This window comes from Entelurus aequoreus, linkage group LG13 (assembly GCF_033978785.1).
Source record: "Entelurus aequoreus isolate RoL-2023_Sb linkage group LG13, RoL_Eaeq_v1.1, whole genome shotgun sequence".
Classification (NCBI taxonomy): Eukaryota; Metazoa; Chordata; class Actinopteri; order Syngnathiformes; family Syngnathidae; genus Entelurus; species Entelurus aequoreus.
In genome coordinates, this window is record NC_084743.1 from 42,951,822 (window position 1) to 43,240,179 (window position 288,358).

The 288,358-nt window shown below is 39.5% G+C and overlaps 3 protein-coding genes across 3 annotated transcripts in view; 2 read left to right on the forward strand and 1 right to left on the reverse strand.

Moving 5' to 3' along the window:
- The window catches only part of LOC133663861 (carotenoid-cleaving dioxygenase, mitochondrial-like), a 10,656-nt gene extending 2,432 nt beyond the window's left edge, over positions 1-8,224 (forward strand). The window contains exons 5-12 of the mRNA XM_062068576.1: positions 1-4; positions 89-217; positions 3,170-3,330; positions 3,435-3,602; positions 3,695-3,832; positions 5,579-5,761; positions 5,845-5,955; positions 7,679-8,224. The exon at positions 1-4 is cut by the window's left edge and continues 99 nt beyond it. Of these exons, the coding sequence (XP_061924560.1) occupies positions 1-4; positions 89-217; positions 3,170-3,330; positions 3,435-3,602; positions 3,695-3,832; positions 5,579-5,761; positions 5,845-5,955; positions 7,679-7,795 (1,011 nt within the window). The 3' untranslated portion in view covers positions 7,796-8,224. The remainder of the gene's footprint in view (positions 5-88; positions 218-3,169; positions 3,331-3,434; positions 3,603-3,694; positions 3,833-5,578; positions 5,762-5,844; positions 5,956-7,678) is intronic.
- Positions 8,225-53,351: 45,127 nt separating this feature from the next.
- LOC133663425 (sortilin-related receptor-like) lies at positions 53,352-223,307 on the forward strand. Its single transcript, XM_062067886.1, has 48 exons — positions 53,352-53,672; positions 84,475-84,591; positions 113,285-113,419; positions 117,700-117,861; positions 124,490-124,557; positions 133,782-133,962; positions 138,920-139,021; positions 139,161-139,330; positions 142,869-143,061; positions 143,800-143,917; positions 155,731-155,804; positions 156,461-156,549; positions 158,810-158,988; positions 159,271-159,457; positions 161,983-162,111; positions 165,279-165,364; positions 167,264-167,436; positions 168,893-169,024; positions 169,191-169,282; positions 170,626-170,872; positions 170,946-171,084; positions 171,742-171,915; positions 172,029-172,142; positions 174,386-174,508; positions 176,689-176,808; positions 176,930-177,055; positions 180,315-180,425; positions 180,522-180,653; positions 182,340-182,471; positions 182,611-182,745; positions 183,924-184,076; positions 186,233-186,400; positions 192,653-192,781; positions 194,155-194,281; positions 197,356-197,525; positions 197,783-197,895; positions 198,911-199,015; positions 199,692-199,758; positions 199,947-200,029; positions 200,105-200,195; positions 200,299-200,492; positions 201,580-201,699; positions 201,853-202,017; positions 203,676-203,850; positions 211,208-211,314; positions 212,926-213,118; positions 213,265-213,477; positions 220,051-223,307. The coding sequence occupies exons 1-48, from the start codon at positions 53,352-53,354 to the stop codon at positions 220,119-220,121; spliced, it is 6,705 nt and encodes a 2,234-aa protein (XP_061923870.1). The 3' UTR covers positions 220,122-223,307.
- On the reverse strand, positions 68,274-69,481 carry LOC133663674 (uncharacterized). The gene is made up of 2 exons (XM_062068359.1): positions 69,105-69,481; positions 68,274-68,982 (listed from the first exon to the last, which is right to left on the reverse strand). Exons 1-2 carry the CDS (start codon positions 69,341-69,343, stop codon positions 68,274-68,276), a joined length of 948 nt encoding a protein of 315 aa, XP_061924343.1. The 5' UTR covers positions 69,344-69,481.
- Positions 223,308-288,358: the final 65,051 nt, after the last annotated feature.

Here is a 288,358-nt window from a genome sequence, read left to right on the forward strand (position 1 = left end):
AAAGGTGATGAGTAATTCATTGCTAAACTGTCTCCTTGTGGATAGCAGCTGACTAAAGTTTTCAAATAATTTGTGTCTGAATTTTCAGGATCATACTACAACATCATTGAAGTGCCTCCCACCAAAAACAATAGCAAAGAAACCCTGGAGGGTGTGAAGGTACTTTGCTCCATCCCCTCAGTGGACAAGACCAAACCTTCCTACTACCACAGTTTTGGTGAGCAACAGTTTAAATGACATTTCAAATCATTCTAAAGTCATAAAGTATTGCAACATATTTTACAAGTTGTTCGGTGAAAAGTAAAGAACAGAATTTTGCGCAAATCCCATGCATCAAGGGATAACTTGATACGATACTATACTGTATATATGTAAACTTGGTATACTGACACTGTCTATTAATTGGCATGCCTATTTTTTTTAACGGTTTCTTTTAATTAACCTGACACAGCTTTTAACTACGAGGTTGCAACTATATGCTAACAATAAGGTGGCCAACTATGTGGGCCACAAGCCAAAATAACATCAATAATGAGTCTGAAACTGAATATTTGATAACCTGTCGAAATTCATCATAGAGGCCAGGATGTCGATCCTGAAGATGCTTTGCCAAATTTGACATACTACTTCTTGACTGCATTGTAGCAGTTTGCACACAGGCTTATCGACATTCTTTTGTTTTCTTAATTTGTTTGCCTCGAAGGCAAAGTACCTAAAACAGTACTTACGCCTCTTTTATTTTTGAATAAAACAGGTTGCTTTTGCCCTCCTGCAGTAGCACTGGACATATCCTCTATTATGTGTGCCTCCTTACTATACATTACAGTGGCGGGCCGTGCGTTTCCCACCTAGGCCTTCAGTGATGTCCGACTTCAATGAATACCTCTCAAAATACCATAATTTATGTCATCACATGACCATTGCTGGAGAAATACTATACAGGAACACATCTATGGCGTACTGCGTGTTGAAACACCTCAACAGTGTACAAAACGGGTTATTTTCTGGCGCATTTAAAAATGAATTAAAACGCATCGGCAATTAAGACAAAAATCTTATGTGGTACTGTCAAAATTAAAATTGCAAAAAACATTAAAAGTGAAAACATTTAATATTTGAACTCACAATTTGTAGCACCTATTCGACGCCGTATAAGCCAGTGGTACCACTCGTCGTTGGCTTATTGGAGTGGAAATGGCGAGCATTTGCCCATTTCATCACCAGAACAGCAGAGCTAGCTTCCAGGGTTGGCCGACATCCTCTCACAAGATGTAGTTTCTCTTTAAATATCCTTCTTGAAAATGGCCTTGCAAATATAAATCTGCCACCTAATGAATGTTTTGTTCTCCTTCTCTGCTATCACTTTGGAATGACAAGTGAGTATCCAATCACGGTCTCGTTAACATCAGGCTATTTAGATAAGCCACTGTCAACAACTTGTGATCTGATTGGCTTTCGCAACTGTCTATCACCTGTATGTCCCCGTTCGCTTACAGTGCACGGACGCCCGCATTGAAGGCCTCGGGCAGATTTCCTACAGCGCGGCAACATAAGCTAGCTGAATTCTAAAACTAAAAACAACAGCACTGGAACGAGCATAATATGACATGAAGAGAATATGAATACTTTTAGATATTTAGGGAAAGTAAATTAAATTATGGTCATGATTTCTGGTTATGTTAGACCAGCAGAGAAGGCCTTGCTGGCCCTGACGGCCCACCACTGATACATGACTAGCAGTGAAGGGGAGATGTCTGCTGCTGTTGTTGGAGAGAGTGGGGGCGGCCTCGGCCAGGGTTTATAGTCTTGATAATTTTGCAAATGAGCATTATATCCAGATACAATACAATACAATATTGAGTATCAATATTTTTGACAATACATCATGGGTATTGATTACATCACAGTTTTTTCTGATACCTGTGCGAAATCAATACTTTTGAAACATGCCCTTGTTTTTAAAAAAAAAGTGAAAACATACACATTTTATCCAAAAACAATCCCTTTCTATTTTGTAAATTTTAGCTGAATAGTGATTGACATACTTATGTATTTACATTAATCTTAAATTATTTTTTATAATGTAAAAATTTGTGTAACAGAATCCACAACATATCGTCATTATCATTACATCAAACACAGAGATGTTTTTTTAAATTGCAAGATTTTACAGAACTTTCGGTGCATACATTCTGAACAATTTGAACAAAAGATGGTAGTTCATAAACAATTGTGGCAATGTTATACTACTGTTCCAACAGTTTTTGTAATAAGTTTGTATATAACATCAAACGTAAGACTGTCGTGATAGTTGACTCAGAGGTACATATACTTAAATTTTACCTCATTTTGCAATCACTACATCAATACTAACTATGAATTAATAGTAACTAGGCCTGGGCGAAAAATAAGTTTTATCGATGACGCAAGTTTTTAGTTGCAGCCAAATGTAAATATTTTTCTCTTATTGCTCCAGCTTGTCTTTGCCCACAGGAGATTCCATAGCTTTCGCACTCCTCGTCATTTTCTTAGCAGAGATTCACACACTTTCAACAACAAGGCTACAGCACACTCAAAAGAGAGCAAGCAGTTTGTTCCAAAAAAATTAATAGTGCCATCAGTGGTTTGGATTTACGGCAACAGATATGGAACACGTGACTGTATGCTGCAAAGTTTGTTTACAAAGGCAGTAGCACAACAAATTTATTATAGCATCTGAAAAATAAGTATCCAGCTGAGAAAGGGAAATTGTACTTGCAACGAGGCAAACAAGACCGCAACAACAAACCAACTAACTTGAATGTAGAGTTTCAAAACAGAAAATGCTTAAGTGGTATATTACACTTTAACAGGAGTCTAGTTGAAAACACATTATAGCAGGGAGTAACCAGATATGAACGATAAATGAAAAATAATACTATAATACCAACAGCCGAGTAGTGAACACCAGTCGATATTTCAGGCAGTTAAGCAGATGAAGTCAGTCATTAGACAAGTAATGCTCAACAGCAATTAGCTATAGGTGAAGATGGATAAAGGTGTTGCAGTGATGTTTAGTTTTTAAAATAAACGCTTACTTACTGAATTCAGTTGTTCTTAAATTTCAACAATAGGCTTAACAGCCTGATGGGAAGTAAAGCTTATATTATCTCCTTTGACTCCATTTTAGCAATGTCTCAGAACTATGTGGTGTTCATTGAGCAGCCCATCAAGATGGACCTGTTGAAGATTGTAACAGCGAAACTGAGAGGAAAGAGCATTAGTGATGGCATTTATTGGGATCCAAAACTCAACACAACCTTTCATCTGATTCATAAAAAAACTGGGAAGGTGAGGTTTTTTTCCACATTAGATTCAGCCTAATTAAACTGAATACAGTATTTTCAATTTGAGTTATACTTTACCTAATGTTTTAATTCATTTGTTAAATCCAGGTGAATTCCCTTAAGTACATTGCCAAGCCACTGTCAACCTTCCACCAGATTAATGCCTTTGAAGAAGATGGTTATTTAATCATAGACATGTGTGCGTCAGACGATGGCACGGCAATAGGAAACTACAACATCCAGAACCTTCGTAAGTCTGGAGAAGATCTTGACGAGGTAAGGAAATATGACAAAAGGGTGATGATAATTAATTGATTTAAACATAAGTATTTTTCTGGATGTCAAAGTAATTACATTATTATCCTCAGGTGTATAACACAATGTGTAGAGTCTTCCCACGCCGCTTTGTTCTTCCTCTCAATGTTGATGACAAGACACCCTACAACCAGAACTTGAACAACCTGCCTAAGAGCTCAGCCACCTCATTAAGGATTGGCAAGAACAAGGTAAACTAAATGATAAATAAATGATAAATGGGTTATACTTGTATAGCGCTTTTCTACCTTCAAGGTACTCGAAGCGCTTTGACAGTATTTCCACATTCACCCATTCACACACACATTCACACACTGATGGAGGGAGCTGCCATGCAAGACGCTAACTAGCACCCATCAGGAGCAAGGGTGAAGTGTCTTGCCCAAGGACACAACGGACGTGACTAGGATGGTAGAAGGTGGGGATTGAACCCCAGTAACCAGCAACCCTCCGATTGCTGACACGGCCACTCTACCAACTTCGCCACGCCGTCCCTGCTTTCATATTACATACTTTTATAGCAATTTGTCATGTAAATCTATTTTTTGTCAGGCTCATCTTTCTTGTGAATGAAGTGGCTTGTAAAAAGGTTTGTTAACTGAGGACAGGCACCATAATCTTAAACTTATATTATGGTCTTGTTCTGGCATTCCACCACTATATAGTAGAAAAAACAATAGGGGGGGAATTGAATGTGCTACTTGGCTGAACTGTTTTTTCTGTATGTGTAAGTAAGTAAATGTAAGTAATAACAAAAAAGCAATTTCAAACTTTCAAAAAAATCCTAATAATCCTAAATCATATTGAAAAATATAAAAATGTAGTCGGGATATTGTTGCTGTACAACAAAAAGTTTTCTTTGGTACCGTTAATCATAACCTCATTATTTTAGCTGGTGACAAATAAGGTATATTTCTCCTAACTCTGTTGATGTCCGCAGGTAAAAATGTAATCACAAAATCTGCAAATGAATATGAATCCTGAATCAACCAAATCAAAATGTAGACACTTTACAAATGTGGACAATTTAAAAAGAAGGAGTGACTATTGTTCCTTTGTAATATTGGCTGTGTTCAACTGTTTTTCTTTTGTTGGTTTAATGCAAATGACTGCAAGTTTATAAACTTAACAAATAAACTGAATTAATAGTGAATGTTGAATCATTAGAATTTTGAATAATGTAACTTTTAGGTGAAATATGCATGATGCGACAAACAGACTTGTCTCAGCCCCAGTTGTCAACCAACGCTACTCTTGAGGTCCACAATTTGCCATATCTAGTATTTAAAAAATTCTGTATGCTGTCTTACATTGTAAACACTAAATCACATTACAATGTTTTGTGGTTACAACGATCTCCAATGAATTATTAATACAGATGGTCGGAGGTTACTCGAGGTTAGGTTTGTGCGGAAGCGTCCCTCATCCACGCAAAAAGGGTTTGCAGAGGTGCAGGGGAAGGAGCAAGTCGGTGAAGCACAAACTCATGCCTAAACACAGGAGCATGATCCAGGTTTTAGAGACTTAGAGATCAGTGAAGCATACAAGTGTAATAAGGGTCAAAATACATGCCAAGTACGAACAATGTTGGCAGGTCTGTTAAAACTGAACAAAATGAATTAGTTAAGTGGACAGAATATTACACACTGATGTTCCTTTTCGTTCACTTGGGGACGGCCATTCGAGTCACATCCTTTGTGTCCTTGGACGAGACACTTCATCCTTGCTCCTGATGGGTCATGGTTAGCGCCTGCATGTCAGCTCCCGCCATCAGTGTGTGAATGTATGGGTGAATGTGGAAATAGTGTCAAAGCGCTTTGAGTATCTTGGAGGTAGAAAAGCGCTATACAAGTATAATCCATTTAGCATTTTACTTTATCCCTTCATTATGTCTACCAAGTGGAGTAGCATTAGTTTCAATTAAATACTTTTTGCAGATCTTCTGTACCCATGAAGATCTTCATGGGGAAGATCTTCATCAGTATGGTGGTCTTGAGTTTCCTGCCATCAACTATGACAAGTACAACACCCATCCGTACCGCTACTTCTATGGCTGTGGCTTCAGACACCTTGTTGGGGACACACTGATCAAGATGGACATCCAAAACAAAACCATGAAGGTTGGGAAAAGTTTTGCTTTTTTGCGTTACAAATACATGGCAAAAAAATTATCATGTAATCTTTTCTCTGCTTTTTCTCAAAGGTTTGGGAACAAGATGATTTATATCCTTCAGAACCAGTCTTCGTCCCCTCACCTAATGCTACAGAGGAGGACGACGGTGTTATTTTGTCTGTGGTCATCACTCCAAAAATGGTTGGTCTACTATCGTTACATAAGAAAATCAACTACAAACTGTGGATACATGATTATAACCACTACCTTACACAAAGTTAATTAAAGGGGACTTTTGATGATTCTAATTTATATTTAACACACTTGGTCTAGATCAGTGATTCTCTCAAACTGTGGTTTGCGTACCACTAGTGGTACGTGGTGGGCTCCATCAAGTGGTAGGCCCCCCAAAACATTCCTCATTAAAATACAGTGTTTAGTGTTCCTATATTCAAACACAGTGTTACTGTTCAAACTGTGTGTAATGTTACAGTGGCCAAATATATATCATATAATTGTTAAATAAAACCTCTTGTCTTGTTTTTAATGAATACTTAGGTCTACTACGCTACTGTATTTTAATGTTGCTCATCATGGTGGTACATGGAAAGCCAAGTCTTTTCTGAGGTGGTACTTGGTGAAAAATGTTTAAGAATCACTGATCTAGATAATATGCGTTGGATAAGCTAGGGTATAAATTTGGCATAGATTTTGCTGCACAGAAACATTATTAACCCACTTAATTCACATAGGATCAAAATAAACTTCATGATCAGTATACTGATTGTAAAAGCTGAATTTATCTCAGTACATGTCACAATTAGATGAAAATAATACTTATATAAAAATATCTTACCTTCTCTTGTGGCCCCCCAAACCAAGTAGTAATTGCAATGGCGCCATATTTTTCGTTAAGAGTTTAGCGGCTAATTCAATTCCAATCAAGTGTAATTGCACATCCACTGCAGAAGGTGGCAGTGGTGCTGTCATTGTCACAGAGTATATAGAAAGTATGGCCAACTCAGTTTCAAAACTGGTAGCAAACATGGCGCCCTGTAGTCACGTGAGGGGCTTTTGACCATTCATTTAAGATATCCCCTGGCCATACTCTCTCTGATTGTCAGAGTGTGCACAGGGAGTATTAGCTCTATGTTGTAGGGTTTTTTTTGCAACGAGCATGCACACACACAGCACAGAAAGGGATATTTGAAGCGCAGTGAACAAACCCCCAGGAGACATCATGGTATTTTTTTTAAATGGGATGAAAAGAAAGGCGGAGAGAGATGGAGATAATGAGACAAACAAAAGTCACCAGAAAGCTAAGACAAATAAATATGACGAAGCATATAGCGCTTGGCTTCACCGTGAGTACAGTGGGAGACGAGGAAAAACCGGTGTGTTGTTTTCTTTATTGTTAATAAGGATACAATGCTATGCAGAGGTGTACTTATAACAATTGTATAGATAAATTATGCTAATTATAGTCACGGTGGAGAGTGGGTGCAAGCACAAATTATGTTCTTCTTCCTAAGGGGGCGTATCAGAATATAATTGTGAAGCCCTGCAGTAGCGCATGAGACGAGGCTGCAGCTTACAGTCTCAGCACAATAAAGGGGAAGGAAGCCTGGCTACTAAGATGCACACATAAATATGTTTGTCAAGCTCTGACGCCACAAATGGTCCACTGTTTAAAAAAAAAAGACTCAAACAACACAAAATCCAAAACTGCATGCAAGCTCATGCACCAATGCTTGAACCTTACGATTTGATGCTTTGGCATTGTTTATCACAAGTGAGTGTTCGACATTGTGACAACATTCAAAAGTCAGAAAATAGGACAATTGTCATAGGTTTCCTTTAAATGTACATCCTCCTAACACAACTTTTGAAAGCACTAATTATTTTCATTATTTGTTCTTTTCAGGACAAGCGTACGTTCCTCTTGGTTTTGGATGCCAAGACATTCGAAGAGTTGGCCAGGGCTGAAGTGCCTGTAAATATCCCATACGGTTTCCATGGAACATTCAATGCCTCAGCCTAGCAATTTAAAAAATAATTATATTAATAGTAAATGGGCTATACTTACTTATTGCTATGCACTAAAGACTACTAAATTTAAATGAGGTAGAAATGTGATGCTTGTATGCTGTCTGTTCCCTCATGAATTGGTACACTGTTATGTAATTGCTTAACACATTTGATTGAATTTTTTATGGTATATTCATGTGTTTTCTTTGCCTTAAAGAGTGTGTCTCCACTTTGTGATGATATCGTGTGACCAACATTTATATTATTCAATATCCAAAGATGAAAACATAAATAGTGGACATGGTTTGTAATAACCAAACATGAATGTATGGATATTGTGATGGTTTTATTTGTGCAAATGTAACATTTTAGTTATTTTTTATATTTCAAGCATGTATGTACACTAGGCTGCTCTGTGAAGAAATACCCAACAATAAATAAATGCAACAAAAAACAACGACTAGTGAAGATATATTAGTTTAAATAGAGTCACAGAAATGTCCCATTTTATACAGTGTAATGAAATGAAACTACAGGAGTCCATTAAGATCCTACTCACAACTGAACATAATACAACACAAACTTCCATTTAGCTGAGAATATTTATCAGTAAAATGAAACACACCTCAAAAATATATATATGCATAAATTCATGCAGTGAAAATTAATCAGACAGTTTATTAGAAATCTGCACCAGTGTTTGCTTTAGCTGATTCTTCTTATCTTTTAGGAAGGATTCAATGTTTTGAGCTTCTGTCAAAAGGGTCTCCAGATCCAGCCTATGGGATGTATCCACTGCTGCTTTCTCACTGGAATGATCGGTAAAAAGTGACTATCAAGCAGTAGTATTATAGCAGTAAAAAACACATGTGTCATGGTTTATTCGACCAGTTTAACTGCAAGCTGGCGCGCTATCTCTTGGAAAACATGGTTCAAATACATCTATTCAGCAGCATTTTTAGCCTTAACACTTTGTATAATTGATGAGAACAATGCTGTTACTACAAGGGAAACGCATGTGGCCTCTTTCTAAATAGTGCATACACTGGCCTGGAATTAATCTAACATGCACATCAGGTTTGTACTTGTATTTTGAGCAGTGACAAGTCATTTCTATGTGTTTATAGAATCAATATCGTAATCATTTAGGGCCCGGCCCTATTCTCCCATGTGCTCAAGTGAAAAACATTCTCCCACTCGACTTAAACTGTCCATGCACGCTTTCATCCAAGGTGAATACTTTAAATGGAGCAAGCCTTAAATGTGGGTGTTCCCAGTAAAATCTGGCATTCTTCGTATTCTCCTGTTGACTTAAGTACTGCACGTTGTTCATATGCGCCTCTGAGGCTGGAATAAGTCCAGCGACCCAGGAAGGTGAAACATCATATTGCACTTAAAGGGGCACTATTATGCAAAACCACCTTTTTAACTGATGGTACTTGTTTATGTGTATTTGAGATCTGCATAAGTCCCCAAAATTTTAAACCAAACCATGGAGGCATTGCAGAGATACCAATTTTGCCTTCCTTCCTACTTCCTCCAAATGGTTTTGTTTAGGTATGATGTTTTGATTAAGTGTGACGTCAGCAGATTATCCATATATGGTAGACATTTACCCAAACATCCTTGTGTGACTCAGCCAACTTAAAGGGGAAGTTCATTTTTGGGGGAATTTTGCCTATCGCTCACAGTCATTATGAGAACCAAGAACACACGTTTTTTTTTAGGTTCCTAAACATGATAAAAACGCTTGCAAAATGCGGCTAATAGGAGTCACTTTAAAACCCTCCATCAACATTTTATATACAAACTACAAGTATATGCAAGTATATATAATGTAGTAACAGACATGTTCATAACAATATGTAATATTTACCATATTTACTGTATTTTTGTCATTTTATGCATCACCGGAACTTCTTTCCTCAGCTCATTTATTTTTGTTTCAATAGCAGCGCACTTCCGACTTCCGGCAAGTGTGTTGTAATCATGGCAGACTTGGTGAAAGACAACAAAGACGACTATTTTTAGACAAATGAGGATTTACAACCTTTTCTTTTTGAATCTGAATATACAGAGGAGAAGCGACCACAGAACGGGTGAGGTCGGTATGACTTGCAGGTATAAATGCAGAACTTGGAGCCGACCTATGAGGACATATATGGCGCGCTTACACAAAGTCAACTTAAAAAAACTTCCCCGGCCAGCAGGAACAAAAATAGACAACTATCCATCGAGTGAGTCACTTTAATATTGATCATGATACACGCAGCACAACATGCTTGTTATTACAACTACATACAGTGTTGAGTTTGAGGTGTACAAACAAAGCATGAAATGTGGGCTAATACTTTACAGATACTGTAATGTGATTGTTCATGTGTTTCAGTCAGTACAGATTGGTGTCCTACCGCATTGTTTTGTTCATTACAAACTCAAAAGCGCTTCAGCTGCTGACACAAAAGCTAGCTTGTCTCTTGCTGTAGCTACCTTACCACTAATGTCTTAGCATTCTGTCCCAAGACGATGTCTTACTACGCTAGAAAAAGAGTTCCTCAGTGTTCGCTCCTACAATAACAAAGTTGCTGCAGCTTGGTTATTAAACAGGTTACGGAACGTTAATGAAATACTGTTAGCGGTTTTTTGGATGCATTTTTAAAGTGATTTAGCGGCAGAATGGGTTGCTCCACTTAGCTGCATTGTCAGCCACCAAGAACAAGCTGATTTTTACAAATTAGAATGCAAAAAAAACCCTTTTGTCTTCTTAGGATTGTGAACGATTGGCAAAATAAAATAAAAAAGTGCAGTTCCCCTTTAAATGTATGTAAATCTGGCTGTGCTACAACATCATGTCAACGATGAAAGCCGATGAAGGAATATACTCTGTTGTTTGTTTGCTTTAACCAGCACAAGTCACTACACTAACTTTCAGCGTCATCTGAAAGAGTCTTACTTTTAACTTTCATGATTCGTGGCAATGTGCCTTCATCCGTGAAAAAGTATATTTGAGTGTGTGCAAAGATTAGCCCTGCTTCAAACAGACCTTCACAAAAGATTTTCTGAAAAAACTACTTTTAATGGCAGGGTCGGTGACTACTATTTATGGCATAGGAGGAGACAATAAAACGGTAAGTAATAACAGTAGGTTAGAAATGTGTGAATGGTACATTAGCAATGTTAGCTCGATTTCTTGTGTAGCTAGCTTAGCCCTCTACTGCAAGACAATAAATAGTTCACCGTCCTCTGGCAAAATAAAGAATAACTTTCATAAACACTACATTTACTTGGATCAGTGTCAACTGTGTTTGGCAATAGACAAATAAGTTATATAATCCCTTATTATGTCCGCGATGTCGCTCGAAGCGTACCTTGTAGCCTTGAGCCTCTATTTTTTTACAACTCAATGCAGCGGAGCAGCGGAGGTATTTACATGATGTAGAATAGAAAAGCATTTTATTGTCAATATACATGTACATGTCCAGGATATAGAATTAGAAAGTTAGACTCGATAGAAATTTAACCTTAGTCAGCGTATAGTCCAGACTAGGGCTGGGCGATTATATGATCGTGATCGTTGATCGTGAATAATTTTAGTTCAATCACGGTGATTAGCTGGTAGCAAATTTCCTCGATCAAACATGGCGGATATGTCTGTTTGATGTTACTACAGTAGTAAACAGTAGGGAAGCAGCGATGCTTGGTATAATCCTGCATGGAACATCCATCCATCCATTTTCTACCGCTTGTGCCTCTCGGGGTCACGGGTGGTGCTGAAACCTATCCTAGCTGCACTCAGGCGGAAGGCGGAGTATACTGCGGTATCTTGTGACAAACATTTTCACCATGTTTGATCGAGGTAAATTATGCTAACAGCTGTCATTTTGTCCATATGTATAATTGTGCTTACTAGAGGTGCAACAATACAGGTAACCCACGCTACGGTCCGTACCTGGTTTTAGGGCCACTGTTTTGCTTCTTTTTCGGTGTGTTTTGTGGGGGTAAAGACAACAACTTTTTTGCCTCTCAAAGTTATTTCGTTTTTTTCTTCACAAAGTTTCTGCAGTAAACAAAGTATAATTAGTGTAATGAATACTATTATTATTTGTATTTATTAGGAAATATTTACTAACACTTTCAAATGGTAATATATTTGTATTATTTGATTACTTGTATATAGGGCTGCAACTAATGATTAATTTGATAATCGATTAATCTGTCGATTATTATTTCGATTAATCGATTAATAATCGGATAAAAGAGACAAACTACATTTCTATCCTTTGCAGTATTTTATTGAAAAAAAAACAGCATACTGGCACCATACTTATTTTGATTATTGTTTCTCAGCTGTTTGTACATGTTGCAGTTTATAAATAAAGGTTTATAAAAAAAAGAAAAAAATATATACTGTATATATATATAAAAAAAAATTCCTCTGCGCATGCGCATAGCATAGATCCAACGAATCGATGACTAAATTAATCACCAACTATTTTTATAATCGATTTTAATCGATTTAATCGATTAGTTGTTGCAGCCCTACTTGTATACATCAGTGATTCTCACCAGTGTTTTGGCAAACAACAAGCGGTGACACAGATTGTGGAGTTTTTAAAACCCAAGTTCTGTATCTCATATTGAATGAAAATACATTAAAGTGCAGTTAGAATTTGAGGTACTGTAAGATTATATATACCAACACAGCAGTAGTAAACAGTAGGGATGCGGTACTCGGTATAATCCTGCACGGGACAATCCGCTTAAATAACACAACAACTAAAAAATCGGTATATTAATCGAGATCGGATGATATGAAAAAATTAATCATGATCATTTTTTTTCCCATATCGCCCAGCACTATTCCAGACCTGTAAGTCAGCCACCAGCATCTTCGCCTTCTTCCTTAGTGCTGAAAACAAACCACGATGGGCCACTGGTCTCGCTATATCATCCGGGATGTTGTGTTGTGTTGAAAGTCACTCAAAACAGATAGCTTGTGGTGGTCACCGATGCCCATAGGGCACAATAAAAGCAAGAAAGCTAAAAAACCTCAAACCATTTCTACTGGGCGGGGGCGAAGGTTCACCCAGCGTTAGGGGGCAAAGAGGGTGTGGTAAGGGGAGGTGCATTTGCATCTAATGACTCCGCCTCTCAAAACTATGAAAAATCAAAACGCACATTGTTGTATCATTGCGACCACAGCAAAAGGTTACGTGCATAAATCAGCCGTATTTGAACATCCTGGACGTTTTATACATAGCATTCCATCCGAACCGAGATCCTTGAACTATATGACTATTTAACAGAACATACATTTATAATGTAGCGTCTATATCAATTGATTTGATTGATTTTGTTGACAGTTAACGCTTAGGCTCTCCTGCGCAAGCACACACACACACAAAACAGCTGTCAAAAGAATACAAGTAAGGAATGTGCATAACTTCAAGTGCTTAAAAAAACACTTAGGCGCAAACAGGAGAATAGGGTACATAGTGAACACGATCTCAAGTACTGGGGAAAATAACAACTGTTTAACTTTTGCATCGATCTCTAGTGTGTGAATGTGAGTGTGAATGTTGTTTGTCTCTGTGTGGGCCCTGATGAGGTGGCGACTTGTCCAGGGTGTACCTCGCCTTCCGCCCGAGTGCAGCTGGGATAGGCTCCAGCACCCCCCGCGACTGCGACCCCAAAAGGAACAAGCGGTACAAAATGAATGGAAGATGGATGGATTAGAACCAAATTGTAATTAAGACCATAGCCTTAAAAAGTGAATTTGAGCTAAACCAGTCTTTCATGGAATTTTCTGTCAGACATTCGCATCTTTTGCCTTTGTACAAGGTCTTTATCTTTGTCCAAAGTAAAGGGGAAACTAATGTAAATGTGAAAATGTACAAATATTTGCTACCAGATAAGAGTAAACAAAGAGTCTTAGTCAGTGACTTTTAGCAGGAGCGGAATAATAAATGTATGTAGTAGTGGCAAATACCCATGTTGATTCGATATGATAACAGTACGAATCATATACAGGTAAAACTCAAAAAATGTGAATATGTGACGATCTGTCACATTTACATCTGGTTATGCTTCTTTAGTTTGTTTATTTCCTGAGTAGCGCTCTTATTTTTAGTTCCGTTTCCTGCATGTCTCCCTGAGCGCTCTTTCCCCTCACCTGCCGCTGATTGGCAGCCTGGCCACACATGGTAGTGATTTCCAATTAGACTTCTTTATAAACCGGACTGCCCTGCACACAGGGCTCGATGATTGTTTCCTGTTTCCTGCATTCAATTGCATGTTCCCTGCATGGCACTTTCCAGTTGCACTAGTTTCTTTTGACATTGAAGTCATATTTACCTGCGCTGCGCCTGCCATCTCTGAATCTTGGGGTTCAAGATTAACAGAACCTGACAGAATCATCGAGCCTAGTACGAACCCCGCTGAAATTTGTTGGGCTGTCTGGAGGTGACAAATGGCTGCTCAGGAGAAAGCCGCCGATGAGAAGTGTACCCGCATGGTCTCCATGATGGACAACCTCTGTGGCTTGATGGCTGCACGGACTGGTTCTTCAGCTCCCTCCCACCCGTCCCTGTCGTCTGTTCCACTGGGGCAGCCAGAGTCGGCAGGACCCGAGACCCCCCAGTTCCCTCCCCACTCCCTCAGCCTTTCTTGGGATGTCTGGAATCCGTCTCTTGAGGGGAGGGCTAAGGTCAGACGTGCGACAAAGGAAGCACAGCTCTCACCTCTTTCAGTGAGGTCACTTCAGACGCCAGCAGCAACCCCAGTGGGCCTGCAGACGCCATCTCTGGACACGCCGACAGCCCAGCCGTCTGCTGCTCCAGCTCTGGACACGCCATCCTCGTCTCCAGTGGGCTGTCCCACGGCGCCGCTTCCTGCTTCGTCTCCAGCGGACTGTCCCAAGGCGCTGCCATCTTCTCCAGCGGGCCATCCCACGGCGTACCATCGGTCTACTCGTCACCACCATCTGACTTTTCCCCGCTGGCGCCCCACCGCCTTGTCCTCCCTCCGCCCTCCCGTGACTTTGGACTTTTTGTTTTTTCTAAAACGTCTGAAATCCGTTTTTTTTGGGGGGGGGGGCATTCTGTCACGGCTGGTTACAACAGGCTGTGCCTTGTTTTGAGTTTGTTAGTGTTTTTCCATGTTTAATGTTAAGTTCCTGTCCTGCATACTTATTTTGTAGTTCCACTTTCTTTTTGAGTGTCCTCCAGCAGCTTTATTTTGTCTCCCAGCGCACCTGTTTTGAATTTAGGTGCCACTATTTAAGTTCAGCTGGTACTGCGGTCTTGGTCGGGAGATTATATTCTGTATGTATGCTGTTGAACGCAGTTCCTTGTCTGAGGCTTCCAAGTAAGTTTTGTTCTGCATAGTCCTAGGTTTTTGTGCATTCCCTAATGCATTAGTGTTTGGCGTGCACCTCGCTGCACATGTGCTTTAGTTTTTTTGTCTTTGTTTGTGTTAAATATCTCATACCTGAACCCTGTTTCCTGCTACCTTCTGCAGCTTGAATCACAATCATCGCTAACATGCGACCCAAGCGTCACAGAATAGTGTGCAAAAGGCCATTCATGTCAGCAATTCAACGTCAAACAGGAACTATATAAACTCATTACATGCAACATGAGCAATGTCAATATTTGATATTTACATATTTTGGTCATTTTAAACAAACACAACGCATTAATTTAAAAAACTCTCTATGTTTGATTTTTTTTTTCTTCATTACTGATTATTGCTCACTGCAGACAGTGCAGACTTTATGAGAGCCAACAAACATAATAACACATCACTAACTGGCTGTGCAATGTCTGCTGTCATTAGGATACCGACAGCTAGGATGTTCATATATTTCCATTTAAATGAAAAATGACCATAATCCTCACAAAGAAGTGGGGGAGTGTGGGGGGGGGCAAGCGTCTTTTCGTGTCTTTCTCGTAATTTCCTAAATGGCTGTCATAGTGTACCAACTTGTTGGAATACCGCCAAAGACTTTTTCTGTCCATGTGACAGGCATGATTTTATCCATCCATCCATTTTCTACCGCTTGTCCCTTTCGAGGTCACGGGTGGAGCCTATCTCAGCTGCATTCGGGCTCATTGTTTATGATCTACAATAAACTTCCCAGGGAGCAAGGAAGCGAGGAAGCAGCAGACCACTCGATATAGTAAACGTAGGACCACACGGCACTGCTATAAATAATGTATCTGCGTTAGTGCTTATAATAACAATATCACTAATACTTGGTTAATATTTAAGTAATGTAATGTAAAAGGAGCATTGTTGGCTGTTTTTGAATGGTTAATTATTGAATTTTATGGGCGAAATAGAGGACCTCCCCAAAAGCTGCTTTGTAAGCAAACTTTTGATCACATTTATTTAATATTTAGAATGCATTAAAAAAATCCATCCGTCGTCATGTCTTTCATAATGACTGTGAACAATAGGCAAAATTCCAAAAAAAGGTCAGTTCCCCTTTGAGTTAAGCTCCCGTCTCATTCACCTCATCACATGCACTCCCATCTCATGTACTCCCATCTCCCGTGTCATGCCTTGGCGTGTCCAACGAAAAGCTCAGAGGATCAAAAAAACGAAATTGCGAATCATTTTTATGATGGAGTCAGTTCAGTTTGTAAGCATGTTTGTTGCAATCAATTGAGACACATTTCAATTGTTAAATCAACAATTTCATCCATTCATATGTAACGGTGTGGAATCTAGCTACAGTACAAGTAAATGTAAATCAGGGCACTAGTGTATGAATGTGAGTGTGAATGCTTGTCTGCCTATCTGTGTTGGCCCTGCAATTAGGTGGCAACTTGACCAGGGTATATCCTGCCTTACGCCCGAGTCCAGCCCACCCCCACCCAATTTCACCCAAAACATGTTAAAGCAAACCTTGCTTTTAATGGCACAGCATCTGTGATGCAGGAGCATTTAAAGCGGATGCAGAATGCGGTCTGTGACTCTCCAGACAGAAAAACTACTGTAAGTTGGATAAAAATAATGGTTCGAACTATCATTTTAGCCAAAGTCCACCAGCTAAACCTTGTCTATATACCTGTGTGCAGCTATCTTAATACATCATCATATCACAAAATGCACTTCTATCTATGAGGAAGGTAGATCATTTTGGTGTTGTCTATTTTGACTGTCCTATGTTTACATACAAACTGATTCTTTGTTGTTATTTGCACTTTGCCTATGCTTGTTTTAAAACTGACAACGTTTTAAATAAAGTTATTATTTTTGTAACAGCGTAATAAGCAGTACAGTTAAAGTACAAATCAATTTTTTTGAATGAAGTAGTCATCTTAAAATATACTGAAAATATCTCAAGTTGAATGTAAAATCTGATTGCTAAATTAGAGCCATTGAATAGGTGTACGCTTCATAATCGGATAAGTCGACAGTCAAAATAGTCGTTAGTTTCAGCCCTAGTAGCCGCCCTACTCATGACGCAGTAAACTGAATGATGCGGACGTGTTTTCTTACTGGATACTTTCTACTATAGCCTATCCCAGCTGCACTCAGGTGGAAGGCAGAGTACACCCTGGACAGCGCAGGGCCAACATCGATAGCTTCCACCATCCAAGTCACATATTGTGTCCTTGCTACAGATGGGTCGTGGTTAGGGCCTTGCATGGCAGCTCCCGCCATCAGTGTGTGAATGTGAATGAATAGGTGAATGTGGAAATAGTGTCAAACCACTTTGAGTACCTGGAAGGTAGAATAGTGCTATACAAGTATAACCCATTTACATTTTATGATTTTGTTTAGGAGTGGATAGCAAACCTCTATACGGAAAAAATATCTGGCTTTTCAGACAAGACCCCTCACTTCCCACTGAATGTTTTGAAATCCTATAATCAAATGTATGCCCACAAAACAACGACATTTCATAGAGATTAAATTTGAAGCAACTATTTACCAAGAGACAGTCAAAAACTGTAGTTTCAATGTGACCTACCTTAACATATCCGCAAACTTTGTAACAAGCACGCTGATCTCTCGACTTGCACCTATAACAAGAAAGCCACTGCTGACTAATCAATAAACATAAGTTTTATATCAATAAATATAATTTTACATTTCATTTAGAAACACTTTTTTAAAAAACCTGTCAAAGACAAGCAATAAAAGTAAAATTAATAGAATACAAAAAGCAATGAATACAAAAAATATCAGTCATTTACTTTAAAACAAAAAATAACTAGGCATTTAATACAAAAAGAGCATTAAAGATTAAAAGATAAGATGACATAGGTATTATATTTAATACAAGCTGACAAAAGTTTTGTTTTGAGTCCGTGTCATGTATATGACTATAAATAAAGAATCAACCCAAATCCACCAAGCTAATGGTTGAATTAAATATTATCTGACAAGTTGTATTAAAAACCGAAAATTCCCCAAAAAATACTGATCTCAAATTTTCCTCTGAAGTTTAAGTTTAAATATTGAATAAATGCTATTTATTTTAACTTATAAAATATGTTTTAGGAGTTACAAATGCAGTATATGACTGAAGTGAATGCATAATGGGTTCTCAATGTAAATCGCATTATTGGGTGTCTAAATAATAATAATAACAATAATACCTGGGATTTATATAGCGCTTTTCTAAGTACCCAAAGTCGCTTTACATGTTTTTCTGAACCCATCAATCATTCACACCTGGTGGTGGTAAGCTACTTTCGTAGCCACAGCTGCCCTGGGGTAGACTGACGGAAGCGTGGCTGCAATTTGCACCTACGGCCCCTCCGACCACCACCTATCATTCATTTCACCGGTGTGAGCGGCACCGGGGGCAAAGGGTGAAGTGTCCTGCCCAAAGACACAACAGCAGCGGTTTTTAGATGGTAAGAGACAGGGAGCAAACCTGCAACCCTCAGGTTTCTGGCACGGTTGCTCTACCCACTACGCCACGCCGACCCTAAAGACAGTAGATCAGGGGTTAACACACTTCTTGTTTTTTTTATTGGCCCTCAACATGTTCTGAAAAATAAATTACTTTGATATTAATGAGGTGTATTAAATATGACATTAACAATTGCTTGTGCTGTCACCTACAGCAGGGGTCACCAACGCGGTGCCCGCGGGCACCAGGTAGCCCGTAAGGACCAGATGAGTAGCCCGCCGGCCTGTTCTAAAAATAGCTCAAATAGCAGCACTTACCAGTGAGCTGCCTCTATTTTTTTAATTGTATTTATTTACTAGCAAGCTGGTCTCGCTTTGCCCGACATTTTTAATTCTAAGAGAGACAAAACTCAAATAGAATTTGAAAATCCAAGAAAATATTTTAAAGACTTGGTCTTCACTTGTTTAAATAAATTCTTTTTTTTTTTTACTTTGCTTCTTATAACTTTCAGAAAGACAATTTTAGAGAAAAAAATACAACCTTAAAAATTATTTTAGGATTTTTAAACACATATACCTTTTTACCTTTTGAATTCCTTCCTCTTCTTTCCTGATAATTTAAATCAATGTTCAAGTAAATTTATTTTTTTTATTGTAAAGAATAATAAATACATTTTAATTTAATTCTTCATTTTAGCTTCTGTTTTTTCGATGAAGAATATTTGTGAAATGTTTCTTCAAACTTATTTTGATTAAAATTCAAAACAATTATTCTGGCAAATCTAGAAAATCTGTAGAATCAAATTTAAATCTTATTTCAAGGTCTTTTGAATTTCTTTTAAAATTTTTGTTCTGGAAAATCTAGAAGAAATAATGATTTGTCTTTGTTAGAAATATAGCTTGGTCCAATTTGTTATATATTCTAACAAAGTGCAGATTGGATTTTAACCTATTTAAAATATGTCATCAAAATTCTAAAATTAATCTTAATCAGGAAAAATTACTAATGATGTTCCATAAATTCTTTTTTTAAGTTTTTCTCTTCTTTTTTTCGGTTGAATTTAGAATTTTAAAGAGTCGAAATTGAAGATAAACTATGTTTCAAAATTTAATTGTAATTTTTTTCGTGTTTTCTCCTCTTTTAAACCGTTCAATTAAGTGTAAATATCATTAATTATTAATAATAACATAGAGTTAAAGGTAAATTGAGCAAATTGGCTATTTCTGGCAATTTATTTAAGTGTGTATCAAACTGGTAGCCCTTCCAATTAATCAGTACCCAAGAAGTAGCTCTTGGTTTCAAAAAGGTTGGTGACCCCTGACCTACAGTATAGCACAAAAGTTCAGATAAAAATGGGTTTTACAAATGTACAACATTTTTCAATGTGGTCATTGTATTCTTTAGTTTTTCCGTATGCGGCCCTCGTTGGAAAAAGTTTTGACTATGAAATTCGAAATCAAATCCAATATTATAAATAATATTATTTTGGAGAGAATAAATAATTGGGGGGGTTGGGGGGGAGGGGGGGGGGGGGGGTGCGATAAAAAAAATATATATATATATTTTTTTTTTTCATAAAGAAATACAATTATGTGTGCTTACGGACTGTATCCCTGCAGACCGTATTGATCTATATTGATATATAATGTATATATTGTGTTTTTTATGATGATTTGATAACAAAAACAAAAACAAAACTTTTTTTCTTTTTTTTTCTTGTGCGGCCCGGTACCAATCGTACCGGTCCGCGGCCCAGTGGTTGGGGACCACTGCTTTAAGGCACATTATTTGGCAAGCAGAAGTTAATGACTGAAGAGCTCCAAAAACTTCATATGGAACAGCAGCAGGTGGCAGCAGAGGACACTGCTTCAGATGAGGCGGAAAAGAGCATAGAATGTGCCCTCTTCTGTGATTAAGGACATTTTGGCAAAGTGGAGAGTGGTTTAAAGTTTTGTGGAGAAACATCACCCCAACAAAGCTGTTGTGTATCAGCAACATGTTCAATACAAATGCCCTGTCACATTTTAGGTAAGTTTTAGAGAGACACCAGAAACAGACCTCTCTGGATAATATTTTTTGTGCCACAGGGATCCAATAAAAGTCGACAAAGTGAAGTAAGAGGTTAGACGCCCTTTAAACTATAACATTCCCTTTTTTAGGGAAAAAGCAATGCCCAGTATTACATATTACAGATAAGGTTATGCGTTTTTGACGATATACTGTATGATATATTGGCAGATGATAGAGCTTGTAATATTATCCTCTTATTATAAAAATGCATGTTGACACATGACACATTGTAGCTGTGTCCCACAAATTTGACAGCGACTAGCAAACAGAGGCATCCGCGACATTGTGTCGCTTCCTTGCTAGAAAGCTAGCAGATAATGTCCCTACACCATGCAGCTTCAAAATCACTAATCCTCGCCTCCATGTCAGCATATATATCAAATATGTTTCTTACACGTATCATTATCCCCAGAGGACTAGAGGACAAGAAATAGCTAAACATGCTACACTACACACCGTAGGAGGATACACAAAGCCTAGCAACCGCTACGGTAGTGCTCTTGAATGTAAAAAGGGCTGGGCGGATCGGTTCACATATTAACAATAACGATACCAATTATACTATACACTGTCAGTATATAGTCGATACTACAGTGATTAGTTTCGAAGTTTTTTATTATCACAAAATAATTTTTTTATCGTTTTTGGTATTGTTTACAAACTCAGGAAATAAGAGGCAATGGTAGTTTTTGCTTTTGTTTACCATATTTACCAGACTATAAGCCACTACTATTTTCCATGCTTTTAACCCTGCGGCTAATAAAAGAGTGCAGCTACTTTATGGATTTTTCTTCACTAAAGGCCATAATGTTTTGTTTTCAACAAATATTTTTCATAAAACACCAACAGAAACACTGAAAATGTCTATTATTGTTTGTGCTATGGTGCCATCTTTTGGACAAGTTAGATCACTGCAGGTGCTGCGGGTTCAAAATGTACTTCCTGTTTCGTTCCTTGAAGAAGAAGTATTTGTGCATAGTGTTTCTGTTCGAAAGGATTTTTCATTCATCACTCCAAGCAATGTTTGTATGTTTAACAATATTAACATGTGTGATGTTTGTAGGAGTGTGTTCATGCATATTTGTACGTAATGTAATCAAGCTAGCGTCGTTACTATTAGCGAATGTGCTAACACGTTTACAATTGTCTTGTTTTAGTTGTTATTAATTTACAATGGCATTCTTTTTGGGTTGTTTCAGTTTCGTAAATTCACAAAAACGTCACCATGGAGTTATGGAGTCTGTTTAGTTGATTAGAGAGCCAGCTTCCGTAGCTTGTGGGTTCATGACAATGACTTGTTTTGTTTGATCAGATGTTTTACTGTCGTGTGAAAGGCACCGTTTAGAAACAATTGAGGTATGTAAATAAACATTTACAAAATATTTTGTGCCTCTTTCTATAAGCGGCTTATATATTAATATATGTAAACATTTAATAATTTTTTTTAAATGTGGTGGGTGCAGCTTGAATCAAACTCACACGCATTACAAACACAGCAGCTAAAATCATCGGCCAAATAACACCCAACATCTCAGATGTAAACCACAGGTCCATCATTCGACTGGCAAACACAATAGTCCAGGATATCACTCACCCACTACACCAATATATCTTCCCACTACCATTAGGGCGCAGGTACAGAACCATCTAATTACGGAGGGCACGCCTTGGGAAAAGCCTTATCCCGCCCTAAATACCAGGCCCGGCCGACCTGTCTGACAAGCCTGTAAATGTGTCGGTGCTGTCACTGTCATGTATGATGTCTTTTTGATATTTTTGTCCGTGATATGTAATGTTTATTGTTTAAATGTACGGTCAGTGAAAATGAATTTCCCCACGGGGACCAATAAATCTAAATTTAAATACCAGTGCGCTTTATGGCCCAAAAAATATGGTAGTTATTTTGCATAATTGACTTTATTATAAATTGTGTATGTAATAAAAGGAAATAAGTAAATAATACTATGATATTATTAATTCATATTCCTACACCGCCATCCTATGTTTTTGTCGGATGAAAGATAAAAAATTAAATCATTTAATGATCGATATGCAAAGGTGCATTATTGCCCAAAACGAATGTATCCGAAACACGGATCAATAAGTTCCAAGTACATTTTGATAGAAGTCTCGATGGAGCAATTTTACGGCAGAAAGTAACCGCAATGAACAGTAAATTAGCAAGTCAATAATAGCTTTAAGAAATAATACAACTCAAAATTACGCAATATGTTGCCACATACATCAGCAGCTAAATTAGGAGCCTTTGTAACCTGTTTTGAAAAGGTTATATCTTCTAGTATATACCAAATAATATATTGGGATACACATTAGTATCGCAGGAGGCCGCAATACATATTGCGATATAGAATTTAGGCCTTACTAATTACAGGTATTTGGCATTGCTTTTCTGCATGTTGAACTGTAACTGCTCAGTAATAAGTGTTGTGCATTAACATATTTGGGTGTGGAACAGATTATTTTGGATTGATATAGTTTCCTGTAGGAAAACATGCTTTGGTTAACGTATGCTGTGCTTAACGTCGGCACTTCCAAATCTATTGTCGACGTTAACCAAAGTACCACTGCATAACATTGTGTTATGACGGTTCGCAGTATGATTGCAGTGTTGTGTTGTTATTATGCCTTTCTATTCAAAGAAAAACTTTGTGATATCTGGTCAAAACCACATTATATGAATCAGATGCTCTTTGCAACTCTGCACATACCTGCAGTGGAAGTCTGTGATGAATCCAATGAAGATGATGTTGTTTGAGAATGTTTCTTCTTTTTTGGTGGGGATTTGGCTTGGTTTCCCCAAGTTCCCATCTGATTGAAATAGGACAAAGACTTTTGACGAAGCTTCAATCGATCCATCAATCATCCACCTGCAGCTCCTCCTCCTACCTCTAGGGATGTCGTCTGCTTGGGTCCTGGATTGTTTTTTATCGCCTTTGGTGGCACATGTGCCATTGTTGAACAGTGTTGCTGTAAATTAAAGAGAATAAGCATGAAGGTTTGGCGCGCTCAATGCAAAAGCTTAGCACAATCTGACAGGTGCACACATTTCACATTCCACATTTCATCATCAAGATTGGCATGTGACGAGTTTAGATTATTTTATGTACATTTATAAATAAAAAGCAGGAGTATGCAATGTTCCACTGGGGGCAGCGTCCACAAAAAAAACACTGTTTGCTTGTGGAAGAATATATGAGCGCAAAAATGTTGTCAGGAAGGACAACATCACTTTTGTATTGATAAATTAACTTTTTACTTTCATTATGTCTCTCAATTGTGAGGCAAGCTCTTTTAATGGGAGTGCCTCAAAGAAAAGGAAAGTAAAAAGGGAAGTGATTTTGAGACATTGTAAATTGCACAGAAAGTGGAGACATCAACAATGGCTGCGTACCCGGTCTAGGCCGCTCAAAGGCCTTAAACGCCATCCAGAATAAAGATGATATCTTTGATCAGCTGAAAGGATCTGCTCCTATGGCATGTAAAGAGATAACTAAGTAGTGTAGTGGTCTGTTTATTGAGACTTTCTCCTCACAATAAACCTGTTTCTCCCTCCCTTGCAACGCCCCTGCCAGCGTGCAAGACAAACACAGGGATAAAAGTAGAGAGTTGTTCACTTTTTTTAATTACTGTTTCAATCAGTTATGATATTCATATTACTGTATTTTGTGTTTTGTGTACAGTGTGGTGTTAATATAGGCTCCGAATTACACTAAAACTGGACTTTCATCACTGTTGTGAGAACAGACCTTGTACATTGTAGACCATGAGCCTCCTGTATGAGCAATTATCAATAGCCATCATCCCTATACTGCTATGCTATACATCTATTTAGGGCAGTGCTTCTCAATAATTTTTTGTCATGTACCCCCTTGGCCACGTCATTTTTTTCACACCCTACCTGCATTGAAATATGACTGAAAACCTGATATTATCAATGTACTTGTCCGTAGAAACCACTCTTTGAGACTTGTGTATTGTTTTCTCACACACACCCTGACACCTTATCGTACATATGGTTATAGTTATGGTTTGAGTTTATTTTAAACATGTATACAGACAAAATATGATATATCATAGAATCCGCACATTGTAATTTCTCTTTACAACATGTTCAAAAAGGAGTAGGAAGAAGCAAAGTAAGGCTGAAATGACGCGTCGACGTAGTCGACGTCATCGGTTACGTAAATACGTCGACGCCGTTTTTGTGCGTCGACGCGTCGCATAATGACGTCACACTACCGTCATGGCGAAGCGCAAAGCAGACGATGCGAGTGGTGCGAGCGAGGGGGGAAAAGCATGCCAAAAGTGGTCAAAAGTGTGGGAGTATTTCAATAAACGGCCTAATAATGTTGTTGTATGCACACTGTGTCGAGCGGAAATGGCCTATCATGACAGCACAACGGCTATGAACGAACATTTGAAAAGAAAACCAACTAGTCAATCGTCCGCGCGAGCATACGTTGTCATCATTACACAAAAACATGAATGTGTCATTTGTATCTGCTAGGGGTGTAACGGTACGTGTTTTGTATTGAACCGTTTCGGTACGGGGCTTTCGGTTCGGCTCGGGGGTGTACCGAACGAGTTTCTAAGCTAAAGCTAACTTTAGCTGCTAAAGTCTTAACAAGCTGCTTTGCTCCGTCTGCCTCTGTCTCAGCACGCAGCATTGTCCCACCCACACAACCATCTGATTGGTACACACGCAGCATTGTCCCACCCACACAACCATCTGATTGGTACACACGAAGCATTATCAGCCAATCAGCAGTGCGTATTCAGAGCGCATGTAGTCAGCACGTCAGCGTGGAGCAGATAGGTGTTTAGCAGGTGAGCATCAGGCAGCGGACTCTCCCCAAATGATAATAAACACCTCCCAGTCAACTACTAGTAACATCACTATGAGCCCGTTGACCTTCTAGAAACTTAAACTGCAGCTCAGCTCACTCGCAATCCTGGCTTGAGGTGAAGGCTAATTAGCTCTCAGTTCCAGCCACATCGACCCCTTCAGAGCGCCTATTTTCAGCTGCTGGGAATATTGTAAACAAGAAAAGAAGCAAAGCATGTAGACATGCTAACCTTTCTTCATTACAACTGTTAGACACTCACTGGAATGAGTAGAATTGGTTATTGTGTACGGTGTTGGACTGGATGTTTATTTTGCACATTTTAAAAGCAATACTTAATGTTTACAGTGCTCCAGAATATTTAGATTGGCACTTTTTTGTATTGGATGTTTATCTTTATTTTTGCACATTTTAGCAAATAAGCAATACTTTCACTTTTGTTGAAATGTTTACACTGTTGTTACAGAATATTTCGTTTTGCACTTTTTTGTATTGGATGTTTATCTTTATTTATGCACATTTTAAAGCAAAATAAGCAATACTTTTACTTTTGAAATGCTTATACTATTGCAGAATATTAAGATTTGCACTGGATGTTGACTTTTATATTTGCACATTAAAAAGCAAATAAGCTACTTTTAATTTTGTTAAATGTTAAAAGTTTTAAATGTTTACATTGTTACAGAATATTTAGTCATGTTGTTGTCAATGTTGACTGAGTGGCCATACTTCTTTTTTTTGTAAATAAAAGCCATGCCTTTTGAAAAAACGGGCCTACATTTATTTTTTCATCTTCATTTTGAATAAAAAAATAATCGGCAAAAGGAAAAATAATCTATAGATTAATCGAAAAAATAATCTATAGATTAACCGATGAATCGAAAAAATAATCTATAGATTAATCGATAGAAAAATAATCGTTAGCTGCAGCCTTAAAGCAAAGCTTATTTAATTATAACCCTTTTCTATTTCATAGCAATTACTAACACATTTGTTCACTTCTTATTCTAATCTTGTAACACAATTTACATCAGTGAGGTCTAAATACAACAGTTAAGTCAGTTATGATTCACATAATGAGATAATTAATACCTCATTATTAACAAAGTTCACAAAGTTAATCAAAATTATTCTTCCTTGCACTTTGTAAACCCTTGTAGTTGTAGTTAACGGTTAGTGAATGAAGTGTACTTTTGTAGTTATTTCCCCATATTTCTGCACAATAACTCAGATATGGTAACACTAGTGAGCAAGAGAGAATATGGAGTACACTATATTTTGTATATTTTTATATGAGATTTCCAGTTCATTTTATCATATATTATTACACCCAAAAATGTGATTTATTTCACCCTTTCAATGTCTACCTTGTCTATTTGTATTTGATTTTGACTTTATCTTATGCTGTTATCAAATAGCATTATTTTAGTTTTGCTGGGACTCAAAGATAGTCTGTTTTTGTCAAACCATCTCTTTAATTTGTTCATTTCTTCCCGCTATATATTTGTATTAGTTTCTGTGGGTTCTTTACTGAACAAAACACAGTCGTGTCATCCGCAAACAATACTAACTTTATTCGTCCTTTGTAAGTTTACAAATGTCGTTTATATAGAGATTGAATAGTTTTGGTCCCAGTATTGATCCCTGGGGTACACCGCAAGATATGTTTTGTTCTGTTGACGTTTTTTCAACTAGCTTCACTTACGTATATTTGGTCATATTTCCTGGTTGAATCTATTGATTATTTCGAGTAGTGCTGCCATGAAGCTGGAGGCTTGTGTATTGTTCAAAAATGAAAAAAGACGCAACAACTGGACGTCCCTTGCCTCTCAGGCCCCCGCCCCCGACACCTCACCAGGCTGGTGACCTAAGGCAATGAACGCCAGCTAAAAATGGGCAAAACCAATTTAACACTTTAAGACTAGCAGATGCCATTCATAAGTTCATAAAATCATTAGATTTCCATGACAAACTTTGTTTAGCTTGAAGCTAACGTTAGCTGCCCCAAACTGTGCAAGTATAATTTCTCTACCTCTAACTTACTCGACATGAAGCCAAAACGGTGCATAAATTACCGTGATCATGAATATTTTCTTACTTTTGCTGTGTTCTGATCATAACTTTGTTTCACATGAATGAAGCAATGGTTTTATGGTATTTCATTGTTAGGGATTACACTGAAGGCGGCGTACACCCTGGACAAGTTGCCACCTCAACGCAGGGGAAACACAGATAGACAACATTCACATTCACACTCACACACTAGGGCCAATTTATTGTTGCAAATCAACCTATCCCCAGGTGCATGTCTTTGGAGGTTGGAGGAAGCCGGAGTACCCGGAGGGAACCCACGCAGTCACGGGGAGAACATGCAAACTCCACACAGAGAGACCCCGGGGATCGAACCCAGAACCTTCATATTGTGAGGCACACATACTAATCCCTGTTTCACCGTGCTGCCCTAAACTAGAAACAACTTTCCCTAAGATGGCTGCATTAAAGATGTCAATATGCACTGTAACTTACTGTGATGACATCTTCCTGTGACTTCAGTCAGGGGAATTTCTGATTTGACCAGTCAGTTTTAAATTTGAAGGCTGGTTCTCGTTTTCGTTGGCAGCAAGCTTTTGATAGGCATGAATACCATGAATTGATTACGTGGACCCTAACTTAAACAAGTTGAAAAACTTATTCGGGTGTTACCATTTAGTGGTCAATTGTACGGAATATGTACTGAACTGTGCAATCTACTAATAAAAGTTTCAATCAATCAATCAATCAATGTCACTCATTCAGATCAATCACATTTACCCAAAGTAACTCGAGAAATATAATATTTTGTTTAAATGTGTTATTTAGTGTCAAGCATTACTCACACATGTTATTAAGTAAACTTTGTTAAATAACAAGTTACAATCAAAAAAATTCAAGGTTGTCTCAAAATCTCACCCACCTATTGCGTCTACTAAAAGCTCAGGTTTATTTTATAGGCAACAGGCTTTGCACAATTATATGTTTGTATTATTTATTTATGTTGTATAGCCATAGCATACAGTATTAAGGGGGTTTTAAGGTTAAATTCAGATTTTTTTTTCATTTGACAACAATTAAATCAAGTTTTTACTTGCCTGGACACAAAATCTCCTTTTTATTTTGATACCAAGAACATCAAATTGTATATTTACATGCCATGCAGAACCTTTTGTTTTGAATGTTTTAGAGAAACAGGGTTCCAGAGGTAAAACGATGCTAAATCTAATCCAATGTTAAACTGTCCAAGGAAGACATCCCCATCTGAACTTCTTGTTAGGATCACATTTAGGACATGAGTGCTTTACATAGTTAAATAGAAAGTTAATGTATGATATGTAATTGTTATTTGGACATGCTACATCCATGTGTCAATGACAGGTCAGCAAACACAACAACAAGCTAAATCATACACTTGGTGACATTTTACCTGTCACTGGATTCAAGCTAGCACTTTTTTTCTTCGCAGTTGTCTTACTCACAAGTAGTCCGAGGTTGTTTTGGCACGATATCTTTTAGTGTTCCCGAAGAGACGACGATGACGTAGTGACGTTCGTTTGTTCCATTAATCATTTTTTGGGCATTATCGCCAAAATGTTGAGATGTTTTTAACGGCAGTTGCGTGTGGCGCGAGCGCATCCGTGTACTGTTGCATGCTGCATTCAATGCACCTCGGAAAATTTACTGCGTCGGAAAATGGATGGATGGATGGTACAGACAACAGGCATACATACTGTAAATGATCAACCACTGTACGGCGGCACACTAGTGTGCCGTGAGATACAGTCTGGTTATTGTAAATAATGTAAATAAATCAATGTGATCATCTTGTGTGTTGACTGTATTATGATGATAATATATATCTGATAGTATTTAGCTGTATCATGAATCAATTTAAGCGGACCCCGACTTAAACAAGTTGAACAACTTATTCGGGTGTTACCATTTAGTGGTCAATTGTACGGAATATGTACTTCACTGTGCAACCTACTAATACAAGTCTCAATCAATGGTGTGCCATGGGAGATTATGCAGTTTCACCTATTTGGGTTAAAAATATTTTTTGCAAACCAGTAATTATAATCTGAAAATAATGTGCCGTTGTTGAGTGTCAGTGCTGTCTAGAGCTCGGCAGAGTAACCCATGTTATACCATACCATATCAGTAGGTGGAAGCCGGTAGCTAATTGCTTTGTAGATGTCGGGAACACGTCGTGTGAGACGACATTGGTTTGTCGTGATCACAATATGCAGGCGACAGCGGGAGGCAATGTGCAGGTAAAAAGGTATCTAATGCTTTAACCAAAAATAAACAAAAAGTGAGTGCCCCTAAGAAAAGGCATTAAAGCTTAGGGATGGCTATGTAGAACGAAACTAAAACTGTTGCGACAACGACTTTTTACTGTCTACTGAGTTTCATTTTTTTAATGATTTCTGTTGCTGGTGTGCCTCCGAATTTTTTCAATGAAAAAAAATGCGCCTTGGCTCAAAAAAGGTTGAAAAACACTGCTGTACATCATATTCTCAGAGCCTTGACAATCGTACTGACATATTGGTCAATAAAGTGTGTGTGTATATATATATATATATATATATATATATATATATATATATATATATATATATATATATATATATATATCAATCAATGTTTATTTATATAGCCCTAAATCACAAGTGTCTCAAAGGGCTGTACAAGCCACAACGACATCCTTGGTACAGAGCCCACATACGGGCAAGGAAAAACTCACCCCAGTGGGACGTCGGTGAATGACTATGAGAAACCTTGGAAAGGACCGCATATGTGGGTAACCCCCCCCCCCCCCCCTCTAGGGGAGACCGAAAGCAATGGATGTCGAGTGGGTCTGACATAACATTGTGAAAGTCCAGTCCACAGTGGATCCAACACATCAGCGGGAGTCCAGTCCACAGCGGGGCCAACAGGAAACCATCCCGAGCGGAGACGGGTCAGCAGCGCAGAGATGTCACCAACCGATGCACAGGCTAGTGGTCCACCCGGGGTCCCGACTCTGGACATATATATATATATATATATATATATATATATATATATATATATATATATATATATATATATATATATATATATATATATATATATTAGGGCTGCAACAACTAATCGATTAAATCGATTACAATCAATTATAAAAATAGTTGGCGATTAATTTAGTCATCAATTCGTTGGATATATGCTATAATTTATTTTTTTATTATTATTATTTTTTTTTTTTTAATAAACCTTTATTTATAAACTGCAACATGTAAAAACAGCTGAGAAACAATAATCAAAATAAGTATGGTGCCAGTATGCTGTTTAAAAAAAAAAAAAAAATACTGGAAAGGATTGAAATGTAGTTTGTCTCTTTTATTCGATTATTAATCGATTAATCTAAGTAATAATCGACAGATTAATCGATTATCAAATTAATCGTTAGTTGCAGCCCTAATATATATATATATATATATATATATATATATATATATATATATATATATATATATATATATATATATATATATATATATATATATTGTGTGGCGAAGTTGGGAGAGTGGCCGTGCCAGCAATCTGAGGGTTACTGGTTCAATCCCCACCTTCTACCATCCTAGTCATGTCCGTTGTGTCCTTGAGCAAGACACTTCACCCTTGCTCCTGATGGGCCTGGTTAGCGCCGTGCATGGCAGCTCCCGCCATCAGTGTGTGAATGTGTGAATGTGTGTGTGTGAATGGGTGAATGTGGAAATAGTGTCAAAGCGCTTTGAGTTCCTTAAAAAAAAAAAAAGGTAGAAAAGCGCTATACAAGTACAACCCATTTACCATTTTTTCCCCAAAGCTGCCTTAAGTCTATTGGTTGCCTATTGAACCACTGTCCATACACATGCAGAAAAAAATATATTTTTTCTCCTGCTTTTTTTGTACAATGGACATGAATAGTACACAAGTATGGTATTCATATTAGTATACATATAAGTTTGTGTTTGCCTTTATGAACACATTCAACAGATGATGGCTGCCTAACAAGTTGCACTGATATATTGTATACAATCAATCAATCAATCAAAGTTTATTTATACAGCCCTAAATCACGAGTGTCTCATAAAGGGCTGCACAAGCCACAACGACATCCTCGGCTCAGATCCCACATCAGGGCAAGGAAAATTTCAACCCAATGGGCTACAATGAGAAACCTTGGAGGGGACCGCAGATGTGGGGACCCCCTCCCCCCCCCCCTTTGGGCGACCGGTGCAAAGGACGTCGAGTGGATCTAGTTAATAGTATGAGAGTCCAGTCCATAGTGGATCTAGTTAATAGTATGAGAGTCCAGTCCATAGTGGATCTAGTTAATAGTGTGAGAGTCCAGTCCATAGTGGGGCCAGGAGATCATCTTGAGTGGAGACAAGTCAGCAGTGCAGAGACGTCCCCAACTGATGCACAGATTGGTGAGCCACCCCGGGTCCCGATTTTGAACAGCTCTTGTGTCATCTGTGATCACCTAATCTGTCCCCCCTCTTTCCACGAAGGAGAGGGGGGCAGAGCAGAAAAGAAACGGCAGATCAATTAGTCTAAATACTACTGGAGGCATTCATAAAATTCCGGCATGGGAGTAATTTGATACATAGATAGATCGCATTGGTGAAATTTAGTTGTAAAAACCCAAGCATTTTTTTTAAATTTTAATCATATATTCACATCCACATCCAGCACATACCCCTGGAATTATCCTTATTATACACTTCTTCACCGGAGGTGCTTTGCTTGGCCTATTCTGCAGTCACCAGGAGGCAAGTGGATCAATCTAAATATCGATATTAAGGATAGTGTTAGTATCCGATAGATACCGTTGTAATAAGATCTATATTTTGGAGGACTCGGTTGGTACAGCAGCCGTGCCAGCAACTTGAGGGATCCTGGTTCAATCCCCAGCTTCCGCCATCCTAGTCACATCCGTTGTGTCCCTGGACAAGACACTTCACCCTTGCTCCTGATGGGTTGCGGTTAGGGCCTTGCATGGCAGCTCCCGCCATCAGTGTGTGAATGCATGTGTGTGAATGTGTGGATGTGGAAATAGTGTCAAAGCGCTCTGAGTACCTTGAAGGTAGAAAAGGGTTATACAATTATAACCCAAATTTGAGTAAAAATCACAAAAGTATGTAATAATCTTGAAAAATGTCAAGTAAATATGATATCGGCAACACTGGCCCTGTATTTACTTGTTACCTAAATGATACCACAATTTGGCGTATCGTCCACAATAGCAGCCACCTTCCTTGCCGTTTGTCTTTGTTAGTCTTGCTGCATGCCTTCAGGTTTTTCTACTCTTCAGTAATTAAATAGTTGTTTAGCTGCAATTCAAGATGCCAAAAAGAAAGCTACAGACTATAATTTGACCTTTTGAAGAATATTCAATTTATTTGCTTTCTATCAAATTCTTGATTTCCGTTTTCACACTTTTGATGGGATTAGTCTATTAACCAAACAGCATTGGCAGAATACAGAATTGTTTGTGTTTCTAGCTGTTACAAATCATGCAAAAAGTTGCTTGCATAGTTTTGTGGTTGGGACACAATTAGGTCCTGAAAAATAAACAAAGAATGACTTGTTAGTGGTCTCCACAGGTGGCAGTAATATGGTGTCTTCATAAACACAGGTGTAGTTAATAAGGGAGCGTAGAGGCACTCAGTTTATCTATTTTTGTTTTTCAGCTTTATCACATCACACAATGAGTGAAATGGGTCATATTATGATTTTTTTTTCTACATTTGAAACACTGCACAATTTTGACCAAAAACACCATTGCATGTTATGTAATGGTGTTTTTGGTCAAAATTTTGCAGAGATTTATTTTTACAGACCATGTTCAAGCCACTTTCTTTACACCATGCGTTGTTTTGTGAGCGGTCTAAAAACCACCTCCAGCATAGCCCCCTTGACTGGGTCTCCAACCCATCAGCCATGTTGTAGATTTTAGCACTTCCATATCGAGTCAGTAAACTCGATATGGAAGTGCTAGAACTATACGCTACTTTGTATTACAAAAGTTAGAACTATACGCTACTTTGTATTAGAAATGACAACAGCGGACCATTTTAGCATGTATGTGCATGTACAGGTACAGGTCCAACGAAATTTAGATTGCTTCCCTGAGGTGCTTTGCATTTTTTTTTAAAAAGAAGAAACCACACAATATACAAAAACAACACAATATACACAATATGCAATATACAATGTGGCCTAAGACCACTCTAGGAGGCAATGTAAAAGAAAACGAGACAGTAAAAAGTATAAAGTGACTAGAGAGGAGTAATGCTGTGCAGGCTTTTTATTGTGGATTAATTGTGTGAATAAATATGATAAATATTGTCCAGTTGGCATGTAATCGCTGATTGCACAGTCCCGGATCGTGATTGACCGGTGGCTTCCTCATGTTGCACGTGAGGGAGTTTTTGTTTTTTGTTTTTTTTACAATTTAGCTGCGTTTAGTGCAGTTATGGCCCGGGGGTAGAAACTGTTCCTGAGTCTATTTGTGCGGGTTGGCATGGTTCTGAAACGTCTGCCGGAAGGCAGCCGATCGAAGTGGCTGTTGCCGGGGTGGGATGGGTCCTTGAGTATGTTGGCTGCCTTCTTCAGGCAGCGGGAGTTATACAGTTCTTCCAGGGAGGGGAGGGGGCACCCGATGATTTTTTGGGCCGAGTTGACGACCCTCTGGAGAGCTTTCCTCTCTGCTGCTGTGCAGCTGCAGAACCATACGCAGATGCAGTATGTGAGGATGCTCTCCACAGAACAGCGGTAGAAGGACACCAGCAGATCCTGTCTCAGGTGGAGATTCCTGAGTACTCTCAAGAAGTAGAGCCTCTGCTGTGCCCTCTTGACGATGGCCGTGGTGTTGGTCCTCCAGGACAGGTCCTCATCCAGGTGAACTCCGAGGAAGCGTAGGGATGAGACTCTTTCCACACAGCCCCCGTCGATGTACAGGGGCTGTATGGTAGTTTTTCTCCTCCTGCTGTCCAAGATCACTTCCTGGGTCTTGAGCTGGTTCAGCTTCAGGTTGTTCACCCTGCTCAACACTGCCAGCTGCTCCACCTCGTCCCGGTATGCCGTCTCGTCGACCCCAGAGATGCAGCCCACCACCGTTGTGTCATCGGCAAACTTTATGATGTGATTGCCGGGGTGGGTGGCTGTGAAGTCGTGGGTGTAGAGTGAGTAGAGCAGGGGGCTCAGCACGCAGCCCTGAGGTCAGCCGGTGCTGAGGCTGAGGGCTGTGGAGGTGTGGGTACCCATCCTCACCCTCTGATGGCGGTCAGTCAGGAAGTCTTTAAGCCAGAGACAGGTGGGGTTGGATATTCCGAGGTCTGCTAGCTTGGTCACCAGTCTGTCAGGTAAGATGGTATTAAATCACAAGATGGCGGCGCATGGGAATGCTGCGGCTCACTAATGCTCTTGGGAGTGTAGGGCGATTTGGCAAAAAACACCCGTCATTTCTGTCAATTTCATGGCTGGCTCAAAGCGTGAACACTCTGTGATCAATCAATCAATCAATCAATCAATGTTTATTTATATAGCCCTAAATCACTAGTGTCTCAAAGGGCTGTACAAGCCACAACGACATCCTCGGTGTCGAGTGGGTCTGATATAATATTGTGAAAGTCCAACACATCAGCGAAAGTCCAGTCCATGGTGGGGCCAGCGGGAACCATCCCGAGTGGAGACGGGTCAGCAGCGTAGAGATGTCCCCATCTGATGGACAGGCTAGCGGTCCACCCCGGAGCAGAGTAGAAAAGAAAAGAAAAGAAACGGCAGATCAACTGGTCTAAAAAGGGAGTCTATTTAAAGGCTAGAGTATACAAATGAGTTTTAAGATGAGACTTAAATGCTTCTACTGAGGTAGCATCTCTAACTTTTACCGGGAGGGCATTCCATAGTATTGGAGCCCGAATAGAAAACGCTCTATAGCCCGCAGACTTTTTTTTGGGCTCTGGGAATCACTAATAAGCCGGAGTTCTTTGAACGCAGATTTCTTGCCGGGACATATGGTACAATACAATCGTCAAGATAGGCAGGAGCTTGACCGTGTAGTATTTTATACGTAAGTAGTAAAACCTTAAAGTCGCATCTTAGGTGCACAGGAAGCCAGTGCAAGTGAGCCAGTATAGGCGTAATATGATCAAACTTTCTTGTTTTTGTCAAAAGTCTAGCAGCCGCATTTTGTACCATCTGTAATCTTTTAATGCTAGACATAGGGAGGCCCGAAAATAATACGTTACAGTAATCGAGACGAGATGTAACGAACGCATGGATAATGATCTCAGCATCGCTTGTGGACAAAATGGAACGAATTTTAGCGATATTACGGAGATGAAAGAAGGCCGTTTTAGTAACACTCTTAATGTGTGACTCAAACGAGAGAGTTGGGTCGAAGATAATACCCAGATTCTTTACCGAGTCGCCTTGTTTAATTGTTTGGTTGTCAAATGTTAAGGTGGTATTATTAAATAGATGTTGGTGTTGAGCAGGACCGATAATCAGCATTTCCGTTTTCTTAGCGTTGAGTTGCAAAAAGTTAGCGGACATCCATTGTTTAATTTCATTAAGACACGCCTCCAGCTGACTACAATCCGGCGTGTTGGTCAGCTTTAGGGGCATGTAGAGTTGGGTGTCATCAGCATAACAGTGAAAGCTAACACCGTATTTGCGTATAATGTCACCTAGCGGCAGCATGTAAATACTAAAGAGTGCAGGGCCAAGAACTGAACCCTGGGGAACTCCGCACGTTACCTTAACATAGTCCGAGGTCACATTGTTATGGGAGACACACTGCATCCTGTCAGTAAGATAAGAGTTAAACCAAGACAAGGCTAAGTCTGACATCCCAATACGCGTTTTGATACGCTCTAATAAAATATTATGATCAACAGTATCGAAAGCGGCGCTAAGATCAAGAAGCAGCAACATAGATGAAGCATCAGAATCCATCGTCAGCAATAGATCATTAGTCATTTTTGCGAGGGCTGTCTCCGTAGAGTGATTTGCCCTGAAACCGGATTGAAAAGGTTCACAGAGATTGTTAGTCACTAAGTGTTCATTTAGCTGCTGTGCGACAATTTTTTCGAGAATTTTCGAGATAAACGGTAGGTGGGACACCGGCCGGTAGTTCACCATGAGGTCAGGATCGAGGTTAGGTCTTTTGAGTAGAGGATGAATAACCGCTTTTTTGAATGCTAGAGGAACAGTACCAGAGGAAAGTGATAGGTTTATAATATTTAACACTGATGGACCTAATAAAACAAAAAGCTCCTTGATAAGTTTCCCAGGAATTGGGTCAAGTAAACATGTTGTTTGTTTTGTCCCATTTACACATTTTAACAATTCCTCCAATGTTATTTCATCAAAGAGAGAGAAACTATTTTGGAGGGCAATGTCCGTCGTATATACAGTCATATTTGTGTTAATAGAACCCAGTTGTGGCTGGGATGCATTGTCTTTAATCTCTTTTCTGATGAGTTCAATTTTCTTATTAAAGAAATTCATAAAGTCATCTGCTGAGTGGGTGGAGCTACTGGGAGGAGTCCCTTGTTGGGTTAGCGATGCTACTGTACTAAACAAAAATTTAGGATCATTTTTGTTGAGGTGGATGAGATTTGAGTAATATTTAGCTTTAGCTGAGGTAAGCATGCGTTTATAAGTTATTAAACTATCACTCCATGCTTGATGGAAAACCTCAAGTTTAGTCGCACGCCATTTGCGTTCCAGCTTTCTACATGATAATTTCTGGGCTTTAGTTTCTTCTGTAAACCATGGGGTACGCCTTTTAGGGGCCCTTTTTAGCTTTAGCGGTGCTACAATATCAATGGTGTCGCGCAGGGCGTCGTTAAAGCTGTTAGTGAGGTTATCAATAGAGCCCACATAATTTGGGAAAGGTGCCATTACTGAAGGCAGTAGGTCAGTAAGAGTCGTCGTTGTGGCAGTATTAATGTTGCGGCTGCTATAGTAGTTATTATTATTATTATTAGTTTGTTGACAATGAGTCCGAACTTCGAATTTTATAAGGTAATGATCGGACATTACTTTAGTGTACGGGAGTATCGTAACTTTAGAGGTGGTGACACCCCTGACAAGCACTAGATCTATCGTATTACCGTTGCGATGCGTGGGTTCATTTATTATTTGTGTAAGACCACAGCTATCAATTATAGTCTGGAGCGCCACGCATGGAGGGTCCGATGGGGTATTCATATGGATGTTAAAGTCTCCCATTATGATTATATTGTCGGCGTGCGTCACTAGATCAGCAACGAACTCTGAAAATTCATTGATAAAGTCCGAATAGGGCCCAGGGGGGCGGTAGATGACAGCCAGGTGGAGAGGCAGCGGTGTGACAAACCTCATAGTGAGCACCTCAAACGAGTTATATTTATTATTTAGGTCCGAGGTAAGGCTAAAGTTTTTGTTGTATATTAGTGCAACACCCCCACCCCTTTTAATGGGGCGGGCAATATGCGTTCCCGCATAGCCAGGAGGAGACGCCTCACCCAGCGCAAAAAATTCGTCTGGTTTGAGCCAGGTCTCGGCTAAACCAACGACATCAAGATTGTTGTCTCTGATGACTTCATTAACTAATAACGTTTTGGAAGACAATGACCTTATGTTTAAAAAGCCCATATTATAGGTAGTGGGCTGTTTTGAGGAGTTTTTGTTGAAAGTATCCGTAGTAGCAATATTAATAATGTTACGTTTATTATGCATAGTGCACTTTAAATAATTTCGACCATATCTAGGAATTGATATGACAGGAATTTTTAGATTGTTTGCCACCTCAGTAAAATGCATGTCCACCTCTGACGCAGAAAAAACATTATGTGAGTTGTATATTATTCTAGAAGAATTGCTATGTGTGCAGGGATTATCCAGCCTGGCGCTGGCTAGTTCTAGCTTAACAGACTCCTTATTAGCGCTTCTTTGTGGATTAGCATTTAGCTTTTTCGTTAGCCCCGCTAACAACAAAGCATTTAGCTTTGTTGTTAGCCCCGCCCGACACCCCCGCTTCTGCTTCCGAGCGCACCGCTTACGTCTCTTTCGCTGACCGTCTCCGCTGGTAGTCGACGCCGCTGCTTCAAAGGCCACTGCTGGATGTAGCTCGCGAAGAATTCCCAAGCTAGCGAGCAGGTCCATCGTACACGCATCTATCAGCCCAAAATGGCCCGATCTCTCCACATCCAGAATTGTAAGTCGGTCGTAAGTGATCACGGAGTGAACACGCTGTGAGCCAGCCATGAAATTGACTGAATTGAGGGGTATTTTTGCCCTCACTTCCACGACCGACAGACAATTCTGGATGTGGATGGATCGGGTCGTTATAGACTGAAAGACGCATGTACGGTGGACCTCCTCGCTAGCATGGGAATACTTCGTGGGCTACATCGAGCGGCCTTTGTAGCAGCGGAGTCAAGTGCTAGCGGTGACCGCCAATGGAGACGACATAAGCGGTGCGAGCGGAAGCAGAAGCGGGGATGCCGAGCGGGGCTAACAACAAAGAGAAAAGCTAACCAAAGAAGCGTGGAGTCTCCGGGTAAGAAGCCATTTAAACTAGAACTAGCCGGCGTCAGGCTGGATAATCCCTTCACACATAGCAATTCTCTTAGAATAAAACACAACTCACATAATGTTTTTTCTTTTGTGACCGTGTCAGAGGCAGACATACATTGTACTGAGGTAGCTAACTATGATGCGTTCAGTTTATCGCAACATCAAGCAAACAATCTGAATATCCCCGTCGTATCAATTCCTAGATATGGTCGAAACTATTTAAAGTGCAATACGCATAATAAACGCAACATTATTAATATTGCTACTTCGGAAAATTTCAATAAACAATCCTCAAAACAGCCCACTACCTATAATATGGGCTTTTTAAACATAAGATCATTATCTTCCAAAACGTTATTAGTTAATGAAGTCATTAGAGACAACAAACTTGACGTCGTTGGTCTCGCCGAGACCTGGCTCAAACCAGACGATTTTTTTTGCGCTAAATGAGGCATCGCCTCCTAACTATACCAATACACATGTTGCCCGACCTCTTAAAAGGGGAGGGGGTGTCGCACTAATATACAATGAAAACTATAATCTTACACCTAACCTAAATAATAAATATAACTCGTTTGAGGTGCTCACTTTGAGGTTTGTCACACCGCTGCCTCTCCACCTGGCTGTTATCTACCGCCCCCCTGGGCCCTATTCGGACTTCATCAGTGAATTCTCAGAGTTTGTTGCTGATCTAGTGACGCACGCCGACAATATAATCATAATGGGGGACTTTAATATCCATATGAATACCACATCGGACCCTCCATGCGTGGCGCTCCAGACTATAATTGATAGCTGTGGTCTTACACAAATAATAAATGAACCCACGCATCGCAACGGTAATACGATAGATCTAGTGCTTGTCAGGGGTGTCACCACCTCTAAAGTTACGATACTCCCGTACACTAAAGTAATGTCCGATCATTACCTTATGAAATTCGAAGTTCTGACTCATTGTCAACAAACTAATAATAATAATAATAACTACTATAGCAGCCGCAACATTAATGCTGCCACAACGACGACTCTTACTGACCTACTGCCTTCGGTAATGGCACCATTCCCAAATTATGTGGGCTCTATTGATAACCTCACTAACAACTTTAATGACGCCCTGCGCGGCACCATTGATAGTGTAGCACCGCTAAAGCTAAAAAGGGCCCCTAAAAGGCGTACCCCATGGTTTACAAAAGAAACTAAAGCCCAGAAATTATCATGTAGAAAGCTGGAACGCAAATGGTGTGCGACTAAACTTGAGGTTTTCCATCAAGCATGGTGTGATAGTTTAATAACTTATAAACGTATGCTTACCTCAGCTAAAGCTAAATATTACTCAAATCTCTAGACTTTTGACGAAAACAAGAAAGTTTGATCATATTACGCCTATACTGGCTCACTTGCACTGGCTTCCTGTGTACCTAAGATGCGACTTTAAGGTTTTACTACTTACGTATAAAATACTACACGGTCAAGCTCCTGCCTATCTTGACGATTGTATTGTACCATATGTCCCGGCAAGAAATCTGCGTTCAAAGAACTCCGGCTTATTAGTGATTCCCAGAGCCCAAAAAAAGTCTGCGGGCTATAGAGTGTTTTCTATTCGGGCTCCAATACTATGGAATGCCCTCCCGGTAAAAGTTAGAGATGCTACCTCAGTAGAAGCATTTAAGTCTCATCTTAAAACTCATTTGTATACTCTAGCCTTTAAATGGACTCCCTTTTTAGACCAGTTGATCTGCCGTTTCTTTTCTTTTCTTTTCTACTCTGCTCCCAACCCGGGGTGTACCGCTAGCCTGTCCATCAGATGGGGACATCTCTACGCTGCTGACCCGTCTCCACTCGGGATGGTTCCTGCTGGCCCCACTATGGACTGGACTTTCGCTGATGTGTTGGACTTTCACAATATTATGTCAGACCCACTCGACATCCATTGCTTTCGGTCTCCCCTAGAGGGGGGAGTTACCCACATATGCGGTCCTCTCCAAGGTTTCTCATAGTCATTCACATTGACGTCCCACTGGGGTGAGTTTTCCTTGCCCGTATGTGGGCTCTGTACCGAGGATGTCGTTGTGGCTTGTACAGCCCTTTGAGACACTAGTGATTTAGGGCTATATAAATAAACATTGATTGATTGATTGATTGAAACGCAGAGCTGAAGTCTACAAAGAGCAGGCGTACATAGCTCCCCCCCCCCTCCATGTGGGACATGGCGGAGTGGAGAGCCGTAGCGATGGCGTCCTCCGTAGACCTGTTGGCTCGGTAGGCAAACTGATGGGGGTCCAATGCGGGCGGTAGGGATGAGAGGTTGTGGGTCCGGACCAGTTTCTCGAAACACTTCATTGTGATGGAAGTGAGTGCCACTGGCCGGTAGTCGTTCAGACAGCTGACAGTGTTTTTCTTTTTGGGGACCGGGATGATGGTGGAGGTTTTCAGGCAGGATGGGACGGTGGCCTGGGACAGGGACCGGTTGAAGATGTCGGTGAGGACACTAGCCAGCTGATCAGCGCAGTCTCTCAGCACCCGTCCGGAGACGCCGTCCGGTCCCGCAGCCTTCCTCGGGTTCACGGCTTTCAGTGTGCGTCTGACCTTGTGTTCCGTCACTGAAAGGGTGAGGCTGCTGTGGTCTGCCGAGTGAGGTGTGACTGCTGATTGAGGTGTGGCTGTTGGGTGAGGTGTTGCTACTGAGTGAAGTGTGACTGCTTCCGATGGTGTTACCTCAAAGCGGGCGTACAAGGAGTTCAGCTCCTCTGCCAGCCGGGGGTCTCCCCTGCCGGCCGGGAGGTTGCTGGGCCTGTAGTTGGTCATGTGCTGGACCCCCTGCCATACCCTCCTGGAGTCGTTGCTTTGGAAGCAGTCCTCAATCTTCGTTTTGTAGTCCTCCTTAGCCTCCCTGATACCACGCTTCAGGCTGGCTCTGGCAGTGCTGTAGAGCTCCCCGTCGCCAGATCTGAACGCGGTGTCCCTCTCCCTCAGCAGCCTCTGCACCTCTCTCGTCATCCATGGCTTTGTGTTGGAATAGACTCGGACGCGCTTATCCACAGTAACAGAGTCTGTGCAGTGTTTTATGTAGCCCAGTACTCCTGATGTGTATTTCTCCAGGTCCTCGTCTACAAAGACCTCCCACGCAGTGGTGTCAAAGCAGTCTTGCAGCTTTTCAGTGGCACCTTCAGGCCAGGTTTTGATGGACTTTGTTGTGGTGGGAGCACTTATCCGGGTGTGGGTGTATGCTGGGATGAGTAGCAGGGATGTGTGGTCTGACTGGCCCATGTGTGCTAAAGGTTTAGCTCTGTAGCCCAGTTTAATATTTGAGTAAACCTTGTCCAGTGTGTTTTTGCCTCTTGTGGCACATTTTACATGCTGGTGTAGTTTGGGGAGCACTACCTTCAGCACAGCATTGTATTCCCTCGGCAGGTAAAAGGGTCGACATTTAATAGTCAGATATTCTAGATTAGGGGAACAGTGGCTACTCACAATGATTGTGTGTGTTCCCCATGTGTCCTTTGTGAATATTAATAGTCCTCCTCCACGCGATTTCCCTGTAGCCTCTTTTGTCCTGTCCAGGCGGTGTAGAGTGTAGCCTGTTAGCTCGATAGCTAGGTCCGGGATGGATGAATGGAGCCAGGTTTCTGTGACTATTAGCACGCAGCTATTCCTCACGGTGGTGTTCGTTGCTACCTGTAGCCTCAGTTCGTCCATCTTGTTTGCAAGTGATCTTGCATTTGTGAGAAATATACTCGGCAGTGGTGGTCTGTTCGGTCGTTGTCTTAGCCTCTCCAGCAGACCAGCTCTGCAGCCTCGTTTCTGTTTACGTTCTCTATGCCGCCTGCGGCGCTTTGTTCCGGGTATAGTGTACCATGGAGATCCGGGTTGTCTCGCAATTTCTTCCGGGATGTTGTTTACACGGATAAACTCGGCCGTGACGGCGTTTTCTCCGGGAGATCCGACTTCTATGAGATCCTGCCTGGTGTAGACGTTGTTTGCCCGACAGGATGTAAAAAGTAAAATAACAAAGACGTACATAAATAACATAAAAAAGCACTGAACGGGAGAGCGTTGAGCCTCTGCGACTAGTCGCGACGCCCTTTTGATGCAGACCATATGCAACTGAATAATAATGGTGGAGTTGTGCGAAGGTCTTCGGGTAAACCTCTACCATATTTGGAGATATCCGCTGACATAACTAAGATAAAATACAGCACTAAAGTCTAAAAATTCCAAACAGCTCATTTGGAGGAAGTATGAAGGAAGGCAAGATTGTTTTATTGCCTCCAAGGTTTGGTTTCAAATTTTAAATTCCGATCTTAAATACACAAAAACGGGTACAGACAGGTAAGAAAGGTTGGTTTTGCCTAATAGGACCCCTTTAAATGGGAACCTCACCCAAACATGGACATGTGACTCTGACTGTTCATGAAACGGGACCCTATGTCATCTTGGACCATCCGCATCCGCTTGCACACTCCGCCCAAAGGTCAAGGGTCACCGGACATGCCGGCATGACCTCTGGGACCAGGCTCGCCTTGAACTCCAGGTCCACCTTTGGCCCCTGGACTACCAGGTAATCCAGTTGCGTCTTCTGAGTCCACACAGGAGCTGTCTTCCTTCCTCTTAGCATGACCCTATGATGATTCTCATTTACATTTAAAGGGGTCCTATTGTCAATTAAATGTAAATACAAAAGTAAATATTTGACCACTTATTTTATTTTGAAATTTTAGGGGAAACTGAGCTTCCCTTGCAGTCTTAGAGCACAAGCCACTGGTGTTGGATACGCTTTGGTATAAATTGAAACGAAAAGGAATAACAGCAGACTGACAGCAAATTCTTGGATGGACACATAAGTACGTATGTCCACCCATCTGTGATGTCACAAATTTCCCACTGTTAAAAAAAGACTGCAAGACACAGCGTGAGCTTGCATGCACCCAAATACATGAACCTTATGATTAGATGCTTTGGCATTATTTAACACAAGTATCCAACATTGTAACAACATTATAAAGGTCACAAAAGACGAAAAACCGCATAGGTCCCCTTAAAAAGAATGCATCACAAACAATCCTCCCACACCCATGCCAAAAGACCGGATAGTCACGTTGTCCATCCAAAGTAAAAGGAAACAAAGAGCGTACCTTTTAGGCTGATGATGAATGTTCGGATGGTTGGCAACCACAAACACAAATGACCTCTGTGTATGTGCTTATTTACATGACAGCCGTTATGTAGTTAGATTGTTGGAAGGCATTTTTTCTTAACCTTTTTTTCCCCAAGATGCCACAGCTGTAGTGGCTGCTGGTTGCGAAAGCTCTGTGCTACTTTTGTTTCCTCCTTTTGTGTTTTTGATGTTTCCCTCTGGTTTTCAAGTGTTTTTTGCTTTATGGTTCAGGCCCCTTTGGGACTGCGCAACAAGGGGTGGCACTTTCATGACTTCTGTTGTGCTTTTTGCACACTTTTAGATTTGTTTCTGGGGAGCCTTTTGGCCATGGTCATGTTTGCACTGGAGACCAGCTGCCGGCCCTCCACCACACAGGAGTCCACGTGGAGTGATCGTAAGAGATGCGGATGAAGAGACAGAGGTGCGGAGCTAGTGTTGAACGTTGGGATGGACTAGCTTCATGGACCCCTGGCTGAATAAGCATGTATGGGACAGAGTCGGCTCGCTTGGTTGCATTGTTTGGGTCTGTTCCTGTCTCTGGCCGTTCTGCCCTCCCACCCCAGCAGACGATGGCGTGTAGCACCACAGAGGCGAACACAGTATATATGTGTGTTGAAATAGTGTTTTTGTTTTGTTTTGTGGTTGGGGAAAGCATGGCACTATCTTATGTGCGTAACATGTATTGTTTATTTCTTTTTTTTTTTTTTCATTGTGTTTTACTTTTGTAGTTGTATGTACAAATAACGCAGCTGAAGTGGCAGCTGTTTGCGTCAGCTCTGTGCTTTTCAATGTATTTTATGTCCTTTGTGTTTTGTTGTTTTCATGTGTTGTTTTTACCTTATTTTTGTGGACTTTTTTGTATTTACACTGCAACCACATACTTTTCCTAATATGGGATAAATAAAGTCGGTCCTACCCTATCCTATCCTAGCTTATCCTAACAGAAAGCATGTCAGTTAAAAGCGCAATCAAACCAATTTTAGAAATGAAGAAGACAGTTGACTTTAAACCACGAGCCCTTGTATGGGTAAATGTCAAAAACAATTAGACAGTCAGAGACCAGCATACTGTATGTCATATTAATTGCATGAACAAAGCTAATGCGACAAACTTAACACAGTTAAAAGCTAACACTAAGCCATTACAACGGTAGCTTTGTCTGAACTTATCCAGTAGCATGTACATTTTCACATTTATAGTTTCCTCTTTAGTTTGAAACCAAGATCATAAATGTATAAAATGGTCATTTCTCTGTCGACTGCGATGGAACATGAATTGTACAAATTGTTTGAGCATTGTGGTGTTGCTTTTGATTTAATTGGATGAGCGAGGTGCCAATTGTCATGATCCGTGGTCCAGATCATGTTTTGTTTAGTTATGTTCTGTTAGTTTTGGACTTCTTTAGTTCCCGTTTGCGCTTCCTTGTTTTTGTCACCATGGCGACTCATTAGTTTCACCTGCCTCATTTGTTTGGATCACACCTGTCGCTAATCATGAGATCACTATTTAAGTTTGCCTTTGTTAATCACTCGTCCTGGCTTCATTGTTTGTGTCACGCCTGTACCAAGTAAGTTTTCTTGTTCCATGCCATAGCTTCTGTTAAGTATTAGTTTCACATGTTTTAGGCACGCCTGCCCTTCTTTTTGTTGTTTTGCCTGTAATGTTGGTAGTTTGGATGATTTATGTTTAATAAATCAAATCCTACCTTCACGCTGTCGTCCGGAGCCGTCCATTTTTGCATCTTGGGAGAACAAGCGCGCAGCAAGCTGCACCCTCGATCGTGACACCAATGATGTCGCCGGTGTTGACATTTTTTTTTTTAATTTTCCTGTTCTTGTGTATGTAAATATTGTTGCAATAAGTATTGTTCTTCGGAGCTTTAGGGCTTGTTGTTGTACTGAACACAGTGTTTTGTGAGGCGAAAGATAGAACATCATGGTTAAGAGTGTCGAAACTCCCCTAGTCCTTGAATGCAACAGTGGGGCCTATACAGCCTGTCCAAAGAGATTTTGAGTCTTACCCGCAAACCTGAACGGTACAAGCGGTAGAAAATGGATTGATGGATATCTATGTTCAAAGTGTTTACAAAGTACAAAGAACAACAATTATGATGCACATTTTGAATTTATTGAAAATAATTTAATCTCACCTCACTGTGGAAATTACAACTTACTTTACTATTTATTTATTTTTTATAATTGTATTATTTATGGAGTACATTGTGTGCAAATTGAGAAAAGGGAGTAAATGAATGTGTTATTAATTTCTAAAAAAAAATAAAAAAGGAGTAGGATTAAATAAACTATATGTTTCTTCCTACTCCATTTGAACATGTTGAAAAATAGAAACTGGAAATTATGATACATCATGTAACTTTATGCATGTTCAAAATACATTTTAACCATAAACCATGTTTTGATACCCAAAATACTATTATTGCCATACTGCAAATGTAGGTATCGACATAATACCAGGTATAGGGACAGCGCCTTTAATTTGTTTATCACGATCATAATCAGAATAAAATACAAGCACAAATCCATCCATCCATCCATTTGTACCAATTGTCCCTCTCGGGGTCGCGGGCGGTGTTGGAGCCTATCTCAGCGGCATTCGGGCTGAAGGCGAAGTACACCCTGGAGAGGTCGCCACCTCATTGCAGGGCCAACACAAATAGACAAACAACATTCACACTCACATTCACACACTAGGGCCAATTTAGTGTTGCCAATCAACCTATCCCCAGGTGCATGTCTTTGGAGGTGGGAGGAAGCCGGAGTACCCGGAGGGAACCCACGCAGTCACGGGGAGAACATGCAAACTCCACACAGAAAGACCCTGAGCCCAGGGATTGAACCCAGGACCTTCCTATTGTGAGGCACACGCACTAACCCCTGTGCCACCGTAGTTAAAAAATATACACACACACACACACATACTGATTATCATTTGGAATAGGGACCAAGTTTTTCATCATCACTTGTGGAGACAAGGGAAAAAATATACTGTATTAGTTTTAACTAAGGATGGATACCATACAGAATTATAGTACTATTAATGCCAGGATAACACATGTTTCACTTTTCAAGAAAACTCATTTAAACTTTTATTTTTACTTTTTATTTTGAACAACATTGAACATAAATAACATTTAAAAAAAACTGTTCTACTTCACCAGTCTTGCTGATTATCTCGTAATCTACTATTTTAGCTGCAATATCCTTTTGTAGGTCGTAATGCGGTTGTACACATAAAACTTCAATGCTTGCCATTCCTGGTTTTGGAGAGCTTCCGGTTCGTCCCCCAAACATTTTAAACAGTCACTCTTTCCTGGTACAATACCAGAAGGGATGAATCGCTTCATGTGCTTCTCGACAGCCTTCAACCTCTTTCTGTGTCCAGGGTCGCCTTTTCTGGGCAGCTTTACTTGCAAGTAACCATACAAAATATTTCCAGTTCAATTTATCATCAGTCATTATATCTAGAAATCTGGTTTCATTTACTCTTTCAATTTCTTAAGCTTATAATTGAGTTCAAACCAAACACAATGATGGAAAAAAATTATAGACAAAGGAAACAACAAAGATGACAACATATCATTGGAAGAATGTCTCACTGCACGATGTCGTGATAATGCATCCATGTCTTTTAAAGGTGGTGTCAGTCTCTTGGGTGGTGGGATGTGTTCATCATTAGGGGTTGGTAAGGCCACCTCTGTTGTGGTTTAAATGTAATAAACATTCAGTGTCATGTTTACCATAGGGCACCTTTAATAAACCAGAAAAATTAGTATTAACTTACCATTGTCAGGACATGGATAGTGTCCTTCCTCTCTGGTGATATCTTCCTCTTCAGTTTGCACAACACATTCTGTGGTACACATAACATGTGTACCACAGCTTATAATTAAGTTCAAACCAAACAAACAACAAAGATGACAACTTATCATTTGGACCAATTCTGATTTCATCCAAGTTCTTTCCATGGAACTCAGATAATCGACCTTGCTCGAGTGCCATCAAAACATTGCTGATTTTTGCCAGCTGCAATGTCTTTTCCGGAAGTCTATAGAACTCACGATGGATTCTAATATCATGGCCAAGAAAGTTAGCCAGCTGGTCCATCTCTGTGTCTGTCATGTTTAGCACAGTTGAAAGGGTGGCAGCATGTTTTCGTAGTTTTGTGGATGTAAGGGAAACAGGACACTTTGCATGACATGCTTTTGCATAGTCTCGTATGCAGTCAGAACCACGGAAATGTGTCATCGCTGTGGGTCTTGCAAACAGGTAAGTGTTGTCTTTGAGAACCCCACAAGTTTCCCTGTACTTAATGAGAAGTTCTAATGCACACACCATTTTTGAAGTCAAGAGAATAGGAACAGGTCTGCCTCGTTTTCCTCTGATGACAATCCTTGAAAAATGTCTGCAGAGTTTTTTTTCCACTTCAGAGAGAGCCCAATCAACATCTTCAGGAGGATCAGTTAAGTTAAAGTTAAAGTTAAAGTACCAATGATTGTCACACACACACTAGGTGTGGTGAAATTTGTCCTCTGCATTTGACCCATCCCCTTGATCACCCCCTGGGAGGTGAGGGGAGCATGGGCAGCAGCGTAGCCGCGCCCGGGAATCATTTTTGGTGATTTAACCCCCAATTCCAACCCTTGATGCTGAGTGCCAAGCAGGGAGGTAATGGGTCCCTTTTTTATAGTCTTTGGTATGACCCGGCCGGGGTTTGAACTCACAACCTACCGATCTCAGGGCGGACACTCTAACCACTAGGCAGTTATGTCTCTTGACAAAAAAGCCAACAGGGGCATGGCTGCTACCTCTCCTTCTCTTCGTCTGTTAAAAAGGATGATCTGTGTCAAACATACTTTTGTCAGGTCTGACCAGGCCTTTGTGGAAGAATTTTCAGATAGCGCACTGCTGCACTCATCATGCATTTGACTGAGAAACTGATGCATTTTTTTAACATCCTCAGTGAAGGGCATAAGTTGTGGTACATTCCACTTTTCTTCGGCTATATATCTCTGGCTGTTGCAGAGATCAACTCGTTCCACTTCTCACGATGGACATCTTGGAACTGAGTGGCATTCCTGACCAAATCTTCATTGTTGTTTATCAAACCTTGTGCTTTCAAAAAATTGCTGACTTTTAACCAGGAAATTCCCAAGTTTAGTGGCCAGTGATGGAATGCAGAATTTGTTAGTGTCACTATCATAGCCACAAGTACATTTGACAGCTTTGACCATCTTCAAGTAGTTCTTAGGATTCCCAAAATCCTCCATTTTTTTCAAGGTAGTTACTCTCCTGGCATTATGAATCAGTCTTCCTAATTTACGAATCTTCTCTGACACATTGTTGATTTTTTGCTGACATACCACTTTTGTTCAACAGGTGCTGCCCAACATCTGTGATGACATGGTCATTTTTTATTATTTCTGTGATTGGATCAGGAATTATGACACTCATTACTCCCCACAGTTGTTTGGATACACTTGAAGGCACAGGTCCAGTATATATGTAGATGGACTGGACACGGTTCTTTCCTGGTTTTCGGGTGACTGATGAAGGTTTGAGGCGGCAACTTCGCATGTGTCTCCACAGTACCTTTCTGGTAAACAGTCCTTGGCAATGTGCACAGTGCATGAAATCATTTCCTTTAGCTTCTTTAGGTGGTCGTTTGAATGGCACTAGTTCACCCTTCCCTGACTCCATAAAAGCAGCATTGTGAGCGTGGTTCCCTTTATTACGAATATTCTCTAGCTGTTTCCTTCTCTCCATGGAACTCGTTGGAAAGCTAAGAGCTGTGGCCACTTCCAGTTTGTTTTAGTGTGCACTTTTTAGATGTCGTGCCAGCTTGGCATAAGGCTTACTGCAATACAAGCAATAATGTATTTTGTTGTAAACTCCTTTTCCATGTTTTGTAATGGGAGCGCAAACAACATTGTCAATCGTTTCCGGACATGAGCAGTATTCCTCTGTTCCAATGACATCAGGTGTTATGCTGTTTATGTCCAAGTCCATGTGGTATACTGTACAATAGTCTTTCATCTAAAATGTGTGAAACAAAATCCATGAGGTTTTTAAAATGTCCTTAATCCCCAATGTCCATCATAACTATACATATAACTTCTTAAAAGTCCTTATAGACAACGAATTAGCATTAAATTAGAGCTACTTTGACTATAAACCAGTCCAAATGCCAAAAAAATAAAAACACAAAGTGATTCACAAGCTTTTTTTTGAGCAAGGCTCATGTTCTTAATTAAATGCACCCGTTGGAAAAGGTCTGCTTCGCTGCTAATTTTTTGGCTTGACTTGGTCATAAACACATTAATAAATGATAGCCAATAACCTCCATTTATAATAAATATGTTCCGCCCGATTGTAGCTGAGATAGGCTCCGGCAACCCCCGCGACCCCGAAGGGAATAAGCGGTAGAAATGGATGGATGGATGGATGTTCTTACCTTTTAGTTTAAACAACTTGTTTCCGTGTCTCGACGTCCGAAATGTAGAACTCCTTCCTGTACTGTGCTCACGCTGCCTCTGTGTGGCGCGCCAGGTGTTAATTGTTAAAGTAATCAATGAAGGACCAGCCAGTGCAGTACCAGCTGCAGCCCGATTAAGGGGCTGCTGTGCAAATGTATCACACTCAAACTAACCAGTAAACATGTTTTATGAAAAAAAAAAAAAAAAGCTTAAAAATCACTTAGGCATCTTCAGAATGGATCTGACTATTATTTAAAAAGGTTTCCCTTTAGGGGACCTGTTTTTTTTGTCCCCATAACGTCAAAGGTCCCCTAAAGTGACTTTGTAAACAGAACAACGTCCCCAATAAGTAAGCATTGCCAGAAGACACACACACACACACACACACACACTAGAACGAGTGTGTGTGCGTGCATTTGAAACCTTCTTGAGACCTCTGAAAAATGCCTAAAGGACCAGCCTTTCTAGATATAAAAATGTGTATTTATAACATTAATAATATATACATACTATGCAAATATAAAAAAGCTTGTTGTGAAAAATAAGTCGGAATTTCACAAGAAAAAGGTCATCATTTCACAAGAAAAACTTAGAAATTTGGTAGTATTATAATAAAAGTTGCAATTTTACTCAATGTAAGTCAACATTTTACAAGAAAAACTTAACATTTGTGTAATATTATGATAAAAGTTGGAATTTTACTAAGTATCAGTCGCAATTTTAAAAGAAAAGCTTAAAATGTTGACAATTTTATAAAAAGAGTCCTAATTTTACTCAACAAAAGTCACAATTTTATAAGAAAACTTTCAAATAATTGGCAATATTATAATAATAATAATCGGAATTTTACTTGCCAAAATTATGACAAAAGTCATAATTTTACTAAAAAATATAGCTATTTTACAACAACAAAAAAATTGGCAATAATGTGATAAAAGTCAGAATTTTATATGACAAATGCCACCGTTTTGCATTAAAAAGTAATAATTTTACATAAAAAAGTAATCATTTTACGAGAAAATATTGCAATATTACAGAAACAGAAAGAATATGAAAAATGTTTTCCCAATTTTATAAGAAAAAAGTTGACACATTGTGAGAAAAAGAGTTCTTGTAGTTAATTTATTTTCGTTGGAATTTTTTGTTTATAATTGTTTTTTAATCTTCATTATTTATTTAAAGTTATTACAGTATGTCTCTATATATATATGTGTTTATTTTATCTTTTTTATTAATTTTGGCCAGAGGGGGCACATTTCAATTTCTTACACACACTTGTCATTTCATATGTTGACCAGAAGAGGAGCACTTTTAAAACTGACACGCAGTCAATTTGAAAAATCCCTCCTTTTTGGGAACACCCTAATTTTGATAGATTTTACCACCAGGGGTTAAAATGAGACATTCTCTATCAGATGCAGTGGTTTTTCCGTATTGGGACCATGATTTCGGTCCTAACATGTTCACCGGTCCTCATATACTTACTTACTTAGGCCTTTAAATTCCCTAAGAAACATACGAAGGTCTTCATATGGAAGGTATTCCTTGTTGATGTCTCAAGAAGGGTAGCAATACAAGACCGCACACACGCACACACACACACACACACACATTCTTGTATTTATTAACTTCCTGAGACCTCCGAAAATTGCCTAAAGGACCAGCCTTTCTAGATATATAAAGATTTTGTATTTACAACATTAATAATATATACATACTATGCAAATATAAAAAAGCTTGTTGTGAAAAATGAGTCGGAAATTCACAAGAAAAAGGTCAGAATTTCACAAGAAAAACTTAGAATGTTGGCACTATTATAATAAAAGTCGTAATTTTACTCAACGCAAGTCAAAATTTTACAAGAAAAACTGAACATTTGTGCAATATTATGATAAAAGTTGGAATTTTACTCAATAACAGTCGCAATTTTAAAAGAAAAGCTTAACATTTTGGCAATTTTATAAAAAGAGTCGTAATTTTACTCGACAAAATTCACAATTTTATACTAAAACTTTCAAATGTTGGCAATGTTATAATAATAATCGGAATTTTACTTGCCAAAATTATGACAACAGTCAAAATATTACTCAAAAAATGTATGTATCAACACACATATTTACGAACAAATTAACAGTATACAAATACAACAACATTGGACAATATAATCAGATCAACAACATAATTACATAAATACATGTAGTATTTTTTAACAAAAAGTAAAACTACTCATTCAAATCCTTTGCCTTCTTGTCCTTGAAGCCCTCCTGTGACCGATACTTTATTTCCTGAGTTCAAAACAGTAAATTAACATACAATGTTACAATATGAACCACACAACAAAAACATACATATGTGAAAATAACCTGAGCTAAAAAATATCGCTCTTATCTCGTTAGTATCGGTCCGACACTGACACTAGCCTTGGTATCGATACCGTTGGTACTGGTATCGTTCCGCCCCACAGACCAAACATACACAAACATGGCGTTGCCACAAGCAGGCAGGATGATGTATCCTCCGCAGTGTTCGCTGTACCTCATTTTATTCTGGCTTGGAGGAATACATTCGTCGACGCTTCACCTTCACCATAGGGAGCGCGACGTACCGCCGCAACAAAAAGGATATTTTACCATAGACGCAAATATGGATTTAGCAGACGCGGATCGAGGGGGCAACGCGGCTCCTGCGCTCCGACTGGCCGCTATTGGTGCTGCTGAAGGCGGGTCGGACTACGGCGCCCCTCCGCCACATCGAAGCCGCCGGAGCAGCAGTAAATCCACCATGCCGAAGGTGTACGGACAGGTACGACGATGCATCCCAATGTCGTTTTTATGTAGAAATTCTGAATACCTAGCATGACCTTTGAGGGTACTTAGTTGGTGAGGTTGTCTGTGAAGAAATCACGCAAAACCCACAGTTGTTTTTGTTTAAAGTCATGCACCATTTCCTGCGCCAAACGCAGAAGAGGTACTACTTGTGAAGCGTAGTACTCCGTTTAAAAACCATCAACGACACGTTACCGAAGACGTTCCGTGCGGTTGTAGGTTCACCTGGTGGCGTTTTATGACGTCAGCGTCCCCAATTAATGTACACTCTGATAAACACGGGCTGGGCGCTGCTGCAAAAACAACAATAACCTGGAGACGTTGAAATCAGTCAAGAGTATTAAGATGTGCAAAATGTTGAAGCTGTGGTTCTCAAATGGGGGGAATCGTGACATCCATCCATCCATTTTCTAACGCAGACTTCAAAAATCTTGGAGCATTATTATAAAGCATTATTGCTTTATGTTTCAATAAGAACATAAAACACTGACTTACAATGTCCGCTTGAACTGGGATGCTGACTGATGGGATGGTCGTATCTTTCAGTACTTGTGCTCTTCTTGAGCTGCTAAATTCAGAATAATCATCTTGTGTGGGTTTTTTGAGAGCATGTAGAATCAAGTTGGTAGCATGTGGATGTTCAAAGTTGACCAACTTTCTGGCTTGGTGCCACAACTTTCTACTAGGGCTGGGCCGATAAAACAATATCAATTTTGATATCAATAAAAAATGTGTATATATATATATATATATATATATATATATATATATATATATATATATATATATATATATATATATATTCATGGTTTCTGTGGTTTATCCGTTATACAGTGCTCAATACCGGGGTAGAGCGGAATATACGTTAGGTCAGGAAAAAACACAGTGGGTATATCATCCCTACAAGCCTGTTTCGCAGGTTTTCCTGCTTGTCAGGGGATTTTCTAAAACCATATAAAATCCCCTGACAAGCAGGGAAATCTGCGAAACAGGCTTGTAGGGATGATATAGCCTCTGTGTTTTTTCCTGACCTAACGTGTTTTTAACTTTTTTTTTCTTTTCAACTTTCCCTATTCGGATGTACAGAAACAACAGGCTGGAAGTACAGTGTAGAGCTGTATGGATAAAATAAACAACAAAATATGTGCTACTTTAAAATAATAATTTGGTCCAATAATATATAAATATTATTTACTGCATTATTACATAATTATTGTTGATACTTAAAGGCCTACTGAAATGATTTTTATTTATTTAAACGGGAATAGCAGATCCATTCTATGTGTCATACTTGATCATTTCGCGATATTGCCATATTTTTGCTGAAAGGATTTAGTAGAGAAAATCGACGATAAAGTTCGCAACTTTTGCTCGCTGATAAAAAAAAGCTTTGCCTGTACCAGAAGTAGCGTGACGTCACAGGAGCTAGTATTCCTCACAATTCCACATTGTTTACAATGGAGCGAGAGAGATTCGGACCGAGAAAGTGACGATTACCCCATTAATTTGAGCGAGGATGAAAGATTCGTAGATGAGGAACGGTACAGTGAAGGACTTGAGAGGCAGTGATGGACGTATCTTTTTTCGCTCTGACCGTAACTTAACTACAAGCTGGCTCATTGGATTCCACACTCTCCTTTTTCTATTGTGGATCACGGATTTGTATTTTAAACCACCTCGGATACTATATCCTCTTGAAAATGATTGTCGAGCACGCGAAATGGACATTCACAGTGACTTTTATCTCCAAGACAATACATCGGTGACACACTTAGCTACTGAGATAACGTGATAGCATCGTTCTCAAATGAAGATAGAAACAGAATAAATAAACCCCTGACTGGAAGGATAGACAGAAGACCAACAATGCTATTAAACCATGTACATGTAACTACACGGTTAAAAATTCTCAGCCTGGTAAGGCTTAACTATGCTGTTGCTAACGACGCTAAGGCTAATTTAGCAACTTAGCAACCGGACCTCACAGAACTATGTACTCTCTGCTTTTTCTATTGTGGATCACGGATTTGTATTTTAAACCACCTCGGATACTATATCCTCTTGAAAATGAGAGTCGAGAACGCGAAATGGACATTCACAGTAACTTTTATCTCCACGACAATACATCGGTGACACACTTAGCTACTGAGCTAGCGTGATAGCATCGTTCTCAAATGAAGATAGAAACAAAATAAATAAACCCCTGACTGGAAGGATAGACAGAAGACCAACAATGCTATTAAACCATGTACATGTAACTACACGGTTAAAAATTCTCAGCCTGGTAAGGCTTAAAAATGCTGTTGCTAACGACGCTAAGGCTAATTTAGCAACTTAGCAACCGGACCTCACAGAACTATGATAAAACATTAGCGCTCCACCTACGCCAGCCAGCCCTCATCTTCCCATCAACAGCCATGCTCACCTGCGTTCCAGCGATCAACGGCGCGACGAAGGACTTCATCCGTGGGTTTGGCGGCAAGCATCGGCTAGGCGTAGTAAGTAGTCCTTGTTGTGTTGCTGTAAGTATTGTACTTAGCCGCTAATACACCGATCGATCCCACCTACAGCGTTCTTCTTTGCAGCCTCCATTGTTCATTAAACAAATTGCAAAAGATTCACCAACACAGATGTCAAGAGGCTTTTCTATCGGGTCCGATGGGGTCCAACCACTTCCGTTGCTTTTGTGACGTCACGCGCATAAATCATATCCAAAGGAGTTTTTCAACCGGAAGTGTGGCGGGAATTTTAAAATTGCACTTTATAAGTTAACTCGGCCGTATTGGCATGTGTTGCAATGTTAAGATTTCTTCATTGATATATAAACTATCAGACTGCGTGGTTGGTAGTAGTGGGTTTCAGTAGGCCTTTAAAATAGGAATAACAGACCAAATTAAATGATAATTTAAAAAAAATTAAATATTATTTAACTTCCTGGTAATAAACCTGCAAGAAATAGTTATTCTCAGGTTTCTTTTTGTTTACATTTTCACACTTGGCACTATTTTGTTACACTTCATTAAACATTTCTTACATATTCCCTATTTTTTGCACATTCATTTAAATAAGTTATTGTTAGGGATGATGTTTGATAAGAAATTATCGAGTTCGAGCCTATTATCGAATCCTCTTATCGAACCGATTCCTTATCGATTCTCTTATCGAGTCCAGATAGGTTGTTGTATATGGAAAAAAACACACAATATTTGGTTTAACAAAACCTCACTTTTATTATATAAGAAAAAAAATGTAATCTGATAAATAAACAAATATTAACTGTTACCCCCCTAAAAAAATAAAATAAAATAAATAAATATTGACTGTTCTTACCCAAAGTATATTAAGTGGGATTTTTCAGAAAAACAAATATATACAGTAACACAAAAACAACCTGTCTCTGTGATCACTATAGGTGTATAAATAATAATATAGTGTTAAATAAAATCAGTCCCTTGGGCACAAAACTGAAAATAATACAATTCTGCTGCTATTTGACATAACTGTTTGTTATGATGCTTTGACATTTTTGCACTTTATTTCTTTATTGAAAGAAAATTCTATGAAGAGAAAAGTTGTTTGCAAATGGTTACAATGCTAAAAAATGAAAAGTTAAAGCTAAAAAAGAAATACACTTTATTGAGTTAACATTATTTCTTTATAGGGGGAAAGATGTTATGAGCTAGGGAATATAACAACTACACTACCCATTATGCAACGGGAGTGACGAGCATGCGCGGTAGCCCCGAAAAGTGTTGTTGCATGTCGCCACCCGGCAGCTAAGAATGAGGTTATGAGCATGCTGTGAAAGTAAACGTTTACACAGCTACCACAACAACGATGATAATGGACTCTGACAGAAAACAAGCACCTAAATTCAGTATCGGCACTACTATGTTCCAAGGGACGACTAAACAAGAGGACCTAGATTCAGGATTGCATCCACCTACACTTATAGAGATTATTGAAACAACATCAAAGTTTGTTGAACAAGAAAATATGGAACTAAAAAATTTCTGCAACAAAGATCACAAAAACCAGGATTTGGAAAATGATATAGATCCAGATACAAATTTTTTCTCCCACATCAGTAATAGTTGTTTTTATTATACAGATGATCAATATAATAGCAACATTGAATGTGATAACAAATTGTCAATTATTCATTTTAATAGTAGAAGCTTGTATGCAAATTACAACAACATTAAGAACTTTTTGGAACACATCAACGAACCCTTCAAAGTGATTGCTGTCACAGAAACATGGATTGATGATAAAAAAGGAATAGATTTTGATCTGGAGGGATATGAACTAAACTACATCAACAGAACCAACACAAATGGAGGAGGAGTAGCTGTGTACGTGATGAAGAACCTGAACTACAAAGTGGTAAAAAACATGTCATTTGCCATAGATAATATCTTAGAATGTATAACCATTGAAATATGTCAGGAAAAAAGCAAAAACATATTCATCAGTTGTATATATAGATCACCTAAGTCAAGTATAGAAACATTTGAAGAATGGATCAAGGCAACTTACATGGACAATGGTCAAAGAATAATGTTCTTATGTGGTGACTTTAATATTGACTTATTGAACCCCAACAAGCAAAAGTCTATTGATGACTTCATTGATACAATGTACAGCATCAGTCTATATCCTAAAATCACAAAGCCAAGCAGAATCACAGGACAATGTGCCACGCTTATTGATAATATTTTTACCAATGATTTTGATAATAACACTACAAGTGGTCTACTTATAAGCGACGATGTGTATAATGAAAAAGAGGTTGATGAAGCATATGAACATTTCTTAAACAAGTTCATAATACTTTATGACAAATATTGTCCATGGATACAACTCAGTAACAAGCAGAGAAAGAATAATCAACCACGGATGACAAAAGGATTAAAAAATGCTTGTAAGAAGAAGAATACACTGTATAGAAAATTTATAGCACAAAGAACTATAGAGGCAGAAATTAAGTACAAAAAGTATAAAAACAAGTTAACAGACATACTACGATCATGTAGAAAAGAATATTACAGTGAATTATTGGACAGGAACAAAAATAATATGAGAGCAACATGGGGCATCCTCAATAGCATTATTAAAAATGGAACTAAGAGGGACTACCCTCAATACTTCTTAGATGAAAATTAAAAAAACGACAACATAAAGGAAGTAGTTGAAAGCTTCAATAATTATTTTGTAAATATTGGACCAAAATTGGAAGAAAGGATTCCAGACCCAGTTCCAATTGAGGACTATAATGATACCATAGAGCGAAATCCCAACTCCATGTTTCTCAGTAATGTGACACAGGAGGAAATAGTTACAATCGTGAAAAAATGTAAATCTAAGACTTCAAGTGATTGTAACGGAATTGATATGGAAACGATAAAAAAGGTTATTGAAGAGGTATCAGGACCATTAATGTATATTAGTAACCTATCATTTCAAACAGGTACATTTCCAAACAAAATGAAAATAGCTAAAGTTGCACCAATTTATAAGACTGGAGACAAACATCAATTTACAAATTATAGACCTGTTTCTCTACTTCCACAATTTTCTAAAATCATTGAAAAACTGTTCAATAACAGATTAGAAAGTTTCATAAATAAAAATAGAATACTCGAAGAGAACCAATATGGATACAGAGCTAATGTTTCAACTTCAATGGCTTTAATTGAAATTACAGAAGAAATTACCAATGCAATAGATAGTAAAAAATGTGCGGCAGTGGTTTTTATGGATCTAACTAAAGCATTTGACACAATTAATCACAATATTTTAATCAAAAAACTAGAACAATATGGCATCAGAGGGTTAGTCTTAAACTGGATAAGAAGTTATCTAACGAACAGGAAACAATACGTGAAGCTAGGCGAACACACGTCTACAACGCTAAATATATCCTGTGGTGTACCTCAGGGATCAATACTAGGACCTAAATTATTCAATCTCTATATAAATGACATTTGTAAAGTTACAAAAGATTTAAAGTTAGTATTATTTGCGGATGATACAACAGCGTTTTGTTCAGGAGAGAACACACAGGAGATAATACAAATAATAACAGAAGAAATTAACAAATTAAAAAGATGGTTTGACAAAAACAGACTATCGTTGAATCTTAGTAAAACTAAAATAATGCTATTTGGTAACAGTAGAAGAGAAAGTCAAACACAAATACAAATAGACGGAATAGAAATTGAAAGAGTAAACGAAACCAAATTTCTAGGTATAATGATTGATGATAAATTGAACTGGAAATCTCACGTAAAAAATATACAACATAAAGTTGCAAGAAACACGTCAATAATGAATAAAGCAAAACATGTTCTAGACCAAAAATCCCTTCATATTCTCTACTGCTCACTAGTGTTACCATATCTGAGCTACTGTGTAGAAATATGGGGAAATAATTACAAAAGTACACTTCATTCATTAACGGTGTTGCAAAAAAGATCAGTTAGAATAATACATAATGTTGGATATAGAGAACATACAAACCCTTTATTTATTGAATCAAAAATACTGAAATTCCACGACATAGTGAATTTGCAAACAGCTAAAATTATGCACAAAGCAAACTATAACCTGCTACCCAATAATATACAACAATTCTTCTCAAAAAAAGAGGAGAAATATAATCTTAGAGAAAAACGTAATTTAAAACATTTGTTTGCACGTACAACACTTAAGACCTTCAGTATATCAGTATGTGGAATTAAATTATGGAGTGGATTAAGCAAAGCAATCAAACAATGTACTAATATGATGCACTTCAAGAAACTCTTCAAACTTAAAGTGTTTACAAAGTACAGAGAAGAAGAACCATGACAAACATTCTCAATTTATTTCATCCATCCATTCATTCATTCTTAAAGTAATCTTACTTATCTCATCATATGAAATATGACTTACTTCACCAATTATTATTATTAAATTCTTACTATTATTTATTTATTTATTTTTATTGTGATTACTTATGGAGTTTATTGTGAAAAAATTGTGAACAGGAAGTGAACAAAAAGTTTTGCAACTGTTATGTAAAGAAAAGGGGTAGGATTAAATAAGCTCTGCTTCTTCCTACTCCTTTTCTAACATGTTGAAAAGAAACTGGAAATTGTGATGTATCATGTTGTATGCTTGCATGTTCGAAATAAACTCAAACTCAAACGTCAAGAACTCAGTCAACACGCCTTGTCTGCATTATTTAGAATTAGGCAGACAACACATATACAGTGTGATTTTGTTTTGTTTTGTTTACAAGGAAAGAAAAACAAAAGTTAAAAAAGGGAGATCTTGTCATCTATGTTGTATCAATATGTATGTGCTGCGGTTGCTTTAAGAACGTTGCGACAGCTGCCGTAAAGGAGGTGCGTTGCTAGCCTGGTTGCTATGTTTCCGGTTGGTCGTAAAAGTGTTGGTCATGTGTTTGTACCCTGCTCAAATCTCTCAGTAAAGTTATTCATTGGATTATACCTTTTGTTTTGAACTTTATTACACCTTGGAGCGCTTTTTCCGTTCCATTTTTTTCCTGCTTTCGCTATCTGCTCCTAATGACTGAGCTACGTGACGTCATTTCTTGTGATGTCACACGGAGCATTTCTGGTCGGGACGGGATTCGTTCCGAGGGATTCGAATAAAGAACCAACTCTTTTTCTTTACTATAGTGGTCTCGATAACGGGTACCGGTTCTCAAAAAGGGATTCGAGTCCGAGGACTCGGTTCTTTTCTTATCGAACAACCGGGAAAACCGGTTTCGAGTATCATCCCTAGTTATTGTTAAGTGTTTAATTGTTGGTGTTTTTTGCAGAGAGGATTGTAATCAGAGGAAGGTTACATTTGAAATAAAAATGTTGTCATTTAATATATTTTCCTCCTTGTCCATATTTTCCATAGGTCATAAAAAAAATCAATAATTATTGATTTAGACTAATATGAAACACGAGTATCGTGATAGTTTTCAACCATTTCATCCAACCTTACCTTCTACTATACAAGTGAGATGCATGATTTATAACCAAGAATTGCATTTTTATAACTCAAACGCAATACAGCAGAAACAGAAGCATCTCGGGCTCCACCTGCTTTATTTTATGGCGGGTCACCACCAACGTTATTAGCAGCTCAGGCTAGCCAGTAGCTAATAGCTGGCTACTTGCAAGTGGCTGCAAGGCGATGTGTCAGAAAAGTAGTTCCTTGGTGTTAGCTCTCAAAATAACATGTCGCTGTAGCTTGGTTAATATGAAGGTTAATGGGACATTGTTGGCAGAATTTTCAATGTTTTTCAGAGCGTTTTTTTAGGCTGAAGAGATGAATCCTATATACCTGCATTATTAGCAGAATCTTGCTTGCAGTTTTTCACTATTTAGCATTAGACTTAGACACACTTTAATGATTCACAAGGAAAATTGTTCCACACAGTAGCTCAGTTACAAAGGATGGAAAGGATAAGGATGGAAAGGATAATGCACACAAAGGCACAAAAAGAGGGCGAAAACAAAAGGTATAAAGTAGACTAAAATGTACCATAATAGCAACATAAAATATAACATATATGTAATATTTACATATTATATATACAGTATATAATATATACTGACATATTAGGTTAAAGTTCCAATGATTGTCACACACACACTAAGTGTGGCGAAATTATCCTCTGCATTTGACCCATTACCCTTGATCACCCCCTGGGAGGTGAAGGGAGCAGTGAGCAGCAGCGGTGGCCACGCCCGGGAATCATTTTTGGTGATTTAACCCCCAATTCCAACCCTTAATGCTGAGTGCCAAGCAGGGAGGTAATGGGTCCCATTTTTATAGTCTTTGGTATGACTCGGCCTGGGTAAATCCCAATTACCATGTACAATATTACAGTATATGTAACAGCTGCAGCAGAAAAAAAGGGCAGCATAAAATAAAGAGTAGATCCAACAGAAAATATACATTATAAACAAAGAGAGGTAGCCCACATAGAAGCAGTCAGGTAATAGACAAATATCATCTATTGCTGTATGGAGAGTGATTATACAGCTTGATGGAGTGCGGAATTAAGGAGTTCTTGAATCGCCAGCACAGAAAAGAGAAATATGTGTGTACTTGTATCATAAGGATTGTGGATGATGGGCAAAATTCCCAAAAATAGCAGTTCCCCTTTAAATTCATGTAATCATGTGAATCATGAAATAAATAAGATAGCTACTTTGTGGATTTCAAAGTGACAACAGCAACATACAGCAAGTACTGTCTGGTTGTTACACAGCATAAAAACATAAATACAGTGACTTCCTTTTTGCGAGCAATGGCTATTTATGGTTGGTTGTTTATGTTGTCAAAAACTTGTATCGACATGAGTCAGACATTTACAGGGGTGTGGACCTAAATGGGTTACACTGTACTTATTGGCAAATATCCAGGCAATGGGGATTAAGGTATGTATCGAAAAATAAACTAAATTAGTACCAGTTCAACATGATTTTATGTTTAGGAAATTAACATGAACAGATCTGGGAACCTGTTGACTGTAGATCACATCGACTATGTTTGCACTGCAGGCCAAAGTGGCCCAACTCAGATTTTTTCGAAATCAGATTTTTTCCAGCTGACTCTTTACCAGACTACAGTGTAAACGTGCACAGGCCCCCATTTGGCCCTAATGTGACCTCGACGTCACTTGCATGCTCAGTTTGATAAAGTGAAAACAAAGGAAGTTGACCGGATTCCGTAAATGAACAAGGAAGTCACTACTACTACTACAAAATTAAATACAATTTGCCCAAACTTAAAAAATAGTGTTTCTTCTGCGAAAATAAATTAAAGGAAAATAATGTATGAATGGATAGTGTAATAGATAGTGTAATATTTGGTAGGGTTCTAATGTTTTTATGCCTGTTGAGTAGAGGCAACACGGACATCAGCATTGATCTACGTTAGCTTTATTTATCAACTCACTTACACAAACAACTTCCGCAATGTACTTAATATGAAAGCAATTACGCCAGAGCGTCAATTCCGGTTCATCAGGTCGCTATTTCATCAGAATCAAAATATATATTCTATATAGCCTATTACTTGCGCACTGTTGACTAGTAATGCACCGACAATTCGGCCGTCAAATTTTGCTCACCGAAACCGGATGTTGTGATGAATTATCCATTTCCGCTTGCTGGCTGTATCTTTCCTCATACACACGAATGACGTAGCTCACCCAAAGTTGACGAATAAAGTCACATACGGGTCACATTCAGGTTGCGTTGCCGTTTAGACTTAAGTCACATTTTGAAAGGTCAGATCCCGATCGTATTCGGGACTACCTCGTGATGTGACCTGAACCTGATGCGAAAAGTTCAGATTTGAACAACTTTGGAGCATTTAGACTGGTAAAAAATATCAGATCTGTATCACTCTAGGGCTGTATTGGATTTGGTGTGCAGTGTAAACAGGGCCATTGAAAATATGCAGTGCACTGTTTAGTTGGTAGAGGTTTAAGGGTGTTTATTCTACCTGTATTTTATTTTATCTATGTGGATGAATACTTTGGGTGTAATGGTACATGTCGTTGTAATCTGATTTTTGTTACAGAACCTTCAGTTCAGTACAGAGTAGTGCTGTACGATATAATGATATATATCGTAGTACGATATATCGTACAATCCAATTCTCTATTATTTATATCGTAATTTTAACTTCTGGGCTGCGAGTAATGTAATTGAAGCAAAATTGCTACATTGGTGTTGCCTTCTTTCGTCACTTGAAAGAACTTTGCGGCAAGAGCCGACAGGAGGGTGGATGTCAGCAACAGAGCAGTCTGCTACTAACAGAGATGAAAGGACACAATGGAAGCCAACTAAAAAAAACAAAAAACAAATTTGTTCCAAAAAGAAGAAAGAGGAGCTCCTTTTTTTGGATTTGGTTTAGGTTATAAAAGTCAGACCCCGAATGAAGATCGATAATTTGCAAAACATGCTACCAACAAGTTGTTGCTAGCAACTTGAACACGTCTATTCTTTTCGATCACTTGAAGACATGACATGAAGAACTGTACAGACAGAGTGTTAAAAGTCAAAGTACGAACGTTACCTCAAAACCACAAAGTAATGAAAAGAAAAACACATCGGACATCTATGACCAGTTGTCCTGCAGACATCGAGAAATTACAGATTTTCAGTTCCTAGAGACATGGCCCGAGTATACACTGTTGAAAAAAACATTTTTTAATGTTTTTTTATTTTCTTATTTCAAAATTAAAAGGAAATAAAATGCTTAGTTCCATTGGCAGCAAAAACAGGCCCAGAACATAATACTACCACCACCATGCTTGATGGTAGGTGTGGTGTTCCTGGGATTAAAGGCCTCACCTTTTCTCCTCCAAACATATTGCTGGGTGTTGTGGCTGAACAGCTAAATTTTTGTTTCATCTGACCACAGAACTTTCCTCCAGAAGGTCTTATCTTTGTCCATGTGATGTCAGATGAAACAAAAATTTAGCTGTTTGGCCACAATACCCAGCAATATGTTTGGAGGAGAAAAAGTGAGGCCTTTAATCACAGGAACACCATTCCTACCGTCAAGCATGGTGGTGGTAGTATTATGCTCTGGGTCTGGTTTGCTGCCAATGGAACTGGTGCTTTAAATGGGACAGTGAAAAAGGAGGATTACCTCCAAATTCTTAAGGACAACCTAAAATCATCAGCCTGGAGGTTGGGTCTTGGGCGCAGTTGGGTGTTCCAACAGGACAATGACCCCAAACACACGTCAAAAGTGGTAAAGGAATGGCTAAATCAGGCTAGAATTAAGGTTTTAGAATGGCCTTCCCAAAGTCCTGACTTAAACATGTGGACAATGCTAAAGAAACAAGTCCACCATGTCAGAAAACCAACAAATTTAGCTGAACTGCACCAATTTTGTCAAGAGGAGTGGTCAAAAATTCAACCAGAAGCTTGCCAGAAGCTTGTGGATGGCTACCAAAAGTGCCTTATTACAGTGAAACTTGCCAAGACACATGTAACCGAATATTAACATTGCTGTATGTATACTTTTGACCCAGCAGATTTGGTCACATTTTCAGTAGACCCATAATAAATTCATAAAAGAACCAAACTTCATGAATGTTTTTTGTGACCAACAAGTATGTGCTCCAATCTGTCTATCACAAAAAAATAAGAGTTGTAGAAATTATTGGAAACTCAAGACAGCCATGACATTATGGCTGTTGGCATTATGTTGGCTGCATTATGTTATCCAACATAATGATGTTGGATCTGTGTTGTTGTTGTTGTTGGGGACAAGTGTTGTAAATTAGCTTTGGCTACAAACACTGTGATGCATGCATCGGATAACTGTTTCAGATGTCTATGTTTTTGTATCTGTCCCTATTTCAAATAAACCTCTATAATAATAAAGTTCTTTACAAGTGTATGTAAACTTTTGACCACGACTGTATATTTTTTGTCTATATCGGACGTCACTAGTACAGGGGCGTACCGATTTACCGCACAGTGCACATTAAAAGTGAGAGACAGTAAGTATAGGGCCTTGCAATATTGCCTAAAATCTATACCGCAATATATATTGTAGCCTCTTGTGATAACAATTAGGGCTGGGCGATATGGCCTTTTTTTAATATCGCAATATTTTAAGGCCATATCGCGATACACGATATACCGTATATCTCGATATTTTGCCTTAGCCTTGAATAAACACTTGATGCTTATAATCACAGCAGTATGATGATTCTATGTGTCTACATTAAAACATTCTTCTTCATACTGCATTAATATATGCTCATTTTAAACATTCATGCAGAGAAGGAAATCACAACTAAAAAAATCACTATTTTTTTCATACGGTGTTGATCTGGAAATGTTTGCCTCCGCATTTTGATGGTGTGGACGTGTGGCACCGAATGATGTTGACATGCGGAGTGAGCACTCTTCATTCTCTAGCAGGGGACTTTTCAAATGATGCTACATATTAGCAGTGTAGCCAAGTGTCCTGGGTTCGCCTATACAGTGTACTTATCTAATAAAATAATAAACGGGAGACATTAGAGCAGGTTCGGTAGCCACCACTTCTTTAATGTCAACATCACACATCTTCTTCCATAACCACACACACCCTACGTCACAGCCCTACGGCAACTCTGGAGGGACAAAACTCCTCCTCCTCCTTACCGAACACACTCCGGTAACTTGGGACACCCTGAATTGTTTGTTACAGCAGTAATGCTACTTTATGTAGCAACGCTTTTGCCCCACACTTGACAAATTACAGTTGTCTGTTCGACATATTCCCACTTGAAGCCAAACCACCGCCAGACGATGGACCCCCTGCTGTTTTTCTTGGGAATTAATTATTCCTCCATTTGTTACCAGATTCGCACCTTCTTACTCTCATATCACCGCTCGCACCACTCCGCTAGCATCACAGGTGCTAACGTTACCCATGCTGCTGCCTCTTTGCTGCGCGAGGGCGTATACGTATGTGACGTATGACGTGACAGTATGTGACATGTCTGTGAGAAGGAGACACAGGAAAGAGCGAGGAGAGCCTGTAGTGTAATGCCAGCAGCTAAAAGCAACTGCGTGAGAACGTATACTCGAATATCACGATATAGTCATTTTCTATATCGCACAGAGACAAACCCGCAATACATCGCGTATATCGATATATCGCCCAGCCCTTATAACAATATATTTAGCATATAAATGATAATAGAACCATTTTAAAATGGGTTACAAAGACTACCAATTGTGCTGCTCACGTATGCAGTAAGATATTGCATTAATTCCGGTTGTATTATTTTGTCAAAACTATTATTAATCTACTTGCTAATTCACTGTTAATAACTGGTTACTCTTTGCTTTAACATGATTCTAACTACACTTCTGTTAAAATGTAATAAGCAATTATTCTTCTGTTGTTTAGATACTTTTTAAAAATGTTTAAGTTATAGTACAAATTGTTCTATCAATCCAATACCAAATAGTTGCATGGGTAATATGGTTCATACCATTGCTGAAACTGATACTTTACATTTTTAAGATTATTGATCTTTTCAATTTTTGATTACAATTTAACCAGTCAGAAACATAGGATGGTTGTGTAACAATATCAATAAAATATTAAAATAATATCGTACTTTTGGCTCAGATTTAACTTAGGGCTGTGAAACGATTAAAATACTTAATCACGATTAATCGCTTTTCTTCATAGTTAACTCGTATGGCTGGTGTTAATGTTTATGTTAGTGTGTTATGGTGGTCATTTTTCCCGTGTTTTTTTAACCGTGTCGGCGGAGAATGAAGTGTTGTGTGTCTAGGAGTGAAGCATGAAAGCAGATGTGTGTACGGAGGAAATACTTGTTGGAATTGGACCCGTTGTTAGCATTAAATTGGCCATAAAAGCTAAAAAGAGCGTCAGACTTTGTTTTCTTCTGGAAGCTACAATACATTATATTACTTTATTTTGTTAGGTGTGGCGGCTAATATGAAGCCCGTAGATTAAGGAGAAACCCTTCTTCTTAAGGTTGTCCATCGTATCCGATGACGACAATCCATCTCTATGTTTTGTGAGTCCTCATGTGGCTGAATAGTCCAATCCGTGATCCACATGATCTGCCGCAAACAGAGCAGGTGAAGGCACTGACTGGGGGTGCAGGTGTGGCAATGGCTTCATGCCTTCTTTGACGCTTCCTGGCTCGTTGACCACTTCGGTCCTCCTCAAGCTTATGAACTCCTAGTTGGAGGAGCTGCCGCCAGGTGGAACGTTGGACTGCAGTGTCCTCCAGCTGGGTCGGGTTCAGGCCGCATTTCTTCATGACCGTCTTCATTTGATCTTTATAACGCTTTTTTGGGCCTCCTGCCAAGCGGTGACCAAGATGAAGCTGACCATAAAGCACCTTGCGTGGTAAGCGTTCTTCTGGCATCCTGATAACGTGGCCTAGCCAGCGAAGTTGGTGCTGGGTGACTGTAGCCTCCACACTGGTGCAGTTGGTCTTGCAGAGTATTTCAGTGTGGGGGACTCTGTCCTTCCAGGATATCCCCAGGATGCATTGTAAGCACCTGATGTGGAAGGCCTCCAGCATCCTGAGGTGGCGGCTGTACAGGGTCCACGCTTCACAGCTGTAGAGGAGGGTCGTCATGACCACAGCTAAATAGACCGCTACCTTGGTATGTAGCTTAAGGTCTTTGTTCTGGAAGACCCTTCCCCTGAGTCTGCCAAAAGATGCTGACGCCTGCTTGATCCGGTTTTGAACCTCCCTGTCGATACTGCAATCGTCAGAGAGAAAGCTGCCAAGGTATTTGAAAGAGTCCACTACTGCTAGTGGTTTATTGTCGATGGTGAAGGTTGGTGGATGAGGTGGAGGAGTGGATGCCCACTGGCATATTACCTCGGTTTTTGCCACGTTGACAGAGAGGCCCAGTCTGCCATAAGCACTTGCAGCGGCTGAGAGGGTAGCTTGCAGCGCTTCCGGTGTGTGGGCCACAACTGCGCAGTCATCTGCGTATTGGAGTTCGATGACTTGCACTGGTGTGACTTTTGTGACTGCTTGGAGCCTCCGGATGTTAAACAGGTTCCCGTCAAGTCGGAAGTCGACGGTAACGCCACTGCCCTTCTTGATCCTCTCATGAAGCAGCAGTGTCACACACAGGAGGAAGATATTAAACAAGACTGGAGCAAGAACACATCCCTGGCGTACACCGGTGCACACCTTAAAGGGTTCTGATTCCTGGCCGCCAATAGTCACACGTGACATCATCCCTTCATGGAATTTCCTTAGGATGTTGACAAACTTCTGTGGGCAGCCGAACTTCAGGAGGATATTCCAGAGAAGCTCCCTGTTGACAGTGTCAAAAGCCTTCGACAGATCAATGAAAGCAACAAAGAGGTCCTGGTGCTGCTCCCTACATTTCTCCTGAAGCTGCCGTGTTGTGAACACCATGTCCACAGTGCTCCTGTTCTTCCTGAAACCACATTGTGACTCCGGCAACAGGTCTTCCGTGATGTTGTTCACCAGCCTGTGTAGCATGACTTTAGCCAAGACTTTACCAGCAACAGCCAGAAGTGAAATGCCACGACTGTTGCCACAGAGGGACTTGTCCCCCTTGCCTTTGTAGATGGTGATAATATTGGCATCTCTCCACTGCTGAGGGACAGTTTCATGCTTCCACACTTTGCTGATGACAAGGAAAAGGGCACGGATGGAAAGGTAGCCTCCTTGCTTGAAGATCTCTGCAGGGATGCTGTCAGGACCAGGGGTCTTGTTGTCTTTCAGAGACCTTATTGCACTCTTAACCTCTCCAAAGGTTGGTGGAAGGTCAAGGTCATGGATGGTTGGGTAGTCAGGTAGGTCCTCCAGAACTCAGGGGTCTGTTGGGGCGGGCTGATTTAGCAGAGTTTCAAAATGTTCTGCCCATCTTTTGGTGATGAGCTTCTGGTCTTTTATGAGGGTTGTACCATCGTCAGACTTTAGCGGGGAGACAGCGCAGTTTCTTGGGCCGTAGATGGTTTTCATTGCATTGTAAAAGTTGTGCATATCATTTTTGTTGGCATGAGATTGTATTTCAGCTGCCTTTGATATCCACCACTCATTCTTCAGGGCACGCAATTTTGACTGCACCTCCCTTCTGGATGTTTGCCATTGCTGTTGGAGCATAGCTGAAGTGGGGTTGTTGAGTACAGCATTGTGTGCTGTGTGCATGTGTTTGAGCATGGTGGTTATTGTGGCTGTGTTGTCATCAAACCAGTCCTGATGCTTTCTGCGCTTATAGCCAATGGATTGGGATGCTGCCTCATAGAGCCTGGAGCTGATAGAGGTCCATTTGTCGTCAATGGAGTCATCACTCTCCAGAATATGCTCGATGTCTTCCAGGTTTTTGGCCAGGGAGAGACGGAGATTGTCCCGAGCCATAGGATCTGCTAACCGGGTACAGTCAAGCCTCTTCTTCCCTGACTTTTGAAGACGGATAGCAGGGCGTACTTGCACCCGGAGCCTGGTTATGATGAGCCGGTGGTCGGTCCAACACTCAGCTCCTCTCATTGCACGAGTTAGTGTTACGTCTTTTATGTCTGAGCGTCTCACAGTGGTGTAATCAATCAGGTGCCAATGTTTGGAGCGTGGGTGCATCCAGGATGTTTTGTGCTTATTTTTTAGTTGGAAGATGGTGTTTGTGATGGTCAAGTCATGCTCAGCACAGAGGCTTGGCAGCCGTAGGCCGTTTGCATTGGCTTGTCCAATGCCATGCCTGCCAATAACACCACTCCACACCTTGTTGTCCTTCCCCACTCTGGCATGGAAATCGCCCAACAAAAAGATCTTGTCCTCCTTAGGTGTGCGACGGAGGGCCTCATCTAATGCCCGGTAGAAGCGGTCTTTAACCTCTTCCTTTGATGGTAGCGTCGGTGCATAGGCACTAAGAAGGGTGGCATATCTTTTCTTAGCCAGAGGGATCCTGAGTGACATGAGCCTTTCACTTATGCCAACCGGTGCTTCTGGGAGTTTTGGTAGGAGGCTGTTTTTTATTGCAAGTCCCACACCGTGCTGATGCTCGCCTCCTGGAGGGTATCCTTTCCAGAAGAAAGTGTAACCTTGCCCTTCTTCCTTCAGGGATCCTTCATCCAGGAGTCTGGTTTCACTAAGTGCAGCAATATCAACATTGTAGCGGTTAAGTTCCGCTGCAATGAGTGCAGTTCTGCGCTGGGGTCTATCAGTGGTAACGCTAGTGTCCAGGAGTGTCCTTATGTTCCATGATGCCAGTTTAAGAGGGATTATTTTCTTTGCTTTATTTCGACCGCGTAGTGGAATTCCCGACAGGTGCGGTAGTCTGTCCAGGATAGTTTTGAGTGGGCAATGTCTGGGCCACCTTTTCTAGGCCTTTCCCCAGTTGGGGTGAGCAGTGCAATCCTAAATAGGGCTGCTCAGGCGTACAGGGGTCTGCCGAGAGCAGCTGCCACTCAATTTCAGCTACTAGCGACCATAGATAGCCCTGTACCGCTGGTGTGCAGGGTTCTGACTAGGAGCTTCCGGTGCATTCATACCTGCTCCCGTTATCAGACACCCCATCGCCACCAGACTTTGTTTCATTTCCGGTAGCTGGTCTCACCGAGGCAGAGATGAATACCTGCGCAGAGGAGCTTGTTTAAAGTGCCACTGGGGGTGCGCATGTCCCAGCAGCACTTCTTCACTGTGAGAGGGTGGGATCCGGTGGCAAGGGGAACCCAGGACGACCGGCACTCTTCCACAGTTGCAGGAGGCCGCCGGAGCTCCAGTTTTTTGGAGGACCGCCTATCGTGTGCCGCCAACCACGTTGCTTTTCTTTCGGGGTGTGCTCCCCTAGCCTTTGTCTTCCTAGACTTACCCACAAGGCAGCGGGTCTTCGCCACATCCCTGGCTAGGGGGCAGTCAGGTACTAGGTCTTTGCCAAGGGCCACCTGGGGTAACAGTGGTTAAGGGGTTAACCTCCTAGTGCCCCAAGACCCCCCAAAGAAGAGCCTCCACTGCCGGATGCACTTTAACGTCATGCCCAGGACTACTACTAAAATGAGAAAAAAAAACAGCACAATATTTCACATGATTAAGAATTCCAGTCCAAAAACATGGAAGGCTGTTTTTTTTTGTTTGTTTGGTGGTGGCGAGGTTTAAAAAACAAACAAAGGTTGCAAAGCTGAAACTTAAAGGTTTTTTTAACCGTGTCGGCGGAGAATGAAGTGTTGTGTGTCTAGGAGTGAAGCACGAAAGCAGATGTGTGTACGGAGGAAATACTTGTTGGAATTGGGCCCGTTGTTAGCATTAAATTGGCCATAAAAGCTAAAAAGAGCGTCAGACTTTGTTTTCTTCTGGAAGCTACAATACATTATATTACTTTATTTTGTTAGGTGTGGCGGCTAATATGAAGCCCGTAGATTAAGGAGAAACCCTAAACGTAGTTAAACCGGGTGTATAGCATAGCAATTTTATTTTGAAGCTGGAAAAGTGTGTGATTGTTTTGAGAGAGTGTCTTGACATGTTTTGATGTCGGATCAACTGTTTGCAATAAAGGTCTCCTTTCGCCAACTGTCTTTCATTTGTGTTGAGCTTGTATGTCATCTTACTTACTAAAGCAGTCACAGTAACAGTCTGAATGTTATGTTATCACTGCACCTCAATCGTAATCTAAACACAGAAGTGAAGCACCACCCACCTCTAGAACGACGCACGCAACAGGCGTTTGCTGCATAGATGTCACATCTTCTCTCAGCGAAAAATTGTCCTTTCTTTTCAGGAGAACAACTTATCATGGCTTTGAACCTTATATTTCCATACGGTAGCCTTTCCTTTGTCCATTTCTGCTGGCCTGTGGCTCATCAGTAGCAAACGAACTGCAGCCAGGTTCCCCCGCTACGGCATGCCCCGAGTGTCAAAAAGGAAGTGTTTGCGTTAATCGGCCGTTAAAAAAAATGTGTGCCGTTATTGTTAACGTGTTATTATCGCTTTAACTTTGACAGCCCTAATTTAAATCCTTTGGTTTATGCTCTTAAAGCCCCCCCGTGTCCAGTCTTATAATAACGTTGAATGCATATGATATTAATGAAAAATAATGAAATAAACAGGAAATTCACCTACCACGGGAAATTCTGGGACGTTACTACTGTAAAAGTCCAGGGGATACTGTATTTTAAACAAGTCCTATATATATGTGCACGTATCTGGCAAAAGTAACATTTCAGCTAAAATTTCATTACACTTTATTATCTCTTGAAAAATATAAATAACAACTTTGCTATACTTTAGAGTAGTCACTGTATACCGCTTGTATAGATAGCAATAGTAATTTCTGTAAAACATGGGTCACTAATGACGAATCCAGCTCAAATTTTACTTGTCTACTGGTGCAAAGGGTGGGGTGTTAATCATAACAGGGATCTGGTCAGGCAATAAAAAAAATGATGGTAATAAGTGAGAGGTTTACGGGCCACACAGAGGAGGGTAATGTTTTTGTAATCTGTCACTAATCCAGCTAAGACTGTTTTCTGTAGCTCACCAAAGCCTTCTTGTGTGGTTTTTAGTGCAAACATTACTGTAAAAACGGGACAAATTGGCTCTGGGTAGTGTGGTTAGGATCATGTTTCAGTACGGGGAAAGATGTATTGATGTTTTTTACTTAATTCGCAGTTGGTCAGGTTCACCTGAGTTTATCTCACTGCACGCTTGTAATAGTAAGACTAGATTTGCTAAAATGCTGGTGGACCTCAGAGATCTGAGTATTTTTTATGAGTGTAGTTCACTTTGTTTATTCTAAATTGCCTTGCATATGAATTCACCCCCCTTGGATATTTAAGGCATGTATTGTTTTTATAAATTAGATCACTTCCTGTGTGAACCGACTGAAAAAAGAGTTTTGCACCATTTTACAAGTTTTGTACTATTTTGGCAGTTCTCCTGAACACAGATTCCCACTAAAAGTACAGATTGTTTGCTAACACCATTTTCTTTATTACCGTCTGGCGGGAGGAGCTAACTCCTAAAAAACAAGTTATGAAAGCCGACAATTGCCAGAAGACAGTTTGCATGCATTAAAAAAGGACATAGAAAAGATCCAGCAACCAGGTAATCTCAAAGAAGTTATAATAGTATACCATTCATCCATCCATCTTTCTTCTTCCGCTTATCCGTGGTTGAGGCGTTGAGACAGCAGCCTAAGGAGAGAAGCCCAGACTTCTCTCTTCCCTTTCCGCGGCTATGATTCCAAGGCTTTCCCAGGTCATCTGGGAGACATAGTCTCTCCAACGTGTCCTGGGTCTTCCCTGTGACCTCCTACCGGTTGGACGTGCCCTGAATACTTCTCCAGGGAGGCGTCCGTTGGGCATGCTAACCCAATGCCCCAGCCACCTCATCTGGCTCCTCTCAATGTGGAGCTCAGAGAAAATAATGATGTTCAACAAAATGGTAGACAAGCTCACTGATATGGGAAGCAAGTTGAATGACCGTTTGAATGAAATAACACAACATGAAATACTTAAGGAATCAGAAAACATATTAACATATTAAGGAATCAGAAAAATGATGGTGCATCAATTTGATGTTGGAAGAAAAAGGGGGTGTCTTAAAGAAGAAAAATGATGTAAAGGATCACAGTAAATGTCAGATTTTTAACGTTACGTGTTGGAACAATGTGATTATGACTGGGCTCCAGATTACAAGCAGGTGTTATCCCAGGGCAGCTGATAACAGAAGAAGAAATCAAGATGTATGCAGAACAAAATGTTGTTGCTTCAACAGAGCAAAAGGTTGCCAACTATCTGCAATCAAAAAGTGCGGCTGTGGATGTCAACAACATTGATACGTGAATTCTAAGGCAGAAATGACAACACCACACTTGTCATCATCATAGTTCAAGTTGACCAACAAAAAAACAAGGAAGCATTGCTGAGTTAGAGAGTCAACCTGAAATGTCTATAACACATCAATGAACATCTGATAAAACACAACACTGACATCTACAAGAAAGCATGCAACTTGAGGAAGTAGGGAAACATTTGCGGAACTTTAAGCTAAGGCTGAAACGACGCGTCGACGTAGTCGACGTCATCGGTTACGTAAATACGTCGACGCCGTTTTTGTGCGTCGACGCGTCGCATAATGACGTCACATTACCGTCATGGCGAAGCGCAAAGCAGACGATCAAAGAAGACGATGCGAGCGGTGCGAGCGAGGGGGGAAAAGCATGCCAAAAGTGTGGGAGTATTTCAATAAACGGCCTAATAATGTTGTTGTATGCACACTGTGTCGAGCGTAAATGGCCTATCATAGCAGCACAACGGCTATGAACGAACATTTGAAAAGAAAACCATCAACTAGTCAATCGTCCGCGCGAGCATACGTTGTCATCATTACACAAAAACATGAATGTGTCATTTGTATCTGCTAGGGGTGTAACGGTACGTGTTTTGTATTGAACCGTTTCGGTACGGGGCTTTCGGTTCGGTACGGGGGTGTACAGAACGAGTTTCTAAGCTAAAACTAAAGTCTTAACAAGCTGCTTTGCTCCGTCTGCCTCTGTCTCAGCACGCAGCATTGTCCCACCCACACAACCATCTGATTGGTACACACGCAGCATTGTCCCACCCACACAACCATCTGATTGGTACACACGAAGCATTATCAGCCAATCAGCAGTGCGTATTCAGAGCGCATGTAGTCAGCGCTTCAGGGTGGAGCAGATAGGTGTTTAGCAGGTGAGCATCAGGCAGCGGACTCTCCCCAAATGGTAATAAACACCTCCCAGTCAACTACTAGTAACATCACTATGAGCCCGTTGACCTTCTAGAAACTTAAACTGCAGCTCAGCTCACTCGCAATCCTGGCTTGAGGTGAAGGCTAATAATTACCTCTCAGTTCCAGCCACATCGGCCCCTTCTGAGCGCCTATTTTCAGCTGCTGGGAATATTGTAAACAAGAAAAGAACCAAAGCATGTACACATGCTAACCTTTCTTCATTACAACTGTTAGACACTCACTGGAATGAGTACAATTGGTTATTGTGTACTGTGTTGGACTGGATGTTTATTTTGCACATTTTAAAAGCAATACTTAATGTTTACAGTGCTCCAGAATATTTATATTGGCACTTTTTTGTATTGGATGTTTATCTTTATTTTTGCACATTTTAGCAAATAAGCAATACTTTCACTTTTGTTGAAATGTTTACACTGTTACAGAATATTTCGTTTTGCACTTTTTTGTATTGGATGTTTATCTTTATTTTTGCACATTTTAAAGCAAAATAAGCAATACTTTTACTTTTGAAATGCTTATACTATTGCAGAATATTAAGATTTGCACTGGATGTTGACTTTTATATTTGCACATTAAAAAGCAAATAAGCTACTTTTAATTTTGTTAAATGTTAAAAGTTTTAAATGTTTACATTGTTACAGAATATTTAGTCATGTTGTTGTCAATGTTGACTGAGTGGCCATACTTCTTTTTTTTTGTAAATAAAAGCCATGCCTTTTGAAAAAACGGGCCTACATTTATTTTTTCATCTTCATTTTGAATAAAAAAATAATCGGTAAAAGGAAAAATAATCTATAGATTAATCGAAAAAATAATCTATAGATTAACCGATTAATCGAAAAAATAATCTATAGATTAATCGATAGAAAAATAATCGTTAGCTGCAGCCTTACTTTAAGCACAAATTGTAGAATCTTCATCAGCTTAAATGGAGGAATGGAGGAAACCAAAGTACTTGTTGTCAAAGGCATCAAGGAACTGCACAAATACTGGCGAGGACATTTCAAATACAAGGAAGCAAAAGACGCAACTCACTAATTTGCTTGAAGTCATCAACAATTGATTATAATAGCTCAACATATTATATTCATTGATCATTACCAGTAACTTTACAGTAAAGATTCCACAGTCAGTGATGGTTTGGGGTGCCATGACATCTGCTAGTTTTGGTCCACAGTGTCCACGGTCACTGCAGCCGTCTACTAGAAAGTTTTTGAGCACTTCATGCTTCCCGCAGCTGTCCAACTTTATGGAGATGCAGATTTCATTTTCCAACAGGACTTGGCACCTGCACGCAGTGCCAAAACCACTAGTGACTGGTTTAAGGACCATGGTATCCCTGTGCTTAATTGGCCAGCAAACTCGCCTGACCTCAACCACATAGATTTTGTATGGTGTATTGTCAAAGGGAATATGCAGTACGCCGGACCCAACAATGTAAAAAAGCCGAAGGCCACTATCAGAGCAACCTGGGATCTCATAACACCTAATGAGTGCCACGGACTGATGAACTCCATGCCATGCCGTATTGCTGCATTCATTTGGGCAAAAGTAGCCCCTAACCAAGTCTTGAGTGCTGTACATGTTCAAACTTTTCACGTTTATACTTTTCATTTGGCCAACATTTCCAAAATCCTATTTTATTAAGTAAATAAGTAAGTAAGTAAGTAAGTAAGTAAGTAATAAGTAATATTCAAATTTTCTGACATACTGAATTTGGGTTTTTCAATAGTTTTCAGTTAAAATCATCAAAATTAAAAGAAATAAACACTTAAAATATATCAGTCTGTGTCATACTTGCCAACCTTGAGACCTCCAAATTCGGGAGATTTGTGGGGTCGGGGTGAAGTGGGCGGGGTCGGGGGGCTGGGTTAAGGGGGAGGAGTATATTCATAGCTAGAATTCACTTAAATTCAAGTATTTCTTATATATATATATATATATATAAATAATATTAATACCTGACTTTCAGTGAATTCTAGCTATATATAAATATGTATTTTATTATATTTATATATACATATAAATAAAATAAATACTTGAATTTCAGTGTTCATTTATTTACACATATACACACATAACACTCCTCTCTACTGATTGTTATATTTGAAAGTGCAATACTTTGCAGCCAGTAGCACAGCCTTTGAAGGAGCATAGGTATGTGCAGCGTAATATTCTGGGTTGGAGTCAATAACCAGGCGAGGTGATGAAGTTACGTCTCTTTACTTCATACTTCAGAAACGACTCCCACACTTGCCGTCAGGGTGCGCAATACAACGTAAACTGTTGGCCAACCAAAAAGTAACTTTTTGGTTGGCCAACGGTTAACGTTGTATTGCGCACCCTGACGGCAAGTGTGGGAGCCGGTTCTGAAGTATGAAGTAAAGAGCAGACGTGACGAGAGGCTGTCCTCACTCAGGTCCGTACAAACCTGGAGGGGGCGTGCCTTAAGTCCGGCTGGAAATCGGGAGAATTTCGGGAGAATGGTTGTCCCGGGAGATTTTTGGGAAAGGCACTGAAATTCGTGAGTCTCCCGGAAAATTCGGGAGGGTTGGCAAGTATGGTCTGTGTGTAATTAATGTATATATGATGCAAGTTTCAAATTACTGAAATAAATAAACTTTTTGATCATATTCTAATTTATAGAGCAGCACCTGTATATTTAACAGTGTACATTTTCAAAATATAAATTCTGATACTTTTGAAGAGGGCGGGGCGTGGTTTCATTTGCAATCTGGGAACATACCCCTGTAAAAACAAACATCTTGAACATACGCAGATAGAAGGTAATAAATGGGACTATGGGGCAAAATTAACGCAAAATTTACACCAAAGCATAGCCAATCAATATTATCTTGACCACAACAAAGTGTTTTCAAAGTAGATTAAAATCATAATATTTCTTCTTCAAAAAAATATTGTAAGTGTCAGCATCTAAAATATATGGGTTGAATAAACTATTTGTCAAAATGAATGAATGAATAAATATATAAAATCACAGTTGCTGCAGGGGTAGATCTTGGCATTGCTGAAACCGGGGATCTTGGTTTGAAAAGGTTGGAGAACACGGTCCCAGGCCATGTTGAAATGTTTAGTATAGAGTTTAGTATAGTCTTCGTGTTGGGAGTTTTCGTGGTTATGACGCACTTCCATAAATTATACTGCACAAAAAGAAAAAGTACGGCCGGTGGAGGAATATGTAAGCAGAAGTACAAGTCAAAAATACACCTGTGTGCAGGTTTCTTGAATTAAAAACAAGGCTTGGATGATGATTATTTTAAAGGCCTACTGAAATGAATTTTTTTTATTTAAACAGGGATAGCAGATCCATTCTATGTGTCATACTTGATCATTTCGCGATATTGCCATATTTTTGCTGAAAGGATTTAGTAGAGAACATTGACGATAAAGTTCACAACTTTTGGTCGCTGATAAAAAAAGCCTTGCCTGTACCGGAAGTAGCGTGACGTCGCAGGTTAAAAGGCTCCTCACATTTCCCCATTGTTTACACCAGCAGCGAGAGCGATTCGGACCGAGAAAGCGACAATTACCCCATTAATTTGATCCAGGATGAAAGATTTGTGGATGAGGAACGTGAGAGTGAAGGACTAGAGTGCAGTGCAGGACGTATCTTTTTTCGCTCTGACTGTCACTTAGGTACAAGGGCTCATTGGATTCCACACTTTCTCCTTTTTCTATTGTGGATCACTGATTTGTATTTTAAACCACCTCGGATACTATATCCTCTTGAAAATGAGAGTCGAGAACGCGAAATGGACATTCACAGTGGCTTTTATCTCCACGACAATACATCGGCGAAGCACTTTAGCTACGGAGCTAACGTGATAACATCGGGCTTAACTGCAGATAGAAACAAAAGAAATAAACCCCTGACTGGAAGGATAGACAGAAAATCAACAATACTATTAAACCATGGACCTGTAACTACACGGTTAATGCTTTCCAGCCTGGCGAAGCTTAACAATGCTGTTGCTAACGACGCCATTGAAGCTAACTTAGCTACGAGACCTCACAGAGCTATGCTAAAAACATTAGCTATCCGCCTACGCCAGCCAGCCCTCATCTGCTCATCAACACCCGTGCTCACCTGCGTTCCAGCGATCGACGGAGCGACGAAGGACTTCACCCGATCATCGATGCGGCCGGTGGCTAGCGTCGGATAGCGCGTCTGCTATCCAAGTCAAAGTCCTCCTGGTTGTGTTGCTGCAGCCAGCCGATAATACACCGATCCCACGTACAGATTTCTTCTTTGCAGTCTTCATTGTTCATTAAACAAATTGCAAAAGATTCACCAACACAGATGTCCAGAATACTGTGGAATTTTGCGATGAAAACAGAGCTTTTTGTATTGGATACAATGGTGTCCGAATACTTCCGTTTCAACGATTGACGTCACGCGCATACGTCATCATACATAGACGTTTTCAACCGGAAGTTTCACAGGAAATTTAAAATTACACTTTATAAATGAACCCGGCCGTATTGGCATGTGTAGCAATGTTAAGATTTCATCATTGATATATAAACTATCAGACTGCGTGGTCGGTAGTAGTGGGTTTCAGTAGGCCTTTAATACCTTCTTTTGAGTGTACCCCGCCCCAATGCAGATGGGATAGGCTCCACCACCCCTCGCGACCCTGAAAGGGACAAGCGATAGAAAATGGATTGATGGATGGAGTTTATTTAAATTTAAATTTATATTTTTTAATTTTGCAGACTAAACAAAATCAGTGGTACAATTGATACTTTTTGACCGCTTGCTTTCAAATGGACAAAAGTTTATAGGTATTAAAGGTAAAAGTTTAAAGGTATTTTTATTTTTGTGGCAGCCTAATGAGCAGCACAGTTCATAAAGATTTTTTTCTGAATGAAGTAGTCATCTTTATTTGCTATTTTGTTAGTTAGAACATGCCTAGAAATATCATACGCTGAATTTAAAAGCCGAGTGGTTAGCATGTAGTCCTCACAGTCGGGAGATCAGGAAGATCTGGGTTTGGATCTCCGTTTGGACATCTCTGTGTGGAGTTTGCATGTTCTCCTCATGTGTGTGGGGTGGTTTTCTCAGGGTACTCCAGCTTTTTCTCACAATACAAAAATATGTATATCAGGTTAATTGAAGACTCTAAATTGTCTTAGGTAAGAATGTGAGTGTGAATGGTTGTTTGTCTGTATGTGCCCTGCGATTGACTGGTGACCAGTCAAGGGTGTACCCCTGCCTCTTGCACGAAGTCAGCTGAGATAAGCTCCAGTTGACCCTATTGAGGAGAAGCGGTCGAGAAAATGGATGAATGCATTTGAAAACTGATGGCTAAAAAGAGTCACTCATTTGGTCTACGGTTCATAAACCTATTTCGTGGACTAATCAGTAAGATAGTCAATATTTAGTCGACTATAAAAATAAAATTGTAATTTGTAGTATGGGGCTAGTATGAAAGCTTTATCGTCATTATATTCAAGACTTACAAGAAAGTAACCGCTGCAGCTTTGTTTGATGAGAGTATAACATATTGTATACAAACAGAAGAATCCAAATAAAAATATGCACAAAACAAGAAAAACAATGTCAACAAACTGCCGGAGGTTCAAAAGTCATTCATTATTGCCCTTTCTTCTTATATGGTTCTTCTACTAAGTAAATGTGCAAGTAATGACTCGTTTCGGTTTTGGTTTTAATCATGTCGACAACCGAGGGACATTGGTATTAAGGTGTTCCACAGTACTACAACTAGTGTTTCCCCTACCGACAGTAGCATAGGCGTGTTGCCTGCCAGTCCTAAAAAGCTGATGTCATTGCTAGAGGCTGCTGTGCTGCCATTGGGCCCATGGGCATGCTGGCACTCTTTCTTTTCTCTTGTTAAATAATGGAGAGCTTTGAGAAAAAGTGAAGGGAGGGCTGTAAGGGACCGTAGGCTAAAATACCCAAGTGTATTGTTCCCCTCATTGGTAGTACCAGACTCGGAGCCCAACTCCTCCAATTCAGCAATACTATGCTGGTGTGCCAAAAGGGTGGGAAATGTAGCCAATAGAATGGTAAAAAAAGATAGTGTTAAATAACTACTGTAAAACATTTAAGACTTTAATATGACTTGATAAATCTGCTGAGTTATTTCAAGCTGTGTTCCGATAAATTAGTCTCTCGAAAGGAAGAGAGCTTATGTTTACACAGGGAGGGAAATCATCCGTTTGTGAGGATAAGCTACCGATTTACTGAAAGAGACTGGGTTAACAGGATTGTACACAGTCTATTTAACTGTACTGGTCTGGGTGTGTTAACGGTTAATCCTTTGTAACTACACATGTAGACGTGAATAAAACTGTAAATACCTTTTTTGTGAAAGAAAGATAAACCCACAATGGTCACTGTAATAATTCTAAGCTGTGAAAGTAATGCAATGCATATTAAAAAGCTAAAAAGCTTCTGGGAGAGAAATGTGGAGCGTTTTGGCAAGTCACATTAGCTCTATGTTTACAGACAAAAATGAAGCAGAGAGAAAACTTGGAGGATAGGGCTGCAATTAACAACTTATTTGATTGTTGACTAATCATCGATTATCTTGGCAAATAGTCGACTATTTGGATTATAAAGCGTACACTTATTCCACGGCTCTAATATTTTTAGACGTGATTATGAATTTAACGATGTGACAATTTTATATCATGGTTGTGATTATTATCACGGTATTGTTGAATGTGCTCAAAAAGTACTTATAAAAACACTGAAATCTTTTGACAAATATATTGGTTTTTTTAATAACTAAAATAAATAGACACACTGTTAAAAAACCCCCACTATTTTGTATGTTTTGTGTTTCCTACGCTTTAATGATAGTGGTTCAGTCTTTAGTCTTTAATGGCTAAGCTTTTATTGTTTAAAATGTTGATTTGTACTGTAGCCCTTTAAGATTTATTTAAATAAAAAATGTGTTGCAAATAAAATCTATTATTATTGATACTACTCTGTTCAGCGGTCCTTGAATGCATAAAAAAATACACCTCCGTCTTGTATTCCTCTTAGTATAGAAGAATCAATCTGTTCTAAGAGGGTACAGCTTGTAGGTTCAATGTGCACAATTGAATATCTTATTTCCTCAGATAGCAATGTGTTTATATACGTTTAGATTGGGTATGTTGTCTCTTAATAGGGAAAGACGTTAATGTCTGTTGTTTACATGCTAACGAGCTGGCGCCCCTCAATCCGTGAGCTTATGAAAGTGCAGTCAACATTCACAATTTGTCGATAATTTTAAAAGGGTCACTCTGACCGCTGGGCAGTTTTACTGCGATTATCATTTATTGTTACATTTCTAACATGTGCTAACTAACAAAAAAGACAATAAAAATTACTACTTCTACTTCTGTGCTGCTCATTAGGCTGCTACAAAAATAAAAATAAAAACTTTTATCCATTTTAAAGGAAGGATAGACAATGCGCCAAAAAATTCGGTAAAGAAAGAGTCTTTTTTTTACGTAAACAAGGGACAGTCAAATAGCAGCAAAACAATACACACCACCAAGGCTATCTAGTAGGGGTTCTAACGATTCGTTGTAACAATTCAAATCATAATTTAATGTTGCTGATAAAATTCAGGGACGGTTTTAGTTTATTTTGAATAATACGATTCAAAACGATTCAGGTGACGCTTCCTATATTCCCGTTATTTCTTATAAGTGAATTAGGTATAAATAAATTATGGAACAAGTCAACAACAATTAATAGCCAATGCATTCGCTTCTTATTTTAATAACAACAAACGCCACAATATTAAGCCACAACAAAACAATATAAAGACTTAACGGAAGTGACAGCGGACAAGTTTTGGTGACGGACTGACTTCTTGAGGTGCAAAGTTAAAAATGGTGTAATGAAGAAATTTTGAAAAGTAAGTGAAGTGTGACCACTTTTTCGGTTATAAATAACGTTTTTTTTTTACTTTTTCCAATAATACTAATATATACTATGTTCATTATACGGTTTTCAACCTTCCGGCAATAATTTGTATGTCAATATGTCGTCGAACAAAATTTGTTATCAGCCCAGTCCTAATTGTAGGTTTGCATCACAGATCAAAAATCAGCACACAATCAGTTGATGTTCACCACATTTGTTGTGTTGCCGTCACTTTCCAACAATTCGTCATACTCTTGCTCATTCCGTCTGAAGCTAAAATATTCCCTCATGTGGGTGTTTAGATTTGCAATCATTGTTTTTCCTCCTAAGTTTTGTTACTTTTCGTTGCTTCGAACTAGCGAGTAGCAACTAACAAAGCTCTGTTCGTGCATGCTGCGTGTCAGCCAGCGGCCTCGTCGCCGCCCACCGAAACAAAGATGTGGACAGCTGACATGAGGGTTCACTGCGTTCATTTATTTCTGCTATTGACAAAAATACTTTTAACATAGAATTATTTTTATTGCAAGACACATTACTAATGCTCTCATTCTGTTTTCCCCACTATTTGTTTGACAGGCCAGCCTGAATGACTCTCATAACCAGATGGTTGTCCACTGGGCTGGAGAAAAGAGCAATGTCATTGTGGCATTGGCCCGAGACAGCGCAGGAGCCCCAGGACCCAGAACCAGCTCGGTAAGATATGAATAATTATGGGTAAATCTTGGGAATCTAACACTCGGGATGTTTACCAATACCAATTCAGATAACTTTCCTGCTTCTCAAGACCGATAACTGATTACTTATTTATATCTTTTATTTTCTAAATTAAGATTTAACTATAGTTTGTGCACACCTGGAAGTAAGAAAGACTCCCTTTTGACTAATTTGCCATTTACCTGTATTTGGTTATCCATTTCCATGATGAAATCTCAGATTTCTTTTAGCACTCGAGTCGTCTCTGGCAAACTGTTTGCACTTTTTAAATGCAGCAGCAATAGAAACAAGCCTTTCTTTGCGGCTGGTTTTGGGGCAGCTTCTATAGCAGCAGGTGTCTTTGTAGGCTTTCAAAACACTGGCGTAGTGAGACTGGCATTGCAGGTTTGATGTGTTGAAGCTCTGTTTTTTTCCTCCTTATGGAATGTTAGCAGAACATTTGGTGCAATTAGCATGAAAAAACACTTCCTATGAAACAGTGAAGTAGTCCCACACGATTGACGGCACGTTTGTTTACAATGAGGTCAGGAGAAGTTTACGACAGGCTGTTTACAGCCCAAGCGGGAGAAAAGGAGTGCTTGAATTAACTCACCGTAGCCCACCTACGACACAGTACGGATAATCTCGCCTTATTCGAGTGTTTTCAAGCAATTTTTTAATGTTATCAAATTTATCGGTATGCTATTAAAATTCCTCACGTCAGCCAGATAATTATCAATCTGATATTTATCATGCACCCTTTATTGAATCAAAAATACTGAAATTCCACGACATAGCGAATTTGCAAACAGCTAAAATTATACACAAAGCAAACTATAACCAGCTACTCAAGAATATACAACAATTCTTCTCAAAAAAAGAGGAGAAATATAATCTTAGAGAAAAATTTAATTTTAAACCTTTGTATGCACGTAAAACACTTAAGACATTCAGTATATCAATATGTGGAATTAAATTATGGAATGGATTAAGCAAAGAAATCAAACAATGTACTAATATGATCCACTCCAAGAAACTCTTCAAACTTAAAGTGTTTACAAAGTACAAAGAAGAAGAACCATGATAAACATTCTGAATTTATTTCATGCATCTATTCATTTTCATGATAATTTGACTCATCTCACCATATGAAATGTAACTTACTTCACCGACTATTATTTATTTATTTTTATTGTGATTACTTATGGAGTATATTGTACATAAATTGACAACAGGAAGTGAACAAAAGTTTTAGCAACTGTTATGTAAAAGAAAAGGGGTAGGATTAAATAAGCTCTGCTTCTTCCTACTCCTTTTCGAACATGTTGAATAGAGTAACTGGAAATTGTGATTTATCATGTTGTATGCTTGCATGTTCGAAATAAACTCAACTCAATTCAACTCAACTCAACCCTTCGAATTTTTCACATTTGAAGCGAAGTGGTACCAAATCCTGGTACCTGGTAATCAACTGTACCAATTTTTGGTACTTTTGTATTTGTTTTTGTTAATAAATGGTAATTTTTTAATAATAAAATCCATTCATCCATCCATTTTCTACCGCTTGTCCCTTTCGGGGTAATTTTTCAAAATTTTACATTTACCATTGACCTCATAATGGTAATGTTTTTTTTTCACTTCTGAGTAGGGATGCACAAAATTATTTTTCAAAATTACGCTAATGCTGATGCCGATAACTTCCTGCATTTCAAGACTGATACGAACAAACTATTTATATTGGAACCTCGATTTATGAACCCCTCTTTTTGCTAACTTTTTGATTTATGAACTATTAGATTGAGCCAAATATGCCTGTGTATGCGAACCATGTCTCTGTTTATGAACGCCTCATTAATTTTGAGTCCCGCTGGCAGCCTTTTTGTGCTTACTCGTATTGAAGAGATTTACACAGCGGGCTTTATACCACAACAAGTTTTTAATTGTAATGATACCGGACTTTTCTGGAAAACTATGCCAAAGCGGACTTATATCACAGCGGATAAGACTAGGGCTGGACATCCATACATCCATTTTCTACCGCTTGTCTCTCTTGGGGTGGCGGGAAGTGCTGGAGCCTATCCCAGCTGCACTCGAGCGGAAGTTGCCACCTCATTGCAGGGTTACTGGACAATTAATGACATTTTAAATAAAATTTTGACTATGGCTTCTCATGATTATGAAAACAGAATAATCGACAAAAATGATTAAAGGGCCTAGCAACGTGCATGCAAAATTCCGGAGCTTGTGTTTGTGAAACAGATGATTAGCGAATGAGTGGGGAAAAAAAAGCAAGTCTACTAGAAGTTTGGAACGTCACCAAGGTTACAGCGCTAGTATGCCTAATCAATAATCACTAAACTCAATAAAAAAAAGTAAGGTATATTTGATATCCGCATTGACGTAATCGCGGACAAAGTCAAATAATTGGCCAATAAAATGGAATCCGCTGTTAAACGCAGAATATCAGTGAAATTTATATAAATGTAAGTGAAATGTCATTGTGAGAAGAAGAAACATTTGTTTGGGAAAATAATGTGTCCAATACCATTCATTCATCCCCGACACACAGCGACTAAACTACAAAGCTAAAGCTAGCAAGAACAATCAATAGACCCACAACACATCTCATCTGCTTGTGTTTTTGTGAACAACATCATCGATGCAATATCAATTTACAAACAGTGGTCGCAATTTGAGAGGACCTCCCTCTGTTTTTTTTTTAACAGTCTCAGGTAAGTCTCATCTTTACTCGTCAAGCTGAGAACAACATCACAGCACGCTTCCACCCTTCACAATAAGAGCGCGGTCTGCCACATCCGGTCTGACTGCGCTAATAAAATAAAAGTTTCAAAGAAGTACCTTGCACAAGCATAATGTACTTAAAGGCCTACTGAAATGAAATTATTTAAACGGGGATAGCAGATCTATTCTATGTGTCATACTTGATCATTTCGCGATATTGCCATATTTTTGCTGAAAGGATTTAGTATAGAACAACAACGATAAAGATCACAACTTTTGGTATCTGATAAAAAAAGGCTTGCCCCTACCGGAAGTAGCGTGACGTAGTCAATTGAACATATACGCAAAGTTCCCTATTGTTTACAATGATGGCCGCATGAAGTGAGAGAGATTCGGACCGAGAAAGCGACAATTTCCCCATTAATTTGAGCGAGGATGAAAGATTTGTGGATGAGTAAAGTGCAAGTGAAGGACTAGTGGGGAGTTGAAGCTATTCAGATAGGGAAGATGCTGTGAGAGCCGGGGGTGACCTGATATTCAGCTGGGAATGACTACAACAGTAAATAACACAAGACATATATATACTCTATTAGCCACAACACAACCAGGCTTATATTTAATATGCCACAAATTAATCCTGCATAAAAACACCTACGTGTTTGTTGTGCTAGCTCCTAGCTCCTCTGCTAGCTCCTAGCTCCATAGAACACGCCAATACAATTCAAACACCTGATCAACACACACAATCACTCAGCCCAAAAGACCGTTCACCTAACCCAAGGTTCATAAAGCTTACATATTTTTAAAAAGTTACGTACGTGACGCGCACATACGGTCAATCTATCAAATGTTTAGAAGCCAAAGCTGCATACTCACAGTACCTGGTATTCAGCTGGGAATGACTAAAACAGTAAATAAACACAAGACATATATTTACTCTATTAGCCACAACACAACCAGGCTTATATTTAATATGGCACAAATTAATCCTGCATAAAAACACCTACGTCTTTGTTATGCTAACTCCTAGCTCCTATGCTAGCTCCTAGCTCCATAGAACACGCCAATACAATTCAAAAACCTGATCAACACACACAATCACTCAGCCCAAAAGACCGTTCACCTAACCCAAGGTTCATAAAGCTTATATATTTTTAAAAAGTTACGTACATACGCAAAAAAAAGTTGCGCACATACGGTCAAGCGATCAAATGTTTAGAAGCCAAAGCTGCATACTCACGGCAGCACGTCTGCGTCTTTGTCATCCAAATCAAAGTAATCCTGGTAAGAGTCTGTGTTGTCCCAGTTCTCTACAGGCGTCTGTGTATCGAAGTCAAAAGTCCTCCTGGTTAGAGTCTCTGTTATCCGAGTTCTTCCATCTTGACTGCATCTTTCGGGAATGTAAACAAAGAAGCGCCGGCTGTGTACTGTTGCTGCTGACTTTGTTCGCAAAATACGTCCATTTCGCACCGACAACTTTCTTCTTTGCTTGCTCAGCTTCTTTCTCCATAATGCAATGAACATAATTGCAACAGATTCACCAACACAGATGTCCAGAATACTGTGGAATTATGAAATGAAAACAGAGCTTTTTTGTATTGTATTCAATGGGGAAGGCATACCTCTGTTCCCCGGGCTACGTCACGCGCATACGTCATCCTCAGAGGCGTTTCGAACCGGAAGTTTAGCGGCAAATTTAAAATGTCACTTTATAAGTTAACCCGGCCGTATTGGCATGTGTTGCAATGTTAAGATTTCATCATTGATATATAAACTATCAGACTGCGTGGTCGGTAGTAGTGGGTTTCAGTAGGCCTTTAAAGCACTTATTGATACATTTATACAATTATAATGGTTTGACCTAAATTACTGTAAAAATTGTCCAAAGATGTATTGTACCAATAAATTAGAGGATTTTTTTTCTTTTAATTAACAAACATTTTATAAAATGTTATTTTACACCTTAAAGGCCTACTGAAATGAATTGTTTTTATTTAAACGGGAAGAGCAGATCCATTCTATGTGTCATACTTGATCATTTCGCGATATTGCCATATTTTTGCTGAAAGGATTTAGTAGAGAAAATCAACGATAAAGTTCGCAACTTTTGCTCGCTGATAAAAAAAGCCTTGCCTGTACCGGAAGTAGTGTGACGTCACAAGCGGTAGTGCTGCTCACAATTCCCGTTGTTTACAATGGAGTGAGAGAGATTCGGACCGAGAACGTGATGATTACACCATTAATTTGAGCGAGGATGAAAGATTCATAGATGAGGAACGTTACAGTGAATGACTTGAAAGGCAGTGATGGATGTATCTTTTTTCGCTCTGACCGTAACTTAGGTACAAGCTGGCTCATTGGATTCCACACTCTCTCCTTTTTCTATTGTGGATCACAGATTTGTATTTTAAACCATTTTAGATACTATATCCTCTTGAAAATGAGAGTCGAGAACGCGAAATGGACATTCACAGTGACTGAACATGTAAATACACGATTAATAATTCAGCTTTGCGAAGCTAAAAAAATAGAAGCTAACCTAGCTACGTAGCCAACTTGATAGCAGCAGTCTCAAATGCAGATAGAAACTAAATTTTAAAAAAACCTGACTGGATGGATAGACAGAAGACCAATAATACTATTAAACCATGAACATGTAAATACACGATTAATAATATTCCGCTTGGCGAAGCTAAAAAAACGGAAGCTAACCTAGCTGCGTAGCCAACGCGATAGCATCAGTCTCAAATGCAGATAGAAACTAAATAAAAAAAACCCTGACTGGATGGATAGACAGAAGATCAATAATACTATTAAACCATGAACATGTAAATACACGATTAATAATATTCCGCTTGGCGAAGCTAAAAAAAACAGAAGCTAACCTAGCTGCGTAGCCAACGCGATAGCATCAGTCTCAAATACAGATAGAAACTAAATTTAAAAAAACCCTGACTGGATGGATAGACAGAAGATCAATAATACTATTAAACCATGAACATGTAAATACAAGATTAATAATATTCCGCTTGGCGAAGCTAAAAAAACAGAAGCTAACCTAGCTGCGTAGCTAACGCGATAGCGCCAGTCTCAAATGCAGATAGAAACTAAATTAAAAAAAAACCTGACTGGATGGATAGACAGAAGAGCAATAATACTATTAAACCATGAACATGTAAATAGACGATTAATAATATTCCGCTTGGCGAAGCTAAAAAAACAGAAGCTAACCTAGCTGCGTAGCCAACGCGATAGCATCAGTCTCAAATGCAGATAGAAACTAAATAAAAAAAACCCTGACTGGATGGATAGACAGAAGATCAATAATACTATTAAACCATGAACATGTAAATACACGATTAATAATATTCCGCTTGGCGAAGCTAAAAAAACAGAAGCTAACCTAGCTGCGTAGCCAACGCGATAGCATCAGTCTCAAATGCAGATAGAAACTAAATAAAAAAAACCCTGACTGGATGGATAGACAGAAGATCAATAATACTATTAAACCATGAACATGTAAATACACGATTAATAATATTCCGCTTGGCGAAGCTAAAAAAACAGAAGCTAACCTAGCTGCGTAGCTAACTTAGATGTGGCGGCGGGCGTTGTACGCTTTTGACGACACCCCGGCCGCCATCAGAGTCGGCAAGAAACATATATTTCCCCAAATTTACGTACGTCACATGCACATATCGACACGCACGTACGGGCAATCGATCAAATGTTTGGAAGCCAAAGCTGTACTCACCGTAGTGCGTCTGTTATCCTGCTCAAAACACAACACAACCTCCTGGTGTTGGTGTTGCTGTAGTCCGCTGCTCCACCGGCTCCAACTTTCTATTTTGCAGTCTCCATTGTCCATTAAACAAATTGCTCAATCGCTTTATTAACAAGCGGTAACTGGTTGTAGTTCAAAAAGTAACGCACACACATACACGAGCTGCTGTTAGCCAAAAGTCACGATCACACACACTCAAGTTCTCCGCCAACTCACTCGCGCATGCGCGTTCCCCAAACCCTTAAAGACAGTACACTAATGCAAATATCACGGATATTACAGTATTGTACTTAGCCGCTAAGACACCGATCGATCCCACCTACAACGTTCTTCTTTGCAGTCTCCATTGTTCATTAAACAAATTGCAAAAGATTCAGAATACTGTGGAATTTTGTCAAAGAAAACAAGAGGCTTTTCTATCGGGTCCGATGGGGTACAACCACTTCCGTTGCTTTTGTGACGTCACGCGCATAAATCATATCCAAAGGAGTTTTTCAACCGGAAGTGTGGCGGGAATTTTAAAATTGCACTTTATAAGTTAACCCGGCTGTATTGGCATGTGTTGCAATGTTAAGATTTCATCATTGATATACAAACTATCAGACTGCGTGGTTGGTAGTAGTGGCTTTCAGTAGGCCTTTAAGCCAGTGGTCACCAACCTTTTCGAGCCCAAGATCCTTTGTCTTAACCTAAAACCAAAGCGAGATCTACCCCTGCGCCAACTATGTTTTAAATATACATATATATTAGCGGTGTGGGAAAAAATCGATTCGAATTCGAATCGCAATTCTCACGTTGTGCGATTCAAAATCGATTCTCATTTTAAAAAAATTAATTTAATTTTTTTTTTTTTTTTGTCAATTAAAAAAAAAAAGTTTTTATTTTTTTAAATTAATCAATCCAACAAAACAATACACAGCAATACCATAACAATGCAATCCAATACCAAAACCAAACCCGACCCAGCAACACTCAGAACTGCAATAAACAGAGCAATTGAGAGGAGACACAAACACGACACAGAACAAACCAAAAGTAGTGAAACAAAAATGAATATTATCAACAACAGTATCAATATTAGTTACAATTTCAACATAGCAGTGATTAAAAATCCCTCATTGACATTATCATTAGACATTTATAAAAATAAAAAAAAAGAACAATAGTGTCACAGTGGCTTACACTTGCATCGCATCTCATAAGCTTGACAACACACTGTGTCCAATATTTTCACAAAGATAAAATAAGTCATATTTTTGGTTCATTTAATAGTTAAAACAAATTTACATTATTGCAATCAGTTGATAAAACATTGTCTTTAACAATTATAAAAGCTTTTTACAAAAATCTACTACTCTGCTTGCATGTCAGCAGACTGGGGTAGATCCTGCTGAAATCCTATGTATTGAATGAATAGAGAATCGTTTTGAATCGGGACATTTTTTTTTTAAAATCAAGAATCGTGTTGAATTGAAATTTTTTTTTTATTTTGAATCGAATCGTGACCCCAAGAATCAATATTGAATCGAATCGTGGGACACCCAAAGATTCACAGCCCTAATATATATATATATATATATATATATATATATATATATATATATATATATATATATATATATATATATATATATATATATATTAGGGCTGCAACAACTAATCGATTAAAATCGATTATAAAAATAGTTGCCGATTAATTTAGTCATCGATTCGTTAGATCTATGCTATGCATGCGCAGAGGCAATTTTTTAAATTTTTTAAATTTTTAAATTTTTTTTTTTTTAACCTTTATTTATAAACTGCAACATGTAAAAACAGCTGAGAAACAATAATCAAACTAAGTATGGTGCCAGTATGCTGTTTTTTTTCAATAAAATACTGGATAGAAATGTAGTTTGTTTCTTTTATCCGATTATTAATTGATTAATCGAAGTAATAATCAACAGATTAATCGATTATCAAATTAATCGTTAGTTGCAGCCCTAATATATATATATATATATATATATATATATATATATATATATATATATATATTAGGGCTGGGAATCTTTGGGTGTCCCACGATTCGATTCAGAATCGATTCTTGGGGTCACGATTCGATTCAAAATCGATTTTTTTTCAATTCAACACGATTCTCGATTCAAAAACGATTTTTTTAAATTTATTTTTTATTTATTTAAAAAAAAAATGAAAACAATACACAAAAACACCATAATAATGCAATACAATTTCAAAACCAAACCCAATTTTGGAGTTCTGAACTTGTGATTTCTGGCAGTGTTAAGAGGTAATATTTCACATTTGTCCCAATTGACTTTATACCCTGATAAACAGCCATATTCAGTGATGACATTATTGATATAGTGTAGAGAGGAGTTAACATGTGACAGGTAGAGAATTATGTCGTCACAATACATCGACAGCTTATTATACTGAGAGCCAATTTTTATAACATGAATATTATTTTCACTTCTTATTTTTGCAGCTAAGGGTTCAATAACCAAATTAAATAATAATACAGATGCAGGACATCCCTGTTTTACTCCTCTTTTTAACGAAAAAGGTTCTGAAATATGATTATTGGTTTTGACTGATGCCATGGGCCTTGTATAAAGCATCTTAATCCATTGTATAAAATTATCTCCAAATCCAAATTTACGTAATGTGCAAAACATAAATGACCAGTTTATGCGGTCGAATGCCTTCTCCGCATCAACAGTACATACTGCTGTGGGATAAGGGAGACTTCTAGCATAGTAAATAACATTAAACAATTTCCTTGTATTGTCTGAAGATTGTCGACCTTCCATGAAGCCAGCTTGGTCAGTATGAATTAATTTTCCTATTACATTTGATAATCGTGTGGCTAAGATTTTTTGCCAAGATTCAAAAGGATTCTCTATTCATTCAATACATAGATTTCAGCAGGATCTACCCCAGTCTGCTGACATGCAAGCAGAGTAGTAGATTTTTGTAAAAAGCTTTTATAATTGTAAAGGACAATGTTTTATCAACTGATTGCAATAATGTACATTTGTTTGAACTATTAAATGAACCAAAAATATGACTTATTTTATATTTGTGAAAATATTGGACACAGTGTGTTTATCAACTGATTGCAATAATGTAAATTTGTTTTAACTATTGAATGAACCAAAAATATGACTTATTTTATCTTTGTGAAAATATTGGACACAGTGTGTTGTCAAGCTTATGAGATGCGATGCAAGTGTAAGCCACTGTGACACTATTGTTCTTTTTTTTTATTTTTATAAATGTCTAATGATAATGTCAGTGAGGGATTTTTAATCACTGCTATGTTGAAATTGTAACTAATATTGATACTGTTGTTGATAATATTCATTTTTGTTTCACTACTTTTGGTTTGTTCTGTGTCGTGTTTGTGTCTCCTCTCAATTGCTCTGTTTATTGCAGTTCTGAGTGTTGCTGGGTCGGGTTTGGTTTTGGAATTGGATTGCATTGTTATGGTATTGCTGTGTATTGTTTTGTTGGATTGATTAATTAAAAAAAAATAATAAAAAAAAATCGATTTTTTAAAAATGAGAATCGATTCTGAATCGCACAACGTGAGAATCGCGATTCGAATTCGAATCGATTTTTTCCCACACCCCTAGTGTGTATATATATATATATATATATATATATATATATATATATATATATATATATATAATATCGGGATTTCACCTTAATGTAATTGAATGTGACGCGCCATCACTGCTTTTTCATTACCGCCACACCTTCAAAGTAAGTTTTTTTTTTACTTTAAAGCAAAATAAAGTAATATAATGTATTGTAATCCCCAGAAGAAGTCACAGAAATCTGACATTTTTAGCTTTTATTTCCAATCTTATGATAACAAATGGCACAATTCCAACAGGTTTTACCACTCTGTGCTTCCCCGGACACACAACAACACTTCCTCATTCTCTGCCAATCACCTTTCAGGCACACACTGTGTGTTTTTGACAATGGGAAAAATTGACATCAAATCCAAGCCACACGAAAAATAAAACATTAACACCAGCTGGTCGTTACAGCGTGAATTGATATACCGTATTTTTCAGACTATAAGTCGCAGTTTTTTTCATAGTTTGGCCGGGGGGGTGCGACTTATACTCAAGAACGACTTATGTGTGAAACTATTAACACATAACCGTAAAATTATTTAGTTCATTCACGTAAGAGACTAGACATATAAGATTTAATCGGATTTAGCGATTAGGAGTGACAGATTGTTTGGTAAACTTATAGCATGTTCTATATGTTATAGCTATTTGAATGACTCTTACCATAATATGTTATGTTAACATACCAGGCACGTTCTCAGTTGGTTATTTATGCGTCATATAACGTACACTTATTCAGCCTGTTGTTCACTATTCTTTAATTATTTTAAATTGCCTTTCAAATGTCTATTCTTGGTGTTGGGTTTTATCTAATAAATTTCCCCCAAAAATGCGACTTATACAGTGCGACTTATATGTTTTTTTCCTTCTTTATTATGCATTTTCGGCCGGTGCGACTTATACTCCGGAGCGACTTATAGTCCGAAAAATACGGTATATAGCCTAGCACACTATTTACAAGCGATGTACTGAAAACTCGACCACCGAAAAAAGACTTTGATTACCGAAAACAACACAGCCGAAAACTGATGTAAACAAAACACACGCCATTGTCTGGAGAGTTGTCAGCATGTCTGCAATGTTGACGTCATTTTGATATATACCAGATATACCTGTGGACAGCCATCTACAAAATTGTGCAAATATTAAGACAGTGCAAAGCAAGTGTGTCGTCATGCTCGCTGCTACTCGCATTTCGTCAGGGACTTTGAGTTTCTAAACACGACTAGATTTTATAATAACACCAGAAAAAGATGCTAGATCTGTTGCTAGTTGTTTTAATAAAAACGTATTAAAGATCTCAAGATACTTGAAAAAATCGCAACAAAATACATTGTACGATCAGCAGCGACAATTAAAAAAACGGCAAAACAATAAAACATATTAATTAATAATAACTGATTTGATTTTAAATGTATTTATACATTTTTTAACCTTTTTAAAGAGACAAATATCATCACAGCTAATTTTAGAAAATAATTTTTAGTTTTTTAACGACAAATCTTTAGGTGTACAGCTCTGGTAATGGGTACATTTGCACCCACCTGCACAAATGTACTTGAAAATGTAACAATCAAAATAAATATGACTTTTTTTTTGTTTACTAGGGCATGCATATATAATATGCATTAGTTTGACCATTTCAAATCAACGATAATAAAAAGGAGATGCTTGGAAATAGCATAAAAATGCCCTAAAAACTTGGAAAATCGCAATTCATAGCGTTACTTTTTACCCCCATTCCCGTTTATGCAAGAAAAATACAGCTTAAATGAATTGGTCAGTTTATTAACAATTCATATTCTGTTGATGAAATATGAATACATACAGAAGTATTTCTGTAGCATCCACCGAAATCGCAAAGTTCATCAAAACCGGTGGTGAAAAACGCATACGTTCGTAATTATTTTGTGTAACCAATTTCTATTTTCAAACTACCCCATAACAACAGTTTTACATAAAACATCCGCGCGCGAAATAGTTGTAATCGTTTGATAATTTATGTAAGAAATAAACAACCTATTTTACAATTACATATTTTCTGAATTATGCCTTTATAAGAGGGAATTGTTTCACCCGGAGATAATTGTGTAACGCATCACAAACGTATAACTGATCATTACATGGCAAGAAAACGCCAAAATAAATAAAGGATTATGCAAAGTGGACTACTTTTAATTCATGTAAACACGTGGTGCGATAAACGATATTCATCCGCCGTGCTTAAGGTATAAATAGAACATGTTGACGATTTGGTGTTACCAGTAAGTTTATGCCGAGCGTTCATTACGGACGGAAATAAGGAAAATAATGGGATTTTATTAATCAACGGATAGTTTTGCCGGTAAGTGAATACTTTTATATCAATTTTCTATCGATGCGTTAACCTCTTGTTTTAGTCACTAAAGAAAATGTGTACTTTGATTGAATCAAAGTTGAGTACCCACGCTAACAATTTTCAATTTCTTTATTTTTTCAGCTTGTTTCTTGTCGCTGCTTTTAGTTGCATATTTTACATTACTCGCATTCAAATTGGTTTTAATAGTACTTTTTAAATATTCCATGCTCTTGCAAAAGCTTATGTGTATTTGTCGTAATAATTCAAATTATTGAATTTGCATACGTCCGTGATAGTCACGCCTATATATCGAGCGTCTATGCCGTGTGTTTGTGTAATTATTTCGAGCGTATGTCAATTATTAATTATGTTAATTTCATACACAATAAACCCAGATTACTATCACAGATAGATTTATATTCATAAAACAAAACATTTTATGTTTTGATTTTCCAAAGTATGTTACTAGAAATCGTGTATTTAATGATGAAGATATCCTTACGATCTTGCCTATTCCAAGAATTAATAGCAGAGGACATAATTTTTTTTAAAATACATGTACACTGAAATGGTTCAATTTATAAGGCCTAAATTAAAATGTTGTTTGTTTGCAATTGCCGACTGACCCACTACTTTTCTGCCTACCAAAAAGTTTTTATTGGCCTGTCCAGGAGTGAATTTTTTTTAAAAATCAAATATTTCTAAATGATTTAGGGTTATATAAATAAACATTGATTGATTGATTGATTGATATTTATTTCTCCTATTTATTGAGTTCCCAGTATAAACCCAGATTAGAGGCAATTCCTTACCATCTGATCTATGTCTACACTTGTCACCAATTTATCTTAGATGTCAATTTTTATGCAAGTAAAGATATTTAACAGGTATTATTCAGTAAAGCTACAAAAAAAAAAAATTACCTTCCTACCGACCCAACCCTAAATGTTATGGGTCGGAAATCGCAAACACAACATTTTTCAAGGGTGGCCTAAAGAATAAAGTCTCCTGTCTTTGCCCCATATCATTCATATCATATTGTGCATTGTTTTGTTTCAATACATGTTACTTTTGAGGCTGTATTTGAATATATATATATATATATATATATATATATATATATATATATATATATATATATATATATATATATATATATATATATATATATATATATATATATATATATATATATATATACACATATATATATATATATATATATATATATGTATATATGTATATGTATATGTATATATATATATATATATATATATATATATATATATACATATATATATATATATATATATATATATATATATATATATATATATATATATATATATATATATATATATATATATATATATATATATATATATATATATATATTCAAATACAGCCTCAATGATGGTTACACCAAATCCTTTACCATCACTATGTATAGTGATGGTAAAAGATTTGGTGTAACCATCATGAGCGTTCTGTTCAGGTATATTTCTTTTATATTTTGATAAATCATCATATTTATGTATTACTAAATTTAAATAGGTATTGATCAATCTTTAAAAGCCTACTGAAATGAAATGTACTTATCTAAACGGGGATAGCAGATCCATTCTATGTGTCATACTTGATCATTTCGCGATATTGACATATTTTTGCTGAAAGGATTTAGTAGAGAACATTGACGATAAAGTTCACAACTTTTGGTCGCTGATAAAAAAAGCCTTGCCTGTACCGGAAGTAGCGTGACGTCGCAGATTGAAGGGCTCCTCACATTTCCCCATTGTTTACACCAGCAGCGAGAGCGATTCGGACCGAGAAAGCGACGATTACCCCATTAATTTGAGCGAGGATGAAAGATTTGTGGATGAGTAACGTGAGAGTGAAGGACTAGAGTGCAGTGCAGGACGTATCTTTTTTCGCTCTGACCGTAACTTAGGTACAAGGGCTCATTGGATTCCACACTTTCTCCTTTTTCTATTGTGGATCACGGATTTGTATTTTAAACCACCTCGGCTACTATATCCTCTTGAAAATGAGAGTCGAGAACGCGAAATGGACATTCACAGTGACTTTTATCTCCATGACAATACATCGGCGAAGCACTTTAGCTACGGAGCTAACGTGATAGCATCGTGCGTAAATGCAGATAGGAACAAAAGAAATAAGCCCCTGACTGGAAGGATAGACAGAAGATCAACAATGCTACCAAACTCTGGACCTGTAACCACACGGTTAATGCTGTACCGCCTGGCGAAGCCTAGCAATGCTGTTGCTAACGACGCCATTGAAGCTAACTTAGCTAGGGGACCTCGACAGAGCTATGCTAAAAACATTAGCTATCCACCTATGCCAGCCCTCATCTGCTCATCAACACCCGTGCTCACCTGCGTTCCAGCGATCGAGGGCGTGACGAAGGACTTCACCCGATCATCGATGCGGTTGGCGGCTAGCGTCGGATAGCGCGTCTGCTATCCAACTCAAAGTCCTCCTGGTTGTGTTGCTGCAGCCAGCCGCTAATACACCGATCCCACCTACAGCTTTCTTCTTTGCAATCTCCATTGTTCATTAAACAAATTGCAAAAGATTCACCAACACAGATGTCCAGAACACTGTGGAATTTTGCGATGAAAACAGAGCTGTTTGTATTGGGATACAATGTGTCCCAATACTTCCGCTTCAACCATTGACGTCACGCGCAAACGTCATCATACCTAGACATTTTCAACCGGAAGTTTCCCGGGAAATTTAAAATTGCACTTTATAAGTTAACCCGGTCGTATTGGCATGTGTTGCAATGTTAAGATTTCTTCATTGATATATAAACTATCAGACTGCGTGGTCGGTAGTAGTGGGTTTCAGTAGGCGTTTAAGCTGTGTGTATTTGATTTCAGTTTGCTTTTGACATCTTATTTAGAATTGTAGTTGAAACTTTTACAACCTTGTGTTGCGCTCATGATAGCGTAACCAAACTAGATTTCATTTAATGATCTTATTTTGAATATTTATTCCCTTTTTTTACATTTAGTATATTTAAATATTCATTTATAAACATTGAATACATTTCAAATATCAATAAAATGCAATTGCCTTCATCTTATAGGGTAATGTTTAGTTACACTAAGTCATGAGCGTAACACTAAGCTTCATCACTTTCACTTGTAATATCTCTAAATCTGGTGGTGTTTTATGATTTTTTTCTTTTTGGAACATGTATTATACATATAATACAATAAAGTCCCATTTAAAATTATGTTTCTAGCAATACTTTAATTTTGCCTTTGAAAGTAAAACTCCAATGTCCATTAGTGGAGCTGTACACTTAGGGTTTTATTATTGACTTTTTCTCATTGTGGTTCTTGCTGTTTTTCCCAATTTTGTTTGGTATTTTTTTTGTGTTTGTAATTTGCCTAGGGCCATTGACAAAGGAGTCACGGACCACAGATGGCCCCTGTGGCGCCCTTTGAGCACCCCTGCTGTAGAAGCTAACTGTATAGTCTGTACTATATTTGTTCATCCTATGGTCATATATCAGGTCAGCGCCGGAAATAGTAAAATCCGCAGTTCATCTGGCGGGTTTTTTCTGTGTGAAAAAAATAGTGAATAAACGGGGAAGTCCTTCTTTTGATGCCGCCTTGTTTTATCATAAATTACTGCCTTTACACAAGTCAATGTTTACTTTTGTATGTAAATCAGCACAAAACTCGTACTTTGGAGCAATATTCACGGACTAGACATTTTGGCTGGTTAGCTTCCTGATGCAGTCGAGCGATGATGATGACATTGGGCTCCGTGACAGACGGACGGGCCTCGGCCCGACAGCGGTGCGTTCTGACGGGCCGCTTGCCTCTACGGAACCTTACAGTTTGTGGAAGACATAGCAGAACTTCCAGCAGAGCATTGCATTGCTTGAAAGATTGATTGCTGCCCAGAAAGTGTGGGCGTCTTTCTCATGATGTGTCCCCAAAATGCCATTCGTATTATGCAGGAAGAGTTGTTTGATGTTGGATGCTAGAAAATCTCCGATCAGCCTTGATGCATTACTGCAACTCGGTGATTTTTGTGCAAGTCATGCCATGCACGTTTGCGAAACGAGCTGGTCAAGTGCGCCGCTGTGCTTGCTCGGTGTCGAGAGCGGCTCGATGTGAGGCTGAAGAGAGAGAGGTCAAGCGTGCGGGCGTGTTCAGGGGTTAAAATGCGTGCCTGTTTGCGGGTCTTTTGGTCACTTCCTGGGTGGAGGTGTCACTGATGTCATATAAATACATCATTTTGTTTCTAATATTTTTGCAATCGACCGGCTAAAGATCGACTGGTTAGTTGTGATCGGTGAGTTGGCGACTTCTGCCTTAAGCACACACTCTATGGTGGTAAAATAAGTGTAATAGATAAAAAACTGAATTAAAAACAATTCAAAAGGAAAATATTAATGTTATTGTTTTATATTGCCATTGTTATTTAAATGTTTTGTTATTGCTATTATTATTATTATAGTTGTTGTGGTTTATTCATACTAATTTATATCCAGGTTTTTTAAAAACTATATTTAAAGTGGCGTTTTGGTAATCGTGTAATTAATCGTGATTACAATATCAATTTTGCCATAATCATCCAGCCCTAGATAAGACACTACCTCTCGTTCCGCGGAGTTAAGGATTTTTTTGTGATTTCTGATCATCAAAGGGGCATATATGTGTACACATCTGACAGAGCAGCGCATACAGGACAGTTTAGCTTGTTGTTGTTGTTTTGGCTAGTTAATAAAGAGATAGTTGATCCTTCACCCTCTGGATATGTTTGTTTGATATACAGTACTGTATAACACTTTATATTGTATTCAAAGTGTACAAACCTTCACTAAAATATGGAATTTTGTCAAGGCTGCAATCCATATTTACATGATTTCTTATGGAGAAATTTGCTTCAAGTAGCTCCAAGTGGTCTACTTGCCAACAAAAGCCAGTATCTTCAACGATAGTGAAGCATTGGTCGTTCAGCGCCATTATGTTAATGATAAAATCACATATAGCCTTAACCCTCAGGTCGTCTGTAGCAAACTTTTAGTACGTTTTAAATACAGCAGCTGCACAAGTTTGAGAATAAGCCTAAATGCGATTTTTCTTTCCAAAATCCTGATTGAAATTCGATTTGCAATTTTTATATTTTATACATAAAACTGCGAAAATAACGAGTGAAGGAAAACATGTTACTTTTAAACTGTCAATCAACATATTCTTGTCCCAAGGTGCCACACATTACAAAAATATTTAATAATTTACTTAAACAAATATTTGGCTTTATGCAGACAGATTCAGAGCTTTTGTCAACAACATGCTTTTAAACTGAAGAAGTAATTGATTAAAAAAAAATTGTGTTTATAATGTAATGTAATAATAATTCATAATAATAATGATAATGCAAGTAATCATTTAAAAATATATAAAGTTTTATTTATCATTACTGTATAATTGTTGATCATTGAACTGTAATTGGAAGGTAAATAACTAATTTCTGTAATTCACAAATTTAAAAAAGACTGTGGATGACTGAGAAGAGGGCTCACTGCTTTCAGTTTGAAAGCGACAGATAAAACAAACGCAAGTCTCAACAATTATGATTGGCGAACATGTCTGTCACTCAAATGCCAGCAGAGAGAAAAAAAAACCTTAGCCTTTTATATTTAGCGCACTAATTAAAACCTCAATGTCAATTCGATGTCGATTAATCGTGCAGCCTTAGCAAATATAATGCAAAAATTCTTCCCCTGAGTCCCACATGATTGATGCCTTGTTTGTTTACAATGTGAGCTCTGGGGAGGTTTACAATCTCCTACGAGGTAGAAGTGCTGCATCTGTACCCCCCAAACCACCTATAGCACAGTATGGGTAATCTCGCCTTGTTGGAGTGTTTTTCTTTTTAGCGTTTATCAGAGATATTAATGTTATTGGATTTATCGGTGTGATATCACATTTTCTAATTAGCAGTCCAATAATTATACCCCTACTTCTGAGTGTCATTTGCAAGTTTCCATGTATTTCAGTTTGCACTAAGCCGGATAAGGTTATCCAGGGTAAATCACACCTAACCTTATCCATGTCCACACACAACAATGCCACCGTTTAAGACCCCCGCCACCCTCCGTCCGCCGGCGCAACGCGACCTAATACGCATGCGCGGCGAATGCGCACGTCATAGCCATCTCCAGTGTTGCTCTGTGTGTAAGTTCTTAAATTTAACTTATCTGAACAATATCCAGTGTTGTGGTATTTCAATTAACTGGAATCCAGTGAACACCTGAGACATCATAAATTAATAAAATCTTTATTAGACATGTAAACAATGTGATAAAGAACATTTAACATTAATCAATCTAGGGATCTAGATATCTGGTCAGGACACTCCTCACTCTTTTGCCTTCACCTTCATCATCCATTCGTTTTTGGTGACTTTATATACTCTGGACCGAGACGTTGAGTCGGCGACATAAATGGCGGACAATAACTGATACAGTCTGCTTTGTCAGTCCGAATGCATTCGCCGTTTTCCTCGACGGCCAGGTAATACAAAGCACACGCTATCTTTTTTATCACATCCACGGGAGCTCGCATTCTCGTTGACTCTCTTTTGACAGATGGACAAAGTTTTTCGCTATGTTGCATCGCAGCTGACCCGGACGGACATTGGAAAGTTCTCTTGCCGTTTGAGAAGTGTTGTATCCCAAATAGCTGCAATCGCTTTCTCTTCAGGTATTCATGTGTGATTTCCAAAAAGTCTGTACATGTTGAAGGTGAAACACGGCATGTCTGGATGACTCGCCTTCATATTCCCAGTGGTTAGCTCCAAGCTACAAAACCGCTTTATTATGAACCTGGCTGTGGTGTGTTCTTTCTGACGTCACTTCCTGTGTGGGGGAGGTCTTTCTGGCGTCACTTCCTCTCCGAACTCACTTTGTAAACGATCAATGAGTCCATACAAAGCTAAGTGTCGGAGATTCAAGAATTACACGGCTGACTTACCCGTGTAAAAATTTGTCCGAGGAGCGGGACCTTAAACGCTGGTTTAGTGAGCCTGAAACGGGGCTTAGGCTAAATAATTATTTGGTTAAGGGGTTAAACGACTTAGTGTAGAAATGGCCTTAGGTGTGGCGGTTGCTGTCGTCAGGTAGTAGTCTTTGCCATTGGGTGGAATGTACCAATCTTGTCTTTTGTTGAGCCCTTCAAAGTATTTATGCTGTGGGTATTGTACTCATAACTTTTTTATTGTAACGTGCATCTTTCTTGTATTTTTAATTTGCCAAAATTAGAAGTGTTGAAATCACGATGTAAAACCGCTAATGTTCGTTACTGACGGAATTCGCTTGTTACCTAATATTACCAAATGTGTTAGCCATCCCTAACTAACACAGTCAACATGTTTTATACTCTGTTCTCTGGTAGGAATCTTGCACTTCAATTCCCTTCCCTCTTTTGTTAGTTGACCATGAGTATAATTGCAGCATGTGGTTTCGAGCATAATCGGCATGTGTTCAAACTCGAATGTCAGGTTTATGCTGATGTTGTGATTATTATGACACACTTTAAGCCCTTCATTTGCAGCGCTCACAAGTGCACACTCAAAAGGTGGTACTCTCAAGTAGTGCTTTTTTGTGTTGTGTTGTCCATTTCCCAGTTGTCTCGCTGTTGACTTCACTAGCTTTGAAAAATTAATTGACACCTTCAAAGTTGCTTTTAGGGTGCTTTCAATAACTGCTTTCTCATAACAAAATCATTACTTTCTTAGATTAAATATAAAATCCACAGTGTAAATCAGAGAGGTCCCTGATCATTGTTCAGTATCAGCTAAGGTATATTTAAGATGGTAGTCTCTGAAGCTAGCAACCCAGGGGCTTTGCCGGCTTCATTTTCAAATTGAGTTTCTAAAGCCTAGATTATGTGTTGTTGTGTTGAAGCCCCCTCAAACATACCTGCATAGCTTGACTCTGTCATGCGGACCGTAAAGGCGGTCATTGGTTGATTTTTTTTCTCTTTACGTATTTTTTTGCTTGTATACCACTTGTTCAGAGGGCATACTGCCCATCTTTGCACATGCTTTCTACTTCGATATCGGATCAACATTTGCAATTTAAAATACTTGACTCATTGATGGGAATGTTACTAACAATCCCATCTCTTTTTAAATTACCATTGTTCATACGGTGGAAGGAATCTAATGAGCAAAATAGTCGACAGACAAACAGATACAAATACAGTTGTGGTTTTCTCATTTAGTTAACATCACATGACAAAGAGTTATACAACATAACTAGAGGTGTCCAAAGTGCAGCCCAGGGACGATTTGTAGCCCACAGTTTTTTTCCCCCGCTAATGGCACATTGTAGAAATAAAATCAAACAAAAAAAGCAAAACGGCACAATGTAATGTGAAATACTTAAATGCTGATCCTTTTAACTTATAACACATATGGCTGCAGCTATCATTAGTTAGTTTAGTAATCGTGTAGTCTATGATTAGTTTGTTCGATTGATCGAGTAATCGGATAAAACACACTTTATAGCCTTAATGCTTATTTTAGGAAAAATTGTTTAAATAAACCAAATGTTTTCTGCTTGCCATAGCCTTCATTTTTCTAATAAATCCACATCATCAACTTAGAAAATGCACTTTTAACATGTCTGCATTAATAAAGAAAAAAAGAAGCACCTTTGCGCTATTCGCCGCCATACTGACCACGGCACCCACACACCGAGGTCTATAAGAGCAGAAACTATATCCGGGTATTTAAAGCTTCAGGCACTAAATGAGGTCCGGATTTGATTATTTGTATTAGTTAGTCTCATTAAACGAATAATCAAAACAACAGAATATAAATCAAAGTTATTTTGTTATCGAATTAATCAATTCATTTGAATAATAACAATGTTTTAAATGTAATTTTTTTTAGTCTTAAACAAAAATCTAATAAATAACAATATCAAAATGCCTCCTGCCCTGTACTTTTAATTTGTCAATGCTCTTTGGCCACAGCAATTTGCACATAGGTGGAGGGAAAAGCTTTAAGGGAAACTACACTTTTTATTTTTGCCTATCATTCACAATCCCTGGGCGGTGTGGCTCGATTGGTAGAGCGGCCGTGCCCACAACACGGGGGTTCCAGTTTCTATTCCCGCTTCGGCTATCCTTGTCACTGCCAGAGTGTGTTAAAGCAAGACACTTTACCCACATTTCTACAGTGCCACTCACACTGGTTTAAATGTAACCTAAAGATGTAGATAATGGGATTCACGATGTAGTGAAGTGAATTATATTTATATAGCGCTTTTCTCTTGTCACTCAAAGCGCTTTTACATAGTGAAACCCAATATCTAAGTTACATTTAAACCTGTGTGGGTGGCACTGGGAGCAGGTGGGTAAAGTGTCTTGCCCAAGGACACAACGGCAGTGACTAGGATGTCGGAAGCGGGGATCGAACCTGGAACTCTCAAGTTGCTGGCACGGCCACTCTACCAACCGAGCTATATCGCCCCAATGTAAAGGTCCCCGTATCAGCTGATATTTGACACAGGTATGTCCTCATTAGAGATGTCCGATAATATCGGCAGGCCGATATTATCGGCCGATAAATGCTTTAAAATGTAATATCGGAAATTATCGGTATCAGGTTTTTTATTATCGGTATCGTTTTTTTTATTTTTTTTTTATTAAATCAACATAAAAAACAAAAGATACACTTACAATTAGTACACCAACCCAAAAAACCTCCCTCCCCCATCTACACTCATTCACACTCATTCACACAAAAGGGTTGTTTCTTTCTGTTATTAATATTCTGGTTCCTACATTATATATCAATATATATCAATACAGTCTGCAAGGGGTACAGTCGATAAGCACACATGATTGTGCGTGCTGCTGGTCCACTAATAGTACTAACCTTTAACAGTTAATTTTACTCATTTTCATTAATTACTAGTTTCTATGTAACTGTTTTTATATTGGTTTACTTTCTTTTTTCTTCAAGAGAATATTTTTAATTTATTTATCTTATTTTATTTTATTAATTTGAAAAAAAAAGGACCTTATCTTCACCATACCTGGTTGTCCAAATTAGGAATAATAATGTGTTAATTCCACGACTGTATATATCGGTATCGGTTGATATCGGCATCGGTTGGTATCAGTATCTGTAATTAAGAGTTGGACAATATCGGAATATCGGATATCGGCAAAAAGCCATTATTGGACATCCCTAGTCCTCATCCATTTGTGTCAACAAGATAAAATTAACTGAAAACCTCTGGAAGTGGACTTTATGTTCGTCACCGCCCATTAGGACCTTTCAAAGTGTAAAATACGATCCGCCTTGAAAACACAGTATTTTATTTTGAAAGTAAACCGGATAGTGCTGCTCAGTGGCCTTGTGGTTAGAGTGTCTGCCCTGAGATCGGTAGGTCGTGAGTTCAAACCCTAGCCGAGTCATACCAAAGACTATGAAAATGGGACCCATTACTTCCCTGCTTGTCACTCAGCATCAAGGGTTGGAATTGGGGGTTAAATAACCAAAATTATTCCCGAGCACGGCTACCGCTGCTGCTCACTGCTCCCCTCACCTCCCAGGGTGTGGAACAATGGGATGGGTCAAATGCAGAGGGTAATTTCACCACACCTAGTGTGTGTGTGACTATCAGTGGTACTTTAACTTTTAACTTTACTTTATTTTGTGTTTTTCCAACACTGGCATATTTTACCAAAAATAAACGGATTTGTTGTGGCGTCCGGAAAAAATAGAAGGTCTTTGTATAATTAGTACTGGAATGCGGAACGGAAACAATATGTCAGTGTCGTTCCGTGGGCGGTTGAAATTGACACATTGACTTGAATAAAAACGGAAAAGGTCCGCTGGCGCACATGTGCCATTCTGCGACCATTCCACATTCGGTGGAAATCCGGGGTAAGCATCACGCAGTAGTATTGCTAAGTGCTGAACAAGATATAAAAACTACAAATATAATAAAACAAACACTTACTACTTGTGTAGTAAGTGTTTGTACTACTACTGTACAATGTAGGGTTGTCCCTATACCACAATTTTGGTACCGGTACCGAAGAACAATTTTAGAAGGTTTAAATAAAAATTAAAAGGCATTAAACACATTGGGCTTTTCTTCCATCCATCCATCCATTTTCTACCGCTTATTCCCTTCGGGGTCGCGGGGGGCGCTGGAGCCTGTTCCCTCCGGGTACTCCGGCTTCCTCCCACCTCCAAAGACATGCACCTGGGGATAGGTTGATTGGCAACACTAAAATGGCCCTAGTGTGTGAATGTGAGTGTGAATGTTGTCTGTCTATCTGTGTTGGCCCTGCGATGAGGTACCCGGGATTGAACTCACGACTACTTTTCTTATTGCATTTAAAGAACAATTTACAAGTGTATACTGTATATTACATATAGCCTTTCCAGAATCTAGGATTAGGTTAGAATAAAATGGAAAGCTTTATTGACATTGTATTAAATGCTTCATCCTTTATGGTTGCCATTCTTGGTCTGGCTTTAAGAGAAATACAATCATTAGTAAATACTAAAAACAATACTATGGCTAAATGTACAGAGATAGGACATGTAGCAAGTAAAACACACATTGTCAAAGTTAAACCACTAATTGTAGGAATTTGTTACAAAATGCAGTAATTTCACTTGCATTAGTTTATGCTATGTGGCAGTTTTGACTCTGCTAGTATTTGGCTTCAAGCCAACTAGCTGTGCACGTCCTTGTAACTGTATGTGCACTACAGGGGAGCGAGTTAACTTTATTACCTGTCGATCTGACTGCTTGTTATTTAATTGTTTAGTTAAGTTTGAAACAAAGATAGTAATACTTAAATCATGCCACCTTTGGCGAGGCATGTGTTAAAGCAGCGCTGCAGTGCGGCGCTTACCTGTTTAAAGCATCATCTTTATGGATAGTTTTGAAGCCCAAATACCTCCATATTGCGCTTCACGCAACCTCTTTATTAACCAGTAGAATTGCCGTTTTTTCCCATTCTTCCTCTCCAAGCCGATTGTTCTTGTATGCGCTCTCAGCTCTGTGTGCGCGTGCTGACACACTCAACATCATGCGCCTCGGCTCTGTACGTCACCGCCGCACGGCAGCATGTGGATGGAAAAAAAAGTACAGGTATTTTTCAAAGACGGTATAGTATAATATTTAATTCATTAGTACCGCAGTACTTTATTAGTACCGGTATACCGTACAACCCTAGTACAATGTCTGCTCTCACTGGGATGCCGACTGATAGGAAGTTCAGATCTTTTCCTTTAGATAAATAATTAAAGGGCAACTGCACTTTTTTTGGAACTTTGCCTATCATTCACAATCATTATGAGGGATAAGAACACACATGTCTTTTTTTTTAAGGAATTTGAAGATGATTAAAAGACGCTTGCAAGATGTGACAAATGGGAGACACAATTGTAGCGTTTAAAGGCCTACTGAAACGGGGATAGCAGGTCCATTCTATGTGTCATACTTGATCATTTCGCGATATTGCCATATTTTTTCTGAAAGGATTTAGTAGAGAACATCGACGATAAAGTTCGCAACTTTTGGTCGCTGATAAAAAAGCTTTGCCTGTACCAGAAGTAGTGTGACGTCACAGGTTGTGGAGCTCCTCACATCCCCACATTGTTTACAATCATGGCCAGCAGCAGCGAGAGCTATTCGGACCGAGAAAGCGACGATTACCCCATTAATTTGAGCGAGGATGAAAGATTTGTGGATGAGGAAAGTGAGAGTGAAGGATTAGAGGGCAGTGGAAGCGATTCAGATAGGGAAGATGCTGTGAGAGGCGGGTGGGACCTGATATTCAGCTGGGGATGACTAAAACAGTAAATAAACACAAGACATATATATACTCTATTAGCCACAACACAACCAGGCTTATATTTAATATGCCACAAATTAATCCGCATAACAAACACCTCCCCCCTCCCGTCCATATAACCCACCAATACAAATCAAACACCCGCACAACAAACACAATCCCACAGCCCAAAGTACCGTTCACTTCCGCAAAGTTCATACAGCACATATATTTCCCCAAAGTTACGTACGTGACATGCACATAGCGGCACGCACGTACGGGCAAGCGATCAAATGTTTGGAAGCCAAAGCTGTACTCACGGTAGCGCGTCTGCTATCCAACTCAAAGTCCTCCTGGTTGTGTTGTTGTAGCCAGCCGCTAATACACCGATCCCACCTACAGCTTTCTTCTTTGCTGTCTTCATTGTTCATTAAACAAATTGCAAATGATTCACCAACACAGATGTCAAGAATACTGTGGAATTTTGCGATGAAAACAGACGACTTAATAGCTGGCCACAATGGTGTCCCAATATGTCCGCACAATCCGTGACGTCACACGCAAACGTCATCATACCGAGACGTTTTCAGCAGAATATTTCGTGGGAAATTTAAAATTGCACTTTACTAATCTAACCCGGCCGTATTGGCATGTGTTGCAATGTTAAGATTTCATCATTGATATATAAACTATCAGACTGCGTGGTCGATAGAAGTGGGTTTCAGTAGGCCTTTAAAGCTCTCTAAAAAAACTCAAAGTCCCTCCATCAACGTTTGATATACACTGTGCAAATAAATATATCATGTAGTAACAGACACCTTCATAACAATATGTAATATGTTTTATAGACACTCTGCAAATATATATATAACGTAGTAACAGACACATTTATAACAATATGTTCAATAGTACTAGATTTATTATTTATGTTCTTATAGCAATGCACAAATGTGTGTTCCTACTTCCAGAAACAAACGGGAGTGTGTTCTAATCATAGCAGACTTGGTAACAGACATCATAGACGACTATTTTTGGAAAAATTAGGATTCACAACCTTACCTTTTTTAACCTTAATATACAGAGGATAAACTACTGCCTTTAGAAGTGAGCATGAAGGTAGGGTACGTGGGAGCAAACGGGAACCGAGAGAGTGAGGTCGGCGTGTCTTGATGCTGTAAATGGGGAACTTGGAACCAAGTTATGCTGACATAAATGAAGTGATTACCCAAACTAAACCGGAAAAAATGTCCACGGCCAGCTTGACCAAACGCAGAACTCTCCATCGAGTGAGTGACTATAATATTGATCATGATACATGCAGCACACCATGCTATTGTTAGTACAACTACATACACTGTCGAGCTCACTCTGTACGAACAAAACATGAAATGTGGGCTAATACTTTCCAGACACTGTAATGTGATTGTTCATGTTTTTCAGTCAGTACAGATTGGTGTCCTATCACATTGTTTTGTGCATTACAAACTCTAAAGCCATTCTGCTGTTCACTCAGTAGCTAACTTACCTCTTTCCCTAGCTAACTTACGGCTAACACCATAGCATGCCGTCGCAAGACGATGTGTTACTATGGTAGAAAAATAGTTATTCAGTGTTCGCTCTTACAATAACAATATCGCTGCAGCTTGGTTATTATACAGGTTACGGAACATAAATGAAGTATTGTTGGCAGTTTATGGATGCATTTGAATTAGAGCTGCAACTAACAAATAATTTGATAATCGATTAACCTGTCGATTATTACTATGATTAATCGATTAATAATCGGATAAAAGAGACAAACTACATTTCTATCCTTTCCAGTATTTTATTGAAAAAAACAGCATACTGGCACAATACTTATTTTGATTGTTTCTCAGCTGTTTGTAAATGTTGCAGTTTATAAATAATGGTTTATTTAAAAAAAAAAAAAAAAAAGTAACCTCTGCGCATGCGCACAGCATAGATCCAACGAATCGATGACTAAATTAATCGGCAACAATTTTTATAATCGATTTTAATCGATTTAATCGATTAGTTGTTGCAACCCTAATTTGAATGTGATTTAGAGGCAGAATGAATTGCTCCCATTAGCTACATTGCTCGGTACCTAGAAAGAGCCAAATATTACACATTAGAAAGCAAAAAAACAAACTTTCTGTTCTTGTCTTACATAAGGATTGTGAACGAGAGGCACAATTCCAAAAAAAAGTGCAGTTCCCCTTTAATAATAATTCTTTAAATAACAATTTAAAAAAAGTTGTTGCAAACGAGCGTCTTTTCGTGTCTTTCTCGCCATCTCCGGGTCTAAATTGGATGTCAAAGTTGACCACGTCTTGGTTTATGGCTACAGCCTTCTACTACCCAGGTGAGAGGCATGATTTACAATCCAGAATTAACTTTTATCAACTCAGAGGCGAAGCAGCAGCTGGACACCGGTAATATAGCTGCCTAAGTTAGTTAGCTCTCTGTGATCAATGCGCCGCTAAAAATAGAATAGTCTGCTTTAGCGCTTATAATAACAATATCGCTACTACTTGATTAATATTTAGGTCACAAGATGTAAAGGGAGTATGGTTAACGGTTTTTGGAAAGTTATTTAGAGTGCTTTGTGGACGAAGTAGAGGAGCTCCAATTGACTCCATTGATAGCTGACTTGGGGCAGCACGTTGGCACAGGGTTTAGTGCGTTTGCATCGCAATACGAAGGTCTTGGGTTCGATCACTACTGTGCCCGGGGTCTTTCTGTGTGGAGTTTGCATGTTTGCATGACTGTATGGGTTCCCTCCGGATAGACTGATTGGCAATGCTAAATTGGCCCTAGTGTGTGAATGTGAGTGTCTGTCTATCTGTGTTGGCCCTGCGATGAGGTGGCAACTTGTCCAGGTTGTAACCCGCCTTCCGCCGGAGTGCAGTTGGGATAGGCTCCAGCACCCCCAGTGACCCCGAAAGGGACAAACGATAGAAAATGAATGGATGGATAGCTGACTTGCTGACGTTTATTTACGATTTACAATGCATAAAAAAATAAAAATATATGTGTGTTTGTCTTACATAGGGATTGGCAAAGTTCCATAAAAAGGCAGTTCCCCTTTAAGAAAACATTTTAGATGTTTCTATAAAACCGAAATGCTTGTCCAGCTGTGAATCTTGATTGTTGAAAGTATTTTCTGTGTACATTATATATTAGTAGTCATAGTGTTGGGAGGACAAAGGGGCAGCGCATATTGGCATTGGGGAGTCAATGGCCCTTGAATTGTCATTCATTTGTGCCAATCATTGTGCTAATCATATGCTTTTGTCCATTTTGCATCCAGGTTTACATGTCCTACAACTATGGGTTCACCTTCACACTTGTCTCAGGGAAATTCCAGCTGTCTGAGGCCAAGGCAAAGGATGGTAGCGCTCAGAGCATCTCTCAATTTTACCACAGCCCCGCAGACAACAAGAGGGTAAGAGCGTATAATCTTGTTGGCAGAATGTTCACAAACCTCACTCTACAGAAGAGGACAATTTGTCATTGACACAGCTATGCACACAGTAGTGAAAACAGATTTTTTTTTGTAGGTTTTAAGCTCTTAGCTGTAAAGTGGCTATTTGTACTTTAAAGGCCTACTGAAATGAATTTTTTTTATTTAAACTGGGATAGCAGATCTATTCTATGTGTCATAATTGATCATTTCGCGATATTGCCATATTTTTGCTGAAAGGATTTAGTATAAAACAACGACGATAAAGATCGCAACTTTTGGTATCTGATAAAAAAAAGGCTTGCCCCTACCGGAAGTAGCGTGACGTAGTCAATTGAACATATCCACAAAGTTCCCTATTGTTTACAATGATGGCCGCCAGAAGTGAGAGAGATTCGGACAGAGAAAGCGACGATTTCCCCATTAATTTGAGCGAGGACGAAAGATTTGTGGTTGAGGAAAATGCAAGTGAAGGACTAGTGGGGAGTGGAAGCGATTCAGATAGGGAAGATGCTGTGAGAGCCGGGGGTGACCTGATATTCAGCTGGGAATGACTACAACAGTGAATAAACACAAGACATATATATACTCTATTAGCCACAACACAACCAGGCTTATATTTAATATGCCACAAATAAATCCTGCATAAAAACACCTAGGTGTTTGTTATGCTAGCTCCTAGCTATTAGCTCAGGCTAGTTATAGCTCGAGCGGGTAATATGGACAGGATCCCGTATATATAACCCGCCAATACAATTCAAACACCTGCACAACACACACACTCACTCAGCCCAAAGGACCGTTCACCTAACCCAAGGTTCATAAAGCTTATATATTTAACCAAAGTTACGTACGTGACACCCACGTACGGGCAAGCGATCAAATGTTTGGAAGTGCGCGGGTGGGACCTGATATTCAGCTGGGAATGACTACAACAGTAAATAAACACAAGACATATATATATATATACTCTATTAGCCACAACACAACCAGGCTTATATTTAATATGCCACAAATTAATCCCGCATAACAAACACCTAGGTGTTTGTTATGCTAGCTCCTAGCTCCTAGCTCGAGCTAGTTATAGCAAGCGATCAAATGTTTGGAAGCACAGCTACGTACTCATGGTATCGCGTCTGTGTATCCAAATCAAAGTCCTCCTGGTTAGAGTCTCTGTTGTCCGAGTTCTTCGATCTTGACTGCATCTTTCGGGAATGTAAACAAACACCGGCTGTGTTGTGTTGCTGACCTCCCTCGCAAAATATCCGCTTCGCACCGACAACTTTCTTCTTTGCTTGCTCAGCTTCTTTCTCCATAATGCAATGAATGTCCAGAATACTGTGGAATAATGAGATGAAAACAGAGCTATTTCGTATTGGCTTCAATGGGGAAGCCATACCTCTGTTAAACTGGCTACGTCACGCGCATACGTCATCATACCGAAACGTTTTCAAGCGGAAGTGTGGCGGGAAATTTAAAATTGCACTTTATAAGTTAACCCGGCCGTATTGACATGTGTTGCAATGTTAAGATTTCATCATTGATATATAAACTATCAGACTGCGTGGTCGGTAGTAGTGGGTTTCAGTAGGCCTTTAATTGTGGACACTGGACAGACACTGATTGGTTAGAGAAGAGTACAAACAAAGGTTTGAGGTGGAGTTCAAGAATTTAAAGTAGTCCTTCTTAATGATTCCATCGACTTTGTAATGTGTATCAGTACCACAAATCAGCCCCAGAGCATGATGCAACCACCACCATGCTCACAGTTATTAGTTGTGAAAGCCTCATCTTCAGTACGTTTACATGCACACACACAATGAATTATTGCTTGAATTTACTTGAAACCAGCTTTTTAAAACGCATGTAAATGCCTTCATAAACTGTGTTCCACTTTTTAAAGTCGATCCGCAATCCAAGTCACTGCCGTTGTGTCCTTGGGCAAGACACCCAGTGACATTCATAATAGTGTATGAAAGTGAATGAATGTTGGGTGGTGGTCGGAGAGGCCATAGGTGCAAATTGGCAGCCACGTTTCCGTCAGTCAACCCCAGTGCAGCTGTGACTACAAATTTAGCAATCAAGTCAAGTCAAACTTAATTTATACAGCACATTAAAACAACCTAAGTTGACCAAACTGCTGCGCAGAGCACATAAGACAATAAAAAAGCAATACTGAATGAAGTGAATATTACAATAAACACTACTAAAATAATAAACATTTTTTGTTAAAACAGTTGAGTTAAAACAAGAAAAAAAATAAGGTGCTATTTGCCGAATGCTTGAATCAATGTTTAAGTTAAAGTTAAAGTACCAATGATTGTCACACACACACTAGGTGTGGTGAAATTTGTCCTCTGCATTTGACCCATCCCCTTGTTCACCCCCTGGGAGGTGAGGGGAGCAGTGGGCAGCAGGAATCATTTTTGGTGTTTTAACCCCGAATTCCAACCCTTGATGCTGAGTGCCAAGCAGGGAGGTAATGGGTCCCATTTTTATAGTCTTTGATATGACTCGGCCAGGGTTTGAACTCACGTCCTACCGATCTCAGGGCGGACACTCTAACCATTAGGCCACTGAGTAGGTCGTGGAGCGAATAAAAGATGGCTTCTCAGTTCTCACTGTAAAGCACGTTGAGTGTCCACAAAAGTGCAACACAAATCTAATCCACTGTTATTATTACTATTACTATTATCATTATCAAAGATTGGATTAACACACATAGACTTAGCGATTTACATGACAATTTGGAAAGTAGGGATGTCACAATAGGAAAACTTCATATCATGGTTATCGAGACCAAAATTATAATGGTTATCATTATTATCGCGGTACTGTTGAATGGGCTCAAAAAGTTATTATACACACACTAAAATCTTTTGAATTAAATTGCATATTTTGTGTTTCTTATGCTTCAGTGATAGTGTTTTAGTCTTTAGTATTTTATCGGTTTTATTTGCTAAGCTTTTTTTATTGTTTTAAATATTAATTTGTATTGTAGATCTTTTAAAATGTATCTAAATTAAAAGTGCATAACAAATAAAATCTATTAATATTTAATGTTTATGGCGGGCAATGTGGTATTCTACTCTGTTCAGCGGTCCTTGAACGCATTGTAAAAACACCTCCGTCTATAGTTATATAGAGTATAGTTATAGTATGTATTTTGAAAGCATAAAGTGTAGTAAATGAAAGTTTCTCTGAGGTAATGTCCCCTAAAGCAGTGGTCCCCAACCTTTTTGTAGCTGCGGACCGGTCAACGCTTGAAAATTTGTCCCATGGACCGGGGGGGGGGGGGGGGTTGTTTTTTTTGGGTTTTTTTTTTTCATAAAGAAATACAATCATGTGTGCTTACGGACTGTATCCCTGCAGACTGTATTGATCTATATTGATATATAATGTATATATTGTGTTATGTTGATTTAATTAAAAAAAATAAAAATAATAATAATAATAATAATAATTATTATTTTTTTTTTAAATTTCTTGTGCGGCCCGGTACCAATCGGTGGTTGGGGACCACTGCTGTATAGTACACGCAAAAACCTAATTTAAATAAGGCGGTCTGCTCCACTTTACAATTGCACACGCAGTGTTAGTAAATCACACGCAACACACCCACTAATTGTACACGCTATTTTATGGTTTGCAAACGCTGTTTACTGTGTGGTGTTAGGATCTCTAAATCAGGTCCTTAGTCTGCACAAGGAGCGTGTGAATTTTAAAGAATTGTGACATTTGCCACTTTTTCATGATGTATAAATTCGATAAACGTGACCTGAAGGTTTGTAGTGGATACATACCTGTATTATATCTACATCCGAAAGAGGCCTGGGTCTGATTTTTAAAAATTGACAATATACTGTACATGTTGACATAAAAAAAACCAGACACAGGTCACTTATGAGCAGAAAACATTGGATTTGACATACACTGTGAACTTAGTTCTCTACTCCGTATTGTCAATAATGTCTCGATAGCTCATTCTTTGTCCCGTCTGAACATAAACCTTTTGTCTGACATGCATCCGGCCTTTCTAATCTACTATTAGCCAAACATGTATGATATGCAAGAATGGGAGAATCATGCAAAATCCACGAAACAGACATGCTCCAACCCACGTTCAAATCGAGGTCTCAAGACTGTGAGACTTTATTCTGCTAGGCCACAGTGCTGCCCCTTTTCTAACATTTTCTTAGTTTTTTTTTCATAGACATTGCATTCTAATTTTGGCTAAAATGTCTGTTTTTCTTCTTTTGCAGTACCTCTTCACAGACTCCATCAATAATTACCTGTGGAGCACCTTTGATTTCTGCAAAAGTGTGCAAGGGTTCTCCCTCCCATTCAAACCAACAGACATGTTGCTTCACAGCACAATACCCAACCTGGTCCTTGGCTATGACAGTTCTCACCCAAACAAACAGGTAAATGCTGTCAAAATATAACATACTCAGCCTTAAGAACCTTCTGTTGTGTATTGATTACTTACATGTGTCAATGCTTATATTTTCAGTTTAGGTCAAGGTTTACCGTACATGCACAAAGTATAGCTGACTATTGCAATTTATAAGTGAATATACCACAAACCTGGTGAAGAGGTAAAGCGTTCTCGCACTTTGCTGTGATGGTTATTCTTGGAAGGATGCCTTTTGAATTGGCATGGATATTTTTCCCTTGTGCATGGGTGCTTCTGGGCAACAGTGCCGGCTATCTGCAATGTTAAAAGTACACTGAAACAGCTAACAAAGCATTGCGACTGGAGTAAGAATATTACCAGAGGAAAAGACAATGAAGGAAGCACTAAATAAAAGATAAAAACAAAGACTGCAATGAACAGGTCTGATGAATTTTGATTATACAGCATACAGACCCGACTAATTGCTGTATTTAAACATTAGCGGTAGTGGTGGAAAACAAACATGGAGTTCATACACACTGAGCCATCTGGACATACTTTGTTGATGATGAGGAGATGTATTAGTAGCGTGTGTGACCCGGGAAACATACTTTATCAGTATCATAATTCCAACCCTGCTTCGAAAAGCTCTGCACTACAAAACGTGCTCATTGTAGGCATTAATCCTGACATCCTCATTTAGATGAAAAAAAAATCAGCACAAATTGTTTAATACATTTTTGTTTTGTAGGTTAAAACAACATCTCCCATGAGTAAACAGAGTGGATTACCTGGGAAGTTTAAATCAGAAGTATAGACAGTGACACATATTGGTTTAGGATGAACACAAAAACGATACAGGAGAAAACATAATGTTAGAGTCTCTTGTCTGTCCGATTAATGAGCAGACAAGCAATTATTTGTTTTTGACGTAAATCCTCATGTGGGAGCGCAAACATGCAAAAAAATAAATAGAACAACGTCTACAACCAGGAATGCAAGTAATAGGTCACTTAGTGAACCGTGACCCGGAAAATTAATGATGATGTGAAATCAAGAAGCCAATGAGGCCAAACTTTAATTTGTGAAGTATTTACATTCAAAAGTTAAGTTGTCAGTTCACCTCCTGAGAATCAGCATTCTCCAAACTAACACAAAAATGTCCATTGCAGAGGACAATGCTTCTCATTAAGTTAAAAATTCGACATTGTACGACACATTGTCAGTTTAAAAACACTCAACTAAAGTTACTTGAAACACTTTATGTTCTTGCACTATTCCTTGCACTTAAAAATATGTTTTTTGGTGTAATAAATATAAGTAGAACATTTGAGCATTATGTTTGTACAGTGTGTTTATCCTTAACATTCCTGCCACTTCATTTTACACAGTATGGCATTTTCCCCAAGCGTTTATTTTTTTTGACAGTACCACAATATATTGTACAATGGCCTTAATACCATGACGATATCGTACTGTGAGATTTTGATATCGTTGCATCCCTGGTATCAAATGGGTCACGTCGGTCCACATTTTTAGTTTGAATAAGGATTACATTTTTGTTTTACTTAAGGCAAATTGATTCAGTTAAAGTATTTTCTGTTGCAGATGAAAAAGCAAATGTTAATAAAGTTATTCTTTGTTTTGTTTTTTGTTTTCTTAAATGTTACTAAGAATACAATGTTATGCAGAAGTGTACTTACAACAATTTTATAGACAAATTATACCGGGAGCAGGGGGGCGTTACATTCTCCCGCAAGGGAATTAACACCAAATTAACCTAACATTCATTTTTTATGAACGTGTGAGAAAGCCGGAGTACCCATAAAAAACCCAAGAACGCACAGGGAGAACATGAAAACTCCACAAACAGATGTCTCAACGGAGAGTCAAAGACGCACACGGCGTAAAGTTAGACGTTCCTGTCAATAGTAATGTCAAGATTAGGGTAGTTTTTACAGGCTTGCTCAAGAAATGCATTAATTAACTTCAAATACCTTTCTGTTAAACTATTTTTCCCTCCTTACATTTGCCGAGTGCCAACTTAGTTTTTTCAGGTGCGCGACCAGCTCTTGTGCTTATTCTGACAGGCGATTCAGATGCAGGTTTTTCCAAATATTTTTAGGACACTAGAGATGTTTTTCAAACTAATCATGGTCAATGGTGCTTAGATAACAGACTATACATATCCAATCATACAATGTATGATGTAAAAATATTTTTATATACACGTAAAAAACCCTCATTTTTTAAAAATGTTGCTGTGGCAGCGTGCCATGATGTAGGTGAAATCCTGGATAGGAAAACAATCTGTACTGACTGATAAATAAAAACAATCATATGAACTACTACGCTTATTTTCCCAACCAAATTATCTGCTAAATATTAGCCCATGTTTCATGTTTTGTTTGTAGACGGCTAGTTTGACTGTAGTATCAAGCACTTTGTGCTCTATGTATGTAGACTGTATGAGAGCCAACACACATAATAAAACATAATTTACTGTGCAATGTCTTCTGTCATTGGGATGCCGACTGCTTGGATGTTCATATATTCCGATTTAGATGAAGAATGATTCATAATACTCTCAAAGAAGCGAAGCATCTTTTCGTACTGTTCTCACCGGGTTTAAATTGGCTGTGAAAGTGTTACAACTGTGACGACCGGGTCGCATAGTGATGCGAAGATCTTCGTTCTCCCAGGAATGCAGATCGGGCTTCGGACAAAGCTTGCAGGCAAGAAATTATTTATTTAAGAAATAAGTAATACTGAACAAACAAAACCGTGCTCATAGCACTTAAGGAAGAAACAAAAGGAGCTAGCCTGGGAGCTAGAAGGTAAATACTAAACAGAGCCTTTAGCGTGGGAGCTAGAAGGGTTCAGAGCAGGAACAAAAGTCGTCATCTGTTGTAAGGAAACAAATTACGAAGCAAGACAGACTGTAAGGGAAGGCAGGCTTATATAATAATATTCAAGTCATGAAATGTAAATCGAGTATTTTTGCCGGTTCTTGGATGTTTTTTTATTGGGTTTTATGGTCGGAATATTGGTGCTCCCATTACTTCTGCTGTATTTACGTTTATTTATGAGTTAGAATTTATTTTTCTTTTAAATCATTTGTCGTCATGTCTTTCATAATGAATGTGGACAATAGGCAGAACAATATTTAATGTTTATTCTGCCAAGAAAGTAGATTTTGTGTCTATTTATTTTAGTTCATACTTTTAATAAAACTTGGTTAAAATATTTCAGTGTGTGTATTTCTACTTTTTGAGCGCATTCAACAATACCTTGATATTAATAATAACCATGATCATTTTGGTCACCATGACCATGATATCAGACGTTCACATCATTACATCCAGAATATATACTTACAGCATGCATATAAAGGTTAGAATATGTTGATCTTTTTTAATCTGTTAATGTTTGTGTTTCTTGATGACAAAGGCAAAAGGGGGGTAGTAGCGCTTCACTTCCGGTCCGTTGTAGGTATCTACGTGTATGGATTTATCACTCTGTAAAAACAGAGCACAGCTTTTAGGTTTATTTACACAAGTAAATGGCTTTGTGGCTCGGACAGCAATACATTTATACAAGTGTGTAGTAGGGGAAAGACGTTAATGTGTCTTGTGTTCATGCTGGCAATTAAGCTATCTAGCGATTAGCATGCTGGCTGATTCTCCGGGAAATGAGCAGTATCAACATGAGTTGATCAAAGTGTGGTAATCAATCACGGGTTTTATGATGATTAAAAATACTAACCGCAATCTATCATTTATATTGGTCATCGTTTAATTCCTATTAGTGACTGTGAAGCTGATAAAGATATAGTACATGTTTTCTATGTGACTGAAGACTACTCTGTTGGGAAGTCTAGCGTTTTAGATTAAAGTAGACACAGGTATTAGTTTATTCCTGGTTTCAGAGGCTGTTTACCTCTCCAAAAGACACGTTGAAACTAAGGCCCTACACAACAGAGCCTGTCCTTTTTATAGAAGTTGTTGATGTAGCAGTTGAACGCAACAACCAGAGAAATACGAAGTTGGTAGAGTGGCTGTGCAATCGGAGTGTTGCTGGTTACTGGGGTTCAATCCCCACCTTCTACCTTCCTAGTCACGTCCGTTGTGTCCTTGGGCAAGACACTTCACCCTTTGCCTCTGATGGCTGCTGGTTAGCGCCTTGCATGGCAGCTCCCGCCATCAGTGTGTGAATGTGTGTGTGAATGGGTAAATGTGGAAATACTGTCAAAGCGCTTTGAGTACCTTGAAGGTAGAAAAGCGCTATACAAGTATAACCCATTTATCATTTATTTATTTATAAATAATCTTCCCTAGAAGTGCCACAGTTTTGTTAGGCTGCAACTGGCTGAGAAAGCTGTTGTTATTGGCTCACCAATATCAGAACACAGAAATGCGGATGGTCTCTCAAGGCTTCTATTGCCCATAACGCTGACCAAACATATGGAAGCCTTTTACTTAACTGAAGTGATTGCTAAGAAACATGCACAGGCCCAGTTATGTCTGAGGTGTTGGGCATTGTTATAAACGGAGAGAGAGAAATGACACCAAGGTTGAAGTCCTATCTTTTGAGAAGAAATTAACCCTCAGTCCAGTATAAATGCCTTTTCTGGGATTTATCATGTTATTATTCCACCACCACTGAGAGAACCAATTGAGAGGGACCCAGCTTGATAGTAGCCATTAAAGAAAGTGCAACGCCATGGGACTAGCCAGAAAAAAAACATGCAAAAGAGTTCATATAGATTTTACTGGACCACTACTTATAGACTGCACAATGATTCGCAAATTTACAAATTTTGGCTGTGTTTGAACAGAACAGGCGAACATTCTGGGTCCATGGCACGACTGTGTTTTATAGAACATTGCTTTATATCAAACTTTACCTGTATTTGTATTTGTAATTTGCTCAGTGGCCTTGTGGTTAGAGTGTCCGCCCTGAGATTGGTAGCTCGTGAGTTCAAACCCCGGCCGAGTCATACCAAAGACTATAAAAATGTGACCCATTACCTCCCTGCTTGGCACTCAGCATCAAAGGTTGGAATTGGGGGTTAATTCACCAAAATGATTCCCGGGCGCGGCCACCGCTGCTGCTCACTGCTCCCCTCACCTCCCAGGGGGTGAGGGTGATGGGTCAAATGCAGAGGATAATCTCACCACACCTAGTATGTGTGTGACAATCATTGGTACTTTAACTTGGAACTTTTAACGCTATATACTTTTGTTTTGTAATTGAATATACATGTTTCACATGAGTTCAAGTGTTTGTGTCCAATTGTGTCTTTTTTTATAGCCATGAAAAAAAATTAAGGAATAGAGCTAAACTCATTATGTAGTGAGAATTTTTTTTTTTTAATACTAACAATTAACAAAAACACAAATATTTGTCTTTTTAATATATAGATAACATGTATTGAGCCCTTTTATCAGACTACATCATTACAAATTACTTTATGATGTAATGTGTCTTTTCCCTCAGCCCCCACAACTTTGAGAACTATATTACCGGTAAGCAAGTAAATTGTGGGACTTTTTTTTACCAAACATAATGTATGATTGTGATTAATCATTGTGATTTAAATATTGATGAAAATAATCATGCAGCCCTAACGTACTCACTGAATGACCTAAGCTTTTTATCATGGAGCACACCTCCTTAGAGAAAACAATTGAAGCACTTTGAACGATGTTCAGTCTACATTAGTGTTGTAGGTAAATGAGTAAAAAGCACGAAATTGAGCTAGCTTGTCAGATTGCTTTTGGCAGTACCTGTTCATTATCTCTCATTGAAAGTTATCGCCATAATATCAGTCACTCATTGGGAAATGTACACGCAGACACACCCAAACTGCCTGTCAAACTCGCGAGCCCTGTTATGCAACTAATTGTGATTATCTACTGTATCTCTATATAGGTAACTTCCCTGTATGAAAGGCACTGCAATTGTATTAAAATGGTCTCGATTTAGGATGTAACAGTATGACAAATTAATACCACGGTATCATTTAACCGGGAGAGTTTTGAGACCAATTTCTTGGACCAAGACACACAAATAAATTGTAGACCTCCATGCTTTTCCAAGTTTCTATCTGTTTTACCATGTAGAATATGGTGCCTCAGCACAATAGTTTGATATGTTTGAGAAAGTGAACAATGTATGATCATTGGTATCACTTGACAAATCTTTTTTTGATAACGTATAGGGCTCTATTCCATTGCATGCTAATCAACCGTGTCATATATTTATCAGATAGACAATGCTGTAAGATAACTAAAATGATAGTATAATTACACATAATGGCAACAGAATATATTTTGACACTTCTCTTTGGTTCTGTATTTCCTTTTTAAATTACTAATTATTTTCCATATGCGCATTATTTAAATGACTTGAACATGTCTTTATAAGATGGTGTGTTGGATAAGTATGGAATAAAAATGCTTTTATGATGAATGGCATGATGGCTTTTATTTGTTTCTATTCTATTGAATCCAATCACAATATCTGCTAAACAGTTATCCAACGTGCAAAAGACAAAGTGAAGCAATGAACATGACCTACATTTTTAAGTGCACCATCCCCCTCTTCTTCTTTACCCCTCCCCCTCCCACTCCTTTACACCCTTGTATTTGTAGCTGTGGAAGTCGGACGACTTTGGTGAGACATGGGTGCTGATCCAGGAGCATGTGAAGACTTACTTTTGGTAAGATAACATTTTAACTCATGACAACAATAAACTACGGAGAGTCAAAATTCATTAGAAATACCCCAGACAGTCATTGCTTGCAATTATTAAAATGAATCTCTTTGTTACACCACCAAAGTAATAAACCAGCCAAGACACATTTTCAGAAGACAAACACCACACACAAACACAAATTAAGCCAATATCCATATCCTCGCCCCCGCAGCCAATTAAACTTAATTTTGTTTAAGGTTTTAGCAAAGGGGTGCCACTTTATCTGTTTTAAGACACTAAAATCCAGAGCCTTTGTGCTAACTACATATTTGCTATTGAATGATGTTTTAACACCCAAAACAAATGGATATTTTGGCCCCCACTCAAATCTTAATTATATATAATCTGATGAAAAATCTGCTGTACAAAAGAGGTGTACACAATTCTTTATAGATAGATTTATAGATAGATAGATAGTACTTTATTGATTCCTTCAGGAGAGTTCCCTCAGGAAAATTAAAATTCCAGCAGCAGTGTACAGAATTGAGATTGAATTTAAAGAGTAAATAATAAATAATGAGGATATATGTTATTGTTTTGCATCCCCTATCATCCTAGTACCCCCCTCCCCCCAGAGAGGAGTTGTACAGTCTGATGGCGTGTGGGACAAAGGAGTTTTTGAGTCTATTAGTCCTGCACTTGGGATGAAGCAGTCTAGCACTGAACAGGCTCCTCTGGCTACTGATAACGGTATGTAGAGAGTGACTGGCATCATTCATGATGCACAGTAGTTTTTCCACAGTCCTCTTCTCTGCCACCGTCACCAGTGAGTCCAGTTTTATTCCGATCATAGAGCCGGCCCGCCTGATCAGTTTCTCCAGTCTGGAGCTGTCCTTCTTAGATGTACTGCCCCCCCCAGCACACTACGACATAGTACAGAAAACTGGCAACCATAGACTGGTAGTACATCCACAAGAGTTTTTTGCAAATGTTGAAGGGACGCAGCCTCCTCAGGAAGTACAGCCTGCTCTGTCCTTTCCTGTACAAGTGGTCCGTGTTAACAGTCCAGTCCAGCTTGTTGTCCACCCACACCCCGAAGTACTTGAATGACTCCACAGTCTGTACCTCGACTCCCTCAATCCCAATAGGTTGTGACCTTGGACTCGACCTCCCAAAGTCAATGACCAGCTCCTTGGTCTTGGACGGATTGAGCTGCAAGAGGTTCCTGTGTCACCAGACAGCAAAGTCCCTCACCAGGCTCCGGAACTCCTCCTCTCTGCCATCCCTGATGCACCCGACGATGGCAGTGTCATCCGCGTACTTCTTATCTTATCATATCTAATTATCATATTAGTTTAAGACAATGACCCAAATGATGCGGATGGAGAGATTGCCGGAACTGACACCATGATGGGACGTGAACAAGTACAACAGTTTAAATGTGTATCACTACTTCAACAAAAAAGAATAAAGCACAGGCATCTCTGCTACTCAGTTGTAATCAGAAGTAACTACAGTGGAGCCCAATTAAGTAGACAACCTGTCTAAGACGACCAAATCATCAAATCCAGGTGCTTCATGTATTAAAAAATTCTTATGCACAAAAACCTGGCCTCCACAGCAAAGATGAGATGTATCATTCATGATTACAGATAAACTTTTTTATATTTACATTTTTTATCCTGTAAAGCGTGTTTGAGTGCTCTGAAAAGCGCTATACTAAATAAAATGTATTATTATTATTATTATTATGATTGAACTGAGAACAACAGCACACTTCATGTTCACACAATAATAGCACAGTGCGGCACATCCAATCTGACTGCGCTAACGATTCAAAAAAGTACCTTACACAAGCATAACGTATACTGAACAAAAATATGAAAGCAACACTTTTGTTTTTGCTCCCATTTTTCCAGAGTAGAACTCATAAGATCTAAAACTTTTACTACATACACAAAATACCTATTCCTCTCAAATATTGTTCACAGATCTGTCTAAATCTAGTTAGTGAGCACTTTTTCTTTGCCGAGATAATCCATCCCACCTCACAGGTGTGGCATATCAAGATGCTGATTAAACAGCATGATTATTGCACAGGTGTGCCTTAGGCTGCCCACAATAAAAGGTCACTCTGAAATGTGCAGTTTTGCTTTATTGGGGTTCTGGGGGGTCAGAAAAGCAGTCAGTATCTGGTGTCACCACCATTATGCCCCACATAGTGCAACACATCTCCTTTGCAGAGAGTTGATCAGGTTGTTGATTGTGGCCTGTGGAATGTTGGTCCAATCCTCTTCAATGGATGTGCGAAGTTGCTGGATATTGGCAGGAACTGGAACACGCTGTCGTATACGCCAATCCACAGCATCCCAAACATGCTCAATGGGTGACATGTCCAATGAGTTTGATGGCCATGCAAGAACTTGGATGTTAACAGCTTCCAGAAATTGTGTACAGATCCTTTCAGCATGGGGCCGTGCATTGTCATGCTACAACATGAGGTGATGGTCTCGGGTGAATGGCACATTAATGGGCCTCAAGAGCTCGTCACGGTATCTCTGTGCATTCAAAATGCCATCAATAAAAGGCCTGCCCATACCATAACCCCACCCCCACCATGGGCTACTCCATTCACAACGTTGACATCAGCAAACAGCTCTCCCACACGACGCCACACACGCTGTTCGCCATCTGCCCTGAACAGTGAAAACCGAGATTCATCCGTGAAGAGAACACCTCTTCAAAGTGCCAGACGCCATCGAATGTGAGTATTTGCCTATTCAAGTCGGTTACGACGAGGAACTGCAGTCACGTCAAGACCCCGATGAGGACGACGAGCATGCTGATGAGCTTCCCTGAGACGGTTCCTCACAGTTTGTGCAGAAATTCTTTGGTTATGCAAACCAATTGTTACTGCAGCGGTGGCCGGTTTCAGACGATCATGGAGGTGCACTTGCTGGATGTGGAGGTCCTGGGCTGGTGTGGTTACACGTGGTCTGCGGTTGGGAGGCCGGTTGGATGTACTGCCTAATTCTCTGAAACGCCTTTGGAGACTGCTTATGGTACAGAAATTAACATTAAATTTCAGGCAACAGGTCTGGTGGATATTCCTGAAGTCAGCATGCCAACTCTTCCGTTTCCTCAAAACTTGCAACATTTGTGTCATTGTGCTGTGTGGTAAAAAAAAACACATTTCAGAGTGGCCTTTTATTGTGGGCAGCCTAAGGCACACATGTGCAATAATCTTGGTGTTTAATCAGCATCTTGATATGCCACACAACACAGATTCAGACAGACTTGTGAACAATATTTGAGAGGAATTGGTCACTTGTGTATATAGTAAAATTTTTAGATCTTTGAGTTTAACTCATGAAAAATGGAAGCAAAAACAAAAGTGTTGTGTTTTATATTTTTGTTCAGTGTACTTAAAGCATATACTGATAATTTACACAATTGTTATGCTTTGACCCACAATACTGGTCAAAGATGCATTACACTAATACATGTGAGGATCTTTGCATTTAATTAACAAATATTTCATCCATCCATCCATCCATTTTCTACCACTTGTCCCGTTCGAGGTCGCGGGGGGTGCTGGAGCCTATCTCAGCTGCATTCGGGCGGAAGGCAGGGTACACCCTGGACAAGTCGCCACCTCATCGCAGTTAATTAAATTAAGTTTGGCACAAAAATCACTTACTCTATGGTGGTAAAATAGGTGTAAAAGGTAAAAAACAGAATTAAAAATTATTAAAACATATTGTTATTGTTATGTATTGTTATTGCTGTTATTATTTTCCTTGTTGTAGTTTATTCGTTACTAATTCATATCCATCTTTTTAAAACCATATTTAAAGTTGTGTTTTGGTGGTACAATAAATACTCATGTTTTCAGATTAATGAATAATTGTGTAATTAATCCTGATTACAATATCAATCAAAATAGTCATGATTATAATTTTTTCCAAAATCGTCCAGCCCTACCATAAACATTACTACTGTATAACATTTCTGTGATTTACAAAAATGCACCCATTAATAGTTTACTCAAATGAAGGAAACAATGTATCTACCATAGGAACAATCCTTTATTTTAACCCATTCACCTAATGTTTCCGACCAAAGTCACAAGTAAATGTACAAGCAATAGCTCATTTTAGTCATGTTGACAAGCATTAGTTGATGGCAGTGTTCTTGGTTCTTTTGGGTAGGACATTCGGAAAAATCGTTTAAAGCGTTTCTCCTTCAAGAGTTGAATCAATTAAATGGAAGCAATGTGGAGAGCATGCAAATAGTTATGCAGGCACTTTTATCCGGACAGTGTCCGTGTGTCAAACAAGGAGCTTTTGACTAAAAGCTACAGCGCCAGAGCATTTCAGAGACACTGCTCTCTATGTTAAAGCTCTGAAGCCTCAGAGGAAAAACAAGCTGATTTGGAAGGCTGTCGAAGACACACAAAGTCAACCGCTTCAATCAATCCACCACACTGTGCCAGTGCCCCAGAACAGGCTTGCTTTATACAAACAGTATGACTGCATAGTTTTTGTTTTTTTTTACAAAATCTATGCTACATTCACATTCCGATATTTTTGTGTGGACCTTTAGCTTACAAGTACAGAGTTTCTGTACCTCGGGGTACCTGTTTTATTCATTGTGTGACGCAGCTCGTCCCTTAAAAACTTGCATTTTTAAAACATTTGCCCCCAATTTAAGCAAATTTAAATCTATTTACTACGTTTACCCCCCCACCCCCCCCCCAATACACCACAATTTTACTAAGTAAATACATATTACATATGCTAAAACAACTATTGTAGTTTTCTAAAGTACATGCGCCTCAACTTATAACTTATAAGCATAATTGGTTGTATGAAGGGGCTTGTAACTTAAAACACTCTTATCTCAAATCAGGGTCGCCCATTGAAAGTTAATTTAATCGATGCTTGATCCCCGCCCCGCGCGTCCCCAAAGAAGCACACTTTTAACATGACTTTTAGAAACGAAAAACTAACTTTTCGATGAGAAACATTGTATCAAGAACAACACAAAAAGTAACAAAAAAAACTCCACTAGTTTTATAAAGTAATGCAATAATAATGTACAGCATTTGGAGAGCGTACTTCTACAGCAGGGGTCACCAACGCGGTGCCCGCGGGCACATGGTCGCCCGTAAGGACCAGATGAGTCGCCCGCGGGCCTGTTCTAAAAAAAAAAAATTTAAAAAAAAAATAATTAAAAAAAAAAAAAAAAAAAAAAAAAAAAAAAATTAAATCTACATAGAAAAAACACAAGATACACTTTCAATCAGTGCATCAACCCAAACAACCTCCCCCATGCACACTCATCCACACCCACTCACACACAAGGGGTTATTTCTTTCTGCTACCAATATTCTGGTTCCCACAACATAGACAACACATCTGCAAGGGACACAGTCCCTGAAGCACACATGATTGTATAGGCTTCTGGTCCACTAACATTTTCATTAATTACTATTTTTTATGTAATTATTTTTATATTGTTTTACTTTCTTTTTTATCCAAGAAAATGTTTTTTATTTATTTATCTTATTTTATTTTATTTTTTAAAAAAGGGCCTTATCTTCAACAGACCAGGTTGTCAATGAAATTAGATTTGTTTAAAGGGTTTTTTAAACCAGGCCCAGTCCAGATAATGTCCAAGTCGGACTCAGCAACACACACCTTCATTCATGTACACAGAAAAAAATTAGGGAACACAACAGATTGCATATAATTTATAAACAAAATTACATTTTCAAAATAAGCATTTATGTACAGTCCAGATTATGTCCAGGTCACTCAAATTAGGGAACACAACAACAGATATCATATAATCTATAAACATAATTATACTTTCAAAATAAGCCTTTGAGGACTTCTAATCTTTTTTTTAATGTTTTTTGGCATCATTATCGTTTTCAACCATGTAACTTTCTAAAGTTAGAAAATACTGAATAAATGTTTTAAAGAAAGTAATACTAAGTGAATATCTGTTTTTGGCCTTAAAAATAAACATTTTACCGAGTACTATAATTAAATTGACTAAATCATGATTGTCAATTAACTCTCCTAAAATAACAGAAACCACATTAAGCTTCATAAACAAACCAATCCTTAAACACATTTTTTCAACTTCCACCCAAAACAAAGACACAATATGACAATACCAAAACAAATGCAGGGTGGATTCAGGCTCCTGACAACAAAATCGGCAATCATCTGACTCTGTCATATTCCATAATTTTAACATTTTCTCTGTGGGTAAGAAGTTATAAATAATTTTAATTTGAAAATAACGATTTTGCACATCGATAGTGGTTTTATAGATTAGTTTGAATATGGCATCCCATGGCAACGGGCAGTCAAAAAAGTCCTCCCATTTTCCATTTGTGTTGTATGAGGCAGCCTTCAAATATTTCTTTATTAAATAAAAATTATATATTTTTCTATTTATTTTAGTTCCTTTTTGCCAACTAGAATTTCTTATTAGAGGTTTACAAACTAATAATTTAGTAGTTCCATAATTAATTATTTGCTTCCATCTTTTCCCAATTACTCCAGTTAGTTGATAAAATGAAAAGCTTGAGCAAGCATCACCATACATAGCTCTAAATTCATCATAATTCATAATTTTACCATTCTCATTGATAATATCATTGACAAAAATGATTCCTCTTTCAAACATATTTTTCCAAAAGAAAGGCTTTCCATCTATTACAATATTAGAGTTCATCCATATTAACTGCTGCAAAATATCGTCTCTTTTTTCTGGCACATAAAATTGAAAACACCACTATGAGTGGATTGTTTCCTTTATGAACCCCGCCATGTTTCCCAGCAGACTCTCTGGGAGGGGATCACTTGTAAAAAAGGATACAATTTATTTTGATACAGTACATGTTTTTTGTCCAACAGGACATTTGTGTACCACTCAATGTTTAAATACATCTTTGGAACAATTGATGCTTTTAAAGACAGACACATAGCTTCCAGGTTGAGAAGTTTCAGGCCCCCATATTCATACTCTTTGTACAAAACCTTTCTTTTAATCTTTTCTGGTTTGCCGTTCCAGACAAAATCGAAGACCCTCCGCTCATAAATCTTAAAAAAGTTTTGTGATGGAGCTGGTAATGACAAAAACAAATAAATAAATTGAGGAATAATTAACGAGTTGGCAATAGACATTTTACCATACAAGGTTAGGGATTTCCCTTTCCATAATTGCATAATTTTGTCCAGCTTTCTTAGTCGATTATCATAATTTACTGAGCCTAGATCTTCCAGATTTTCTGGGACAACAACACCAAGTATGTTAACTGGTCCATCTGTCCACAAAACAGGCACTTTGCATTCCATTCGAAAGGACGTTCCCTTTAGATTTCCGATCCTTAACATTTTACATTTATCATAATTAAGCTTAAGGCCAGATTGCTGTGAAAATATGTCCAAAAGATTAAGAAGGTTCCGCAAACAATGAGGAGAAATCTTATCTTTGTGAATCAGCCTTTTCTGACATGAACTTCATCAAGAACAAACACAGAACACGCCTCACTGATGCACATCTGCAAGACTCACTCAGAGTTGCAGTGTCAAGTTACACACCAGAGTACAACACACTAGTTAACAGCATGCAATGCCAGGCTTCCCACTAACTGACAAACAGATAACAGATTTGGTGTCCAGTTCAAAGTGTGACATGATTTAAAAATTTGAGAGTTTACTTTTTTATTTTACATGAGTTATTATTTGTACAAACATGGTGCAAAGTAATTCATGATTTGTTAAAAAATGTTAGTGGCTAGCTAGTTAAAATGGGATATTGTGATTTCACAAGACTGTCTTAGAAGTGATCATTTGAAAATGTTCAATTTGAAAAATGTGCACTTAGAGAAAATATAAAAATAAAGTGTTGCATATTGATATTTATCTGTTTCTATATATATTTATTGTGAGAAATCATTAAGATGATCAGTGTTTCCACAAAGATAAATATCATTAATTATTAATAATAACAGAGTTAAAGGTAAATTGAGCAAATTGGCTACTTCTGGCAATTTATTTAAGTGTGTATCTAACTGGTAGCCCTTCGCATTAATCAGTACCCAAGAAGTAGCCCTTGGTTTCAAAAAGGTTGGTGACCCCTGTTCTACAGTATAACCTACAAGCTGCTTCTCTGTCAAACACCCCATCAGCAACTTCCCCATATTTTCATTGATAAATGTCCGCCGTTTAGATAGTATTTCAACATCCTTGGCTGGCGTTATAGAATCATTCTGCTCCGGTATAGTGCATACCAGCAGTGTTGTGCCCAAACGGCTTTGCTTTGTTTTTTGAGGAATTCTTACTTCTTAGCACTGTTCTTCACACTCATTTTCTTCGTTCCTATGTTTGGCCAAAACTATTTTATGATGAGCTTTAGTTTTAAGAAAATACTTGCGATTGACACACTTGATGTTTTGGTTTTGGTCGGATCTCACGTTGTTCACTGTGGCATTCGCTACGGAAACTGGCAGTGCAAGGCTTGTGACCCGAATTACAAAGCACTTAGCCAAACGACAACTCATATCCCAAAAAACTCATAAGCTTGAGCACTCGTATCTTGAACTAACAATGTTTGCTCAGGAAGTTATCTATTATTAATATTTAGATGATGTTTTGTGATGTGTTGTGCCATAAAGTTGTCTTCCGCAAGTGTGTGATTGCATCCGTTTATGTAAACAAAGTTGTGTGAGCACACAATCCTTGTTGGTGTGTTCTTACAGTGCTTACACTTTGTAAAAGGGGGGGAACTCTAATTAACAAAGTCATAGCAAAGTACGGTTGTGGCCTTCCTAGGGTTTCACCCTCCTCGCTTCTTCCCTCCTTACTTCCCTACTTAAATGTTGGCATTTTATTTTGAATTTTTTTATCGTAATGTTAGTACCGGTATGTTAAAACATGTTTAGTGTCAACATTTTTGTGTGTCTGCAACAGATGAACCGGATTTACATTATTTTCTATGAGAATGTTTGAAAATGTTTTAATTCGATTCAGTTTTCAACAGACCTTTTGAAATAAATAACAAAAGTCGAAGTGTGACTGTGTTTGATGACAACAAATGTTAATATACTTTATAATCGACCTTCTTGAATTAGATTAAGCATTATAAAAGGTTGTAGAAAGTTGTGTGATTTCAGTGTATATTATTGTTTTATCACTCAAAATGTATAATCTTTCAATTTTCTCCAGGGGTGTGGAGCCTTACGACACCCCCACTACTGTGCTGGTCCAGAGGCATGAGCCCCAGGATGTCTTCACTATACTCAGCAGTACGGACTTCTTCCAGACTGAACAGAACCGGAAAGTGATTCTGGAGCAGGTTGACAGCTTCCAGCTCAGGGACAAATACATTTTTGCCACCATCACAAAGGTGAGAGGGTTGAAAAATGTTTGAACTTTACACTAACGAAGTCACTTAAATTTTAACAAGATATAAACTTTTGAACGTCTTGGATTAAAGAAATATATAGTTTTTTTTAACCAATCCAGCATGCTAATTATTACATAAATGTTATAGTACATCATAGAATGATGGTCAGTTTAAAGTCACACACACAAAGTCTTACACAATACATTCCATGACACCTGAATGTGAGGTATTTGCGAGCAGCAACCTCACAATCTCATCAAAATAAACCAGCACAGGACCCGTTGCCCTGGAAACCTGAGTCAAACGTAAGATCAAAGAACAAACCCCTTTTCTTGAATACATTATATCTGCTCTTAGGAAAAGCAGAAGACCAACGTTTTTAGAGGAGCCAGGAGGTAACAGGAAATCTCCCTTTCCTGGGTGGCCAGTCAGGATTTTTATTTATTTGATTTAATCAATCACTCCTTAAAATTAATCTAAGGCGATGAATCTGAAATTGACGGCTGCTTGGTGAGTTTTTAATAGAGACTACAAACACGCTGAGGAGCACAGCAGTTTTTTCCTTCAATTGATAACTTTGGTTCTTGCAAAAAATGTTGTCACTTTGGGCACAAGTTGAACATGGTTATCGTTAATGGCGTACCTTCGTATACGATACAAATGAGTATTGGCTAATACCATACTTGCCAACCTTGAGACCTCCAATATCGGGAGGTGTGTGTGTGGGGGGCGTGGTTGGGGCGGGGGCGTGGTTAGGGGCGTGGTTAAGAGGAGAGTATATTACAGCTAGAATTCACCAACTCAAGTATTTCATATATATATATATATATATATATATATATATATATATATATATATATATATTACAGTCTCCTGCAAAACAGTGCAAATTGTGAGACTGTGAGTCCACTTGGGTCACGGGATTATCAGTTGGAAGGCGTCACAGTTCTGACCACTTTCCGCAGGTAAAGTACATACCACTTCTCGCCAGCAACAGGCGCTGTTGCAACACTTCATTCATAATTTAATCAAGCATAATGAACGTCTGTTTCTACACCGTTACATATATATATATATATACATATATATATATATATATATACATATATATATATATATATATATATATATATATATATATATATATATATATATATATATATATATATATATATATATATATATATATATATATATATATATATATATATATATATATATGTATACATATATATATATATATATATATATATATATATATATATATATATATATATATATATATATATATATATATATATATTTATTTGATTATATATATAAGAAATACTTGAATTTTAGTGTTCATTTATTTACACACACACACACACACACACACACACACACACACACACACACACACACACACACACACACACACACACACACACACACACACACACACACACACACACACACACACACACACACACACAAACACAACACTCATCTACTCATTGTTGTACTTGAAAGTACAATGCTTTGTTAAGGGCCTCCAGCTCCGGCTGAATACCGGGAGTTTGTCGGGAGAAAATCTCTGTCGGGAAGTTGTCGGGAGAGGCGCTGAATATCGGCATTCTCCGGCTAAAAACGGGAGGGTTGGCAAGTATGGCTAATACCGATATTGACCCGATATATCATCATCACAAATCATACATACTTTTATTATTTTGTAAATGTTAGAGAATGCTTGATCAAGTGACATTAGACAAACAAAGAACACTGGAATAAAAAAACACAGACTTATTTATTATTAACCGTCTGAAATGGACTCATGCTGTCTTTAAGTTGACTGATGGGAACACATCTGTTAGTTAATAGTTTTTAATATGCTTCTGCTTGGGAGACGTTGTATCTGTAACTGATAGGCAATCATAATTATTTGATACTTTTTTCATTGAAACATTTCCTGGTTTAGATTGCAATGTTGTTCAATGTATTATGTATGTCTAGCTTGTAGGGATGTAACAATTAATGGGGATAATGATAACTGCGGTAAAACTCCGGAAGGTCAATTTTAAAATGATCGAAAAACCAGAACCGGAAACTGTACTTAGACAAACTCACTGACTGACTGGCGCCAGATCGCTAGCTTAAATGCTAACATGAAAACAAGAAACATAAACATCTTTGCCTATTAAGAAATTACATACCCGAATCTAAACTTATACAAACACATTTCTGTCTGAGCAACTAAGCTATTTAATTGTCCACATTGAACATACAAGCTGTGCTCTCTCAGCAGTAAGCACAGAGTGATCGTTGTATATACTAGAGGAAAAGAGACAGAGGTGTTTTTACAGTGCGTTCAAGGACCGCTGAACAGAGTAGGACGCCACACAAGGCCTACCAGAAATAATAGATAATAATAAGATTTTATTTGTAATGCACTATTCATTAAATTAATCTTAAAGTGCTACAGAACAAAACAATATTTAAAAGAAGAAAAGCTTAGCCATTAAACAAATAAAATACTTAAGACAAACACTATCAGTGAAGCATAAGAAACATAAAATATGCAAAATAGTGGGTTTCCTAACAGTTTGTCTATTTATTTTAGTTATTAAAATAGTTTGCCAAAAGTGTTCAGTGTGTGTAAGTAATTTTTGAGCCCATTCAACAATACCGTGATAATGATGACAACTTTGATCATTTTTGTCACAATAATCATATTATGAAATTATCATATCGTTAAATCCTTGCTAGCTTGCTTGTGTTAGTGAAGTGTGAAGTGAATTATATTTATGTAGTGTTTTTCTCTAGTGACTCAAAGCGCTTTACATAGTGAAACCCACTATTTAAGTTACATTTAAACCAGTGTGGGTGGCACTGGGAGCGGGTGGGTAAAGTACCTTGCCCAAGGACACAACGGCAGTGACTAGGATGGCGGAAGCGGGGCTCGAACCTGGAGCCCTCAAGTTTCTGGCACGGCCGCTCTACCAACCGAGCCACGCCGCCCCGCGCAATGTTCTGTAGCTGTTAGCTCCCAGAAGCCTATAGCCTACCATATTTAACTTTTTGTATATGACTTCACTAAATTACAAGAAAAGAGCAAACGTGTGCTTATAGAGCACATTTAGCTGTCAAGCTTTAACAGATGAACACGTTGCAGGACTGTTTGTAAAAGAGTGCTTGTATCGTATATTTTAGATCCACTTTTGGGGTGTTCTCAAAACGTTGCTTATTGCACAATAAACTGATTAAGCTGCTTTAGCACAAACCCATTTTTTTGTTTGTCTTCGGTGCATTGTCAGTCTTCTGTGTTTCTGTATTGGAAGACCATGTGAGGCAGCAGACAGATAGTGGAACAGATGGTGAATATAATTTGGCTTGCATCTCCTCTCTTATTTTTCATGGACATATTTACTGTCAGTCGAGTGTGGGCTCACAGCATGCTGTTGATATAGTGTTTTAACAGTTGAATCGAAAGAAAGGGTGACTGTGAATAATTTGTCTACTGTGATGGTAAATATTACATAGTGAATCACGCTATGGTATTGCATGCATAATTTGGTTAAAGAGTTTTTTTGTGTGTTTTTTTCCCTTTCAAACAGGCCAACAAAAACAAAGCTCCATTGATGATGGTCAATCATTATTAATCTAAAATATTGCATTGTATACTTAAAATGGTCATGGTTATGGTTATGGTTATGGTACCATTTTAATCATAACCATTTTAAGTATAAAAAGTTGTCATGTGGAACCATTTTACGTTGACGCCCCTCAGGATGGCTGAGGGACGTCGACATAAGTGGTTGCCAACATAACCAAAATCGAAGTCAAAGTTAGCCACAGTGTGCACATTTACTTGTGACTTTGTATAATAATAAAGGATTTTAATCTTATGGCAGTTTGTGTTCATATTTTGATTCTTGTGTAGATACATTACATCGGGAAAGTATTCGCAGCGCTTCACTCTTTCCACATTTTGTAATGTTACAGCCTTATTCCAAAATAGAATACATTTATTTTTGTCCTCAAAATTCTACATGCGATACCCCATAATGAAAATGTGAATTTTTTGTTGTTGCAATTTTGCAAATTTATTAAAAATAAAAACATTTTAAAAAATCACATGTAAATAAGTATTCACAGCCTTTGCTCAATACATTTTTTATGCACCTTTGGCAGCAATTACAGCCTCAAGTCTTTTTGAACACGGTGCCACAAGCTTGGCACACCTATCTTTGGGCAGTTTTGCCCATTCCTCTCTGCAGCACTTTTCAAGCTCGGTTGCATGATAAGAATTTGGAGGTAATCCTCCTTTTTCATTGTCCCATTTACTCTCTGTAAAGCACCAGTTCCATTGGCAGCAAAACAGGCCTAGGGCATAATACTACCACCACCATGCTTGACGGTAGGAATTGGTGTTCCTGGGATTAAAGGCCTCACCTTTTCTCCTCCAAACATATTGCGAGGTATTGTGGCCAAACCGCTCAATTTTTGTTTCATCTGACCCAAGAACTTTCCTCCAGAATGTTTGTATCTTTGTCCGTGTGATGTCAGATAAAACAAAACTTTAGCTGTTTGGCCACAATACCCAGCTATATGTTTGGGCGCAGAAACGTCACCGACTGATGCATAAGGAGTGGTCACCCCGGGTCCTGACTTCATGTGAAAGTCCAGTCTATGTACACACATGGAATTGTATTTTTTTTTTCACTTGTGGGCTCTGTACCGAGGATGTCGTTGTGGCTTGTACAGCCCTTTGAGACACTTGTGATTTAGGGCTATATAAATAAACATTGATTGATTGATTGACTTGTGGTGGCTCGCCACAAGTGAAGGAATATATGGAAACACTGTAATTACTAAGGAATAGGCTTTCACGCTTGGATCTACTTTAGTAGCTGGGTTAGCAGATGGTACTAAGATGTTGATAAGAACCGTCTTTTCTTTTACACCTTTGCTTTTTCAGAAGCTGCTTGGTAGCCGTGAACCTTTATCTGTTCAGCTCTGGGTCTCTTACGACCGCCAACCAATGAAAGCTGCCCAATTTATGACCCGCCATCCAATCATGGTGAGCTGTTTTCTCTTGGCGAAAGTGAACGACACATTCATCCACTTCTAGAAATAATTAATTTATGATGTTCAAAGTTTTTACCTTAGTGACATCTTCGAATTATTATTTTTTTTTCTTGTCCTCCTTCTGCTAACAGGAGTACTACATTGCTGATGCTTCTGAGGATCAAGTGTTTGTGTGTGTGAACCATTCCAACAATGTCACACACCTGTACATCTCAGACACACAGGGTCTCTCCTTTTCACTGTCATTGGAGAATGTTCTGTATTACAGTCCTGAAGGCTCTGGAAGTAACACACTCATCAGGTATTTACGCACGCACGCACGCACCCACGCACACACACAATCTTTTACTCAGCCCAGGTTAAGTCTATGTCCTATTTTTAGGAAATTAACTCCTCTACGCATGAACACATACTTTTATAATCTTTCATATATCATGCACCTGCTCATGAGGTGTTCGAATACTGTAAAAACTGTAGCTGCAGTGATCCTTTAAAAATATTTGTGATATTTTTCCCTAATATGTGTAAACTAATAAAGTCAAATGCATTAATGTCGCTGCACCTTGGACTAACTAACCAAAATCCAAAAAACTGGCCATAAGGAGCGAGACAAAAGGAGTATTGGTATAATACACGATTTGTGATACTACGACAGTTTGTCGACATGGTTTTCTTTAATTTGTGCACATTTTGAGTCTTGTGTTTTCATATATTGTGTACAGTTTTACCTTGGCTTATGAGTTTAATTGTAGCTTGTTCCCCAAATATCTCAAATCACTGTTCCCAATTGAAATTAATTGAAATGCCATTATTCTGTTCTGAGCCGCCAACAAACACTACTATTTTAACATGTAACATAAGTTTAATAAAAATATAACTTCTAATAATGACTATTGTATAAAAAAACAATACAATAAAATGTTCTATGAACAACTACAGTAGTTTTATACAATTTCATTTATATAGCAGGAAAGATTAAAAGCAACAGTTGTGTGACAGTTAATGGGGCTTGATTCAGTAAAAAACTGGTTTGCAGCAGGTTCCTGCTCTGCAGCACAAAAAGAAACACAAATAACGCTACAAGGAGACGCTTGCGTCACAACCACACAGCCTCCAGGCCAGGTCTTTCAGTGCTCACAGGAAGATCTGGACAGCACACATTTCTGTGTAACTTTTTAAATTGTGAATAAGTACTCATTGTCCTAATATGGAAAGGAATAGTGTACCATAATTGATAGTATGACTTTTTGCCATACATCTTTAAAAAAAAAATTGGACAAGGAGAAGTTCTTTGGAGCATGATCCTGTGAATCGGGCATGTCCTGTGTTCTTGTATAATAATAATAATTCATATAGATTCCGTTTTTTTCTTGAAGACAGCAATATATGTTGGTGTATTTTGCATTACTTTACTCTGATGACTTGCATTGATTGGATTCAGACAAGACAGGATGTTTAGTAGTTGCTGATAAGCTCCACAACTTCGAACTGACATTGTGTAGGAAAACAAGTCCACCTTCCATTCCAATGAAAGTGGTAGGTTTTTCGTTTCTTATTTACGTTTTTCGTTTCTTATTTGTCCAGCTCCTATAATCTTTTTTTTTTGTATTCCCCCTTAGAAGAAATACATTGAAGGATAACTTTGCTTGTGTAACCTTGTACTTTGAGGCCCTTATTTTGTTAGCGCAGGCAGGACGGCACATCACTTTTATTTTGAAGACAGGAACTGTGAGGTTGGTCTTTAGACTCTTGACAACAGGTGAGTGGGAGAAAGAGTCTGTGTTGGAATAAAAAGCGTTTCTCAAGTTCCTGCCTCCCATTTTTTCGCCATACTGGGCATGCACAAATGGTCAAAGTGAAGATTGATGATCAGTAATGATGTCCTTTTTTTTTTAATCCTGGTGATTGAACCACTCCGTTATCGACCGGTAGCTCGCGACCAACGTAATGGGCACCCCTGATGATGAATATATACCTTAGAGAGCAGACTTCAACGGTATCTCCTGTGAGCTGCTTCTCCGTCAAACACACTATCAGCAGCTTCACTATATTTTCATGGATAAATGTCTGCCATTAACAAATAATTTTAACAGCCTTGTCCTTGTGATATTATACCGTGTATGGACTCATCCTGCGTCAGTATGGTGCAAGTTATAGCAGTGCAATGCTTGTACATCTTTGCAAAGACCCAAACCACAGTCAAATCAACTATAGAAAGTCTACAATCACAAAATATAATCTTAAAAAGAGCGATGTAGCAAAAAAAAAGAAAAGAGACATAAGCAATTTTGGAGATTGAATCTTAAAGAAATTGAGAATCTCAGAGAGACAAACACAACACTGCGCCGATATACAAAAGTTCTGTAAGAAGATCACACCGCTCTGAAGATTACCATCGATGAGATTGATCAGAATACACAAATGAATTATTTGATTGTCATTAGGCTTTGGATTACACCTACTGTATACCAGGGCAGTTGACAACAGAGGAGAACCAAATGAAATGGATATTGCCTCTACAGATCAACAAGTGGCTAATGTTGGACAATCAAAGAAAGTTGATGTTGATATAAACACCACCAACATGTATTCCACCGTGATGTATGTAGTTTTAGTTTCACACCACACAAAGAAGCAGACCACACATGCAGGTCTCCAGGTAAAGATGACAATGTGAAAGGCAGTGTTGGGACTAACGCGTTACAAAGTAACGCGTTACTGTAACGCCGTTAGTTTCGGCGGTAACTAGTAATCTAACGCGTTATTTTTTATATTCAGTAACTCAGTTACCGTTACTACATGATGCGTTACTGCGTTATTTTACGTTATTTTTTATGTAGTATCGGCTAGAAACTGAAGATCTGAGTGTGTTTTGTGGCAGCGCTGCGGTGGGACAAAAAAAAGGCGTACGTGCTTTGTGTGGGTGGGGACGGGGGGGACTCTCATACCGTAGTTGAGGAGCGCAGGGGAGATGTTCCTTCGGGGCTAACAACCTTCAAGTGGTCTTTACAGCTGAGGGTGAATGACGAGGCCGGCGGTTTGTTGCAACTTTGTGACTTTATTGGACGCAGCCATCCAGCAAGCTAGAGAACCTGCACGCACTCACTGTCCCGCTCGCTCACTTCTCTCGCCCACTCACTCACTGACGTCACTCACCCACATGCTGTCATATCTTAAAGGGCCACACACACACACACACACACGCACACACATAAACGCTACTATCATAACAACTAACAAAACATCAAGGCGAAGCCAAGAGTCGATTTTTTTAACAAGGAGAAATTCTCAATACTTTTATTTTGTCGAGCACAAAGAAAATAACATTTTAGTTAAATGTAAGTTGTGTCTTGGATCAAATATCCTATCTACTTAGAGTTAAAGTTAAAGTGCCATTATGTTGCAGCTATTTAAAATAGTTTTGTCAATTTGTTCTGGCCAGAAATAAATTGGCCTTTGAAACATATCTTTGTCTTTGTGTGTTGTATGTAGACCACATTGCTTAGCAGAGTTCAGTGATGCAAATGCATGTCAAGTTGATCAACACATTGTATTATTCTCCAGTGCAATAACAGTACTGAAATGAAGGCTAAAGGGCATTAATGGGAGCTTTTAAAAAAGAAAAGAAAAAAAGAAGTAACTAAATAATTACTTTTCAAAGTAACGCATTACTTTTTGGTGTAAGTAACTGAGTTAGTAACTGAGTTACTTTTGAAATGAAGTAACTAGTAACTATAACTCATTACTGGTTTTCAGTAACTAACCCAACACTGGTGAAAGGGTCCTAACAGTTCAACATTTTATTGATCAAGTGCAATGCATTGATGTTTTTGTTTCAGATACTTTGCTAATGAGCCCTTTGCTGACCTGCATCGCGTGGAGGGACTCAGAGGAGTCTTCATCGCCACACTTATTAACGGGTCCGTCAGTGAAAACAACATGCGGTCGGTCATCACTTTCGACAAAGGAGGGACGTGGGAATTGCTTCAACCCCCCACGGCCGACAGTCTGGGAGGAACTGTAGACTGCCAGGTAAAACACTTTTTGCTGTTAATATTTTTTTTTTCATGCACTTCATCTTACACTGGTACTCAGATGTTAACTTGGGAGACACCTAAATGGCTTCAAATACTTCAAAGATTCTTTATTATCTATTTTGAACCATTCAATTGATCGCAACTGGACTGTTCAGTTTGTCTTCTATGCTCATGGACTCTGATCGGACATCCTTATTTCTAACACAAACAACAGGATATGTGTAAAATGATTTGTTCTTTTGAGGTTTAAAAAAAAAGTTACATTTTTGTAAAAGTGTACTCCTGTGGAAAGAAACTTCATTACATTTATATTCAATTTAAACAAGTGATATTTATGTACTGCCTGAAAATATCCCCATGAGAAATTAATAGTATTTTTTTGACCCTGTCTTTCAAGAATCAGAATTGAGAATCATTTGGGAAACGGAATCGTAACAACACTAAAATCGCCCATATTAAGGCTCAAACCTTAATATGAACATCAATTGTTTTGACGAGTTGTCTGTAAAGGAAGACTACAAATAATTTTTTTAATAGATTGTTACACATGACAAATATAATGCAACAATAATTCAATAACAAACCTCTTTCTATATGTTGACCATGGTGCTTAACTTTCACTTAATTGTATTAACCTTGTAAGCAGTTAACAAAAGACCAATGTTGGATGGGGTACAATGAGCTTTTCATGAAGAGCTATCATCTCACTCTCCTCTCTTGCTTTACTCTTCAGCTCAGCAAAGGTTGCTCTCTCCATCTGGCCCAGCGCTGGAGCCAACTATTAAACATACAGCTGAGAAGGATACCCATTTTATCTAAAGAGTCTTCACCCGGGCTCATCATGGCCACAGGTACATTTGTTGTTGATTTCTTGAATCAGTTATACCATCCATCCATCCATCCATTTTTTACCGCTTATTCCCTTCGGGGTCGCGAGGGTCGCTGGAGCTTATCTTAGCTACAATCGGGCGGAAGGCGGGGTACACCCTGGACAAGTCGCCACCTCATCGCAGTCAGTAATACCAACCACTTATTATTTTTATTAAAATGTATTATTATCTATGTAAACCAGGGGTGCCAGAAGTGCAGCCCAGGGGCCATTTTAGTTTTTTACTGGCATGTGGCTTATTTTAACAATAACATTGGTTATTAATGAGATTTGCTATTTAATATTACATTGTCAGCTATAATACAAAGCTTATATAGCCTATGATACAGGATATTAACCTATTTGGATTGGTTTTAGCATATATAATGCACAACATGATTAAACTGGCCCCCACATTATGTCTTACAAAATAATGTTTCATACTTTAATTGATGTGATGTGGGTCTTAAATTTATTTCAATATGGTGTAATTAATACAGTGATTACATTTTGTGGAAGCAAAATTAAGTCAATAGTGCTAAATGTCACAATAACGAATATCGACTCATGGCGTGACCCTAGGATGTAGAGACAGAAGGCGGCGCTCAGGTAAAATAGCACAATTCTTTACTTACAGAGTAAAAACAGTAGAAAGAAAATGCACCAGAACAAAAGAGCGCCAGGCAAGGAAAAAAAACAGAACACAGAAAAATACCTAAAAAAGGACATGTGGGAACATGACAAAAAGTAAGCAAAAAAAAAAAATCACATGACTATGTTTATTCTTTTTGGTCTCAAAGCCCTCCTTTATCCAATAACTTATTCCCTGTGTGTGTAAATAATATGACATTATGTACCGTAATTTCCGGACTATAAGGTGCACCTGACTATAAGCCGCACCAGCTAAATTTAGGGGAAAATACAGATTGCTCCATATATAAGCCGCACCCGACTATAAGCCGCAGGGTTTTGATGTGTAATTACCGTAGTATATAGGGGTTCCTGCTACCACGGAGGGGATTGTCGGGACAGAGATGACTGTTTGGGAACGCAAAGCGTCCCATTTATTAACAATAAATCTTTCAATCATTCAATCAAACTTTCACATCTTTGACATGGCGAACAGCATTCGTGCAGAGTACAAATAATACAACGGTGCAAAGTAATACAAAGTGCTCGCCTGTACGTTATCAAAATAACCATATGAAAAGTCAGTCTTTAATCATTGTGTCATCGTCTTCCTCCTGCGTACTAAAACCACCGAAATCCTCTTCGTCGGTGTCGGAGAAGAACAGGCCGTAAATAAGCCGCACCCTTGTATAAGCCGCAGGGACCAGAACGAGGGGAAAAAGTAGCGGCTTATAGTCCGGAAATTACGGTAAATATATTAATATCAACAATGCAACAATATGAACATAACAAAACAAAACTGTGAGTACAAACATACAACTTAAAAATATCAATCTCATCACACTAGCATCGATCCAATACTGATACTACAATGGTTTACTGAAGTTTTGCGTGTATTTGAAACACGTGCAAACTTGATAGCACATGCAAAGCTGATCTACTAAATTTGTGCAAAGTGGACACTGTCTGTTACAGACACAGTTGTGTCTGTAAAGTGAAGAGAATAAGGTGTGCTATTGATTTTGCATCTTTGTCTTCATGAATATGCATAATATATGCTGATCATCAAAATGCCCACAATACTGGGAGGAGAAGATGCAAATATATTATACAGCATGCGCAATGTGATTTATCAAAACTTATCACCATTTTAGGAGCACTATTCTGTGTTTTATTTAGCACGTTTGAAAAGGACTTGCAAACTGACACAGTTTACGCACACGGCTGTGAAAGAGGCGTCCTTGGGCTGCAAAGACACACAATGGACAGAGAATCCGCCGTCCTATATGTACGTGTCAACATATTTGAATGGTCAGAAATAAAAATATTATACATATTGTCTTTTCAGCAACATCCGTTTATAATTTCATAGCTGCTGGATGACTTAGGAGCTGATTAAAACAAATTCAATTGATGCGTTTTGGTGTCATTTAATATTTTTTTAATGACGTTCGTTTTTTCACATATAATTTATATTACTGACACAATAGTGCAGCTGCCCTCCCATGCACCTTATACTGTTAAAAAAAAATAAAAAAGAGCTCATTGTAGATGCACCGCATGACTGTTTCTAAAATGTCAATTAAAAGTTGTAGATGTCTGCTGCTTGTTTGAAAACATATCAAAACTCCGCAGGTAGGAGCATTATAACATAAATGTGCAGTAAATGAGTGTCTCCGTGTTGATGCCCCTTATAGTACACGCTAGGGTTGTTCGACATACCGGTACTAATAAAGTACCGCAATACTAATTGATTGAAATCGGTACTATACTGCCTTTGAAAAGTACCGGTACAGTTCTTTCATCTACGGCGGTGACTACATAGCCGAGGCGCATGATGTTGAGTGTGTCAAAACGCACACACAAAGTGAATACAAGCAATAACATCAAGATGGGGAAGAATGGCCAAAAACAGCTATTCTACTGGTTAATAAAGAGGGTGCATGAAGCGCAATATGGAGGTATTTGGGCTTCAAAACTAACGGTAAAGGTGACGCTTTAAACAAGGAAGCGCCACGCTTTAAGTGTTGCTTTAAAACACGCCTCGCCAAAAATGGCGATTAGTATTACCACCTGTGCTTCAAACTAAGGTAAACATTTAAATAATGAACATTCAGATCTGCACAAGTAGCTATAAAGAGTGACTGGTAATAATGTAGTTGTTACACCTGTCCTGCTGTTCTGCTCCAGTGCAGACTGAAGTAGAGGAGCACAGGGCAGACGTTCCCTTCAGGGTCGATGTTTTTGTCGGGGGTAACCCTTCACTTTACAATGGGTCTGCTAAACTCCACTTTCCGGTCAGAATTCTAGGCCGCCGATTTGTGACAATCTGGTTGCTTTATTATTAGTTTTGCAGGACACAACCGGACCCATTCATTCTTCTACTGCGCAGTGCTCGCTCTCCCTCTCTCTCTGTTTACTCGCCCACTCACTCACTGACGTCACTCAGACAACACGTTGCCATTCTCTTAAACATACATACTGTACACTACTCTCATAAGTTAACTAGCTCCTCTGTTGTGCACATGTAGATACATAACAGGTAGATACATAACATGTAGATATTTAGATGTGCACACAGCTGCTTGGTTTGATGCCAAATATTAGCGGAGTTAAGACCGCCCAAGACAGTGTCAACTAGTGCAAGTAAAATGACTGAATTTTGTAACAAATTGCTACAATTTGTGTTTTATCTTTAACAAATGTGTGTTTTACCTGCTACATGTCTTATTTGGGTACATTTATCCATAGTTTTGTTTTTAGTACTTACTAATACTTTTATTTTTCTTAAAACACAGACCAGGACTGGCAACCATAAATCATAAGTAATTTAATATTATATTAATAACGTTTTTTTAAATTATATTTTAATCTAATTCTTGATTATGGAAAATTGTAAATTGTTCTTTGAGTGCAACAAGAAAAACACAATGTGTTTAATGCCCTTTAATTTATATTTTACCCTTCTAAAATCGTTCTTTGCGTGCAATAGAAACATATGTTTATTGTATTGTAAGTTTTTCTGTTAGAATAAAGCCAAAACTGAAAATTTGGCATACTTCCCTTTATTTGGAAAAGTATCAAAAAGTATCGATATACATTTTGGTACCGGTACCAAATTATTGGTATCAGGACAACCCTAGTACATGCACAATCCTCATTTAAATAAGGCTGTCTGCACCACTTTTCAGTTGCATATACAGTCTTAGTAAATCATATGCAATGTGCCCATTAACAGTACACGCTATTTTATAGATTGTACACACTGTTTCGGGTGTGGTGGTTGGATCTTAGTAAATCAGGCCCTTGGTATTATTACCGTCAACATTTTTGGTAATTCGCCTACCCTTACTTCTTAGTTGAAAACAGCTTTTTTTTATCAGGGTTGTTAAAAAGGTGGTCTGTGCAAACCATCTTTTATTTTTTCAACAACTTCCTCTTTCTGTGATATAAAAGATAAAGTACAGGGAACCTGATACACCACCCAACAAGTCAAACTGCCTCCCATAATAAATATTCACTTCCGGTATTGCCTGAAACATGACATTTGGTTGTACACTTTTAGGTGTAATCTTTTAATTTTTTTTGTGAAAGCAATACACATTATTTTGTGGAACTGTCTGTTCATCAACCGCCTGCAATGAATTATATTTGCCTCTTTACATCTGGTAGAATATATTGATTTGTTGAAGCTCTCTGGTATCCCCTTCATCCAGACCGTCCCGCTAATTAAATTCCTACTAGATAATGTGCATGATGGGAAACCGCAAGAGAGCACAGAAGAGAGCGTGGAAGTTGCCGCCACCATTCGCTTCGTTATCTCTCTCAAACAGATGGGCTAATTACTGCTGTAAGCCCATCAGGCACTCCAGAGGTCAAACACATGAATGGTTCCAGGCCGTTTGCATAGTGTACACACTCTGCAATGACAGGTTTACATACCAAACATCCTGAATAAACATAGACACACAAACCAAGCTCTTGTGCAGTATCACAACCGCCGTCATTTTATTGGTGTAAGAGGATAAAATCATTAATGTTAGTATAGAACCTCCTGGGAAGTTTAAATCGGAAGTGTTGATACATTTTGAATTGGCAGACCGGGGTGGTGGTTCCTCTCTTTAAGAAGGAGAATCGGAGGGTGTGTTCCAACTATCGTGGGATCACACTTCTCAGCCTTCCCGGTAAGGTATATTCAGGTGTACGGGAGAGGAGGCTAGTCGAACTTCGGTTTCAGTAGAAGCACTATGGTTTTTGTCCTGGTTGTCTGGTTGTTTAACTGTGGACAAGCTCTATATACTCAGCAGGGTCCTTGAGGGTGCATGGCACCAGGTCTTGGAGAAGGCATTCGATTGTGTCCCTCGGGAAGTGCTGTGGAGAGTGCTCAGATATTATGGGGTATCGGACTGTCTGATTGTGGCAGTCCGCTCCCTGTATGATCGGTTTCAAAGCTTGGTTCGCATTGCCGGCAGTAAGTCAAACCTGTTTCCAGTGAGGGTTGGACTCTGCTAGGGCTGCCGTTTGTCATCAATTTAGTTCATAACTTTTGTGGACAGAATTTCTAGGCGCATTCAGGGCGTTGAGGGGATCCGGTTTGGTGACTGTAGGATTAGGTCTCTGCTTTTTGCAAAGGATGTGGTCCTGATGGCTAGCTTTCACTAGATTGGTTCGCAGCTGAATCTGAAGCGACTGAGATGAGAATCAGCACCTCCAAGTCTGAGTCCATGGTTCTCGCCCAGAAAGTGTGGAGTGACATCTCCGGGTTGGTAAGAAGATCTTGCCCCAATTGGAGGAGTTCAAGTACCTCAGAGTCTTATTCATGAGTAAGGGAAGAGTGGATTGTAACATTGACAGGCGGATTGGTGCAGTGTCTGCAGTTATGCGAACCCTGTATCAATTTGTTGTGGAGAAGAAGGAGCTGAGTCGGTAGGCAAAGCTCTCAATTTACCGGTCGATCTACGTTCCCATCCTCACCCATGGTCATGAGCTTTGGGTTATGACCGGAAGGACAAGATCACAGGTACAAGCGGCCGAAATGAGTTTTTGCTGTCGTGTTGCAGGGCTCTCTCTTAGAGATAAGGTGAGAAGCTCTGTCATCCGGGAGGAGGTCAGAGTAAAGTAGCTGTTCCTCCACATCGAGAGGAGCCGGGTGAGGTGGTTTGCCCCGGACGCCTCCCTGGGGAGGTGTTTAGGGCACGTCCGACTGGTTGGAGGTCACGAGGACGACCCAGGACACGTTGGGGATACTATGTCTCCCAGCTGGCCTGGGAACGCCTCAGGAGGAGGAGGAGCTCCCCATCTACTTTGTCCAGGAGTACCTGGATAAAGTGGCTGGCGAAAAGGGAAGTCTAGGCCCCCGTAATCAGACCTCAGATAAGTGTAAGAGGACGGATAGATGGAAAAACGAGTAGAAAAATAGATAAGATAAATGAGTAGACAATCACTTATTCCATTTTGGTGTAAGTCCTAATGGGGGAGCGCGGACATGCAAAATAACTGCACACTGCAACGTCTACGAAAAATACGAATAAGAGGCCACTTGACGAACTGTCACCCATTACATTATTAAATGTTAAATTGTCAGTTAACCTCCTGAGAATCAGCATTCTTCAAACTAATACAAAAATGTTCATCGCAGAGGACGACGCTTCTTAGGAAGTTAGAAAGGGGCTGCATTAAGCCAGGGACACATAATGGAGGGCAAAAACAATTACTAAAACTAACAAAAGTGATGTAGAACGACATAGAATTATAAAATACTTCACTTTAATTTTTACCCCCCAAGATTCAACTTGTAAATACCCACTTAAATACAACCATGATTTGGTGAATGGCAGAGTATGTATTTTAGGTGTACACTGCCTTCCGCCCGAATGCCGCTGAGATAGGCTCCAGCACCCCCCGCAACCCCGAAAGGGACAAGCGGTAGAAAATGGATGAATGGATGGATAGATGGATGCAAGAATTATTTTATTCCTGTTTTTACAATACTATTAATTGAAGTTAAATATTATCATGGCACATTTGGGATTAAGTTGCACAACAAAATGAATGTTAAAAGTTGTTTTTAATTTATTTGTAAAGAATTAGAAGTCAATGTACACTGAGAGTTATATTAGAGTTTGCCAATTCCAGTCTTTTTGTTGGATTTAGCAGAGGGAATGCGCTCTGAGAACACTTCCAGTATTAGTTAAATTAGAAAAAATAATAAATGCCCTCAACAATTGTTTGCACGGAATCTGTTGCACACTGCTCTTGTATTCAGCTACTTTTACTTGTGTTTTATGTCCTGTTCCTGTTTGCACTTGAAATGTTTTTATGTCCTGTTCTTACGTTTACATTGTAGATGTATTTATGTCCTGTTCTAATGTTTACATTTTAAAGCACCTTGCGGAGTCGCAGTACTAATTTTGTTGTTTTTAAAACAATGACAATAAAGTTATTCTATAAAAATTGAATAACAACTTGCAACACACAGAGTTATAAGGCGACATATAAGTCATAGTCATGACTTTGTGTCACAGTGGAAACCTCAAACTGTATGGCGTTTTAAGATAACGCAGGTAAACTATAACCGCTTCTGCTTCTTCTCGCATTTGTTAAAAAATTTATCTGTATACAGTCTCAAGAGACCTTATCTTTTTTTGGTTTTGGAAATAATTTCTTAGAGCAATCTTCCGCATCTTATGCTTATCTTATATTATATACTGCTAAGTCATTTTTACTTTAATATGAACCTTATAAGTTTATACAGCATTCACAGATATTACACAGATAGTATACTATCAGAACCACCAGATGCGTTACATAGATTATATTAGTGTCCATACACTATTTTCATTTTATTCTACTTTAACTGTTTGATCGTTTTATTGTCCTCATTTTTCTGTTGTTACAGATTTCTAAATATCCCCATAGGGATGAATAAAATGTTCTCAGTGCAATAGAATGTACAAATTACCAAGTACTGTAATTTCCAAGATACAAGCTGGTACGCTTTATGCAATGTTGCAGCTAATTTATGAATTTTTCTGGGTTCACAAGCTTCGCATGCTGCCAATACATTTTGCCTTGTTGCATCAGACCAATGAAATTGCAGAACGGGTCACGGTGGACCCATGAAATTTTGTCTACATCACACAATCATCACACAGTCATTTAGTAGGTCCTCATAATGGAGAAGACACGACAAAATGCACACATAGTAGTTCCAGAGTCAAAAGCGATCATCCTGGCCATTAAAAAAGGAAACAGCCGCAGCACAAAACGGAAGGCCGAACCGGCTAGCAGGATAAGGAGAATGACCGTTTTTAATGACCACCCTGATAGTCTACTGTACGCCATCTTAAAGGCCTACTGAAACCCACTACTACCGACCACACAGTCTGATAGTTTATATATCAATGATGAAATCTTAACATTGCAGCACATGCCAATACGGCCGGGTTAACTTATAAAGTGCAATTTTAAATTTCCCGCCACACTTCCGGTTGAAAACGTCTAGATATGATGACGTGTGCGCGTGACGTCAACGGTTGATACGGAAGTATTCGGACCCATTGAATCCAATACAAAAAAGCTCTGTTTTCATCCCAAAATTCCACTGTATTGTGGACATCTGTGTTGGTGAATCTTTTGCAATTTGTTTAATGAACAATGGAGACTACAAAGAAGAAAGTTGTAGGTGTGATCGGTGTATTAGCGGCGGACTACAGCAACACAACCAGGAGGACTTTGAGGATAGCAGATGCGCTAGCCGAACGACCTCACCTTGACTTCCTCCGTCTCCGGGCCGCCAACCGCATCGGTGATCGGGTGAAGTCCTTCGTCGTACCGTCGATCGCTGGAACGCAGGTGAGCACGGGTCGTGATGAGCAGATGAGAGCTGGCGTAGGCGGAGAGCTAATGTTTTTAGCATAGCTCTGTCGAGGTTCCGTAGCTAAGTTAGCTTCAATGGCGTCGTTAGCAACAGCATTGCTAAGCTTCGCCAAGCTGGAAAGCATTAACCGTGTATTTACATGTCCAGAGTTCGGTAGTATTGTTGATCTTCTATCTATCCTTCCAGTCAGGGACTTATTTGTTTAGTTTCTATATGCAGTAAACCCGATGCTATCACGTTAGCTCAGTAGCTAAAGAGCTTCACCGATGTATTGTCGTGGAGATAAAAGTCACTGTGAATGTCCATTTCGTGTTCTCAACTCTCATTTTCAAGAGGATATAGTATCCGAGGTGGTTTAAAATACAAATCCGTGATCCACAATAGAAAAAGGAGAGAGTGTGGAATCCAATGAACCCTTGTACCTAAGTTACGGTCAGAGCGAAAAAAGATACGTTCTGCACTGCACGCTAGTCCTTCACTTTCACGTTCCTCATCCACAAATCTTTCATCCTCGCTCAAATTAATGGGGTAATCGTCGCTTTCTCGGTCTGAATCTCTCTCGCTGCTGGTGTAAACAATAGGAAAATGTGAGCAGTCCTTCCTCCGGTGTCGTCACGCTACTTCCGGTAGGGGCAAGGCTTTTTTTTTACCAGCGACCAAAAGTTGCGAACTTTATCGTCGTTGTTCTATACTAAATCCTTTCAGCAAAAATATGGTAATATCGCGAAATGATCCAGTATGACACATAGAATGGATCTGCTATCCCCGTTTAAATAAAAAAAAAATCATTTCAGTAGGCCTTTAAAGGCATTGTTTTTTGTGTGTTTTTTTTTGTGAATGAACACAAGCACCTGTGCAAATATTTCATGTTAAATGTGTAAACCTGCGGCTTATAGTCTTGTGCAGCCAATACTTTTACAAAATAAAACTTGTCCAAGATGGGTGTGGCTTACTGTATATGTATTTGCACTCTATAGCCCAGAAATGACGATAGTGTTATGTAGTGATAATGTACAACATTTACCTTGGAGAGTGACCGTGTTCCCAGTGAAATTGGTGTTCACGTTGGTGGTTGGATATTTGCCTCCGTAGCTACAACACCAGCTCACCCTCACTGTTCTCGGACTGCTCTGTCATTGACTACGTTTACACTGCAGGCCAAAGTGGCCCTAATAAGATTGTTTTTTTAGATCTGATTTTTTTAAATGTTATTTTTATCTGACTCCGGTGTAAACGCAAATGTGGCCCCAATGTGGCCTCGACGTCACTTGCATGCGCACTTTGATAAAGTGAAAACAAAGGAAGTAGACCTGGGGGAAGTCTACTCCAAAATAAAATAAAAGTCGCAACACCTTAAAAAATTATGTTTTTTTGGGGACGGCGTGGCGAAGTTGGTAGAGTGGCAGTGTCAGCAATCGGAGGGTTGCTGGTTACTGGGGTTCAATGCCCACCTTCTACCATCCTAGTCACGTCCGTTGTGTCCTGGAGCAAGACACTTCACCCTTGCTCCTGATGGCTGCTGGTTAGCGCCTTGCATGGCAGCTCCCGCCATCAGTGTGTGAATGTGTGTGTGAATGGGTGAATGTGGAAATACAGTCAAAGCGCTTTGAATACCTTGAAGGTAGAAAAGCGCTATACAAGTATAACCCATTTATCATTTATTTAGTTTTTTTACGTGAAAGTAATATAATGTATGAATGGAAGTATATAGTGTAATATATTTGGGAGTGTTGTAATATTTTTATGGCTGTTAAGTAGAGGAGACACGGACATCAGCGTGGATTTACGGGAGATTTATTTTTCAACTCACATGTAAGCAAATGCACCACAGCGTCAATTCCGGTCTTTCAACAATCGCTATTTCTTTGGACTCAAAAAACATATTTATATATTACATATAGCCTATTATTTGCGCACTATTGACAAGTGATGCACCAAAAATTGGGTCGGCCTAAATAGAAACCGAAACCTGGTGTTGTGATAAAATATCCATTTCCGCTGGCTACTTTGTCTTTCCGCCGCACACGAGTAACGTAGCTCGCTCAAAGCTGACAAAAAAGATCACATTCAGGTCATATTCAGGTCACATACAGGTCACGTAGCGTTTAGACTAAAGTCACATTGGAAAAATCAGATTATAATCAAATTAAGGACTACCTCCTGATGTGGCCTGAATCTGATGCCAAAAGGTCACATTTGAAGCACTTTTGATCGTTTAGATTGGCAAACAAATCCGATCTGTGTCACTTGAGGGCAAAAAAAATCTGATTTGTTGTGCAGTGTAAACGGAGCCACGGTGTGCAAGAAGTGCCGTTGAACGCTGGTAATTTATACTTCGGAGAACAGACTTCTACAGTATCGCCTTCAAGCTGCTTCTCCGTCTGACACCATTTACCGCTTCTCCATATTTTCATGTATAAATGTCATGCATAAATGCTGTAACAAATCTGGCTCCAGCTTTCAGTATGGTCCCCAGTTTGCCGACTCGAATTGGTACGCTTGAACTGCCTTGCATAGTCAACTGCACAGTCGGTCATGATATTTATTATTTCTTCAGTTCAATGAATATCATCTACTTCTTCTTCTCAGCATTGTCCTTCACACTCACCTTCTCCGTTCCCATGATTGAAAAATAAATTAGTGTTGATCTGTCGAAAAAACTGCCCAAAGATAGGTGTGCCAAGCTTATGGCATCATATTCAAAAATATGTAATTGCTGCCAAAGGTGCATCAACAAAGTATTGAGCAAATGCTGTGAATACTTATGTGAATGTGATGTTTTAGTTTTTTTTATTAAATTAAATTTGCCAAAAAAAAGTATGTAGAATCTTGCAAACAAAAAAAATGTATTCCCTTTTGGAATAAGGCTGTAACATAAAAACATAACATTTGGAAAAAGTGAAGTGCTGTGATTACTTTCTAGATTCACTGTATAAACTATTGCAAGTGAGGAAGATCGAATGTTTTGGGGCATTTCTTACGCTGCTATTTTGACATTTACTAAGCCCACTTATCGCTCATAACTAAAATTTATGCTTAAACCAGAAGACAGCTCGTATCTCAAAATACTTTTAAGTTAAGTTTCTCTTACCATACCATACCATACCATACCATACCAACTTTATTAATAAAGCTCTTTAAAAACAACCACAAGTTGAGTTACCATTGTACATATTTTCTACTTAACTAACTTTACAGATATCTTTAAAAAACAGCGTCCAACAGACAGCAGAATAGTGAGTAATGCTATTGTGTGGGTTGCTGATTTTTTTCTCCTCTTATTCTAGGTTCGATTGGCAGGAACCTGGCCAACAAACCCAATGTGTATGTGTCGAGTAGCGCTGGAGCCCGATGGAGAGAGGTTAGTCAAATCTCAGGCGGACAGCAAAAAACCCAATATAGTTTCCATATAACCCCATATAGCAATTTTCAATTTAAAATGTCAATAAGAAATCCGTTTATATTGATAGTTAACATATTGTTAACTTCATCAGTCTTGCAAAGCAGCCTGAAACAATAACAGCAACAAGACTATTGTCTAGTTACACAACCTGAAAAAACTGTGACTTTTCTGTTCAGTGCAAAGTGAACTTCAAAATAAAAGCATTGCGGTATTAATACGGACTCACCAGAGAAACAAACAAAAATCACCTGTTTTTGTTTAGTTTTTTGATATAGTCAACCACCAGAAGTAACATGTGTTCATGTACACAATCTTTATTGTCATTGTAATCAACGCAGCAGCTCTGCTAGATACAAGTTTAAATGATCAAAAAACCGAAGAATAAAAATACTAATTTGCACAAATGGAGAAAAATAATTGTAAATTGCCATAGATTGCGAAGTCCTTTATTATCTCCCATTCTCATCATGTCGCTGGCCAAATAATGACTAGTTTCAATTTCAGTTATGTTGATAAACGGGCAAACGAAGGGCAGATCAGGTTTCATCTTACACACTGTCATTAGCTTCTTTATTTTCCGGCATATTTTCATTGGGTTGTTCTTGTTTTTTTAGACCCTGGCAGGCCCTCATTTCTACACATGGGGAGACCATGGAGGTATCCTTGTGGCTATCGCTCAAGGTGGAGCCACAACACACCTCAAGTAAGTCCAATTTGTGTGTGCATTGTTTCTTTCCTCTTTTGGAAAGCTATTAAGGAACTCATCTCTGGTATGAGATCATTAATCAAGAGGAGCAGATATTGTGAATATGAAGCAGTTTTTTTCCACCAAATCCCTTGATGAATATGTTCAATAAAGCAAGTCTGCGCCAACATCTAAAATACAAAGCAGGGATTAGGGCCTGGGATTTGCATTGGCCACTTTTTAGATCAACGCCGCAATTAATTTAAAATGACTTGCAATGATCATGTGCGTATTTATAGGCAAACGCTACAGGTGTATGTATATTTTGGAGGTTTCGACAAATCGAGACTCAAATTGGTACGTGATGAAATAACAAATTTAATTCTACTTTGTATCTTACCTGAAATAATGATTTACTTTTATTACAAAATATGTCACGTTATTTGTGCTCCTATAAAATCTATAAATTTGTAATACAAAGTTCTCTTTTACATACGGCAGTGTAACTAATCAATACGTCAACATCACTCATTATAGTGCTGTTAAATTAGGGTCCATTTTTGGTTCGGCTAAAATGGACAAGACTATGTTAGCTCTGTTATTACGGTTCATTTAGTCATGTGTTGTATGCAGTCCTGGACCAAAAGGATCAGACCCAACAAGATATAATGTCATCAAATGCGACCATAACCAGGCGATGGTTAGCAACAATCAACCGAAAGCTGAGCAAAATCATCAAAAATAAGAGTTAAATGTAGTCCAGAAGCGGGGGCAGTATGGCGTAGTGGGTAGAGCGGCCGTGCCTGAAACCTGAGGGTTGCAGGTTCGCTCCCCGCCTCTTGACATCCAAATCGCTGCCGTTGTGTCCTTGGGCAGGACACTTCACCCTTGCCCCCGGTGCCGCTCACACTGGTGAATGAATGATGAATGAATGATAGGTGGAGGTCGGAGGGGCCGTTGGCGCAAACTGGCAGCCTCACTTCCGTCAGTCTACCCCAGGGCAGCTGTGGCTACAAATGTAGCTTACTACCACCAGGTGTGAATGAATGATGGGTTCCCACTTCTCTGTGAGCTCTTTGAGTATCTAACAATAGAAAAGCGCAATTTAAAATGTAGTCCATTATTATTATTATTATTAGAAGCGTAATTACAGTACAGTAGTTGAATTAAGGAGACCTATGGCTTATGGCTTATTAGCTCAAGTTGATAGAAATGACGTTCCCTTGTTGGGAATATTGAGGACCTATTTTATAAAAACATCTCAACTTGTAAAAGATCAGTCATGGAAAGGACAAAAATACAAGTGTGAACGAAACAAGATTGCACTAAATTGAGCACCAAGTATCTTTTTAAAATGTTTGGTCCATACCAGAGTACAAGTGTGAATGCATTTTGACAGATAAAGTTTTAAGGCCAAATTTGAAACAAGGCCATGCCCACCACACACATATGGATATTTAAATATTCAACATATTTTTCCATGTGTTTGGCCTCTTTTATCCAGGGGTAAATTTAGGTTTTTTCCCTTTAAAAACATATTTTTTTAGAAAACACCGGCCAGAGTGGAGAGTTTAAAAAACTCAGTTCTCAGCATTTTGTTGTTTCAGTCACTCATAACATGCACAGATAATTAACAAAACATTCATGATTTTTTCTGGGCTCCGTGTGCACTGATTTTAAAGATAATGTACACATACATTGTACATTTAATATATAAAATTATGCGACCAAGTCATTTGTAGCTGCTTTTTCAGGCTTCTGGTTAAAAAAAAAAGTGTGCATAACAGCCATGTAATGTGCTTTCATGTGGACATACTTTTTTTTACTCTACTAGTGTGGATGGAGATTTTTTTGAAACACCAATGAGAGTGGAATTTAAAAAAAAGAAATTTAATATCTGTGTCTGTGCAGACATAGACAAAATTAAAGCTCGGCTTCCATAGCCATCTAGCACTGACGTCTCGTTACATCATACATATTTGTTATAATGTATACTGTAATATTTTGTTGTACATTTTATTCTTTATTATCACCTATTTATTATTATTACTGACATAAGGGAAATTACATGCAATTTATATAAAAAAACAGCCTATTTTCATAGAGAAAAGGCACAAATGGGCATTTTTTTTTTTTGGTCAAAAAATCAGCAAATTGAGGGGACTTGAATCCTGACACGCAAATATGTGCTGTATAAGGAAGACGTGGGCAGGTATTTACAAGTCTGAAATCTTGGCTTTTGCCTGGTCATAAGACGAGATTTTCATTGTCCATGCAGGTTTAGCACCAACGAGGGCGAGACCTGGACCGACTTTCAGTTTTCAGACAAAGAAGTGTACATTTACCAGTTGCTGACTGAGCCTGGTGAGAAAAGCACCATCTTCACCATCTTTGGGGCCTACGCCCACCAAAAGCACAGCTGGCTCATTCTGCAAGTCAACACCTCTGACGTTCTTGGTAGGTTGGACAGCAATGAAGGATGTGAGTTTATAGCTCTGGGAAAAAAATGGCATTAGTTTGTCCGAGCTCTGAGGAACTTCAGCAGCTATTTTATGTGTTTGCTTCTCATATGTACTTGTTAGAAGAATTGTTTGTAATGCGGTTGTAGTTTGGTGTGGGATATAGCTGCACTGCATCATACTGAACTGTTGATATTGTCCTCTGATGCGGTTTAGAAACTCCTCTCAAGAAGGGCAAACAACGTATAATTACATAGATTCTGTTTTTTTTTTCCGTCAGGTGTTCCTTGTTCTGAGGCTGACTACAAGCACTGGTCACCATCAGATGAACATGGTAATGAGTGTCTCTTGGGCAGAGAGATAACGTTTAAAAGACGAACACCTCACGCCACATGTTTCAATGGCGAGGATTTTGACCGGCCTGTCACCATGTACAACTGCTCCTGCTCCCGCCAGGACTTTGAATGGTGAGGATCAATGTATGCGTTAAACACAATAATGGCACTTTGAAATGCAGAAATACATTTATTTGGTACCCCATTTGTTGTGTGAATGCTTCTTTGTTTAAAAATACAGAAAACAATTGAGAGACACAGGAATAAGCAAAGAAGTAAAACAATTATTAATATGATCCAGTTTAACAAATTATTCAAACTCAAAGTGTTTACAAAGTAAATGATAAATGATAAATGGGTTATACTTGTATAGCGCTTTTCTACCTTTTAAGGTACTCAAAGCGCTTTGACAGTATTTCCACATTCACCCATTCACACACACATTCACACACTGATGGCGGGAGCTGCCATGCAAGGCGCTAACCAGCAGCCATCAGGAGCAAGGGTGAAGTGTCATGCCCAAGGACACAACGGACGTGACTAGGATGGTAGAAGGTGGGGATTGAACCCCAGTAACCAGCAACCCTCCGATTGCTGGCACGGCCACTCTACCAACTTCGCCACGCCGTACAAGTACAAGGATGAAGACTCTTGATAAACATCTTGAGCGTTATGGAAATATGAGATCACCTTATTTAACTCATTATGTGAATCACTATTTGTTCATGAGGACTTCATTATGTATATACAGTCGTGGTCAAAAGTTTACATATACTTGTGAAGGATATAATATCATGGCTGTCTTGAGTTTCCAATAATTTCTACAACTCTTTTTTTTTTTTTTTTTGTGATGGAGTGATTGGAGCACATACTTGTTTGTCACAAAAAACATTCATGAAGTTTGGTTCTTTTATGAATTTATTATGGGTCTACTGAAAATGTGACCAAATCTGCTGGGTCAAAAGTATACATACAGCAACATACATTATACATTTTGGTGATGTAGAAAAGTTACAATAAAATCAAATTAGGTTCATGGCATGGCCTCTTAACTTCATGTGAGTAATTATGATTGACAACAGCTGTTGACTTCTCTGAGCCCATTTAAATTGGACTCATGTGATGCAGTCATTAGACTCGGTTACGAACGCGACAATGGGAAAGTCAGGAATGTCACTTGTAGCCATTTCAAAGCAGCTTAAGGTCCCAAGAGCAACTGTGCAGACAATTGTTCATAAGTATAAAGTGCATGGCACAGTTTTGTCACTGCCACGATCAGGAAGAAAACGCGAGCTATCACCTGCTGCTGAGAGAAAATTGGTCAGGATGATCAAGAGTCAACCAAGAACCACCAAAAAGCAGGTCTGCAATGAATTGTAAGCTGCTGGAACACAGGTGTCAGTGTCCACTGTCAAGCGTGTTTTGCATCGCCATGGACTGAGAGGCTACCATGCAAGAATGAAGCCCTTGCTCCAGAAGCGACACACTATGGCTCGTCTTAAGTTTGCTGCTGATTACATGGACATAGATAAGACCTTCTGGAGGAAAGTTCTGTGGTCAGATGAAACAAAAATTTAGCTGTTTGGCCACAATACCCAGCAATATGTTTGGAGGAGAATAGGTGAGGCCTTTAATTCCAGGAACACCACACTCTTTACAGAGAGTAAATGGGACAATGAAAAAGGAGCATTACCTCCAAATTCTTCAGGACAGCCTAAAATCATTAGCCCGGAGGTTGGGTCTTGGGCGCAGTTGGGTGTTCCAACAGGACAATGACTCCAAACACACATCAAAAGTAGTTAAAAAAAAGTCTAAATCAGGCTAGAATTAAGGTTTTAGAATGGCCTTCCCAAAGTCCTGACTTAAACCTCATTGAGAACATGTGGACAATGCTGAAGAAACAAGTCCATGTCAGAAAACCAACAAATTTAGCTGAACTGGACCAATTTTGTCAAGAGGAGTTGTCAAAAATTCAACCAGAAGCTTGCCAGAAGCTCGTGGATGGCTACCAAAAGCACCTTATTGCAGTGAAACTTGCCAAGGGACATGTAACCAAATATTAACATTGCTGTATGTATACTTTTGACCCAGCAGATTTGGTCACATTTTCAGTAGACCCATAATAAATTCATAAAAGAATCAAACTTCATGAATGTTTTTTGTGACAAACAAGTATGTGCTCCAATCACTCTATCACAAAAACTAAGAGTTGTACAAATTATTGGAAACTTAACAGAGCCATGACATTATGTTCTTTACAAGTGTATGATAGTGTAAACTTTTGACCACGACTGTATATATTTATTGAATTAGTCTGGGTTGCAAGTTGAACACAGGAAGTGAACAAATGTGTTTGAAATTACAATGAAATGGACAAGGGGTAGGATTCAATAAGCTCTGCTTCTTCGTACTCCTTTCGTTGTAATGAGAAACTGGAAATATGTGATGTACCATATTGTAACTGTTTGCATTTTCAAAATAAACTGAAACCGTAGCCATACCTACATGTCATTATAAACCCAACACCAAAATTGCTGGAATCGATGTTTTCAATATTAAGTTGTATTTTTCTTGGTGATAGCACATCTAACATACTAACATTTTATCCATTGTACTCTTATGAAGTGTACTGTATATCCTCCTCTTCCTCTTTTCAGTGACTACGGCTTTAAGCTGAGTGAAGACTTCTCTCTGCAAGTGTGTGTGCCTGATCCCGAGTTCTCAGGTGACCTTTATGCTTCTCCTGTACCGTGTCCTGTTGGAACCACATACCGCCGCAGCAAAGGGTGAGTTGCTACTTTTTTAGGTCTTTACACGGAGTAACTGCGATCAGGAATTCACGAATATCAGTTTTAGCGTCGCACTATAAACACAAGTGCATATTGTACCTCGATTTTTGGTCCATTTCGGTACAGTAAGGGACACAAATGCAAAACATAAAACACAACAACTTTCATGATTTTGTAAAAAAAGAAGTGTAAAACAATTGCAATAATTCTCCGGTAAAAAATACAAATACAAAATCTTTACTGAATAAAACAGTGGCATTTATTTTAATAGTCTGGGAGTTTCGGATTTGTAAACGGCCATCCTTCATCGGCTTGTGTCCCGGTTGTGCCTTCCTAAAAGCCTGGTCTCATCACAGTTAAAAACTTGCTGCGGTAGAAGCCCTCTCCGCCGATAAAATCCTTGAAATGCTTGATAAACTCCTCCGCGGCACTCCGCACCACACTTTTGGACATCAGGTCGCCATATAAATATTGAGCCTTTTCGTAAATGATAGCCTCAGAAATGCAACACATGTAACTTGAAACGCGTAGCAACATCCAAAACACACGCCAACGCCTAAATCACTTGTGGTACATGGAAAACACAACTCTTGCCGTATACAGTGCATCCGGAAAGTATTCACAGCGCTTCACTTTTTCCACATTTAGTTGTGTTACAGCCATCCATCCATCCATCCATCTTCTTCCGCTTATCCGAGGTCGGGTCGCGGGGGCAGCAGCCTAAGCAGGGAAGCCCAGACTTCCCTCTCCCCAGCCACTTCGTCCAGCTCTTCCCGGGGGATTCCGAGGTGTTCCCAGGCCAGCCGGGAGACATAGTCTTCCCAACGTGTCCTGGGTCTTCCCCGTGGCCTCCTACCGGTCGGACGTGCCCTAAACACCTCCCTAGGGAGGCGTTCGGGTGGCATCCTGACCAGATGCCCGAACCACCTCATCTGGCTCCTCTCGATGTGGAGGAGCAGTGGCTTTACTTTGAGCCCCTCCCGGATGGCAGAACTTCTCACCCTATCTCTAAGGGAGAGCCCCGCCACCCGGCGGAGGAAACTCATTTCGGCCGCTTGTACCCGTGATCTTGTCCTTTCTGTCATAACCCAAAGCTCATGACCATAGGTGAGGATGGGAACGTAGATCGACCGGTAAATTGAGAGCTTGCCTTCCGGCTCAGCTCCTTCTTCACCACAACGGATCGGTACAGCGTCCGCATTACTGAAGACGCCGCACTGATCCGCCTGTCGATCTCACGATCCACTCTTCTCTCACTCGTGAACAAGACTCCGAGTTACTTGAACTCCTCCACTTGGGGCAGGGTCTCCTCCGCAACCCGGAGATGGCACTCCACCCTTTTCTGGGCGAGAACCATGGACTCGGACTTGGAGGTGCTGATTCTCATCCCAGTCGCTTCACACTGAGCTGCGAACCGATCCAGTGAGAGCTGAAGATCCTGGCCAGATGAAGCCATCAGGACCACATCATCTGCAAAAAGCAAAGACCTAATCCTGCAACCACCAAACCAGATCCCCTTAACGCCCTGACTGCGCCTAGAAATTCTGTCCATAAAAGTTATGAACAGAATCGGTGACAAAGGGCAGCCTTGGCGAAGTCCAACCCTCACTGGAAACGTGTCCGACTTACTGCTGGCAATGCGGACCAAGCTCTGACACTGATCATACAGGGAGCGGACCGCCACAATCAGACAGTTCGATACCCCATACTCTCTGAGCACTCCCCACAGGACTTCCCGAGGGACACGGTCGAATGCCTTCTCCAAGTCCACAAAGCACATGTAGACTGGTTGGGCAAACTCCCATGCACCCTCAAGGACCCTGCCGAGAGTATAGAGCTGGTCCACAGTTCCACGACCAGGACGAAAACCACACTGTTCCTCCTGAATCCGAGGTTCGACTATCCGGCGTAGCCTCCTCTCCAGTACACCTGAATAGACCTTACCGGGAAGGCTGAGGACTGTGATCCCATGATAGTTGGAACACACCCTCCGGTTCCCCTTCTTAAAGAGAGGAACCACCACCCCGGTCTGCCAATCGAGAGGTACCGCCCCCGATGTCCACGCGATGCTGCAGAGTCTTGTCAACCAAGACAGCCCCACAGCATCCAGAGCCTTAAGGAACTCCGGGCGGATCTCATCCACCCCCGGGGCCGTGCCACCGAGGAGCTTTTTAACTACCTCAGCAACCTCAGCCCCAGAAATAGGAGAGCCCACCACAGATTCCCCAGGTACTGCTTCCTCATAGGAAGACGTGTTAGTGGGATTAAGGAGGTCTTCGAAGTATTCCCTCCACCGATCCACAACATCCGCAGTCAAGGCCAGCAGAACACCATCCTCACCATACACGGTGTTGATATTGCACTGCTTCCCCTTCCTGAGGTGGCGGATGGTGGTCCAGAATCGCTTCGAAGCCGTCCGGAAGCCGTTTTTCATGGCTTCCCCAAATTTCTCCCATGTCCGAGTTTTTGCCTCTGCGACCGCTAAAGCCGCACACCACTTGGCCTGTCGGTACCTGTCCGCTGCCTCAGGAGTCCTATGAGCCAAAAGAACCCGATAGGACTCCTTCTTCAGCTTGACGGCATCCCTCACCGCCGGTGTCCACCAACGGGTTCTAGGATTACCGCCACAGCTCCAATCAGCCGCCTCGACAATAGAGGCGCGGAACATGGTCCATTCGGACTCAATGTCCAGCACCTCCCTCGTGACATGTTCAAACTTCTTCCGGAGGCGGGAATTGAAACTCTCTCTGACAGGAGACTCTGCCAGACGTTCCCAGAAAACCCTCACAATGCGTTTGGGCCTGCCAGAACTGTCTGGCATCCTCCCCCACCATCGCAGCCAACTCACCACCAGGTGGTGATCGTAGAAAGCTCCGCTCCGCCCCTCTCTTCACCCGAGTGTCCAAAACATGAGGCCGCAAATCCGATGACACAACTACAAAGTCGATCATGGAACTGCGGCCTAAGGTGTCCTGGTGCCAAGTGCACATATGGACACCCCAAACACACATATGTTTAAGAATATACATTAAAACATAACCAACCATGGCCTCAAGTAATTATTAAACTTAAGTCATAAACCTGTTGTTCACATTTTATAATTTTTATGATAGCACCACCAAATGTCAGATTAATGAAAATGGCTGTTCTGTTTCTTATTACAGATACAGAAAGGTACCAGGTGACAGTTGCAGTGGAGGAGATGTGGAAGCCAGACTGGAGGGAGAGATGCTACCGTGTCCAGTTGGAGGTAATTTGCGACTTCCAGTAGACAAGTGATGACTTTCTAAACTGTGGATGTTGTTGTACTATTACTTAAAGGGGTACAATTAAGTAAAGTCACCTTTAGTTACCTGTTAGTACCGTTTTTTATGTATTTTGGATCTCCTTAAGTCCTAAAAATTTGAAATCAAACCATGGAGGATTAGTAGAGATATGTATACAGTTCTTCCAAACCTTCTCCAAATGAGCCGTTTGAAATTAGAGACTTAAGTAAAGTATTTAGCCATACTAATGTCAGCAGATATCTCCATAAATGGTAGATGTTTACCCGCACAGCTTTGCGTGAGTTCACAATTTTTTAAATCTATTTGTAGTCTAAAGTTGTTGTAAATAAATTCTTAATTTTTTTCTATCGTCTTGTTTTTGGGGAAGACTGGCTCGTATATGCACAAAATCCGCTGCTGTTGTCATTTCTAATAAAAAGTAGTGTAGTAGGATACTCATGCTAAACAATGCCAACACTTCAAATCATAAGGTTCATGCACTTGGGCGTGAGCTTGCATGCTTTGGATGCCTCTGATCACTGTGTTTTGGAGTCTTTTGTTAACTGTGGGCAATCAGTGACGTCAGCGATTGACAAATGTACTAATGTGGGGATTTCTAGTTTGCAGCTCCTGCCTGGACCATGTGTGTTATTAATTCTCATCTAATGTTATCTTACTTGCCATGATGTCTATAAAATAAATACCTCCGTGTTTGTCTTTACAACATTTTACTCAGGACTGATTTGTCAAGAGGGATGAGTACAAACATTTGTTTAGACACTAAACTCCAACGTACGATTTGGTTTAAGGGAACAAGACAAAGTGGGATAAAGTATTATTTTTATCTAGTGTTGGCATGCGCACAATAACTCCGACGTGCGACATGTAGGGATAGGATATAATTGCCGGTAAGAACAGCTTTTTCTTTGCAACTCTGGGGTCTGTACCGATAGGTGAGTTTGAACATTGAAGATGTACCTAATGTTGTAATCGGATTCATCTGTATATTGTTTATTAAGTTTGTTTTCGATTGATCTGGAAAATAAATAGTGGTGACGCTCGTCTTCAAGGTGTATATTTAACAATGTACATTTTCAAACGATAAATTTATACCTTTGGAGAGGGTGGATCATGGTATAATTTGCAATCTTGGAACGCCTCCACAAACAAACATTTTGCATACACATGCATGAACTGTGTTATAAATGTGACTGTTGAGCAAAATTTACACCAAAGCGTATCCAATACATATTATCTAGACCACATGGAAATTTAAAAATGTTAAATGTAGATTAAAATGTATCATAGTTCCACTTTAACTGCACTGTAAATGATGACCCATGGTGTACTGTTTTTTTTACCTAATAGCAGGTCTGATATCCAGAAGATAAACCCTCGTGCAACCCATTCAGGTTGACAACCCGTCTAAGTAGACCATCTCAGCAAGTCCTGGACCGCCGTGTTCTTATTTAAAAATATTTCCTCCTTAAACTGACGTTGATATAAATGGTCGATGAAATTCCACAATCAGAGGAGTACTTACATTTCTATGAAAAACCAACCTATTTATGTCATCAAATGTTATGTAATTGTTTCCTTTATCATTATAAAGCCCACTTGACCCAAGGTTCTAATTTCATGGTTGACTTCGCAACCGAACATTTTTCATAAATCAATGGAGAAATGGAGGAAATCGTCTGTATGTCTCTGCAAATGTGCAAGCAATGGCTGTTTTTAGTTATGCCTACAACCATTTGTTGACGTGAGTTAGGCAATCTGGTGGATATAAACCAACTGGGTCCATTAAAATATCAATGATTTGTCCAGATTTTCTGTGCCAGTCCTCTTTTTTCTATTTATATATGTATTTCTTCTTCTTATAGAGAGTAATGAGTTCATACTGTATGCTCTGAGGAACTCAATCCATCGCTATGAGCTGGCCACTGGCAATGACCAGGCCCTCCCACTGCTTGGTCTAAAGGAGGCTGTAGCTCTGGACTTCGACTATGACAGGAACTGCATCTACTGGGCTGACATCTTGCTAAATACCATACAGGTTAGTGAGAAATCTCCCCGGAAGACTGTTGAACTAGCAATAACCACTTTGGAATGAGAGGAGTTCTACTGCTATCCATGCATTCGTGATGTCACTCCTGGGTTACTGTAATTTTTTGTATGTAGGCCTGCTCTCTCCAGCGGTTGCAGGGCTTGCATAATTCTGCTGCTCGTCTTTTAACCGAAACCAAACGATGTGAGCACATTACCACTGGCCTCCCTTCATTGGCTCCTAGTTCATTTTAAAATTGTACCTATTGTTTTTAAATGCTTGCACCAAGTAACCCCGCCATGTCTTATTGCGCTGCTGTAGCTTTATTTCCCCAGCAAGACCCTGACTGAGGTCTTCAGATCAGTTTATCCTGGCTGTCCCTAAACCCGACTCAAAACCACAGGAGATAGAGCCATCTCAGTGGCAGGGCCCAAATTGTGGAACAGCCTTTCACTATCCATTAGATTCTCCTAGTCTCTGAGCCAATTTAAATCCAGATTAAAAACATGTTTTTACTCCTTGGCATTCAAATCCAGCTAGGCTATCTTGGTCGTTTTTAATTCTTGTATTTTAAATGTTTTATTTATGTATTACATTTTAGTATTTTTAGGTTACCGTAATTTCCGGACTATAAGCCGCTACTTTTTCCCCTCGTTCTGGTCCCTGCGGCTTATACAACGATGCGGCTTATATACGGCCTGTTCTTCTCCGACACAGACGAAGAGGATTTCTGTGGTTTTAGTACGCAGGAGGAAGACGGTGACACAATGATTAAAGACTGACTTTTCATATACCGGTAGGCTGCTTATTTTGATAACGTACATGTGAGCACTTTGTATTACTTTGCACCATTGTATTATTTGTACTCTGCACGAATGCTGTTCGCCATGTCAAAGATGTGAAAGTTTGATTGAATGATTGAAAGATTTATAGTTAATAAATGGGACGCTTTGCGAACCCAAACAGTCATCTCTGTCCCAACAATCCTCTCCGTGGTAGCAGGAACCCCTATATACTACGGTAATTACACATCAAAACCCTGCGGCTTATAGTCGGGTGTGGCTTATATATGGAGCAATCTGTATTTTCCCCTAAATTTAGCTGGTGCGGCTTATAGTCAGGTGCGGCTTATAGTCCGGAAATTACGGTATATATTTTGCACTTCTTTTAAGGTATATTTTATTATTGTATTTTATTCAACCTTCTGTGTTACAATGTAAATGTGACACAGTGTGCCCTTTTTTTTGGTTCAAATTGTCAAATAGCACTCTGGCCAACTGGGGTTGTTTTTAAAAGTGCTTTATAAATGAATAAACTGAACTGAACTAGTCACATTTATAAATCATGATTCTTTAATGAATTATGATACTTAGAAAACAAGTGAATGTGAATGTTTGCGAATGTGAGAGCATGGACTCAACAATAGACACGCTTTGACTTTGACCATCTTGATATTCTCTTGCAGCGTCTCTGTATGAATGGCAGTACCGGTCAAGAGATTATAGTTAAGGAAGACCTGATGGATGTAGAGGCCTTGGTGTTTGACCCCATCAGCAGATTGCTTTACTGGGTTGATGCTGGGGAAAAGAAAATTGAGGTACGCAACACTAAAAAAGTTTGACTCGTTATATTTTATTAGTTTAAAACATAATACAATAAAAAACTACTACTAAAAATCTAGATAGGTAAATGTTAGCATTTACCTAAAGATCTACGCAGTGTATCATACAATTTACACACACACTGGTTTGTGTATGTTGAAGGTTTCCAATCCTGACGGGGACTGGCGCCACACCCTTCTTAATGACTCCATTCTGGAACATCCACGAGCTCTTGTTTTACTGCCTGAAGAAGGGTACATTCTGTTAACCGACACACTCACACAGACACCACACACATGCGCACGCACGCGCGCACACACACACACACCCACACACACACACACACACACACACACGTATCCATTGTAAGGAAGAGAGTAATTTATTTTTGTGTTAAGTTTATTTAATTTAACTTAAAAGGGGGCTTTTAATATTCTAATCTATATATTAAGGGTGCACGATAATTATCAGGTCAATAATAGGAATTGTGACGTCCCACCGATAAAGAAAAAGCTCTGATAACCGATAAAAAAATGTAAATAAATAACGCTCCAATGAGGCGAGATTATTATAATTATTATTTTATTTTTATATATATTTTTTTGATCATCATTATATTTCTTAGTTCCTTTCAGATCGATACTGGTGATGAAAAACGATGTCAAACGTGGCACGCTACATGCAAGCTATCACTCGTCAGCGAAAGAAGTGCTTCCTGATGAACACAGTTTAGTGCTTTGCAGTCAAATAACACAGGTCCTTTATCGGTCACGCTTTTTTTCTCCAAAAGTCACACACACATCGAGGCTTCGAGATATACAATATCACGCCTTGTATTTCATAAGGCATTGAGATCGGCTTCAGTATCGTTTGACCCGTCACTACATGTCAGCATAACACAGGCTAGCGGTACTACAATGTTTAGTGCACAGTTTTTTAAACAAAATAACCCATGTTATTAATAACAAAACAATTAATGACTGAAGGATAGTCCGATCTTATACTGAGGATCGCGAAAAATTCTAGATCTCGAAAGAACTCAACACCTACATGTTATGATATAAAATCACTATAGATCTTACATAGATTCAAGTTATAGTTAGTTTTTAAGATATTGACTATTATTAAGTTGGGGTCAACATTGCAATTAGTTTTTTGATATGTAATTGAAGTATAGGCCACATTGAGCGTGAAATATCTCAATGTACACAGGCATTATAATCACTTATCCATATGTTTTGAGACTGGCCTTTAAACTTTTGCACAATTTATTGCACATTTTATTTTGAAGCTTTTCAAAGTTGCTGCTGGGTCTAGTGTTTAATCAAAAATTATATTGATTATATAGGTGGTAGTCAATGTAGTTTATTCCTTTAGGTGTGCAAAATATTTAAACATGGTGTTTTATTTTCTCTATTAAGCAAAATGAATGCTTACAAATCTATTACTATAACAAGTAAAAAGAAAGGAGAGCTGATCGGTCACCATTTTGCAGTAAAAAGTGATATCAAGTCATCCTCAGAATTGACAGCATAGCTTGTCTGATTGTCAGTCCCAATAGTCTATATTTTTTAATTCATATTCCTCCATCCCACAGTCTGATGTTTTGGACCGACTGGGGAGACACAGCAGCAGGTATTTACCGGAGCCACATGGACGGAACCAATGTTTCCTCCATCGCGTCAGAAGGGGTCCGCTGGCCCAATGGGATCACAGCTGATGATCACTGGCTGTACTGGACTGAAGCCTTCAGTGACCGCATCGAAAGGGCTGACTTCAATGGGGGCCAGCGGACAATTCAAATTGAAGGCTTGCCACACCCTTATGCAATTGCCGTCTTCAAGGTGAGTGTTTTCAACAACACAATTTTATAATAAATATTTGACTGTTTTTTATTATGTTTACATTTGTTTGCAGAATGACTTGTATTGGGATGACTGGTCCAGAATGGGAATTTTCAAAGCTCCTAAAACTGGTTCTACGAGTAATGAGCTAATTATTGGCAGACTGACCGGTGTTATGGACCTTAAGATTTTTTATAATGGCAAGAACAAAGGTAGGAAACACAGCTGATTACAAATGTTAGCAGTAATATTTATGTACAGTAATTCAATTCAGTTTAGTATTAGACACATTAAGCAGGGGTGTCCAAAGTCTGCCTTTGTGGCTTTTACCTTCGGCGCAAACATTTTTTATTAGTTTTTGTCGACTTGAGTATGAAGCTAAAATATTTTGTTCAGATAGCTTAGCATTTATTGAACTACATATGATTTGTTTTAGCAAATTTGCAAAATTAATGCGTTCTGACCCCTCGCTGTAAAAAATACTAGTTGTATTTACAAATCCCAATTATAGTACTACATCATCTTGAGAGCTTAATTAGTTCTGTGACAGAGGTCTTAACTCAACATACTTGTAACTCAAAATCAACGTCTCGCATTGAAATTCATTGAAATGGGTTAAAAAATGGTAAAAATGGGTTATACTTGTTGTTCAGTATGGTGCAGACGAGCAGTGATATGCTCAAATTGCTCTGCCAAGTTAGCGACACGTTTGGCCATATTTTTGATTATTTCTTTTTTTTAAATACTGAATACCATCTACTTCTTGTCAGCACAATTAGCCTAGAGACAGCTCTTACTTCAAAACACTCTTCTTAAGTTGGAGCACTCTTAAGTTGAGGTACCACTGTACACTATGTCTCTTGAACCAGGTCATAATGCCTGTGCTGACCAGCCATGCAGCCTGCTGTGCCTGCCTCAGCCTGGCCATAGGCACACCTGCATTTGCCCAGAAGGTTCCCCAACTACAACCACATCCGACGGACAGCTGCAATGCCAATGTCCCACTCGATACCAGCTCCAAAACACCACATGTGTTAAGACTGGTGAGACTGAAGTACACAATGCATAATGATCATCCTGTGCTGCAAAGTCTGCATTTGAAACTCTTACTCTACTTTGTTAATTATTGGTGGCTTATGGTTATCGCTCTTATCAGAACTCAGCTGTTCTGCAAACCAGTACCGCTGCACAAATGGCCGTTGCATCAGCAATATCTGGAAATGTGACAGCGACAACGATTGCGGAGATATGAGTGATGAACAGGAGTGTCGTAAGTAAATTTTATTACAATTTGTGTTCTACACATTCATCAGAGATTTTATTAGAATGATGAAGTATGCTAGCTTTAGCATTAGCTTTGGCTTTCCTAAATTCCAACCTTCAAATATTTTATACTACTTCTTAATTGCAAAAAAACACATTACAGGCAGTCGTCGTGTACAGCGTTTTGCTTTATGTTGCACTCCTATACATTTTTAATACTGTACAAAAAAAAATTAAAACACAACTAGTCTGTTGTGATGGAAGAATATTAAGTCACGCATCGCTACACAGAGAAAGAATGAATGTCACTTTTGTTCATTTTGGTTAACTTCTTTCCCTTGATTTTGTCTTCTAAATGTAAGGCAGACTGTTCTGATGGCTGTGCCTCAAATAAGAGGAAGTGAAGTAAAAATAGACGTAAAAAGCTCATAAAACTGAGAAATGCAGACATTGGCTGCAAGCCGTTAAAACTTCACAACCATAATGATGAAGCTGGTATTTTTGAACATGTGAAAAGATCTGCTCCTATTAAAGGCCTACTGAAATGAATTTTTTTATTTAAACAGGGATAGCAGATCCATTCTATGTGTCATACTTGATCATTTCGCGATATTGCCATATTTTTGCTGAAAGGATTTAGTAGAGAACATCGACGATAAAGTTCGCAACTTTTGGGTCGCTGATAAAAAAAGCCTTGCCTGTACCGGAAGTAGCGTGACGTCGCAGGTTGAAGGGCTCCTCACATTTCCCCATTGTTTACACCAGCAGCGAGAGCGATTCGGACCGAGAAAGCGACGATTACCCCATTAATTTGAGCGAGGATGAAAGATTCGTGGATGAGGAACGTGAGAGTGAAGGACTAGAGTGCAGTGCAGGATGTATATCTTTTTTCGCTCTGACCGTAACTTAGGTAAAAGGGCTCATTGGATTCCACACTTTCTCCTTTTTCTATTGTGGATCACGGATTTGTAATTTAAACCACCTCGGATACTATATCCTCTTGAAAATGAGAGTCGAGAACGCGAAATGGACATTCACAGTGACTTTTATCTCCACGACAATACATCGGTGAAGCACTTTAGCTACGGCGCTAACGTGATAGCATCGTGCTTAAATGCAGATAGAAACAAAAGAAATAAGCCCCTGACTGGAAGGACAGACAGCAGATCAACAATACTACTATCAGGAGACACCGAACCAAATACTGGACCTTTAACCACACGGTTAATGCTGTGCCGCCTGTCGAAGCCTAGCAATGCTGTTGCTAACGACGCCATTGAAGCTAACTTAGCTACGGGACCTCGTCAGAGCTATGATAAAAACATTAGCGCTCCGCCTACGCCAGCCCTCATCTGCTCATCAACACCCGTGCTCACCTGCGTTCCAGCGATCGACGGCGCGACTAAGGACTTCACCCGATCATCGATGCGGTCGGCGGCTAGCGTCGGATAGCGCGTCTGCTATCCTCAAAGTCCTCCTGGTTGTGTTGCTGCAGCCAGCCGCTAATACACTGATCCCACCTACAGCTTTCTTCTTTGCAGTCTCCATTGTTCATTAAACAAATTGCAAAAGATTCACCAACACAGATGTCCAGAATACTGTGGAATTTTGCGATGAAAACAGAGCTGTTTGTATTGTGATACAATGTGTCTGAATACTTCCGTTTCAACCATTGACATCACGCGCAAACGTCATCATACATAGACGTTTTCAACTGGAAGTTCCCAGGGAAATTTAAAATTGCACTTTATAAGTTAACCCGGCCGTATTGGCATGTGTTGCAATGTTAAGATTTCATCATTGATATATAAACTATCAGACTGCGTGGTCGGTAATAGTGGGTTTCAGTAGGCCTTTAAATGGACAGTGATAAGTAAGCTGTGTAGTGGTCTCATTATTGAGGCTTCCTCCTCCCCAATATCTCCTTGCCTTGTAACACGCCTTCCAGTGTGCAATACAATTACAGGGACAAAATGAAGGAGTTATCTTCTTTATTTTTGTTTAACTTAATTCTTGTATTCAATCTTTATTTTAAATGTCCTTTTTGTGTTCTGTGTACAGTGAGAGTGACTAATGTGTTAATTTAGGTATACATTCTGATACTTGTATTGTAGACTGAGGACCTGCTGCAATGACTACTAATTAGAACTGTATATCTATCAAATAATGTTTACCATTAAATAAACATGGAACATAGTTGTTTTTAGTTGCTATTTGTAATCTATTGTTTCTGCTTTTGGGTGTTATCAGCGACAACAACTTGTGACCCGTCCAACCAGTTTCGCTGCATATCGTCTGGTTCCTGTATTCCCTTGGCCTTCTACTGTGACCACGAAGACGACTGTGGAGACAACAGTGATGAAAAACACTGTGGTATGTATTTATGCCCTTTTGGAGATATTTATGGAGAAAGATTTAATTCCAAAGTAAAAAGGTGTTGTCTATGTCTTTCAATCCATGTAGAACACTGAAGAAAACTTAGCAAACAAATGCATCTGTCACAAAATATTGGTTAAGTACTTACAGTGTATGTATGCTAGACCAGTGGTTCTCAAACTTTTTTCACCAAGTACCACCTCAGAGAACTCTTGGCTCTCCAAGTACTACCAAGATGACTAACGTTAAAATATAGTAGCGTAGTAGGCCTAAGTATTCAATAAAAAGAAAACAGAGTTTTTATTTAACAAGTATATTTGATATTTTTAGCCACTGTAACATTTCACACAGTTTGAACAGTAACACTGTGTTTGAATATAGAAAAATAAAACAGTACGGTACTTTAAACAAGTGATTCTTTGGCGTACCACTAGATCAGGGGTTGGCAATGTACAAGGAGCCATTTGAGCCCATTTCCTACCAAATGAAACCCACTTAGTGCTACAAACTCTGTTTGATCCCTAAAATGACGACAACACCACTTATAGTTTTATTACACTTATGCTGTAGCATTTATAAAGTCAAACACTAGACAGAAAACGACTTTCCAAGTAGTTTTTCTCTGATCAGCTTTCCGCAGTTCCGAAACTGATCTTTTTCGGTCATCTCCAGCTGGGTATTTTTCCGCGAATGCTGTGTGTTTGTTCTGGAAATGTCTTTCAACATTTGATTTTATGTTGTTTGCTATTATCTCCCCACATATTAAACAAACAGGTGAACCAGCCTCGTCAACAGTGAAAACAAATGAATCTGTCCATGAAGCATTACCTTTACTATTTTCATCAGAAATGTTTATCTTTTTTTCATCTGCCCATTGCTAGCTTACCATGGGTTGACCGCTAAAAACAATACAATTGCTTGGCAGCACAAGATGACACATAGAGGGTGTGACGTACTTTCTGATCAACAAAATAGTAAAATACGTTGTATTTTTACATTAGAAGCTCACTGAACTCCCCAAAATAACAACTACTAAGTTAAAATAAAGTAACTAAATAAAATAAATACAAATTGAATAGCCATTATTTATTTACAATTTGTTTCAAAGGTAAGCTAAAGGGAGCCAGGGCACAGGCATGAAAAATCCGCATGTGGGGACTCTGCCGGTTGCAAGCCTCTGCCCGCGTACTGCTCCATCTAGTGGTATGCCAAACAGTTTGAAAATCACTGTGCTACACCCTAAAATGTTTAAAGAGACTTACTTATACAATCTGAACTCTTTATTCTCAAAATGAATGCTGTTACCTAACCCATATAAGTAGCAGCGTATGTTCAGGCCACTGAGCCCAACCACTGTATTACAGCACATTAGTGTACCATGAGAGGGGATAGGACTTGGAGCAAGTACCTGACTTATTGTAGTAGGTGTGGTCAGGGTCATTAAAAAAACGGAAATGAGCAGGATAAGACCCCTTTAACAGACCACAAGTAAGTATGTGTCCAAAATAAGACCCTGTGGCCATTTGCAGCTTAGGTCTTAATTTGTATTTCTCCCTATATATATAATTATATTTTATACATACAGTACAACTAAACAAGTGCACACTGAGAAGATTAACATTGAAGTATTGGTCGCTTGAACAAGATATCATAGTAACAACAATAATTTTTTTACTTTATTTAAAAGCTTAGCATATCTTGAAATACATAGTAGTAGGGTTGGGCGATATATCGAGTTTGTGAGATGTATCGATATATTTTTAAACAAGATATGAATTAAGAAAATACCGTAATATCGATGTAATTTATTTCACGTTGAAATTACCAAACATTGCTTATTTGTTGTGTTCCTTGTTCTCCCCTCACTAAGGATAAGTAAATAAAATCCAAGTGGCTCCAGCATCCTTTCTGTACGTAGCTTTAAGGCGAAAAAGTTTGCACTTACCTAATATAGAACAGAGGTGTAATAATGTGCAATTAAGTCAGTTGTGGTTGCTTTTTCGGGCTTTTGACCTGACAAAGTGCAGATAGAATTTTTTTTCCATCACTGGTGTGAGGACTGAGTTTTTTTGTTTTTTTTACACCATAGTGAGATGTTTGTGAAAATACCTGTGTTTGTGTTGCATCTGTAGCCGCGGCCTTAGTGCACTAACAATGCTGTTGTTGCATGTCTCAAGAGTCTCACAAGTGCGGTGATGGGGAGTTTACATGTGCACGGGGTGTTTGCATCCGTGAGGCCTGGCGCTGTGATGGAGACAATGACTGTAGAGACTGGTCAGACGAGACTAACTGCACAGGTAAATGTTTTTCAAGTAAATAATGTGTCACACTGTTAATATCATGCCTTTCTGTATAATATTGTATGTTTGAAAAATCTCTTGCTACTTTTATTAATTTCCCACTTGTGTTTCTTTCTAGTCGGCCACCATACATGTGAATCCAGTAGTTTCCAGTGCCACACAGGGCATTGCATACCACAGCGCTGGACGTGTGACGGTGACAATGACTGCCAGGACAACTCAGATGAAGACCCTCATTACTGTGGTAACTACTGGAATCACTTGAACACACCTTGTGCATATTATGTCGTAATGTTAGTTTTAAAAACTATTAAAGTAATTTCCTCACTTGGTAAAGTTACGCTTATGCTGGTGTTTTCAAATTAATGAGATACATAGTGAGATGCTATGTGAGTCACAGATGAGCCAACATTTGTAGCTAGAATGCACTACAGTAGCTTACAGCGGAACCTCAATTTACGAACTTAATTGGTTCGTGAACATGGTTCGTAAACTGAAAAGTTCAGTGGAGCAGAGTTCGCCATAAGAATCATCCATCCATCCATTTCTACCACCTATCCCTTTCGGGGTAACGGGGGGTTCTGGAGCCTATCTCAGCTGCACATGGGCGGAAGGCTGGGTACACCCTAGACAAGTCGCCACCTCATCACAGGGCCAACACAGATAGACAAACAACATTCACACTCACATTCACACACTAGGGCCAATTTAGTGTTGCCAATCAACCTATCCCCAGGTGCATGTCTTTGGAGGTGGGAGGAAGCCGGAGAACCGGAACCCACACAGTCACGGGGAGAACATGCAAACTCCACACAGAAAGATCCCAAGCCCGGGATTGAACTCAGGACTACTCAGACTTTTGTATTGTGAGGCACATGCACTAACCCCTGTATTACCGTGCTGCCCGCCATAAGAATCAATGTAAACATACATAAATGGTTGTAGCCGCTACAAAAGTCCATATTTAGTAAAAAAACGGCACACTTTGAAGACACTATAATGTATGTAAATGTGTGTGTATATGTATATATATATATATATATATATATATATATATATATATATATATATATATATGTATGTATGTGTATATATATATATATATATATATATATATATATATATATATATATATATATATATATACACATACATACATACATACATATATATATATATATATATATATATATATATATATATATATATATATATATATATATATATATATATATATATATATATATCTCAAACCAACATAACAAAGGTGTAATGGCTCAACAATCTATTTTTTACCCAAACAACATAACGTTACATTAAGCTTAAATGTCAACACACACACAATAAAGCATCATTGGTGCACTCCAATACGTTAACTACCTTGTTGCTACAAAAAGGAAAATTATTTTACCTTGTGTCTGCGAATATCGGTGCCGTTATTAAAAACTCTGGCATTAGCACAAACTGGTAGTTTGAGGCAATACTTCATCGGCTTTTGTCCCGGTAGTGCCGTCTCCTTTGCTGTAATAAAGGTCCGCTGTGGCGTCTGTTTTGGTTTCATCACAATTAAAGACTTGCTACTGAACAAAGCCTCCTTTGCTGATAAAATCCTCAAACTGAAAGTGTTGCAAGCCACAGGCTAACTAGCTGATACAGTGACGCTGTGAGTGTTTGGAGACATTTTGAAGAGTTTCCGATCACACAAAGTGATTTCTAAGACAGGCTGACACAGCTCTGACCGGCACAAGGTACGGTGATTGTGGAAATAAACACGTCAGAAATGCCGGTCGCCGTGGAAGCTCTTGGAAATGGCGGCACTGGTATGTACAGGATGTAAACAGCATGTGATGAAGGGGCCTCTTTAAAGTGGCCTTGCCCGTGTTTATAGGAAGTGATGCCATAAAAATGGCAGCCCCCGATGGTTTCATGCGGCAAATGCAAAATGAATGAAGCGTTCATACTCCGAGACATGGTTTGCACACAGAGACATATTTAGCGCGATTTAAGGTTCGTAAACCGAACATGGTGGCAAAAAGAGGCGTTCGTAAATCAAGGTTTCACTCTATTAGGAGTGTCCCAGTCCAATATTAATATTGGATGTTGGATCCCGGGCTCGGGATCTTTCTGTGTGGAGTTTGCATGTTCTCCCCGTGACTGCGTGGGTTCCCTCCGGGTACTCCGGCTTCCTCCCACTTCCAAAGACATGCACCTGGGTATAGGTTGATTGGCAACACTAAATTGGCCGTACTGTGTGAATGTGAGTGTGAATGTTGTCTGTCTATCTGTGTTGGCCCTGCGATGAGGTGGCGACTTGTCCAGGGTGTACCCCGCCTTCCACCCGAATGCAGCTGAGATAGGCTCCAGCACCCCCCGCGACCTCAAAAGGGACAAGCGGTAGAAAATGGATGGATGGATGCTTTGATATCAACAAAAAAACAAGTTTTTCATTATTTCGGCTGGCGCCTAAAATCTTTAATAAAAGCTCAATACAAGCAGTCTTGCACAACATCTGTCAATATGAACAAATAACAAGTATCAAATAATTATAGCAGCATATGACTTCCAGATACAACGTTTCCAAAGCAGAATTGTATCAGAAAGTATCCCGGAACAAACGTGTCTGCATTAATCATGAGCTAAATTTAATGAATTCCTACTCACCTTCAACTTAAAGGGTCCATGCAATTTTTTTTCTACATTCAAACATTTACTTGTGATCGTCATAAGATGCAATGTTGGTGTTTTGGTCAACATTTTGCATAGATTTAGTTTTACAGACCGTTTTCAAGATGCTTTTTGACTGTCTCCGCCAGCATCTTCTCCCTGTCGGCCATGTTTTTAGAATTTCCATATCAAGTCTACTGACAGAGGATGAACTACAACTAAATAAAAATGGGGGACTGGCGCAAAGTTCATCGGGTCAACCTCTACCATATATGGAGATATGCACTGACGTAAATATGCTACAATAATCACATATTTATATAAAAAATGCTCCAAACGAGCTATTTGGAAGAAGACAACACTTTTTTATAAATATCTCCGGCATGCGTCCATGGTGAGAATTCAGATTTTCAAGACTAATTGGGATACGAAATACAAAAACTCAGGTAACGACAAGTAAGAAAAGTTTGCATAAAAGGGCCCCTTGAAAGACAGCATAAGTCAATTTGTTGAGAAGTTTAATAATAGTAGGTTTGTTTTCATACCTACCATTGTTCTCTGTTTGTGTCATTTCACTTGATCAAGCCTTTTCTAACATTCCACACTACAGAATAATACAAGTATTTATGTCTTGTGCTTATATCTTATCGGATCAGCATTGGTATCAGCCACCACTGAAGGCTCCAATACTGGTATTGTATCAGAAGTGAAAACGTTGTATCGGGTCATCATTAGTTAATAATAGCTTTCAGTATTTAGGCCCAAGTATAACTGTCACACATGTACAGTACTTGTCTTTCAGCATTAATAACATATTTGTGTTTATATCTATTTTTTAGAAGGAACTCGATGCAAAGGCTTCCTCTGCTCCAATGACACATGCCTGCCTGTCACTGCACACTGTAACGGCATTCGGGACTGTTCAGACGGCGCTGACGAGGAAAATTGTGGTAAGCAGAATTACTGTGCCGAACTTAAATGTCTTATTTGTTTACAAATCCTAAAGGCTAATAAACTATTGTGTCACATGGGATTTACCTTCCTAGACCCCTTATGTACTCGCTACATGGAGTTTGTATGCAAGAACCGAGCCCAGTGTCTGTTTCCGTCCCTGGTATGTGACGGTGTCAAACACTGTGAAGACGGGTCTGATGAGGATGCGGAATATGCCAGATGTGGTAGGGAACATCTACATTTTACCTATGATCTTTGTCGTATAAGAAGAAATAGAAGAAGTGTTAAAACAACACTTGGTCAAATATGTCTTTAAAGTTCCAAATTAGTTTTGCAACAATCATATGTATGGTGGGATATCAAGTTGGGGTGAGTATAGATTTTTAAGAGACCTGAATGTGACTAGAGCCACAATGCTTTTGTGTCCCAGCATTAAACACAGAGCACTATAATTACAGTTGGGAACCTTCTTACACAATCGGCCGCTTTTGTCAGTATAAAATTTGAGCCCCAAATTGCTACCGATTTTGAATAGGAATTACCCCATTTCATTGGTTGTGTGTTTGTGTTTATGACAAAATCAATCAATACTTAACTTCAAAGCTTCACCATTGATCAAAAGTAATTTTTTCTTTGGCCGTTCTATCATCCCTGATTCCGCAACTAATACATTGTTGTATTTTTCATATAAATCGGGCACATCAACTAACATTTAACTTGACCTCTGTCTTATTCCTGAGGGAAACATTTTCATATAAACATTTAAAAGCTGTTTTGGATGATACTTGTGGTAACAGAGTTTAGCGTGGAAGAACTTGACTGGCCCATACAAGAAGCCTTGACTTGGACCTCAATCACCTTTCAGATTAACTACAGCAGTGGTGCTCAAACAGCTATTTTTTTTTGCGGTTACGGCCCATTTTAAAAGTATAACAAAAACAACATACAAATTAAGTTAAGTTAAAGTACCAATGATTGTCACACACACACTAGGTGTGGTGAAATTATTCTCTGCATTGGAATAAAAGAGTAAACAGGTGTATTCTAAAGGGAAAATTATGCAATATTGACACTAATAACACAAGGCTAATATGAAGGCAGTTTTTTTTTTTACTTTAAAACTGGCGTTGCTCAAAAATAATAAAAATCGTATAATCGACGGATACATCGGAAGTTGATCTAAAGATTCAAGCATTAATAGTAAAAATAATATACATTGATTGACTTATTTTTAACATGTTTATGAGTGTGGTTTTTTGGATCCCCAAGACCTTTAGTCTGATGACGTTTTTAACTCTCATTGTTCGAAAAATATAAATGAATCAGAAGAAATACTGTTATGACTTAATTACCTATGTAAGGCTCCACATATGTCACAACAAATATTCAATTTTGAAAAATGTTTTGGAAAACATTTGCATATTTTGTGTTTTTGCCATAAAAAAACAGGTATTTTGTTTTATAACAATAGGACATAAAACATTAAAAAAATTAACTTTATGGATCAGAAGTTGATTTATAGACATTTAAGTGTTAAAAGTAAAAAACAAAAAATACATAACATATTTAACACACTTACTTAACACTTTAATGACTGAGACCCTTTTGAGTTCCCTGGGACTTTTAACATCCACCAAAATCAAAAAGGGCCCTAATGGTTTTGAAAATGAAAAATATTAAAATTTCCCGCGCATGCTTTAATTTTTTAGTGTGCAGCCCTCAGTGAAAAAAGTTTGGACACCTCTGCTTTAGATTCTGAAATAACTACACACTACTAATGTAGATGCCATGGCAAGTTGTCTGTAGAGATGTGCTTATGATACTTATTTGACTAAGTATGTTAAGTAGTATGTAAGTAAGTATATATGATATGCAGAAAATGTGAATAGTTCTAAAACTCCCTTTTCCAGCCACTCCAACAGAGTTTGGCAATGTGTGTGACACATACACCTTCCAGTGTGCCAATGGAGTTTGTGTGAGCCTGGAGTGGAAATGTGATGGAATGGACGACTGTGGTGACTACTCTGATGAAGCCAACTGCGGTGAGGAAGATATTTCTGGTGTACTCCTCAGATTTAACTGGAAAGCAGTACACACAAAGAACAAATTCAATAAATGAGGATTGCTGTTTTGCTGAGTTTTTCTCCTCAAACACTTTCTCTCTGCCTTTGTGTGTTGCAGCTGCCCCTACTGAGGTCCCTGGCTGTTCCAGGTATTTCCAGTTTGAGTGTAAAAATGAACGCTGCATTCCGACGTGGTGGAAGTGTGACGGAGAGAACGACTGTGGAGATTGGTCTGACGAGTCCGAGTGTACAGGTTCAAGCACATTTTTTACACTAAAGGAGACCTATAAGGAATTTAGTCTTTTCTGACTTATAAATGTTGCTACAATGTTGGATACATGTGTTAAACAATGCCAAAGCGTCAAATCATAAGGGTTATGCATTTTGGCGTGGGCTTGCACATATTTTTGGATTCCTCTGTTCGCGGGGTTTTGCAGTCTGGCTACGTTGTGATGTCACAGCGAGGTGGACGTACATGTTTGGACATTAGGTCACAGCCAGAACAAGATGAGCTCCTCCTCCTCTGTTTCAGGCTATGAGAAAACACAAAAAAAGAGTACAATGAAGTATCATTTCAGTCTAATTGTTGCATGTGCATAATTAACATTCACGTGCGAAATGCGGTGACATTAATGCTGCACAAAGCACCTTTTTAAAAACAAAAATGCACACTCTGAATCAATCGGATAGTGTGCAGGTGTACCTAATGAAAAGTGGTGAAGGCTTTAAGCCATATACTGTATATAGAAAACAGTGTACGTTTTTAAAATATACAATTAAGATATTTTTGTGGGACGTGGTTTAATTTGCAATCCTTGAACGCCCTCACAATTGAAGATTTTGCAGAGAGACTCAAAACACGTTTTATACAAGGGATGGTGGGGCAAAATGTACGCAGAATTTGCACCAAAGCGTATCCAATAGATATTATCTGGACCAGTGGTTCTCAAATTGTTGTTTTTAATTAAAACTTAGGTCTAGTACGATGTTGGTCATTATGGTGGTGCTTGGAGAACCAAGTGTTTTCTGAGGTGGTACTTGGTGAAAAAAGTATGGCAACCGCTGAAAAGGAAGTGTTTTAAATGTAGATTAAAATCATAATAGGTCCTTTGAACTTATTCCAGAACACTTAACCTTTTATCACCCTTATTTAGTATTATTTTGTCTGGATTTATTTTCTGTATCTCTAAAAGTGAGGTGGTAAATGTACACAATCTGGAGGGGATCAAATACTTACTACCCCCAATGTAATTATTTCAAATTAAAATTAATGTCCTTCTCGAGGTCGCAGGGGTGCTGGAGCCTATCGCAGCTGCATTCCGGTGGAATTTTTTTTTAATGAATAACCATTATTTCTTGGAGTTTCTGTATTTTTACAGAATCAGCATGAGATGTATCCCCCACACTGTATCACACACTTCTATCCTACAGGTGGAGAAAGTCCTCACACAGTGGCCCCTGCTCCTTCAAGCTGCGCCCCCAACCGCTTCCACTGTGGCACTGGAGCTTGTATCATCAACACATGGGTGTGTGACGGTTATGCGGACTGTCCCGATGGCAGTGATGAGCTGGGATGTCCGACAGGTACAACCACCTTGTCTGGCATCTTTTTGCAAAAACAGCTGTGGTTCACGACCAGTGTTTGCTATTATGGCATTGTGTTACTTTTTCCTGGTATCAAATATTTTAGTTAATATCTATTTTATACATTACTATATGGCAGTAGAATTGTCTCACATCAACTTATATATTTATCAATATGATATTAATACATATGCATATATTAATGAATATACAAATACAAATACAAATGTGATATACAAATAAATAAATAATTTGTACAAATCGGTATTTGTAAATATATTTTTGAGATTTTAAAATATATTTTAGAGATTTGAAAGTATATACAAATAAAATGTATAAATATTAAAATGTGACATACAAAATAAATCAAGAATATGTATAAATAAATGTGTATTTGTAAATATATTTTTGAGATTTGAATATAAAAATGCTTGATTTTGTATTTGTATTTGCATTGAATTTGCATATGTGGATCGATTTTTTGCTTTTGTGTTGAGACATTCCTACCACAAACCAGATGAACAAATAAATGTGACCTACACACTCCCCTGAACAACCAGCAGAGGGCACTGCAGCCAGAGCGGTCTCGTTCACAGCGCATTATATGCATTTTATGCAAAGTACCCGGATTTCTCTGCACAAAAACAATCCATGTCTTTACAGAAAGAACGCACAACGGGCCTGAGCTAGCTAACTTTAGCGTTGTATTACCTAATGCTAATTTATCCAGTTAATCTGAAAGACCGTGCTAGCTGCTTATTTATTTTATTGTATCAATGCCGTTTAATGACCTTGTCCCGATGTAGATACTGATCCTCTTATCAGTGCAATGTGTGTCAAATCCATCAATGCATCCATTTCCTACCACTTGTCCCTTTCGGGGTCGCGGGGGGTGTTGGAGCCTATCTCAATCATCATCATATATCAATCATCATATTACCCTCCCTACTGTGCTTCTGATTGGCTCGCCAGTGTCTGACCATGTCTATGACCGAGACCGCTCTGGCTGCAGTGCCCTCTGCTGGTTGTTCAGGGGAGTGTGTAGGTCACATTTATTTGTGCATCCGGTTTGTGGGAGGAATGTCTCATCAACACAAAAGCAAAAAAGCAATCCACATATGCAAATACAATACAAATACAAATACAAAATCAAGCATATTTATATTAAAATCTCAAAAATATTTTAAAAATACACGTTTATTTATACAAATTCTTTATTTATTTGTATGTCACATTTTTGTATTTATACATTTTATTTGTATATATTTTCAAATCTCAAAAATATATTTACAAATACAGGCAAATTATTTATTTATTTGTATATCTAATTTGTATTTGTATTTGTATATTTATTAATATATGCATATGTATTAATATCATATTGATATATATAAGTTGATGTGAGACAATTCTACTTCCATATTACTACACTATCACTGTTACTTTCAGTGAAACATGGCGTAACTATTGTGGTGAGCATGAGCCCATTTGAGGTGGTCAGAGACGGACCTTGGCTTTGCAGGAACAAACAGCTCTTGATTGGAGCCTGCAAAATTCAACAATGGTTCATGGTTAAATGCATGTCAAATCTACAACGGGCATGAGTGTTACTCCACAAAAGACCGTCTTTGCTCACGGTACAACAGAAATAGTAAGAGTTATAGTACACAAAAAACATGGGAAGTGAAACACGGGTACACACAAGGACTACTTCTACGGAAACTATGAACAACATCTATATCAACAATAATATGCACTACTGTGCATGTGATCAACAAGTATTTACAACTAAAAACACTTCAGTGACACTACACTATTTAACGCCCCGCTTGTGGCCAAGGAGAGACATTGATGCACTTTCACTTTAGCTAGCCCTGTGCTAACTCACAAACCTAACTCCACTGTCACTCGTTGACATCACATGGCATTCAACAGGCGCCAGCTTATAATGGCACACGCTCAGTCACATATATTACATTATGCACTCTAATCTTCTATAAAACTTGTCTGAGGCACATGCCAGATATTTGAAGATTCCCCTCCAAAAGTAACACAAAATTGACTTTACTCGGTAACTAATTACATTTATTAGGTAGTAGTGTTCATGACGTTGTAGTGTTTGCAAATTACAATACTTGTATCCCCTTTTTTTGCAGTCAATGGCTCTGTGACACAGACTCCAGTTTTCACCAAGGCCCCCTCCTCCTCTGGTCGTTGCACTTTGGGTCAGTTTCTGTGTCGCCGTCCGCCTCGCTGTATCCCTTCTTGGCAGCGCTGTGATGGTCAGGTCCACTGTCAGGATGGCTCTGATGAATACCAGTGCCGTGAGTCTCTTTGTACTGCTTCAATATACACACACTGCCAAGCAAAACATTTATTGCAGAGGATAAATCCAGTCAGTCACCCGCTAGTCCAGCTTTATGTAGTACAACTAGGGGATGACATAGTGTTAGCCTGAGGTAAATGCTGAAATCAGCCATTGTTTTGCAAAACCATACACCTGCTTGGCAACTGATCTTTCTTCTTGTACATTTAGATTTTCATAAAAGTATTCTGTACGTATAAATAAATTATGAATAAAAGTATGACTCTAGTGCAGTGGTTCTTAACCTGGGTTCGATCGAACCCTAGGGGTTCGGTGAGTCGGCCTCAGGGGTTCGGCGGAGGTCAAAACACACCCGACTCATCGTGTAAATACAAACTTCTCCCTATCGGCGTATTACGGTTACGGCAACATTTGACTGATTTGCAGGTGTGTAATTTGTTGTGAGTTTATGCACTGTGTTGGTTTTGTTGTTTGAACAAGGTGATGTTCATGCACGGTTTTTGTGCACCGGTAAAAAAAACATGGTAACACTTTAGTATGGGGAACTTATTCACCATTAATTAGTTGCTTATTAACATGCAAATTAGTAACATATTGGCTCTTAACTAGTCATTATTAAGTACTTATTAATGCCTTATTCGGCATGGCCTTATTATAACCCTAACCCTCTAACCCTAACCCAAACCCTAACCAAATAACTGTAAATTAAGTCTTTGTTATTTAGAATATGTTCCCCATACTAAAGTGTTACCAAAAACATCTAACTTTGTCTTGAATTTGAAAATTGTTTTATTTTTATTTTTCACTAAAGAAGGGTTCGGTGAATGCGCATATGAAACTGGTGGGGTTCGGTACCTCCAACAAGGTTAAGAACCACTGCTCTAGTGGAACTCATTTAAAGTGGTTCTATAGGTTGTATTCTGCCACGTGACTTTTGAAAGGAAGTAAACGAAGTGTTGGGCCACCAAACCAAAATGGCTACTGTGCAGCAGAGTGCAAACTATCTGAGTACGCAAGGGGCCTAGATCTTACCACTAAAAGCAGATACGACCAAATAATCAAACTATGCAATAAAATCTATCCCTCTTTGTCATCATTTGTCGAGTGATATCAAGGATTATTCTTCGTTTGCGTTCCCAGACATGTTGAACTATCTGGTGCTCTAGACATCATTCGACACAACAAAACAGATGAAAACTTGGAAAAGCATGGAGGCCTACAACTTATTTGGGAGTGGCTGGGTCAAGGAAAATGTTATCAAGATTCTCTCAGATAAATCATGCATCAATTTCATAATTTAACTTCGCGTCCGAAGCCATGTTTGTTGCTTTGTTGTTGTTGCAGGTGCTGTTATGAGTATGCAAGATTTTTCCCATCTTTATCAAAATATAACTATTGATCTCAACATTGTGTATGTTCTGAAAGCTTCATTTATGATTGCTGCTTTTGGTAAAAGCTTAACTTATTTAGATTTTGCTCAAATTTTCTCTCTTTTATTTTGACTCGCCGAGTTGGTGGTTTACGAAACACTTGTAGCAAAAATGCGTTTTAAGAACTCAAAAACAAGATAAAATACAAATAATGTCAAGATGATTAAATAGGAAATACAAACCCTGTTTCCATATGAGTTGGGAAATTGTGTTAGATGTGAATATAAACGGAATACAATGATTTGCAAATCCTTTTCAACCCATATTCAATTGAATGCACTACAAAGACAAGATATTTGATGTTCATACTCATAAACTTAATTTTTTTTTGCAAATAATAATTAACTTAGAATTTCATGGCTGCAACACGTGCCAAAATAGTTGGGAAAGGGCATTTTCACCACTGTGTTACATGGCCTTTCCTTTTAACAACACTGAGTAAACGCTTGGGAACTGAGGAGACACATTTTTTAAGCTTCTCAGGTGGAATTCTTTCCCATTCTTGCTTGATGTACAGCTTAAGTTGTTCAACAGTCCAGGGGTCTCCGTTGTGGTATTTTAGGCTTCACAATGCGCCACACCTATTCAATGGGAGACAGGTCTGGACTACAGGCAGGCCAGTCTAGTACCCGCACTCTTTTACTATGAAGCCATGTTGATGTAACACGTGGCTTGGCATTGTCTTGCTGAAATAAGCAGGGGCGTCCATGGTAACGTTGCGTGGATGGCAACATATGTTGCTCCAAAACCTGTATGTACCTTTCAGCATTAATGGTGCCTTCACAGATGTGTAAGTTATCCATGTCTTGGGCACTAATACACCCCCATACCATCACAGATGCTGGCTTTTACACTTTGCGCCTATAACAATCTGGATGGTTCTTTTCCTCTTTGGTCCGTAGGACATGACGTCCACAGTTTCCAAAAACAATTTGAAATGTGGACTCGTCAGACCACAGAACACTTTTCCACTTTGTATCAGTCCATATTAGATGAGCTCAGGCCCAGCGAAGCCGACGGCGTTTCTGGGTGTTGTTGATAAACGGTTTTCGCCTTGCATAGGAGAGTTTTAACTTGCACTTACAGATGTAGCGACCAACTGTAGTTACTGACAGTGGGTTTTTGAAGTGTTCCTGAGCCCATGTGGTGATATCCTTTACACACTGATGTCACTTGTTGATGCAGTACAACCTGAGGGATCGAAGGTCACAGGCTTAGCTGCTTACGTGCAGTGATTTCTCCAGATTCTCTGAACCCTTTGATGATATTACGGACCGTAGATGGTAAAATCCCTAAATTCCTTGCAATAGCTGGTTGAGAAAGGTTTTTCTGAAACGGTTCAACAATTTGCTCACGCATTTGTTGACAAAGTGGTGACACTCGCCCCATCCTTGTTTGTGAATGACTGAGCATTTCATGGAATCTACTTTTATACCCAATCATGGCACCCACCTGTTCCCAATTTGCCTGTTCACCCGTGGGATGTTCCAAATAAGTGTTTGATGAGCATTCCTCAACTTTATCAGTATTTATTGCCACCTTTCCCAACTTCTTTGTCACGTGTTGCTGGCATCAAATTCTAAAGTTAATGATTATTTGCAAAAAAAAAAAGATTATCAGTTTGAACATCAAATATGTTGTCTTTGTAGCATATTCAACTGAATATGGGTTGAAAATGATTTGCAAATCATTGTATTCCATTTATATTTACATCTAACACAATTTCCCAACTCATATGGAAACGGGGTTTGTACTAAAAAAGTATATAATTATATTAAACAAACTTGTGCGTTCTTCGACACAATCTGCTCCCTTGCTTTTCTCGTCGTTTTTCGTAAAATGTTGCACTCTTTTGCCCTTTCTGATTACCTCTTGAGGAATTCTAAAGAAACTTTTACCCTTTTTGCGTTTTGAACAATTTCAACAGCCTAAAACAGTGCTAACATGGGGCATTTTTCTTCAAGAAAGGCACAATGATGCCCAAAATGCTATGACAACAGACGCTCGCTGGCCCACCTCTTCAAGATTCACATAATAAACGTAACATCAGGTGAATACAACCCATGCGAAACCAACTTGTCTTGCCTGTTTGTACTTGTTTTTGTGTAATCCAAAGAGATTCATTAGGTCTTCGAAAAATTATGCAATTTTGTTATTCTTATCGCCAGACCTGTGTTTATTTCCGTACCTGACGGTTTCGGCTACAGCTGTTGCCTTCCTCAGAGGTTGTCATGTGATGTTTTTGTGTATTTGGGATCCACATCGGTCCCCAAAATTTGTAATTAAATTATGAAGGCATGGAGGTGATATTAGTGATGTATTTTGCCTTTTGTTACGTCAGCGGATATCTCCACACATAGTAAAAGGCTAACCCAAAGAGCTTTGTTTGAGTCTACCATTTCTATTCAGGTGTAGTCCAAAGTTTTAGTCAGTAAATTCCTTCTTTTTTTTAATCCTCTTGTTGTGGGGCAGACTGCATGCATGCTAAAATCCTCCGCTGTTGCCCTTTTTTTTTATATAAAAAGTATAGTTTAGTGCAAAATGTGGGTACGAGTTTAAGAGTGTTACTGCTCTGTGAAATAAACTGTCTCTTAGCCTGTTGGTCCTGGCCCGGAGGCTCCTGTAGCGGCGGAAGGCTAAAACGTTTTTGTGCAGGATAAGAGGAGTCCTTCACAATGTTAAGAGCCCTGCGCAGAGAGCGTTTGCATCAAATGGTTTCAAAGGCAGTGAGTGGAGTCCTGATGATGCACTGGGCAGTTTTCACCACCTGCTGTAGTGATTTTCGCTCCGCCCATACCAGGTTCAGATGCACTTTGTTAAAATGCTTTCATTTGACATGTGATTTTTCTTGAGAATCCTCAAGAAGAAAAGGCGCTGTTGGGCCTTCTTGACAAGGCTGGAGGTGTTGATGTTTCAGGACAAATCCTCTGATATGTGGGTTTCTAAGAACTTAAAGCTGGGAACCCTCTCCACCGCCGTCCCATTGACGGGATCGAATGGGGTTGTGATCACCTTCTCTACTCTTCTTAAAGTCCAAAATTAGATCCTTGGTTTATTTAGCCAACAATCAAGTTTTGTTCCACTGTGGTCTTTTTTATCAATAAAAAGTACCCAATTACAGTAAGCTGACAGAAAAAACAAAAAATAGATTTGCTTTTTATGAATGTCATTTGGTCAAAAATATTTTCATATAAAAAAATGTTCATATGTTGATTAATAATATTATGTGAATAATATGACAATATGGCTACTGTATGATGTAATCAATATTCTTCGCTTCACTTGTCAGGATGACTCGCCTGCAGATGCAGCTTCAAGTTGCTTTTGTTTTACCATTGACAATCGCTCAATCGTTCACAATAATCTCAGTGTTTTGTCTACAGCATCCAATGTCAAATGGGTCAATATGTCTACTCTTGTCTTTTACCCAGGCGTGGACATCGCATTTAACTTGTCACAATATTGCAACATGCAATATGGGATCGCAGTGGAAACATCAAATACACTTGATATAATCAGTTACTGTCTCGTTTTTCCTTCGGAAAAATGGTGGAAAACTATTATGACAATTATTTGTCAGTGAAATTACACAGACCCCAAAGTCAATGAGCCTGATTTGCACGTGTTTTAGTTCACGCAAACCTGATAGCACACGTAAAGCTGATCTACTAAACGTGTGTAAAGTGGATTGTGTCTGTTAAGTGAGCCGAATAAGGCGTGTAATCCATTTTGTGTCTTTGTCTTGATTAATGTGCAAAATATATGCTGATCATCAAAACGGCCACAATACTGGGAGGGGAAAATGCAAATATAATTATCTAGCACGCACAATGTGATTTATCACACTCATCACCGTTTTGCAAGCACTATTTTGCGTTTTATTTAGCACGTGTCAGAAGGACGTGCACATTGACAGTTCCACACACGGCTATAGGATCAGTGCTTGCAGACGATGGACAGATGAGACAGTCGATGGACAGATGAGAATCCTCCATTCTACGTATTTGTCAACATTTTGTACGGTCAAAAATAAAAATAAAAATTTGACAAATCGTTTATTCAGCAACATTGTTTTAAAATTTTATAGCTGCTATAGAGGGACTCAGAGGGCTGATTAAAACAAATTAAATTGTGAATCGTTCAATTCGAGGGAGGTCGAATTAAGTGTACAGTATATACGTAGTTAAAATGTGTATTCTTGTTTAAGAGAAATACAAACATTCTGTGTAATGCTGAGGTTGCATTGCTGCCTAAAGAGGATCCAAAATATCATAAAAACCTGTATTTGTTTGGAATCGATCACATACCAACTACAGGTTGAGGTGGGCGGCCTCAGGATATATAGCTTCTGTAGTTAAAGTCTGTAAATAAAAAACTGCTGCCAATGTCTAACAGCCACTTCTGACAATATACACCTTTTGGTGAAAGCAAAGATGTGGGTTTACAAAAAAATATGTAAACCCATAAGGGAAGAGAAAGGGGCTGCTGTGTCCACTTAAGTCACCCTTCCATCTAACCTTTGATACTATTACTAGTATGTAGTAAGAATTTTAGTTTATTTGCCACTTTAGTGAAGTTGCTCTATGGTAGAAGGAAAGGGAAGGGTAGTTCAAGTGCTGTGATTATGCAGAGTAACTAACAATGCCACCTCCTGGACTGTTTTGTAACTACACCCTGTTCAGTTCAGCTGGATCATTATAATGCAATGTGAATTACAAGAGCAAAGAGCGATCCATGTGGCTATCCTTTTTTATATATTATAGTCTGCTTCAAATAAATAAAAAGTCTGACAACATCAACAACTTCTACTCTCTCTACAGCTACTCACAAGCCGCTGTTTTGCGAAAATGGAACCCTCTGTGTTGATGGGGAAGCCTGTCTGATGGTCCAAGATCGATGTGACGGATTTCTGGACTGTTCGGACCACAGCGATGAGGACAACTGCACCCGTATGTTTATATTGTTGCATAAAACTGTCAAACCTGTTTTTATTGAGGGCCACATCACAATTATGGCTTCCATCAGAAAACTGTAACAGTGAATATACTGTATATGTATATAAACATGTAACAGGCTCGTTACACAATTTAAATATACAATTGTTTTTATTTATAATATTATTTTACTAACAGATTGATTGATAACTTGCTTTGAAATCATTAAGTCAAGGTAAAGAGCAGATATTTTAAGTATTTTTGATAACAAAAAAATTATGCTTGGAACATTTTGTTGCATGATTACAAAATATTAAACTGTAGAACATATGCAATTGCATGCAATATATTTTTCTATCAAAATTCAACGTACAAGACTGAGAATCAACAAGACCCACACAATGCCACTGCAGCCCACATATAATATGGGTTTCACTTTGTAAAATGAATGATGACATATATTGAATTCATATTATTCAAACTTTTAGAGGTACTTGTATGTTCATACACCTGTACAATTCATACAATGTTGTTTACAGGTGGTCCTCAAGTTCAATGTTTCATGGTTACGACTTACATCACCATTATAGGAATGGAACTTGTATGTACACCAAGGTCCACGTTTAATATTGATCTTCTTTGTAAAGCTTTATGAAATTATCCCCACATTTAATTATTTTATGCACAGATGTCAAAATGTAAGGCCCCTGGCCTCAAATAATGTGGCCCGCCATGTCATTTATGGGGCCCATTGAGAATCTATATGCTATTAATAAAAGGAAGATAAAATACCAGACCCAACCACGCAGAACACCTGAAGGCAACTATCAAAGTAACCAGGGTTTCCATTACACCTGAGCAGTGCAACAGGCGGATTGCCTCCATGCCATGATTATGCAGTACAGTAATTCATGCAAAAGTAGGCCCAACCATTGAGTGAATAGAAATTATTGTTTTAATGTCCTTTTTTTTATTGATCTTATGCATATTACATTTTTTGAGAACCTGAATTTCACTATCTGTAAGCCATAGTCATCAACATTGCAAGAAAAATGTATAATGAACCTATATAATAGATGCCTTTTTACTTTCTGAAATGAGCATCCAAAAATAGTGAGCTATTGCTGCTGGAGGGTGGCTATCAAGGTTTTGTGTTGCATTCAAGTAACCTCAGCTACCCATGTCTGTGCTATACTGTACATCAAAGTATTAGACAGCAGTTACAATACAAAACATATTGTTTAAAGAAGATAAAAAATTCTCCATGTATAGGTTTTTAGACCACTTTTCCCAAACAGTCTAAGATGTGTTTCCTTTTTATCAAAAGCTGTTGCAAATGTTGTAATTGCTCATATAATTATTCAATCATCAACATTCTTTCTTCCCAGAGGATACCTTGGCTTATAAAGTCCAAAACCTTCGATGGACTCCAGACTTCATGGGTGCCATTACTCTAACATGGTCTCATGCGAAAAATGTTCCCCTGAACTCCTTCTATTACATGATCAACTACAGGTGAGTCTGCACCGTCCTCGACCTTTAGGTCACACCCTGGTTGTTTGGTTTTCATCATGATAGAAAAAAACACAGGTAACCTTTTTTATATTCTGTTAGTACACTTAGAGGTTTCCATTGTAAAATATATACAGGTATTTTAGAAGTGTTATTATTGTTAAATTATATCAGTCTGTGGACGAGTAAATGCACCAACATTTCATTCCAAATGTGTACTGCTATTGTATGTTCAATTTCTGAATGGCAAAATAATGGTTATTCTTTTCTATCCGCATGCTTATAACAATATTTTGTACAATAATTAGTTTTCACCTTGGTAAATACTCAAAGTTAGGTTAAGGGCCTGGAGGGTGGTACAAAATGACAAATAATACAGTCATGGTCGAAAGTTTGCATACACTTGTAAAGAACATAATGGCATGGCTGTCTTGAGTTTCCAAGAATTTCTACAACTCTTTAGTTTTTTGTGATAGAGTGATTGGAGAACAAAAAACTATTCGTGAAGTTTGGTTCTTTTATGAATTTATTATGGGTCTACTAAAAATGTGACCAAATCTGCTGGGTCAAAAGTATACATAAAGCAATGTATGTATACCACTTTTGACGTGTGTTTGGGGTTACCTCCAAATTCTTCAGGACAACCTAAAATCATCAGCCCGGAGGTTGGGTCTTGGGCGCAGTTGGGTGATCCAACAGGACAATGACCCCAAACACACAACAAAAGTGGTAAAGGAATGGCTAAATCAGGCTAGAATTAAGATTTTAGAATGGCCTTCCCAAAGTCCTGACTTAAACGTGTGGACATTGCTGAAGAAACAAATCCATGTCAGAAAACCAACACATTTAGCTGAACTGCACCAATTTTGTCAAGAGGAGTTGTCAAAAATTCAAGCAGAAGCTTGCCAGAAGCTTGTGGATGGCTACCAAAAGCGCCTTATTGCAGTGAAACTTGCCAAGGGACATGTAACCAAATATTAACATTGCTGTATGTATACTTTTGACCCAGCAGATTTGGTCACATTTTCAGTAGACCCATAATAAATTCATAAAAGGACCAAACTTCATGAATGTTTTTTGTGACCAACAAGTATGTGCTCCAATCACTCTATCACAAAAAACTAAGAGTTGTAGAAATGATTGGAAACTCAAGACAGCCATGCCATTATGTTCTTTACAAGTGTATGCAAACTTGAGACTACGTCTGTATATGCTTTTGTCCCCTCTGGGCTGGATGTGAGAAACGAAGAATAAGGTTTCGGTTTTGGATATTCCAATAAAGTTGAGTTCAAAATACCATAGCTGTAACTTCTCCTGCACTGCCAGTTTATATGCCAAAGTGACAGGAACATGAGTAGGAAGAGTTGATTTGTTTAAGATTACACATTTATCAGGATTTATAGCCAGGTCTCAGTTAGACAAAATAAATCAATGTTATGCAGTAGTTGGAAATCAGTTCCTTGACTAACACTGCTTTAATTGAAAGTGATCCGATGTTAATAAATAAATTACATTTTTAAACATTAGTCAGCTGGTGAATTGGGAGTTTTTATTTTTATTACAGGGTTTTCGCGGTTCATTAAAAAGCATTAAAAGTCATTCAACAGATTTTGCGAAAATTAAGGCCTTGAAGGTTCCATATGTAATAATGTGGCCAGAAATAGTACTGCAATCACAGTCAAAATTCTGTAGCCCCCCCCCCCCCCCTCGCCCTGACTGATGTTGCCAGATACGCAGCCGAATCCAGCTCGATCGACTGGGCGACTCCAAGGAATTTCAAACTTCCACTGCCTCTTACTAAGGGTTGAGATGCTGGGACCATAATAGCTGAATAGACAAGCGTTTTGTCAATAACAAATCTCTTTTTTTTAATATATTTTTTTATTTTTTTAATTTTTATAACAAATCTCTAACCAACACATTTTACACAGAAATTAGGCTATTTTCAAGAAGAAGTACGTCATACCTGTGTACAATATCACAACAAACGGCAATCATATGGTTATTGTCAGTAATATCAGAAAACGAAGACTAAAACAAACTACAACTAATTCTATAAATGGTTATACTGGTGAAAATAAGTATAGCATGCTTAGCAGCCTAATGTACGCCCCAAAATAAAGAGGAGACATTTTAGCGAGGTATGCCTATATAGGCTACACGAATGAGGAATTATTTTATCATGTGATTTGGCTGTCTCCATACGTTTCACATTGCCATGATGACAGCCGGACTAATGTTAGAACTCATTTCCTCAGCATATCAGTATATTCAGAACGAAATAGGCACTGACACTACCAATATCCACATAGGTTTTATTTGTCGAAAATATATTTTTCCCTGTCAGTTCGAATACACAACGACATATAGGCTAACGGGCATTCATTTCTCCCGTTAGACTATATGTCGATGTGTCATTGCTGCTAAGCATTACACTAGGAGCGAAGCACCATCACACCAACATACTAGCTTTGTTAGACAAGATCATAGACTGTATTGGACAATATAGTTTACATACGAAATGTCCATTAAAAATAATTAATTAGATGTGCTGTGAAACCTGTAGAAACACTGTATTATAAAAGTGAGTGGATTTTTATAACTGATGGAGTAAGAGGATGAACACTTAATGGAATTTAAACTGTGATGCTAGGAAGAGGTGTGGACATAGGGAGACTGAAGTAAATAGTCGGTCCTGTAGATGTATTTGAATAGTATACTGCAGAATAGCTTGTTAAAAAAAACCACAGATAGCTGTGAAAATAAACAGTATTTGAAAATATCGATCTTATCACATTGATACTACCACTACCCTGGTATTGATATCACCTGTCTTCTCCTACTGTGAATTACTCATCCTAAGCATAATTTCACCCTTTATCGGAAATAGCACAATCCCGTCATGAAGTTTTGACTGTGTCTACTGATTATATGTTTAATACAAATTAATGTATAGCCTTTATTGAAAAAAATATTCTGTCTGTTTCTTACATTAACCCCACCATAACACAATCGAGATTGTCTATATTTTTGTCACAGGAACAATGTACAAAATTTACTTTTTTTCCCGACTTTAGGCTTGTAGGCACCCAGCAGTGGACCGTCTTGGACACTCACAGCAACAAGACCAGCTACAAACTAACTGCCCTGAGACCAGACACCACCTACCAAATTAAGGTGCTCACATTGTGCCTCAGCAAGCTGCACAATACAAACGAAATCATCACAGTCAGGACGCCAGAGGGATGTGAGTCTTCCCCAACTGACATATTGTGTTATTAAGACTATTATAATGTTGGTATTGTAATGACTACTTTTGTGCTAATATTTAATATGCATTATCTGCATTTGTATTCATTTTCGGACTTTTTTTGTTTTCAAAAACAGCTTCCTTGTATAGGGTGCTTGTTAAAATAGGATTTTCAAAATTGTATTTCTAACTGGTGAGTGGTTAGTTGGGAAGTGTGAATCCTAAATGGTTCTTTCTATTCGCATGTCTTGCAGTGCCTGGACCTCCCAGGAACCTGCAGCTGTCTTGTGATAACAGTAAGGACGGGACAGTGGATCTTTCCTGGAGTCCTCCTGACAAAGGAAACGGCCTTGTTAGAGAGTATATTGTGAGTTTATTTTCCTCAATAAAGTTTTAAACCGGTGTTTCCAGTAACACTAAAGAAGAAAACAGACGAATGTGTAAAAAAAACACCAACAATCTTATTTTAATTACATTGTTAGAGATATGATGGATACTTGTTTGATTTTTTACAGGAAATTACTTTGCTATAGGAGCCACATTTACAGACAAATACGAGAAAAAATGATGTGATGGGGGATTTTTTTCATGGAATAATAGTTATTAGAAAACCCTTTATTGAGTCATGGCACATATTTTGCATTTGAAAAATCTCAGGGCAAATCTCCTAACAAAACGTATATATACTAAAATAGTGATGATATCATCTCAATATATTCGGAAATGTATTTACCTAATCTGAAATTTGGGTCTGTTAAATTAAACACTTACATAGTTTGGAGTACAGTAGGAATGGGATTCATATGGCCCCATTCGTCACGGTTTACCTGACACATGAAACGTGACACATTGGGGGGTGTACTATCCACTTTAGCTGTCAGATGGCAGCAGAGTGTTGAATATCTTAAAATGTGTTCTGTGGCATTTACACTTTGACCACAGTGCTGTGTAGAGTGACACTTTCCATCATTTTCAGCAGACTACATTGCAAAATGATTTACCATCCTCATCCTCTCACACAAGATCCATCCAGGAATGGGGCCATATGAATCCCTTCCCTGCTGTAAACCAATCATTATTTTCGGATTAATAAAGTAAAAGTAGATAATATCCTGCAGCGCACCTGATGATCTCTCACAGCACACTACTTGTGGTTGGGAATCACAAGTCTAGATGGCTTCATCAAGCTGTGACCTTCAGCGTTTACCTGGGCACCTCGCAGCTGAGTGTAAAACCTATAGGATGAGAATCAGCACCTCCAAATCTGAAACCATAGAAACTCACATATGGAAAAAAGAAATGTCTAAATAATTAAGGAGTACTGTGTCAGTTCCACAATGTCAATTAAATATCTTTGTCTTTTTTTATTTCCTGCTTGTCAGACTGAATACGGCGAACAAACGGCGGTTGAGTGGACGTCACAGAGTAGTACCACCACCAACACGGAGGTGAAGGAGCTGCAGCCAGACACTCAGTACAAGTTCCGGGTAAGACAGACACACAAATACCTCATGTCACTGCCCAATAATGGAGATGGTTCTTGTATTACATACACATTCCCATAAATTAGGAATATTACAAAATTAAAATGTGGAATAATACATTGATAAAATACGAAAAATATGTTGTTGAGTGTTGCTACACTGAGGAAGAATGCCATTTTCGTTCTTTTTAGTTAACGTTTTTCCCTTCATTAGGTCTCCCAATAGAAATTATACATCCTAAAATGCTCACAAAATGTAGAAACGGCGACCAACATTGGCTGCATGCCCAGTAATAGCCGCTCAAATGCCTCATCCAGGATAAAGATTGTACCGGTATCTTTGAACATGTGAAACGATATGCTCCTATTAAATATATAGCGATAATTAAGCAGTGTAGTGAGATAAAAGTAGGGATTTATGTTTTTATTACTGTTTGATTACATTTTTGTATTTTATCTTTTAATGACTGTATTTTACGTATAATTTATAAGATCTATGTCCAGTGTGAGTAACATAAATGTAATTTATGTTACAATTTGGTACAAGTCCTGACTTAGGCTACAACTCTTACACTACAACTGGTACCTAAACTGAAGACCTCCTTTATGAAATAATATGCATATTTTATTATTGTACATAGAAGATATCCTCCTCGTCAGTGCTGTGATATTTTCTCCAGGTGGCAGCTGTGACCAGTCGAGGTATGGGGAACTGGAGTGAGGTTAAATCCATTACTCCTTTGAAAGGTGGGATTTCATGCACACAACACACACATTCACAGTAGCACACACATTCACAGTAGCACACACATACACAGTAGCACACACAACCAATCATAAATGGTTCTACACTGCCCCCTACTGCTGGTTTGTGCATATTGCAGGTTGTGTTTCCTTAATTTGGTGTACGATTTGACTTGTTTGCCCTGCTGCAGCTTTGCCGCCTCCGTCTGTAATCACTGACAGCATCACCGTAGCGTCCATGAGCCTTTCATTTAGCCTCAATTCCCAGTATGAAGTAGGTGAATTGTCTTTATAGAATATGGTTCAGACTTTTGTCCCAGCAAAAACTAACTTTTTGTATATTCTTAAGGTGAAGCAGTACATCGTAATCTTGTCCTGGCAGTTTGACACTCACATGAGGGAGAGCAAGAACTACACAGTCAAGGAGAAGATCCTCAGAGGTACTTCATGTCTTTATTTTTTTACATGGGGTATAATTGTAATCACCTGAAACCTGGCTATGAATGTTATTTTTTTCACGTTGACCTTTTTTTTCGATTCCAGTTACGAACCTGACTGCAGGGACAATGTATGAGGTGGCTGTGTGGGCTCACACCAATGTCGGTGACAGCCCCACCGCCTTGTCTCATCACCAGACTGCTGGTGTCCAGCCAGATAAGCCTCTCCTCAAAGTCTGGGCCCTCAACCACATTTCTGTTGGCTGCAGCTGGACCCTCACCAGTGGCTCATCCTCACAGGTATAACACATAAAACTCTTACAATGTCTACATGAGAAAGACAACATTTTAAGAAACACTGCTAAATACGATGCAGCCGTGCACCTCTCCACCTCGTCGTAAACATTTACCACATGCCATAAAATAGTACAACTAAACATTAAATAGCACGGACATAGTTTTGTATATAGTACAGTGATTGTCAAACTGTGGTACGCCAAAGAATAACTTGATTAAAGTACGGTGTTTTATTTTCCTATATTCAAAACACAGTGTTACTGTTCAAACTGTGTGTAATGTTACATTGGCCAAAAATATCAAATATACTTGTTAAATTAAACCACTGCCTTGTTTTTAATAAATACATAGGCCTACAACGCTACTGTATTTTAATGTTGGTCGTTTTTTTAAGGTGGTACTTGGTAAAAAAAAGTTTGAAAACCACTGATATAGTACATGCTAATATTAGTAATGTTCTCTTGCTCCTGATGGGTCGTGGTTAGCGCCTTGCGTGGCAGCTTCCACCATCAGTATTCCACAATTTCGTTTTTCTTAATTTTATCTGGTCTCTGTTGCATCTGAAGAGCGATCGGGTTAATTAAATGAAACGTCTTCATTTTGACTTTGTCGATTATTTTGGACTCTTTTTAGTACTACTTGCTGTTGTGAAAGTTTGTGAAATGTAACTGTGGATGAGCGATTGCAATATAGTTTGCTATCCCCTCCTGCTGCAATTTGGCTGCACCAAATAATAATATAAATCCATTTAATAAAGTCAAATACAAATAAGGCAACAAGAGAAGTACCCCACACTTCTCTTCTGTAAAGTAAATTTTTTCCAGCAGATATGGGCATCTACATCAACAATATGATTTGCCTGAGAAGCTGGACAGGACAAAACATAGAAAATAAAAATAGTGTATTGATTACCAAACCCATGTTCCCCGTGCAACTCCCGTCAACACACACACTCACACACATACACACCCTAATGTAACTATTGAGAAGTGATCACATGACAGTGGGAATATAATTAGTCACCAAATGTAACCGTTACAGTGATCATTTGTTAATGTTTATTTGTTGTATGCTGTATGCTCATTTGTAGGTGTTTGGTGTGTTTTATGCTACGTCCTTCCTCGATTTATACCACAGTCCTAGTCTGGTCCACACCGCTTCCACTAACCTGACAATCACTGTGGACAGTGATGAGCAGTATTTATTTTTGGTGAGTTGCACAGACAAGCATACATTTTTTTTTTTTTTTTTTTACAATTTGATGTCTTATTTGTTTGCTCAATGTGAGGGGCCGGTGAATAATTCCTAAAGTAAGAAAAAGATCCTGATTGATTTAACTGTGCTCTTCACATTTGATCTATAGGTGCGGACTATCTCTCCCTTCCTGGGTCCGCCATCAGAGCACGTTGTGGTCAAAATGATTCCCAGTGAAAGGTTGCCACCACGGAATCTCCACCGTGTGCTAGTAGACAAGACCGTGGCCACACTGAAGTGGCAACCACCTTATGATACACCAAAAGTGCCACTGGTAAATATGCCACAAACTGACATAATGTGACATAAAAAAAATTCCACCTGATTTTCTACAATTAATAAGTGTTTGTCAGCAAGTAGCAGAAAAAACAGAATCTACTGAGCAGTGCGTGTTTTAGTTTTTCTTTAAAACGGCTTTTAACCCTAAGAGTAAATTGGGGACTTTTTCATCCTATAGGTACATTGGTGTTCTATATTTGCTGTGTTATTTTGAATGAAATCATATTTTCCTAAAACTGTTTTTTTCATGTTTCATTTTAATATTATTTAAAATTATTTCATATATCAACAATACCGGGAAATCATGTTAGCCCAGTTAAGTAGCATCAGGATGAAAACGTCTAGTGTATAAACATTTTTGGAATCACATTTTTTTTTTTTTTTTTTTTTTTTTTTTGCGCTAAAATCCTAAATCAACTTAAGTCCCAAATAGAAAATAGCATGTCAAGTTTTTAAACCCTTTAAATGCCCATTTGATCTAATTATGTCAGTTTTTTTAATTTAAAAAATGCATAAAATGAGGTAAATACATCTTAAAGGACTGGGGTACTCGAGTAATGATGAAGCCTGAATATACAAGATTACCAACAAATCCAAAATTTGTATTCACTCTTGACTAGAGATGTGTCGATCGATCTGCCACCGATTAGTATCAGCTCTTCATTTGGAAAAAGTACGGGGTCGCCATTGTTGATAAATGCCTAAGCTAGCTTTAAACAACACAAATAAATAAGCGCTGAATAAACTTTAAAAAGTGCAGTTGGAACCGTGTTACAGCATAAAGTAAGCAGCTATTAACAGGAAATTAACACAGATTATTAAGAGTCCAGAGAGAGGATAACATAACAGTGTGTCAGCATTGTCACAGTCCATACACAACACGTAAAAGGGCAGATCGATCCATAAATGAGTGGTGTAGACACCAAGGGTAATATCAGTATATGATTTATACTAGAGTGATTAAATCGATATTTTTATTTTCTAAAAATAGTTTTTGTCCCACTCCCTGGACACAGGAGGAATTTGAGTGCAAAAACCAAAGGATTTAAATGAGTAGTAGATAGTAGTTTTTGCTTTTGGTTAGTCATTGTGTAATATTGACTTTGTTTTGATCAAATAATTGTATGTACGGTATAAAAAGAGAATAGGGGACTAGTATTGACTATTGTGTTGATATTGTTAAACTGTGAATAGCACTCACAATAAATACATTTAAAAAAATTAAAGTTAATACATGTGATCGGTATTGCCCGATCTAACTAATGGATGATCAGAATTGACAGCTTAAATCCCTAATCGGAACGTCCCTACTCTTTACTCCTTGGGGACTTTTTCGTCCTGACACGACTATACTGCTATATGTATGCCACAGAGAGTTAACGTATATTTAACAACAAACAACTATTTGCACTGGTGTGCTAATTGTTCTTATCATTAATTAGTTAATTAACTGAGATCATCATGCATACACTTCCAGGTTAGCATTTTTTAAATTGTATCTTATGTGTCTACAGTACTTTGGCCAACTGGGTTTCTTTTTAAATGTGCTATATGACCTGAACTGAACATAACCTCTAAATTACACACACACACATCCAAAAACAGTCAAAATAAAAGTTGCGTTATGGTGTCTCTCTGCTTTTCTCCCTTTAGACTTATGCGATTCATTTGCGGGATATGGTCCGCAAGGTGGAGAGGGACTACAAGGTAACCACGCAGAACAACACAGTGGAGTACCAGCTGAAAGGCCTGGAGCCCGGAGGACACTACAGCATCTCCGTCCGCCTGCGTAACATGAGCAAGGAAGTCAGCTTCACTCTGAGCACAGGTAGGCAACAGGCTCTCGTTGAAATGAGTCGGGCTTTGTTTACTTACTTTCAACACCTAAAACATGATGAATGCGCACAGTGGATGTAGTGTAGCCGGGCGAGGGGTCGTTTCTTGGAGCTTATTTTTTCATTGGCCTGCTGCAATTTCTACCGTTCAAATTACCCAAAATTGTGAGCCTAAACCAAAATGGCTGACTACTTCCAGTATTACAGTTTATGGTCTTTGACAAGAAATGCATATACAAAAATCATCAATCAGACAAGTGTGATGGGTATTTCTCAAATCTCCTAATAACAGGTTTTGAGGAAGACTGTGTGTCGGACATAACGTACAGCAGCTACTCTGTCATCTGTCTGTCCTGGCATCAGACCTGGGTATTATGTATACCATTTTGCACATCATTTGCAAGTAGGGTTGGGTACCTTTCACGTTTGAACCAATTCGTGGTACCTGGGAATCGATAAGGGTACCCATTTTAGGTAATTTTGTGTGTCCATGTGTTCATAAATGTTAATTTGTTTAATAATACAATCTCATCATTTATTTAACATTTAACGATAAGTGTGCTGTCCAATTTTCTTACACTTTTGAGTCCCATTTGCAAGTATTGTATATGGTATTTTCAGGACTATATAGCACACTAAATTTTAGAAGACAACTTTTTTTCCCACATATTAGCTGCACCAGACTCAAAAATAATTTTTGAATGTTTATTAACATACCGTAATTGTTTCCAAACGGTGTCTATAACACAGCAGTAAAACGACTTATCAAACAAAACAGAGGTCATTGTCATGCACCCACTAGCTGCAGAATCTACCTCACCAATCAGCTAAACAGTCCACAGTGACATTTTGGTAAATTTACTGAGGAATTTGTGAAACTGAAACAATACAAAAAGAATGCCATTGTTAGTTAATAATTCTAACACAGATACTTGCAAACATTTTAGCATGTTAGCTAATGCTAACGACACTAGCTTGATTACATTAGGATAGCACGTACAAATATGCATGAAAACACTACAATCAAACATGTCAAATCAAATCAAACTTTATATATATATAGCACTTTTCATACACAGACAAGTGGCAAACACAAAGTGCTGTACAAAAAACGCTTTAGTGACGGTTTAATAAGTATGAATGGTTTGAGTTATATTGTAAAACTTACAAACGTTGCTTGGAGTGATAAATGAAGACACTATACGAGTACAAACGATATGGACGACTACAAGACCGAATGGCCCTTGAACTTCCGGTTCAAGGTACTAAGGAAGGAAATACTGTAGACCAGTGATCCCCAACCACCGGGCTGCGGCCTGGTACCGGTCCGTGGATCGATTGGTACCGGGCCGCACAAGTAATTTAAAAAAATAAAAATAAAAATTATTTTTTATTTTTTATTAAATCAACATAAAAAAGATACACTTACAATTAGTGCACCAACCCAAAAAACCTCCCTCCCCCATTCACACTCATTCGCACAAAAGGGTTGTTTCTTTCTGTCATTAATATTTCTGGTTCCTTCATTATACATCAATATAGATCAATACAGTCTGCAGGGAAACAGTCCGTGAGCACGCATGATTGTATTTTTTTATGACAAAAAAAACAAACAAAAAACATATCCCCCCCCGGTCCGTGGGACACATTTTCAAGCGTTGACCGGTCCACAGTTACAAAAAGGTTGGGGACCACTGCTGTAGACGTTCAATCTGCAGTGAGTGAACTCGTCCAAAAGATGGCACCATAGCATAAAGTGTCTTTCTTGGTGTTTGTTGAATACAGAACATTATGGCCTTTGGGAAGAAAAATCTATACATTAGTTGCACCGTTTCATAGGGCAGAAAAAAAGTAGTGGCTTATATTCCGGAACGGTAGTAGACTTTGCATGCAGTTGTAATTCCAAGACGTTAGATGGTAGTAGTGAATAGACCAGGGTGTGTTGCCTAATCAGGAAATAGTCTTTGCCATTAAGCCGAACGTCTATTGTTTTTTTGCACTCTAAAAAGTGTTTGTACCGTAAGTATTGTACTTATTGTACTTACTACACACAAGTTGTAATTGCATACGTACCTTAGTTGAAGTTTTCATTACCAAATTTTGAGGTGTTAAAATCACAATATAAAATTGCTAATGCTAATCAGTAGCATTTGTATGACATAAAAAGTGGAGTTGTCACGCCAATTTTCTTCCCATCACAAAAACCTTCCTAACCCCCATTTACTTCCGGGGTCATTTCCGCTTACGTCAGTTCCTCTTACTTACGTCATTTCCTCTCACGTCATTGCCAGCGATCGATAAATCCAAATCTCCTGAAAATGGTGGTGTCACTGGATGATATTCGTCTTTATCTGTCCCAGGGGACTTATGTCAAGCACCAGCAGGCTTCGCAACATTTCAAGCGGAGTGTTAGGGCCGCTGCTGCGAACTTCTGTCTTCGTGGTAACGTGCAAAAAATATTAATTAATATATAATACTGTTAAATGTCTGTACTACTTTAAATCAACATTATTGTTGAAACCATTTCACTAATATTAATTAATATATAATACTGTTAAATGTCTGTACTTTAAATCAACATTATTGTTGAAACATTTCAGTAATATCAATTAATATATAATGTTAAATGTCTGTACTTTAAATCAACATTATTGTTGATAATTCAGACGTTTTGTTAACGCTGTATTATAAAAAAGAGTCAAACGAAGTGCTATCGATCGCTGTCAATGACGTAAGAGGAACTGACGTAAGCGGAAATGACCCCGGAAGTAAATGGGGGTTAGGAAGGTTTTTGTGATGGGAAGAAAATTGGCGTGACAGAGCCTTACTGTTCTTTTGAGTGTTTTCTATTTTCTTTGATGGCCTGGACGAGGGCAGCGGCACGTAAATAAGACCACCCACAAAATGGCGCAAATTTGAAAAAAAACGATTCGAAGATGGTCTGTCATACAAAATCTATGCAAAATTTTGACCAAAGCACCACTATTACATGTTCTGTAGACCACAATGAAAGGTTTTAAATTCATTTATAAAAATCATAAAAATTATTTATTGCGACGGTAGTCTTTTTTTAAGTCACCAATCGCCTTGCTATTTTTTTTATCTAAAAAATAATGATTATTTTTGTTACTTACCCTGCAAAATTAGACTTCATTAAGTTCTCTTTCCGTTGTTCTGAGTACTCTTTCTTCATGTCATTAAATATCGTAATAATGTTGCTGTGAGTACCTGGTTCCTAGTAGTCGTTCACACCCTCCTCTTTATCCTGAGGGACTTTCACTGATGCAAGAGCAACCTTTTTTCCACGAGTCATTCCGTTGCTAGGCAACACCTTCTTAATATGCCTTCACCCGTTAGTGCTGGTTGTCTTGTCTCGTCAGCAGTTATCTGCAATCGTAACTTTCCATAGACTTTTAAAGCCAAGGCTATCAGCACCCAGTTCTGTAATTATAATGAAAATATGTGGTCAAAACATAGTCAAAAACTATGACAGTAATGAACGTCCATTCAAAGGAAAGATTGGTTCATGCATATATCTACAGTATCAGAAAGAGACCACACTTGATTGATTTTCATCAGAGGCATGGGAGGAAGAAATCCTTACTGTCAAAAAGAAACCTCAAGACAAGACTGGAGTTTGCCACATAAAACGCATATAATTGACGTATTAACACACAGTAACAGAGAACATGTTTGGCGTAAACCAAAGACACTATTTCAGCAAAATAATCTCATAATAATAATCTCCTGTGAAGCGTCGGGAGCAAAATGTCATGCAGCAACGCCTCACCCTCATTTGTATCAGAGGGTGCATGCTTGAAAAAAAAAGTCAGACAATCCGTTGAAAAATTTAAACGAAAGTGGATTTTGCCCAAAACATTGTACCAAGGCCCAACGCAAAAGAAAACAAAAATCAAAGACCAGATCGAGATGTTGCGAGGTGATTTAAAAATGTCTGTTCCTGCAAGGAAACCATCAAACATCACACACCTGAGAGAATTATGCATTGAGAAATGGACAAAACTTTCAGAGATTGATTAATGGTTACAAAAAAACGTCTCTTTGAGGGTACTTCAGTAATTATTACCGGTACTATCCATCCATCCATGCATCTATTTTCCTCCGCTTATCTGAGGTCGGGTCGCGGGGGCAGCAGCCTAAGCAGAGAAGCCCAGACTTCCCTCTCCCCAGCCACCTCGTCCAGCTCCTCCCGGAGGATCCCGAGGCGTTCCCAGGCCAGCCGGGAGACATAGTCTTCCCAACGTGTCTCCCTAGGGAGGCGTTCGGGTGGCATCCTGAGCAGATGCCCAAACCACCTCATCTGGCTCCTCTCGATGTGGAGGAGGAGCGGCTTTACTCTGGGCTTCTCCCGGATGACAGAGCTTCTCACCCTATCTCTAAGGGAGAGACCTGCCACCCAGCGGAGGAAACTCATTTCGGCCGCTTGTACCCGTGATCTTGTCCTTTCGGTCATAACACAAAGCTCATGACCATAGGTGAGGATGGGAACGTAGATCGACCGGTAAATTGAGAGCTTTGCCTTCCGGCTCAGCTCCTTCTTCACCACAACGGATCGATACAGCGTCCGCATTACTGAAGACGCCGCACCAATCCGCCTGTCGATCTCACGATCCACTCCTCCCTTACTCGTGAGCAAGTCTCCTAGGTACTTGAACTCCTCCACTTGGGGCAAGATCTCCTCCCCAACTTAGAGATGGCACTCCACCCTTTCCCGGGCGAGAACCATGGACTCGGACTTGGAGGTGCTGATTCTCATCCCAGTCGCTTCACACTCGGCTGCGAACCGATCCAGTAAGAGCTGAAGATCCTGGCCAGTTGAAGCCATCAGGACCACATCATCTGCAAAAAGCAGAGACCTAATTCAGCAGCCACCAAACCGGATCCCCTCAACGCCCTGACTGCGCCTAGAAATTCTGTCCATAAAAGTTATGAACAGAATCGGTGACAAAGGGCAGCCTTGGCGGAGTCCAACCCTCACTGGAAACGGGTCCAACTTACTTACTGCCGGCAATGCGGACCAAGCTCTGACACTGATCATACAGGGTGCGGACCGCCACAATCAGACAGTCCGATACCCCATACTCTCTGAGCACTCCCCACAGTTAAAGTAGATAAAAATGCCTTCTCCAAGTCCACAAAGCACATGTAGACTTGTTGGGCAAACTCCCATGCACCCTCAAGGACCCTGCCAAGAGTATAGAGCTGGTCTACCATTCCAGGACCAGGACGAAAACCACACTGTTCCTCCTGAATCCGAGGTTCAACTATCCGGCGTAGCCTCCTCTCCAGTACACCTGAATACACCTTAAGGCAGAAGGCTGGGGAGTGTGATCCCACGATAGTTGGAACATACCCTCCGGTTCCCCTTCTTAATGAGAGAAACCACCACCCCGGTCTGCCAATCCAGAGGTACCGCCCCCGATGTCCACGCGATGTTGCAGAGTCTTGTCAACCAAGACAGCCCCACAGCATCCAGAGCCTTAAGGAACTCCGGGCGGATCTCATCCACCCCTGGGCCTTGCTACCGAGGAGCTTTTTAACTACCTCTGCAACCTCAGCCGCAGAAATAGGAGAGCCCACCACAAATTCCCCAGACACTGCTTCCTCATGGGAAGATCTGTTGGTAGGGTTGAGGAGATCTTCAAAGTACTCCCTCCACCGATCCACAACAGCTGCAGTAGAGGTCAGCAGCACACCGTCCTCACCATACACGGTGTTGACAGTGCACTGCTTCCCCCTCCTGAGGCGGCGGATGGTGGACCAGAATCGCTTCGAAGCCGTCCGGAAGTCGTTTTCCATGGCTTCCCCAAACTCCTCCCATGTCCGAGTTTTTGCCTCCGCGACCGCTGAAGCCGCACTTCGCTTGACCTGTCCGCTGCCTCTGGAGTCCCATGAGCCAAAAGGACCCGATAGGACTCTTTCTTCAGCTTGATGGCATCCCTCACTGCTGGTGCCCACCAGCGGATTCTAGGATTACCGCCACGACAGGCACCAACCACCTTGCGGCCACAGCTCCAATGAGCCGCCTCGACAATAGAGGCACGGAACATCGCCCACTCGGACTCAATATCCAGTGCTTCCCTCGTGACATGTTCAAAGTTCTTCCGGAGGTAGGAATTGAAACTCTCTCTGACAGGAGACTCTGCTAGATGATCCCAGCAGACCCTCACAATGCGTTCGGGCCTGCCAGGTCTGTCTGGCATCCTCCCCCACCATCGGAGCCAGCTCACCACCAGGTGGCGTTCGGTAGAAAGCTCCGCCCCTCTCTTCACCCGAGTGTCCAAAATATGAGGCCGTAAATCCGATGACACAACTACAAAGTCAATCATGGAACTGCGGCCGAGGGTGTCCTTGTGCCAAGTGCACATATGGACACCCTTATGTTTGAACATTGTGTTTGTTATGGACAATCCGTGACAAGCACAAAAGTCCAATAATAAAGCACCACTTGGGTCCAGATCCGGGCGGCCATTCTTCCCAATCACGCCTCTCCAGTTTTCACTGTCGTTGCCAACATGAGCGTTGAAGTCCCCCAGCAGAACAAAGGAATCACCCGAGGGAGCACTCTCCAGTACTTCCTCAAGGGAATTCAAAAAGAGTGGGTACTCTGAGCTGCTGTTTGGTGCGTAAGCACAAACAACAGTCAGGACCTGTCCCCCCACCCGAAAGGCGGAGGGAAGCTACCCTCTCGTCTACTGGGTTAAAGCCCAACGTGCAGGCTTTGAGCCGGGGGGCAACAAGAATTGCCACCCCAGCCCGTCGCCTCTCATTGCTTGCAACGCCAGAGTGGAAGAGAGTCCAGCCGCTCTGGTTTAGGAGCCCTTGCTGTGCGTCGAAGAGAGTCCAACTATATCTAGCCGGAACTTCTCCACCTCGCGCACCAGCTCAGGCTCCTTCCCTCCCTGCGAGGTGACGTTCTACGTCCCAAGAGCTAGCTTATGTAGCAGAGGATCGGACCGTCAAGTGCCCTGCATTCGGCTGCCGCCCAGCTCACACTGCTCCCGACCTCTATGACCCATTCCATGGGTGGTGAGCCCATTGGAGGGGGGGACCCACGTTGCCTCTTCGGGCTGAGCCCGGCCGGGCCCCATAGGGACAGGCCCGGCCACCAGGCGCTCGCCATCGTGCCCCACCTCCGGGCCTGGCTCCAGAGGGGAGCCCCGGTGACCCGCGTCCGGGCGAGAGAAATCTAGGTCCTCGAGTTGTACTTTTCATAAAGGTCTTTGATTATTACTGTATCACTTCTAATGCTATTAGAAATAAGCAGTTTTGTAACTATGTGATCACTTTTACACGTTATTTTCCAACAAATGTTTTCTTTTGTTACAGTTCCTCTTCCAGCTCCTGAAGCCTTGAAGATTTTGAATGAGAAAGATCACATATACCTGTTCTGGAAGAGTCTGGCTGTCCAAGAGAAGTATTTTAATGAAAGCAGGGTGAGAAACTAGCTTTGCTAAGCATTTTCTGAAACTCACTTTTGCGATTAAGGTAGATACAGGTATTCTTTGCATGATCAATTTTATCAATGAGTGGTAGTTGACCATTGTTCATTTTGTTAAAAAATAATGAACAATCTTTTACCAGCAGTCCAGCTTTATCATCAAAAATGTAGTAAAAACTTCTACTTAACACAATATTTCAAGTAACAATTTGTCATATAAGTACATAACCCAGCTATACAATTAACATTTATATAAAATGTGCATCAAACCGTGCCTAATAATTGTTTACACTGCAAAACTGACATCTTAGCAAGATACAATAAATTTAAATACCTTAATTTTAAATATCTTATTCAAGGTCAAAACATTTGTATTTATTTTTTTTTTTACTAGCAACTTTCCTGGTTAGATGAATTTGCTAATTGTATTCAGGACATAAAAAAAAATTACTATTGGAAATAAATATAGATCGTTTTTTCTAGTACCACGTATCTCTAATGGGTTTTAATATTATTGAGAACTTGATAAAATTAATTTATCATCTGTGCAACGCACCCTGAGTTACATTCTTGATATATGCAGCTGACGACTCCATTTTTCTTTTCATTCTTGTCACGAACTTCACAATCTGTTCGCCTCCATTAATAAGCTCTGTACACATGTTCTTGTGTACTTACTATTTCTACTGGATAGAAGGGGATCTGTTGATTGGATTAAGCACTGCTGCTTCCAAGTTGCAGTGTATCATTCTAAGATTAATACTAGACATAAATAATGAAACACTCCCACTAATATTAACTGGGCACATCAGCTGTGTCTGAAATTATTGGATGAGTCTTGGAAAACATTTAATTCATACATTGGCCTGATTTTGATTTTGTTTTAGCTTATGAGGGCAAAATACAGATCGGTGTCACATTTAATGCGGGTTGAAAATATATCATGCATGCTGAGCAGTGTTTTGTGTGACAGTGTGTTGAGTGTCATTAAATTTAAGATTTGCTCTGTGGACTGCATTCCGTGTATGTTCTGTTGAGGTATGTTTGGACTTTTATGCACTGGAAGGGGCGTTGTTTGGTCGGTAGAGACAGGCTTATTGTTAGGTAAAAGTCTTAATAAAGAGACCACTACACTATGAAGTTATCACTGTCCATTTCATAGTAAAGTTAAAGTTAAAAGTTAAAGTACCAATGATTGTCACACACACACTAGGTGTGGTGAAATGTGTCCTCTGCATTTGACCCATCCCCTTGTTCACCCCCTGGGAGGTGAGGGGAGCAGTGGGCAGCAGCGGTAGCCGTGCCCGAGAATCAATATTAGTATTAATATTATTTATTATGTATTCAGTACATAATACTTACATTACTTACTTACTTACAATACATAATACAGTATATGTATTCAGTACAAACAAAATAGTTGGTAGATTGCAATTTTTGCACCAGATCTTGTTGTCCTTACCTTTTCCTTTGGCCTATTGCATCTGGAACTTTGATGTCCGAGGTGGAATTCCAAGTTCCAAATTATAGAAGTTTAGTGGCTTCACTGGAGTTGACAAATCCTGCATCTCATATTTGTTCACTTTGATGGCTGCTTGTTTTCCAGGGGTATGAGGTGCATGTGTACGACGGTGTGACCAACAAGACCACCTTCCTTGGAAACACAACAGAGACCTACTTCCGCATCAGTAGCCTGCAGAAAGGACACAACTATACGTTCTCAGTTCAGGCCTGCTGCTTGCTCAACGATCAATTATGTGGCGAGCCTGCACTGCTGCTGTACAACCAGTTTAGAGCAGGTAGAATAACAGCACTCAGAAATGAAAGATGATGTAACCTCTCACCCTAAAGAGCAAGTGTTTTTTTGATGTCATTAATGTGTCAATTGTAACCTAACTTTGCATCGACCAGATAAGGTGTAAAGATGATGCTCCTCTGTTTTTAGGAGCAAGTGAGGCCTCCCCGAGTGAAAGCCATTCGGAGGATATGGCGGCAGTCGTAGTCCCAGTCCTTTTCCTGCTGCTGCTGGGAGTTTGTGGCGGCTTGGTGGCGCTCTACTTCAGACACCGCCGACTTCAGAACAATTTTACAGCCTTTGCAAACTCGCACTACAACTCGCGCCTGGGCTCTGCCATTTTCTCCTCTGGGGACGAACTAGGTGAGTTGCTATCCAAACAAATTTATAAGAAGGGCTTTATCCTAGACTATGTTTATACTGGAGGCCAAAGTGAACTGGTACGGCTTCGTAGCTAGAAAATGTTGTACTAAAACAGTTTGACAGATTTTTGAAGCGATGCATCTTATAGTATGGTATGGTATTATTGTCATTGCACAAGTACAACAACAATTTAAGATTAGACAAACAAACATTGTACCAGGAACAGAACAGGAACTATGATGGGTCACCACTTACGGCGCCCCGTAAAAGGTGGGGAAAAGGTAGACGCTGGGGGGATGAGTAAAAAAAAAAAAGTCAATTTCTGACTGGGCTCCTATTGCGGTGGACCCAGTCTGGAGTCAGAAAAAAACCTCCATAGCAAAGCACATACACATATTACGATATACAACTCGAGACTTGCAACAAGGGTTGGGGGGCGGGTATCCGACCCGAAACTGACAGCCACTAGGGTCGCTGCTCTGTATTCCATCATACCACTAGGTGTGAAGCGTTGACGGCGTGGGATGGGGCGTGGGGTACGTGTGTATTTTTCGTGGATGCATATGTGTGTGTAAGACTTCAACGTGTCTCTGTTCCACTACCTTTATGCTCACAAATGCGATAGCACAGCCAGTCAGTCCAACAAAAGTCAACAACAACAGGTGTGTGTCCATGAGAGACAGGGACGGAGTTTGTTTCACTGCACTGTCTTCTAGAAGCGTCTCGAAAGAACGACCTTGTCACGTTGCTTGCAGCCAGGGAAAACAATCCAGATTAGAATGTTTGTGTTTGAGCGAGCAAAAATAGATTCAAACTTCCACTCTTGTCTATTTCTTCAAATTCATCATACTTCACCATCAGAGCAGCCGGCGTCTCCAAGATGTCACCAAAGATTTCAATATTGTCCAAAATCGCAAATGTCTGAGTGCCCACAGTTCTGCTCGCATCCTCCAATCATTTAGGGCACTTTGAAAGGCTGCCAGCATCTTCCAATTTGTCGATACACCAGGTCAACGCTTTTTCCAATCAGCAGATGTCCTGTTATCATTGATCCGAATAGGTAGATATCTTCCACGTCCTCGACTGAAAGGGTAGCCAAGTATGCGGCAATCCTCTTCTCCCAAGAGTCCGTCATGTGTCCAGCAACAACTGTTCCATCAAGACAGGCAGGTTCCTTAAATACACAAGGCGCATCGGGTTGTAAGACGCACTGTCAATTTTTGAGAAAATGAAAGGTTTTTAAGTGTATAGTGTATAGTCTAAAAAATATGGTACATATATTATTGGTGCATTATTGACTAGTGATGCAATGAAAATTCGGCCGCCGAAAAAATACTTTGCTCATCAAAACCGGATATTGTGATGACCTCCCACTGGCATGTGACGTATTTTCCTGCACACACAAATGAAGTAGCTCGCCCAAAGATGACGAAAAATCCGCAATCAGATCGTGTTCAGGTCACGTTTCCGTTTAGACCAGGCCTGGGCAATTATTTTGACTCGGGGGCCACATTTAGAGAAAAAAATGTGTCTGGGGGCTGGTATATATATATATATATATATATATATATATATATATATATATATATATATATATATATATATATATATATATATATATATATATATATATATATATATATATATATATACAAGGTTAAAGATATATATATATATATATATATATATATATATATATATATATATATATATATATATATATATATATATATATATATATATAAATATACGCACGCACGCACGCACACACACACACACATATATAAGCTGTACCTGTCCCCAAGAAAGCACGGATCACAGGACTAAATGACTACAGGCCGGTCGCGCTGACGTCTGTGGTCATGAAGTCCTTTGAGCGCTTGGTCCTGCCCCACCTCAAGGACATAACCGCCCCCCTCCTGGACCCACTGCAGTTCGCCTACAGAGCCAACAGGTCTGTGGATGATGCAGTGAACCTGGCCCTCCACTTCATCCTGGAGCATCGGGACTCCCCAGGAACCTACGCTAGGATCCTGTTTGTGGACTTCAGCTCTGCCTTCAACACCATCCTCCCTGGACTGCTACGAGACAAGCTCTACCAGCTCAGCGTGCCTGACTCCCTCTGCAGTTGGATTAATGACTTCCTGACAGACCGAAGACAGCACGTACGGCTGGGAAAGATTGTCTCGGACAGTTGAACCACAAACACTGGTACTCCTCAGGGCTGTGTACTCTCCCCCTGGCTCTTCTCCCTGTATACAAACTGCTGCACCTCCAGTCACCAATCCGTAAAACTGCTCAAGTTTGCGGATGACACCACCCTCATCGGCCTCATCTCGAATGGCGATGAGTACGCCTACAGGAGAGAGGTGGACCGGCTGGCGTCCTGGTGAAGCCTTAACAACCTGGAGCTGAACGCCCAGAAAACAGTGGAGATGATCATGGACTTCAGGAAAGTCACAGCCCCACCGTCCCCCCTCACCCTGATTGACTCTCCCACCCCCGTCCCCATTGTGGACTCCTTACGTTTCTTGGGCACCATCATCACCCAGGACCTCAAGTGGGAGCTGACCATCAGCTCCCTCATCAAGAAGGCCCAGCAGAGGATGTACTTCCTGCGGAAGCTAAGGAAACTTAAGGTGCCGACCGAGATGCTGGTGCAGTTTTACCCAGCCATCATATAGTCCATCCTGACCTCCTCCATCACAGTGTGGTTCCCCGGCGCCACAGTCCAGGATAAGAATAGACTGCAGCGCATCGTACGTGCTGCTGAGAAGGTGATTGGCTGCAAGCTCCCATCCCTCCAGGACTTGTTCTCCTCCAGGACCAGGAGGCGTGTGGGTCGGATCACAGCTGACTCTTCTCACCCTGGACACACGCTATTCTCCCCTCTCCCCTCAGGCAGGAGACTACGCTCCATCCAGACCCACACCTCCCGCCACCTGAACAGTTTTTTCCCCTCGGCCATCAGGCAAATGAACAATAACTCCTAACAGCAGCTCCTTGAATTCCTTGAATTCCTTCTAAGTCTATCTGATAGCTCAGTTACAGCTCTTTTTATTACCAAATATGTGTTATATGTTTTTATGTCGCACGTTTGCACCAAGAAAAATTCCTAGTTTGTGAACCCGTTCTCAAACAATGGCAATAAAACTATTCTGAATCTGAATATGTGTGTGTTTGGGTCCTATTTTTAAGAACACTAATACAAAAACTCACAATAATGTCTGATTGAATGCTAAAAACGTTATGACAAACCGCCTTAGGAAACAGAATGGAATTTTAAATTTTCTACTGAATGAGACACCCAAAATGTACATGAATATAAAGAATGTGGGATTTACGATATTAACTATGAACGATAAAACACTGAATATTGACAACATATGAACGTCACTCCTCTTTTACTTCTCACACCCCCTCTCCATCCACGATGGCGAAATATGAATGTGAAGGGTAAAAAAACCCACCGACAATCTGATATAATATCACTTTTCTTGTAGTACTTTGTTGTAAAAATCTCTTTCCGCGTCTGTCCCTGACACCCGCATTTCAGGCCACTAAAGAGAAACACTCTGTGGAAACGCTCCCCACCCACACTGCTTGGTGCCTCGACTGAGCTGATGTGACTTAGATTACCATAGTAACTAATTAGATGACCATAGTAACTAGTATATCATGCAAAAGCGCAGATTCTAACCATTTAAATACTTTGTATATTTCAAGACTTCCGGTCATTATAAAACATCACTGCACATCGTAATGGCAGCTACACTTTACATCTTAAAGAGATAAAACAATTATTTGGGAATGTCCGGCGGGCCAGATTGAAAAGCTCAACAAGCCGCATGTGGCCCCCGGGCCTTAAATTGCCCAGGTCTGGTTTAGACTATAGTCACATTTGGAAAAATCAGATTCTAATCGGATTCGGACTCCCTCCTGATGTGGACTGAATCTGATGCCAAAACATCAGATTGGAGCGTTTAGACTGCCAAAAAATATCTGATATGTGTCACTTGAGGCAAAAAAAAATCTGATTTGGGTGTGCAGTGGAAACGGGGCCCTAGTTATACTTATGTCTACTTAAGTACATATTTATTTTGAAACAACCGGTGCTTTGCTCTGATAAATAATTACCCATGATTATTCGTACTGTGCTGTAGGTGGGTTTGGGTAAGCAAATCAAGTGCTCCTTTTCTCCTATGGTGCTGTCAGCGGCCTGTTGTAAACTTCACCTGAGCTCACTGTAAACTAACATGGCGTCAATCGTTCGGTACTTCTCAGAGGCAGACAGTTCCTGTGATATTTTTACTGAATATTTTGCACACATTCCACGATGGGGACGAGGTTAAAAACAACTTAAAATCTGAGTTGTTTTAAGATAGCTTAGCGGCTAGTTTAGCGAGTAACATGCTTTCTTGTTTGCTGCTTACTCGGTGTGAAACATGTTTATCTTGTCGTCTAGTGATTTGTAAGAGATGTAGTTTATTTTCTGCAATAGGGGCAAACTGTGTGTGTCCATACACACTTAGCTGCTGGCCTCTGTCAGTCAAGGGACCAAAAAGAAATCAAGTATCAGTCAGACTTTCTTGACTTGTGTGATAGGCATTTAAAGGCATTCATCGGCACATACTGTTTCAAGGAAGTTCGACCAGTATCTACAAACCCCGTTTCCATATGAGTTGGGAAATTGTGTTAGATGTAAATATAAACGGAATACAATTATTTGCAAATTCTATTCAACCCATATTCAATTGAATGCACTACAAAGACAAGATATTTGATGTTCAAACTCATAAACTTTATTTTTTTTTTGCAAATAATAATTAACTTAGAATTTTATGGCTGCAACACGTGCCAAAGTAGTTGGGAAAGGGCATGTTCACCACTGTGTTACATGGCCTTTCCTTTTAACAACACTCAGCAAACGTTTGGGAACTGAGGAGACACATTTTTTAAGCTTCTCAGGTGGAATTCTTTCCCATTCTTGCTTGATGTACAGCTTAAATTGTTCAACAGTCCGGGGGTCTCCGTTGTGGTATTTTAGGCTTCATAATGCGCCACACTTTTTCAATGGGAGACAGGTCTGGACTACAGGCAGGCCAGTCTAGTACCCGCACTCTTTTACTATGAAGCCACGTTGATGTAACACGTGGTTTGGCATTGTCTTGCTGAAATAAGCAGGGGCGTCCATGGTAACGTTGCTTGGATGGCAACATATGTTGCTCCAAAACCTGTATGTACTTTTCAGCATTAATGGTGCCTTCACAGATGTGTAAGTTACCCATGTCTTGGGCACTAATACACCCCCATACCATCACACATGCTGCCTTTTCAACTTTGCGCCTATAACAATCCGGATGGTTCTTTTCCTCTTTGGTCTGGAGGACAGGACGTCCACAGTTTCCAAAAACAATTTGAAATGTGTACTCGTCAGACCACAGAACACTTTTCCACTTTGTATCAGTCCATGTTAGATGAGCTTAGGCCCAGCGAAGCCGACTGCGTTTCTGGGTGTTGTTGATAAACGGTTTTCGCCTTGCATAGGAGAGTTTTAACTTGCACTTACAGATGTAGCGACCAACTGTAGTTACTGACAGTGGGTTTCTGAAGTGTTCCTGAGCCCATGTGGTGATATCCTTTACACACTGATGTCGCTTGTTGATGCAGTACAGCCTGAGGATCGAAGGTCACGGGCTTAGCTGCTTACGTGCAGTGATTTCTCCAGATTCTCTGAATCGGTCGGATACCCGCCCCCTGAAATTCCTTGCAATAGCTGGTTGAGAAAGGTTTTTCTTAAACTGTTCAACAATTTGCTCACGCATTTGTTGACAAAGTGGTGACCCTCGCCCCATCCTTGTTTGTGAATGACTGAGCATTTCATGGAATCTACTTTTATACCCAATCATGGCACCCACCTGTTCCCAATTTGCCTGTTCACCTGTGGGATGTTCCAAATAAGTGTTTGATGAGCATTCCTCAACTTTATCAGTATTTATTGCCACCTTTCCCAACTTCTTTGTCACGTGTTGCTGGCATCAAATTCTAAAGTTAATGATTATTTGCAAAAAAAAAAAAGTTTATCAGTTTGAACATCAAATATGTTGTCTTTGTAGCATATTCAACTGAATATGGGTAGAAAATGATTTGCAAATCATTGTATTCCGTTTATATTTACATCTAACACAATTTCCCAACTCATATGGAAACGGGGTTTGTAACTTATTACTTATTACTTTTGATTGTGAAAAATTCACAATTAAAATAAGAATAAATAATCTTTTAGCTAAATATCTTCACTTAAATTGCATTTATGCTCCGTCAAATGTCAAAAATCCTGTATCATCGCACATTCCCATCATGACTCTGGCGAAAGTCAACAACAAGTAACGGCTGGTCTAACTTATGTTGATGGCCGCTTATGTCGACGTGAGCCAGCCAATCTGAGGGATGTCGATTTAAACGGTTGCCACCATACACACTTTTTTGTCTGCAATGTTGTCATTCAAGTTTTGTGTTCCATTCACTAAGGTCACAATAGCCATTCTTGATTTTACCTTTTTGTCTCTGCAGTGGATGATGATGATGAAGATGCTCCCATGATCAGCGGCTTCTCAGATGATGTTCCAATGGTGGTGGCGTAGCGAGACGTCACCCCTGCGCCCTGTTGACAGGAAGCCAACCAGTTCGCAAGACATATGAAGAAACGTGTAAAGAGAGATAGATATTTTTCAAATATACAATGCACTTTTTCGGATGCGCAATAACTTATTTTTTATATGGAAATAAAAGAATATATGTATAGGGAGTGGAAAAAGATGGGGTAGATATTGAGGCGTACTGTGAAGAATTGAGTGTTGTTGAGCATGTTGCAGAACGCCACACTCCATTTTGCTTCAAACCAAAATAAGCATCCAGACACAAAAAGTACACAAATGCAAATGTTTGGCATCAAGAAAAAAAACCAACGCATTTTCTTACAAGTCACATCTAATTTTATCCGGCCTATAATCAGCAACAGTCTTCTGCATTCGTCTCCTGGTACGGCTGCTAATCCATTTTATAAGGTCCATTGTTTATTACAATACATTTTTGCAATTTTGTTGTGGAAGCGGAATGTTGATTTGCCATCAATGTAGTGGAGGTGTTGTTTGAAGTTCTCAGGGAATTGCGGGTACCAGCACAACTATTGTCATTCTCATGGGTTTAGACCAGTGGTTCTCAAACTTTTTTCACCAAGTACCCCCTCAGAAAAAAGTTGGCTCTCCAAGTACTACCACAATGACCACCATTAAAATACGGCAGTGTAGTAGGCCTAAGTATTCATTAAAACAAGGCAGAGTTCTTTTTTATCAAGTATCTTTAATATGTTTGGCCACTGTAACATTACTTGAACAGTAACACTGTGTTTGAATATAGGAAAATAAAACACTGTACTTTAATCAAGTAATTATTTGGCGTACTACTAGATGGAGCCCGCGTACCACTAGTGGTACATGTACAGCAGTTTGAGAATCAGTGGTTTAGACCACACTGTCCACCTCCTCTCGGCATGGTACGCCACTTTAAAGGGGTACTGAACCAGTGGATGGGCTGACATAAGCGATAAGCGCGAGACATACTGTAGATTATAGCTGCTGTCAGGAGTCGGGTTCAGAATTTAAATGGAGCTTTTACTCAGCAACCCCCCCAAATGTGTCTACTGGTACTCAATCATGCAACGTTTCTACATTTCATTTGATCTCCCCAGGCAATACATTAGATTCATAGTGGCCATACATTATTATGCGTAGAAAACATGTACACATTTTATGCCTCAGCACTTTGAGATTTGCTGTACCAATGGAAAGTGCAATACAAAAAAAAAAAGATTAGACTTTAATTCAAAGGACAGTTAACACTTTAAATTTTTGTAACCTGATTGACATTTATAGCACATATAAATATGCATTATCTTAAACAATTGGAGGACAGATGGGGTACATTGTGGTTGTCTACTGTATGACCATGCGTTTCATGCATCATTCTCATACTTGAATGATGCATGCGATTTATTTTTCTCACTCCGCACAAACCGATACAAACCCTCAAGTCCACACACCGTAATCGAACAGGGTTGGGCCGTACTGCAAATTTTGATATTGATCTAGAACCAAGTAAATGCACGACCAGTATCGCCGATTAAGCTGCCGATACTGAATTTTAAAATTGTTCAAGGTCATTGAATTATTAGTGATTTTATCATCAATATAATCAATGCAAAAAAGGACAAAGACTTAAAGCATTAGGTCTATCAAAAATAACTAATGCAAAGATTAATCTATCATCATTATTAATTGGATTTAAAGATTTAACGCAATTAACCGATGATCAGTGCAGAATGACTTAAAATTCCTGAAACAGCAAAGTAGTGATACTTTATTTCTCTCTTTCTTGAGTCCTCATGTCCATGCAAAAGGAAACCTGATTAATATGGAATAAAAAAGAATGATATTTAATCAAAATTAATCGTTTGACAGCACCATTTTTTATTGGCCATCTTATTTTCAAACAATGTATCAAACATATACATACACATCAACACAATACAATTGTTTCCTTTTTTTACATAGAATTGTTTGAGTGAATAAAAGCAATAGCGTAAAATAAGTAAACAAAAGCAAAAACTACTATTGGCTCTTATTCAGCTTTTTGCCCCGTGACTGCAATATACAGTTTAACAATATCAGCAATGTAACAATTTGAACTACACAACACCAAAATATTTGTGAAAGTAAACTGAAGAGAACTGTATATTTGGATCACTTTGAAATATGCCCCCCAAAAATATATTTTACATGTTTCTACTACATATATACACTGTAAAACAATCCTAAGCATTCGCATTCCTGAAATGCTTTCCATGGAATTGTGCAGAAAAATTATTTTTTAATGTTTTTTGTTTTCTTTAGTGTTAATTATTCATAAATGCGAATTTCCTCCCCACTGTTTAAAACAAAAAAATTGGTTCAATGAGGAATACTTTTACATGTACAGTGTACAAGCTCATTGTGGTACGTTCCATAAATGTGTCACACATGTTGGACTCCCGCTCCCCCGACCTGAACGCTTTCGTCACATAACTGAAAGGAAATGAGATGCTTGAGCCATCGGGTCTTCTGCCTGGTTTTATTTGTTCGACGTCTTCATGAATGTATTTTATACTTGTATTTTCTAAGGTAATGGCTCATTATCGCATCGGTGACACTGATATCCACTTTTTGTGCACAGTGTGTTGGTTGGCACATCTTGTGTGTGTTGTTGTTGTGTGTCTGTACACAACTTGCCCCTTTGTAGACCCCACTGAACCCAACTGTATCTACAAACAAATGTCACGCTCTTTGCGGAACTTTCATTTCCACACGCTAACTTTTTGTGTTGTCTTTGCCTTAACTTTGTTTCTTCTGGTTTTGTCATTCGTACTGTAATTGTTACCACACAATGCCTTTTTGACAAACACGTATGATAGAACACAAAGCGGCATGCATGCATACAGTACAAACACTTACTTGGGCATCTGCTGAGTTTGGTCGAATCACTGCTCCTTTCTGTCGCCCTCAGGGCATTTTTTAAGCTTGTGTACAAAGTGTAATTATTCTTTATTTGGCCATCTGTGCCCCACTTGTTTCTATGTCAAAGGGTTTGCTTTAATAAAATGATGTTCGGCACGGATTCTTGGCCCATATTGATGTTTTGTTTGCTTGTCTCAGAAGTCGCAAGAAGAAGAAAAAACGTTTAACAAGTGTGAGGTGTTTTAAAAATCACTTATGCTGAAATAAAGTTGATTTAAATTTCCACTTTTCTGTCACTTTTTCTATGTGAACAACATTTTCAGGTTGAATGTGCCAAAGGGTGGAAACAGACTATAAAAGAATGGTATTTACAGTTTAAACCATGGGTGTCAAACTCTGGCCCGCCGTGTAATTTCACTTGGCCCTTGAGGCGATATCAAATGAACACTAGAGCTGGCCCGGCGATTATATACAGCGGCGGTGCCGCGGTAACACAGCATTCACCGCTAATTCTCATACTTGCCAACCCTCCCAAATTTCAGTGCTCCTCTCGAAAATCGTCACGTCCGCTTTTGTGTGGCTTCTGCACGCACACACAAGTGACTGCAACGCATACTTGATCACCAGCGATACAGCTTACACTGAGGGTGGCCGTATAAACAACTTTAACGCTGTTAGAAATATACGCCACACTGTGAATCCACACCAAACAAGAATGACAAACACATTTCGGGAGAACATCCGCACTGTAACACAACATAAACACAACAGAATAAATACCCAGAATCCTTTGCAGCACTAACTCTTCCAGGACGCTTCAAGGTGTGTGTGTTTGGGGAGGGTTTGGTGGTAGCGGGGGTGTATTTTGTAGCGTCCCGGAAGAGTTAGTCCTGCAAAGGGTTCTGGGTATTTGTTCTGTTCTGTTTATGTTGTGTTACGGTGCGGATGTTCTCCCGAAATGTGTTTGTCATTCTTGTTTGGTGTGGATTCACAGTGTGGCGTATATTTCTAACAGTGTAACGTGTATCGCTGTTGATCAAGTATGCGTTGCATTCACGTGTGTGTGCGTACAGAAGCAGCACATATCTTGTGACTGGGCCGGCACGTTGTTAGAATGGATGAAAAGCGGACTTGACGACAGCTCGTGGAGGACGTTAAAGGCACAAGATATAATGACTGATGAACACCTTCGTTCGATAATGAAGGTTGCCTCAGCTCAAAGCCTGAGCCCCGACATTAATGAACTAGCATCCAAGAAAAGATGGCAGGTATCTGGCTTGGGCACATCAGATTAGATCAGTGTGTTGCAAACTGAGCAGTTTAAAGTCCTGGTTGGTTTATTCATTGTTATTTTATTTTGAAATTCAATAGCCTGTGGGAAAAGTTAATGTTGATATTTACCTCAGAAGGCTGCAAATAGAAAAGAGGCATTCAATTTTTATTTAAATTGTATTTGATATGCCATTGATATTTTTTTATTATTATTATTTGAAACTCGATTTTGCATGTCACTATAAAGTTATATAAGCCTTGCTTGTTCAATAATCAATGCAAAACTTGTTTGGGTCCCTATTAAAAGGTTAATTTGTTCAACCTTGGCCTGCGGCTTTGTTCAGTTTTAAATTTTGGCCCACTCTGTATTTGAATTTGACACCCCTGGTTTAAACAGTTTCTAAAATTGCACAACACAGCAGGATACGAACGCTGAGCGGCTTGTAGGGCCTGATTTACTAATTTTACAAATACCACGCGCTGAACAGCATGTGCAATCTATAAAATAGCGTGTACTATCAGTGGACGTGTTGACTGAGATTTACAAAAACTGCATGTGTAATTTAAAAGGGGTGCAGACCGCCTTATTTAAATAAGGTTTTTGTGTGTACTTTATGGGGCTGCACCACGGATATACTCTCATTCACTGCACATTTCATCATTCACCTGCGGCCTTTTGCTATGTTTTTAAACAAGCAGGGAGATATCTACCAATTTTTATGGGCACCTTAGAGCAGTCATGTTGTGCATCGACATTGAAACCATTTTTTTTTTTACTGCTGAAGATGCATTGCAGAGAGGCTGCACTTATGTGCTCAAGACGCAAAAAAAAAATGCTCACTTCAAGAAGTTTTGATCATAAAGGGTATATGCTAGCAATATATATTATATGTGAAAAAACGAACAACATTAAACAAATATTAAATGACACCAAAATGCATCAATTTAATTTTTTTTAAACAGCCCCTTGAGTCATCCAACAGCTATGAAATTATACCTGACCTCATGGTAAACTCCCACCTTCCCTTTATCTTTAAAATCCTGGAAAAAATTGTTGCACAGCAGCTAAATGAACACTTAGCGTCTAACAATCTCTGTGAAATAAATAAATGGGTTATACTTGTATAGCGCTTTTCTACCTTCAAGGTACTCAAAGCGCTTTGACAGTACTTCCACATTCACACACACATTCACACACTGATGGCGGGAGCTGCCATGCAAGGCGCTAACCAGCAGCCATCAGGAGCAAGGGTGAAGTGTCTTGCCCAAGGACACAACGGACGTGACTAGGATGGTAGAAGGTGGGGATTGAACCCCAGTACCAGCAACCGTCCAATTGCTGGCACGGCCACTCTACCAACTTCGCCACGCCGTCCCACCCTTTCAGTCCGGTTTGAGGGCAAATCACTCTATGGAGATAGCCCTCACAAAAATGACTAATGATCTATTGCCAACTATGGATGCTGATGCGTCATCCATGTTGCTGCTACTTGATCTTAGCGCTGCTTTCGATACCGTCGATCATGACATTTTATTAAAACGTATCAAAACACGTATTGGTATGTCAGACTTAGCCTTTTCTTGATTTAACTCCTTTCTTACTGACAGGATACAGTGAGTCTCCCATAACAATGTGACCTTGGAGCTTATTTAATCCCACCCGTTTTCATATCATAGCAATTTTATCCCATTCCCTTGTTCTCTGTAAAAGAACAGTGAATAAATAAATAATATACCATAGTACAGGGGTCACCAACGCGGTGCCTGCGGGCACCAGGTTGCCCGTAAGGACCAGATGAGTCGCCCGCTGGCCTGTTCTAAAAATAGCTCAAATAGCAGCACTTACCAGTGAGCTGCCTCTATTTTTTAAATTTTATTTATTTACTAGCAAGCTGGTCTCGCTTTGCCCGACATTTTTAATTCTAGGAGAGACAAAACTCAAATAGAATTTGAAAATCCAAGAAAGATATTTTAAAGACTTGGTCTTCACTTGTTTAAATAAATTCATTAATTTTTTTACTTTGCTTCTTATAACTATCAGAAAGACAATTTTAGAGAAAAAATACAACCCTACAAATGATTTTAGGATTTTTAAGCACATATACCTTTTTACCTTTTAAATTCCTTCCTTTTCTTTCCTGACACTTTAAATCAATGTTCAAGTAAATGTATTTTTTTATTGTTAAGAATAATAAATACATTTTAATTTAATTCTTCATTTTAGCTTCTGTTTTTTCGACGAAGAATATTTGTGAAATATTTCTTCAAACTTATTAAGATTCAAATTCAAAAAAAATATTCTGGCAAATCTACAAAATCTGTAGAATCAAATTTAAATCTTATTTCAAAGTCTTTTGAATTTCTTTTAAATTTTTTGTTTTGGAAAATCTAGAAGAAATAATGATTTGTCTTTGTTAGAAATATAGCTTGGTCCAATTTGTTATATATTCTAACAAAGTGTAGATTAGATTTTAACCTATTTAAAACATGTCATCAAAATTCTAAAATTAATCTTAATCAGGAAAAATTACTAATGATGTTCCATAAATTATTTTTTAATTTTTTCAAAAAGATTTGAATCAGCTAGTTTTTCTCTTCTTTTTTTTGGTTGAATTTTGAATTTTAAAGAGTCGAAATTGAAGATAAACTATGTTTCAAAATTTAATTGTAATTTTTTTCGTGTTTTCTCCTCTTTTAAACCATTCAATTAAGTGTAAATATCATTAATTATTAATAATAACATAGAGTTAAAGGTAAATTGAGCAAATTGGCTATTTCTGGCAATTTATTTAAGTGTGTATCAAACTGGTAGCCCTTCGCATTAATCAGTACCCAAGAAGTAGCTCTTGGTTTCAAAAAGGTTGGTGACCCCTGCCATAGTAAGTAAACGAATATTAAATACATACATCTTTATCTAATAAAAAAAAAGGGGTCCAAGATGTTCATCACAATTATTGTTCTGTGTATTTTGTGAGCACTTGTAGTTTGAACAGTCTCTTAAACTGAATCATATTGGTGCTTTGTTTGATTTCTTTGGTTAATCCATTCCATAATTTTTTGCTATCACAATGTGTTCCTGTGACTCCCCCACCAGCTTAGCCAGTCGGAAGGACAGCAGCCGCCCTGGGTTGCAGCACTTTATTAGCACACATGGCTGCTACTGCAGGAAGCTTTCCTGGGTTGTAATAATACATTGAGTAACCATTTTTGATAGCCCTGGCATGTTTTAGTTTAAAACATTTAACATTTTTCACATGAAACTCCAGTCTGGCTGTGAGCAGGCTACTGTCTGAACACATTTTGTTGTAATTCACACAAATGATGTCGATATTGAGGGTAATCACGACAGTGGCACCCACGTCTTGTAACGTTTGATGTATAATTGCAGTGACTTTCCTTTTCAACCGGGTGCAGCACTGCAGCAAACTTGTTTGCTGGAATCACGAGAAAGAAGCACCTCCTACTGAATTCTGATTAGGCAGAGTGTGGTTACTTTGAATATGATCTGCGTTTTTATAAGGGGGCGTGGCCTGGTCGCATTCTAGGTATGCCCTGCCCCGCACACGTCTGGCATCAATTCCAGGTTGATCACGATGTAACAAAGAAATGTGCTTGGATTTGTCCTTCCGCGTTTGAATTTTTTTGTTGTGTATGCTGTTTTCTGGATTTGAACATACATCTATTTTTAGTAAGAAATCCATGCAACTCTTAATACATGAGGCCCCTGGTAGTTTAGTACATTTTGCATTTACATTTTTACCTTGTCCTATTTTTTATTCTGGTTTTACTTATGTTTTACGTACATACAGACATAGCATTTTCATTCATTATTTCTATGTTTGTGTGTACTGTTTTTTTACTTTAGGAAAAATGTAATAAAGTTATTTCATGCTAATGCATATGGTATACGGCACTACTGTACCTTATGGAACGGTCACAATAAAAAACAAGGCTGCCATTCTCTATATGTAGACCACTGGCTGTGGTCTGTGGGGGGCCCATGTTTTGCGTGGAAAAAGTGCATGTAAGATGTCAAAGAATGACAGGGCGCTTCCTATGACATTTTACCGCAAATGTGTTCCTAGCCACTTCCTGCGCCGTCACTGATAATAACATAATGACAAATTCCCCTGTAAGTACACCCTGGCACCCATGATGCACACATTTAAATCAGACTTACTGGGTTTTATCCAAAGTCGCAGTTGTGTCAGGAATGTATGCAAATGTATGTTTTAATTATGTTAAATTTGTTATTTTAAACCAAAAAGAAGTACTCATTGAAAACTGCATTCCCAATGAGTTTGTTTTTGTAAAAAGCCTGCATTAAGTTGGATTAAAAAACTAATTGTTTACCATCAACAAAACCTAATCAAATAAGGGGCCTTTGAAATGAATTGTTCCTCAAGATCCGGCTCTTTTCAAAGAGCCATAAGAGCCCATCTCTGGTGCCCACTGCATGCTCACGACTCTGTAGCCTACGCAACATGTCGCGTTCAATGGCAACTCGGAAATATGAGCGCCAACATGTTCAAATAAATGACTAGAGACATTGAGGTCAGGTGTGTCTGCTGCGCCCACGTCTAGTGCAGTGTTTTTCAACCACTGTGCCGCGGCACACAGGTGTGTCGTGAGATATTATGTATTTTTACCTATTTGGGTTAAAAATATTTTATGCAAACCAGTAATTATAATCTGCAAATAAAGTGCCGTTGTTGAGTGACGGTGCTGTCTAGAGCTCGGCAGATTAACTGTGTAATATTCTTCCATATCAGTAGGTGGCAGCAGGTAGCTAATTGCTTTGTAAACATTGTATCTAATGCTTAAACCAAAAATAAACAAAAGGCGAGTGCCCCTAAAAATGGCACTGAAGCTATGGAAAACGAAACTAAAACTGAACTGGCTACAAAGTAAACAAAAAACAGAATGCTGGACGACAGCAAAGACTTACGGCGTGAGAAGCAGAGACGGCGTCCACAAAGTACATCCGTACATGACATGACAATCAACAATGTCCCCGCAAAGAAGGATAGCGTCCGCACAACTGAAAAAGTCTTGATTGCTAAAACAAAGCAGGTGCGGGGAATGGCGCTCAAAGGAAGACATGAAACTGCTACAGGAAAGTACCAACAAAACAGGAAAAGCCACCAAAGTAGGAGCGCAAGACATTACACACAGGAAAACACCAAAAAACTCCAAATAAGTCACGGTGTGATGTGACAAGACAAGAGCTATAGTGATGCATGCTTGGTTATGGTTTGAATTCATATCCAACAATTGCAACAATGACTTTTTACTGTCAATATCAACTACCGAGTTTACATTTTTAATGTTTTCTGCTGGTGGTGTACCTCTGCATTTTTGTGCCTTGGCTCTAAAAAGGTTGAAAAACACTGGTCTAGTGTACTTCTCCAAGTGCACTGATGACAGTGTTCCATTTGAGGCACAGACATAGACACGTTTTTTGTGTGTGGCTATATTACGTCAAATATAATTATAAGAAATACATATGTATGCATACACTTTTAAAGCCTTTGGACAAAAGTGATGATTTTTTTTTTAATAATATTACTGGATCTTGATCTTGTTTGAGTGTGGCTCATCAAATGCATTACTCTCAAGTAGCCACAAGAGGGCAGTAGAGACTTTGCAGCACTTGCATGCATGCTGGGGTACAGTGTAGGGAAATATAGAATCCATTCAAGTATATTTTTAATGGTGTTTGTTACTTACTTTGAGTATTATCCTACTAGACATCTCTTAGTTGAAAGGAGTCCAGTCGTGTGTATGGTAGAAGAAGAAAAAAAGTTTGCAGGACAACATGAGTAAAATGGCAAAAAGGGAGAGCCCAAAGGATTAGGATTATTTTCATATGTAAATAAAACAAATGAAAACGTTATTTATAAATATCTGCACAGTTAAGGGTTTCTTATGGCGATCGACAGAACGCTCAGGTCACAAAATCGTTCCAAAACAGTATAAAGGAAATGCAAAATGAAAATTTTGCAAATTAAAAATGACGCAGGACTAAAAACCAGTACATAAGAAAAATGCTGCAAAATGTCAGAAACACTCACAAACCCTAAAATTACACGCATGAGAGAAATGCTGCAAATTCATGGAACAAAACAAAAGTTAGCCGGGTTATAAGGTGTGCCAGACCTGAGGATATCTGTCTTTAAAGAGTTTAGATATGTATCTCTATCTTACATTGGTATTGAAGAACCAGCTATCACAGCAAGGCTTATAACAAAGACATACTGTAGGTTAGGTTCGGTTTATTTTGAACATGTATGTGTCAGTACGATACATCACATATTATACCATTTTAATCCTTACAACATGTCCAAAAATGAGTAGGAAGAAGCAAAGCTTATTCATCCTACCCCCTTTCTACTTCACTGTAGTTACTAACACATACAATATATTCACATCCTGTTCTCAATTTACATCAACGAATTCTAAACATAACAGTTCTCTTCATAAATAGCTAAGTCAGTCATGATTCCCCCAATGAAATGAAATTTAAGTTATATCATTTTCAATAAGTTCAAGACATTTATCATGGTTGTTCTTCTTTGTACTTTGTTAAACAATTGTAGTTTGAACAGTTTCTTGAAGTGGATCATATTCTACTCATATTGTGTAGAAATATGGGGTAATAATTACATAAGTACACTTCATTCATTAACGGTGTTACAAAAACATCAGTTAGAATAATACATTATGTTGGATATAGAGAACATACAAACCCTTTATTTATCGAATCAAAAATACTGAAATTCCACGACATAGTGAATTTGCAAACAGCTAAAATTATGCACAAAGCAAACTATAACCTGCTACTCAAGAATATACAACAATTCTTCTCAAAAAAGAGGAGAAATATAATCTTAGAGAAAAACGTAATTTAAAACATTTGTATGCACGTACAACACTTAAGACCTTCAGTATATCAGTATGTGGAATTAAATTATGGAATGGATTAAGCAAAGCAATCAAACAATGTACTAATATGATCCACTTCAAGAAACTCTTCAAACTTAAAGTGTTTACAAAGTACAAAGAAGAAGAACCATGACAAACATTCTCAATTTATTTCATCCATCCATTCATTCATTCTTAAAGTAATCTTACTTATCTCATCATATGAAATATGACTTACTTCACCAATTATTATTATTAAATTCTTACTATTATTTATTTATTTATTTTTATTGTGATTACTTATGGAGTTTATTGTGAATAAATTGTGAACAGGAAGTGAACAAAAAGTTTTGCAACTGTTATGTAAAGAAAAGGGGTAGGATTAAATAAGCTCTGCTTCTTCCTACTCCTTTTCGAACATGTTGAAAAGAGAAACTGGAAATTGTGATGTATCATGTTGTATGTTTGCATGTTCGAAATAAACTCAAACTCAAACTAAATATTAGTACATTGTTTGACTACTTTGTTTAATCCATTCCATAGTTTGATTCCACATACTGATATGCTTAAAGTGTTAAGTGTTGTACATGCATACAAGTGTTTTAAGTTATATTTTTCTGTTTTCTTGAGAAGAATTGTTGAACATTCTTGGGTATCAGGTTATAGTTTGCTTTGTACATAATTTTAGCTGTTTGCAAATTCACTATGTCGGGGAATTTCAGTATTTTTGATTCAATAAATAAGGGGTTTGTATGTTTTCTATATCCAACATTATATATTATTCTAACTGCTCTTTTTTGTAATACAGTTAGTGAATGAAGTGTACTTTTGTAGTTATTTCCCCATATTTCTACACAATAACTCAGATATGGGTTATACTTGTATAGCGCTTTTCTACCTTCAAGGTACTCAAAGTGCTTTGACACTATTTCCACATTCACCCATTCACACAAACATTCACACACTGATGGCGGGAGCTGCCATGCAAGGCCCTAACCACGACCCATCAGGAGCAAGGGTGAAGTGTCTTGCTCAAGGACACAACGGACGTGACGAGGTTGGTAGAATGTGGGGATCGAACCAGGAACCCTCAGGTTGCTGGCACGGCCACTCTCCCAACCACGCCACGCCGTTATATGGTAACTCTAGCGAACAGTAGAGAATATGAAGTGATTTTTTTGGTCTAGAACATGTTTTGCTTTATTCATTATTGATGTGTTTCTTGCTACTTTATGTTGTATATTTTTTACATGAGATTTCCGGTTCATTTTATCATTTATTATTACACCCAAAAATGTGGTTTATTTTACTCTTTCAATATGTGTATAAAGAAAAATGTATCTTTACATGCCAACATTTTTTCTAGGCATCTGTGTTAAAAAACAACAACTTTTCTTACCTGCTGGTACCGGTTTTTGTGTATTTGGGATCTGTATAAGTACCATACATTGAAATCAAACCATGCAGGCATGGCGGAGATATTTATAAAACAATCTTGTTTCCTTCATACGAGCCTTTTGGAATTTATTGAGTTTATGAAGTTCTGACGTCAGCGGATATCTACATAAATGGTAGAGATTTATCTGAAGAGCTTTGTGGGAGTCCGCCATTGTAGTCTGACGTTGCGGCCAATAAGTTCCTTCTTTTTCTCTATCCTCTTGTTGTGGGGCAGACTAGCTCGTACATGCACATGCATCCTCCGCTGTTGCCGTTTCTATGACAAAGTAGCACATAGTTTGAACTTATATCTGTCAGTAGACTGGATATGGAACATGGCTGATGGGGAGAAGACGCTGTCGAAGTGGTCGCACGTAAATAAGACCGACCACAAAACGGCACATCCTGAAGAGACGGTCAGAAAGCGGCTTGAGGATGGTCTGTATAACGTAATCTATGCAACATTTTGACCAAAGCACCACCATTACATGTTATGTAGACCACAGTGAATGTTTTAGGTTTATAAAAAAATATTCATAATATTAACCCTTTAAAAGAACCCATAGTGTCCAGATGATCGACATTTCACTAACAAGTTCTGTTTATGTATTTTTTGCTCTTGAAAATGAATCTGGCAGTCATTTAACATAATATCAATTAGTTTTTGAATAATTGGTACAAAGAACGCCCCCTGTCCATCACAAGACTCAACACCTCCTCTTGGTGTGACATCATTTACAGCAGTGTTTTTCAACCTTTTTTGAGCCAAGGCACATTTTTTGCGTTGAAAAAATGCGGAGGCACACCACCAGCAGAAATCTCTAAAAAACTAAACTCAGTTGACAGTAAAAAGCCGTCGCAATTGTTGGATATGACTTTAAAGCATAACCAAGCATGCATCACTATAGCTCTTGTCTCAAAGTAGGTGTACTGTCACCACCTGTCACATCACGCCCTGACTTATTTTGTATTTTTTGCTCTTTTCCTGTGTGTAGAGTTTTACTTCTTGTCTTGCGCTCCTATTTTTTTGGTATTTTCCTGTAGAAGTTTCATGTCTTCCTTTGAGCGATATTTCCCGCATCTACTTTGTTTTAGCAATCAAGAATATTTCAGTTGTTTTTATCCTTCTTTGTGGGGACATTGTTGATTGTCATGTCATCAGCGCCGGCCCGTGGCATAGGCCGTATAGGCAAATGCTAAGGGCGCCGTCCATCAGGGGGCGCCACGCCAGTGCCACGCCAGTGCCACAAATGTTGGAGAAAAAAAAAAAGAAAAAAAGTTGGTACTATTATTTCTAAATACAAAAAATGATCCCACGTTAATTAAAATGCAAAATAAAGCCTATTTAATAGAAATATTATTTGTTACAACATTACGCCCCCCCGCTCCCCCCGCACGGTGCGCCCCCTCCCTTCCCGTATCATGACTCTTTTTGGACGTCACCACATCAAAAAATCAACACAAGATGTCAAAACGGCCAAAACTGTCAGGTGCCCAGGGAAGAAAAAAGAGAAAAGAAGAGGAGTAGAAATGAGAAAAAGACAGAGGTAGCAGGTAGGTAACGTTAGCCTACATGAAATTATTTGTCTGTTACAGCTGTGATAGTAACCTGTTTTTTTTAGCATTAAGCTAATGTTACATGATTCGGCAATTGCTAATCAATAAATAGCTAGTTCTGTTTTAACGTCGGGTTGATATTGTGGAGGAGTCTAAATTGTTATGGAAAATAATAATGTAACGTTAGGTAATTACAGTACTCCCACTTTACATTCCTCAGGGACATTTGTATTAGATCTTTTAAGCAGGTGTTTTCTGTTTACATTGGTATTGCCTTCTGCTTAGCTAATGTTTGCCTTGCAGGTAATAGTCACTTTTCCACCCCTTTATATATTAGGTATAGTTGTAAGCGTAGTTGTTAAAGTGCACATCATTAATGTTAATAAAGCAATATCACATGAGAGGGAATGCTGTTTTTTAATTTGAGCACTGCTGTGATTCGGTTAAAGATAATCATAACATAACATTCTCATATTACATGTTAATTTGCTTTCTTTAAGTAAAAAAAAAGGTCAAAGACAAAGCTATTCGGTTTCTTGTGAGTATATACACTTCACTGCCGATGTGGGGGGGCGCCACCTAAAATCTTGCCTAGGGCGCCAGATTGGTTAGGGCCAGGCCTGCATGTCATGTTCGGATGTACTTTGTGGACGCCGTCTTTGCTCCACAGTAAGTCTTTGCTGTCGTCCAGCATTCTGTTTTTGTTTACTTTGTAGCCAGTTAGGTTTTAGTTTCGTTCTGCATAGCCATCCCTAAGCTTCAATGCCTTTTCTTAGGGGCACTCACCTTTTGTTTAATTTTGGTTTAAGCATTAGATACGACGGCAAACCATTGTCTCACACAACGTGTTCCCAATATCTACAAAGCAATTAATTACCGGCTCCCACCTAATGATATGGAAGAGTATTACACGGTTACGCTGCCGAGCTCTAGACAGCACCGACACACAACGACACCACATAATTTGCAGATTATAATTAGTGGTTGACAAAAAATATTTTTAACCCAAATATGTGGAATTACATAATCTCCCACGGCACACCAGACTGTTTCTCACGGCACACAAGTGTGCCGCGGCACAGTGGTTGAAAAACACTGATTTACAGAACTGGAGTCCGCATAGGCAGTGTGGATAAAGGCATGTAAAAACGTTATTTCTATGACTTAATTGCACGTTTTTGTCACCCTGGTCCATGATTACGTCACAAGTGATATGGTTAACATTAGGAGCAAAAAGATTGCCATAACCACCATTTCCCGACTTCCCTGCGTTTCCATCTTCTCTTTCATTGATACCATAGACTGTAAGTTTCCTAATGCTCTTTTAGCATTGAGGGAAAACATCAGTAGAAGAGGACACACAATAGAATACTAGTGGTTTACCTTCTTTTTCTTTCGTTTTTGAGTGCAGTCCGTCTGTTTTTTTTGTAGGTTCCGACTCAGTATTGCTCCACTCGAGGGTGCTTCTGATTTTTGGAATCATATTCAGTTTGAGTCTATACCTTTTTTTCCCCATCTAGACTCCGACCAAAACCCTTTTTCTTTAAAGTCGGAAAAATTAAAATAATTGCTGCAAATTACATTCCTCTCGCTTGGTCTGTCCCATTTTGCGTGAGTCAATTTGACTGGAGAGGTCCATACATTCCTCATATTCCCTTCATTTAGAAATGGTTGCCCTTCTTTAGTTGAGTGCAACCTCGATTTACGATCGCATTTATTTGCGAACGTTTTGGTTCATCAACCTTTACATCGCGCCAAATATGCCTCTGTGTGCGAACAATGTCGTGGTTTACGAACGCTTCATTTATTCGTTCATTTCGATGACATCATTTCCTGTACACACGGCCACAGCCACTTTAAAGAGGCGGGCCCCCTACGTCACATCCTGTTTACATCCTTTACACACGGGCGCTGCCATTTCGAAGAGCTTCGAAGGCGAACGGCGCTTCTTACGTGTTCTCACAATTGTCGTACTTTGCGCCAGTCAGAGCTGTGTCAGCTTGTCTTCAGAGATCACTTTGTGTGATCAGAAACGCTTTAAATGTGTCCAAATTCTCACAGTCTCGATGTATACTTTCGGGTTGCTAGACAATCGCTTTGAGCTGGCGTTTAAGCTATTTAGCTTACGGCTGGCGACACTTTCAGTTCAAGGATTTTATCACCGAAAGGGGCTATGTTCTGCAGCTAGTCTTTAATTGTGATGAGACCCGAAAAAATGCCACAGCTTACCTTTCTTATAGCGAAGGAGAAGGCACTACCAGGACACAAGCCGATGAAGGATCGCCTCACACTGCTAGCTTGTGCTATATCATCCCCACAAGCCTGTTTTGCAGGTTTCCCTGATTTTGTATATATATATATATATATATATATATATATATATATATATATATATATATATATATATATATATATATATATATATATATATATATATATATATATATATATATTAGGGCTGTGAATCTTTGGGTGTCCCACGATTCGATTCAATATCGATTCTTGAGGTCACGATTCGATTCAAAATCGATTTTTTTTCAATTCAACATGATTCTCTATTCATTCAATACATAGGATTTCAGCAGGATCTACCCCAGTCTGCTGACATGCAAGCAGAGTAGTAGATTTTTGTAAAAAGCTTTTATAATTGTAAAGGACAATGTTTTATCAACTGATTGCAATAATGTAAATTTGTTTTAACTATTAAGTTAACTAAAAATATGACGTATTTTATCTTTGTGAAAATATTGGACATATATTGTGTTGTCAAGCTTATGAGATGCGATGCAAGTGTAAGCCACTGTGACACTATTGTTACTTTTTTATTTTTTATATATAAATGTCTAATGATAATGTCAATGAGGGATTTTTAATCACTGCTATGTTGAAATTGTAACTAATATTGATACTGTTGTTGATAATATTCATTTTTGTTTCACTACTTTTGGTTTGTTATGTGTCGTGTTTGTGTCTCCTCTCAATTGCTCTGTTTATTGTGAAGTGAAGTGAATTACATTTATATAGCGCTTTTTCTCAAGTGACTCAAAGCGCTTTACATTGAGAAACCCAATATCTAAGTTACATTTAAACCAGTGTGGGTGGCACTGAGAGCAGGTGGGTAAAGTGTCTTGCCCAAGGACACAACGGCAGTGACTAGGATGGCGGAAGCGGGGATCGAACCTGCAACCCTCAAGTTGCTGGCACGGCTGCTCTACCAACCGAGCTATACCGCCCCACTATTGCAGTTCTGCGTGTTGCTGGGTCGGGTTTGGTTTTGGAATTGGATTGCATTGTTATGGTATTGCTGTGTATTGTTTTGTTGGATTGATTAATTTAAAAAATTAAATTAAAAAAAAAAAAAATCGAGTCTGAATTGCACAACGTGAGAATCGTGATTCGAATTCGAATCTATTTTTTCCCACACCCCTAATATGTATATATATATATATATATATATATATATATATATATATATATATATATATATATATATATATATATATATATATATATATATATATATATATATATATATATATATATATATATATTAGGGGTGTGGGAAAAAATAGATTCGAATATCAGCATCGGGGGGATGCTGATATATATATATATATATATATATATATATATATATATATATATATATATATATATATATATATATATATATATATATATATATATCTATCTATCTATCTATCTATCTATCTATCTATCTATCTATCTATCTATCTATCTATCTATCTATCTATCTATCTATATATATATATATATATATATATATATATATATATATATATATATATATATATATATATATATATATATATATATATATATATATATATATATATCAGCATCCCCCCGACTCCGAGAGGGACAAATGGTAGAAAATGGATATATATATACTGTATATATATATATATATATATATATATATATATATATATATATATATATATATATATATATATATATATATATATATATATATATATATATATATATATATATATATATATATAAACGATAGTTTTTTCTTCAGAGTGTGCAGTTTTTTACTAAAATAGGGACTTTTGTCAAAGCTCGAACCAAATATTCATGTTTATATTGATTCTTATGGGTCATGTTTACGTTGATTCTTATGGGGAACTCTGCTTCACTATATACATTTTTTGGTTTCCAAACCATATTCAAGAAACCAATTTAGTTCGTAAATCAAGGTTCCACAATATTTGCTAATTTCTTCAACTTCTGCGCAAAAATAACAGGATTCGAGATGAAGATGCTACCAAATACATACTACGCAGTTCAATGGCCTCATGTCCTATGAAGGTGATGTCAGCAGGCTGATACATTTTAAAGTTAAGAGTGCTCGTTCCAAAATGTGAAATGTGTTAGAAACCAAGCCTGAAAATCGCTACTGTGTCACTTTTGGGGGATATTTTAACTTTTGACATAATTTTTAGGTCCAGAACTAGGTAATGTTGTCGGCATTAGAAGGCCGTTATACCTGTATCTATAAAATCTGTGGGGGCTCGCTCACTCAAATAATTCCTGAAATTGAAATAAGTTTGGGTTAAACCTCTGAAATTAAACATACAGTGCCCCTATTCGACCATTTGTTTTCACATGTTTCAAGCATTTTGTGTTTGATACCCTTCAAAATAAAGTACAGTAACACAATAGTCTCGTAAAGTTTAAGCCCAACAAATCCTTGACCTTAGCCATCTTATATTTTTATCAAACCCTAACAGAGTTTAATCCCAGAATATTTGAAAAAGATTGCTTTAAGCAAGCAGGAAAACATGCTAGTCACAAAAGGTAACATGTACAGAAGCATGAAAGCAAATACCTAAAGGGGCTATCGTTCACAATAATTATGAAATACGTGACGACGAATGGATTTTTTTGTAATGCATTTTAAATATTAAATAAACGTAAATAAAAGTCCGCTTAAAGCAGAGCAAATGGGAGCTTCTCTATTCCGCCCATAAAATCCAATAAATTACCATTCAAAACATTTACATTTCGGGACTTGAATAATAACTAAGTATTAGTCATATTGTTATTATAAGTGCTAACACAGACAAACTATTTTGATGGGCGACGTGATCACTACCGTGTGTCCCTATGTTTACATCATTGAATGGTCTGCTGGTTCCTCGCTTCCCTGCTCCTTGAAGGTTTATTGTAGATCACAAATCATCTCTCACCTGGAAAGTAGATGGCGGAGGATGAAATCTGACAAGTTGGGACACTTTGACAACCATTTAGGACCTGGAACTGGCAAGAACGTCAATCAGTGGCTATGGAAATATTCAATGTTTGAGGGTTTGGGTAAAACAAATGTAATGTAGAAAGAAGGCATAATAAGATTATTATCATTTGCCCACATTTGGGAGTACTGAGGCGTTTTTTCTGTTATACCTTTCCCGCTGTGTTAAAGGAGCACTAGAGAAGAAAGCTTTAATGCCTTTGACTTGTTGCGTTTCCTCAGGCGAGAGCAGCAGTTGTGAGTCTGAAGCGACTCCCTGTGGCTTCAGCTAATGAACTATGAAGCTGTCAAAGGTTGGATGAAAGCCTTCAAAGGAGAACATCAGCAAGGAGGCAAAGACTTCTCTTGGTACAAAGCACACACCCAGATTGTCGTAGACATGTTTATTTATGTGTTTATTTCATTATGCCTATTTGTGTACTATTACTGTTAATAGCTCTAAAGCAGCGATTCTCAAACTGTGGTAGAGTGCCATTAGTGGTACACGGGCTCCATCTCGTGGTACAGCAAATAATCACTTAATTAAAATATGTGCAATTAATTTATTTGATTCATTATTTAAGTAGTGTTTTATTTTCCTCTATTCCAACACAGTGTTACTGTTCAAACTGTGTTTAACGTTACAGTGGCCAAAATTTTATTATTCTTGTTAAATAAAACCTCTGCCTTTTTTAAATGAATATTTAAGCCTACTACGCTACTGTATTTCAATGTTGGTCATTATTAATGATGTCCGATAATGGCTTTTTGCCGATATCCAATATTCCGATTTGTCCAACTCTTAATTACCGATACCGATATCAACCGATACCGATATATACAGTTGTGGAATTAACACATTATTATGCCTAATTTAGACAGCCATGTATGGTGAAGATAAGGTCCTTTTTAAAAAAAATTAATAAAATAAGATAAATAAATTAAAAACATTTTCTTGAATAAAAAAAGAAAGTAAAACAATATAAAAACAGTTACATAGAAACTAGTAATTAATGAAAATTAGTAAAATTAACTGTTAAAGGTTAGTACTATTAGTGGACCAGCAGCACGCACAGTCATGTGTGCTTACAGACTGTATCCCTTGCAGACTGTATTGATATATATTGATATATAATGGAGGAACCAGAATATTAATAACAGAAAGAAACAACCCTTTTGTGTGAATGAGTGTAAATGGGGGAGGGAGGTTTTTTGGGTTGGTGCACTAATTGTAAGTGTATTTTGTGTTTTTTATGTTGATTTAATAAATAAATAAATAAAAAACCGATACCGATAATAAAAAAACAATACCGATAATTTCCGATATTACATTTTAAAGCATTTATCGGCCGATATTTTCGGACATCTCTAGTCATTATGGTGGTACTTGTTTTGAGGTGGTAAAAAAAGGTTTAAGTACCATTACTCTAAAGAATACATTCACCCAAGAAACATGTCAATAACGAATAAAGCAAAATATGTTCTGGACCAAAAATCAATTCATATTCTTTACTGCTCGCTAGTGTTACCATATCTGAGTTATTGTGCAGAAATATGGGGCAACAACTACAAATGTGCGCTTCATTCACTAACTGTGTTACCAAAAAGATCAATTAGAATAATACACAATGTTGGATATAGAAAACATACAAACCCTTTATTAATTGAATCACAAATATTGAAATTCAACGATTTGGTGCATTTGCAAACAGCTAAAATGATGTCCAACGCAAACTATAACCTGCTACCCAAGAATGTACAACAATTCTTCTCAACAAAAAAGGAGAAATACAACCTTAGAGGAAAATCTAATTTAAAACATCTGTATGCTTGTACAACACTTAAAACCTTTAGCGTATCAGTATGTGGAATTAAGTTATGTAATGGATTAACCAAAGAAATCAAACAAAGCACCAATATGATTCAGTTTAAGAGACTGTTCAAACTACAAGTGTCCACAAAGTACACAAATCTATAAATATGATGAACATCTTGAACTCTTTTTTTATTTTAATTTTTTTAGATAAAGATTATTTATGTATTTAATATTTGTTTACTTACTATGGCATAGTATTGATTTATTATTTATCTATTCACTGTTCTGTTACAGAGACCAAGGAAATGGGATATTGCTATGGTATGAAAAGGGGTAGGGTTAAATAAGCTCAGCTTCTTCCTACTCCTTTTCGGACGTGCTGTAATGAAACAACCTGAAATATCAATCAATCAATCCATCAATGTTTATTTATGTAGCCCTAAATCACAAGTGTCTCAAAGGGCTGTACAAGCCACAACGACATCCTCGGTACAGAGCCCACATACGGGCAAGGAAAACTCACCCCAGTGGGACGTCAATGTGAATGACTATGAGAAACCTTGGAGAGGACCGCATATGTGGGTAACCCCCCCCCCCCCCCCCCCTCTAGGGGAGACCGAAAGCAATGGATGTCGAGTGGGTCTGACATAATATTGTGAAAGTCCAACACATCAGCGAAAGTCCAGTCCATAGTGGGGCCAGCAGAAACCACCCCGAGCGGAGACGGGTCAGCAGCGTAGAGATGTCCCCATCCGATGGACAGGCTAGCGGTCCACCCCGGGTTGGGAGCAGAGTAGAAAAGAAAAGAAAAGAAACGGCAGATCAACTGGTCTAAAAAGGGAGTCTATTTAAAGGCTAGAGTATACAAATGAGTTTTAAGATGAGACTTAAATGCTTCTACTGAGGTAGCATCTCTAACTTTTACCGGGAGGGCATTCCATAGTATTGGAGCCCGAATAGAAAACGCTCTATAGCCCGCAGACTTTTTTTGGGCTCTGGGAATCACTAATAAGCCGGAGTTCTTTGAACGCAGATTTCTTGCCGGGACATATGGTACAATACAATCGGCAAGATAGGCAGGAGCTTGACCGTGTAGTATTTTATACGTAAGTAGTAAAACCTTAAAGTCGCATCTTAGGTGCACAGGAAGCCAGTGCAAGTGAGCCAGTATAGGCGTAATATGATCAAACTTTCTTGTTTTTGTCAAAAGTCTAGCAGCCGCATTTTGTACCATGTGTAATCTTTTAATGCTAGACATAGGGAGGCCCGAAAATAAAACGTTACAGTAATCGAGACGAGATGTAACGAACGCATGGATAATGATCTCAGCATCGCTTGTGGACAAAATGGAACGAATTTTAGCGATATTACGGAGATGAAAGAAGGCCGTTTTAGTAACACTCTTAATGTGTGACTCAAACGAGAGAGTTGGGTCGAAGATAATACCCAGATTCTTTACCGAGTCGCCTTGTTTAATTGTTTGGTTGTCAAATGTTAAGGTGGTATTATTAAATAGATGTCGGTGTTGAGCAGGACCGATAATCAGCATTTCCGTTTTCTTAGCGTTGAGTTGCAAAAAGTTAGCGGACATCCATTGTTTAATTTCATTAAGACACGTCTCTAGCTGACTACAATCCGGCGTGTTGGTCAGCTTTAGGGGCATGCAGAGTTGAGTGTCATCAGCATAACAGTGAAAGCTAACACCGTATTTGCGTATGATGTCACCTAGCGGCAGCATGTAAATACTAAAGAGTGCAGGGCCAAGAACCGAACCCTGGGGAACTCCGCACGTTACCTTAACATAGTCCGAGGTCACATTGTTATGGGAGACACACTGCATCCTGTCAGTAAAATAAGAGTTAAACCAAGACAAGGCTAAGGCTGACATCCCAATACGCGTTTTGATACGCTCTAATAAAATATTATGATCAACAGTATCGAAAGCGGCGCTAAGATCAAGAAGCAGCAACATAGATGATGCATCAGAATCCATCGTTAGCAATACATCATTAGTCATTTTTGCGTGGGCTGTCTCCGTAGAGTGATTTGCCCTGAAACCGGATTGAAAAGGTTCACAGAGATTGTTAGACGCTAAGTGTTCATTTAGCTGCTGTGCCACAATTTTTTCGAGGATTTTCGAGATAAACAGAAGGTGGGACACCGGCCGGTAGTTTACCATGAGGTCAGGATCGAGGTTAGGTCTTTTGAGTAGAGGATGGACAACCGATTTTTTGAATGCTAGGGGAACAGTGCCAGAGGAAAGCGATAAGTTTATAATATTTAACACTGATGGACCTAATAATACAAAAAGCTCCTTGATAAGTTTCCCAGGAATTGGGTCAAGTAAACATGTTGTTTGTTTTGTCCCATTTACACATTTTAACAATTCCTCCAAAGTTATTTCATTAAAGAGAGAGAAACTATTTTGGAGGGCAGTGTCCGTCGTATATACAGTCGTATTTGTGTTAATAGAACCCAGTTGTAACTGAGATGCATTGTCTTTAATCTCTTTTCTAATGACTTCAATTTTCTTATTAAAGAAATTCATAAAGTCATCTGCTGAGTGGGTGGAGCTACTGGGAGGAGTCCCTTGTTGGGTTAGCGATGCTACTGCACTAAACAAAAATGTAGGATAATTTTTGTTGAGGTGGATGAGATTTGAGTAATATTTAGCTTTAGCTGAGGTAAGCATGCGTTTATAAGTTATTAAGCTATCACTCCATGCTTGATGGAAAACCTCAAGTTTAGTCGCACGCCATTTGCGTTCCAGCTTTCTACATGATAATTTCTGGGCTTTAGTTTCTTCTGTAAACCATGGGGTACGCCTTTTAGGGGCCCTTTTTAGCTTTAGCGGTGCTACACTATCAATGGTGTCGCGCAGGGCGTCGTTAAAGTTGTTAGTGAGGTTATCAATAGAGCCCACATAATTTGGGAATGGTGCCATTACCGAAGGCAGTAGGTCAGTAAGAGTCGTCGTTGTGGCAGCATTAATGTTGCGGCTGCTATAGTAGTTATTATTATTATTATTAGTTTGTTGACAATGAGTCAGAACTTTGAATTTTATAAGGTAATGATCGGACATTACTTTAGTGTACGGGAGTATCGTAACTTTAGAGGTGGTGACACCCCTGACAAGCACTAGATCTATCGTATTACTGTTGCGATGCGTGGGTTCATTTATTATTTGTGTAAGACCACAGCTATCAATTATAGTCTGGAGCACCACGCATGGAGGGTCCGATGGGGTATTCATATGGATATTAAAGTCCCCCATTATGATTATATTGTCGGCGTGCGTCACTAGATCAGCAACAAACTCTGAGAATTCACTGATGAAGTCCGAATAGGGCCCAGGGGGGCGGTAGATAACAGCCAGGTGGAGAGGCAGCGGTGTGACAAACTTCATAGTGAGCACCTCAAACGAGTTATATTTATTATTTAGGTTAGGTGTAAAATTATAGTTTTCATTGTATATTAGTGCGACACCCCCTCCCCTTTTAAGAGGACGGGCAACATGTGAATTGGTATAGTTAGGAGGAGATGCCTCATTTAGCGCAAAAAAATCGTCTGGTTTGAGCCAGGTCTCGGCGAGACCAACGACGTCAAGTTTGTTGTCTCTAATGACCTCATTAACTAATAACGTTTTGGAAGATAATGATCTTATGTTTAAAAAGCCCATATTATAGGTAGTGGGCTGTTTTGAGGATTGTTTGTTGAAATTATCCGAAGTAGCAATATTAATAATGTTGCGTTTATTATGCGTAGTGCACTTTAAATAGTTTCGACCATATCTAGGAATTGATACGACGGGAATTTTCAGATTGTTTGCTTGATGCTGCGATAAACTGAACGCATCATAGTTAGCCACCTCAGTACAATGTATGTCTGCCTCTGACACCGTCACAAAAGAAAAAACATTATGTGAGTAGGGATGATGTTTGATAAGGAATTATCGAGTTCGAGTCTATTACCGAATCCTCTTATCGAACCGATTCCTTATCGATTCTCTTATCGAGTCCAGATAGGTTGTTGTATATGGAAAAAAACACACAATATTTGGTTTAACAAAAGCTCACTTTTATTATATAATAAAAAAATAAAATCTAATAAATAAATAAATATTGACTGTTACCCACCTAAAAAAAATAAAATAAAATAAATAAATATTGACTGTTGTTACCCAAAGTATATTAAGTGGGATTTTTCAGAGAAACAAATATATACAGTAACACAAAAACAAACTGTCTCTGTGATCACTATAGGTGTATAAATAATAATATAGTGTTAAATAAAATCAGTCTCTTGGGCACAAAACTGAAAATAATACAGCTCTCCAAAAAGTGCACTTCTGCTGCTATTTGACATAACTGTTTGTTATGATGCTTTGACATTTTTGCACTTTATTTCTTTATTGAAAGAAAATTCTATGAAGAGAAAAGTTCTTTGCAAATGTGGTTACAATGCTAAAAAATGAAAAGTTAAACCTAAAAAAAGAAATACACTTTATTGAGTTAACATTATTTCTTTGTAGGGGGGAAAATGTTATGAGCTAGAGAATATAACAACTACACTACCCAGCATGCAACGGGAGTTATGAGCATGCGCGGAGCCCCAAAAAGTGTTGCATGTTGCCACGCTGTGAAAGTAAACGTCAAGAACTCAGCCAACACGCCTCGTCTGCATTATTTATAATTAGACAAACAACACATCTACAGTGTGATTTTTTTTTGTTTACAAGGAAAGAAAAACAAAAGTTAAAAAAGGGAGATGTGTTGTATATATATGTATGTGCTGCGGCTGTTTTAAGAACGTTGCGACAGCTGCCGTAAAGGAGGTGCGTTGCTAGCCTGGTTGCTACTTTTCCGGTTAGTCGTAAAAGTGTTCGTCATGTGTTTTACCCTGCTAAAATCTCTCAGTAAAGTTATTCGATGGATTATACCTTTTTTTTTTAAACTTTATTACACCTTGGAGCGCTTTTTCCCGTCCATTGTTTTCCTGCTTTCCCTATCTGCGCCTAATGACTGAGCTACGTGACTGATTTCTTGTGATGTCACACGGAACATTTCTGGTCGGGACGGGATTCGAATAAAGAATCAACTATTTTCCTTTACTATAGTGGTCTCGATAACGGGTACCGGTTCTCAAAAAGGGATTCGAGTCCGAGGACTCGGTTCTTTTCTTGTCAAACAACCGGGAAAACCGGTTTCGAGTATCATCCCTATATGTGAGTTGTGTTTTATTCTAAGAGAATTGCTATGTGTGCAGGGATTATCCAGCCTGGCACCGGCTAGTTCTAGTTTGAATGACTTCTTACCCGGATACTCCACGCTTCTTTGGTTAGCTTTTCCCTTTGTTGTTAGCCCCGCTCGGCATCCCCGCTTCTGCTTCCGCTCACACCGCTTACGTCGCCTCCATTGGCGGTCCCCGCTAATACTTGACTCCGCTGCTACAAAGGCCGCTCGATGTAGCCCGCAAAGTATTCCCATGCTAGCGAGGAGGTCCACCGTACCTGCATCTTTCAGTCTATAACGACCCGATCCATCCACATCCAGAATTGTCTGTCGGTCGTATGTGATCAAGACTGTTCACGCTTTGAGCCAGCCATGAAATTGACAGAAATGACGGGTGTTTTTTGCCAAATCGCTCTACACTCCCAAGAGCGTTTGCAAGCCGCTGCCTTTTAGGGCGCCGCCATCTTGTCCATATGTGATGCATTATTGCGTGGGGACCGCGTGGCGCGGTTGGGAGAGTGGCCGTGCCAGCAACCTGAAGGAGCTTGGTTTGATCCCCACCTTCTACCAACCTAGTCACGTCTGTTGTGTCCTTGAGCAAGGCACTTCACTCTTGCTCCTGATGGGTCGTGGTTAGGGCCTTGCATGGCAGCTCCCGCCATCAGTGTGTGAATGGGTGAATGTGGAAATAGTGTCAAAGCGCTTTGAGTACCTTGAAGGTAGAAAAGCGCTATACAAGTATAACCCATTTACCATCTATTACATTGTATCGTATGCATGTTCGAAATAAACTGAAACTGAACTGAACTGAACCCTTATCCATTTCCATTATTTTTCACTTGGTCACCAGTCACTCAAAAGTCTTTTTTTTTCTTCTTTTTTTTTTACCTCAGCACATGATGTTATTTGTTCATTTCTAAAATTAGTTTTTAGTTGAATGACAATGTCAACATGTTAATAGCATAAATTCCACGCGGCTAATGTCCATGTATATTCTCATTCTATGCAAGAAACTCACTCTTGGTAAATTAGTCATGTTCAGCTTAGGAACCTTCTACACACGTGGAATGAAGCAAATACACATTTTGAGTAGCTCAATTTCTGTATTATCAGAGTTTGTTAATTGAATAATAAAATAAAATAAATGTACAATTATTTTGAGAGTGTATTTTGATAAAATGGCAATTTCAGTGGAACCTCGATTTTACAAACCTCTCTATTGGCGAATCTTTTAATTTACAAACTTTTGAATCGGTCCGATTATGCCTCCGTGTGCGAACCGTGTCGCTGTTGTCAAGACTTGGTCTGTGGCGTGGTTTGTTCTCCCGTGGTGCAAAGGAATTGGACCAAACGTGGCGTGCAGGTGAGGACATGTTTAATATATTAACTCAAAAAAGGCTCAAAAGGGGATAAACAAAAGGCGCGCACAATGGCGGAAGTACAAAACTAGACTATGAAAACAAAACACTAGCACAAAGGCAAAAAACTATGAACAATAACAAAACTTACTTGACATGACAAGAGGGGCAAAAGGAAGAGCAGCATGGATCATGAGGGTGAACAGAGTGATGTCGCCAGGCCGACTGCCTGGCAACAATGGCCTTAAATACTGGTGACATGATTAGTGAAAACGTGAGACAGGTGCGTGACATGAGGATGTGAAACAGGTGCGTGACAAGACAGGTGAAAACTAATGGGTGACCATGGAAACCAAACCAAACAAGGAAGTGCAACCAGGAACTAAAAAAAGAGCCCAAAACCCAAGCAAAACAAAAACATGATTAACACAGACATGACAGAGCCCCCCCCCCTTACGGACAGATCCCAGATGTCCCAACACAAAAAAATGAACAAGAGTCATAGGGGGGCGGGAGGGGGACATGGCAGAGGGTTGCCAGGCCAAGTGGCCCCGAATCCACCGAGGCATAGTCATGTGGCGGCGGCGTTCCACTCGCCGCCGCCACAGGCGAGGTGGGCGACCCGGGAAGGGCCACATCCGTGGCAGACGATGACGTTGGCGCACTTGGCGTGGCGGACGACCAGGCAGCGGCCATATCCGTGGCCGACGAGAAGACAGGTGCGGCGTCGTCGTCATGGCAGGCGTAGAAGCAGCAGATGAAGCAGGCGGCGAAGCTTGGCGTGGTGAAGCTTGTCGTGGCCATGGTTGGTCTTGGCATGGTTGGTCTTGGACTTGGTCTTGGCATGGTTGGTCTTGGACTTGGTATGGTTGGTCTTGGACTTGGTCTTGGACTTGGCATGGTTGGTCTTGGACTTGGTCTTGGACTTGGCATGGGTCTTGGCATGGGTCTTGGCATGGGGGGTCTTGAACTTGGCATGGGGGGTCTTGGACTTGGCATGAGGGGTCTTGGACTTGGTCTTGGCATGGTGTGTTTTGGCATGGGGGGTCTTGGACTTGGTCTTGGTGGGGGGTCTTGGACTTGGTCTTGGCATGGTGTGTCTTGGTCTTGGCATGGTGTGTCTTGGACTTGGCATGGGGGGTCTTGGACTTGGTCTTGGCATGGTGTGTTTTGGCATGGGGGGTCTTGGACTTGGTCTTGGTGGGGGGTCTTGGACTTGGTCTTGGCATGGTGTGTCTTGGTCTTGGCATGGTGTGTCTTGTTTTTGGCGTGGAGCTGCGACTGGCGGCACTTGGCGTCGTGGAGCTGCGACTGGCGGAACTTGGCGTCGTGGAGCTGCGACTGGCGGCACTTGGCGTCGTGGAGCTGCGACTGGCGGCACTGGGCGTCGTGGAGCTGCGACTGGCGGCACTGGGCGTCGTGGAGCTGCGACTGGCGGCACTGGGCGTCGTGGAGCTGCGACTGGCGGCACTGGGTGTCGTGCAGCTGCGACTGGCGGCACTTGGCGTCGTGGAGCTGCGACTGGCGGCACTTGGCGTCGTGGAGCTGCGACTGGCGGCACTTGGCGTCGTGGAGCTGCGACTGGCGGCACTTGGCGTCGTGGAGCTGCGACTGGTGGCGCTTGGCGTGGAGCTGCGACTGGTGGCGCTTGGCGTGGTGGAGCTTGGCGTGGAGCTGGTGGAGGTGGCCTAGCTGGAGGCTGTGGCTTGGCAGGTCAAAAGACTGGTGGTGGTGGCCGTGCTGGTGGCTGTGGCTTGGCAGGTCGAAAGACAGGTGGTGGTGGCCGAGCTGGTGGCTGTGGCTTGGCGTGATGAAAGACTGGTGGTGGTGGTCGTGCTGGAGGCTGTGGCTTGGCGTGACGATGCTGAGCCACCCCACCTGAACAATTCCCAGCCCTAGCCCCCCCCTCAAGGAGCGGATACCAGACGCGCGCCCTGCGGTCTGGAATCGTTTCTTTGGGTGGGTGGAGGGTGGTCAGGAGGGGGGCAGAATCCTCCCCTCCCAACTGTCCAAAAAGTCTTTCTTTCCCCCCCACCTGGGCTTTTGTGGGTGAAAAAAAAAATTGTGACTTGGGCGTGGCTTGAGTCCTGGGGGGCGGGGCATGGAATTTGGGTGGCTTGGATTGAACCGGTAAAGAATTTGGAAAAAAAATCTCCAGGTCTGTGGAGTGCTCCTTGAGCTGCCAGGCTGGCTGACTTCCATTTCCGCCCGGAGGGGGAGGAGCCCGCAGGAGTGATGCATCCTGTCCACTCGCGGAAGTCTTTCCTTGGCGACGTTTCCGGGGCGAGCTTGGTTTGATCCCCACCTTCTACCAACCTAGTCACGTCTGTTGTGTCCTTGAGCAAGGCACTTCACTCTTGCTCCTGATGGGTCGTGGTTAGGGCCTTGCATGGCAGCTCCCGCCATCAGTGTGTGAATGGGTGAATGTGGAAATAGTGTCAAAGCGCTTTGAGTACCTTGAAGGTAGAAAAGCGCTATACAAGTATAACCCATTTACCATCTATTACATTGTATCGTATGCATGTTCGAAATAAACTGAAACTGAACTGAACTGAACCCTTATCCATTTCCATTATTTTTCACTTGGTCACCAGTCACTCAAAAGTCTTTTTTTTTCTTCTTTTTTTTTTACCTCAGCACATGATGTTATTTGTTCATTTCTAAAATTAGTTTTTAGTTGAATGACAATGTCAACATGTTAATAGCATAAATTCCACGCGGCTAATGTCCATGTATATTCTCATTCTATGCAAGAAACTCACTCTTGGTAAATTAGTCATGTTCAGCTTAGGAACCTTCTACACACGTGGAATGAAGCAAATACACATTTTGAGTAGCTCAATTTCTGTATTATCAGAGTTTGTTAATTGAATAATAAAATAAAATAAATGTACAATTATTTTGAGAGTGTATTTTGATAAAATGGCAATTTCAGTGGAACCTCGATTTTACAAACCTCTCTATTGGCGAATCTTTTAATTTACAAACTTTTGAATCGGTCCGATTATGCCTCCGTGTGCGAACCGTGTCGCTGTTGTCAAGACTTGGTCTGTGGCGTGGTTTGTTCTCCCGTGGTGCAAAGGAATTGGACCAAACGTGGCGTGCAGGTGAGGACATGTTTAATATATTAACTCAAAAAAGGCTCAAAAGGGGATAAACAAAAGGCGCGCACAATGGCGGAAGTACAAAACTAGACTATGAAAACAAAACACTAGCACAAAGGCAAAAAACTATGAACAATAACAAAACTTACTTGACATGACAAGAGGGGCAAAAGGAAGAGCAGCATGGATCATGAGGGTGAACAGAGTGATGTCGCCAGGCCGACTGCCTGGCAACAATGGCCTTAAATACTGGTGACATGATTAGTGAAAACGTGAGACAGGTGCGTGACATGAGGATGTGAAACAGGTGCGTGACAAGACAGGTGAAAACTAATGGGTGACCATGGAAACCAAACCAAACAAGGAAGTGCAACCAGGAACTAAAAAAAGAGCCCAAAACCCAAGCAAAACAAAAACATGATTAACACAGACATGACAGCTGTGTATGAACACTTAATTTATTCATTCATTTTCGCACCTGCAGACAAAAACGCAGGGTGTAACATTGTAGCGGAAGCAGAGCATTCCACTTACTTTCGCATGTCTCAGCACTTCAGTGTGTGTTTTTCCCCTTTTGACTAATTTTGTCCATTTTGCTAACTTAAAATGAGTCCCCAAAAGCCAACAGACCAGTGAGAAAAAAGGGGGGAATCCTTATGGATTGAAAAAAATAGTTTTATAAAGAGAGGCCGACTGTACATTATTGGCGCTCTCAAGTATGGTTGAGGAAGATTGACGAAGCAGGCTCCGTGACTGTGCCACAACACGTTTAAAGTGTGACGCCAGAGCAGACTTATTGCACAGCAAGGAAAATATATTACAGGCACTGGGCCCTCACATGAAACATCAATCTAGCTCATGTGAGCAGGCTACTGTATAAACACATTTTGTTATAAATTCTATTGGGGGAAATCAGAGTCATCCATCTCTCATAAAGTTTTGTGTTTCATTGTATCGACTATCTTTTCAAACACTCATCTTTGGCCACGCAAATGTTTTTTCTTCTTCACTTTCTTCCGGACACAACCATTTCTTCTGTCCCCCCCACCCCCCCATGTTCAGTTTTCCGAGACATGAAAATGTCAGGCTGACAATCGCTGTCTTTGCTCAAATTGAGAAAAAAAAGCACCTCCTAGTGACTTGTGATTGGTCATAGAGTGCAGAGTTCAAGCACATGGCTATCTCAATATGATTTGCATATTTATAAGGGGGCGTGGTCTAAGCTTGCCAAGACATGCACACTTCTGCGGCTGATTAAAGTTAAAGTTAAAGTACCACTGATAGTCACACACACATTAGGTGTGGTGAAATTGCCCTCTGCATTTGACCCATCATTTTGGTGATTTAACCCCCAATTCCAAACCTTGATGCTGAGTGCCAAGCAGGGAGGTAAAGGGTCCCATTTTTATAGTCTTTGGTAAGACTCGGGGTTTTAACTCACGACCTACCGATCTCAGGGTTGACACTCTAACAAGTAGATTGCGATGTAACAAAGAAACATGCTTGGATTTGTGCGTGCAAACATTTTAATACATCTGATTTTTTTCGGGATTTTATGAATGTACGTGTATTTTTAGTAGGAAAGCCACGTAGGACACTTCACCCTTTGCCTCTGATGGCTGCTGGTTAGCGCCTTGCATGGCAGCTCCCGCCATCAGTGTATGAATGTGTGTGTGAATGGGTGACTGTGGAAATACTGTCAAAGCGCTTTGAGTACCTTGAAGGTAGAAAAGCGCTATACAAGTATAACCCATTTATCATTTATCATTTATTTACATCCTTAAACACGAAAGAGCACACAAGCACACACAGAGGAGAGTGGTAGGGTGGGCCCTCCGGCCCCCGAGTCGCTGTCCTTCTCTTTCCCTCTGCCTGTCTGCTCCTTTCATTCAGCCCCTTGTCCATGTGGGTGCATTTGACCTTTTTAAATGTTTACTATTGCAGCAACGTGGTTGTTAAAGTTAAGGATTTCTGATCGTTTGTGAGGGCAGCATAATGGCTTCTGTGTGTGTGCACGTGTAGACAGAGCAGCGCATACAGCACAGTTCAGCTTGTTGATAAACAGAAAGTTGATCCATCACCCCCTTGTTATGTTTGTTTGATATACAGCAAAGGTGGGACCAAGTCATTGTTTTGCAAGTCATAAGTAAGTCTCAAGTCTTTGCCCTCAAGTCCCGAGTCAAGTCCCGAGTCAAGACAAGTAAGTCCCGAGTCAAGTCCAAAGTCAAGACTGGAAAGTCTAAAGTCAAGTCCCAAGTCCTGCATTTTGAGTTTCGAGTCCTTTCAAGTCCTTTTAACCACAGACTAATATATTTACACAGATTGTGTATGCTTTTAAAACGCTGTATTTATTTATTAAAACAAGTGTATTTGAAATTGCAGGAAAAAAAATAGTGCTGACATTGCACTTCATAATAGCACTATTAACCAGTTATTTTAAACATTTAACTCATTCCTTTACAGAATAAACATACTTGAAAAAACAAGTGCAACTGTACTTATTTGCACAAAAGTGTTAACATTGTATTTCCATGGCATATTGCATTGTAACTAGTTCCACAGCAGTTTCTATTCTGTTCTTACCTTATCTCATTGATCTCATCTCATACTGTATGTGTGTTGATGTGTGTGTACACATGAAAAACATAACAAATACATGAACATAACAATGAACAGAGTTGTACTTTTTAGATGTCAGGGCCATATGCAATATGTACACATATTCTTAATATAGTATACATTTTAACTGACCTTTATTTGACTGTTTGTTTGTTTGTAGGTGGCTAAAATACGCGGTGCTGCTGACCGCCGTCTAACGTTACGTTACTGTGTGTGATATATTGACTAACGTAACGTTATTTGTAGGTACCTCATGCAACCCTGCTTAAAAAAATCACTTGACAAAAAGTATGAATAAGGTAGCAAACTGCAGTGGACGAAACAGATTGCCATGTTTGCAATGACGTTATAACCATAGACATCTTATAAGTAGACGCAGCATTGGCTGCTGTGACGCGAGAAATTCGGCCGCCGTGGTGATGAGGAGCCGGCGAGCAACCTAAACTGACAGTTGACAGGTAGAAAACAAAGATGAGCTGGCTGGTGTTCAGCGTTTTCCTGCTCAAATGAGCAGACTGTTGAAAATAGGAATCGGGGGATTATTGGGTCTATTTTGTGAAAATAATATTACCACAGAGTTGAGAAGGAGCAAAGATCTTCAATAATTGTATGTGAAAATCACAAATAAATATTCTGGGGGAGGATGACGCCCCTACAGGGGTTTGGTTTACAAACTTTCAGCCCCTCCTAAAACAAAATTCACCAGCCGCCACTGATTATGATGCATTCTCTTTTTAGGCAAAATATAAAACAATACTTTCTTAACAATATAATTGTAACCAGGAATAAGTCTTCAAGTAATAATATTCAAATACTAACATTGTTGGGTAAGACAGAATTTAGTTTTATTCTGAATCCAGTGAAACAGATTGGTGGTTTTAGCTGATATAAAGACTTTCAGGTGTTTATATATGTTTATGTTTAAGTATTTGGCAGACACTTTTATCCAAAGCGACATACATAAAAAATACATATAAAACAATCACTGTAAACATTATCATTTAAGGGAAGAATGTAATATAAAATATCAATACAAAGTGTCAAGACAGAATAAACTATCTGCTGCTGCAGCAACAGAGATACAGTCTATAGGTCCCTAAGATATATAGATATCTAATGTACATACATTGTTTATGTAGGATATACGCATGTATATATAACCTAATCATATTGTTTCTTCAATTTAAAAATAGCTGACTGTTTTTTTCCCCCCTTCTCTGGGATTATATTCCCAGTTTTGATCTCGGACGTCTGGTCACTTATAGCATATACAAATATTGTATTACTGTTAAGCAAACTATGAATAATAAAACACGCCAAAACATGTGTCCTTTATCATAGCTACACGTATGACAAAAAAGCGCGTGAAAATCAGTGGTCTTCAGTGAGGTAAGATGAATTAAACGCGCTGACAGTTCATTGCTCCTGCCAAATGAATTGCACTGAGTGGAGCGGATCACCACTCCAAAATGGCGGCCCTGCGTCTCGTCAGCGCCAGTAGGCAGTAGCGGTCGATGCTTCGTATCCTTATAAGATGTCTATGGTTATAACGTTAGCAGTGAGTTTACAGCCTCACTAATTTAACTACACAGCAAATAAAAGTTACGTTACTTAGCCAATAAACGTTAGCTTACATTCAAAACGTACCCTTCTTTGTGCATCTTCAAATGTCGAACGAAGTTGGCAGTTGTTGCGTCTCCGTCTGTAATCTTCGAACCGCATGTTTTGCATACTGCAATTCGTTTTTTGTTGACCAACTCGCAGTTTTTATACCCGAACAAAACTATCTTTGGTACCATTTTTGCTCAATGGCGCGTTGTTTGACAGCTCTTCTTCGTTGGTTGTCCTGCAATTTGATTGGCTGAATGCTGTCGGATGAAAACAACGTGGATGTAATTTGATTGGATGTTGTACCGACAGCACACACGCTGACAGACACACACGTACACAATGAAAGATACGGAGCGCTCCTGAATATCTTTTTAATCTTTGGGTTTTGGGGAAAGAAGCAAGTCTTGTCAAGTCAAAAGGCTCAAGTCCAAGTGAAGTCACAAGTCATTGATGTTAAAGTCTAAGTCGAGTTGCAAGTCTCTTTACATTTTGTCAAGTCGAGTCTAAAGTCATCATGACTCAAGTCTGACTCGAGTCCAAGTCATGTGACTCGAGTCCACACCTCTGATATATAGTACTGTATATGACTTTATATTGTGTTCAAAGTGTACAAACCTTCCCGAGTGTACTAACCCATTATTCATATTTAAATTATTTCTTATGGGGAACTCTCAAGAACCATTTAAATTCGTAAATCAATGTTCCACTGTATTCAGTAGGATAGCCCAGAGTATTAATTATTTTCATAACGTCAGATCTGCCAATAATGAATAAAAATATATAATCAGTATGTCAGTAATGATGATATAGAGTAACGCTATAAACAAAAAAAAACGTCATTGTTCCACAGGGCTTGCTGTTGATACCTAAGTTATTGGTATTGCATTGGAATAGTATTTGTGTCTGCATTACATTTGCACATCATATTGTACATGTTTAGTCCAATCGGGAAATAAATCAATGAAACAGACCAATGAAAAAACGGAGCATGTATTATGAGACGAGGTTACTTCAATATTATACATTCTTGGCATATATAATGTTGAAGGCCAGGAGCATATCTTAAAAGCATTTTGGATAAATCCCAGTGAGGAATAGAGTTGATGGTTTTAGTGCGAAGATCCGGTTACCTGGAACTTCAACAACTTGCTGGCCTGTTATATTATCATTAACAACACAAGACCGTCAGAGAAAATTCAAGGGATGAAAGTTATTTGCTTGGAGAGCTTCCCACATGACTCAGGAATTTTACACAATGAGGACTCACATGGATGGATCCATTGTTCTAAGGCGGCGATGCCACAACAAAGTAACCCAAACATAGAGGAGAACAAAGGAAGAACTTGATAAAAAATGGTCATCAAAGTTAGACATACTGTTAGCTGACGAATGGCAGACTGAACACAGATTCAAACAAACTTGTCTGACGTTAACAAAAACTCGAATTTCAAATTCATGTTGGGCGCTTCTTCAATGACTTTTAAGAAAGACCACAAATTGTTAGTTTTTTTAATAAAATTTTAACTGAATCAAAATCATGCAGAAATGCTGACATATATGCATAATGTCACCTCAATGTAAGTATTTCTGACATCTCCAAAATATACTGTATTTATTGAGCCTAACTTCTCGTTAGTGACCTTAAAGTACCAGGAGAGTGGAAAAACAAGTTGCCTCTACATTGAAGCTATTATCATAAATGTCAAGACTTGGTCCTGGGGGTTTATTTTTTCAGAAGGCAACGGAAAGTTGGCGCGGGCAAGACGTGAATTTATATACATGATTTAATATTAACACTCAAAAAAGAAAAAACAAAAGGCGCGCACAATGGCGGAAGTACAAAAACTTGACTATGAAAACAAAGGACATGCACAAAGGCAAAAAACTATGAACAATAACCAAAACTTACTTGGCAATGGCATGAAGAATAAACTATAATAAACAATCTCGTGGGTAACAGTAGCATGGATGAAATGATAGAGGATGTCACCAGGACGAACAACAGAAACAGACAGGCTTAAATAGTGACATGATCAGTGAAAACAGGTGCGTGACTCTAAACGTGAAACAGGTGCGTGACATGACATGTGAAAACTAATGGGTTACTATGGTGACAACACCAACAAAAAGGCACGAGGAGTCCAAAAACAAAACCGAACATGACTAAAACAAAACATGATCAACACAGACATGACAGAGCCCCCCCCTTACGGACAGATCCCAGATGTCCAAAACACACAAAAAAATGAACAAGAGTCATGGGAGGGCGGGAGGGGGACATGGCGGTGGGTCGCCAGGCCCAGTAGCCCCGAATCCACCGAGGCATAGTCATGTGGCGGCGGCGTTCCACTCGCCGCCGCCACAGGCGAGGTGGGCGACCCGGGAAGGGCCACATGCGTGGCCGACAATGAGGTGTGCGCACTTGGCGTGGCAGACGACCAGGTAGCGGCCATATCCGTGGCCGACGAGAAGGCAGGCGCATCGTTGTCTTGGCAGGCGTGGAAGCAGCAGATGACGCAGGTGCGGGAGCAGCAGACGAAGCATGGCGTGGCGCGTCGGGCGACGAAGCTTGGCATGGCGCGTCCTGGCATGGCGGGTCTTGGTCTTGGCTTGGGGTGTCTTGGTCTTGGTCTTGGCTTGGTGTGTCTTGGTCTTGGTCTTGGCTTGGGGGTCTTGGTCTTGGTCTTGGCTTGAGGGGTCTTGGTCTTGGCTTGGGGGGTCTTGGTCTTGGCTTGGCGGCACTTGGCGTCGTGAAGCTGCGACTGGCGGCACTTGGCGGCACTTGGCGTCGTGGAGCTGCGACTGGCGGCACTTGGTGTCGTGGAGCTGCGACTGGCGGCCCTTGGCGTCGTGGAGCTGGTACCGGAGCTTGGCGTGGTGCTTGGCGTGGTGGGGGTACTGGAATACTGCAATATCGCGAAATATGACACATAGAATGGATCTGCTATCCCCGTTTAAATAAATACAATTCATTTCAGTAGGCCTTTAAATGCTGCCAATACAATGGTGAATAAGATACTCTTTAGGGTTCATATGTTTGTAAATCTGACTGTGATGAAGTCAGTGCCTCACCAGCCATGAACCTCACCGCACATCACTGTTAAAATAGTTTTGTCAATTTGTTCTGGCCCGAAATAAATTGGCCCTTTGAAACATATCTTTGTCTTTGTGTGTTGTATGTAGACCACATTGCTTAGCAGAGTTCAGTGATGCAAATGCATGTCAAGTTGATCAAAAGATTGTATTATTCTCCAGTGCAATAACAGTACTGAAATGAAGGCTAAAAGGGCGTTAATGGGAGCCTTAAAAAAACAAAAACAAAAAAAACTAATTAATTAATTTTCAGAGTAACACATTACTTTTTGGTGTAAGTAACTGAGTTAGTAACTGAGTTACTTTTGAAATTAAGTAAGTAGTAACTGTAACTAGTTACTGGTTTTCAGTAACTAACCCAACACTGGTGACAAGTCACATAAAATTATGTGGCAGACCACGTAAAATGATGCTGATGGTGAGCCATGTAAAATAATGTGGCGGGCCACTTTAAGTGATCTTTAAGTGGCTTTGAGTTTGACACATGACTATATTTATATATATATATATATATATATATATATATATATATATATATATATATATATATATATATATATATATATATATATATATATATATATATATATATATATATATGTGTATATCTATATATATATTTATAACAGTATTATAAATATTGATATATATATATATATATATATATATATATATATATATATATATATATATATATATATATATATATATATATATATATATATATATATATATATATATATATATATAAATATAGATAATTTAAAGGTCAGCACGATGGCACAGGGGTTAGTTATGAAGGTCCTTGGTTTGATCCCCTGCTTCCTTCAAGGACATGCACCTGGGAATAGGTTGATTGTTGTCTGTCTATCTGTGTTGTCCCTGTGATGAGGTGGCGACTTGTCCAGGGTGTAACACGCCTTCTGCCCGACCCTGAGAGGGACAAGCGGTAGAAAATGGATGGATGGATATGCATATATATACATACACACTATTTTGCCCGCCTCCCAGTCATATTCTTTTAACCCTAAGCCTTACATTCTTGTGTAATTTCCATGCTTTATTTTGTTAAATTCTTAAGAAAAATATAAAGTTGTTATTTTCTTTTTTTTCTATGCTATGTGCCTCTTAGACCTCACTGTTGGCTTTGTAAGTCGTTACCTCTAAACTAAACTAAATTGATGGCAGTCCACCTGTTTTCTTGTTTTCAAAACAGAATCAATTACAAGGTTGTTAGTCGAATTAGCCTCCTTGTTTTCATGTGTTTTATGCCTTTTGGTCCCGGCTCCTTTGGGAGCGCAACTTTCATGATTTCTGCGCTGGTTTTTGGTTCTTTCTTGTGAACTTTTGGATCTTCCTCAGGGGGAAACCAATGCCATGTTTACACCAGAGACCAGCTGCTGGCTCTCTGCCACACCGGAGTCCGTGTGGAGAGACCGGAGAAGAGACGGGGTTGCAGAGCTAAAGTTGAGCGTTGGGATGGACGTGCTTCACGGTGCCCTGGCTAAACGAGCATGTATCAGACCCTTCGGTCTCCCTAAACAGATCCTCGATCATCCGCGTGGACTGGGCATTGGCCGAGAGCTAGTGGGCAGCCTAGGACAGAGCCGTCTCTCTTAGTTGCCTTGTTGGGTCTGTTTCTATCTCTGGCCAGAATGCCACCCCAGCAGATGATAGTTTGGAGCAGCGCATAGGCCACTGCGGTGTATGTGGGTGTTGTAATTGTGTTTTTGTTTCGTTGTTTGTCAATGCATTGTGCAATCGTTTGTTTCAATTTTTTTCCATTGTGTTCTACTTTTTTAGCTGTACAGTATCAGCTATGTGCATTTATGCATGAATTTTATGTTCTTTTTGTCCCTCCTGTTTTCATATCAAAATGGCGCCACGGATGGCTGCCTACAGTGCTCTCCCGTTGTTGTTTTTCTTTGTTTTAAAGTACAGTCTACCTAGTCAAATTCTTTGTGTGTTAAACATACTTGGCCAATAAATCTGATTCTGAAAAAGTTTACAGAAGGTCAAATTAAGTTGACCTGTAAAAGTTATAGTGAATTTTAGCTTAACCTGTAATTTTGCCTGAATATCTCTTAACATTTCGTGAGTATTCTCTAAGTCAGGGGTCCCCAAACTTTTTGACCCGCACAGTTATCAAGACGAGTGATTATTATCAAGACGAGTGATTAAGGTGGCGTGGTCGACGGTGTTGAACGCAGCAGACAGATCTAAAAGCACCAGGACAACATATTTACCAGAATCTGTTGACAGGAGGATATCGTTAGAAACTTTTAAAAGCGCTGACTCTGTGTTGTGGAGGGCTTTAAAACCGGACTGGAACAGCTCAGTGATACCATTATCCTCTAAGTGTTGTGTACCGGGCAAAGGGAAGGAGGCGACACCAAGACAGAACTGCGGTTTATCAGGTTTATTGAAAACCTTGATGAATGTGTGGGGTGTGTATGCTACCACAAGTGAATGAGTGCGGACGATGTGTAAGATTAATAATGTAAGTTTTACCAAGGGTTGTTGTCGGTGCGTGTTGTGTGAATCTTTCGTCGAATTCAAGGGGCAAGGCGAAGAGGCAGTCAGCAGGGAGGCAAGCAGTCGGGGGCTGGAGAGAGGCAACAATGTCCGAGTCCAAACAGAGGTCAAGGGTCGAGGGAGGCAAGCAGAGATCCAGGTGGAGGTCGTGAGGCAGGACACGATCACAGGCAACAGGGAAGACACTGTGAAAGACACAAGGGACATCAAACACGCGAATGAGGAAGAGCACAAAGAAGGCGAGCAAGGAACGAGGGAGTGATGCCAGACGTGATGCTTACTCAGGAAGATTGGCTACGTTCTGACGAAGGTCTCTTGGGTCCGCTGGCTTTTATGCTGCTCCCTCTCATCAGGCAAAGGTGTGTTGATGCGCAATTGCTTGCAGCCTTGTCGCTGGGTGGGCGTGCTGTGCCCAGCGTGAGCAGGGGCGTGTCTAAGTGTCCTGCGAGCAGAGGTCCCGGCAGCTCCAGCTGCCGAGGAAAAGCGGGTTCGAATCCGCGCCGTGACACTAAGAAGGGCAACAACTGACTGCAGACAACCTTCTCTAATATTTTGGAAATGTATGGAAGATGGCCCTGCGATGAGGTGGCGACTTGTCCAGGGTGTACCCCGCCTTCCGCCCGATTGTAGCTGAGATAGCCTCCAGCGCCCCCCGCGACCCTGAAGGGAATGAGCGGTAGCAAATGGATGGATGGATGTATGGAAGATTAGAGATAGGTCTGAGGTTAGAGAGGAGAGAGGGGTCGAGGCTTGGTTTTTTAAGTAAAGGTCGTACCAATGCATGTTTTGACTCTCACTTTTATGTTAGATCCACTATGGACTGGCCTTTCACAATATTATGCTAGACCCACTCGACGTCCATTGCATTCGGTCTCCCCTAGAGGGGTGGGGTCACCCACATCTGCGGTCCTCTCCAAGGTTTCTCATTGACATCCCACTGGGTTGAGTTTTTCCTTGCCCTTATGTGGGATCTGAACCGAGGATGTCGTTGTGGCTTGTGCAGCCCTTTGAGACACTTGTGATTTAGGGCTATATAAATTAACATTGATTGATTGAAAATGTATTTTTAGACAATTTGATTTGCCTCAGCGGCTAGGAGACCCTGAGAGTAACAAGCGGTAGAAAATGAATTGATGGATGGGCTAGAAAGGACAGATTTAAAAAAACACAACTTTTTTTTATTTTTTACTCGGGACTACCCGCGGGCCGGATTTTGGACTCTGGAGGGCCGTATCTGGCCCGCGGGCCATAGTTTGGGGACCACTGCTCTAAGTCATCACCTTGTGTGTTGACATTACACAAGCAATGTGGCTGAATCTTCTTCCTTTACTTCAAATACAACAATATATTCAATATAACATACATCCATAAACGTGGATGCATATGCAAAAGTGCAATAGATTTATCTGTACAGTAATCAATTTATTTATATCTGCACCAGTGACGTGCAGTCAGTAGAGGCAGGGGAGGCGGGGCCTCACCTGCCATCATGGAAAGAAAAAAAATGTAAAAAGAAAAAAATAATAATTAAATTGTTATATTTATCCAGTGATTATACTAAAGTTATTTTCCATTTAACTTCACTAGTTTTAGATTATTTTAATTTTTATTTTCACATTTTCCGTTCAAATACTGAGAAGAGACGGTGCGGTGATCAGCAGCCAGTTGAGGCTCGTCACTCAGTTGTGCCTCAACATGGATTGTGCGCAATGACTCGGCTAACTGCTGGCCTGCTGTGCAGTGAGACTGTATTGCTATATGAATTATATCAGCTAACTAAACTATGGCATAGTTTAGTTAGCAGAGGTATATAATGTACAGTGTATTTTGTCAACAACTGTATGTGTGTAACATATTTTTTGTGCTGAGCATTCATAAAACTGCTGCAAAAGACGTACTGGCTGAGGCTCGCAGTAATCCGGCCTCCTGGTGGTAGAGGGCGGTAGTGATCCCAAAGATCATTCCTCGACCGCAGAAGAAGAAAAAAAAAAAGTTAGCATGTCAAGTGCATCGATTGTTTATTTCCTCTCGCCTGAACTTTTATTAAAAACATGGAGGATTACATATGTAAAATAAAACAGTTTTCTAAACTGGACTTTTAATCGAAGCAGGAGGTAATAATTAAAGGTAGACCAACGGCGAAGCTAAAAGGTTTGCTTTTGACTTCGGGACAGAAGACCCGTTTGTGGTAATCTGTAAATGTCCTTGCCTATTTCTATTGTCTGCACCATGTTCACTCTCTCTCTCATCCACAGTATGGAGTGCAGCTGACGCAAGGCAGCAGCACACACCTGAGCTTGATTAGCAGCAGCCTATTTTAACTGGCTGCTGACGGCCGGTGAGCGCCGGAACTTTTGCCATTGCTACCAAACGGTTGGTCGTGCAAGAGGACTCACTAAGTCGCGAACCTTTTCACCTCAGGTTGGCCCGTACAATCCTAGCCTTGTCTAGCGTTTTATTTTGGTACCTTGTTTTATCACTTCTCTCATGAAGTATATTTTTCCTAGCCTTGTCTAGCGCTTTTAGTTTTGTGTTTTTTTCTCTCAGTAGTTTGTTACATGGTGTGTTGTGTTTTCCACCATCGCCATTGTTTTTTGCTACCTTGTGCTTCCGCCAAATAAAGAGGAAGAACAATTGTAAACCCAAACTCGTCTCTGCATCCTTGGGATCCACATCACCACACCCTAACAGAAAGTTCCGGCCAAAACGATGGAACCCGCAGAGACAGACTCCTTGAAGAGAGCATTGCAAGGCCAGGCTCAAAGGATCAACCAGCAGGGGGACCAGCTTGACCACCTGAGCCGAGGTCTACAGGGGATGTCGGAGCGCCAAGACGCCATGTTGGAGCGAATCAACATGCTGTTAGCCACCGTCGTACCCACCTCGACCACCGTGCCTGACCAGGCATCCACCCAGCCTACACAACCCGCTAGTACTAGCAATATACGGCTTTCCCGACCCGAACGTTTTTCCGGGGAAAAGGAAGACGTAAGACAATTCCTGACGCAGTGTGAACTCCATTTTGAGCTAAACGCGTCCGCTTTCACCTCTGAGCGGGCTAAAGTAGCGTTAGTGATCTCTCACCTGTCTGGCCGCGCTGGCACCTGGGCGACTGCCGAATGGAACCGTCAGACCACCTCCAGCTCCACATACGCGAACTTTTCCAAGTCCTTGAAGCAAATATTCCAACGACGACTCCCAGGTAGAGAGGCAGCGAGATCCCTTTTCCGGCTGCAACAGGGTTCACGACGGGTCGCGGATTACGCGATCGAGTTCCGCACCATGGCGGCCGACTGTGACTGGGGTCCCTCGGCGTTGTTGGACGCCTTCTTCCTGGGTCTCGCGGACGAAATTCGTCATATGATGATCCCGCTGTCACTCCCGACGAACCTGGATGATCTAATTGAGCTGGCGGTGCAAATCGACTTCCGCCTACTAGAGGAGAGGAGGGATCGACGGGGAAGACAAGCCCCACCTAGCAGCCAATCAGCGCCTGCTAGACCCGCCATCTGCAAGACGGAGCAACTCGTCCCCGAAGACACCTCTCCTTCATGGCAGATAGACGAGCCAATGCAACTGGGAGGCCGTCGACTCACCACCGCCGAGAGGGAACGCCGTTTTCGCCTCCAACTCTGCCTATACTGTGGAGGCGCTGATCACCTCATCTCCCGCTGCAAGGAACTGCCGCGCCCCGCCGCACGGCCACGAGCGCGCCCTCACTCGCCAGAGGACACGTCCACCAGAGGTCGCCGTTCTCCTTCGTTGGCCGCAGGCAGAATGCAGCTAAAAGGTACTCTTTCTTGGCCTAACCAACAAATAGACATTTGCGCTCTCATTGACTCGGGAGCAAATGATAACTTTTTGGATTTTGAGTTCATGAGACTCCATAAGATTCCTGTTGTAAAACTGTATGTACCCAAGAGGGTGTATTCTCTAGATGGGCGCCTATTAGCCAGCATAACCCACCAGACACTCCCACTCAACCTGCGCTTGTCTGGAAATCATTGTGAGAAAATAATTTTTTTGATTGTGCCATCACGGTCCGCGCCCATCATTCTTGGGTTAACCTGGTTACAGAAGCATAACCCGAGCATAGACTGGCCTCGTTCGGCCATTATTAATTGGAGTGTTACCTGCCACCTACATTGTCTCCGTTCCGCAGCGGGATCTCACATACCGCCACCTACCACCGTTGTAGAGAACATAGACTTGACAAACGTGCCCACAAACTACCATGACTTAAGAGCGGTGTTTAGCAAAGATAGAGCACTCTCACTTCCCCCCCACCGACCCTACGATTGCGGTATCGATTTACTAGCCGGAGCGGCTTTACCATCGACCCGTTTGTACAAGGTGTCGAACACCGAACTCAAAGCACTAGAGGACTACATAAACACTTCAATAGCTGCGGGCCTCATTCGCCCCTCGACCGCACCAGTAGCCGCCGGATTTTTTTTTGTCGAAAAGAAGGACAAGTCCCTACGGCCTTGTATAGACTACCGCGCTCTTAATCTGATTACTGTCAAGAATAAGTATCCTCTTCCTCTCCTTGATTCTGCATTTACTCCCTTACAGTCCGCAAGGTTTTTTACTAAACTCGATCTACGTAACGCGTACCATCTAGTTCGCATCCGAGAGGGGGATGAATGGAAGACCGCATTCAACACTCCTCTCGGACATTTTGAGTATCTTGTCATGCCGTTTGGACTTACAAATGCACCTGGCGTTTTTCAGGGCTTCATTAATGATATTTTTCGGGACATGATAGGGCGGTTTCTCTTCGTTTACCTGGACGACATATTAATTTATTCTTCGACATTTGACGAACATGTGCAGCAGGTTCGGTTAGTCCTTCAACGTTTGCTCGAAAATAAACTGTTCGTCAAGGCAGAAAAATGCGAGTTTCACTCATCTTCCATACCCTTCTTAGGATTTATCATTGAGGAGGGTAGACTCAGACCGGACCCTGCTAAGGTCAAAGCAGTAGTAGACTGGCCCACTCCGGTGTCCAAGAAGCACCTCCAGAGATTCTTGGGCTTCTCTAATTTTTATCGGCGATTTATTCGCAATTTTAGTCGCGTCGCTGAGCCACTTACGAGGCTAACTTCTACTAAGGTTCTGTTTGAATGGACACCCGATGCTAATTCCGCGTTCCTAAGGCTAAAGAGATTGTTTACTTCGGCTCCTGTGCTTTGTTACCCTGACCGTTCTCTCCAATTTTTTGTTGAAGTGGACGCTTCTGATTCAGGTGTAGGGGCCGTACTCTCCCAGCAATCTACCAGCGACCAGAAGTTGCACCCCTGTGCTTTCTTCTCTCGTCGCCTATCCCCTGCCGAGAAGAATTATGACATTGGCAACAGGGAGCTTCTGGCGGTCATCTTGGCCCTTCAGGAGTGGAGACACTGGCTGGAAGGGGCGGAGCTACCATTCATCGTCTACACGGACCACAAGAACCTGTCCTACTTAAGGACCGCACAGAGACTGAACCCTCGCCAGGCCAGGTGGGCACTATTTCTGACCCGTTTTAACTTTATCATCACTTTCCGACCTGGTTCTCAGAATGGGAAGCCCGATGCCCTGTCCCGTGTCTACTCTTCGTCCTTGGAAGATTCCTCACCTGAACCTATTGTTCCCCATACCCACTTCATTGGGGGACTCCAGTGGGACATCGAGCGGCAGGTCTTGGAGGCCCTGAAGTCGGACACATCTCCGCGGGGCTGCCCACCAGGTCGGCTGTTTGTGGTTCCTCGGCTCCGTTCCAGCATTCTGGATTGGGCACATGGGTCGAAGATCGCTTGCCATCCAGGCATTCGTCGCACCAGTTTTATCCTCTCCCAGCGTTTTTGGTGGCCATCCATTCTGGCAGATACGAAGGCGTTTGTGGCAGCATGTCGGGTCTGCTCCCGGAACAAGGCATCCCACCAGGCCCCAGCAGGACTGCTACACCCATTACCCATCCCCTCCCGCCCGTGGTCACACATAGCTGTGGATTTTGTCACAGGACTGCCCCCCTCTGAGGGAAGCGACACCATTTTGACCATTGTGGACCGGTTCTCGAAGATGGCCCATTTCGTAGCCCTCCCCAAGCTGCCGTCTGCTCTTGAAACAGCCCAATTATTAGTGCTCCACGCTTTCCGGCTGCACGGCATCCCCACTGATGTTGTATCCGACAGAGGGCCACAGTTCTCCTCGGCCGTCTGGAGAGCATTCTGCAAGTCTCTGGGGGCCTCCCCTAGCCTATCCTCCGGCTACCACCCTCAGAGCAATGGACAGACCGAGCGGACCAACCAAGACCTGGAGGCGGCCATCCGGTGCACTTGTCATCAGCAACCCGCAACCTGGTCTGAAAATCTCCCATGGATAGAATACGCTCACAACTCTCTCATTAGCTCCGCCACCGGTCTGTCTCCATTTCACGTCGCCTATGGTTTCCAACCCCCAGTTTTTCCTTCTACCCAACCCAATGCCGACGTACCATCTGTAACGGCACACCTGCGTCGGGCTCACCAGGCTTGGCGCAACACCAGGGCTGCGTTAAAAACAACATCGGCCAGGAACCAGGTCTTAGCCAACCGACATCGCACACCAGCCCCACACTACCAGTTGGGACAGAAGGTCTGGTTATCGTCTCGGGACCTACCATTGGCCACCGAATCTAGGAAACTGGCTCCCAGGTTCATTGGACCATTCCCCATTGCCAAGATCATCAATCGTGTTGCAGTCAAGCTCCATCTCCCTAGATCTCTCAAGTGCCATCCTGTTTTTCACGTGTCCCGCATCAAGCCTGTCTCATCCAGCCCACTCAGTCCTCCGGAGGTACCGCCTCCTCCACCCAGGCTGGTTGATGGTCACCCAGCATTTACTGTAAACACCATCTTGGATGTGAGAAGAAGGGGAAGGGGTTTTCAATACCTGGTGGACTGGGAGGGGTACGGCCCAGAGGAACGGTCATGGATTTCTAGATCGCTTATAATTGACAAGGACTTGATCAAGGACTTTTACGTTCGATTCCCAGACAAGCCAGGTAGGCCGCCAGGAGGCGTCCGTTGAGGGGGGGGTACTGTGGTAATCTGTAAATGTCCTTGCCTATTTCTATTGTCTGCACCATGTTCACTCTCTCTCTCATCCACAGTATGGAGTGCAGCTGACGCAAGGCAGCAGCACACACCTGAGCTTGATTAGCAGCAGCCTATTTTAACTGGCTGCTGACGGCCGGTGAGCGCCGGAACTTTTGCCATTGCTACCAAACGGTTGGTCGTGCAAGAGGACTCACTAAGTCGCGAACCTTTTCACCTCAGGTTGGCCCGTACAATCCTAGCCTTGTCTAGCGTTTTATTTTGGTACCTTGTTTTATCACTTCTCTCATGAAGTATATTTTTCCTAGCCTTGTCTAGCGCTTTTAGTTTTGTGTTTTTTCTCTCAGTAGTTTGTTACATGGTGTGTTGTGTTTTCCACCATCGCCATTGTTTTTTGCTACCTTGTGCTTCCGCCAAATAAAGAGGAAGAACAATTGTAAACCCAAACTCGTCTCTGCATCCTTGGGATCCACATCACCACACCCTAACACCGTTCTTTTCAAACGGCGTGGTACACACGCAAAGGCTGGCTGTGTGGATGTCCAGCAAGAAAGGTAAGACCATAATAATGTTTTTTTTATTAAAGGCCTACTGAAATGAATTTTTTTTATTCAAACGGGGATAGCAGATCTATTCTATGTGTCATACTTGATCATTTCGCGATATTGCCATATTTTTGCTGAAAGGATTTAGTATAGAACAACGACGATAAAGATTGCAACTTTTGGTATCTGATAAAAAAAAGGCTTGCCCCTACCGGAAGTAGCGTGACGTAGTCAGTTGAACATATACGCAAAGTTCCCTATTGTTTACAATGATGGCCGCATGAAGTGAGAGAGATTCGGACCGAGAAAGCGACAATTTCCCCATTAATTTGAGCGAGGATGAAAGATTTGTGGATGAGTAAAGTGCAAGTGAAGGACTAGTGGGGAGTTGAAGCTATTCAGATAGGGAAGATGCTGTGAGAGCCGGGGGTGACCTGATATTCAGCTGGGAATGACTACAACAGTAAATAAACACAAGACATATATATACTCTATTAGTCACAACACAACCAGGCTTATATTTAATATGCCACAAATTAATCCTGCATAAAAACACCTGCGTGTTTGTTATGCTAGCTCCTAGCTCCTCTGCTAGCTCCTAGCTCCATAGAACACGCCAATACAATTCAAACACCTGATCAACACACACCATCACTCAGCCCAAAAGACCGTTTACCTAACCCAAGGTTCATAAAGCTTATATATTTTTAAAAAGTTACGTACGTGACGCGCACATACGGTCAAGTTATCGAATGTTTAGCAGCCAAGGCTGCATACTCACGGTACCTGATATTCAGCTGGGAATGACTACAACAGTAAATAAACACAAGACATATATATACTCTATTAGCCACAACACAACCAGGCTTATATTTAATATGCCACAAATTAATCCTGCATAATAACACCTGCGTGTTTGTTATGCTAGCTCCTAGCTCCTCTGCTAGCTCCTAGCTCCATAGAACACGCCAATACAATTCAAACACCCGATCAACACACACAATCACTCAGCCCAAAAGACCGTTCACCTAACCCAAGGTTCATAAAGCTTATATATTTTTAAAAAGTTACGTACGTGACGCGCACGTAGGTACGGTATGTGTTATGCTAGCTCCTCTGCTAGCTCCTAGCTCCATAGAACACGCCAATACAATTCAAACACATGATCAACACACACAATCACTCAGCCCAAAAGACCGTTCACCTAACCCAAGGTTCATAAAGCTTATATATTTTAAAAAAGTTACGTACATACGCAAAAAAAAGCCAAAGCTGCATACTCACAGTAGCACGTCTGCGTCTTTGTCATCCAAATCAAAGTAATCCTGGTAAGAGTCTGTGTTGTCCCAGTTCTCTACAGGCGTCTGTGTATCCAAATCAAAAGTCCTCCTGGTTAGAGTCTCTGTTATCCGAGTTCTTCCATCTTGACTGCATCTTTCGGGAATGTAAACAAAGAAGCGCCGGCTGTGTACTGTTGTGGCTGACTACGTTCGAAAAATACGTCCATTTCGCACCGACAACTTTCTTCTTTGCTTGCTTGGCTTCCTTCTCCATAATGCAATGAACATGATTGAAACAGATTCACGAACACAGATGTCCAGAATACTGTGGAATTATGAAATGAAAACAGAGCGTTTTCGTATCGGCTTCAATGTGGAAGGCATACCCGTGTTCGCCGGGCTACGTCACGCGCATACGTCATCCGCAGAGGCGTTTCGAACCGGAAGTTTAGCGGCAAATTTAAAATGTCACTTTATAAGTTAACCCGGCCGTATTGGCATGTGTTATAATGTTAAGATTTCATCATTGATATATAAACTATCAGACTGCGTGGTCGGTAGTAGTGGCTTTCAGTAGGCCTTTAAATGTGCTTTTTTGTGTGCTACAGTTTGTATGTGTAAATAATGCTGGTATGAGCTTTTAAACATAACCCGTTAACTGCTGCCAATCAAATGGTGAATAAGATACTCTTTAGGGTTCATATGTTTGTAAATCTGACAGTGATGAAGTCAGTGCCTCACCAGCCATTAACCTCACTGCACGTCACTGATCTGCACCTTATTGCTCCTTTATCCTGCACTACAACGAGCTAATGCAACAAAATTCCGTTCTTATCTGTACTGTAAAGTTCAAATTTGAATGACAATAAAAGGAAGTCTAAGTCTCTCTCTCTAAATATACAGTGACCATGGAGGCAAAACATGGGCTAATCTTTCCTAAATCTTGCTTCATGTGCAATTTTCAATAAAGTTGTGAATCCCTGATCTGAAGGGTTAGCAACAGTACAACTTAATACTAGTACTTGCACAGCCATCGGCTGGGATGGCTGGCCAGCACACCTGAAACCAACCACTGCTCTAATCTTCCTTATCCTCTCAGACTCAGACAACGCTCCTTTCTGTCTTTATCGTTCCCTTCTCTTGCTCTGCACAGATCCGGTTACAAAAAGTAAAAAGCCACTCATGTTCTCTCCTGCTGTGTTTGTCCACCAATGACTGTTGGCCAACTGAGTGCAACGTCTGTTGCAGTGCCAAACAAAATATTTCCACTGAGAAAACCACCACCTTTAAAAACTTTGATATTCTTCACTTTTTGTTAATTAAACACACTAAAATAAATCTTTGGTAAAGTGCTTAAAATTACTTATTAGACTACTTGTTATAAAAATTAGAAAACTTTCCGAAACATGTTGTTATTCAAAATAGTTTTGCTTGATTTTCTCCTTTTGTGTGAGTCAGATTGAAACCCTTCCCATGGAGTGAAGTGAAGTGAAGTGAATTACATTTATATAGCGCTTTTTCTCAAGTGACTCAAAGCGCTTTACATTGTGAAACCCAATATCTAAGTTACATTTAAACCAGTGTGGGTGGCACTGGGAGCAGGTGGGTAAAGTGTCTTGCCCAAGGACACAACGGCAGTGACTAGGATGGCGGAAGCGGGGATCGAACCTGCAACCCTCAAGTTGCTGGCACGGCCGCTCTACCAACCGAGCTATACCGTATATGGAGGTCAAACCTAAAATGTGCATGACTAGCGTACAGTTATTTTCTTTGCCAAATACTGTATGTTCCGGACTATAAGCCGCTACTTTTTCCTACGCTTTGAACCATGCGTCTTATAAAACAGTGCAGCTAATTTATGGATTTTTTTGTCACTAACGGCCATAATGTTTTGTATTCAACAAATAGTTTTCATAAAACAGACACAATAACACTGTAAATGTGTATTATTGTTTGAGCAATGACGCTCACTGCAGGTGCTGCTGTCTACAGTATTTGCTTCTATTCAGTACCTCAAACCTGAAGTAAAAGTACTGTTCCGTCTACTAGTCGTCCATAGCATTTCTACTACTATTGTTTCTTCATTCATCACTCCGGGCGTGGCCACCACTGCTGCTCACTGCTCCCCTCACCTCCCAAGGTGTGATCAAGGGTGATGGGTCAAATGCAGAGAATAATTTCGCCACACCTAGTGTGTGTGTGACAATCATTGGTACTTAAACTTTAACTAAGCAATATTTGTAAGTTTTACAATATAACTAAAACAAGTCATACTTACTGGCCCTGCAATGAGGTGGCGACTTGTCCAGGGTGTACACCGCCTTCTGCCCGAGTGCACCTTGGATAGGCTCTAGCACCCCCCGCGACACTGAGAGGGACAAACGGTAGAAAATTGATGGATGGATGGTCATACTTAGTAAACTGTGACATATTTGATATTAGTATTTTTGTTATGTACGGCGGGGGAAGGAGACGACACCAAAGCAAGAATCTTGATGAGTGTGTGGGTGGTGTATGCTACTCTATGTGTTTGGTGCAAAACAATGTGTAGAATTAACAATGTTAATGTTACCAGGTTTTGTTGTAAGTGTATGTTGGATGAATCCTTTGTCAGACCAGAGGGGCAAGGCAAGAAGGCAGTCCGTGGGTAAACAAGCGGTCAGGGGCTGGAGAGAAGCAACAAGGTCCGTGTCAAAGCAGGGGTCGAGGTTCGAGGGAGGCAGTCCAAAATCCAGAGAGAAGTCGAGGCACACAACTCGATCACGAGGAACAGGAAAGGCACTGTGGGGAACACAAAGGACATAAGACATGGGAACTGGGAAGTCACAGAGAGAGAGCAAGTTTGCAAGAGGGAAGGAAGCCAGAGACGGGTTGCTTATTACGAGGAGTGAACGACGTTCCGGTCTTTATGCTGCCTGCCCTCATTAGTCCCAGGTGCGAAGTTTACTGATTGCCTGCAGGTTTGCCGGTGCACGGCCGGACTGCGGCCAGAGCGAGCAGGGGCGTCTCCTGGCGCGCTTCCAGCAGAGGTGTCAGCCGAGCTTGCAGCAGAAGGCATGAGGGATTGCGCAAGCGCCGTGACAATTTTCGTGCATATTTGTACATGCTATCGTAATGTAATCAAGCTAGCATCGTTAGCATTAGCTAATATGCTAATATGTTTACGAGTATCTGTGTTAGTATTATCAACTTACAATGGCATTCATTTTGAATTGTTTCAGTTTCACAAATTCTTCAGTAAATTCACCAAAACATCACCGTGGAGTTATTGAGTCTGTTTAACTGATTGGAGAGCTAGCTTCAGCAGCTAGTGGGTCCATGACAATGACTTCTGTTCTGTTTAATCAGCCATTTTACTGCCATGTTACAGACGCCGTTTGGAAACAATTAAGGTATGTAAATAAACATTTACAATATATTTCTATGTAAATAACTAATTTCACAACATATATATCTGCGTTTTATAATCCAGTGCGGCTAATATTTGTAAAAATATTTTTTTCTTCTAAAATTTAGTGGGTATGGCTTTTAGTGGGTGCACTCCATCGTCCGGAAAATTATAAGCTTTTGAATTCAAGTCTTTGCAATTACAGGGGAACCTCAATTAAAAAAAACCCTCATTGTACAAACTTTTCGATTCACAAACCACAGACCTCTTTATGAATGTTGTTATTTCCAAAGTCTTACGTACTGAGTTGCAAAGATGGTATGTGTAGTGCAGGTAAAAATGTGTTTGTTAACAAAAACAAGAAGATAGGGAAAATTATGCATGTTAAGGAACAAAGCAAAATCAAAATAGAATTGCAAGCACAAAAGCCAAGCAATGATCCAACACTATACCGTTAAGAACCATCCTGACTGACAACCAAGGACAGGTGTGTCTTGATTGCCAATCAAAGACAGGTAAGGGAACCGGTGCTCAGTATCAGTTTGAAAAATACAAAAGCTGGACAGGAAATAATACTAAATACTAGGGAGGATACTCGAAACCGATTTTCCCGGTTGTTCGATAAGAAAAGAACCGAGTCCTCGGACTCGAATCCCTTTTTGAGAACCGGTACCCGTTATCGAGACCACTATAGTAAAGAAAAAGAGTTGGTTCTTTATTCGAATCCCTGGGAACGAATCCTGTCCCGACCAGAAATGCCCCGTGGGACATCACAAGAAATGACGTCATGTAGCTCAGTCATTAGGCGCAGATAGGGATAGCAGGAAAAACAATGGACCGGAAAAAGCGCTCCAAGGTGTAATAAAGTTCAAAACAAAAGGTATAATACAATGAATAACTTTACTGAGAGATTTGAGCAGGGTACAAACCAGTGGCGTGCAGTCACTAGAGGCAGGGGAGGCACGGCCTCACCTGCCATCATGGAAAGAAAAAAAAAAGTAAAAAGAAAAAAAATGTAATTAAATTGTTATATGTATCCAGTGATTATACTAAAGTTATTTTCCATTTAACTTCACCAGTTTTAGATTATTTTTATTTTTATTTTCACATTTTCCGTTCATATACTGCGTTGTGCCTCAACAAGGATTGTGCGCAATGACTCGGCTAACTGCTGACCTGCTGTGCAGTGAGACCGTATTGCTATATGAATTATATTATACATTTCCATAGTTTAGTTAGCTGAGGTATATAATGTACAGTGTATTTTGTCAACAACTGTATGTGTGTAACGTATTTCTTGTGCTGAGCGATCATAAAACTCTGCTGCGAAGACGCACTGTGAGAGGCTCGTCTCATAACCCCGCCTCCTGGTGCCAAGCATCACCGCTGCAGAATGCACCGCCCGACAGGAGCGCCACACCAACCAAAGCCCACACCCAAACCCTCCATGTGCAAGACCGAATCCACCCAAAAAAAGTCACTTAACCAGAAGCCAAAAAGTTCAAAAACAACAATGCTTGCGCTGCAGGAGCCGCGAACGACCGCAGGGACACAACATTAGGTACACCTGCACTGCAGGTTCATATGTTTGTAAATCTGACTGTGATGATGCAGTCGTGCCTTACCAGACATTAACCTCACCGCACGCCACAGGTACAAACACATGACCAACACTTTTACGACCAACCGGAAACATAGCAACCAGGCTAGCAACGCACCTCCTTTACGGAAGCTGTCGCAATGCTCTTAAAGCAACCGCAGCACATACATATACAGTATATACAACATATATGACATGATCTCCCTTTTTTAACTTTTGTTTTTCTTTCCTTGTAAACAGAACAAAATCACACTGTATATGTGTTGTCTGTCTAATTATAAATAATGCAGACGAGGCGTGTTGGCTGAGTTCTTGACGTTTACTTTCACAGCGTGCTCATAACCTCATTCTTAGATGCCGGGTGGCGACATGCAACAACACTTTTCGGGGCTACCGCGCATGCTCGTCACTCCCGTTGCATGCTAGGTAGTGTAGTTGTTATATTCCCTAGCTCATAACATCACATCTTTCCCCCTATAAAGAAATAATGTTAACTCAATAAAGTGTTTTTTTTTTTTAGCTTTAACTATTTATTTTTTAGCATTGTAACCACATTTGCAAACAACTTTTCTCTTCATAGAATTTTCTTTCAATAAAGAAATAAAGTGCAAAAATGTCAAAGCATCATAACAAACAGTTATGTCAAATAGCAGCAGAAGTGCACTTTTTGGAGAGCTGTATTATTTTCTGTTTTGTGCCCAAGGGACTTATTTTTTTAAACACTATATCATTATTTATACACCTATAGTGATCACAGAGACAGGTTATTTTTGTGTTACTGTATATATTTGTTTTTCTGAAAAATCCCACTTAATATACTTTGGGTAACAACAGTCAATATTTATTTATTTATTTATTTTTTTTAGGGGGGTAACAGTCAATATTTATTTATTTATTAGATTTTATTTTTTTCTTATATAATATAAGTGAGCTTTTGTTAAACCAAATATTGTGTTTTTTTCCATATACAACAACCTATCTGGACTCGATAAGAGAATCGATAAGGAATCGGTTTGATAAGAGGATTCGATAATAGGCTCAAACTCGATAATTTATTATCAAACATCATCCCTACTAAATACAAGAAACAAATAATTGCCATGCGAGATTATGACATGATAGTGTTCATTAAAAAGTTCATAAATCGAGGTTCCATTGTACAAACGTGTATAACACTCGACAAATTAGTACATCCCCAGCAGGCACAAGACATTCATACAACGTTGATTATACATACATGTCATTTAAAACCAGTTGCAGGCCGTGCGTTTCTCACCTAGGCCTTCAGTGATGTCCTACTTAGTCTGACTTCACCTCTCAAAATACCGTAATTTATGTCACCACATGGACACTGCTGGAGATATACAGAAACATATTCACACGCTACTGGGCATTTAATCGCCTCAACAGTGTAAAAAAGGGTCTATTTTTTGGCGCATTTAACATTCAATAAACCCGCTTCAATCAATTAAAACATACCCACTGTCAAAATTAAAAGAATTGTATAAAACAAATGAAACATGAAAGAATAAAGAAATAAAATATTTGAACTCACAATTTGTAGCACCCATCCGATGCCGTATAAGCCAGCAAGCAAACCATTCCGCCGCCGGGGTTGTGCCAAAACGTAATTGCCTGCCAAAAATGTATTTCCTTCACTAAACCTGCATTGCTTGGTTTCGTTTGTCCACAGCAGATTACTAGATGTAAGACAAACACTTTATCTTCGTGGTTATTATACCGGTGAGTTTTATGTCGCTTTCCATGGCTCTTTATGGGTCCGGTGCCAGTTCCTGTTTTTGCAACTTGTGATTGGATACTCACTTGTGACTCCCAAGTGAGTATCCAATCACAGCGTTAGGCCAGCGAGAAGGCCTTGCTGACAACAACTCGTGATCTGATTGGCTATCCCAACTGTCTATCACTTCTATGTGTCTGTTCACTGACAGCGCAATGACGCCCGGATTGTTGATTCTAAAAGTTCCGGGCTGGTTTTGTACAGCATGGCAACAACATAAGCTAGCTGAATTCTGATAGGATACAAACTCTAAACTAAAAACAACAGCATTGGAAGGAGCATAATATGACATGAAGAGAATATGAATACTTTTAGCGACCCCGCAAGGGACAAGCGGTAGAAAATGGATGGATTCAGGCAAAGTAAATAAAAAATTACTTTTATCTTTAATTATGATCATGATTTCTGGTTATGTTCAGCCAGCAGAGAAGGCCTTGCTGGCCCCAAAGGCCCACCACTGTTTAAAACTGACTTTGAAACAATGTTGCAAGATAGTTTGTAAATTGAGACTGAATTGGATACACGTTGTAGGTTGTAAAATTACCAAATGTCAATGGTCAAATCAACGTCAGAAGCCCACATTGATTAAACGTTGTCAAAAAGCAGGTTGTTCAAACATTAGGTTTGAGTTGCTCAACATCAGGACCTAATTTAACAAGTTCTCAACGCTGTTTTAATGTCTTGTGCCTACTGGGTCACCAGCCGTGGACAATTGTACTTACAGTATGTACCGTATTGTACCTATTTGACTCCCCTGTTTGGGACATTGATCTTTTAAGACCTCCTCTCTGAGCTGCCACCTTATCGTGGTAGAGGAATTTGTGTGTCCCAATGATTCTAGGAGCTATGTTGTCCGGGGGCTTCTATGCTCCCTGGTAGGGTCTCCCAAGATAAACAGGTCCTAGGTGAGGGATCAGACAAAGAGCAGCTCGAAGACTTCTATGGAAATACAACAACCGAGACTCAGTTTTCCCTCGCCCGAAAGCGGGTCACCGGGACCCCTCTCTGGAGCCAGACCCGGAGTTGGGGCACGATGACAAGCACCTGGTGGCCGGGCCTGGCCCCATGGGAAAGGGCAGGGCACAGCCCGAAGAGGCAACGTGGATCCCCACTCCAATGGGCTCACCACTCATGGGAGGGACCATAGAGGTCGGGTGCAATGTGAGCTGGGCGGCAGCCAAAGGCATGGCACTTGGCGGTCCGATCCTCTGCTACATAAGCTAGCTCTTGGGAAGTGGAATGTCACCTCGCTGGGGGGGCAGGAGCCTGAGCTAGTGCGCGAGGTAGAGACGTTCCGGCTGGATATAGTTGGACTCACTTCGACGCACAGCAAGGGCTCTGGAACCAGTTCTCTCGAGAGGGGCTGGACTCTCTTCCACACTGGCGTTGCACGCAGTGAGAGGCGACGGGCTGGGGGAGTAATTCTTGTTGCCCTCCGGCTCAAAGCCTGCACGTTGGAGTTCAACCGAGTGGACGAGAGGGTAGCTTCCCTTCGCCTTCGGGTGGGGGAACGGGTCCTGACTGTTGTTTGTGCTTACGCACAGTTCAGAGTACCCACTCTTTTTGGATACACCCGAGGGAGTACTCCTCCAGGTGATTCCCTTGTCCTACTGGGGGACTTCAAAGCTCATGTTGGCAACGACAGTGAAAACTGGAGAGGCGTGATTGGGAAGAATGGCCGCCCGGATCTGAACCCGAGTAGTGTTTTGTTATTGGACTTTTGTGCTCATCACAGATTGTCCATAACAAACACCATGTTCAAACATAAGGGTGTCCATATGTGCACTTGGCACCAGGACACCCTAGGCCGCAGTTCCATGATCGACTTTGTAGTTGTGTCATCGGATTTGCGGCCTCATGTTCTGGACACTCGGGTGAAGAGAGGGGCGGAGCTTTCTACCGATCACCACCGGGTGGTGGGTTGGCTGCGATGGTGGGGGAGGATGCCGGACATACCTGGCAGGCCCAAACGCATTGTGAGGGTCTGCTGGGAACGTCCAGCAGAGTCTCCTGTCAGGGAGAGTTTCAATTCCCACCTCCGGAAGAACTTTGAACATGTCACGAGGGAGGTGCTGGACATTGAGTCCGAGTGGACCATGTTCCGCATCTCTATTGTCGAGGCGGCTGATTGGAGCTGTGACCGCACGGTAGTTGGTGCCTGTCATGGCGGTAATCCTAGAACCCGTTGGTGGACACCAGCGGTGAGGGATGCCGTCAAGCTGAAGAAAGAGTACTATCGGGTTCTTTTGGCTCATAGGACTCCTGAGGCAGTGGACGGGTACCGACAGGCCAGGCGGTGTGCGGCTTCAGCGGTCGCGGAGGCAAAAACTCTTGACATGGGAGGTATTCGGGGAAGCCATGGAAAACGACTTCCGGACGGCTTCGAAGCGATTCTGGATCACCAGCCGCCGCCTCAGGAAGGGGAAGCATGGATCTTTTAAGATGATCAGTCCATCAAATTATCCCACAAATTATCCTCATAATCAATTTTGATTTTGCTTTTAATATAGCATTTCTTTCCTCTGCAATAAGAAAGTGTCAGCCTTATTCAAAATGCAAAACACTCTCCAAGAATAAAACACGTGGTGCTGCGGATGCGCATCCTGGTTTGATTGCCAGTCATATGTGACTTAATGGATTTGTCCAATGAAATAGAAGATCAATCTTCCAAAAATTACTGCCATGCTGACGGACTAGCAGGTTTTTGAGCAAAGAAGCAAGTGGTTACATTATTCTGGTTATTGTGTTTGTAAAGGTAAATATACACAGTTTTTTTTTTTAAAGTGTTTAATCTATTAATCAATCAAAAATAATTTACAGTCTTTAGCCCTTAGTCACAAGTGTCTGAAAGGCCTTTACAAACTCACAATGACATCCCCTGATCTAAACCCAAATCGATAGTTATGAATCGTTTTTTGTTACACAATATTTTATAGAATACTGAAAACAACACTTTTTGCTAGTGTCCACAGTGGTGGACATCAAAACGACTACTATTTTGTTTATATACAGTATAAAATGATGAAAAAGGGTTTCGGCAACAAGTGCATTAAGATGCAAAAGTTAATGTGTGTAACACAGAAGAAAATGTGCTTATTGTAGTATCATTCATAACATTTGTGAATAAAAAGTGCGGAATGGAATTTGCAAAACGCCAAAACCAATAATTAAAAGTAAATAAATAAATTAAATAAATGAAATAATTTTTTAAAATAATTGTAAAAAAAAAAAGACAATTTCAAGTTGAATGACAGTTTAAAAAAAATAAATGTCGTCATCTACAAAAAATAATATTTAAAACTTGAGCTGTTTTGATTTAAAAAATGTTGATTGATTAAAGGGTAATTCAATTGTCTCTCGGTACATTTATATACAAGCAGACATACAAAAGACAGTGACCCTCTTCCCCTCCCAACCATCCCAAGATGGCCGACAGCACTGTTTGAGTTTGAGTTTGAGTTTGAGTTTATTTCGAACATGCAAGCATGCAACATGATACATCACAATTTCCAGTTTCTTTTCAACATGTTCGAAAAGGAGTAGGAAGAAGCAGAGCTTATTTAATCCTACCCCTTTTCTTTACATAACAGTTGCAAAACTTTTTGTTCACTTCCTGTTCACAATTTTTTCACAATAAACTCCATAAGTAATCACAATAAAAATAAATAAATAAATAATAGTAAGAATTGAATAATAATAATTGGTGAAGTAAGTCATATTTCATATGATGAGATAAGTAAGATTACTTTAAGAATGAATGAATGGATGGATGAAATAAATTGAGAATGTTTGTCATGGTTCTTCTTCTTTGTACTTTGTAAACACTTTAAGTTTGAAGAGTTTCTTGAAGTGCATCATATTAGTACATTGTTTGATTGCTTTGCTTAATCCATTCCATAATTTAATTCCACATACTGATATACTGAAGGTCTTAAGTGTTGTACGTGCAAACAAATGTTTTAAATTACGTTTTTCTCTAAGATTATATTTCTCCTCTTTTTTTGAGAAGAATTGTTGTATATTATTGGGTAGCAGGTTATAGTTTGCTTTGTGCATAATTTTAGCTGTTTGCAAATTCACTATGTTGTGGAATTTCAGTATTTTTGATTCAATAAATAAAGGGTTTGTATGTTCTCTATATCCAACATTATGTATTATTCTAACTGATCTTTTTTGTAACACCGTTAATGAATGAAGTGTACTTTTGTAATTATTTCCCCATATTTCTACACAGTAGCTCAGATATGGTAACACTAGTGAGCAGTAGAGAATATGAAGGGATTTTTGGTCTAGAACATGTTTTGCTTTATTCATTATTGACGTGTTTCTTGCAACTTTATGTTGTATATTTTTTACGTGAGATTTCCAGTTCAATTTATCATCAATCATTATACCTAGAAATTTGGTTTCGTTTACTCTTTCAATTTCTATTCCGTCTATTTGTATTTGTGTTTGACTTTCTCTGCTACTGTTACCAAATAGCATTATTTTAGTTTTACTAAGATTCAACGATAGTCTGTTTTTGTCAAACCATCTTTTTAATTTGTTAATTTCTTCTGTTATTATTTGTATTATCTCCTGTGTGTTCTCTCCTGAACAAAACGCTGTTGTATCATCTGCAAATAATACTAACTTTAAATCTTTTGTAACTTTACAAATGTCATTTATATAGAGATTGAATAATTTAGGTCCTAATATTGATCCCTGAGGTACACCACAGGATATATTTAGCGTTGTAGACGTGTGTTCGCCTAGCTTCACGTATTGTTTCCTGTTCGTTAGATAACTTCTTATCCAGTTTAAGACTAACCCTCTGATGCCATATCGTTCTAGTTTTTTGATTAAAATATTGTGATTAATTGTGTCAAATGCTTTAGTTAGATCCATAAAAACCGCTGCCGCACATTTTTTTACTATCTATTGCATTGGTAATTTCTTCTGTAATTTCAATTAAAGCCATTGAAGTTGAAACATTAGCTCTGTATCCATATTGGTTCTCTTCGAGTATTCTATTTTTATTTATGAAACTTTCTAATCTGTTATTGAACAGTTCTTCAATGATTTTAGAAAATTGTGGAAGTAGAGAAACAGGTCTATAATTTGTAAATTGATGTTTGTCTCCAGTCTTATAAATTGGTGCAACTTTAGCTATTTTCATTTTGTTTGGAAATGTACCTGTTTGAAATGATAGGTTACTAATATACATTAATGGTCCTGAGATCTCTTCAATAACCTTTTTTATCGTTTCCATATCAATTCCGTTACAATCAGTTGAAGTCTTAGATTTACATGTTTTCACAATTGTAACTATTTCCTCCTGTGTCACATTACTGAGGAACACGGAGTTGGGATGTCGCTCTATGGTATCATTATAGTCCTCAATTGGAACTGGGTCTGGAATCCTTTCTTCCAATTTTGGTCCAATATTTACAAAATAATTATTGAAGCTTTCAACTACTTCCTTTATGTTGTCATTTTTTTTTATTTTCATCTAAGAAGTATTGAGGGTAGTCCCTCTTAGTTCCATTTTTAATAATGCTATTGAGGATGCCCCATGTTGCTCTCATATTATTTTTGTTCCTGTCCAATAATTCACTGTAATATTCTTTTCTGCATGATCGTAGTATGTCTGTTAACTTGTTTTTATACTTTTTGTACTTAATTTCTGCCTCTATAGTTCTTTGTTCTATAAATTTTCTATATAGTGTATTCTTCTTCTTACAAGCATTTTTTAATCCTTTTGTCATCCATGGTTGATTATTTTTTCTCTGCTTGTTACTGAGTTGTATCCATGGACAATGTTTGTCATAAAGTATTATGAACTTGTTTAAGAATATATATTAAGAAAATATGCTTCATCAACCTCTTTTTCATTATACACATTGTCCCAATCTTGCTTTTGTAGCTCAATTTTGAAGGCAGTCATCCTCTTCTCTGTGCATAGTCTTCAAAATGTCCTTTTGTCTTCCATGTTCTTCTTGTAGTTTCCATCATATATTGTAAAAACTGGCAGATGATCACTAACGTCGCTTATAAGTAGACCACTTGTAGTGTTATTATCAAAATCATTGGTAAAAATATTATCAATAAGCGTGGCACATTGTCCTGTGATTCTGCTTGGCTTTGTGATTTTAGGATATATGCTGTATATTGTATCAATGAAGTCATCAATAGACTTTTGCTTGTTGGGGTTCAATAAGTCAATATTAAAGTCACCACATAAGAACATTATTCTTTGACCATTGTCCATGTAAGTTGCCTTGATCCATTCTTCAAATGTTTCTATACTTGACTTAGGTGATCTATATATACAACTGATGAATATGTTTTTGCTTTTTTCCTGACATATTTCAATGGTTATACATTCTAAGATATTATCTATGGCAAATGACATGTTTTTTACCACTTTGTAGTTCAGGTTCTTCATCACGTACACAGTTACTCCTCCTCCATTTTTGTTGGTTCTGTTGATGTAGTTTAGTTCATATCACTCCAGATCAAAATCTATTCCTTTTTTATCATCAATCCATGTTTCTGTGACAGCAATCACTTTGAAGGGTTCGTTGATGTGTTCCAAAAAGTTCTTAATGTTGTTGTAATTTGCATACAAGCTTCTACTATTAAAATGAATAATTGACAATTTGTTATCACATCCAATGTTGCTATTATATTGATCATCTGTATAATAAAAACAACTATTACTGATGTGGGAGAAAAAAATTGTATCTGGATCTATATCATTTTCCAAATCCTGGTTTTTGTGATCTTTGTTGCAGAAATTTTTTAGTTCCATATTTTCTTGTTCAACAAACTTTGATGTTGTTTCAATAATCTCTATAAGTGTAGGTGGATGCAATCCTGAATCTAGGTCCTCTTGTTTAGTCGTCCCTTGGAACATAGTAGTGCCGATGCTGAATTTAGGTGCTTGTTTTCTGTCAGAGTCCATTATCATCGTTGTTGTGGTAGCTGTGTAAACTTTAAAAATTGTCCAGGTCCTTGATGTCATGGACAACAATTACTCTTGCTTCTGGACTTCAGCTTGATGTAGATTTTACAGTTGGCGCTCCAAGTTCCCTGGATTTTTCCCTGCCTTCTCAAGTCGCGTGCTTTCTTGGCGATTCCAGCATTACGTTTTGTGAGATGCTCATTCATGTACACATTTGTTCCCTTCAGCTTCTTTCCCTGTCTCAGCAATGCCATTTTAGATTTTCTGTTTACGAGTTTCACGAGCACGACTGGAGTGGCGTTGTTGTTTCTTCCGTTCAGTGGGATGCATGTTTCGATGGTATTAATGTCAATTTCAATTTCTTTTGATTGCAGAAAGTTGACCACTTGCTGTTCTGCTGAGACCATATCCATTTCATCTGGTTCACCTTCATTATTCACAGCTTTCGCATAGGATCTTGGTTTAATTCGGTGCCCTGTCACAATGATATCATTCATTCGTTTATCCTGATCCATTTCATCTATGATGTTCCTCAGCATGTTGTTGTCTTCTTGAAGGATCGTCATTTGTTTGCTCATTTCAGTGGCTTCTTTATTTCTGGAGTTGTTCTCTTTTTTCATTTCTTTAATTTCTTCTTTCATTTCTTTCATATCCTCTTTCCATCCATCCATCAATTCTTCCAATGTTTCTATCATTTCTTCTTTAAATTCCTGGAGTATTTTTTGTAGTATCCCTTCTTGAATCCCATCATGTCCTGTGCCCAGCTTCAAATCAGTCTTTCCAGTCAATCCTTTAACTTTTGGCATCGCGGCAGTCACTGACGTCAGCGCCTCTTATGTCTTAAGGGCAGTTACTACTTTAGCGACTTGCGGCACTTTTAACTTGTTTTTTCAACAATTTCGTACCTTGCGCCGTTCAGAGATCAATTTGAGGTGTCAGCCTGTCAACTTATATCACTCTGCGACGTCGGGATCACTTTAAAACAGCTGTAAACTCGCCGTAACTTTTGGTTGCTAGGCAACCGCTTTGAACTGCGGGAGGCGCCTTTGGCTTGAGGCTAACGGCTCTTCCACTCGCCTTATTTCAGCGTATCAGTGCCTTTCAACTGACCAAAATCAGATCGAAGATGCCAGGTGACTCTCCTGTGGCTGTGATCGCAAATCAGTGGTCAAATCAGTGGTCAAAATCTTCAGACTTAACAAAAACTCCGGTAGCAGAAGCGGAGCTTTTCTTCTTTGCGTCCTTTCTCATTGACAGGAAGTGACGCTGTCTTTTGTTTGGCTGCTTGTCAAAGTGATCTGAATTTCTATTTGTTTTAGTCTCTTTTTTAGCCAATTTAAGTACATTTTACTAGTTTTAAGCGTAACAATTGATGAATGAAGGCTTACTTTTCTGACTGCTTTTGTTGGATTTGGAAATCTGGAGGCCTTTGACCTGCTGAAGCCGGGAGATGTTTTGCTCGCTGAAATTTTGGCCTTCCACCTGCCACAGCCCGGATCTATCCTGGCCCCAGCTTGGCCTTCCGTTGCCTACAGACTGGGTCTGCTAACTTCATCTTGGCCTTCCATTGCCTACAGACTGGATCTGCTATCTTTATCTTGGCCTTCAATCAGCCAGAGCCTGGATCTATCTTAGTCTCAGCTTGGCCTTCCACTACCTACAGTCTGGGTCGACTAGCTTCATCTTGGCCTTCCATCTGCCACAGCCTGGATCTATCCTAGCCTCAGACTGACTAAGGCTGGGCCTCTGCTAGCCTTAGCTTGGCCTTCCAACTGTTGTAGCCTGGACATCTGAACTTTGAATATTGGACCTGGGTAGGTAGTAAAACAATTTAACAATGACTTTGACACAAACTCTCTATTTAATATTAATGCTTTTTTCCTGGACTTGTTTTCTGCTATTGTAGTGGGGTACCTGACCAGGTGCTCCACCAACCTTTAAAGGCCTACTGAAATTACATGTTTTTATTTAAACGGGGATAGCAGATCCCTTCTATGTGTCATACTTGATAATTTTGCGATATTGCCATATTTTTGCTGAAAGGATTTAGTAGAGAACATCGACGATAAAGTTTGCTACTTTTGGTCGCTGATAAAAAAAGCCTTGCCTGTACCGGAAGTAGCGTGACGTCACAGGTTGAAGGGCTCCTCACATTTCCCCATTGTTTACACCAGCAGCGAGAGCGATTTGGACCGAGAAAGGGACGATTACCCCATTAATTTGAGCGAGGATAAAAGATTTGTGGATAAGGAACGTGAGAGGGAAGGACTAGAGTGCAGTGCAGGACGTATCTTTTTTAGCTCTGACCGTAACTTAGGTACAAGGGCTCATTGGATTCCACACTTTCTCCTTTTTCTATTGTGGATCACAGATTTGTATTTTAAACCACCTCGGATACTATATCCTCTTGAAAATGAGAGTCGAGAACGCGAAATGGACATTCACAGTGACTTTTATCTCCACGACAATACATCGGCGAAGCACTTTAGCTACTGAGCTAACGTGATAGCATCGGGCTTAACTGCAGATAGAAACAAAATAAATAAACCCCTGACTGGAAGGATAGACAGAAAATCAACAATACTATTAAACCCTGGACCTGTAACTACACGGTTAATGCTTTCCAGCCTGGCGAAGCTTAACAATGCTGTTGCTAACAACGCCATTGAAGTTAACTTAGCTACGGGACCTCACAGCTATGCTAAAAACATTAGCTATCCACCTACGCCAGCCAGCCCTCATCTGCTCATCAACACCCGTGCTCACCTGCGTTCCAGCGATCGACGGAGCGACGAAGGACTTCACCCGATCATCGATGCGGTCGGCGGCTAGCGTCGAATAGCGCGTCTGCTATCCAAGTCAAAGTCCTCCTGGTTGTGTTGCTGCAGCCAGCCGCTAATACACCGATCCCACCTACAGCTTTCTTCTTTGCAGTCTTCATTGTTCATTAAACAAATTGCAAAAGATTCACCAACACAGATGTCCAGAATACTGTGGAATTTTGCGATGAAAACTAAGCTTTTTGTATTGGGATACAATGTGTCCCAATACTTCCGGTTCAACCATTGACGTCACGCGCAAACGTCATCATACCTTGACGTTTTCAAGCGGAAGTTTCCCGGGAAATTTAAAATTGCACTTTATAAGTTAACCCGGCCGTATTGGCATGTGTTGCAATGTTAAGATTTCATCATTGATATATAAACTATCACACTGCGTGGTCGGTAGTAAATGATAAATAATGATAAATGGGTTATACTTGTATAGCGCTTTTCTACCTTCAATGTACTCAAAGCGCTTTGACAGTATTTCCACATTTACCCATTCACACACACATTCACACACTGATGGCGGGAGCTGCCATGCAAGACGCTAACCAGCAGCCATCAGAGGCAAAGGGTGAAGTGTCTTGCCCAAGGACAAAACGGACGTGACTAGGAAGGTAGAAGGTGGGAATTGAACCCCAGTAACCAGCAACACTCCGATTGCTGGCACAGCCACTCTATCAACTTCGCCACGCCGTCCCTAAGTAGTGGGTTTCAGTAGGCCTTTAACTCTACCAAATGCAATAACAATCACCTGGTCCTTCGAAACTACAGAATTCACACAAAGGTTATTGATATCCACATGTGGGTCAGTGTAGTGACGACTATGACTGGTTTAATATGTATTAGTAATCACTTCAGGGTGTCGGGTCAGGACAGCAATTATTCGTTCAGGTGAGTGCAGGAGAGTGCAGGAGAAATAACAGATTGTCCAAGTCCAGATTTGCAGGTTCAATTGTATATTGAAGACATGCTTGAGTTGTTCGTTTGCGTGTGTGTGATTTCCTATACAATCATTATAAATCAACTGGAGTGACCACAATGCAATTAAATATACCGGTAGGCATAAGCCTGCAACAGGGCTGTTAAATATACACAGTTACATAAATGCACAGAATTTGAACATCCCAGCCCTAAGTAATGTTATGATTAATATAATGTAAATAGCATCACAACAATAATACTAAATTGTCAATTGGGGCTAACAAACATGTCCAATGCTACAAACAGGCCCCAATCAGGGTATGATATTCAGCTCGCAGTTAGCTTGTGAACCTGATGCCAAACAGCCATTAGACTACAATAAAACTGACTAAATGTGTTGCAATACAGTTTTAAGCACACAACAAGTGATATTAAAGTGTATATAAAGTAACTCACTTTGTATTGACGCACACTGCCAATTAAACAATTGACATCGAAGTTCACCGTAACTTTCAGAGCTTGCTGATGTAATGATGCGTTCAATGCCCCCTCCTGTGTCGTAAAAGTGAACTTTACTCAAGCAACCCAATGACACAAAGAGAAAACAAGCATTACAGAGACAGTCTTTTGTACAGTCAGCGTTAAATAATTCTAACCAGCTTCATTTTTGGTGTATTTCTGTGTTAAATAGGTGTTTTTGTGGTAATCTGTAAATGTCCTTGCCTATTTCTGTTGTCTGCACTCCATGTTCACTCTCTCTCTCGTTCACAGTATGGAGTGCAGCTGACGCAAGGCAGCAGCACACACCTGACTGTAATTAAAAACAGCCTATTTAACCAGGCTGCTGACAACCGGTGAGCGCCGGAACTTTGCCATTGCTTACAACCTGTTGGTCGTGCCACGAGAACTCACTAGTTCATCGCGTATTTTTCATCTCAGGTTGGCCCGTATTATTCCTAGCCTTGTCTAGCGTTTTATTTTGGACCTAGTCTATTTACTTCTTTCATGAAGTATATTTTTCCTAGCCTTGTCTAGCGCTTTTAGTTTTGTGTGTTTATTTTCCTCTTAGTAGTTTTTTTTTTACATGGTGTGTTTTGTGTTTTCCACCATCGCCTTTGTTTGCTACTTTGT

Excerpts from the sequence above, each read along its gene's own strand:
- LOC133663425 (XM_062067886.1), top strand. The coding sequence starts at position 53,352 with ATGGCGTTGCCACAAGCAGGCAGGATGATGTATCCTCCGCAGTGTTCG. Across the intron at positions 133,963-138,919 it reads TTTTTGCCACCATCACAAAG|AAGCTGCTTGGTAGCCGTGA; the intron begins GTGAGAGGGTTG and ends TTGCTTTTTCAG. Across the intron at positions 139,331-142,868 it reads GGAAGTAACACACTCATCAG|ATACTTTGCTAATGAGCCCT; the intron begins GTATTTACGCAC and ends TTTTTGTTTCAG.
- LOC133663674 (XM_062068359.1), bottom strand. The coding sequence starts at position 69,343 with ATGAGAGGATCAAGAAGGGCAGTGGCGTTACCGTCGACTTCCGACTTG. Across the intron at positions 68,983-69,104 it reads TCAACGTGGCAAAAACCGAG|TATCGACAGGGAGGTTCAAA; the intron begins GTAATATGCCAG and ends TGACGATTGCAG.